This window comes from Carettochelys insculpta, chromosome 3, assembly GCF_033958435.1.
Source record: "Carettochelys insculpta isolate YL-2023 chromosome 3, ASM3395843v1, whole genome shotgun sequence".
Classification (NCBI taxonomy): Eukaryota; Metazoa; Chordata; order Testudines; family Carettochelyidae; genus Carettochelys; species Carettochelys insculpta.
Genome location: NC_134139.1, coordinates 123,031,048 through 123,285,415, shown reverse-complemented (window position 1 = coordinate 123,285,415; position 254,368 = coordinate 123,031,048). Strand labels below are relative to the sequence as shown.

At 44.2% G+C, this 254,368-nt stretch overlaps 1 protein-coding gene across 8 annotated transcripts; it reads right to left on the bottom strand.

Moving 5' to 3' along the window:
* Positions 1-12,849: 12,849 nt before the first annotated feature.
* FYN (FYN proto-oncogene, Src family tyrosine kinase) lies at positions 12,850-222,697 on the bottom strand. 8 transcript variants are annotated; one of them, XM_074990728.1, is made up of 16 exons: positions 222,422-222,697; positions 180,962-181,020; positions 177,230-177,348; positions 174,443-174,498; positions 121,098-121,159; positions 58,448-58,705; positions 57,252-57,348; positions 52,249-52,347; positions 50,979-51,082; positions 47,473-47,622; positions 39,151-39,315; positions 35,085-35,264; positions 29,269-29,345; positions 29,011-29,164; positions 20,615-20,746; positions 12,850-14,452 (listed from the first exon to the last, which is right to left on the bottom strand). In XM_074990728.1, exons 6-16 carry the CDS (start codon positions 58,692-58,694, stop codon positions 14,244-14,246), a joined length of 1,614 nt encoding a protein of 537 aa, XP_074846829.1. In that variant the 5' UTR covers positions 58,695-58,705; positions 121,098-121,159; positions 174,443-174,498; positions 177,230-177,348; positions 180,962-181,020; positions 222,422-222,697; the 3' UTR covers positions 12,850-14,243. The 8 variants fall into 8 exon arrangements, with proteins under 8 accessions (XP_074846829.1, XP_074846828.1, XP_074846827.1 ...); XM_074990727.1 differs by lacking the exon at positions 177,230-177,348; XM_074990726.1 differs by lacking the exons at positions 177,230-177,348; positions 180,962-181,020.
* Between the last annotated feature and the right edge of the window lie 31,671 nt (positions 222,698-254,368).

Here is a 254,368-nt window from a genome sequence, read left to right as displayed (position 1 = left end):
TTCATACAGCGCACAGTCAACCTGTGGAACTTCTTGCCAAAGTAGGCTGTGAAGGCTAGGACTATAAGAGAGTTCAAAGAAGAGTTAGATAAATTCACAGAGGTTAGGTCCATAAAAGGCTATTAGCCAGGAGGTAGGAATAGTGTCCGTGGTGTTTGTCAGAGGCTGGAGATGGCTGGCAGGAGACAAATTGCTTGATCATTGTCTTCGGTCCACCCCGTCTGGGGCACCTGGTACCGGCCACTGTCAGCAGATGGGATGATGGGCTAGATGGACCTTTGGTCTGACCCAGTAATGGCCATTCTTATATTTATGCTCTAATGGTTCCTGAATCCTGAAGGTTACACTCAAGTAGCATTTTCAAATTTCTCTCCCCAGCGACGTCTAGGAACATTTTCCACAAGAAATGAAAGGTGAGATTTTTTCATGTAGTCACAGCGCTGCAGCAGCTGGGGCTTTACTCATGGCACACCTGGCAAGAGTGGGCAGTATTGCAGGACAGATTTTAGAAGCACTTGTGGTATCATCCAGTGTCTTTTTGCCAGGCAGTTTTCTTCCCAGTGCATTCTCTTGTGCTTTCTAGAGTCTACCTGAAATGTCCCAGGGAAACTGGCTTTTATCACTCCCTAACCCAGCAGACCTCACTGTCAGGCCTGTTAACTTACATTTTCCTTTCTTAGTCTCACCCCATTCCTCCTATTTACATTCCTAGGGTCCAAATTGGTGTTTTCACCTTTCCAGCACTTGTGGACTGCGATCAGGTTCCCCTGTCAAGCTGTGCATATATGGCTATTTCAGTTCAACGCTCAGCAGTCAGTTCCTCCTACTGCTTGATGGTTTTTTATTGCTCTTTCCTGAACGCCTCTCTCTCTGATCGCTATCTCCATAAAGAGGTGCCCACAACGGAATGCATTATTTAAGATGTGGCCGTAGGAGAGCCCGGAACCTCTTTTCCCCCCACCTTACGATGCCTCTGAGTACTTTCTCATTGTACATTTTGTTACCCTGATATGATGTTTCCAAGCACGTCAGTGCTTTGAGTGAGCATTGCCTACCAACCCCTAAGTCAGGCAAGTCTTTTCTGCAGCTGTGCCACACTGTATATCAATGTCTAATTTATCAATGTCTATCATCATATCCCCCCCAGTCTCCTCTTTTCTAAACTGACACAGGTCTCCTTCTGCATTACTGCTCCTCAAGTTTCTAACCTTATTTTGAAAATACTCTGGTACTCCATATCAAGGGTGAGTAAATTTTTCACATTTGGCCCCACTTTTCGTCCCTGCAATGAGCAGGGGTCCCCACCTGTCTAATGTAATCCAAATTGCTGGAATCTTTGGTCACATTCATATTACAACAAAAACAAAAACAAAAAACAAAATCAAACTTCTTCCAGCACATGTAAGAAAATAAGTAAGTACAATGTACAAGCTTTACTAATAGGTGTAGAAGTGTGAATACACATACATAAAACCAGGAATATATGCCAACATTTTAATGAACTGGATGAGCCTGAGACTGAGCAGCCAGCTGTGCTGTGCCCCCTTATGAAATTTCCACCCCCAAATGACCCCTCTCCCCACTTTGCGCACCCCTGCTCCACAGCACGAAGTGAAAGCACTGTTCCTTCTACTAACAGCACTGCAGTATTTTGGGCTGTTGTTGTAGAATACTGTAATATGTTTCCTGGAGAAGCCCATGGTGCAACAATCATTCACAAGACTGGACTGACTCTTTTAGAAGCCTGTTATTGCTGTATCTGGATTGGCAGGAAAGATTCCTGCTGAGCATTGTGTAATGCTCCCTGTCACCCCTCCCCACTACTGGGCTGAGCACGCTGCTTTTCTTCACTGTCCATATCAGCCTTACCAAGTGTCCATAACTAAACCCCTTATTTCCCTCATGGGCATTGCAGAGCAGTAATCTGAGGCCACTGAGACAAAGCCAAAATGGCTGATTGCTAATAGTTTCATCCCTTCTCCAATTAGCTTCAGGGCTATGGCTGCTCATGCCCATGGCAAACACGAGCCCTTCACTTCCCACAATCCCTAAACGTTTTGCTGCTCCAGGCAACCACCTGTTCTGCCCGTGTAGGAGAGCCAGCCTGGGATGCAAGGAACATTCCTCCCAATTTCTGCGGCATTAGTGGTGGTGCTATCAGCATGGCCTTTTAATCAGGTTAAGTTGAAAGCCATCTGTCTCTAAGTAGGACATGGTGTTTTGCTGCACGCTTATTTTTCACAGTGAAAGCCCTGCCTCTGACAGCTGTGAGCTTTGGCATTGCAAAGGCCTGTTCGCTAGTAACACTGGGCTTGCTCCGAGAAACTTCACAAATCCATAGTTTGCAAAGTGCAGCTACAGGGAGGTAATTCTTGCTTGCTGGAATAGCTGCAGCACGCTAACCACAGACACCCTCTTGGTGTAAGAGCTGGAGTTTCTAGTTTGGCATAGCCGTGAGGGTGACTCATTCAGGGCAGGTCTGGCAAATACCATATTTACTGATGTATACACCCAAGCCATTTATGCCCCAGTTTCCAGGCAAAACTTTTGGCTTACCACTAGTCAAGCAGGGAAAGAGAGGAGTCAGGCGTTCTGCTTGGGAGTCCCCTACACTACTTACTATTTACGGAAGCACTCTCTTTCATGATGCCTTAGTTGGGGAGCCTAGGGGTTGTGAGAGTAGGCTCAATTTACATGCAGCACATACAGTATGTGCTAGTATTGGCAGGAAGGAGAAGGGTTATAAGCGAGTATATACGGTAGAGCCTTGCGTGTTTATCATTGTCTAACTGGGGCAGTGAACTGTGAAGGAGACCAAAGAAAGTTTATCAATCACTCATGCAACACATTAACTAGTGCTCCAACTCAAGGGCAAGAACTTAAAAGTTATGCCTTTGTGGACCTAAATGGCACCGTCTGGGTTCAGACTATCTAGGCTGACCCTCTCCAGTCCCAACATCTAGAAAGAGCAACTAGAGATTTTCAGCAGATGATCGCTAACGTTACTAGCAGCACGTCTGACTCCAAAGGCATAAACACCAGAGCTCCCCGATCCAAACAGACTTTCAAAGCTGAAAGCAGTCTGTAGTCTGGGACTGTTTTTTTGCAGACCTGGTGTTTGTAGTTGTCAGATGACAGCCAGCTGCTGAAATGTACAAGGGAGGTTCTCACTACCAGCTGACAGCTGCCTGCTATACAAGGCAGCCTCTCTGACCCCGTGTGTAGGGAAATGAAAATAACTCAGTGTCTGGGGGCCGATTCAGGGTTTCACTGGAAATGGGCACAGATTGGCATAAGAAAAGGGACATCCAGTGTGCATGCATGGGTGCTGACATGCATGTTTGCACAGATACATACACAATGCACGTTATTAAAACGTTTTAAAGGAAATACACTTATATATTGAAATTACATTGGATCCCTGCACTCCTCAGGTTATGAGGGGAATCAGACAATCAAAACCAGCATTATGGCTTCCATGGAAACATTAGTTTAGGACCACATCATGTGAACACTTATCAGTGGTCACAATGCATACACTATTGAAATCAGTGGGACTACTCAAAGTAGCACATAGTTTGCCTGTTACTATATATTTTTAAGTTTGCGCTTAAGCTCATGAATCTATTTAATATGCATGGCCTTTTTAGGTTTTTGAATAGTAAAAAAATCTGTTTAAACTAATATCTGAGAATATGAATTTATGGCAGTGGTTAGAGCAGCCTAAAGGCTGCAGTAACCTGCTCCATGGGTTCATTTTAGTTCCCTAATCTCACTGGAGCAGAGGCACCAAACCTCCCTCTTGCTCTCTGCACTAGTGATGGGATTAATCTGGCCTAGAGATAAGTGACTTGTCCAGGGTCACACACAGCATCTGTGGCAGAACTGGAAATAGTTTCCTGGAAATAGTTTCCCACAAATCCTGAGTCCTCACGTTCCTTCCTCACAAGACCATCCTTTTGCTTACAAAATAATAGCTGGGAAAAATTCCCACTTGTCTTGGTCAAATTACAGGGCTGCTCACAGGAGGCTAATTAGGACCCCCTAAAGAAGAAACTGGAGTCTGAGATCTATTGGTGACTTCCCCAGGTGAATTATTCCAGGGGACCAGTGGGCTGAGTGTGCCTGACTGACACCAATCCAGGCTTTGTTAGCAAAATACTTTTCACTAGGACATGCCAAAGGGGAGTTTCACATCTCAGCTAAGTGGATTTCCAGTTACTCCCCCTGCCCACTGACTTCTCCACCAGCAGGCTGCTGGCTTTCTGCCTGAGAGCAGCGTGCAGCAGCTGATGAGTCTGTCTGAAGGCTGCACGTCCACTGTGTGAACAACTGCAAGGAAACGCTGGGCTACAGGGGAACCAAAACCCGAGTGCCCAGATTATACCCGTCAGCACTGCTACGTTATAGCAAAAGAGGATAGCTGGAATCACAGCTACGCACTCAGCAAAAGCAACATTTGGGTTGTGGGGCTGCGGCTGATTAGGCAAGTTGAAATGGGGAGGATGGGGCAGATGCCAAATTAGTATCTGACAAATTTTAAAGTGCTGAAAAAACTTAGATGCATTTAACAGAAACCTTCAAAAATTGGTATGTTGTGTCCTCCAGGCTTGCATGGGAAGAACTGCCAGTGTGCAGAGAGCATCAGTACTCACCCCCTGCCCCATGGCATTTAGTTGGGTAAAAGGCTTTGTTTACCTTGAATCTCTCCCCTGAGCAGCAGCACCAAGAATTCTGTATTCTGACACTGGTGGTGAAAGCTCCTGACATCTGTGCTGTGCCCCCATTAGAGTCACACGAACACCTCCAATTTTACCCCGTGAAGGGATGCAAGGAGCAGAAAACAGCTGAAAGCCTGTCAGGGAGCAGAGATTAATCCCATCAGCACTGCAGTATCCCGCCCCATAGGAGGGTAGCTTAGATTTTGACACAGTGCTCCTCACCATGGTCCTGCACGCTGGCCCCTCTTTGCTGTTTCTTTGTGGCACTGCCGAGAGCATGGCTGGCAAGGAGATGGCGGAGCCATGCATAATAGGTCATTTTACACAGCATCAGCAAACCCACAGTGGAATACCCTAGGAATCAATATTGACCCTTCTCTGCAGATTGGCAATCTGAACATGCATCCCCCTTTCAGAGGTGATGTTTGTGATCCAACCACAGGCAAATGCTCCAAATCCACAGTTTTGTCCTACCCCTTAGGACAGGGGTGAGCAAACTTTTTATGTTGGGCCTCAGTTTCCATCCCTGCAATTAGCAGCCCCTCCCCTACAACTTGCTTAATGTAATCCAAACCAACAGACATTGCGGGTATGATCATATTAAAAAAAAACCTTTTGGCATGTGAAGGAGAACAGGTCTGTAGAATGTAAAAACATTAATTGGTGTATAAATGTGAATACACGGACATACAAACAGTAAAATACTTCAACATTTTTAATGAGATGGATGAACCTGAGAGATGGGAGCTGATTGTGCTGCCTCCCCCTTATGAAATTTCCTGCCCCCCCACTGAGGGGGCCTGCCCCTCATTTTGCGTATCCCTGCCTTAAGGCATTTACATGCAGGACTCCTGGACTAGTCTCTGTTCCTTGATAGCTTGCCAAAATTCACCCCAAAGATGGCAGGATACTGCAGAAGCTTGGTCTGTTTCACTTAGTTCAGTCCTGCGAAAGCTTCTTACAAGTGGTGGCATAATCCAACTGAATATTTATTTTTAACTGAAACCGCCCAAGAGTATCAGTGCCCACCAAGGTAATATGAGTCAAGTGGTGGCAAACCCGTTCTCCTGAGGGCATCCATTGCCATCATCTCTTCTGGCTAGATGAAGAAACTCCCTTACATCTGATTCTGCATCTCAGATAATGAGCACCTGCCCCATCCTCTCCCATGACACACGTGTAGCCTGTTGGCTCCCGAAGGCCTCAATCTAGAGCTTGGAAGTTTTAACATTGCCTTCAGTGGAAGTAGGCTCTTGGCCATAATGCATTTAAAGCTGGTACCCATGCTAAGCACATGCCAAGCGGAATGTGGATGTGTCATTTTGGACTCCCTCTTATCCATATTTCTACTGTAAGAGCAGAACTTGACTGTGTTTGCGTGACAAGGCAGATGATGGAAGAATCTTTTTCATTAGGCATGGCTGGCAGACAACAAGATCTTCAACATTTGGAATATTTTTAATCCAGTAGGAAGAATATGTCATTATCAAGCACAGTTTCTTACGTTACCTACCTGATCTGTTTATTCAGAAGACCATTTAGTAACATGCTTTGGCTTCCAACCGTTCAGCTGTTTGAAGGACAGCAACCAAGTGATTGATCTCAAGATTAAAACAAAGTAACAAATTTGAGAAAATTTGTTCAGGGAGAGTTTGCTCAGCATGGTACCTTTCAGGGTTAATAGATAATTCCTTCGCTTGTCCACAGTCTGCCAGCGGCTCACCATTTTTGCACTCAGGGAAAGGGGACTGCTCTCATCCCTTTCTAGCTTATGTGAGATTCTTAGCAACATGGCTATAGAAAGGGTCTTTACAGTTTAGGCCTTTGCTTTGCTGTTTACTACTTACATCCTAGCGCACTACCTTAAAAGGAAAATAAACCAGTGCCTCAATGTTAATTTATAAGTTACTTCTAACTAATCCTCTCTTAATGATAAAACTCCCTCCTGCCATTTGTTAAAAACTTTCCCCACAGCATTATATATCCTCTTAATTAAGAACAGAAACAAACTAATACCTATTTTATTCCCTCTTGCTTCCAATTAGTCCTCCATTGATCATTACCCAACAGACGCTCGATAATTAACAGAACAAAAATACCCAAACAACAGGATATGTATTTCTTCAGAAGTGACATGTAGACTGATGAAAGTGCCACAGCCTTGCTGTGTAAAGGGGCAAGAGGCAGGGGCGGCAAAGCCTCCCACGTGGATCAAAGATACGTAGAACATAAAAAAGCTCCATAGGTACCATGCGTACACTTGATAAATACAAGTTGGGTCTACACTACAAAGTTCTGTCTACAGAAGTCACTGTTGACAGATATTTCTCAACAGAACCTCTGTCTGCAGAACACACCTACACCTAATAAGGACGCCCCCCCGTCAACACACACTGTTGACAGAGAGCGACCAGACTGCCCACCCCTCTGTTGACTGAACAGCCAACCGGAAGCTCTGAAAACAGGGCTGCCTGGTGAACTGGAAGCCCTCTCTATTGACAGAGGGACCCCGCCCCCCGCCCCCAGCGCATCTACACCATTTTTCTGTTGAGAGAATCTGTCTACAGAGGCGCTGTGCCTCAGACTTTGAAGACAGAACTCTGCTGGGGAAAAGCTCGTGTTCTGTTGACAGATTCTAGACAATGCATTTGTAGTGTGGATGCTCCCTAGTGTGTTGGCAGAAGGCCTCTTCTGTAGGTAAAACTTTGTAGTGTAGACACAGCTGCAACGTATAGGAGATTGGACAGAGTTGGGTTGCAATACCACTTAACTGGGGGAGACAGGAGCAAAAGGGAAAAACTGGCCTTTCATTTTAGAGAAGGCTTCTATCCTGCCAGGCCTTTCAAGTTTGCTTTGAAAATGGAAACCAGCTGCTTGGTTTGGTAACTTGTCACTGATTTTTCATAAAGACTATCTGGTTCTCACTACTCACCCAGGGCTGGACCTAGAGGGCTGATAGCTATGGCCACAACTCCCTCGACTGACTGGCCTCACCCATCTTGAATACCCAAGACCAGATTCCGGCTCTGGTGTAGTGCTTTCCTGGCTCCTGATGGCACTTAAGCCTTCACAAATGTCCTCTCAGACAACTGGCTGCTGCTAGTGTGGAGCGTCTGCCAAACAGCTGGTGTGAGCTGTGCAAGTGAGGCAGCTCCATGGAATGGGAGGCAGCACAGAAGAGGCACCAGGAATTCAGCACTTTCATGAAAGCTTTAAATGATGCCCCCCTGTGCTGGGCATGTCACATGTACTTAAATATTTCTACTTATGAATCTGAGCTGCTTCAGGTAGAGCCCAGAGCAGCTCCAGATAATCAAACATGCCTGTGAACACTAGCTGTGCACTAATATTCACCAGAGTGCATGAACACCTTCTAGGAGTTGGGGCCTCGCAACCCCTAATGTCCTGCTTGTTGCAGTTGCCAACCTTTTAAAAAGTTTGCAAGGGGCAATTATGCCGAGACCCCCACTGCAAGCTGCACTTTTATAGCAGTGGTGAGGGAAGGGCAGTTAGGTTAAAGATTTCTCCCTCTGCCCCCAGTTACTCATTACGTAGATTTAATGCATTAAGCCTGGGGCATATATACAAAAACTCACAGTGCTAAATTTCCTCTCAACTCTTCAGACTGAGCCTGGATAGAGCAGTGCCGGCTGGCGGTGGAAGGCTAGGATACTTTTTTGGGGAAGCTGCACATATTTGGCAAGTTTGTTGCTCTATTGAGTCAGCTGCACTGCTATGTTAGGGCACTTTTCACAGGATGCAACCCCTCCCCTGCCCTATCCTCCAGCAAATGACTGACTTCCTACAGGGGTCAGCAACCCTTCTGAGATGTAGTGCCGAAATCTGACCTTTTGACCTCTATGTGCCATCTGAGTGCCGGGGATACTTTTAAAAGTCACTGATAGTCCTACTTACAACAGCTTCATTAATAAATACATGACAATGCAGAGCTTTGCTGTTTAACTGATGGTTGGTAGCACTAGTTGCTCTTTGGTTAATCCACAGGCAGCATGGCCTTGAGCAAACTCCCGGCTGCATGGGGGAGGAGTGGTGGGGCTGACCTCCTGCCTTGTGTGCTGATGAAAGTCGGCTCACATGCCACTCTTGGCACCTGTGCTGGGGGGTGCTGACCCCTGACTTGCTATCATATGGATTTCAGGAGCTGATTTCACAAATCACAATGTTCAGCAAATGAGAAGCCTCCTTTGATAAGAGGCTGCTCGCATACTAGAGAGCTTTGCCAGCTTGTGGCTTCCGTGCTCAGCATCTTGCAGGAGTGAGCCCTGGGGACATGAACATGTCTTTTTCTCCATGAAAAGCTGTGGAGGGAGGAGGAGGCGGCATTAGATTTATTTTCCATGAATACAAAAGGGGCAATGGAGTACAACATATGCTGTCATTCTTTTAAAGATCTTTGCATGTTTTAAAACTAACCTCTTACATTCTTAATATACTCTTGCAATCAGCCTGGAATCTCTTGCAAGTATTCTGACCCCACATGACGTAAGCAAGAGGGCTAGTGCTTTATCAAGCCAAAGTCTGCTTTACTTGAAGACAAGCCAGACCTGGCAAGAGAACAATGCCCCAGAGCTTATTGTGTGCTGGCTATTGTAACACAACTCATTCATGCTTTCACTTCCAATGTCATTTAGATATCCTACAATCAAGAGGAGCAAGGACGCAGCCAGAGCCCCTATCTCAAAAGGCAGCATGAGACAGATGTTGGGACTCGCAGAAATCCCTGAGAAAGAGAGGGGAGAGAGAAAAAAAACAAACCTGCGAAGGAAGAAGAAAAATCTGCACATAAAATGAGACCTGTTTAAAGACACTGTGAAGGAAGTTTACAGACAAAACCAAGGTAACAGTGAAGTTCAGCCACACAGGCTGCAGCACCAGCTCCTTTAAACCAGTTGACTCCTCAGGCCCCAGTCCTGGGCTATTCTGAGCCACCTTTTAGTTCTGGGCCCAACTAGAGACCTGACAGGCCCCAACGTAAAACACCCAAGGGCTGCTCCAATTTAAGCACAGTCACATATAGGCTTCTCCAGCAGCGCAAAGCTGGAACATGGGGCACCCACCCAGACCAGGATTTATCCCATAGGCTCTTTGGTTCAGTTCTATCTCACCCAGGGATCATGCCTACGTATGGCATTTTCTGGCTGGAAGAATCTGATAACATAATGGGGCTAGAAGACAGCCTAGACCTGGGCCTTCATGATAGACACGTAGACTTGAAGTGGTCCATAGGTCTTTGGACAGGCCTTCCGCACTGGTGTGAGTCCCACTCTAGTGAGGAAGGTTGTACTGTTGTGAGTGAGGCACCTTTCTTATATCGAAAAATATCTTTAATTAAGCTTTAAGGCTCTTATGAGCAGAAGCAATGGTAAATGGTAAATAACTCAGCAAACTTCACCAAGAACTACACATGTGCGTTATACTTGGAAGCCGAGAGCAGGGGCTTAGCAGCTGCACTGGTGACATGAAAGAGCAAACCAGAACCCTCACCTCGTCTGTGACCTTCTCTTAGGTGTGGAGGAGAGAGGGATAATTTTACTTCTTTGACCTTTGCTCGTTTCAGCATTTTGACAGGGCTTAATGCTTGAATTATTCCAGAAAATGAGCAGAATGATCAGCCCTTGCCCGTATGTCTAACAGTAGTTCAGATTTAGAAAGTCCTTTCCCATAGCGATGCTCAAACTTGCAGTCTCTGGCCTTGTCTAAACAACATTCTAGTTACTCCTGATTTAAAGAGAGGAGACTGGTCCAATCTGGTATGGAAAAGCGGAGCACAACCCCACCAACGCTGTTATAATCTGATTACATGAATCCCTGGTCAGTTAATGGGTATTGCAAGCACAGCTGGTGCTCCAACCTTTAAATCTGTCTGTAAAAGACATGATGGACTTTCAACAGTCTACAAATTAGTGACCCATTTTTTTCCCCAGAAGAGTACTCTCAGAATCCACCCTGTTTTCTCCTCTGTCTGCTCCTCCCTGCACATCAGTGTCACAGGCCTCAGACTGCGGTTCCTCTCTCTCCACGGCTGGCTGGACGTGCCTCTCTCTGAAGTGTGCTTTCCTTGCTCCTTGCATCAGCAGAATAGGATACTATACATCAACCCCCGCACCACACTGAAGGTACAGAGCATGCTGCTACCACAACTCTTCTAACTCTGCGTTGTTCCAGGGACAGGACACAAATATTAAAGTCTATTCTATTAGATGGTCGTCTCCTCTCATCAGTTAGGTTTCGATCTGTTTTAGGTCTCACGAGTAGATGTTCTCTTGTTTTTCTAGGGTTAATTTCTAGAGAAATGGGAAGAATAGGGAGGAATGGATTAATGTAGTTATGGCTTTGAATTTTTGATAGCCACCACAATTTCATACACAAAACTGATTCCTCACTTGCACACATATTTTTTGTACTGATGTGGCCACCGAGCTATCCCTCCCCTCACATTTTCTAATTAAAATCTCTTTGCCCTAGATCCCTAAATGATGGCCTGAAGGATTGAATTCACCACCCTGGAGTTAGCAGGCTAGTACTCTAACCACTGAACAATCCCTGTCCTGAAGTGACTCCTAGCTTCTGAGAGCCCAGTCAGAAGTGAATGTGGTAGTAACACTGCTAGACAACGTTGACCTCCCATTGCCCAGCAAATTCTCTCAGCCAGCTCCGGTCCTCTCCTGAGAGTGCCAGATGAGAGAGGTTCGGCCTGTGGTGAGTACACAGAAAGCCTGGCCCTGTTGAGGTCGGTGAAGAAATTCCCATTGACTTAAACGGTGCCAGGATTTCACCGCCCATGTTAAGCAGATTCCCTTTCCTTCAGTTTGGGCACTGAAAACGTCCATAGTAAGCAGACCTGAAGGTTTAGTTGGGAGAGACTGAATGTCCAATACAGGTGAAATCACATCTAACATCCAAACCTGCTCTAATTTGTATAGTTCAACTGTTTCTCTTCCTAAAGTAAGAGAATAGGGAGGACTGTTCCAATTAACACTATGGAAATTCTTTCAGTGGTGAATTCCCTGCACATGAATTAGTCACTGGGAGTTATAATTGCTTTCTAATGGGCTGTAGAAATGCCATGCGACTGAAGAATTACAAACCACCTATAATTACTCTTTACAGATGGATAGTTGCCTTCCTGTCATGACCTGAGAAAAAGGCCCCAATTGCCTTCCACCTAAACTGTTTTTAGTTTACACTTTCTAAAAACCCCTTTTTTGGTGCCTCTGGTTAATGAATACAGTATACATTTTAAAAGAGGAGTCACTTTGTAATAGCGGCTCTTGTGCATTTCCAAATTATTTTGTTTTTAACCTCTAGGTCCCAATATATATTTATAGTAATTATTGTGGTATCTGAGTGCGGGGGTGATATGTACTAACCATCAAAAATTAGATAGTCCTGATTACCTACTAGGTCTGGTCCATCTTTTTGGCCCAACAACTATTTTCAAATTTGTGGACTCTACTACAAACACAATTACTACTAAAGTTGTCTGCATTTTTTTTAAGAACATTAGCTTGTTTGATAGAAAGCAGCATGTTTGTACAGTTTTATGAAACTAGATCTTTGAAAGAAAGCTTTCAGTCGATGATCAATATTGCAAGCACTGAGCAACTCATTTCCTGTATTTTACCAGATTATTGCTTTACTAGCTAAACAATTGAAAGAAGGCCTATTAAGTCAATATGTGAATAGTCAGGATATGAATATACAACCTAAGTAAGATAAAATATTAAATAATAAAAATGGCATTTCAACCCTCTGAATGCATTACTTTACTAAACATGGTTTCATTCTTATGCAGTAATAACATTAAAGTTAATCAATTTGTCTATACATAAAACAAGCTCTTCTTGTGACACTTAGATGCTCAATAATAAATGATGAAATTAAGAGAGCTTTTCTAGAATAAACAGCTCCTCAGAACACAAACAACAAATAGTCTGTACGTTCACCCATCCTTCACACTGAACTCCATCTGTTTTGAATCATATTAGCTTCATAATTTGGACAATGATTCCCAACAAACAAATGGCCAAATATGCCCTATTAAAGGTGATGCCAACTGGTATTTCCCGCTTCTTCTCTTCATGATTTAAACAAAAGAACAAATATCCAAAGGTAAAATGCTCTCTTTTAATTACTAAATTAAGAAAGTTAAACAGTTTTAAAATGTAAACTTGCAAATAAATCATAACAAAATGTAATTAAGACTTTAAAATTTGCAACTCAGTATTAAAAACTCAATAGAAATAGAAAGGAATTGTTTTTTGGTTAAATGTAAGTCATTCAAGGCTGGTACAAAGAGACAGCTGAAAAAGTAATACTTTGTTCTGTGCATCTCCCATGAAACGTAAAGAAGTGCATAGTAATTCCACTGGAGAACTTGCAGACATAAAGAAAGTAATTTCATTAGCAGTACCAGACATTTAACACACTTATTTTACAATGGGCACTGTTACACAAAACAGAAAATCCTAGTTGCATGATAAACAGTTTAGTAGGTGGTCATGACTAAAATCCTATGGTTTTAAGACCATTTGCATGTGGTTACAATGTTTATTAAATAAAAAGTTTTGGAAATATTTCAGTATACATGTTGTGATAGAAGAAGACCTTGCAGTTTCAATCTTCCAGTTCAGATGGTGATGGTGTGTTTTTTCTTAATTTACATATGTTCATTTTAATTTGAAGAACAAATCATACATTGTCAAACATTGGAAACATTACTGTAAATACAGCACATGATTCCTGAAAGAGCAAAGTTACAACCAACTACAGGTACATATTCATAAACAAAAAGTGCAATCCAATTGAAAAAAATTCATGCTTGGCAAAAGCCAAAAATTAGATCACTGGCTTTCAGAATCTCACCAGTGTTTTACATGTTTGCAGTAAAATTAATCTTGTTTTGGGTACTACTGCATCAGCTTGGCTCATTCAATCCAAAATGAGTTTCCTCTGCAACAGAACCCATATACTGTATGTACAGGTATGTATAATATATTATATATATTATATATAAAAAACAAACAAAACAAACACCTGTCCTGATTTTTTTTTTGTTAAAACATGAAAAAAAATGTTTTAGACAAAGAGGCCACTTTTGGAAAATAATACTTTGAGCTGAATTGGGAGAAGAGAGACTAGTTAAAATCACATAGTTTTGCATTTTAAAAAAAGGAAAGCACTAAGATCAGTTATTGGCACTAAGTTACTATTTACACTGAACAGAGGTTTTGCAGTTTACATAACATTAATACAATGCAGTTTCTGAGTCTTCAATTAAGAAAAAGCAAGTGTTTTTCTCCTTGTCGTAGAGAACATTCAGATTATTAGGACAAGTGATCATGGACAAGTTCTGCAGAAGTTCTCAACTTCAGACTCATGTGCCTTCTTCTGCTGGAAGATGCTGCATTTTGGAGACGCCAGTCACTGAGTTGGAAGCTAATGGGGTTGGTGAGGGGAAGGAGGTGCACCTGATAATGACAGCCTGTGCAGACCAGAAATTTACAGGTTGTCACCAGGCTGGTACTGGGGTTCTGTTGCAGTAAAGTAGTCTTCAAGGAAACCCTGCAAATATTCAAAAGTTGGACGTTCCTCTGGGTCTTTTTTCCAGCAGTGGATCATAAGCTCATGAAGGGAGATGGGACAGTCCTGAGGACATGGCATCCTGTAACCACGTTCTACCTGTTCCAAGACTTCACGATTATTCATACCTACAAGAGGCAATGTGAAATGGTCACTGTTAAAATACAGAGACTTCTCCATGTATGAGCTATATGCATTTCTTGGGCTTGTTCAGTCCTTTTTGTAAAAACAAACAAACAAAAAAATCAAAAACAAAAACAGTTTCCCACCGCACCAAAAAATGTCCAAGCTTTACAACTACTCCAGTATAAATTACAGTAAACCCCTGAGATACGTGCAACTGAGTTGCGCATGTCTCGGGTTAACATGAATGCCACCCCAACAGGAGAGGCAAACCGCTCGTCAGGGGCGGCAGCCTGACTCTTGCCACCCCTGACAGGAGCAGCTTCCTGATCCTGTCAGTGGTGGCAGCAACAGTCAGGCTGCCGTCACTGAAAGGAGTGAGGAAACTGCTTTTATCGGGGTGGCAGCCTGACTCTTGGCTGCCACCTCTGACAGGAGCAATTTCTCCGTCCCAGGAGTGGCAGGGAGCTGGGAACCAGGTTCCCCTCCCCTGGTCAGTTTCCCATCTCTGGAAGGGGAAGGGAGCCGGGAGTCAGGCTGGTCATGGCTGGTCAGCTTCCTGGGTCTCCCAAGTGGCGGGGAGCTGGGAACCAAGCAGCAGCCTGGTTCCTGGCTGCCCTGCATTGGCAGGAATTGGGAAACTGACTAGCCATGAGCTGGTCAGTTTCCTGGATCCCACAAGCAGTGGGGAGATGGGAACCAGGCTGTCTTCTGGTTCCTGGCACTCTGGGAGCCAGGAAACTGACCAGCCCAGGAGACTGGTCAGTTTCCTGGCTCCTGCAAGCCCAGGGGATCTGGGAATCAGGAGGCAGCCTGGTTTCCATCTCCCTCTGAGCTTGTGTGAAAATTTGAGTTTCGTGGGGGTTGCAGGAACTTGAGGGTTTACTGTAGATCCATTTACTATCCAAGAAATGAACTCATCCAATGAGGCTGACAGCCTTACTGGGCCCCTAGGCAGGGAGAGGAGCATGCACCACGCCCCCGGAAGAGGCAGAGCCTGAGGCAGAAGGGGAGGGACTGGGGCAGTCAGCCCCTCAGTGCTGCCAGGACTGTACTGCCCCCTCCCCCACACACTCTGCAGCGCTGCCTGGAGTGCATTGTGTGGCCTTCTAACCAAGACATAAAGGGCGTGGGGCTCCAGTTGCCGCTGCTGCCACAGTAGCAGCTGCCAGGAGCTCCAGGCCATTTTGTATCACTGGGCCCCAGGACAAAGTCCTGAAGCCTACTGCTCCTTTGACAATTCTGACAAGTCCATCAGACACCAACCTCACTAGGCCGGCCAGCCCTTTGGCGTATCATAAGTCTGCCATATACATCCAGGTAGGCCTCCTTTGTCAACATGACTTCCAAAACACATCCCACTCACGGCAAAATTATCAGTGTTGTCTCCGCAAGTCCTTCACCAGAAACCAAAGATGATGTTTCTAGGGCTCACTGTTTTTGAGACATGCCCTCGCAGCAGTGAAAATCAGTCACACAAAGTATCCATAAGGATTTGTTTCAAGCCACCAATGTACAATGTATGTAATATACACAAGCATAAAGGCATCTCTGGCCCCAGGAGACTCCAGTTGAAAAGGCAGGTGTTATACCCTAGGAAATACTGAATCTGAATGACAAGGTTTGAATTACAAATGCCTCTAAGTTTTCAGACTTTCATAGTTGAATCAGCTGGGTCAAGTCACTTCACATCTTTGTGCAAAAATCTCTTTAGTGCTTCTCGTTCCTCACAGGGTAAATTATATTTCTTTCAAGCTTGCTTAGAGTGTTGGTAGTAACAGGTAAAAAAATTGTTTACGTTCTAGAATGCTTATGTTGGCAGGGCCCCTCTAAGTGCTAGGCACGTACAGCACAGATACAGGTACGATGAAGTACTGTCGTCATAAACTGTCCTCCCAAATTTGAATTCCTTTATTCTGGGACATTAGTTCAGTATTTTTATCCAGGGCATTATTTTGTACAGGCCAGTGAAGTGGTGAAACTTGATACTAGACTATATGCTGCAAGGAAAAGCCCATGGAGAGAGTGAGTGAGGGGAAGGAAAAACCATTCTCCTCTCTCTTTTTTTTTTTAAACACGTGGGAAAGATTAACAAATTCCATGTACTGTGCTAACTGGAAACATACTGGCATTCTTCCTCCACCCCCAGAAAATCCAGCTACAAAACAATGAGTCTGGCTGTTGCTTGTCATCCTAGTGTTATCCAGAAGAATTCTCACAAAGTCTGAGATTCAATCAAGCTACCTCTGGAATTCACTCTGCAAGTTGTATCTCTGCCAATAGTCACAGAATCCCTACTTTTCCAATAAACTTCACTTTGTTTTAAATGAAATGAACTATCACTTAAAAGGGACAGAGCCAAGATTTTAAAAAATCATATTTTAGTCCATCTGTATTACTAGTCAGATATTTGATTTACTGAATCACTTAAAACATCATATTTGTGGTACTTCATAAGCTGTTTGTTTACTTTTTAGTAAGGCAAGTGATTTGAGATAGGCCAGTTTCACTATTTCTCCTTCACTAGCACAAGCCTGTTGTATTCAGTCTGACAAACCAGAGACTTTTTAAAAGATCTGTAGGGTTCGCTTCCTGTCTAAAAAAGACCAACCTTTTTATTTACTTGAACAATCACATACAGTCAGGTATATTTGTAGGAGGTTCCTAAACCCTTTGGAAGTTCTCTCTCCTAAAACATATGTCTGGGAAATAAACTGCACAATAACATGCTATTTTAGGCAGCAGAAATTTCACTGTCCTGGATTTCAACTGCATTCCACCTTTTCCTAGAATTAAGATTGGGGCCAGGGAAAACATTTTCATTTGAATTCCAAAAGGCAACATTTCTGTTAGGTCCTGATTCCACCACAGGAGTGAAAACACATTACTTTGTTGGTGAAGGATGTTGCCATTTTAAGACCACACATCTCCTTCCCCTCCCAGGTTATTAAGGATTTGCATGTAAATCACTAAAGCTGCTGGGAACCTATACAAATCTGTGGCCCAAAGCTATACAGATCAGAAAGATGCTCTACTGCCTGCTTTACGTAGAAAAGCTCTGACCGAGCTTCTCACTCCCAATCACTCTCCTTTATTTTGGGGAAAGAGATGGAGTGTCATAAATGGGATCGAAAAGCTCTGTTCTGGCTTGGGGAGAAGTCCTGCTAGCAACCTGATGGAGGAAGAGTACTGCAGGCAGGCTGTCTTCCGAGGACTCCTTTCTCAGCCCTGGAGCAGAAGGCAGGGTTGAAGGTTGAGAGGCACAGGTGCTACAGAGTGTGTAGGCTGCACTTGGGGAACAGGTTTCTGTAACACAGCCCCTTATAGCTGTCTAAAATTTGAGCAGTAGCCTTGTTACCCTAAATCAAGAGGCTTTATGCTGGTTTACCCCACTCCACTCCTTTTTTTTCTGGGCTGAATTTTGTGCTACATCTTTTAAAGGCATAGCACCTAATCACACTAAATTAAAATGGGATATTTCAGGACATCCATGATTTGTCGTATCTTTTCCACAAGTTAATTTATATTTCTGTTCCTATATAGCTCTTACTAAGAATTATACGTACAGCTGCAACACAACCAAATCTCAAACTCAGCCCCACACATAATTTCTCACAACACCCTTTGCATCCTTTAGACTGTCTCAATACTTACCTTATACTAGCATTTCCTATGTATTTTTTTTCCTAATGCAGGAATTAGCCAATATTCTCAAGACACAGCTTAGACATTTTCAGTTAATGGCTAAATGACTGACTTGTCCTCGCAGTGAACAGCATCTTATGACACAAACAGTTCCACTGAAATCCACAAGGACAGTGCATGGGTATGCGTAGTTGGTACTATCTGCCACAAGACCTGGTGGCACAAGTGGGCCCGTAGCCTCCCTAAACACAGCTTTCCTGTTTTCCAAAAAGCCGCATTTGGCTGGTATTCTTTATGGGATTTGATGGCACAATGGCAGATACTCTTCTGAGTACAGGATGTATGGGTGCTGCCATTCTGTGCGTGAACACACTAATAGATGCAGGCTAGGCTAGGCAGATGTGCTTGTTCAGTGTAACTAGAATATGTGGCTGCATTGCCTGACAGGGAACATTTTAAACAATAATCCTGACTTAGAACAGCTGAAGATTTGTAGCCTTCTACTTCTGAACTGTGGCAAACAAACAAAAAATTAAAATCCAAGGGGATCTGAACAAAGCAAAAACAGTAAAGTTAAAAATAAGGTGATACTCATTTTTGGCTTTGCTTCTCTCCCACCCCATAGAGTTTTTACTTCCCACTACATACCTCTAGTGACTAATATTGGTAAAGTTGTTTGCTTCAATCCACTGTTTTATAAAGGCTAAAAAGAGCACCAGTACATTAAATGAATACTGCACTGCATCAGTTAAGAAATCCCTTCTGGCAGGGACTACTCTGACTGGGGCACGGGTCAGGAACCCACAGCTGCCAAGACTGCCATGCGAGTCAATTTTCATCAGCATGCAATGTGGGAGCTCAGCCCCGCCCCTACACCCCCAGGCAGCCGAGAGCTTGCCCAAAGCCATGCTGCCTGTGGATTAACAAAAAACCAGCTGTAAGCAACTACCACCTAACTAGGAAAGCTTTGCATCTTTATTTATTAACAAAGCTGTTGTAAGTAGGACTATTAGTGACTTTAAAAAGTATCACCAGCACTCAGACTGTACTTAGAGGTCAACATTCAGCACTGCCTCGGAAAGGTTGCTGACCCTGGGCTGAGGAGTAAGCTTTAATTGTGAGTTTTGACATCCTCTTAATTGCTGCCTCCTTTCCATCACAGTGTCTGAGGCTCACAGCTTTGCCTCCTTTGCACCCAAAACGAAGCATCAGAGTGCTTGATTTGTAGACTGAGGGAGAAAAGAATACCAGACTGTTCATTCATACACGCAATAATTTCCTCTTCTTTGTACTGTCTTCTCTTTTCTGCTGTAAGTTTTACCTCCCCTGTTTTGCCCAAACAAAATCAAATGATAAAATAACCCTTTTGTCCCAGGAATTCAGTGGCATGCTATCTCTGCAATCCACCCTGTGGTAGTGAAAAAAATCACAAACATTCAATCCTCTTCTGTTGTACATTTCAAGTGAAGTTGCTTTCTTTTTTCCAGCCTCCAAGACTATAAGCAGCAGTGTCTGTAAACTGGATCCTGAACTCCCCTTCAGAAGTTGGCATATGATCTATTGCTCTGCATGCTTTGATAATTGCAGAAATTGACTCTAACACATCACACCAAGTGCATTAGCATCCTTTCAATAACAACATACCAGCTGTCTGTTATAGCGTATAAAACTCATGCAGCGATAAGCTTTACCGGTGCTCAACTATTTGGAAAAGTCTTAAGGAAAAATACAAAGGGCCTAGACAGTCTGTTTTTCTCATTTCACAGACTGTATTCACAAAATTAAATAAAGAAGAGATTATTTTCTGTTGTCACCCTATCCTTCTCCCCACATGAACACCTCTGCCTTTTAAAAACTGTCAGAGTGAAACTGCCCCTTCTAAAAATGCATGCAAGCATGTCCATTCCTCCTTAACGTATCCCTTCAGGGCAAGATTTCAATGAAGAAAGAAATAGGCCCTCACTTTTCCCTTCTCTCTGGAGAATTAAAACTGTTTGTGAACTGAATTGGACTGGGACCTACATGTTACGTTTACAATCTCCTTTCACTTCCATCCATTTTTATTGCCAGGACTGAGATTTAGAAGTTGTTAAAAGGAGATTTGGCAATGTCAGGTAACAAAACTAGTACAGCTAGCCTGGTGTACGAACAGTTAAATCCATTCTGCATATTAGTGCTGATATCATTAAACAAAATTGAGTTAAAGTACAATTGAGATTTAGCTGGGCTAAAATACAGTACTTCCACACTGACTTTTGTTGGAGAAAAATCAGTGTAATTGAGCTCAGTAAAAAAGGATCAGAACGAAGGAAGGTTAGCTTTACTGTCCACACCGCCCTCATAATGGCATGGCCACACTAGAGCCCTAAAGCATTTAGGGATATGCAAAAATTTAAGCATCTGAATATAATCCCATTTGAAGTCAATGGAACAACTCACATGTTTAAAGTTGTGTGTGTGCTTAAGAACCTTCCGGAATTGAGGCCTATAGGGGTACTGTTCACTGGGTATGGCACTCTTACCTGGGTATGGCACTCTTCCTTTTGTTACAAGCTCTGTGAGTAATATACCAAAAGACCACACATCTGACTTTATTGTGAACCTGCCATACAATGCTGCTTCTGGCGCCGTCCATTTGATGGGAAACTTTGCACCTAGTGAAAGAAACAATTGAATTATGACGAAGATGTGGGCAACGCAGAAACAGGTGACTGTTTCACTCTGTGGGAGCAGCAACAGTCAAAATACTACATACAGATATTCACTGTGGAATATGGTCAAGACTGTAACGTGTGAGTCACAGGAAACCTGGCGGGTAGAATTTGTAGGTCAGACATGAAGGCTGAAGAGAAGCCTGTGGCATACGTCTCTCTCCCAGGGTCCTTGTTAGCACATTTCTCTCAGGGAAACATTGTCAAACATTTAAACTCAGCATTGAGGTTGTACAAAAAGAAATAAGTTAAAAACCAACAGAAACCTTCTGCGCAGGTTCCCCCTCACAACAAAAATGTTTTCAGTTAACATTTCCCTGCAGCATTCACAACCCAAATATTGCTACACCATGCTAGCACATGAAAATAAAAGGGAAATATATTAGAAACACATCTTTCTAAATTCACCATCCAATGGGAGCAAAAATACAAACAACCAGTAAAACATACATTTAAAAAATCTACGATGTTGCTAGTAACATTTAAGGATTTGAAAAAAAAAATAGTGCAAATGAAGTTTTTTGGGTGGGATGTCAGTGGAGAATTTTGGCCTGTGATTTAGATCTTGAGAGTTTCTTTTTAAGTTCCTACAACTGAAAGGTCAGTAGAGATGTGCAGTTCTAAAGCGTTCATCAATCAACATAGCTTGTAGGAACCAATCGTGGTAGCAGGGGTGATTTTATCAGCGAGTAAAATAATGCAACTTTAAACATTGATTTATTTGCTTTCCCAATCATTTACCATGTGGGTGCCTAAAGTTGGGAACATAAATCTATTTAGATACCTGAATAAACATGGCCTGATTCCACAGTGCTGTGTAGCTGCAACTCCTACTGCCTTCAGTGAGACTTGTCAGCACTCAGCATGTCTGAAATTCAGGCCATTTCCTACTTTTGTGGCTACACACAGATTTAGGAGCCTGAGTTTAGGAATTCAGGCCTGAAAAATTTGGATATGTTTCTTATGCTACTTCTTTAAGGGACTGGTCTGAGATTACAGAACTTTCTATCAGAATTTGCAGAGAACCACTTTATAGTCTTCAAAACTATCCCTTAAAAATCCATTTTTGTAGTGATGTGTACGAATCACTGCTGCCTGCAACTGATGAGAATTCCAGTCTGGACTCCTCCTCCCCACATCAGGGTTGGCTGTGGGCTGCTGGCCTCCTCAGTTACCAACAGTGCTGAGGATGACAACGAGCCTTGCACAGCAACCTCATGAAAGCGTGAACTGCATCTGTATATGGGTTGCATTTTGTATGTGTTGAGCTTGCTGCTCCAGATGGCCCTGTCCTGTCTGATGAGCCACATGGGTGAGGAGAGGCAGGGACTACACCCCATTGTCCTCACATACATGCAGATGCAGCCGTAGAGGGTCACCATCCCCTGCTAAGTGGTCTAAGAATGGAGGCTTGGGCTTCTGGGGGTGGTGTGCCAAAGAAGCCAACAATAAAACCAGGCTTCTATTTAACTTTTTGTTTGTTAAATTTTCCTCTTCCACTCTGTAACTGAATGGTCTCCTTCTCTTGTGCTTCCTGCTAGGCAGGGCTGTCCTGAGGATCTCCGGAGCCATACGCAGTCCTATTAAGAGGTGTCCCTATCCCTGACAGCAGCTGGGATGTGTGAGAGAGATGAAATTTAGAGATGCAAATTTGATGATCTTCAGCAACATGCTAATGAAATATTATTAAAGCCAATTTTATACTAACGTCCTGTAGAACTAACACAGTAAAATACAGGAACTGACAGTGTATATCTGGGGTTGGCAAATGCCTGTGAAATGGCTTCATTACCACTTGAATGGCACTTGTCACAGGTTTGATATTCTGCTAATTGGTCTGCCAGGCTTTTTCACTTTTACGTTAACGAGACCCTCTCCAGAGGAAGCAGAGCCACAGCACAGGAATAGGAAGAGGCAGTTGGGTGGACATCAGAACCCCAAATTTCAGGTATCCATATGCAGAATAAGCAACTGTGTAGGATAAGGACGGCCCTCCTGCTAGGATCTGTCTGGGTATGGCCCTGGAGTAAAGACACCCCACGCTCCACCTTCATGCCGCCTGTCAATTCTCTCTTCCTCCTTAGCATCCTTTCCTAATACAATGCTGCCCCAGTGATGTACGTGGCAGTCAGTGCTGGAGCATCATGGGAAGGTAATAGGTGGGGAGGAGTTACCTGTCCTGTGTACTCGTTAGTGTGTCCCCTCTCTTGGGATCTGAATCAGAGAAAGTCAAGTGTGTGGGAATTACTGTTGTGACAATAAACAGACTGTGCCAGGGTAACCCCTCAACATGTTGGGGTGGGGTGAGGCTGGATGTCTGTCTCTAGAGGCTGCTGGGAAAAATCTCTTACTGGTTTGTACTTTTTCCGGGTGGGACATTATTCATAGTTGTTATTAACACAGTAACTTTTTTAATGGTGTGTATTTTGCTTTATATATTTTTGGTACCATTTGCTGCCGTCAGGCCTGGAGATGAGGACAACAGCCAAGTCCTGCCTCCGGTGCTCTTGGGCCTGCAAGGAAGTGGGCCGATTAGTATCCTGACAGAAGCCGTGCTCTGAACTGGCAGAGCCATCCCTGAAGGTGGGGCAGCAAAAGCATTGTGGGCCTGCAGTGAGAGGCTGCTGAGCGGCTGCAGTTGCAGTACTTGGGTTTCCTGCCCACCCCCACACTGCAGCAGTGCAGGTGCCCAGGCGGCAGTGCAGAACAATGCCGAGCTCACAGCCCATGGAATCACAGGGATGTGTGAAGGGTTTGCTGTACATCGCCTCTGTGAGAAGTGGTCAGTGCCTGTGTAGATGGCTGAGGGGTTGCAACACAAAATGCTGTAGCACAGACGAGCCTCCTGAATGCAAGGAGTGGGTACTCAGCCACGCCGACAGCTGTAGGAAAGAGGTATGGCCAAGGCCTGGCTTCCCCTTTATAGTGGAAACTACCCTGAACCATCACTGCTACATGCACTCCTCGCTGTGCCTGCCTCTGCCTCACAGGGAAACAATGCCTCAAAACACTCATTCGGATACTACCCTAGCACCTCTTTTGCTCTGCAAACTGTAATCGAGCCCCCAAGATGGAAGTGCACAGGTCTAAGACATTCTACTGACCTCGCCACAATTATGCTGTGAACCAACAACGTTGGATAAAGTAAGTATTACTGACAAATGTGCTAAGAAGTCTCAGGGGCCCCATCTTCAGCTGGTGTGATTTGATTTATCTCCACTGGAGTGGATGGTGCTATGTAGATTTCTTCAGGGGAATGGGGGGAAGTGGAGCAGGGGAGGGGATCTGCCTCAGTGGTTTCTGCTGGAACTGTAACTATTGTGTTTATTGAAAGCTAATAGATCTGTAACAGGACAGACAGACCAATCACTATCTAAACGTGTTAGGTCACCACAGTCTCTCCTAGCCCAGAGGTCAAGTCTGAATTGATTGCTTTTATCCCCACTTATCAAACCATTTCTGAATTAATTCTGTGCGTGAGCAGCAACGCCTGCTTGACTGTGCAGCTTATGTCGTAGCCTTCAGACAAACAGCTCACTGTAGTCTGTGCCAGGAAATTAAGTTCAGACACATGATTCCTAGGGCAGTGACTCTACTAGAAATGGATATTAAAAAGAATCACAAGCTTGTTAATAAACTCGGTGGGTGTCTGGGCAGGATGAGAGAGAACAGGACCAGAAGGATGGAAAGCTCAGTCAATTCCCCTTCTTCCCATGCTGCATTTCATAACTGGAGTCTAGGGAGAAAGACTGGGTGGAACTCCCAGAACGTATATTCTCATGCTAGGGCAATCCCCTCAAGGATTTTGTTTTGTATTTTTAATTTTAAAACCATAAAAAAACCCAAACAAGCAGAAAAACCAACAATGGAGACTCTCCCATGTCTCCAAGCTGCTGCTGTATCCCTGCAGCCTCTGCTGGAACAAATTTGTTACAATGTCACCAAAGAGAAGCACTAGAGTTGGCAGAGAACACTACCTGTCTGGAGTTTAAAAAAAAAAAAGACTCAGGGTATTTAAAAAAAAATCTGAAAGGATAAATCATGGAAACAATTATGTCAACTATTAGCGATTTTAGTTCAATGTTAAGTAGCATGTGTTCCTGGAAAGGAAAAGCCACAGAGATAAAAAATGCTGAAGCTAGCACGTAACAGGAAGCAAGTCAGTGTTGGCAGACGACTGAGTGACAAATGCTGTGTGGGAAGACCTAAGCCAAAAACGCACTACGAAAATTTGTATGCTGAGAGAACTAATATGAAATCAGAAGCCTGGTAAAAAGTTAGAAATGAATACAAGAAACCTTACTCCATCTCATCTGGGAAAATGGGTCATGGGGAAATTCCAAGTTCTTACCAGAGCTCTGTCTCCCCTACTCTCCATCCCCTCTCTGAACCCCCAGGTCTCTTGAATTTGTCACTCCCCTGCTGACTGAGGTCAACCAGAGGGGATTTCCTCTGAAGCCCATCAGTGGTTTTACCTCACCACCCAGGGTGTGCTACTGAGATTAAAAAAAAAAAAAAAAAAAAAAAAAAAAAGAGTCATTACTCCTTTCCCTTTGTTACTACTGGCGCTGGAAATGAGAGGGATGAGCAACAGAAAGCAAACCCTGGTTGTTATGTACTGTTGTAGAGTCAATTGCAAACAATGTGGTCCAGTTAGGTAGAAAACCAGGTGCCAGCTCTGCAAAGGATTGACAGAGCACAAAGCAAGCTTCCACTCCTAGAAAAATTAAAGTAGGTACCCCAGAGAATTGAGACAAATGTACACAAGAGTTCACAAAACACGTACATGATCTACAAAAATAGCTCTAGGTGGGCTGGAAAGCATCAGAAAAATCCTTATTGTTTCATCAGTGCTGGAGTAGTATGGCCACAAGTGCTGCCAATATATGCAACCGACACATGGACTGGAAAATAAATCCCCTTTTACAAAGGCCATTTTAAATTTGTATCAGCTGCTACTGCTTATAATAGGAACCACTCTTTCCCAGCAGCTTTCCCAAGCAGGCATGTCATGTGTCTGGGTAAGAATCTACATCACTGATCTGGTTCAAACTTTAATGGGAACAATACCGTATGGGAAGCCGTGGGCAGGGTGTGACGTAAGAAGAACTCTTACTCACTGGTCTGCAGGAGAAAAGGAAGTATCATGGAGACAATTAATTCTGAACCTGGCCTTACAAGGCTGACACAAGCAACACTATTTAAGACAACCACGCAACACAATTACACTGTGCCCTGGAGGAAAGTGATGCGATGGTAGCTAGCAAAGAGGATGCACTAGCCTTTCAAATGAGTGTTGTTTTCATTACAATTCCTTTCCTTTCATTGTGCACTCCCTCACTAGAACAGCAAGACATTTTTTCACAACAAGGCAAGGCAAGAGAAGCCAAATGTTCACTAGAATATAAACAACCTTGTTTACATATTCGATGGCAGTACATAGGTTCTAGTCACACTCATTAACTCATACAGGATGCGACCATTTGTTTACTTCCTTATGATAACTGAGAAATGGTGGATGCACAGAACTAACCACTTTTTATTTACCTTTCATAAATCATGAGCAGTTGCACCTCTTTGCTTAAACCCAAAATAAAATTAAACTTTCTGGTCAACAAAATGTTACCACCAGCTGAGAAAGATTCATCTGGACCAAGAATCCCACATTCTAAGCCACTATGGCTTAGAAAGTCTCCATCTGTTTACTTTCAAAATATTTACATGGATCCAAAAGTAACACTTTTTGGGGCCTGGTGGAATAAACAAAGCAAGCAAGCTCTGGGAGAAAAGCAGAGAGGAGAGCATGGCCTATGTTGCTTTATTTTAAGCTTTAATTTTTAGAAAGGAACTGACAATTTGTCTCCCCCTTTCTTTTTCACTCCCTTGTGTCAGCATCACAGCAGAGGCTGTAGCTATCTAGATAAACAGCAGTCCCCAGATGCATACTCTTGGTGGGCTAGACTAACAGGTCATGGGAAACATGCAAAGGCAGTCCAACTTCTTTGTGCTATTATGTCCTCCACCATACCCATGTTCAAAACTGAGGTAAGAAACCATGATTAAAGTCAACTTAGAGCAGATTCTAGGCTAAAATGTTAGGTGATGCAGGGATTTTAAACCTGTTTCTAAGTTTCTTGGTTCATGTTACTTGCCCGAATTGTATCAGAAACCAGACAAAGTGAAACTGAAGATACACACAGTTGCCAACCTCAGTGGAAAAAGTTACTTTGCCGCAGGCTCTATCAGCATTAGTAAAATTAGGAAAACATTTAAACAAGATCTATCTATCAACCTTCAGTGCAGAACTCTCTGGAGCGATCCTGGAGCAGTCCAGTTCCATGCATCTTCTCTTGCTCAGGGCTCTGCTCTAAATACACCCTATACACAGTCCTAAATGAGTTAAGAATGGTCCATTATGTAAATATGAATTCCTCTTTCTCAGGAGCAGAAGTGGTGGCACAGAAGGAACTTGCACACAGTCAATTTGTGTTGGATACACAGAACCCAGTTCTCCTGACTGGCAGGCACATACTCTAATCACGAGATCAGCCTCTCTCCCTAACTTTAAATGTCTGCTTGTCTTCCCAAGTCCAAACATTCTTTACAGTCTCAGTCCAAACTTGTTGAACCCTAACTTTAGTCACTTTTTATTAGCCTATGAAATCCAAGATTATCCATACTGTAAATAAAACAAAGGCACCTGGGGCTTCCAAGGATTTCTAACGTATGAGTAGAGCTAAGCTATTTAGGGAGATGTAACCCAGGAAGGAAACAGGACATCCAGTGATTTCCTATTAATTTTGAGCTCTGAAAATGTTGTCCAGTGGTCATATATTTTCCTACTAAAACAAATTGTTAGTCATGGCAAACTATACCCTGGGGGCTTTCAAAGAGATTAAAAAGTGACACTGAAAGAGAAAGGAGATCATGATTTTTTCTATTGTGCATTTTTCTCCTTAACTAATTTTATGAGTTGGCTCCTACTGCCTTTACTTAAGCGCACCTCTCACATCACACACAGGACAGGCCCTCGTATACCAACGTGCACTGAGTGCTACTGCTCTACAGATGTACATCGGACATGCAGCTTCTCCTGCCCTCAGGCTCAAACTGGCATTAATTAACTCTGCCTCAGTGTGGACCACAGCTTCTTTCAACATTCAGAAAGAAACAAGGGGTTCTCCCTGTAAGAGGATTCCTCCAACTGCTTTCAAGTAAGTGGAATGACACAGTAAGCAACTGTTAGCAGTAGTGTGAGTGGAGGCTGGTTAGGGTGCCACATTTCTGTAAACAAGTGCAGCTGACAACAGCTGAAAGAAATTGATAGGGATACGAATGGCATGATGGCTTTTGCTCTCACTGATCTGAGAACTTTTTGGCTCATTTGGTGAACATTAGGGAACAGGAAACCAAAAGAAAACTGATAAAATGGAGAGAATCCATACCCAGAACAGGGACATTTGGTTAAGATGAAAACTCTCAATGGGTTAGGAAGAACTTAACCCTCCATACTTTTGATCTCGATATGGTTTAACAAAAAGGCCCACGAGTGAAGGGAATTCAGATAGCTGGAGTGGTATTTATTGACCTATATTAGGCACATACTGCTACTGGGCAGAGCAGAACTCAACCCCTCTGCTTTTGTCAACTGGAATAAATGCTGAAAAGTTGGGAATGACTAATAAAGAATTACTGCATGCAAAGTGTGCGTGTGATGGCTCAGCAGGCCAGGAGGGTGGTGGAGTGGAGCAGGCTGCAGGTTACCGCCAGCTCCCACTGTCCACATGGTGAGTGGAGTAGGCGACCCCTGCTGCTGCTGCTCCAGGCCTTGTAGTCCCCTGGGTCCCTCCTGTCTACAGGATGACTGGAGTGGCTCCTGCAGGGTCCCCCAGAGTGCAGTGCCTGGGGCAGCTGCCCCTATTTACCCGATGGATGGGACAGGTCTGGATTTCAGCGGCAGGTTGGCCAGAATTAGCTAAAGAAGTCACAGTTCAGCAATTATATATTCCTCTTCTCCTGGACTTTAGGCACTGCCTCTGCAAAGCTCTCGCCCTCTATCAGGATTTGGAATTCAAACGTGTTAGATTTTTTTTTTCTTAATAGATGGTCAAAACCTGACCTTGACGTGACCTCTTAGTACTTTAGCAGGTTTTTATCTTCACCTATTCCAAAGACCACATTCAAGGTTATGTTTGGATTGTTCCCACCTTGTCTCGCTGTGTATTCATTGTCTTCAATCAATCTTGCTAATCCAAAGTCAGCAATCTTGCATATTAGGCCATTCCCCACCAGGATATTTGCCGATCGCAGGTCTCTGTGTATGTAATTCATTCGCTCAATGTAAGCCATCCCTGCAGCAACCTGTTAGAAGCACAGCTCTCAGTAGGCATGATTTAAAAATGAAGTCTCACACAGTTGCAATACAAAATACATGCAGTTAATGGCTTATGATTTTGATGACCTACCTGTGCCGCCATGTCCACTAAATTTGGTAATTTCAAGGCTCTTCCTTCTCCATCTTTTAAGAAGTCCAGCAAGCTCCCTGCAAATGCAAAAGGTAACACTGAAGGGCCACGTTCAGAAAACAAGGCTATTGATGAGGGAGGAATTCAGTTTAGTACACTGTATTTAAGAGCAATATTTTGCTTGAAATGATAATGTGTCAATTAAGGGGATATATCAAAAACAAGGCAACTCCCACTTGCAGATACATATGAATTACAAATGAATTCTTCATTATATTCTCCTCTATGTTTGTGGCAGATTATGTGATAGACCAAAGAAGGGAAAAAACAACCCCAGGTGGCAAGGAGGTGGAGCTGTTCCAAACAGCCTGCGGTGGTTGTGTCCATGCTCTGCTGCAGGCCCCCTTCTGCTTCTCACTGGCACTCTGCTGTAGTTCTCCTCCCATGGCCGGGGCCCTTGGCTTCAGCCAAGGGCTCTTGGCACCTGGAGATAGTGCTTGTGCTGCCTGCCAAGTGCTCCAGGCTGTGAGCGAGGGGGGCACGTTGCCTGCCTGGTGCTTTGGGCCTGGAGGTAGGGGGAAGTGTGTTCTGGGCTCTGTCAGGGGAATCTGGGTGGCAGGGGCAAGGCCTCAGGCACAAGTGGCAGGACTGGCTGGAGGCCAGCCTCCCCCAGTCCATAGCCCACCCACCATCCAGACCACTTTTAAATTTTCCTGAATATTATTGACAAAATACATAGGTCTAACTTTTCATGCATGTGCTAATGATCTTTGAAACCATGTACCCACTGCTCTCTCAAGGCCTGATCTAGCTGAAAATATCCACGCAGTTCCAGCATACGAAAACTAGCAAGAGGCCAATGCGGCTCCCTTAGCAGTTGTTTAGTGACCTGAAAATGAAAAAGGAATCCGAGAGGCAGGGACATGAGCATTCTAGAGAGGGATACAGTTGCTGCACAGATGGGGTCAATAGGAGAGCTGCTGCTTCTTTGACCACAGGACGTTGTTGCAAGGAGGGAAGACTGCTCAGAAGAGACATGGTCCATCTGAGAGCATCTTTGCACACTGACTCATTGTGGTGGGGCAACTGCCTCAAGCAGTAAGAAAAAAGGGGTTAAAAGCACCACAGAGGCTGCAAAGAACCCACTAAAATCAGAAAAGGACTTGTTGAGACAACCAATAAGGAGGAGGCTTGTTGAAGCAGCCAATCAGGGCCAGGGAGGGTGATACAAGAAGGGCTGTTCAGCAGAGCAGAAGGGAGGCTATCTTCAAAGTGCAAGTGAGAAGGACTAGGGGCTGAAAGGAGGATCTTAGACAGAGCAGAGACGGGCACCATCAGTGGAACGAGAGGGAGCGCCAGAGAGATGTAAGCCCTGACACAAGGGGTGAGAAAGAGCTGGGGCTATGGGAAAGTGGCCCAGGGAAAACAGGCAGCAGGTAGGTTCCCCCGGTCATGACCCAGAGTAGTGGGTTGGCCTGGTGCCCCTCCTTTGCACCCCACTTGCCAATGAGAAGAATGGTCAGTATTCAGACTCCAGTTTGCCCATGAGGTGAGGGACTGGACCTTGGACTGCAGGTTGGCCACTGAGGCAAGTGTAGGGCTAAGGACTACCAGCCCCCGGGAGAGGGTAGAAAGCGGAGTGGGGCACTGCCAGAGGGCTGTACTCACAGAAGGATGCCATAGGCAGGGGAGCAACTTGGGTCCAAGTGAGGAGGGCGCTCTGTTGAATGAAAGCTAATTCCCAGGATGGCCAGCAGAAGGCGTGGCAGAGGTGACCCCTGATCCCTGCCACACTGGTCAACTGAGCGAAGAAGGAGCTATGTCAAGCTCAAAGTGGGCAAGGTGACAAAAAGCCTCTAAACAGGTTTTAAAAAGGGTGACTGCAACAGAGGACTAAATATCAGGCAGAAAATCTGAAACTTTAACAGAGATCCAAGCAATCCAGAGAAACTGAAGAATTAGGTTGAAATGGAAAAGATGATGTTCGAAAGACAAATGCAAAGATTATGCTTAAGAAGAAAAAAAATTAAACGCACAAATATAAAATGAGGGGTAACTGGTTAGGCACTGGAGAAAAAGATCAGGATAACAAACAATGAGAGTCAGCAAAGTAATACAGCTGTGAATAAACAGGGGTGTTGTAAATGTAAACCACAGGAGTGAATAAAGGGGAGTATTGCAAACATAACACACAGCAGGTGGTTGTCCCACTCTACTAGGCACTGGTGAGGCCTCAGATGGAGTGATGTCTCCTGTTCTGGTATGCACGGTTTAAGAAGGTTGTGGACAAAATAAAGAATGCCCAGAGGAGAGCAAACATGATAAAAGGGTTAGACCTATGGAAAAAAAAGTTAAAAATTGCGTGGCTAGTCCTGACAAAAGACGCCCGATGAGGGAATTGAGAACTAAGGTTTCAAACAAAGAGGACCTGGATTAGGGTATTTCCATGTCCACTGGAGGTAACACAAGTAGTAATCATCTTAGTTTGTAGCAAGGGAGAGTTAGAAAGTTCGTCCTTCATTAAGTTCTGGAGCAGGCTTCCAAGGGAGGATGTAGAATCCCTGTCACCGAAGACTTTAAGACCAATTTACATGCACTCCAGTCTAGATACACGTGGCTCTGCCTCAGTGTAGGAGTCTACACCACATGACTTCACGATCCCTTCCAGTTTTATATTTCTATTCTAAACTATGCGACCCTGGAAGGTCTCAGATCTAGCCCAGCCTTTTCCAAGGAAAGGGTCAGCCTGAAGCCTAAGAGGCTGACAGACCTACCATTCACAGAGGCTGGGTTTCCTTACATGATAAAAAAATCCATAGCACACCTCTTAAGTGACATGTAAGAAGACATTACATCTAAAAAAACTGCATTATGCAATTGTTGAAGACAAAGTGGGGGCAGTTTTTAAAGCAGATTTCAAAAGGAGAGAGAGCTCACACTGCCCCTACTCCACTGCCCAGGAGCACTGCTTACTCGAGCCAGGGGAGAAAGTGGGAATGTGACATAGCAGTCTATTGGTGGATCATTGTCCTTTACAAGGAAATCTTGTCTCTGACAAACACTGAGAGCTGCTAATTTATGGACACTCAAGCATTCAGAGATAGATGTATGAATAATATTTATGGAATAGTATAACTACCCTGAAATTATGCCCCTATAGTCTTGGCATGAAAGTGAATCACCAAGGGATCATGTGTCTCAGTGATGGCCAATTCATGGGGGATGGAAGTGTTATCCTTCTCTGGCTAGCCAACAATGGAATGTATTGCCTGGTTTTCGATCTTTGCAATCAAAACAGAAAAGACAGTGGAAAACCATCAAAGAAATACTGAGACCACTCCATTGAAAAAGAACCATAGGACTCTGTTGATGGAGGAAATCACCCCAAATATAGACAAACAACAGATTCACAGTATCACAGGGTAACACAGACACTCTGAATCCACTCACAATGGAGATACCTTGATGAGTGGGGGTGCTTCATGAAAGACTGCTAGCCCCACGGAGCTAGACCCAAATGCTGCAGAAGATCGAACGATAAGGTAAGAATTTACTTTATTAGTTACTCTTCCTATTAATAAAGCATAGATCCTAGTTCATGAGTTGTGTTTTGTTTTGTGTGTAAGTTGTTTCCATCACTCACCCTTGTGCTATCTGAATCTCCATCCTCTCTAAAATTTTCTCTTCTCTTACTGTAATTTACTTCAAATGTTATGTGTGACACAAAATGGTGAACTATGGCAAAGATGGTAAACAAAACATCTGGATCTGCATGTGTATCCAGTCACCAGGAGCTGAATATTACAAGGGGACGCCTTGAAAGGATCCTGGGCTGGAGCGCATCTCTTATCAACTAGCGGGGCTGGGAGGAAAGTGTTTGAGAAGCCGACAAGCTGGATGTATTAGGGAACTGATGCCCAGCTGGCACAGGCAAGACTCTCTTACACTGGTGGCATATGGTAACAAGGTAATGCTCAGCCCTGCCAAACAGCCATGAAGCATACCAGGCAATGTCCCTCTCATTTTTTCCCATCCAAATATGGAATAAATTTTGTTAAGTGCACTGAAGCTTATGTTGATGTGCACCTCCAGTAGAAACACATGCTGCCTACTGTAGGTGGCAGCAGGTGCTCTGCTAATCATGCGGGCCACGTTTGAATTTTGCCTGGATGACTGCGCACATGCACACGTTACAGGGAACACAAATACAGGGGGTTCCCCTTTGCTTTCAGCTGAGTCGGGAGAACTACTCCTTGCTCCCTTGCCCTTACTTGAACCCCTGAGAAGGGATGGGAAACAGTCTTTGTTTAAAGGCAAATGAATTGATTTAAAAAATACAGAGAGAAGACAGAAAATTAGGCATTTCCTTGTGGTTAAATCTTCAATCAAAATCCTAAACACAAGGTCCAAAATGGCACAGTCAAAACTTATGAAAAGTCTGAGCCAAAAGAAGCTTCATCTTTCAGAAGTATTTCAAGAAGAGAGAGAGTTTTCCAGAAAAACACACAGTTGACACTGAGAGCCTTTGATTGTAACAGGCAAGGTAGGGAATGCTTGGCTGCCTCTGAGGAGAGAGGGGAAGGGACACCTGCCAGGAAAATAAAAATCAATTCCAAATAGACTAAAAGAAATGACTAAAAATTGTTAAGAAGTATCCCCATTGCACAATGAAAAAATTCCGTTTAGAACTTATTCATTTGGTTCATGTACTTTTCCAAAACACACACATCTTTTGGTCTTCCCTTCAGCACTGATGCAACGCTTTTAGTTAAAAGTTTTCCTTTGCGCATTTTACTAGACTGTTACCACAGTTAAGTAGCTAAAAGTGTACAGTAGACCCCCAAGTTACGCTAAGGTTGTGTCCTGGGCAACTTCGCATAACTCAAATATTGTGCACGTTGGGGGGGAGCTGGGAACCAGTTTCCTGGCTCCTGCCAGTGAAGGGGAGCTGGGTGCCAGGCTGCTGCCAAGTTCCCAGCTCCACACCACTCTTGGGGACCGGGAAACTGCTCCTGTCAGCCCCCCCCAGCTGGGGGAAAACTGGAGAGAAGTTGGACCGGTGCAGCTGCCTGTCCCCCAGCTGGGGGAAACCAGGCAGAAGCTGTGCTGCCATGGCTGTTTGCCCACCCGGCTTCCCCCAGCTGGAAGAGCCGGGTGGGCAGACAGACACGGCAGAGCAGCTCCTCCTAGCTGTGGGAGCCGGGGGCTGGAGCGGGGAGCTGGCACAGAAGCTGCGCTCCCATCAGCCCCCAGGATTTCGACTCACATTAACAGAAGTTGAAATCGTGTGTAATCGGGGGGCTTATTGTATGTACATATATTTTACAATGACCTATGGAGCAGTCTGAAAATAATGCTGTTTTCTGGGTGCAGTGTGTCTTTCAAGGCTCAGAACTGCCAAAGGAAAAAAAATCATCTCAGGTTGATAACATGAACATCAACAATAGATTCAATATGAACATTCTGGTGCCAGGTAGATTTCTTGAAGCAACATACAATATATTTCAAGGGTAGAAAACCTGAAATGCCTGCTAGCAAGGAGGTTAAGATGCAACTTGAACTGGAACAGTTCTGCTACACCTGCTGTGTAATTTTTTTTTTCAAGCTGTGTCTCTTGTACAGAAACTACATATACTTTTTCAATTCTTGGGGCCCAGTTCTGACCCCGAGGTAATGATATATGAACTACTTATGCCCAGGACTGAATTCGGCCCAATATTTTTTGCATGGTGCATGCATACCCACCAATCCAGACTGCTTGACCATGCAAAAAGGAACGTTACTGATAAAGATTGAGGTCAGAAGCACTATTTTACCTTTATTCATGTACTCTGTGACAATATAGATCGGCTCTTCAGACACCACGGCATAAAGCTGGACTAGCTTGTCATGCTTTAGTTTCTTCATGATTTGAGCTTCTTCTAGGAAGGATTCTGGGGACATCGTGCCAGGCTTCAGAGTCTTTATTGCCACTTTAGTATTTCCATTCCATGTACCTAAGATCAATCCACAGATACTTGTTACATTAAACGTTCTTCTGTCTGGCATAGAAAACTAACTCTTAAGTGCAGAGCAATTTAGAAGAACACCAATATTAATTTTAATTTTTAAAACCTTTATTTTTTGCTTTTTACTGTTTACATTTCAACCTGTCAATTTAGTACTTTTTTGGTGTAGCAAAATATTATTTTTCATTTTCATTACCCATACAGGGCCTGGTCTCACCATTTAATCAGGCACTGACATCAGTGGAAGTTTTGCCTGAGTAAGGAATTCTGGATTGAGCTCTTGATGTTGAAATTAGAGCACAGTAGAGCTTCAGGAATAGGACCGGCTAGGTCTCTACTGCTACAAAGCCAGCACTGTCAGAAGCAGATACTGACATAAACTAGTCTATTACAGAGTTCCTTGTAACTACAAGAGTCAGAAGGAAGTAAACAAAGGCAAATGCTTATTGTTTTTAAAATACAGAAATTAATGGTGCAGTCTCAACAGGCTCGTTGTGCAGTGAACATTGACTGAAAATGGCACCATGGGGTTCCATGATCATTGTTTCTCAATAATTTATCATAAAATGTGATCCCTGAAGAGTTGTTTCTGTGCATATTGCACCACACCTATACCAACAGCTTAGGTAATCAATTATACTGGGTGAAATTCACTGTGGGTGTGGGGGCAGGGAAAGACCTACATGCTATTTAAGTCCCACTTAAACCTTCAAAATATGGCCTAAGTAGGGCGGATAGGGTGCTAGTACTTTCACCCACAATCAACAAGGGGACCAAGCAAGTAGTATAAACAACCTAAAACCAAAAATGTTTGCACTTGGTGTTTGCACAGTTATAACTGAATTAGTGAAAAAATTCAAAAAAATCACATTCAGTTTGGGAAAAACGTGTGTGGGGGGAACTCTTGAGTTTTTCAAATAATTTTTTTTCTCTTGACTCGCTGGGCAAACTATCTATTAGTAATCCTGGCTTAGCAGAGTAGCTCATTTCAGTTGCACCTTAGATACGCCACAGATAAGTATTGGCTCTACCAAGCTCACAGCCATGAAAAACACATCACGGACTGCGAAATCTGCTCTTTTATGTGCTATTTGCTGGGCACCCACCTCTAAAGCCAGCACCCCATCAGGGGCAGCACAGATGTAAAGGTAGCAATACCACACCATGCCACTCTTATTTCTGTGCTGCTTCCTTCAGAGCTGCGTGGCCACAGAGTGGTGGCTACTTACGGAGAGCCCTGCTTTGCATGCACCAGCACAGAAGTAAGGGTGGGAATAGCATACTAAGTCATCCTTATTTCTGCACTGCTGCTGGCAGTGGCTCTGGCTTCAGAGCTGGGATCCCAGCCAGCAGCTGCTGTTTCTCCTGCTGCCCAGCACTGAAGGCAGTTCTCGCCATCAGCAGCAGCAGCACAGAAATAAGGATAGCATGAAATTTGTAATTTTTAAAATCCTATGTGTGTGAAATTGACCAAAACGGACCATGAATTTGGTACGGCTCTACAGATAAAGTAGTGAAAAACAAGCTAGGAGGAACACTGCCAGGCTTTTAGATTTCAGGGAGAATGTTGCAGGGTTGGGAGAATACTTTACCGCCTGTAAAACCGAGTGCAAGTTACATGGAGGTACTGAGAAACGGACAGCACCACTCAGTACCATGTACAGTTTCACTTTGTGGAATAACAGCTCATTTTTAAGTGCTATGAACGTGTACACTAAGGGTGAAATTCTGGCCCTATGAATGTCAGCGGAAGTTTTGCCATTGATATCAAGGAAGCCAGGATTTCACTCTAGCTTCATGCAGAATTAGCTGCACATTATCGTTTTACTCTCGACTTAATAAAATATCCCAGAACTCATATTATCAACTGTTAGGATGCGTGTAGTTTGTGGTTCTATTGTGAAAATACTTTTATCTTTTGTAAATTTCTCCAGTTTAAAAAACAAAACCAAAACAAAACAAAATGGTTTAAAAATCCCCAAAACCTCACTGAAATTTTCATTGAAGTAGTTGCAATTTCTGTCACTATGATTTAGTATTCTTATCTCCTAGTGAGACCATCCCTTGCAGTAACTTCCATTACTGGAAATCTGCTTATGTACAGTATTTTGTCTACAGCTGGTTGCCTTCCATTAAAATACATTATTGAGCAAAACCTGAGTAATTTTTTTAGCATTTAATCAACTCTAATTTTGTGCAGCTTCAGGATCTAGCATAGATTGTTAACACAGATTGTACCCCTGTTATTACAGAGATAATCTTAATTGCATTTGCATTTGTTTTTGGTTTTGTCAGCTGCACTGCCCAGAACTATGACTGTAGTATTTTTAAGTACTACTATTTGAGACACTATTATATTTGCTGCTGAAGTTGATTCTAACATTAAATCTATGACATAAAAAGCAAGTCACTGACAAGTGGCAGAAACTTTCAGGAAAGTCTGCACAACTCTGTTGTGGTTTTGTGCCATTCCCACAATTCAAAGCAGCTGCAAAGCCCCAGTTTAACCTACTAGTTAAGCTGGGCTTGCAGCTGCTTTGTGTCACTGCAGAAGCACAAAACAGCTATACCACCCTGGTCCAACTGGCCCATGATTCTTAAGTAATAAAACTGCTAATGATGTCTTAACATATTGGGAAACATTTTATTTAATTTTGATAGGGCTGTGTGGAGCATAATTTAGTGCAAAAACTCACTCACTCCTTGTAGTAGTACCAAAATACAGCATAGCTGCTAAGATTTAAAAATATACAATTTTTAAAACAATATTAAAATATTATTTTATAATCAATAAATATTAAAGCCCACATGGAGAGGATTAAGTGGGCAAGGCCACAGCCACTGAATTTACTACTTGCATTTATCCCTAGATTTCTTTACTCAGGGTATATGAATTTCAAACTAAAATAGTACAATGAATGCCTGGGAGAGCTATCGTGGAAAAGTCAGCTATCTCCATATGCAGTCTTATTTTTAAAACAGGACAAGTAGCCCTGTTTAGGGCCCAATCCTGTAAACACTTCCTTGTTTGAGGAACTTCACAGATTTTTGTGCTTTCAGGATCAGGTGCTTAATTAACAGTTTTGCTGCACACATTCAGAATTACTTCTATCTCATAATAGCCTGCTTGATCCCTTCAACAGATACAGGGCAACACTTCAAACAACTTGCTTGTTTTGCTTACAAATCTGTATTTATAAAAGGTTTATTTCTTTTAAGATGGCCTTAAAAGATCCATCCAAAACAAAACATTCTCTGCCTTACCACGCCACACTTCTGCGAAACACCCCTGACCAAGCTTCTGTTCCAGAAACAATGAATCACGTGCAACTTCCCATGCATCTTTAGCCAATCCAACAGTTTGTGGGGTATGATTCGAAGCAATCACAGTTAAGTTAAAACATAAACCATCAGCTTTCTCTATAGGGAAGGAAATTAATAAAAAATACTTATAATCCAAAATTATGCATGCATTAAGGAAGATGGAAGGTGATTTGTTCTTCAGTGCCATGTTAAGATCATTTACAAACACTCATATTTGAAACTGAAGGTATGGAGTATATGCCATCTTGTCAAAAAAGGTCCTTTGTATAATTAAGACTACAACGTGCTCCTGGCTGTATTATTAAGGGTAGGGTAATTTGTTGAAACTGAAACTTTTCAAAGAAACATATGGTATCTCTTTTCTTTTGCCATAAATTACTTCAGATGTTTCCAATTAAAAATTTGCAGAGTCAGACACGTGTTGTCCAACACATTTTTCTTAATTAAAAGAAATTTTTTTTGGCTGGCTATACAACATTTTAACTTCCACCTTCCACCTTGAAATACCCAAACAGGAAGACTATTTTAGAATAATAGTTTCACTCCATACCCATCCATACTTCCCCAAACTGCCCATTTCCCAGTCTCTTGATCAACTGTAGGGATTCTCGCGGAATTTCCCAGACATCTTTGGTTTTGACAGACAGATCAGTAAGCCTTGGCATTCCTTTATGACAGGGCACTACTAAGCGGCAGCAAAGACCCGCAGCTCTCTCTGACGGAGCAGAAGTACAGCAAAGAGGAAAAGAAAAAAAGTTTGACACGTGAAACAAAAACAGTAAGGATAAAACCAATGCCACTTGCAACAGCTGTTAGCAGCATAACAAAGCATATTTGAAGATTAGAAACTGAACACTGAAATATATTCACTTGAGACAGAACAGGAAATATTTTAGTACCTGCTTCTCCACTCAAACTGAAGGTGACTGCCAACTATTTTGTTGCTTGAGGTATATTAAACTCAGGATTTGAGTCTAATACTGCAATAATGCATATTCATAAACAATTGGTGCTGTATAAACGAGTACATTTATTTAAAAATACCAATGGTGACCCATAAATGGGGTTATTTATACACTTCACATGAAATTGAATTATAAAAAGAAATTAGTAACAACTTTTTCAGTTTTTCTGAAAACCACTGAATGACAAAATATTGGTGGGCACTTTATGGTATTATAGGTTTTTGTATTGCTTTCAGCGCTGCGTGATGGCCACCACATTGGCGTACACACCAGGGACTGATCTGGGAATATCTAAACCAGTAAGCGTGAGCTGCTGTAGCTTCAACTAAAGCTCTGTAGACAAAGGCTATAGATCCACAGAGAGAAGGGACTCCCCATTGGTAGGTTACATCTGCTCCTTTTTAAACAGATTAATACTAATTTTCATTGTAAAACACACTGAAAACTGGTTAGCAGCAGACAGGATTGGAACAGGAATGACTCCCTTCGGACAATTTTAGGCTTCCCATTCTATTATTAATAATCATTATGATTCATATCGGGGTCAGCAACCTTTCCAAGCTGGAGTGACGGAATGAGACCTTTTAATCTCTACATATGGTCTGAGTGCTGGAGATACTTTTTAAAGTGACTAATAGTCATACTTGCAACAGCTTCACTAATAAATGAATTAAGATGCAGAGTTTTACTTTTAGGTGGTGGTTGGTAGCATTAGCTGGTCTTTTGTTAATTCACAGGCGACATGACTTTGAGCAAGCTCTTGGCTGCATGGGGTGGAGGGGCAGGGCTGAGTTTCCACCTCACATGCTGATGAAAATCGGCCCGTGTGCCACTCTTGGCACTTGTGTGGGAGTTGCTGACCCGATTTATATATTGCTGTATCGGCACAGTGCACAGTCAAAAACAGACTGGACAAGAAGGCTCCCTGCCCTGATTGCATTCACAGTTTAACAGAGTCAACAGAAAAGAGCAAGTAGGTGGATCACTACGAAAAAGTTTTCATTCACTTTTCTGACATTCCTTCCTAGGCAGATGACAAGTCTGTGCATCAGAATGAAATAGGAAGGGCAGAGGCAAAACAAAGTCTGCCTTCTCAGCGGAACGTTGAGGGTGACAAGAGCTCTCTTTAGGTAGCTGAAATGCTTCTGCAGGACAAAGCTTGTACCCCTTTTAGAAGAGGCCCAAAGACTGCAAATCAGGGAACCGGAACCAGCAAGTCAGTCTGTTTTATTTGGAACACCTGTGCTGGCAAAGCTGGAAGAAGGGCTACTTAGGGCTTGTTTATACTTACTGGAGGCTCAATGCTCCTGAGGTCAATCTTCTGGGGTTTGATTTACCATGTCTACAAAGGACCCACTAAATCAAATTCTGAGGGTGCCCCCAATGACCCCAGTACTCCTTGTAAGGAATAAGGAAGTCAAGAGGAAAAAACCTCCTGCTCTGCAGATGGAGCAAAAAATTGATGTAAGGTACACAAACTTCAGCTCTGCAATTCATGTAGCTGGCATTTCGCATCTTACATCGATTTTTTTCAACCCTAGTGTAGACATGGCCTCAGTGAGTGTTTCTATGGATATCTGAAAGCCTCTGCATGAGTTCGGGTACCTTTAAACTGAAATTTAGGAATCTCATGGTCTCCTGCTCTCTTTTAATAAAGAAGGCGACATCAGCACTGACATCAAAGACATATTTGCTGCTCCTAGGAAACACACTGAATGCATAGGAATCAGAGCCCTACCAAATTCACAGCCATGAAAAATGCATCACAGACCATGAAATCTGGTTTCTCCATGTGAACTCTGGTCTTTTGTGACTTTAACTCTATATTATAAAGATTTCATGGAGAGACCCGTGTTTCTTAATTTGGGGTCCTGACCAAAAGGGAGTTGAGGAGTGGTGGGTCCACAGGGTTATGTTAGCAGAGTTATATATCACCACCATCATTTTTTCACGGTCTTCAGAGCTGGGTAGCCAGAGAATAGTTAACGGCTAATTGAGGGCCTGGCTCTGGAGGCAGCAGCGTAGATGTAGAAGTGGCAATGCCACACCTTACTTCAGAAGTGCTGATCCTGGTGGTGGTTCTGCCGGCAGATCTGGGCTCCAGGCCAGCAGCCACCAATCTCCAGCTGCCCAGTTTTGAAGGCAGTGCAAAAGTAAGGGCAGCAGTACCGCAACCCTTCTTGCAATAACCTTGCGACTCCCAAATCCTTTTTGGAGCCCTGCATTTACAACACTGGGATTTGAGATTTAAATGGCTGAAATAATGAAATTTACCATTTTTAAAACCTATGATCATGAAATTGACAACAACGGATTGTGAATGTGGTAGGGTTAGAATAGATCAGACCAGACCCACTTTTTCATGAGTATCCTGTCACTCCTCATGTTATGACATGGGTGGCTGGAAGTATAACTAAGTGTCTTATTAATGGAAAGAACGACTGACTTAAGGTCATCCTAGTAAGAGCCAGTATTACGTTAGTAAATTGATCCCTTAGCCTTATCTATGAAAGTCAAGATATTGTACCAGAGATGAGAAGAAATGCCTTGGACCCAAATAATTATTCCTGTATAGTGTAGAATCACCAGGAGTGTAAGTTATAACCACTACCTCAGGTAGGCCCATGAGGCAGAGGGAAGAAGAAAAAGCAGGGCAGGGCAGGGCAGGAATATGGCATGCAGCAAACTGAGTATGGCTATAACATACAGCAAACATCCCATGAAAGCTTCTCTTAAAAGTATGTGCTTCTATTTCAAATTATACCTGTGGAAAGGTAGTTAACCTTTTATGTAAATATTAGTGAATCTGTTCAGACCACAGACCTTTAAGTTGTATGCACTGAATATTTAAATTGAAGCTAACAATAGAGAATAAAACAATGCAAATTGCACTTCTGGCTAGAGGAAAAAAGGTATCACTTCATTAATTATTATGCAATGAAAATGTTGAAGGAGAAATGGAATATAAGGCCCTTGCCCCAGAAGTAGTAATGCATGAGTTCTTTTCTTTGCTTTTTAAAAAACCAGCTATTTGTATTTTACATAGATAAAACATGGAGAGTGCTGTTCACGGGACACTAATTCAATGGAAAAGTAGAGGCAATATAACATACAGAAATGCTTAAGGAAGTATGAGTACACATTTCAAGTCAAATGGTTTCTTTCTTTGCCTTTAATGACACTTTCATGCAGCTAAAATTAGTGTGGAGCCTGCTTGCTCCACAATTAATACTTTGCTATAACATGTTATATGTCAGCACTTGCCAATGCTAAACACATTCAGGCATTAAACTGTGAGAGCAGGGCTGCCAGTGGGTGGGGCAGAGGAGCAAAGGGAGCAGCTGCCCTGGGGCCTGGCCATTTAAAAGGGCCCAGGGCTCTGGGCTGCAGCCACTGCTATCATGGCACCACAACAGGTATTCATTAGCAGAGGCATGCTGGCTGTTTCACACAGGGGCCAGACACTGAATGCGCATGGGAAACATACCGATTTTTGACCCCAGCATTCAGGCACAGAGGCAAGGTGTATAGGGAAAGGCTGCACTACAGTTGTTTGAGAACTACCCAATCTGCATCTAAACAGATGATTTATGCCCTAAATACACACAAACATCTAGAGCAGGATATTCAAAAGGACTCAGTGTTGACTCCACTCTCCTTCTAAGGGCCCATCTACCCAAATTTGCACCAAGCCAGGCAATGAATCTGCACCACACTAACCTGACGAATGTATCTGATGAAGTTGATCTTACCCACAAAAGCTCATTACCCAATAAATAAATCTATTAGTATTTAAGATGCTACAGGACTGCTTGTTTTTTTTGAAGCTGCAGATAACATGGCTACCCCTCTAAGACTATTTATCTTGCCAAGGGCTAACTGCCCATGGGTGCCCTACCGACGTACATTAACAGTTCATCAGTTCCTTTTGATCTGATCCTCTTAGAAATGGGACTGGATCAGTGTGCTAATGTGCATCACTGGGGTGCACATGGGCAGACAGTTTGCAGCAGGTGGGGTGGATTCACACCCCAGCTTGCTATGAACAACATCAGGGGTGTCCTCCTCCCTCAAGTGGCGCCAGCGGCAAGTGGTCTCCGTGGGGAGGTGGCCGAGTGTCGAACTGGCCCGCCGAAAGGCGGGTACTGTGCGCTCAGCTGCCAATCCCGGAGGCCGCCATCTTACCATTGCCTCTACCTGCACGTCGCTACTCTGACCATCGGCTTCTTCAATTACCTGACAAGACTTACCTACCGGATTGGACTTCTCACCTCAGAATACGTAACTTACCTGGACTAACACATTTTACAAATAACATTTTACACCTGAGACATTGGCGCCCCCAAAGGGGGAATAGGGGTCATGCCCCTGCAGTGTGCCGACCTGATGAGGTTGGCACAGAATCCGAGGGCCTGACCCTCAGGGTCGGGCCTTGGAGCCCAGGGTATACAAAGTACAGCACATTTAATTATTAAATGTTGACAGTTTTCTGTTATTAGTATTATTATTATTATTATAGTATATACTAAGGTATTTAGTGATAGCTTTATTAGGAAGGTATTATTCCTTGCCCTGTTTTACCCTCAATCCTCCTTTATATATATGATTGTGAGTGAAGGCCCAGCCTCCTCACCTCCCGCAGGCTGCCAACACAGTGCTTCCTGTAGGAGAGCTTAGGCCTCCCAGGAGCAACTCATAAATAAAGCCCACAGAGGGAAACGGAAGGCCTCCCACAAAAAGAGGAGACAACCTTGACCGCTCCCGGGCTTATACTTTGGGGCAGGTGTAGCGCCCTGCCCCCGGTCAGGAGCGGGGGTTAGCACCCCTCGTTCTGCCTAGTTAAGTTGGCAGAAGGGATCTTTAACCCCCTAACCCTTTTTACCTTTCCTTCTTTGATAACGAACTAATTTTTGCCTTCCGGACCAATAAAAATTCATAACCACACAGAAGAATCTTCAAGGCAACAGGATGTTTATTGTAAGTTTATAGTTATAGTTTAGTTTGGTATAGTTAGTTTGTTATTTAATAGTGTGCTTTAATAAAATAGTTAATTTGTTTCACCTATTTCTGCCTTGTCCTTGGTCTCGCCCTTCCGTGCCAGCCACTTCCCACTAGGAGGCTTGGGCAGGGTCTAGTGAGAACCAGGGTGGAGCTCTCCTGCCTGGGATTGCAGCAGGGGGCTGTCTGGCTCCTGGGATCTGTGCTTAGGAGGCTTGTGACCTCCTTCTAAGGGCTTATTTAAATTACCACCTGTCCAGAAAAAAGCCCAGCATGGGGGAGCGGAGGCGGGGTTGGGGATTTCACATGTCTGAAAATTGTGGGTACCAGGTGACTTTTTTTTTGAAAAAGCGGTACTTGATAAAAAAGGTTGAGAAACACTGGAGTAGAACTCAGTTTAATTGGTTTGCCAGCTGGCAGGAGTGATCTGGCCATTAAATCAATTAAACTGAGTCCCATTCTTTCAGTGCAACAGGGCGCTGGGAGCCACCCCTGCCGCAATGTTTGTGGGGAGAGTAGGAAGGCTGGGACGACCCACAGCTGCAGTGAAGCAGCAGCAGGGGGAGGCAGCATGCAAAGCTTCTGGATAAGTTAATCCTGGTGTGGGGGGTGGCAGTTTGGGGCTGCGAGGAATTTAAGCCTGGTGGTAGGGTGGGGTGGTGGTGGTTTGGGGCTATTTTGTGTTCAGGCCCCTTTCAGGTGGACACCCCTGAACTACACGTTTGCGTAGGTAGGCTCTCAGCCAGCAGGGCTACAGCTACACTGGAGAGTTCTGTCAACAAAACCAGGGTTTTGTCAACAAAACTCACAGAACGTCTACACGCAAAACGCATTTTGTTGACGGTGTTCGGCTTCTCCATGATGAAGAACACCACTTTTGTCGACAGTTTCTGTTAACAAAAAGCCATATAGATGCTCTGGAGGGGGCCCTCCCTCTGTCAAGAGACAGGGCTTCCTGTTCACCAGGCAGTCCTGTTTGCTGAGCTTCCGGTTGGCCATTCTGGCACAAGAGTGACTGGCCAGTCCGGCCACTCTCTGTCGACAGAGCGGATCACTCTTTCAATCTGCTTTTGTGAGTGGATGTGACCTATCCACAGAAAGTTTCCTGGAAAATCTCTTCCGATAGCAACTTCTGTTGACAGATTGCTGTCGTGTAGACATAGCCTAGGAATTTTAACACTGATTTCAATGAGAGAAGGACTAGGCCAATCATAGGTACTCCTGAAAAAAAATGCACCCCATTCATTTTTTCTACAGAAAGAAAAGTATTTGCCTTTAAAACACAAAACTGGCACTATGAATAGTAGTGACACAAGTTCAAGTGAATCAGAAAATAAGGCAAAATTGGTAAGATCAGAAGCATCTGAATTATAAGTCTGAACATCAGCTACGAATGACCTCACACTCTCCTAGATTCTGAATCTAAATGCCAGACCTGTCCCATCCACAGGAGCACCCAGAGTGGTCAGCCCAGGCCTGGCGCTTTTGAGGGCTCCACGGTGGCCGTCCCAGCTGTCCTATGGATGGGAGGTGGGGGATCACCTGGGGCAGGGTGCAGAGGTGGTGGCAGCAATGGCAGAGAGCCCTCCCCCTCCCTCCCCCTTCGCCCTCACCATGTGGGCAGCATGCGTGGCAGCCTGGTCTGCTGTGCTCCGCTCCGCTCTGCTGTGCTGTGCCCTTCCAGCCTGCTGAGCCCCACTTCTCTGTGGCGGCAGGAAGCAGCCTCCGCTCCCCACTGCCCGTGGAGAAGTGGGACTCAGCAGGCTGGGAGAGCACAGCCATGCAGAGCGGGCTGCTGCTTGCACTGCCCACATGGTGCGTGCGTGTGTGCGCGGGGGGGGAAGCTGAGGGATGGCAACCTCCTGCTCTGCTGCTTCAGTTCTACTCTAGGCAATCCCTGGCCTGAGTGGTAGGGGAGGGGGTAAGGGAGCAGTGTGAGGGAGGAGCGAGGCCTGTGGCGCAATGGGGTTGCTCCAGCACCCCTCGCCGCCCCAGCCTTCGGGTTAGCACTGCTAAAGACTGATCTGTATTTTCCTGTTGACCACCAACTCAGTTATGGGTGGGATTTTTGTGGTTCAAGCTCAGCTGGAGTCTAAACCTGGGTAATTGTAAAAGTCTTTTTGTGGAGAGAACAAGATTATATCCAATGCAAGCAGTGAGTTTAAAAATGATGTCTGAAATGCCACGTACCAAACAGCCATTGCTGAATAATTGTATCACAATGAAGTTCCCCACAACCCTGTTCCAAAGCCATGCAGTTCACAAAGTACATAGCTTAGGTGAGTGCACCAAAGCGCTTTAGGGATTTTAGAAAGAAAGAAAAAAACAGGCAAACAGATGAAATTCCACTGCCTATGTACCCTATGAATGGTGTATAAAACTGTTTACAAACAATAGGAAAGGGACAATACAGATGCACTACAGTGAATGAGACATCTAGTAAAAAGACTCCTTAGGACAGTGGTTCTCAAACTTTTGTACACTGGGGATCAATGGTCCATTCACATGTGGAATTAATTTTGTTATGTGTACCAAGGCACCACAAGTAAAAACACATGCTGCCAGTTGTGGGCACTATGCTAATCAGTTGCACAGTATTTGAATCTCTCCTGGGTGGTCGCCCAAGAGCAAAACTTGCAGAGAACACTGCTGGATGACCCCTTTCACATAACAAGCCACTGAGTGCAACCTCCCCTTACATATATAAAAAGTGTTTTGATTTATAACTTGTTGGAGTCAAAGTGAGATTTGGGGTACAGGCTGACTTCTCGCAACCCACCATGTAATAACCTCATGACCCCTAGAGTGGCCCTGACCTCCAGTTTGAGAACCCCTGCCTTAGGACAGCTTAACAGAGACCATTTTTGTTTTCTAACAGCTGAGTATCAAATATTTATCTGCAACATTACCTGAATAATGTTGAACTAGCTGCTGCAGAGTTTCAAACTGTGCCCTAGTTGTGATATAATATCCACCACTGTCAAGTTTACGAATCTTATAATGTTTGACATGGTCTCCTTTCATATCATCCCAATCACGAATAGACAGGGAATAGGCACCTGCTCAAAGGAAGGAGGGAGGAAAGCAGTAGAAGCAGTCATTTACATACATATTTTTGTAAAAAATATCAGTCACTTACTATTAGACAAAAAAAAAACCCACACTGCACAGAAATAGCACACTGTATACTTTGAATAAGAATTGTTGAGCCTACCACAATTACAATGAGTGCCATAAAAATCTAAAACCAAGATTCTCCTTTACATAAAGTCCTTTGGTCTAGTAGGAAAGGGAGGTCTTAGTGAAAATGTGAATTCATGTCTCGATATTTACTGATGGAATTTGCTGAATTTACTTTCTGGATTTTTAAGTGTCAGGTTACATTGTAAGTAATGTAGTTTAGGTGAATAGCAAAGCAGAATAAATGTTCAGATTTTCATGGAACCCTCTACAGATAGTGATTTTATAGTTCCATAGCACTTTTCGTCCAGAAGGATACCAAAATTGCTTTTCAAACATTAACAACCAATTAATAAACATACAGCCATCACTGTCCACTCCTGCAGCCATCCTGGAGAAAGAAAGAATGGCAACTCTACATTAAACAGAATATCAGACCTACAAAAATGATGTTCTTTGAATGTTTGTCTCACCAAGCCCATGGTAGCACCTTAGGTATTAGACAGACTGAAAGAAGACAGTTACCTGTTTTCACACTTGTATTCTTCAACATGTGTCAATCATGTCTAGTCCACATTAGGTGTTTGTGTTTGCCATGTGCACTGGTGAAGGATGCTTTCCCCTCATCTCTACCAAAGGGGAACGACTCTGATGATCCCAGCAGTGATGCTCTCATGGCATGGTATAAGGGGTGCCAGTGGCTCCCCCACCCTCAATTCCTTCTTGCTTGAAACTCTGACAGTGGGAAAGGACGGCAGGATGTGGAATGGATATTAAGTTACACATGAACTGAGGACTATGTTGCGGCTCTACAGAACTCCTGGATGGATGCACACACACCAGGAAGGCCACTGATGATGCCTAGGCTCTGACTGAATGGGCTTGGACACTCGGTGGTGGTGGGACCTTAGCCAGCTCATAGCAGGTTGTTTTGCATGAGGTGATCCCATTAGGATTCCTCTGTGCTGAAACCAGAAGGCCTTTCTTCCTATTCACTGTAGCGACAAAGAGCTGCATTGGCCTATGGAAGGCCTTGGTATGTTTCAGGTAAAAAGCCAAGGCAATCCAGATATCCAGTGCATGTAAATGTCTCTCCTCCGCCATCATGTGAGGCTTGGAGCAGAGCACAGACAGCAATTTATCCTGGTTCACATGGAAGGAGAAAATCACCTTAGATAGGAAGGTTGGGTGGAGCCACAACTGGAGTTTGTCTTTATAGAAAGCCGTGTTCGGTGGCCCTGAAGTCAACTTTGCCCATGAGAGGAAACAGGGGAAATGCATAAATCAGAGCTTCTAACCATGACAGGAGAAAGACACTGGATAGGGAATCCCCACAAACCCTTGCTGGGAGCAAAGCTGATGGCACTTTATGTTTTGTCTTGTGGTGAACAGGCCTACTTGGGGGGTCCCCCAGCTCTGGAAGATCATAAAGGACACCTCTGGTGGAGTGACCCCTTGTTGTGGGTGGACAAATCCCTGATGAGGTGATCTGTCAGTGTATTCTTGGTGCCAAGGAGATGGCAGGCTTCTAAAAGGATATTATGGCTGAAACAGAAATCCAAGAGACAGAACACCTCCTGGCATAGGGCTGATGAATGTACTCTCCCTCGCCTGCTGACGTAGAACATCGAGACTGTGTTGTCCATGAGGATTCTGACCTCTATGCCCAACAGGAAAGGCAGAAGGACCCCACATAACAGGCAGACTGCTCTAATCCCCTTGATGTTTATGTGTAAAGACGTCTCCTCCGGAAACCACATCCCCTGGATCTGGAGGCTTCTGATGGGTGCATCCGAGCCATGGTCCAAAATGTCTGACACCAGTTGTACGGGGGAGAAAGGGTTGAGGCAAACAGGACTCCCTCCTGGACCTTTCTGCAATGTGTCCATCATTGCAGAGGTAAGCGCCTCCCAGGGAATGGTGGAGGGTATAGCCCTTGATTACTCTGTTTAAGACCCCGTGGTCTGACATTATAGTGGACCAAACCATGAGGAAAGGAGGAAGGTGGGTGCCAAGCAAAGGGGAAACTGGATCCATAGAACAGTCTGGTATGTTGTTCTCGAGTGCACCCTTAAAAAATTTCTTAGCTCCGTTTTTTGGAGTGGGGTGAGCTTAGCTTGGCCAATGGGGGGTGAAGGGGGGCAGCTAACTCAGCTGATGCTTGTAGCCCCTGCTTTTCATGGCGTGCAGCTCCTGATGCAGCTGGCTCTCCTGACCGAGAGGGTGTTTAAGTTGGAACATCCAACCCCGAGGTCTTGCGGGTAGTATGAGAATACTTAAGCCCAGGCAACTTCATGTCAGTTTGTTCCACAAACCAAGTGTGGCCATTAAATGGAAGGTCCTGCATAGCTTACTGAACCTCAGCCAACAGCCTGGAGAGGGGAGCCAGGAAGTCTGATGCACAAGTATGGCTGCTACCATTGTATGTGCCATGGAGTCTGCTCCACCCAAGGCTGCCTAGATGGCCTCGGGAAGCAAATCCTTGAATTTGGCCATGGTCCAACATATGTTAAAACTGTAGTGGCCAAAAATGGCTGGTGATTCACCACTCTCCGCTGAAGACTGGAGGGAAAATAAATTATAACTATAGCAGAAGGTGTTATGCTCTCCATATATTAATCAGGATTCAGTGACATGGTATGCTTAAACACTATCCAGCCACAGAGACTATGAAGTCTGTGACTTGACTCTGGTTATGACACTAAAGGCACTTTATCTGACTGCTATGCTAAGGGCAAGCTATCCTTCTAAATTAACAGAATATCAACACTGACATTTCATTTGGAATTAGGAGCTTTGAAGAAAGGATTTGGCACTTGAACTGGAGTTATTAAGCAGAACATATCATATAATGAAAGGTCAGATTTGAAAATACAAATTGTGCCAGTCTTCTAAGTCATGAAAAAAAAACCTTAGTTCCACCCACTCATGATGCCAACTCCTTACACAAAATGCTCCTTCTCACATGCTTTTAGAAATACCTGAATCTGAAAGTGTTAAAAAAACTCCGTGACAATAACATTCAAAAGGGATGGGAAAAGTATGGACAAACACTACCCCCAATAAACCCTTTCCATCTGAAAAGGTGAGATTTGGACATTTTAATTGTACAGAAACCAATAATGGCCTTCATTAAATTGAGTTGCAGTGATCACTACAATCTGACCAGATGATATCATGCTACAATTCTCTCTTACACATACCATTTTAATAGTCACAGAGCTGACCATCTTACCTTTGGTGGTTTCACTTTCACGAATAAGGAAGGTACCTCGCGGATTTCCGAAGGACAAAAGCTGTCTCTCAGCATCTTTACGGCCAAGTTTGCCGAAGTACCACCTTAAAAACAAAAGAGGTGGTACAATAAATGCTAGCTAGGATGCTTAGTAGGGTCACTTGACTTGCAGAGCTCCAAAATAATAGATCATTTATGAGAACTACAGGTTCCAATATTCTGTCCAGTGTGGCCCTCATACCTGAGGCTTTTCCCTGGAACACAAGACAGGTACGGCTGTATAAACTGTAAAAGAAGTAGCCTCTCTTTGGCTTTGAAGGGGTGATGAGCATCCACCTCATAGCATGGTAAGTGCTGATATATGGTGCCTTCCAGAATATGGACCATTGCAAATAATAGATAGAATGAAAAAAAAAAAAAGCAGCTGAACACATTTTTAAAACGCACTGCCAGTGGAAAGAGAGTTGATATCAAACTAACTTCTGAGTGAACAATATATTTTACATTTTGTTTTAAACAGCAGTGTAATAGTTTATTGCCTGTAGCTTCTTGATTATATATCCCTTTTTATTAACTGCCAATTTTTTCTGCTGTGCCAGAGTTAAGAAAACTGAACAGAAGGTCCAGAGACAATCATTTTTTCATGGTTCTGTAAGGTTTTAAGCTCTCAGTTCCACTGTGCTAGATTCATTTTTTTTTCCCTAGCACCTAACCATTTAAATGTGTGTGAAATCACACAACTCATTAAAATAAAGTGGTTTTGTTATACAGTTTTTATGCTTGGTGTTTCAAACAGTGATTAATCAAATGGCACAACATGCTGATTATGAGATAACCATAGGTCTAAAATGAAGCCCATGCTCTCCAAAAGTGTCAGGTCACAGAGGCTATAGGATCTAGCAAATGATACTTTACTACCCGCTATAGACTCTGTGGGCCACTACTCCACATTAAAAATAATAGTTGACACTGTTTTCATGTAAATCATTTGTTCCTGGGGCACTAGCAAGTTGGTGTGGGTAACTCTGGTCTAAAGCAAACAACTGGCTAGATACAAGGTCTGCTTCATTTACTATGGTTTCTTCCTTTTTTGTTGACATTGAAAAATGACTCAGTTTGCATTCCCTTTGTTACTAATTACCTAATTATTCATCAGTGAAGCTGAAAACTGAAATAAAATTGATGTACGTCACTTTAAAACATGACAATCAACTCAAATTCTCCAATCACCTTTGATTACAGTGTTAAAATGAATTAAAAGAAAACATACTCCTCTGCTTGGATGGAGTCGACTGGAGCCACGTAATTACTGGGAATGTAACCAGTTTCCCCGGTTGTCAAGGAACGTGCCTCCCACCAGTCTCCTTCACTGAAGGAAAAGAGGTGAGATAAAGTCAGAGAAAGAAATACAGTCGCAAAGAAAATTATCTGACTGCTAAAGTATGAAGCCGTAAGTAATGCTAAGTATTAATTATAACTCACTCCTTTATTACAGGCATTTTGGAAAGAGAAAGAGAGAGAGAGAATGTGGTCCCTTTCTATTGCAAATTCAGATGCGTACCCCAGTTTTTCAAATTCAATGCAGTGGCATAAACGGCTGTTTATTTCCACTGCAAACTCCCTCAATAAGGGCTGAGTATGGCCTGAAGTGTTGAATAATTGGTGTGGGACCAGTTTTCAAAGCCAGGCTCTTTTGTGAGGGGCCTGAAACAAAATAACCAGACCCTAAAGTTTGAGTTGTGTCCATCTCTAAGCTTAATAGGTCACCCACATCTGACTTGATACTCAAGAATGTAACAAGGTCCATTTACTCGCCTTGTTACCATTCTGCAGCTTGGGGACGGCCTCTGAAAACTGGACTGTTTTGCTTCTCCAGGTCATCAACAGAAGCGATTTTAAATAATAAATGATTTGGCTACATTTTCAAATCACTGTGCAAGCCACATCTCCCAAACTTTTCAAAACAAAGAAAAACAGAGCCACCTCAGTTCAGCAACCCTCCCACAAACGCAGCTCAAGTTTATGTCAATAATAAGCAGATGTACAGAATGATGAAAAAGAGATGGCCCTTAGAAAAAAATCTGCTGTAATGAAATACAAATGCTTTAGAAAATGTTTCATTTCTCACCTTTTTACAGACTGACTAAAACATTTCCAATTAATAATTGTTGAAATTTAGATAGGCAAAGAAAAATGTGGCTTGAGAACTTACTAAGCTTGGCTTGAGGTTAAAATATGACAACTGTGTGGTTTAACTGATAAAGCTTTAAGTATCTGAATATCAGTATCTATGGTCATTGAAAATTGTCTCACCTAGATTTTTAATTTTTCACAATTGCAGGGAAAATTAATTAAAAATTGAAAAAATATTAAAACAAAATTTGATATTATGTGTTGAAATAATAAAAATTGAATTCCACCAAGTCTAAATCTGTTCCATATGTAAGAAACACAATGTGGGGTATTTGTTTACACCAGAAGGATTCTGACAACATGAGGTCAAGGCATGAGACTGAAGTGCTCCAAATCACACTTGTAGTTCTGACTTACGAAAACATCCCTACTCAGGAAATCATATATTTGATTGCATTTAAGTCACAAATTTAAGTATATGCTAAAAGCAAAGACAACGCTTTCCACTATGGAAATCACTTGTCTCAGGGCTTATGTTTGGCACCTCAGCATGGAGAGCTTTTTACAGATGAGATGAGTTAGTGGCCTGAACTCAACTGATTGGAGACAAATACTCTCGACTTCTAATTCTGTCTCTAACAAAAACCACACCTACCCTGCACTACAGCGTGGGCTACACGGGACTGAATCACGGACCTCACCAAGTGCTGTGCTCTAACTGTCCTGGGTGGACACTTGCTGGTTCAAAGTAAAAGATTTCTGCATTTGCATTAGCCTAGCCCCCTTTCAAAAAGGAAAATGTTATCAGAAGGTAGGTACAGTTTTGTTAACGTCAACTCTGTCCACCAACGGTAGCCACATCTCAACACTTTGGAGCACTCTGCCACTCACGCTCCTGTAGTCCACATTGTGGCTCAGTGTAGCCAAGCTAAAGATTCCACTTTGGGGCTCTGGAAATTTTATAAACTCTGTTTCTATTTCCAAGTCTATAAAATGGAGAGTTATTAAATTTGACAGAGTTATTGAACGTGAACTAAACATTGTAAAGATTCCAACAAGCCAGGGGTGGGCAATACTTTTTGAGGAGGGGGGACCTCCAAGAACTTGTTAAGTGGTAAAGGGTCGCACTCTTCCATGACACTGATGGAGAAAGTTTGGGTGCAGAAGGGAGCTCGGGGTAAGGGACTGGGGTACAGGAGGGCAAGTGGTATCTGGGAGGGAGTTTGAGTGAAGGAGGAGGTTGTGACTTGGGGCAACGGAGGGACTGGGGTGCAGGCTCCAGAAGGGGGTATGGGCTCATGAGAAGGTACAGTGCCCAGGAAGGGTTTGTGACCTGGAGCAGGAGTTCAGGAAGGGGTGTGGGGATTTGGTTTGTGCCAGCCGTTGGGGGTGCAAGGTCTGGGAGGTGGTTGTGACCTTGAGGAGGAGTGAAAGAGTGGGTGTAAAATTTGGAAAGGGGCAAGAGCAGAGGGTTTGGGTTACATGGGGTAGGGATGCAGGAGGGGGTACAGAGGGTTAGCCAAGCAAGATTGGGGCAGGAGTTCCATGTGGGAGATGGGGAGGCAGCTGAGGCTCTTGTGGGCCAGATCCTGAGGCTTGGTGGGTCATAGCTGACCCATAGGCCCCATTTTGCCAGGCCCTGCAATGAGTAAACAGGAACTACAGAAATAGGATACAGGCAATGCTGTTTTGAACAAGCATTTAAATTATACGAAGATGAATTATCTTAAAAACTTACTAATGTCTGTGAACTGGTTTCTGACAGAACTTGTAAACAGCTCCATAGGATAGCTCAGAATTTAGTCAAATCAGAGATTTCTTTTTGTTTTTTTCAGATGATAATTTGTATTCTTAACAATCCATATTCTGTTATTCATTTTAGGAATGTGACTCTCCCCCACTGCCTGCCCCCTCCATGGTTTTTTTTCCCAATAGACAACAGGCAATCTTATCCATAACAATCTATTCTAGAAGTTTTGGTTAATACTATCTAAGTGGGGTACCTAAAGCACTGCACCTAAATGGACATAGCTTGGTTTTCAGAAGTTGTTGAGCATACACAGATATCACTGACGTCACAGAAGCTGTGGGTGTTCAGCACCTCTGAAAATTGGCCCACTTCCAAACTTTAGTGAATTGAAGTCTGAAAATCTTGTCCTATATGTCTATATAAAATGTGTTTGGGAAACTATAACGATCTTTTGTTGATACAACTAAAATCTTCTATGGAATCTTTTTCTATCATTGCACAACAGAGATGTACTAGTTGTTCTATTTCAAATGTATTATTGCACAAATTCCACTAGATGGAGGTATTTTATCATATCCATAAATACTACATACTGTATGTCATAAAATGTTCAGAAGAGAAAAACATAAATCTCTCTCGGTGTACTGCTGAGGAGGGTACTTAAATTACATTTTATATCAGCCTACATCAAATCCTGCATTAATTTTAGGGATCCATGAAATAGCTCAGAAAAGTTTTATTATTGATCTTAACTTTCACCCAGAAGAAGGTTTCACCAAACCCAAACCTAAGTTAGATTCGAAAGAAATCTATTAAATTGACAGCAAAACAAATTCCTGAAGAGAAACATAAGAACAAGTATGAATTCTCACAACAAAGCCTGTTCTTGTTTCTATCCTTATTTTCAACATCCAAGCAGCATGGTTCTGAGCACGTAGGGCCTGATCCTGATGGTTACTGAACAGTCAAAGAGTAGCTCGTTTTTCTTTCTAGAAAACCTTCCTTCACACGATATGTACCAACATCAAAATGAATGCATTGCTACCATTCATGTGTGGGTGGAATCTGTTTTTTTCCCTCTGTCCTACAATGTCTCCAAATAATGTTGCTTACTGTGAGCTCCCATTGACTTCATTAATTGGAATGTTTAAGGAATTTATTACAGATGGAAATTTGTGTTTCAAGCCATGCTCTGGCTTGCAGCAAGGCTTCAAGCCTAGGAGAGCACCAGGCAATGTGAAAAAAATGGATAACGTAAAATCTTTTGTCGGATTTTCCGTTTGCAATTACTAATTTAGAAGTGGAGATTTTTTTTAACTGCTACTCTCTTTAAAAGTCTTAACTGAGGCTTCTATACTTTCATCGACATCAAAGCTCTCCAGGCGCACAGTTTCATGTATATTCCGCAAAACTACCTGACTTTTCATTTTAATGCAGACTGAGCCAAATTGAGCCCTCAAGTTATTCTATTAAAGTTGAAAGAGTTACATCAGGGATGAATCTGCCCCATTGCCATACAATATAAAAACAAAATGTGATACTGCTTTCATCCCTTATAGAATACTTTCAATATTAATCCATTTTTATTTGATTATGGCAACAGCTCTGTCTACAACTTGTAAAGCTTTCTACAGATTATTCTGACACAAGATTCACAGTAAACCTCCAGCATAGTAGCCTTTTAAAAGCAGATTTTAAGCCCCAAATGAGTATCTCTTCATGGACAGTAGCAAAAATTCACTTTAAGAAATTGGCTGAAAGTGCAGTTCTAAAATATCACTTTAGATATGAGGCATTATTACTCAAAAATCTGCTTTCTGTGCATATTCAGAGTAATAGACTCTTACTGTCGTGACAAAAATAAGATGTTATTGCTTTTTACTCCTATTGGCACACAAAGCCGAACTGTATTCCTTCTTGTGACTCAAGGCTTTTTTTTTCTATTTTAAATTAAACTCCTATGTGAAATACTTAAGACAAGGGAATTGCAGATGTGTTAGCATAGGCCTAATTTCACTTGTAGTGCTTTTACTACTGGGGTGATGCACTGAAGCTTTGCTCTGAGTTCCAACATTGAATATGCTGTGAATTTAAATTCCATTAGCTATAGAAATCATTGAAATCATTGAAAGATTCTCATTGAAAGATTCTCACCATGGAAGCTGGTGATGCCACTTTAAAGAGTCATTTTGCAAAGAAAAATTGCAGTTCTGAATTTTTTTCTCCCATAATAAAGTCTTTAAAAAGCAGTAGAAGACAGGCACAAGAGTTAAAAAAAAGCATATTTCTTGAACTCAGGACACATTTTCTTTTACTGATTATGTAAGTTGATGGAGAAGTGTAGACATTATTTTTAAATATAAATAGTAACTAAAAAGCATGCCACTCACGAGCTGTTAAGTATCTGAAATTTTTCTCCTTTCTGAAAACTTAAGTCATCTTCTGTTCTTGCTTCATAGTCATAAAGTGCCACAAAAAGAGTTACACCTGAAAAGGGAAAATATATCTGAATAACATTCATTCTGATGCCTTGCAATGATGTGTATGTGGAAGTACTCAGCGGGGTTTGTAATTACCATAGGTAATTAGGTGACCCACTGCCTACAATTATTAAATACTTAAGTTAGTACTTTTATAGTTGAAATCATGGTTATTTTACTCAGCAACTTCAGTGCCTAGGGCAGTTTTAATGAGTTAATTTCAGAGGTGATGTTTCCTGAAGTCCTTTCGCTAAGCCAACAGGTTTCTTTAGAACTCAGAGACTTCTCTGAAAATAGCTATACTTTAGAGATCTACTATCTAATTGAGAGAGTTTGTACATCTGTAAGTCCACCAGTTCATCTGTGAGACCATTTGTTCAAGAACTCCTCCTAAACAGTAAGAGCTAGGACCTCCATGTGTTATGCATTTCCTGGTATCCTAACTTAAAGCCAGGGTTTGGTTGTGTCAGGAAAACGGGATGTGCCTGGAATGGGATTGTTTTCCATTACACAGAAAGGGTGAGGGCTGCTAGAAGGCTCAGTTATACTCCTTCATGGCCATGGGGGCAGTGAGGGGCCAGAGATGGGGACCAGGACAGCTATAACATCACAGGGGAAGCAGGGGTAGGTAAGGTTCCTGCCTGCTACACAGGCGAGGTCCCTGTGGTGGCCAGCCCTGGGGAGCTCCCCTCTGCTACACACCACCACCACTGTACTGGAGGAGCCAACCAGCACCACTGCCTCCTGCTCCTCTACCACCCACACACCTAGCCCTGTGCCCAGAGCCCCTCCTCATCCACAAACCTTCACTCTAGCCCCCTCCACCAACCTTGTACCTTGAGCCCCCTCCTTAATCCCAACCTGACTTCTGCACCCTCCCAGCACCCCCAGCCATCCAGCCCTGAGCCCCTCCCATACCTCCCAACACTGTCTCCTGCCCTGCCACCTTGAGCCCCTTGTCCATAGCTCCTCCTCAACCCTCAATCCTGAGTTCTGCACTCCCCACACCTCCAACCCCACTGCCCTGAGCCCCTCCTTAAGGACTCAAGTAACTGTGCTACTATTTTTGAGTAATGCACTGAAATATACCACAAGTCAGGACGTACCCGTTCCTCCTCTTGTACGTAAAGTCCCAGTATTAGAAGAGGAATTGACACCCCCAAAGACAGTTAGTCCCTGGCCACCTGTTGCATGGAAGTTGTTGTAGTTTGGAATTGAAGTCACACCAAAGCTTGGGTAATGCTGTGGAGTGGGATCTGTGCCATAGCGATACCCTGTACTTTGAGTTAAGCTGCCGTCCCTCTCATCTGTCAGTTTTGTTGCTTCTTTATCCTTGCATTGCACACAGCCCATTATCTAAAATCCTGCAACAAAGAAAGAAGAGAAAAATATTTTTACAGTGACGCATGCTGCACCACAAGCACCACTGGGCACTAACTTAAGTTCACTGGCTTGCCACTTTGGAGTGCAAGTTCAATTTTTGTGATAAACGTAGATTTGTTTGAGGCAGCTTCTGTGACACTCTGCTCTCAAATCCATATTTAGGCATCTAAAAAGAGGTTTAATCTTCACAGGTACTGAGCACTTTCTAGCTCCTATTGACTTCACATGGGGGTGAGGCAACACTGAAGCCATTTTGTGACAGACAGACATGGCAAAGCAGGGGAAGAATGACAGAGGGAACATTAAGCCGGAGCTATAGAAGAGAGAACTGGTAACAGAAGAGCCTGAAAAACAAAGCTGTCCTGAGTTCAAATCTGTCCAGACTGCCTGGGTACATAGTCTGGCAGGTAGCCCAAATGGCAGCCTAGGCTACTCTGGGCCACAGTGCTTATTTTTACTGCATTAGCTTGAATAGAGCGAGTGTCTCAACAGGCTTGCACTGGGAAGCATGCTCCCACCTGCAACGAAGACATACTCAGAGTAGAGAGGGGGCTGCAGAGAGCTGCTTATCATTCCCCGACGTAGGGATGCCCAACCTTAGTGCAGTTAGGGCTGCTTAGGGAGTGAAAGACACAGAGGTCAGCTTCTCTCAGAAACGCATCTGGCAGCAGCCAGCACACACAGTGTCACTGTCACACATACCCAGTCTGTTCCACACACACAGTCACTATTACATATACACTGCAGCACACAATCTACGTCACAGTCTGTCTCTCACACACAAAGGCTATGGTTACACTTGAGAGTTTTGGCAGCAAAACCCAGCACGTTCACCAGCAGTGTTCTGTCCTAAAACTCTGAGGCATAACGCTGCTGTCAACAGATATCTGTCAACAAAACAGATGTGTAAATGCCCCCAGGGGGCCTGTCTCGATAGACAGGGCATCCACAACAATGGGCCCTGTCTGCCATGCTTCCAGGTGCCTGTTTTGTCGAGAGAGCAGCCAGGCAGTCTGGCTGCTCTGTTGACAGAGGAGAGCGCTCTCCCAGTTTGCTTCATCAGATTATAGAAGTGCATCCATATTTCAAAATAGTTTTATACCGTTCTTTGATCCCATATTTTTAAAAGCAGCAGCATTTCTAGGGTAAAACTTACAACTGCATAAGCATGATGAGTCATTCCATTTATTTCTCTCGCCAATATGACTTTTGCAGATAGAACCATCATTACTGAAAGAGAAATCTCAGTGAGAGCTTGACATTTCTGTGGAAAATTACATTTTCTTAATTGTTTGGAAAGTTTCTCCACAATTTTAATTAAATGATAATAAAATAGGCACTGAAAAAAAAGCTCCTGTGGACACTCTAACAGGATGGGCAAGATCAGTGTTGGGGGCCAGATCCTGTCTGCCAAGCATTTCTCTCCTGCTCACATAGCTGATTAGGAGAGCAGCCAGCAGCATGTGCGCAGCTGCCACTCCCCCATCTCGTTCTGTCTGCAGCGGAGCTGCTCCTAGGATTCCCCTGCTAGCTGTGCAGAGGGCGAGGGGTGGAGGGGAGAAGGTTGTGCTGAGGTCAGGGTGTTCCCTTGCCCCTGGGCTCCATCTCCGCAGAGCAGGCATTGTAGAGAGGGGACACACAGTGGAGCTGCTCCAGTCTGAAGCATGGACGGGAAGTGATTTTGGAGTTCAGAGCACGGGAGGGAGCAAGACGACAGAGCAGCACAGATTTCTCTTAAAGACACAGAGGTCAGCTTCTCACAGAAACACATCTAACAGCAGCCAGCACACACAGTGTCACTGACACACATACCCAGTCTGTTCCACACACACAGTCACTGTCACACATACACTGCAGCACACAATCTACATCACAGTCTGTCTCTCACACACAAAGGCTATGGTTAGACTTGACAGTCTTGGCAGCAACACCCAGCACGTTCACCAGCAGCGTTCTGTCCTAAAACTCTGAGGCATAACACTGCTGTCAACAGATATCTGTTGACCAAGCAGATGTGTAAATACCCCCAGGGGGCCTCTTTTGATAGACAGGGCATCCACAACAATGGGCCCTGTCTGCCATGCTTCTGGGTGCCTGTTTTGTCGAGAGAGCAGCCAGGCAATCTGGCTGCTCTGTTGACAGAGGAGAGCGCTCTCCCAATTTGCTTTTGTATGTATATGTGATCTGTCGACTGAAGATTTGTCAGGAAAACTCTCCCGACACCGACTTCTGTCAACAGATAGCTGTAGTGTGACATTAGCCAAAGTGTTCCTCTTTCATATGCACAAATTCTCTTTGTCCCTCTTTCTCTGTAGCCCCCCAGCCCCAATCCTTCTGCCCAAGGCCCTGCCCCTTCTGGGGCAGACCAGAGCTAGCCTGTGACCAGTACCAAAGTTCATGGAATGGCCACTCTGTGAAAATTATTGCCCACACTTGTTCTATTAACATGCTGCAACTTTAAGTAGGACAGTGAACTGCAGCTTCCATATAAGAGCAACACATCAAAACAGGAATCATGCACATATACTTTTGCAGTTAGGAGGATTTGGCTGCTAAATTGGAAGGCAAACGATACAAATCTTAACCAATGAATAGTGATAGTGTGAAATTCCTAATCAAACAAAGAAACACAACAAATACAAAAATAAAGAAATGCTCTATGAAAGTGTGATGTATTAAGAATCTAGAAAATCTCTCACAAGTAAAAGTTGGAGCAGAACAACATTTTTCATTTGGAAACATCATCTGTCATGCTGAGTTTATTATTTTACAATAAAGAGAAGTTACTCACCTGTGTAGTAATGATGGTTCTTCGAGATGTGTCCCCATGGGTGCTCCACAGTAGGTGTCAGGCTCGCCCCAGCGCCGCAGATTGGAAAATTTTCAGCAGTCTCTGTCAGGCCGTGCATGCGCCGATGCGCGCCGGTCCTTCGCGTGCCTTCGGTCACATGCGTGATCCGGTCCCCACCAGTTCCTTGACCAACTGCCCCGGATGCTTCTGAAAAACTCGAAAAACAGAGCTCCGAAGCGGGAAGGAATGGGTGGGTAGTGGAGCACCCATGGGGACACATCTCGAAGAACCATCGTTACTACACAGGTGAGTAACTTCTCTTTCTTCTTCAACTGGTCCCCGTGGGTGCTCCATAGTAGGTGACTACCCAGCAGTGACCCCAATTAAGGAGGTGGGTGTCCGCTTATGTGCAGCTTGCCCTTGATAGGACTGCTGTCGATAAGCATGTATCCTCATCGAACACCCAGCGCATGGCATAATGCTTGGCAAAGGTGTCGTAAGATGACCAAGTCGCCGCTCTGCAGATGTCTTTTAATGCGATTCCTTTGAAGAAGGCCGTTGATGCTGCCATCGCTCTGGTGGAGTGAGCCCTGGGCGGAACTGGCAGAGGGGTCTTACTCAGCTCATAACACAGTCTTATGCAGGATACGATGTGATTTGAAATTCTTTGTGAGGATAGGCCTTCCCCTTTCGACCTGGGTGCGAGAGACACCAGGAGTCTGTCCATTTTCCGGAAGGGCTTAGTTCTGTCTATGTAAAAGGCCAACGCCCTCCTTACATCTAGCAGGTGCAGCTGCACCTCTTTGCTGGAGTTAAGTATCGGAGGGGTAGCCTTGTTAGTCTGGATCTGTAACAGCAACGAAGGGTCCTGTGGCACCTTATAGACTAGCAGAAAAGTTTTGAGCATGAGCTTTCGTGAGCACAGACTCACTTCATCAGATGTTCAAAACTTTTCTGTTAGTCTATAAGGTGCCACAGGACCCTTCGTAGCCGTTTGCTGGAATCGTGAGGCTTAGGATAAAATGAGGGTAATACTATTGGTTCGTTAATGTGGAACTCTGAGGAAACCTTTGGAACGAAGGCCGGGTGTAATCGTAAGATCACCGCTTCTTTTGAGAATACTGTGCAGGGTGGCGTTGCCATTATTGCTGCAAGTTTGCTCACCCGGCGGGCCAATGTAATAGCGAGAAGGAAGGTTGTTTTCAGGGTAAGTTACCGGAGGGGTACCGTGGCCAACGGTTCAAAGGGTGGTCCCGAGAGCGTGTGGAGGACCAGGTCCAAACTCCATGACGGTGATAGCAGTTTCCAAGGGGGGTACAGGTTTACCAGCCCCTTTAGGAACCGTGTGACCATAGGATGGGCGAATATGGTTGGCCCTTCCTCTTTGTGTTGAAATGCTGATATAGCTGCAAGATGGACCTTTAGTGAGGATACGGAGAGTCCGTCTTGTTTTAGCTCCAGCAGGTATTCTAGAATTGCAGGTATAGGGCCGCCCTGAGGAGCCAATTGCTTGGAAGAGCACCAGGAGATGAACCGTTTCCACTTCTGCGCGTAAGTCTTTCTGGTGGAAGTCCTTCGACTGGACTCCAAGACTTGTTTCACTCCCTCTGAACATGTGCTCTCTAAGGCGCTGAGCCATGGATTAGCCACGGCTGTAGGCGGAGTCTTTGAGGATGTGGGTGCACTATGGACCCCTGAGCCTGCGTGAGAAAGTCTGGCACTACCGGGAGGGGGGGTGGCAGGCGGCATGACATGCGCAGAAGCAGAGGGAACCACTGTTGTCGGTCCCAGGTTGGGACTATAAGCGTTATGTGTGCTCTCTCTCTTCTGGCTTTCACTAGAACCTTGTGAATGAGTGTTGTGGGAGGGAACGCATAGAGTAGAGGGCCCTTCCATGGCACCGTGAAGGCGTCTCCCAAGGATCCCTGTCCTATGCCCATTCTGTAGCAGTACTGAGGGCACTGCTTGTTGTTGTAAGTGGCAAACAGATCGATTTGGGGAACCCCCCCATTTGTGAAATACTTGTCGGAGCAGATCGGCACGGATCTGCCACTCGTGCGTAAGCGCAAAGCACCTGCTTAGCTGGTCCGCCTTCACATTGTGGACACCGGGTAAGTATGAGGCTTTCAGCGTTATATTGTTGACAATGCACCAGTTCCACAACTGGACTGCCTCCGCGCATAGCGCACGGGATCTGGCTCCTCCTTGTCAGTTGATATAGAACAGGGTGGAGGTGTTGGTATTTATCCCGACTACTTTGCCATGCAGGTATTTCCGAAAACGTCTGCACGCATTGAACACTGCTCTGAGTTCTAGTATGTTTATGTGCAATGTCTTTTCAGCGGGAGACCCTGCGTTACCTTGTTGCTGATGAGTGCTCCCAATCCTATGTGGGATGCGTCTGTCGTAAGAAAAATCGCAATTTGTGGTTGGTGGAAGGGCACCCCTACTAGTAAGTTCTTGGGATCTGCCCACCATGCCAGTGACCTGCGCACCTCCGCTGTGGGCGATACTGCCCTGTGGATGGTATGGACTATCGGTTTGTAAACGCTCGCCAGCCAATGCTGCAGGCCCCACATATGCAGCCTGGCATTCTGTACCACGAACGTGGTGGTCGCCATGTGCCCCAACAGTTGTAGACATGTTAGGATTGGCACTGTGGGGCTGTACATCATTACTTGCACCAGGGATTTGATGGTGTGGAAACAGGCATTGGGCAGGTATACCCTTGATGTAGTAGAGTCTATGCGTGCCCCTATGAATTCTATATTCTGCATAGGCTCGGTCTTTGATTTCAAGAGGTTGATAACTAGGCCCAACGAGGCAAATGTGTTTGTAGTGATGTGTATCATGCGTAGGACCTCTGCCTTCGAGGCCCCTTTCAGTAGGCAGTCGTCCAGGTATGGAAAAATGAACACACCCTGTCTGTGTAGGTAAGCTGATACTACCACCAGTGTTTTGGTGAACACTCTGGGCGCCGAAGAGAGACTGAATGGAAGAACCCTGTATTGGAAGTGCTCCCTGCCCACTGTGAAGTGGAGGAAACGTCTGTGTGCTGGGTGAATAGTTATATGAAAATACGCATCCTGCAAGTCGAGGGCTGCAAACCAGTCTCCATTGTCCAATGCCGTAAGTATGGAGGCAGTTGTAGTCATCCTGAAACGCTGTTTGCGCAGATGACGGTTGAGGGCCCGTAGATCCAGGATTGGCCTCCAGCCTCCCGTCTTCTTCTCTGTTAGGAAGTATCGTGAGTAGAACCCTTTCCCTTGGAATTGTTCCGGAACTCTCTCCACTGCTCCTATGAACATGAGATGGTCTACCTCCTGTTTTAACCTTGTCTGGTGGGAGGGTTCCTTGAAAAAGGACTGGGTGGGAGGTTTCAGTGGAGGTAGTGATTGGAAGGGGATCGTGTATCCCGTGGCTATAATTTCCAGTACCCATTTGTCTGTGGTGATGTTTTGCCATTGGGAGTAGAATGGTTTGAGCCGATGATGGAACATGTGCTGGGACTGGAATTGAGGGATGGTCTTGATACTGCAGTCCTTGACATACCCGTCAAACTTGCTGTCTCAGGGCTTGCCCTGAGGGTGCGCGACCCTGCTGGGGAAGTCCTCTGGGGGCCCTATACTGTTGCTGCTGGTGATGGCGCCCTTGGTCATAGCTCCGTTGGTATTGTGTACGCTGAGGTTGATAAGTGCAGCGCCTTTGCTGGGGGTAAAACTTCTTCCTCCTGTACGGAGGGGTATATATGCCCAGGGTCCTAAGTGTGGTTCTCGAGTCCTTGCTGGAATGTAGGACCGAGTCAGTTGAATCTGCAAATAACTTCTGTTTATCAAATGGAAGGTCTACGATTTTTGTTTGCAGATCTCTGGGAATGCCGGACGTCTGGAGCCATGATTCCCTACACATTACCACTGCTGTGGCTGTGGAGCGTGCTGCCGTGTCTGCCACGTCCAGGGCAATCTGAACTCCTGTTCGTGAGGCTGCGTAGCCCTCTTGGACGATCGCTTTCAGCACCGGTTTCTTATCCTCTGGAAGGAAATCCATGAGGGAAGTAAGTCTGGAATAATTGTCGAAGTTGTGGTTTGACAGGTGTGCTGCATAGTGTGCCATTCTGAGTAGTAAGGTAGAGGAGGAATAGACCTTCCTGCCGAACGTGTCTAATTTCCTCGCATCTTTTACTGACCCTCCTGATTTATATTGGGGTGTCTTGGATCTCTGCTGTGATGATTCGACTATCAGGGAATTTGGTTGGGGGTGGCTAAACAGGAATTCCATGCCCCTGGCTGGAACAAAGTATTTCTTATCCGCCCTCTTATTTGTAGGAGGGGTGGAGGGTGGAGTCTGCCACATGTTGGTGGCTGATTCCATAATCGCTTCATCTAGTGGGATGGCAATTTTAGATGAAGCCGGGGGTCTTAAATTTTTCAGGAGTTTATGATGTTTCTCCTGCACCTCTGCTATTTGAATGTCCTGTGTTTGTGCTACTCTCTTGAATAGTTCTTGGAATTGCCTAAGGTCGTCCGGGGAGCGGGGGGGAATGTCCCCGGGGACAACCCCCTCATCTGGGGAGGATGAAGAGGCGTCACTATGATATACCCCCTCTAATTCCTCAGATTCCTGGATTTGTTCTTTATGCTTGGCCTTTTGAGGATTTAGAAGGGAGGTCCAGGGCTTGTGGACCAACGTCCGCCTGGGAAGGCTGTGTTCTTCCCACGGAGTGAGACTGTGTGAAGGGGTGCTGGCGAAGTGTGGGTGGGGATCCACCCCTGGATCTGCACCCCCTGTGCTGGTGTTCAGTATGGTAAGGATGGCCATAACAGCAGTGGCAAGGGCCCGGTGATGGGGATCTGGACCACGATCGGAAAGCGTATGCATGGGGTCTAGACAAGCGTGACCTCTGGGATGACGCTGACAGTGGCGGAGATGCTCTGTGGCAGTATTCATAGGGATCCCTACTGGAGATTGGTGAAGGTTGTCTGAGCCAGGGGGATGGTGGATGAAGGAACGGGGATGGAGGTCTGAAGCAGGCCATTGGAGTTGCTGTCCGGTGTATTTCGGGGGCGGGGGGGGAGCTAGGCGATAACGGCAACGCGGTGGCCTCCGGGGATGGGCTGCGGTGCCGGGTTTTGGCCTTTGCTTTTCCCCGTCCCTGAGAAGCAGGTGCTGCCCCCTCCTGTGCCGGGGACCTCGGTGCCGTTGTCGGTGCCGCGCTCGGTGCCCCTGTGCACGGTGCTGCGTGGGTAGCTTCCTCCAGCACTGTCGGGTCCCATGCCGGGTACCCCTGCTCCGGTGCCGTCAGTGCCACAGGGCTCGATGCCGTGGGAGTCGGTGCCGCCGATTCCTGCACCTGTGGTGCCCCCGGCACAGCTGTGTGTGCTACAGTCATCCCGCTTTGAGCAGCCCGTGGGTCAGAGCCCTGTGCTCCGCTCGTCCTGCTCACAGTTGTTACCGACAAGGATCAAGCTGGGGAAAGCTTCCTTTTCTTTCGTATAGAGGAGGTTAGGGAAGCCGCCCTCCTCTTGTGCGACCCTGAGGACCCCTCTTTATGGGGCTTCTCCAATGGTCCAGGTTGGAGGGCCTTATCAAACAAAATCATCTTCAGCCTCATTTCCCTGTCCTTTCTGGCTCTGGCTGTGAGCTTGGAGCAGTGAGGACACTTTTGTGGAATGTGGGTCTCCCCAAGGCAAAGAATGCACTCGCTATGCCCATCTGAGGCAGGCATGGCCTCGCGGCATGACGCACATTTTTTAAACCCCGGCGAGGACATCTCGGCCCAGGCGTTTAAGTCTTTGAATGTTAATAGGGCACTTAACAGTTAATCAGTCCTGGAAGAGATAACGTTCGTGGCTTTTAGGATAGCAGACCGCTTAGGGTTAACAGACCGCCTCTGTTCTTCTCTCTTTTTTTTTTTTTTAAAAACTATATTTACATTTAAACGGAACAACTTTAACAACACTAACTAAAACTATCAACTAATAAGTATTAACAAGATTAACAAAATTAAAACACAGTTTTATCTTTCTCAGGCATTGGAGCCGGAGCGGAATCCGTCTGCAGCCGTTGGCGGTTGAGAAGGAACTGGTGGGGACCGGATCACGCATGTGACCGAAGGCGCGCATCGACGCATGCGCGACCCGACGGAGACTGCTGAAAATTTTCCGATCTGTGGCGCCGGGGCGAGCCTGACACCTATTGTGGAGCACCCATGGGGACCACTCGAAGAAGAAGTGATATTTTCAGTGTTACTTTTTTAAAAAACAAAAAAATCCCTTTGACAAAAAAGCTTGTCCTCCTTTCTTTCTCCACACCACCCTTTTCATTTTCCCTCTTTGGCATAGAAAGAGTTAGGAGGGCAGAAAACACGGGGGAAAAAAAAGAAGGAATGAACCCAAAAAACTTCAAAACAAGAAAAATGAGTTCTTAGGTGGAAAAAAAATCCCCAATGTTCAGCAAATAAAAAAAAAAAAAGAAAAAAAAGCTATGAAGGTAATAATTGTTTTTCTCCCAGCTCTACTAAACATACATGAATCTTCAGCTGGTATAAACTGAAAGAGTTCTACTGAAGTTTGTGCATTGATTTATAGCAGCTGACGACCTGGTCCTACATATTTGATTGACATGTTCAGTCATCAATGAGAGTAAGTTAAAATTATAAATGCTTCAAAAGTAGACTTATTCATGCAAATAATTCTAAAACAGTGACTAAATTAGAAAGTCACACCACATGTGAAGATCGTCAAGACAAATGCTTTTGCATGTTAATCATAACAAATATTAACAGAGGATCACTAAACTGTGAGCTCTTTCTTCAGCCCTGCTCCAGTGTCTTTTTTAGCCTATTTGCCCCCATTATCTTTGGTTCTTGGCATGCAGCTTGAGAGTCAAGAGTTGGGTGCAAAATGAAGAAAGGTCTGATGGAGAGGGTTTTTTCTTTCCTTTGTCCTTTTCAACTCAGTTACAATGGTTACACAACTCAAGTACAAAGACTGCCTGATTGTAGTACCTTGTAAAGCGTGACAGAGGGTGTAACATACATGCATCTTTTCAAGCCAAGACTGTGAAAAGTTGTCCATTCCTGGCTCAAAGAAACTAACTAGGCAACAAAGTATATCATGCACAGTTATCTGGGAGAATGCACAAACACATTGCTGGAAATGAATCAAGTTTACTCCAGGGTTTTCACAGATAATAAATACCCCGATTCAGAATCCACTACTCTAGTTATATTGATGACTGGACTGCAAGCACTGACCTGTTACACAGAATGGACCCACCAAATGTCAAGATTTACAATTTTGTAAGTTTGGAAACATGGTCACTAATAACAGAGCTGAGATGACCAAACAAAATCTGGAATGAATTGACACCAGACATCTCAAGAGATCAACATACCACTTTGTTCATTCAACACACTGTGCAACTTCTGGTAAATGGACGATTTTCCATTAGGAAATGCAGTATTTCTCCCACATACAATTTACTGGGTCATGTGGTGATTTCATAATTTGGCATAATTTGATGTTACTACAAAAGCAAATAAATGGCTAAATAATTGTTAACTTTTCAAATACAAACAAACTGCATATGATCCTGGTTTGTTCTGAAATGTATAATTTTATGAGCATTAGAAAAAGTGTGTATATTTTATGAAATTTTCTTAGTGACAACTGAAAATATCTATTGTTGGACTTGCCTCTTTCTTGTCCAAGTTAACTATCTGAAATCTGGCAATTCCATTGCAGGGTACTTGGTGTTAGCCTAGCCAAAGAAACTGTTTCTTTTGCAAGTAGCAGAAACATTCTTCTTGGATTAAAAAAATTGTCATTATTTATATTATTGTAGCAGCTTACACTTCATTACTTTTAACATCTAGTTAGTCTCTATCATCTTTTATCCAAAACGAATCTTCAAATGACACTACCCTACTTTTTCTTGAAGATTGTTGATTCTGAAAACTGTTCTCAAGAAAAGCCAAAACTAAAAGAATAATAAAAGCCACCTACGGTAGGGCAATGTTAAAAGTAAAATGATCCATTCACAAATTCTGGTTTTACTAAGTGGAGTTTTGTTTCAATATTAAGCTTTTTCTCACAGCTTTTTCCCAGATACCTCTCTGATTATTTTTATGGAATGTGGTAGAGAGGTAAACATGAGATGTATTATAATTTTAGCACTTTAGCAAGCAAAACGTTTTTTTTTTTTTTTTGGATGGAGGGCAGTGAACATACGCTTTGCTATAACCATTTCATTTTTATTGAAAAAGAAACAATTAGTTTAACAAACAGGCTAGAAACACTGAAAATGTTAATGATAACAAAAATATTTGTGTAAGCTCTTATGCTTTCTTTCCTCCCACTCTCTGCAGCCATACTAATTGTTTCCTCTTGGAAAAGAGAACAGCAGCCAAGTGAGCTGAATTTGACATAAGCTAGCTCCTCGGCATGCTACAAAGTTTTGAACAGAAGAGTCAAGAAGCAGGTCAGCATTATACACACTTACATATCAATGTCTGCACAGCAGACTCTTCTTCATGTACAATGAACTTTGGAATATACATAGGCTTGAAATTTTTTTTCGGTAAGTGTTGATAAACACTGAAAACACTGTACTTACACAAATGGACAAAACATTACCAATTAATAACTGCTGAAATGTATAGATAGGCAAAAAAAAATGCTGCTTGAGAATTTAGATTTTAAATTTCAGCATATGATGACACTGTGTATTAACCTATAAAGCTTTATCTTTCTGAATCTCAGTATCTACTGTCATTAAATAAATTGTTTCACCAATATTTTTAAATGTTAAGTTGCAAGACAAATCAACAAAATTTGAAAAAAATTGTTAAAACAAACATTGATAATAATTGTTGAAATAATAAAAACTGAATTCCCCCAAGTTGAAATCTGTTCCATGTGCAAGTATTATACTGAGTTATTGTTTACACCAGGGCTACGTCTACCCTAGCCAAAAACTTTGAAATGACCATGCAAATAGCCATTTCGAAGTTTACTAATGAAGCGCTGAAATACATATTCAGCGCCTCATTAGAATGCGAGCGGCCACGGCACTTCGAAATTGACGCGGCTCGTCCAGACAGGGCTCCTTTTCGAAAGGACGCGGGCTACTTTGAAGTCCCCTTATTTCTATAACAACAACTATAACTGTAATTCCTATAATAATTCCTATAATAAGGGGACTTCAAAGTAGCCGGGGTCCTTTTGAAAAGGAGCCCCGTCCGGACTAACCACGTCAATTTTGAAGTGCCACGGCCGCTCGCATTCTAATGAGGTGCTGAATAGGTATTTCAGCGCTTCATTAGTAAACTTTGAAATGGCCATTTGCATGGCCATTTCGAAGTTTTTGGCTAGTGTAGACACGGCCCAGAAGTATTCTGACAACATGAGGTCAAGGAATGAGGTTGAAATGCTCCTAATCACACTATAACTTTGATTTAGGAAAGCATCGCTATTCAGGACATTACTTATGCATGTATTTAATCTCAGTGAAGTCACTGAAACTTAAGTATATGCTATAAGTGAAGCACATATTTTCCCCTATGAAAATTACTTGCCTCAGTGCTTATGTTTTCGTACCTCACCATGGAAAGCTTCTGCTATTTTAATGATAGTAGCAGTGACTACTATACCCTAACTGTATTTAATGGAAGATTAGGTTTGGAAGAAACCTCAGCAAGTCATCTAGTTCAACTGCCTGCTCCAAGGAAAACCAACCCCAACTAAATTATCCCAGCCAGGGCTTTTTCAATCCTGGCCTAAAAAACCTCTAAGGATGGAGATTCTACCACCACATTTGGTCACCCATTGCAGTGCTTCACTAGGAACACCAAATGAGATGTACACAGTCACTTCCATGGTAGGGACAGTCAGTCCATTTCTTCAAGGGTCAACTGCTTACCAGGAAGGAATGTGGTTTTGGGATGTGATGACATAGGCCAATACTGTAGCTGTTCATTGTTGCCTATTCAGTTGGGCTTTTCTTCTAGTTTCTGAAGCACAGGGGAAAGCTGGAGCATCAGAGAAATTTCTTTAATATCTTTCATTAAGGCACAAAGGGGTTTTAAAGAAGAAGGTCAGTACGTCTTTGTTCTCAAATTAAACCAAATCTGACAAACCATACCCTACTCTAATCTCCGCACCTAAAAATCATCAGGAAGAAGTGGCTGGAACCAGGCTTGGAGTAGATATTTACCATGAATGTTTTCCTTCAGACTACTAAAAAGACTGTATGAAGAGTCTCAGTCCTCTACTGCAATTCTAAACTTTGCTACTCTTAAAATAATGTGCCAGTGCAGCTTTCATTAGAATTGAGGAAGTACTAAACACAGCAAAAACAGCAAGGAGTCCAGTAGCACATTAGAGACTAACAGATTTATTAGGACATAAGCTTTCATAAGTAAAACCCACTGCATCAGATAAGCTGGAGTAGAAATACAAAGGCAATGGTATACATAAGTAAATTATTGCAAAAGAAAGACGTTACTATCCATTGGAAATTAGGGTGATCTGTCAGGGTGATTGTGGCCATTCACTGTAGCTAATGGGGAGATGTGAATGTCCATGGAAGGGAAGTTGCCTCTGTAGAGTGTTAATCAATTAACATCCTTATTGAGGCATAATTGTACAGCTTTGAATTTGCAAATGAGCTCCAATTCAGCTGTTTCCCTTTGGAATCAAGTTCTGAAGGTTTCTTTTATAGAAGGACAGTTACTTTTAAATTCTTTACGCAATGTCCTGGAAGGTTAAAGTGTTCCCCTATAGGTTTATATACGTTCCGTTTCTTGATGTCTGATTTGTGCCCATTTATCTTTTGGCACAGAGAGACTGTGTGTTTTTTTTCCAGTACAAATGGCAGAGGGGCATTGCTGGCACATGATGCCATGTATCACATTAGTGAATGTGCAGGTGTATAAGCCCTTGATGCTGTGCCTGACACGGTTAGGTCCTGTGATGCTGCCAGTTGCACATATTTGATTTTGGAAAGAGCTGTCCTTTAAAGCTCCATCCCCAGGATTTACTTAGTTGTATGAACACAAAGTTTCAGCATTTTATAATTACCTGCTTGCCTGAAGCAACTAGCAGTCTACATACCATGAATAAGCTGATAACAAGTGACAACTTACATCTATTGGAGGTACAGCTGGAAGATGTGCCCTAAGTGAATTCCTAAGATTGTATTGTGCTGGCCCAAAGCAAAGGCCATTTGATGAGCGGAGTACTTTCATTATTCTCAGTTGTCTAAAAGGCCCTGCAGAAAATTTAATATGAAGGAATTTTCTAAAATGAAGCCAAGGGATGTTTTAGGAGAATGAGAAGCTGCTATTGCCCTCAACTGGTTTGTGAGCATCAAGGTGCCAAATCCTTTGTGTCATTCTTTGGCACCTGAGTGATGCCAAGAGAAGAAGGCCCCAGAGAAATCATGACAAACTGATGGGCTATACACAATACAGGACAAAGTTTAGTTTTGATCACATGCCTTGCAAAGAACTATAGTCTTGCTTGACTATCTACCTACCTTCTTCCTGTAATGGTCTTTTCTTTGCCTCTCATGGCTGACTTTATTTGTGCCATACATTTCTGTCCCTGATCAGCTAGCACTGGAGCCGAGATATTGGAGAGAATGAATGCACGCAAGAGCAGTCAAGAGACAAAATGCTCTCAGACTGGTCTTCTCTGCCAGAGCAATCACTAGCAGATATGTCCACAAATACAGATTGGTGGCAACTAAATCAAAGAAGGAAAGATTTAGATGATGGCCTGAGAAACATATGATTCTTTCTAATGTTGCTATTCTCTGAAGCATCTCTTGGATACCTGTTGTATTGCTTTAATGTAAAACTCTAGGCTATCCTCTCACTATCAGCAAGAGAGGAACAGGAAAGTCAGCCTTCCATCTGGGCAGTAGTGGCAAAAACTGACTTCATTTGCTGTGCATGTTTAAGGAACAGTCGTTGTGGTGGAACTGGCTTGTTGCCGAAGGGTTGGAGGTCACTTGGCAAATCAACAAGAAAACACATTAGCACAAAGCGTCTGTTTGAGCACGCGTAATCAAAAACTCCCCAATGCAACAAATGAAAGAAGAGGAGGGTTCACCCTCCAAACTCCAACAAAAGCCCACTTTGCCACTCTTGCTGTTTTGTATAGAGCTTCCTTGCCAGATGAGTTTGTGAATGTTAGGGGGCCTCATCTTTTTTAGAAACATTGAATTCTTTTTCACTCTTTATAGCATGCCAGTTTCAGTAAAAACTGCAGTGTCTTAAAGGAACAGTAACTGCAACTGAGCCTTGTTGATCACTCTGGGTAGTTGTAGTTTCTCTTGATTAGCTTATCACAAGCATCACTGAAATCCACGGCTCAGAAGGGCTGTAAATTAGACATCTTCTGCTGCATTGTTCAGAATCTGAGCTTATAAACTGTATTCTTTTCTTAAAGAAAAGAGGATGTGTGTGTAGCTGCCAAAGTAAAGAAAGTCTTCAGGCTTTAAATGAATGTACTACTTCGCTGTGAGGCAGACAGTCTAGAGATGAGAATTTCTTTCCTCTAACAAGAAGCTAATTTTAAAGCCTTATTTAACGGTTAACAACAATAACTAAACAAGGTGAACATATTGCTCATTATAGGATATTTTAATTTAACCAATGAAGAAGACGACTGAGTGAAATGTTGTTCCTGAGTATGAAGACACATTTAACGAGAATATCCAAGTTACATTCTAGCTACACCCAGCTGTCTGTGCCACTCAGTATGCTGGGCCTCAAAAGGCGTGTGGATGACCTACAGGAGCATTTGAAGTTACTGGTTATAAGGGCTTGCCCACAGTTAAAGTGCTACATACAGAAGCAGAGCTGTGCCACAATAATGCTTTGGTGTACGCTTTAGCGATGTCAATGGGAGGGGTTTTCTCATCAGCATAGGTAAAACACAGGAAGAATTTTGTCATCCACCTAGCTCTGTCCATGCTGGTAGTTAGATTGGTTTAACTACCTCATTCAGAGGGTGGATTTTTCACACCCCTGTCTGAGGTAAGTCAGCTGACCAACCTTTTTCATGGAAGCCAGGCCTAACTTCAAATGCTCTTTTCAGAAATACTCCTCTCCTACTCTCAAAACATATAGTTTAGTTGGCTTTCAGAAGAACAACTGTTGAAAAGAATAGAATCATTTTATCTCAGAAAGTAGTAAAATGGAGATGCTGACTGACTTTTTCCTGTCGGGAGACAAAAAGATGTATGGAGGCATTTGCCCCTTTGTTTTTTTATTAGCAGATTCAATTCTCAGAGAGAGTGAGGATTTTATGGGTGAACCACAATGAGAAAAGGAAGGTTTGTGATCAAGTTTATTTATTTATTTATTTATGATGGACAAGAGACAGCCATAAAGTTTTTTCTTCCCCCAGACTATTTTTCCCCTTACATGGGAAATTAAAGTATCCTCCTACCCTGTTTCTCATGGAAGGCTCTCTGATTGAAGCACTAATAGGATAGACCTTCAAGGAAACCTTGCAAGCTGATCCCTAACAGAGAGGACATGATTTATATTCAGATAATTTAAAACTCAGCTATTGGTTTTTTTCATGCCTGTTTGGCTCAAATGCTTAAATAGTTAGAAAAAAAGCCCCTCTTTTGTCAGAGATTCAGCACCCTTTCATGTTGAGACGGAGAGTTCAGTCCATATTTAAGTACTTGAAAGGTAAGCGCTAGCTAGCAAATCATCTTGGAAGCCCAGCTATGAAATGCTTTGAAAAATATATCAGTGAAGAACTTTCACTTTTTTTCCCATTATAAATACACATATTAAACATGCAGCTCTATGACCTCAAGGTGATAAAGCCTTGCATTAATTATAGCAAAGTCTGTATTTGGAAGAAAAAAAGGCTATATACATGCTAATAACAAAGAGAACCTACGGCTTTGTCTACACTGAAATACAGAAACATTTTGGAGGAGTAGTCATGGTAGTCTGTTTCAGCAAAAACATCAAGGAGTCCTGGGACACTTTAAAGATAAACAAATTTATTTGGGCACAGGCTTTTGTGGGCGGGTGCTGACTTCATCAGATGCATGAAGTGGAAACTTCAGTTTGGCAGGGCTAGAGACATACATACACGCAAAGATGGGAGAGCTACGTTACTATGTGGAAGATCCAGTGTTAACAAGGAGAATTGTATTTAAAACTCAGCTATTACTATGGTGGTTTCAAGTCTCCAGAAAACAGTTTTTATATCTTTATAGTAATACATTGAATTGGAAGTTTTGATCCTGCCCTGGTGTCTTAACCACACCACCAAATTATTGTAAAACATTTAATTTGAAAAAGTTTTCAGGTAAACTGGGCTTAATCCTGTTTCCTTGATCACTGGCTTGAGACAGATACACATAGTTCATACAGGTGAGAGATGGTTCAACCCATTTTAATTGACATTTTCAGAACTGGAAAAAAGGAAGTGTTTAAGGCTTACAGTGAAAGACTACTTCCCATCAGTTCAAAGCAAGATCAGTGGTTTGATATAAAATGCCAGATTCTATCTTATCTAGTACAGTTGTAGCCATATCAAGTCCAGGATATTAAAGACGAAAGTTGGATGACACAGTATCCTTTATTGGACCAACATCTGTTGATGAGAAATAAGCTTTCAAGCTGCCCGCATAGAGCTGTGGGCCTGGAAAGCTAGTTTCATTCATCAACAGAAGTTGACCCACTAAAAAATATTATCTCACCCACCTTGTCTCTCTAGAATCTCTCTTAGGACGCTTCTACACATGCCACCTCTAGTTGGAAGTGGCATGGTAATAAAGCAATTCAAAGCAGGCTAATGAGACACTAACATGCATATTCAACACCTTGTTAGCATAATGGTGGCTGTGTGAATCTCGAAGTGCAGACTTCCAATCGCAGATTGACAGTGTCGATGGGGGCAGCTTCGAAATAAACACCCCACTTCGACATTCCCTTACTCTGATCTAGTTTTGTGGGAGTAAGGGAATGTGGAAGTGGGGCACTTATTTTGAAGCTGCCCCCATCTCCACTGTCAATCTGCAATTCAAAGTCTCCACTTTGAAATTCTTGCAGCCACCATTATGCTAATGAGGTGCTGAATATGCACATGAGCACCTCATTAGCCTGCTCTGAATTGCCTCATTACCATGCCATCTCTGATAGGAGGTGGCATGTATAGAGGCAGCCTTAGTCTACACTGAACTTTTTCTTGAGATCCACCACCAGTCCACTATGACCTGCACAGCTTCACAAAGGGGACTACAACAGTGGGAATGAGTGTGTCTCTGACCCTGTGTCAGTTAGCCTAGTGGTTCTCAATCCTCCGGATTGGTTCCCCTGCTCTAGAGTTCAGCCATGTGAGTGACTGAGAAAGAAGCTGTGCTGGGACTGGATGAAAGGCAGGAGGGACATAGGAGGGATGGAGGAAGCAGCCCCAGCCATGGGCGGAAAATGAGAAGCTGCTTCTCCTTTGGAGGCTTCTGCAGAGCTCTAGTGACCCAGAGATTTTGACACTTGGGTTTGCTGAGCTATGACCCACTTTCTGGTCATCCCTCATTGGCTGAGCAATACTGGCCTAAGTATGAAGAGGGTGCTGCAGCAAGAAAACTGACCACACTTGTTCAGTTTTTCCATAGTTGCTACTGGGAACCTGAGGGGGATCAGAACTGACAAGAAATCAGATCAATTTAACTCCTCTGAAACTTCTGAAATCCAGGAGCAGCAACAGAGGAAGGCTTGGATAGCACAAGCACTGGTGGTGACAGAACCACCCCTGTGTTCACATCTTACACACTCTGGTTATAATGTTTGTATAAGGTGAGCTTTGTGAGGTACCATTTAAAAACTCATCATTTTCAGATCAATATTATCATAGTAAAATGCAAGCAGCAGGGTTATATATCAAGTAATAAACATCATCTGAGAAGAGGACTAAAAGAATATTTTCCAGATAAGTCTGTGAAGTGGCCAAACAGCTCTTCAGAGACAAATGGTTAGCTGATGACTCAGCCAGGCATAACCAAGGCCGATGGACTAATTCTGCTAATTTGCCATTTTTGGGTAGGAAGCGGGGCAGGGGTTAAAAAAATTTACATTTTAGCAAAGGAAAAGCATGGAGTTCCCTTTTACACAGAATGATTGTCACTTTGCACCTGGAGGAAATGCTTCTCAAAGGGGAAGGACAGGTCTATAAAAAGAAGGGGCAGAGACCCCCCTAAACACTTCTCTTTCTCTCCCTCCCACACACACATTAACTGCACTTGAAGAGATAAAGAAAGTGGCCATTAGACTCTCAAGTAGGGATCCTGACCTGAGAGTTTGATCAAGTAACATGCTGGAGCACACCTTAAGAAAAGTAACAGAGAGGAAGCCGTGCTACTCTATACACTATCAAAACAAAAAGCAGTCAAGCAGCACTTTGAAGACTAGCAAAGTAATTTATTAGGTGAGCTTTTGTGGGACAGACCCACTTCTTCAGACCATAGCCAGAAAGAAAACTTTGCTTTGAATCTAATATAGTTTCTTAAGTTCGGCTCTGTTGGCATTTTATCTTTATTTTTCTTGTAAACATTTCTGGCTTTTATGTCTCATGCCTTAAATGAATAAAATCTCTCTCTTGGGAGTTAATAATTTTATGTTATTGTTTTCTCTCATCTGGTGTGTGTAAGTCAAAGGGTATGGGTTACTTCATCTGGAGTACCAAGTTGTGTGCATAGTACTTCCTTCTAGGAATAATAGACTTAAGAATTTTGAATTGTTCAGCACATATGTTTCTCCTGTGAAAATCTGGGACTGGGAGTGTATCGGGGTCACCATGTGGTAAAATGGAGCCAGAGGAGATGGGCCATCAAATTGGTCAGATACTAGCTAGAGCCATGGTATCTACCCTTTCTGACTATAAAGAACTAACCACTTTATTCTGGAAAAATACATTTATCATTCAAGTCAGCTAGCTGTACATGTGGCTAGTGTTTTGGACACCATGGAGCTAGAGACTATGAAAAATGGAGGCTCTCCTACCCCCAAAGCAGGAGCTATGGACAGTAGCCTGACAGGAGTCCAAGACTTTCCCTTTTCAGATGGTGGAGGATCCCGTTTTTCACCCAGGCATTACTCCTCCTAGTGTAGTCCTGGGCTTATGAAGTGTCTGGTCAAATGTTTTAAAGCTCTCAGAGCAGAGCCTTTGGGCAAATGTGTGAGCAGTTCATGGGAAGAACTAGTTTCAGGAGCTCATAATGAGTTTGTCTATTTCACAGATCCTAATAAAAGGTGAATGTTATAGCCCTCAACTGCGGAGCCTGGTTCTTTCGATCATACAGACTAAGACTTTTAGCTCAGGCAGCCCCCACTTCAGCCTCTGATGTGTCAGCCAAGACAGTGGCTGTCGTATTTGCGAGTATGGCAGTTAATAAGAAACAACACAAAAACTTGAGGAAGTGTGATCTGGAGTCGTTTAAGAGAATATACTGGGTCTCCTCTCTGACATAGGTTGGCTACACATATTTAGAAACTGCACTTTAGAGGTAACCTTGTGGATGAAGGCACCATTTGCAAAAGGAAGAAATTACCCTAAGATCCAGTTAATTGAATGGAATGGAGGATGACTACTTACAAGACTATCAACTTTGGCTACAAAGAGCTCTCTAACTGTTCAAAGACATGAGGTGATCCTTGCAGGGAACTGTATGCTAATAAGACCATAAAAACTTTCAGCAAGAGACAAGTGAAAAATCTAGCTCCTGAAGTTGGCAAATGAAGCTTTGACTGGTGATGATGTACATCAGCACTGATGACTGATTCACAGGACACCCTATGGATTATAAGATACTTCAGGCAACCTGGAAAGCTGCTGAAGAAGAACATCAAAGTGATCTTCTCAGAATCCTTCCTGTCCTGCAATGGACAAGAGTGATTCTGGAAATGACCACTGGCTAGGTAAGTGGTGCAAGGGAGAGGACTTTGTTTCACTGGAACAAGGATCCACCTTCTATGGTAGTGGCCCCCGCCCTTTCTATACTCAAGAACACTTTCTGAATTTTAAGGGCTGCTCAAGATCTACTATGGCCTTTCCCAGAAGTCCTGCAACCTTCATCTCCCCGCACCCTCTGCCCGCATGCTTGATGGCAGCAGAGCAGAGGCCCACGTGTGAGACCAGCAGCAAAGTGAGATCCTGGGCTGACAGAGCAGCTTCCAGACAGGTGGCCAGTGGCTGAGTGGAGCGGCATGCGTAGGTCTGGCCCCATAAAGCAGAGTGGAGCCCTGTGTGCAGGGCCAGTGTCTGAGCAGGAACCTGGGCTGCAAGCAGAGCCCCTGAGCTGCCAATGGGACCGCGGCTGAAACCCTAGGGCTAGCAGTGGAATCCACTGGGTGGCACTTCCTATGGATGGCTTCCATATGGTAGTGCCTGTTCGGCCTCATGCTGCTCCCAAAAGCAGCTGACCCACCCCTGCGGCCCTGGGGATGGGAGACGTGTGGTTCCGCATGCTGCCTGTCTGCTGGTATCGCGTCCTCTGCTCTTGTTGGCCACAGTTTACTGTTGCTGGACATGGGGAGCTGCAGGAGGTGGTGTTTGCAGGCAAGAGCAGCCCCTCCCCATCATCCCTCCATACACAGTGGGCCATCCTGGCCACCCTGAAAATGGCCAGTGGCATGGGGGCTTGGCGAGCAAGGAGCCTGACTATCGCAATCAGCTGGGAGACTCCCCAAGATTGACCAGTGGATTGTGATCAACCAGTTGGTGACCCTGTTCTACAGGGAGATGGGCATGTACAGTTTGGAACCCCTCCAACTCTGTGGAATGGGAACCAATCTTACAGAAGAGTCGGGGGGGGCAGTAAAGTGAAGAACAAAAAAGGGAGGGTGACAAGAGAACAAATGAGCGTTTGTATAGCACAAAATCAAGATATCAAACACCAAATGAATAAAGTGAGTAAGGGATGTAAAGAGAAGAAAAGAAATTCTTTTAATTGCTTGTGCGCCATTTCTAAGAGTTCACATAACAAGCAAGAGGAATTGCAATCGCTCATTTATGAACATAAATCCCACCTAGTTGCTTGCTGAAACCAGAGGGAAGATTCACTGATTGTGAAAAGATCAAGTAGGTAAAAGGGGAGGGAAAGTGGCACTCTGTCAAAAATGGCTGTGACACATCAGAAGCAAATGACTTTTTGCATTTGGAAAAAAGCCAGACAATGTATTTAACATCATCCTGAGTTACTGTTGGAATGGAGACAATGGCTACTCAAATGAGACATTTTAAAAATCAGCTGATCTGGATGATTTGCATCCAAGAGTTTGACGAGAGCTGGCTAAAGAGCTCTCTTGACCGTAAGTGTCAATCTTCAGTAAGAGTTGGAACCCAGGGGAAGTTCTAGGGGACTGGCGAAAAAAAAAATAATGCCTTGCCATTTTTAAAAAGCTGCACTGTGATAACTCAAGTAATTGCAGGCCTGTCAGCCTGACTTCCATCCTTGGTAAAATAATGAAATGGCTGATGTGGGACTCAGCTAATAAAGAAGAGTAGTAGAATTAAGGGGCAGAAATGGAAAAGTGATCCTGTTGAACTAACTTGACTTTTTTTTATGAGATTACAAGCTTGCAGACATCTGACCTGATATGGCATGGCTTTGTGATTAAAACATGAATGATACAAAAATCAATATGACACACATTAAATGGATTACAACAAGCTAAGCGACAGGCCTCAAAATGTAAGTGTAAACTAGAAATTATTGTCAAACAGGTGGCTTTCTGGTGGGGTTCTGCAGTGATTGATAAAAATACCAAACAGCATAGAGCCAGAACCAGGTAACATAGACGACGACATAAATTTGTAACTGATAAAACTTGCAGATCACAATATTTGGGGAATGGTAAATAATGAAGAGGACAGGCAAGTAACAGAGCAATCTTGAGTGCTTACTAAGCTGGAAACTATCAAAACAATTTGCATTTCAGTATGGCCAACCGTAAGTTCATACACCTAAAAGAAAAGAATGCAGGCACACTTACTGAATGGGAGATTCTCTCCTGGGAAGCAGCAACTCTGGCATCACATGCATAAATCATCTGAACATGAGTGAATGGATGTATAAACAAGGGAACTTTACCTTTGTACTTGGCACTTGTATGACCACTTCTGGAATACTGTGTCCAGAATTCTAGTGTCAACAATAAACGAAGGATGTTGATAAACTAGGGTGACTTCAAAAAAGGGCCATGAAAGCGACAAAAGGGTTGGAAAACATGAGTGCCAGCGAAAGTCTCCCTGAGTCTTTGCCCACGAAAGCTTATGCTTCAATATATCTGTTAGTCTATAAGGTGCCACAGGACTTCTTGTTGTTTTCACAGGAGTTGAATCTGTTGGGTGGTGAACTGATCACACTCTATAAGTACTGACCTGGGGTTTATCAAGGTAGCAGACTGAGCTATCAGGTTTTGTAAGCTTAAGTGAGACAAATACAGATTTGAAATAAAAGGTGCACATTTTTAAAGAGAAAGGGTAATTAACTGTTGGAACAATTTACTGAAGATTGAAACTTTTAAAATGGAAATTGGATATTTTTCTAAAGATATGTTCTAGATGAGTCACAAATTTGAAAAAGCAAGAATTATTTCAAGGAAGCCCCAAGGTGTATTTAACAGAAAGTCAACTTAGGTGATCACAATAGCCCCTTCTGGCTTTAAAATTTCTTTTACCACTAGAGCTAGTGTTCCACTAAAGCCTTCTCTTCGACAACTACATGAACTTGCCATCCTGCCTGCTCACTTTGTGTAAAAGATCACTAAGGCAATGGTTTTGTTTGTGGGCACCTAGTAGCAGTAGGCATCCTTCGGTCTGCATAGACTATGGATCGCGCCCTTTAAAGTCTCAATTGAGGACTTCATTTACAGCGTCTATTGTGACTATGAAGACTCACACGAGAGTGACAGTCCTTGCTGCATCTCTTGCAGATGTAGTGGGTGTCTGGCAAGTCCTTATTGTGCTTTCTGTGCGCTCGCTTCTTCTCTGCTAGCTGTCTGATCTTCATCTCGCCCTTCTGAAGGCGCTTGTGTAACCCCTGCCTCCATCTGCTGCGGTCATCTGCTAGTTCTTCCCAGTTGTCCAGCTTGATGTCTACCTCTCTGAGGTCTCTCTTGCAAGGATGCGTCTGAGGCAGTGCAAGTGGAAGACGTTCAGCCTCTTTTCCTGACGGGCATACAGGGGCCAAGTCTCGCTGCCATAAAGGAGGGTGCTGAAGATGCAGGCTCTGTAGACTTGCATTTTGGTGTGAGTGTACAGCTTGTTGTTATTCCACACTCTCTTGCTGAGTCTGGACAGAGTTGTGGCCGCTTTTCCAATCCTCCTATTTAGCTCAGTGTCCAACGACAGGGTGTCAGTGATGGTGGACCCGAGGTAAATGAACTCGTGGACGACCTCTAACGTACAGTTGTCAATGGTGGTTGATGGGGATTCAGCAACATCCTGACCAAGTACGTTTGTCTTCTTTAGGCTGATGGTAAGCCCAAAGTCCTTGCACGCTTTGGAGAACTGATCCAGCAGTTTTTGAAGCTGGTCTTCTGTGTGAGACACTACAGCAGCATCGTCTGCGAACAGCATGTCTCTGATGAGGACTTCCCGTACCTTAGACTTAGCTTTCAGCCTTGCAAGGTTAAACAGTTTCCCATCAGATCTTGTGTGCAGCAAGATGCCCTCTGTTGAAGATCCAAAGGCATGCTTCAGGAGGACTGCGAAGAAGATCCCGAACAACGTCGGAGCAAGCACGCATCCTTGTTTGACGCCACTCCTGATTCTGAAAGCATCCGATAATACACCGTCATATTGGATGGTTCCTCTCATGTCTTCGTGGAATGACTTGATCATCTTGAGTAACCGTGGAGGACAGCCTATCTTGTGGAGCAGTTTGAACAGACCATCCCTGCTGACCAAGTCAAAGGCCTTGGTCAGGTCGATGAAGGCTATGTAGAGTGGCTTCCTCTGCTCCCTGCACTTCTCCTGCAGCTGCCTTAGAGAGAAGACCATGTCAACGGTACACCTCTCTGTGCGGAATCCGCACTGCGATTCGGGGTACACCCTCTCAGCAATCTTCTGGAGCCTGCCAAGGATGACGCGAGCGAACAGTTTACCAGTGACGCTTAGGAGGGAGATTCCACGGTAGTTGTTGCAGTTGCTTCTGTCTCCTTTGTTCTTATACAATGTTACAATGTTAGCATCGCGCATATCTTGTGGAACCTCACCCTCTTTCCAGCACAGGCACAGTAGCTCATGTAGGGGTTCCAGGAGTGTGTCTGTGGCACATTTGACTACCTCTGGTGGTATACCATCCTGACCAGGGGCCCTTCCTGCTGCAATGCTGTCGATGGCTCTCTTCAGTTCATCCACAGTCGGTTCTTGATCCAGTTCATCCATTACTGGTAGGAGCTCGATGGCATCGAGGGCTGCGTCAACCACAACGTTCTCGTGTGAGTACAGCTCGGAGTAGTGCTCAACCCAGCGCTCCATCTGTTTGGCTTTGTCAGCAATGACTTCACCAGATTTGGATTTCAGAGGTGCCATCTTGTTCTGGGTGGGTCCTAATGCCTTTCTCATACCCTCGTACATTCCTCTGAGATTACCAAAGTCAGCACAGGTCTGGATGCTGCTGCATAGCTGGAGCCAGTGGTTGTTGGCACAGAGCCTGGCTGTCTGCTGTACTGTTCTTCTGGCCTCTCTAAGTGCTTGCTGGGTACTCTGGCTCGGTGAGCGTTTGTACTCCAGGAGTGCAGCACGCTTCTTTTCAATGACTGGAATCATCTCATCGGAGTTAGCTTCGAACCAGTCGTTTGTGTTTCTAGCTCTTCTTCCAAACACCGACAAGGCCGTGTTGTAAACTGTATCCCTCAGATGTTGCCATTTGGATGTCGCATCGGTGCCCCCAGGGCCAATGCGCAGATTTTCCTGGAGGGTGTCTCTGAACTTTTCAGCTTTCACCAAGTTTGCTGTCTTTCTGGCGTCAATGCGGGGCCTTCCAGCAGGTTTAGAGCGGTACAGCTTCTTGGGTCTCAGCTTGAGCTTGGAGCAAACTAGCGAGTGATCTGTATCACAGTCAGCACTATGATAGCTGCACGTCAGAAGGACGTTTTTGAGGTTATTACGCCTAGCGATGACCACGTCTAGTTGATGCCAGTGCTTCGAGCGTGGGTGTCTCCACGACACTCTGTGCCGTGGCTTCGTTTGGAAGAATGTGTTTGTGATGCACAGATTGTGGTACGTGCACAGTTCAAGGAGACGCTGTCCATTGTCATTTATTTTTCCCACACCGAAGTGTCCTAAGCAGGAAGGCCATGAGGCCCAATCGGCTCCAACTCTTGCACTGAAGTCACCCAAGATGTACAGTTGTTCACGAGCAGGTATTTGCGCTACAGCAGCACTAAGCACGTCATAGAACTTGTCTTTTACTTCTGGTGTGGCGTACAGGGTTGGAGCATAAGCGCTGATCAGGTGGACGGGACCGGTGCAAGTTTGAAGCATGATCCAAAGAAGTCTTTCTGATCCACACATGACTAATTCCAGGTGCAGACCCCTTCAGAAATCTTAGTCCATAGATCACACATACACATTTCATAAGAGCTGAAAGAGACTTCAGGAGGTCACTGAGTCCAGTCCCCTCCCCACGGTCAAGCACTCCCCCTGCTTTTTTTTTTAAATCTATTTGCCCCAGATCCCTAAATGGCCACTGCAAGGATTAAACTCACAACCCTGGATTTAAGAGGCCAATGCTCAAGCCACTGAGCTATTGCTTCCCCTAGATGAAGGAGTTGACCCAAACATTACCGGCAAGCATTCTGAATGGCCTGGGAACTCGCTCTCATATATCATTTCTTTCTTACATATCACTTGTATCTAATTACGCCCTGTTGAGGCAGTTTAGCGATGCCAAAAAAACTCTTAGTTGCAAAGTCAATGGGTTGAATTCTAGCAGACGAGCTGTAAGTCTTAGGATGGAATTCTCCATGGAGGGACCTTGGCTATTGAATTTGTTCTCTCCTACAGTCTGCCAATACTTAAGTTTGGTGATTTTTAAGGACACAGTACAAGCTTCTGTTCTCTGTGTCTTTCTGAATGTGGGCTCTCAGCCAGAGGGTATTAAGTCCATCAATGAGTAGGGATAGTAAAGGCTGGGGTGGGGAGGTACTTGCATCTGTGCCAATTGTTGCCTTCAGTTTGTTTAAAATTTCTGGCATGAACTCATTTATCACAATTGATTGCTTCAGTACAAAAATTCTGTAAATAAAAACAAATGGAACAGTTTAATTTACTTGAGCTAAAATTTGATTCATATGTTTCATTCCAGAGATTTAAAAAAAATTACTCATATAAGCATTTTATTAAGTCTCAACTTGTCAAGTTAATTAAAAAGGAGAGAATGTATTTGGCCCTTCAGTCACTTTGGTAAAAAGATGTCTATTAAAATACAGCAGGTCTCAATTAAAAATACACCACTACACTGTTGCAAAAATACCAAAGTAGAATCTCAGTAAAAAACAAAACTATTGTCACGGAAAGTTTCTGCAACAAAAAGTGACACTCTCCATGCTAGCAGTAAAGGTGGTCACAGTTTTAGTAAGAATGGAAAAGCTGTGTAAGTGTGATGACAACAAACAAGCAATCTCTCCTATACGTTGACAAACTTTCTTCAGACACAAATTGCGCAATTGTCAATCCTTTTTCAAAAATGCTGTGAAATTTATGCCACTTTCACTAGAATGTAAAATGTATCAGAGCACAGCCTCAGAACTACTGTTTGAATTGTGCTGCATCACAGTAGCCATCTTGTATTTAGGTGTCTGTCAAGGGGAGGCTTTTCTGATTGTGGGATCCTAGCACTCTGCACTTTTATCTCAATTATCTGTTCCCCAAGGATGTCTCCTTTTCCCTGGCTGGCTCCCAGTTCCTCAGCATAGCCAAGGTGATTCACTCTACTTTAATACTGGCATATAATCCTATGTTCTGTAGATTTGTTATTCATATGAAATGATATATTTGCATCTAGATACTAGAGAATAATTAGGACAGAAAAATCTAATGTACTACAGGGGACCATGTGGTTCTGGTAAATTTCCCAATCATACATGCATGATACCTACAAAGTACTGTAGAAATTAAGAATTCAAGATATATAGTAGATCATAAGAGTTCGTCTGTAAATTTGTTCAAGAATTTCTAAATGGTAAGAGCTAGGACAAACAAATTCAGTATATAGCTTCCCCCATCATGGCTTAATGGATGGACCCAACAGGTAGTGGTTAAGGTCTCCATATCTGGTTGGTGGTGGGTTTCAAACAGCACGCACCAACGATTGGCTCTAGGGCCAGTACTGTTCAACATCTTCATTAATGACCTGGATGAGGGGATGGATTGCACCCTTAGCAGGGTTGGAGGGTAGAGACAGGGTCCAGCAGTGATCTAGACAAACTGCAGGATTGGGCCAAAAGAAATTTGATGAGGTTCAACAAGGAGAAGTGCAGAGTCCTGCACTTGGGACGGAAGAATCCCCAGCACTGTTGCAGGGTTGGAGACCGAATGGCTAAGCAGCAGTGCAGCAGAAAAGGACCCGGGGATTACAGTGACTGAGGCTGGATATGAGTCAGTAGTGTGCCCTTGGAGCCCCTCATGCGCAAAAATTGAGTTAAGGACCAGAGAAATGCCAGGTAAATCTAGTGAAAAGTAAGACAGAAGAGTTGAGATAATTCTTGAATTCCAGACACAAAGGCTATGTCTGCACTAGGAGCATCTGTCGACAGAAGTTACTGTCGACAGGGAAATCTTGATGGAACCTCTGTCAACAGATTGCATCTGCACACAACTTGCTCCGCCAACAGAGAACTGCCAGGCTGCACTGCCCTCTGGTGCCAGAAAGTGGAATGTATCAGAGAGGTAGCTGTGTTAGTCTGTAGCTTCGAGAACAACAAGAAGTCTTGTGGCACCTTATAGACTAACAGATATTTTAGAGCACAAGCTTTCATGGGCGAAGACCCAATTCATCAGATGCATAAGTGCGTGTGGGGGTGTGGTTTCAGAGGGGTATTTAAAAAGTGGGGTCCCAGTAAGAGGGAGGGCCAGAGCTGACAAGTGTATTCAGCAAGGTGGAAATGGCCCAGTATCAATAGTACTTATCAAAAGAGGAAAAAACAAGTCAGATCAGACAGGGGGATGTGAGCCTTTGTCAGAGTCTAATGGGGAGATATTAATACCCAGAGCAGAGAACCTGCCTTTGTAAGCTGCGAGCCACTCCCAGTCTCTGTTTAATCCCTGGTTAGTGGAATGGCAGCTCTGCAAAGAGGGCTGCCTGGCAACAGGAAGTCCTCTCTGTCAACAGACGTGGCTACACTGTACTTTTGTCAACAGTACTATGTCCAGAGATTGTTAGGCCTGAAATTTTTGAGGGCTACTACAGTCGAGGCATATGCAGAGTTCTGTTAAGAATCTGTCAACAAAATGCTTTAAGCATGTAGATGCTCCCTGAGTTACGTCGACAGAAGGGCCTTCTGTTGACAAAACTCTCCAGTGTAGACCCAGCCAAAAAGAAAGGGACTTAAATGGTAACATGCAGGATTAACTTTTGTAATACAACCAGACCAGAGTGAGAATAACCACAGAAATGAATGCAACAAAGCCCAAGAATAGCTGTGATGCTAATCTCAAAAGGCAACACCGACCCTGAAGATGGCTGCTGTTCCTAGCCCCCAGTGACAATGCTGCTGGAGAACATACTGAGATACAAAAATACAAGAAATTATTTTCACAAAACTCTTCTGGATGCAAGGAAATCCAACCCACTGATGTAAAAAGGAGGACTGAAAGGGACGGCTTTATCTATACCTAATTAAAAACATGACTGAGCAGGGTTAGAATGACAATCAGAAAGGGAGGACTAACATTATATGTTGCATATCAATACACATAACTGCATTTCCACAAAAAACAGGTAGCTAATATTCCCATAGTATTTGTTTTGTACCTTTGGAATTATGACTCATGTGAACTAATATAAAAGCGGTCCTTTTCCTATATTATACATATGAAACGTGTCTTTTCTCCATGGGATGTTAATATAAAATGCCAGGTTTAGTTCTTTAGAATTGCAGTACAGAAATATGAGACAGAGAAAGATTACCGAGCGTTCCCAAAATTCCTCTCTCCTTTAAAGGTTACAGGGACTGCAAGAATGAGCCAAACCCACTTTCATTAGTATGATCAGGATCAAACACTGTGTCAACAGTGGTTTATACAAAATGGATTTTAAATACCTCTTTCGGCCATGTAGATTGTATACCAATTCCCAGCATGTCAGAGCAAGACAAGCAATGCTATTTCTGTGAGGGGATTACAGAATCCAACTGTAGATTTTTTTTAACAGATCTAACTGAAATATGGCAACTCTGAATAATTCAAGGAAGCTACAAGGAACATGATCTTTGTATTTATCTACCTAGTTTCATTTGCCTCAGCTTCAATTCCCATAAAAGAACCAAATGGCATATATTTCCAGGTGTGTGTATTGTGGTGGAATATTGTACTTCTGCAGATATCTGCACAAAATTGCAAAGTTAAACTTGGGTAGTTATCCATACCACTACCACCACCACCCGCTCTTGCTTGCCCCCTTTTTCTCTGCTCAGTCTTTACATTTTCTTCTCCACACCTGTGATTTTCCTCTCTTTTCTCCCATTCCAGTTCTTCTTCACTCAAGATGAACAAATTGGTTGAAGAAAACCATACTGGGTCATGATAAAAGAGAACCAATTTCCATATGACATAAGCTGCAGAGTGAACGACTAACATAAGGATGTACAGCTTGAACCTCTCTTATCCGGAACTCTTGTGGCAACACCCATAATCCAGCATGATTTTAATTAGTTGGATGACGGGTGTGGCCACGTTTCTTGTGGTCTCAAAGTTTGTTTACAGCCACCAGTCCTGGCTGTCAGTGTTCTGTGCTGTTATTTAGCTGTAATTTACCCCTAAATGCCTTCTAAGAGCCCAGCAAACAGTGGAAGTGTTGGTAATGTGTTAGACAATAATGACCCCCCATTGTCTGGTAAATTCTCTTGTCTGGCACTGGTCAGGTCCTGAGGGCGCTGCACGAGGGAGATTCAAACTTTACCTACACTTGCAATTATACTTGCAGTTATATAGACATAACATTCTCCCCTAGGTTGTGATACTAGGATTGTAACAATTTCCCCCAGCTCCTTCCCCAACCTCAGAGAAACAGCAGCAAGTGGTATAGGAGCCCAGAGCTGCTTACTGAGCCCCCGTCCCAACTCCCGACAGAGCCCGTGGTCTGGATCCGACCTGGCTTGCTTCATCTGGTCAACTAGAATCGGGGCTGCACACCCCCAATCTGGACCGGGGCTGGAGGTTCCCCACCCCTGGGGTACCATCCTGTGCAAAGAAAATATAAAAAGCAGCATCTATGGGTCTTGGAGTGAAAAACTGCATGTTGTAGCTGCTGAAGCTACTTAATCTAGTGGATAAAAATCCACACACCTGAACTATTCTTTCCATCCATGGGCTGAATATGCGTTATGTGCGCCAAGGCACGTGAAAATGTGCACCACCAATAGAAACACATGCTGCCCACTGTGGTTGGCTGTGGGCACTTCGCTGGTTGGCGGGGTGGCACCTGAATCTCTCGCAGGCAGCCACCCAAGTTCTCATCTTACAGGGAACACTGACCCACACTAAAATCTAGTCATCTCTTGTTTCTTCTTCCAAACCTTCTTGGCTATAGAGATTTGGGGCTTCACATAATTGTGATCATGAGTGGAAGATTTAACAGCCCAAGGAATTTTTGAACTTCTCAAATTGCCTCCTGGTTGGGCTATAGGGTTGGACCTCTGTAATTCAGACTTCCCCTATCCAGCAATGTCTGTGATCTGGCATTCCTGTGGATGTTCCTGGGTGGGAGCACTTACGGTGAAAAGCCAGGGCCCCACGCTCAGCAACTCCTCCCTCACTCTCCTAGAGCACCACAAATAGCTTATTTGTGTTGTACAAGCATGGGTAAGGAGGACAAGGACATGGAACAGGGAACTGTTCAGGAGAAGAGGCAGGATGGCTGTGAAGCCTGACAGCTGGGAGTCACAGGGGTCAGTGAGGCCACCCCCAGGGCTGCAGTCCTGGCTCTGTCCACAGGACACAATACAGTCAACCCACCTCTTCCCATGAGTGCCCCACCCCCACTCCTAAATCACTGCCAGCCCCTTTAATGCTCCAGAGTGCAGATCTCCCTTGGTCTTGCAAATTCCCTGGTTTAGGGCTGGTAAGTCCCTGAGGCGCTGGACCAGGGAGGTATAACCTGTATTCTAATTTTCTATGTCAAATGGATAAACTTTTAACAATGAACATATAATCTACAATATTAGTATACAATAAATGATAAGCGAGCATGTGTAACGGCCTATGACTGACTCTCTCAATCTTCGGTCTAGTTAGTTGTTAAAGATGGTTTCCATTCTACTTCTGGGAAAAGCTAAGGATTTGTCAGATTGCTCAGATTTGTGATTTTAGCTACATATGAATTTTGGAAGACAATCAACCAATATTTTAAGTCCTTTAAATATAACATACAAAAGACACAAAATCTGCAAAAATGAGCTGGGGAAAGTTTCTGTATGAGGCTGAGTGAAAGAAGTTTTAATCAATTCTGTTCAGCTGGAGGTACTGCACACACAATATTCCAGGTGTTCCTCATTTGACATGTAAAATGAAACATTCACACTCTATTGAAAATACTAATTGCAGCTTGCACCTGGCCACTGGTTTAGTATAAAGGAGCTTATCCTTCCCTGTACAGAACTGGTAGAAGTGTAGCAGAGTCCTAGGGCACAGATTTCTCCTCTCCATTAAGAATCACCCATCTAATTAATTTCCTCAAACACGATAGCCATTTACAGTAAACCCTCGCTTTACGTGTCTTCATGTTGTACAGAATTCATTTTACCACGAATTTCACACAAATTTGAAGACATGTGGCTGTCTGCCTGCCTAACTTCCTGCAGCTGCAGGCAGCTAGGCAGGCTAAGAGCCCCTTCCCCTTGCCTTCCCAGAGTGGCACTAGCACTGCTCTGGGAAAGTAGGGGAAAGGCTTTTAGCTCACCTACCTGCCTGCTGCTGCAGGCAACCAGGCGGGCTAAAACTTCCTTCCCAGAGCGGTGCGGCTGTCAAGCTAACAGCGGCCCTGCTCTGGGAAGGTAGGGAGAAGGGTTTTAGCTCCCCTAGCTGCCCGCTCCTGCAGCCAGCTGGGGGGTTAAAACCCCCTTGCCCCTCCCAGGATCAGCCCTCCCCTCCCCCCACAGACCCAGCTCAGCCCCAACCAGCACATGGGACTCAGCCCCTGGCACACTACAGCCGTGCACAGGGCTTGGGCTCCAGCCCCCTGCCCACCACTCACATGGACCCTGCTCCAACCTCCACAGCCCCAGATCAACTCCACCCTCCTACTCCCCCCATTTCTAACCCACCCCAGGCTTAACCCCCCCTCAGACACAATCCACTGCCCAAGCCCCCCCCCCCAACTTACCCAATATTTGGGATATGCGAGAGTTGTGTGGAATGCAACCCTGGCGTATCCCAAGGGGCTACTGTATACATCCCAGAATAGCTCAGTTTCTTAATTTATATATCCGAAGTGCTTAAACAGCTTTTTAAGATGCCTATAAACGAACACAGGATTTGGCTCATTAAAGGTATGACTGCAAAAAACAAACACAAAAAAACAAAAACAAGAAACCCTAGACGTTCAGGTATTTCATGATGGCTTCTGTGAGCGACAGGAGCTGGACAGAATGAAATGACAGCATGTGAATTAGAACTACTGGATAGTTTAAAAAACGGTTGCTCATCTCTCATAACTATTGTTCTGAGAGATGTGCGGTTCACAACCCTTCCAATCAGGTGTTTGAGCTGCATGCACGGGCACTGGAAAGCTTTCCCATGGCCGCACCTGTTGGGTCAGTCAGGACACCCCCTGGGAGCAGTGCTGGACTAACACACTATTTTTGAGCCTGCTGACCTGCCTGCTCCTCGGTTCCTTCTTGTCAGTTACTCTAACAGAGGGGAGGGAGGGTGGGTATTGGAATGGATGAGAACACCACATCTCTAAGAACAAGAGTTACGAGAGATAAGTTTTTTCTTCAAGTGCTTGTTCGTGTTGATTCCAATTACGTGACTCCCAAGTTACTTTGAGGAGGTGGGGTCAGAATTCGCATGTTATGGATCACAGAACTGCTCTATTTACAGCCACATCTCCTCTTGTCTGCTGATCGGTGACATAATGCTCTGTGGAGATATGAACTGAGGACCCACTGGGCTTCCTGCCTAGGTCCTGAATTGGGACTTAACCTAAGAAAGCTGTGGAACATTCTACGGCCTTGAAGAATGGGCACTAATTGGTGGTGCAGGGATACCAGCTAACTTGCAGCATTTCTGCATACATAATCCACAAACAGATATGCAGAGAAGAAAGCGGGAGGCACGTCATGCAGTCAGAAACAGCCACAAAGAACTGGGACGGCTTTCTGAACGATTCTGTACAGACACTGTAAAAGGCTAGGGCTCCACAAATGTCTAATTAGAGCAGCTGTTCCTGCCACACATTGGTATGTGGCTTTGGATAGAAAACTAAGAGAAAAATATGCTGACCTAGGTGGAACTGAAAGACCACCTTGGAAAGGAAGGCTGGGTGAGACTTGAGCTGTGCCTTACCCTCAGGGGGAAAAACAGTATAAGGGGGCTGGGACATGAGTGCTCTGAGCTTAGATACCCTTCTAGTTGACATGATTGCCACCAGAAAGCCCACCTTCCACAACAGGTAGAGGAGTGAGCAAATAACTAAAGGTTAAAAGGGTGGGCACATCAGCTTAGAAAGGACCAAATTCACATCCCGTAGAGGTGGCTACACCCATGGGTAGACCTTTTCCAATCCTTTGAGGAAGTGTATGACCAAGGGACTTACAAATACTGATTGAGCCCCTGCCTTGGCTGAAATGCCAAAATGGTGCTAGGGAGACTTTAACAGACGAAAGGGATAACGCTTGATCTTTCAGATGGAGCAGGTTGTCAAAAATGGACAGGATAGATGCCTGGGTTTGTGCTATCTGACACTGAATGCACCAATACGAGAATCTGGTCCACTTAGCTAAGTGGCTGTACCGGTTCATTTCCTGAGACCTAAAGGCTCTTCGCAAACATTGGAGCTGTGTGATATTCAGCCATGGAGCTTCAAGGCCATGGGGCAGAGACTGTATGTCTAGCTGCAACAGGTGCCTGTGGTCCTGAATGATCAGGTCCTGATAGAGGGGAAGCTCTACAGGCAGGTCCACTAACAGCTCCAGGAGAACCGCGTACCAATGTCAGTGCGGCCATGTTGGCACCATCAAGATAATCTTGGCTCTGTCCCTGTGCTTTTGAGAATAACCTTATGAATCAATGGGATTGGGGAAAGGTGCACATTAATGGATCTTTCTAGGGGAACATAAACACATCCACTAGGGACCCTGGGATGTGAGCAAAAGAAGGAGGAGCATTTCTTGTTGCCCTCTGTCATGAACAGATCTTCTTGGGGAAACCTCCAACAATGGAAGACGGAATGGAGGACATCACACCTCACTGATCATTTATGGCTGAGAAATGATCTGCTGAGATGGTCTGCCACCACCTTCTGGAATTCTGGGAAATAAAAAGCCTCCAGGTGTACAGAACAGCCTATGCAAAACTCCAATAGGAGGAGAACTTCTTGGCACAGCAGCTGTGTCCATGTGCTGCCCTGCTTGTTGGCACAGAACACAGAGGGGGTATTGTCTGTCAGAACTGACATGCTGTGACATTGCAGGGTGGCACGGGAGATCTGACAGGCACAACAAACATACCAGAGCACCTTGAAATTGATATGAAGCAACAGCTCATCATCCAAGCCCTTGCCCTGAGTCCACAGGCTCCCCAAGTGTGCTCTTCAACTGTGATCAGACGTGCCCATGATTAGCGTCATTGTGGGCCGGGGAGTGTGGGAGGGGACACTCAGGCAGAAGCTCTTCAAATTTCTGTGTGTCATCCCACACATTGAAACTGTATTTACTGAGGACAGCTTGTGGATTCATTATTCTCATTTGCAACCCCCACTACCGGCAGCACACACTTTCCTGCCGAAAAAGTCCAGGTGCTTGGCCTTTTTGGCTTTGGGTGTTGGCTGGCCTTGTTGCTCCCACTTGTTGACTGCCAGGATTACCAGGTAACATGGGGGCAGGTGCAAATAAAGAAACTCATAGCCCTTGGAGGGCACAAAATATTTCCATTTGATTCCTTCCGGCATTGGGGAAACAGAAGTTAGGGTCTGCTAGTTAGAGAGGTTACTGTTCTCCACTGCCTGAATAAAGGGAAGGGTAATCCTTGATGGCGCTTCTTGGGTCAGGATATCAACCGTGGTGTCCTCTACTTCCGTCACTCCTCTGCTTGGACACCCATGTTTTGTGCCAGGCAATGGACTAGGTCCTGCTAGGCCTTGTGATTGACAAGAGGAGACACCCGAGGTGGAGACATCTGCCATACTCATCAGGGACAAAGATGACAAGGCCAAGGGAGGAACAAGATCTTCTTGCAAGTCCACTGGCTCTGCCTCCTGAACATCCCCCAGCGACTCTCTGTGGAACGGTGCTCTGGAGACCCTGGCAGCTGAGGAGGCTGCTGAGAGGCCCTGTTAGATGTCTTGTCCTTAACACTAGGGGGCTTTGACAGTGTGACCTTTGGAGGGTGAGAAGTAGAGATGGCCCCTGGAGACCTGGAGTGATGCCGACCGAAGGCTGCCAGCTGTGAAGTCATGGAGTGGGTGCTCTCAGCCTGATGGTACACCCAGGTGGGTTCAGAAATGTCACCGAGGCAGTGGTGGCCACCTCTGCCCCTGAAGGCACATCTGGTACCTCTGGACAGGATGGACTCTCCTTCCATCTCTTCAATGTCTGAAGAGGAGGACCAAGGTGGTGCTGAGGAGCCCTGTGCAGGAGACTGGTACCATGCAGAGGAGGAATGTGACTGATGCCGTGAGGAGCAAACCAAGGAGTTGTGACTGCTGCCCAATCTGGAATGGTGCTGGGGCAGTTCCAGAAGAAACCAGTGCCTGTGAATGGTGCCAGCACTTCTGAATCCAACAAGGAATTGTGCTAGTGAATGGTCTCAACTTCTTCACTAGCTTGCTGAATTGGCACTTTGGAGAAGAAATGCAGCATGTGACCTTGTCTACACTGAGAAAAGTGCCGCAGTTTCACAAAATTAATTCCCAACTAGATTTAGTTAAACAAATGCACGTCCCTAACATAGTCATACTAAACCAGTTGAGTCCTTGCTCTTATTGATTCAGTTTGTGCTGTAAATTACTGACTTAAGTTAAATTGCTATAAACAGAGATTCAAGTGCAACTACATTAGGTGTCTGCATTGGTTTAGACAGATTCAGATTCATTTAAAAACTCAGCCCAGCACATTTTTCTATTATAACAAGGTCTGTGCTAAGTTTTAGGAGCACCAAATACCTCATGATTCCATTAAGTCTCCTATAACTGAGCTTAAAAAATAATTCCTCCATCTAAACTAAAGGACGGAATAAGTTTCTGCCTTTTGTCAATACCTGTACAAGTCTCGTCATTACACAATATTATTGACTTCAGTGTGGTTTTCTTGAATAAAAATTAGACTACATATTTCTTTGTGGTTGTTCTGCAGAGAACTGCTTTAAATGCCATGATGAAAAAACTTAAACAGAAGTCCCTGACTTTCCTCAGGTTCCCATGCATGCAGTTTGTACTTTTGTGCTCTTGTTCTCTTATAAATTCAGCATTGCTCCGAAACATGCCACTATTTTTTTAAAGTGATACATATTAGTGCATCTGTTCTCTCTGTAAAGTCTTTTTGAATTCTTCTGCAGGGGAACAGGAAGGATGTGGACTCCTTTTCATATTGAAATCAGCAAAATCAGTCTTTGCTTGGTTCCTACAACGCAATACTTATTTTACATTTAAACGTGAGAAAGGAGGAGGGAAAACAACACTCTAGGTAGGCTAAGTATCTCATTTGGCCTGCTCTTTCAACCTTATTTCAGAAAAATATAACATTGGGGAAAGTAATGTTATAATTCTCTGTGTAAAATATGATAAAATAGTTTGCATAAATGAAAAACATCCAAGTAGTTTCGCATATATTACATTGAGACTATGTCTACACTGCATGGATTTTCAAAAATAACTTACTTTGACATTCTAATGTCAAAATAAGTTATTTCTGAAACGAGCATTCACAAGCATTCCGAAACTGAGTGTTCACACTAGAGAGCCCAATTTTGAAATAAGAGCAATGGTGGCATGCCTCTCAGGAGGCCGATTAAGTTGTTATTACTTCTGCATAGTACACACCGAGGCTACAGCCACACTTCTGTGCAAGATCAACCTGCTCAGGATCAATCTTCTGGGGTTTTGTTTCGTGTTTTCAGGGATCAAAGTTGACCCCAGAACTCCTTGTGAGAGGCGAGGAATAAGGAAGGTTGACAGGAGAAACACTCCTGTCGATCTTCATCTGTGTAGACAGACATAGAAGTTGACCACTGATAAGTCTATCGTAATTGTGTATTGGCGGTTGACTTCTATGTCTAGCGTAGACAAGGGATTAGTCAATTTTGAAATTGAAGGGCGGGTGGTCCATCGGCCAAAGTAATTTGTTTTGGTGGTGCTACTATTTCGAGTTAAATGCCCTGTTATTCCAGAACAACAAGCTTTGCAATATAGACTCAAGTGTTTCTTTCTGAAAGAAAAAATAAAGGGGGGGTTCCTGGGGCGGGGGATGGGGGGAAGAACAGTGTAGACAAGCCCTTGAAAATGGAGACTTGAAGATTCAAGGCTGAATATGGAAACCCCTACTTACATCGACTACAATTATCAAGTTCCCACCCATAACCCCAACCATTATTTTACAAATACACAACCATAACAAAAGCATGGCAGGCACTTCACAGAAACAAGTCCCTACCTTTTCAGAATATAAGCTCTGAGTAGCCTCTGTACAGCCACGAGACAGGAAACCACAAAAAGCCAGCAGTGAATGAAGTTAGTTTTGTTAACAATTGCTTGAAGGGAGGACAAGGGAAAAAGCACGTTTTAAGGAAAAAGCTGGAGGAAGAAAAGGCATCTTTCAATGTGTGAAAAACGGTTTCCCTAAACACACAGTTCATATTATCAGCTGGGGTTCTGTGGGTGATCAGCCTTGCAATCACTGGAGACAAACACCAGGCTATTTTCTCTTAGAAAGTTTTGAAGCAGGGTGGGGACACCTAAATTTCTGAAGCATGCAGCTTTTCAGGGGGGTCTCCCGGACGTATATGTATACATGTGTGTGCGTGAGGGCGGGGAGGAGGATCTTGAAAGATGTTTCTCCTTATTCTGGTTTGTCTTTTCCTCAGTTCTCATCTCACTGTCCTTTCCTCTTTGCCCGTTTTCGAACTGTTGAGTCCTCTGATCCTCCTGGCTGCCATGGAGCTGGGGGGCTGCTGATGAGAACAGTGAGTGTGGCTGCAGTCAGAACACACAGCACTACTCCAGCCACCTGACTGTACAAAGCCCAGCTGCTTCAGTTGACATCTTGTGCTCAGGTCCCACCTCTGTCCTCTAATGCCAATGGCATTTAATTTATGAAAACCTAACTAGCCATACATACAAAGCCCCTTGCTCATATGGATCACGGCTAACTTCCAGCACAGAAGTCGACTAAAATTCTGGGGTTTGCTGAAGCTCAGCCACTGCAAGTGAAATTAGTGGCTACAGCCCCACATGTCCATTCCGGTTCTACATAGAATCTGAGCTACTGCTGCCCTCAGAGGCAACAGGGCCAGGCTTTGTAGCCAGAAAAGACGGGCCCCAACTTTCAAAGTTTGGAGTTGTGTGATCTGGCTTGGGCTTCTGCCACTGTACTGAAGCCGTGGGAGAGAAGAATCTTCTAGACTAGAGCAGGAAGAGTCGGGGTGGCACTATGCATGGTAGGTTTTTAAGTCATAACAGAACAAGAGCCATGGGGTAGTCCTGCAGCACTTAAACTCACTAACAGAGTGAATAAAGGGGTCTGAAAAGCCACGTTATGGAGCTGTTTGCAAAGCTTCTGAATGAATGTGGGTGAAAACTTGCTCGCCTCTTGGGGCAACAACAGCTTTGTGGGGGATAATCACCTTTCTTTTCTGCCTCTGGCATAAGCTTGATGCTAGCTCAGTTCTCCTCACTGAGGTAGCAATGGCTTTGGAAGGGATAAAGGAAGATGGCATCCTGTTTCCTCTACTGCTGTGGACATTTCCCTAGTTTCTACTGCAGCGTGCTAGACAAAATTGATTTGAAGGTGCCATAGAGTTCTAGGAGCCCTGAGTACTATGTGAAAAAGCGTATTTACTGCTAGATTTATTTCTTCACTCATTTGCTCCTTCAGGTGATGCTGAAGGGAGGTTGAATTATAAATTAACAGCCTCCCCATCTCTTTCCAGATTAAACACTCAGAAGTTAGCACAACACAAGGAAGTGTCAACAGTTTAAAGCAGTTCCCCTCTCCTCCCTTTTTGCTGGATGACAAATTCTTCTGCTGGTTCTACTGCTCTTCCTCTGTTGCTGCACGCAGTGACCGTCTGCCCCCGACAGACAGACAGCTGCTGCTGCTGCTTTAAGCCCATCGCAGGAGTAACTGTCACAGAGGTGGTGGTGACAAGGGAAGAGACACCCCCCGGCAGCAGGTTTGGTATTTTCAGAGTATTTCTTTCATTTCTGGAACGGTATTCAGACAACATCCCACGAAGTACCAGAATCCCAGAGTGAAATATCTTATCTATCTGGACAGATTACTAGTTGCTGAACAGAAGGGAGAATAAGAGCAGAATAGATCTGTGCCACATGGAATAAAACTCACCCATGTACACAAACTATAACTAGTTGAGAAACAGAACCTGAGAAACAGCTGGCTGTGATGTTTTAGGGATCATCAGATGAGTAGTAAAGGGTTCCACCACTGTTGCCCTATTACTTTTGGTACCTTTATGCTGCACAGCTCTGTGACACTGATGCTCTCCCTCCACCCACACACTCTAACCCTAACATCCACCCGCCTCGTTACTCCTTGCAGGGAGACACCAACAGCCTTTCCCACCCTGAGTGTCCCCAAATTTGTTCTCACTGAATTTTTAATCACTGGAAACTTGGGACCATTCTCTGTGGTTTGGCACCCCAGTCCCACCTCCCAGTTACCAGATTCACTTTGGTATCTACTCTTCACACAGAGACATACTTGGGGTAAAATCATATTAATTTAACAGTAAAATCAGTGATTCAAGGATAAAGCAGTACAGAAGATCTACAGAAAAAGAAAAGGCATCCTCAGGCTTTACAGTCTCAAATTACACAGACCCCCTTTTCTAACATAAGCTAGCTATTGCCCCTGAACAGTTTCTCAGCATACTGTCTACCCTGAGGGAGGATCTGGTGTTTGACAGACAGCACCTGCCCAGTGACTGTCACTCCATTTCTGGATAGATTTCATTTCAAAGCCACCTCCCTTTCAAGAGGGTTTTCAGGATTTTTTCCCTACATAAGACTATGGCAATCCATGTCTATTCAAAGTGGGGATAAAAAAAATTCCTCCTCAACTTGATAGCCAGGATGTCTTATTGTCATCTGACTAATTCTAAATGGCCCATCATGTGTCATTTCTTGGGTTGTACAATGCTAGGTACTTGGCACTAGTCTCATCTGGCTAGAGAAGAAGGCCCTCTCTGCCTGACTGCCTGCCCATGGTCACCTTGTGAGTTGGAGCTGGATGTTGCAGCACAAATTTGTAGAGCCGTGTTCATCATACATAAACTCAACCTCCGTCTGAATACATAGCTCATCAGGATCAACTTCAGAACATACCAAGCTTTCACAAAAAGCTTACCTCACATTTCATATACAATGCCAGTGTATACAACCAGTTGATTCAACTGCTTGCTCTTCAGGGTTCAGATCCCCTGTGCTCCACGTGGGTGTTTAGACTGTCATATCAGCATGCTGAGAACTTCGCAATAAATCCTTACATTAAAACCAACTCACACCCCAGTATTTGTAGGCAAATATCCCGTCACTGCCTATATAAGTGCTCCCTCTGTTTTGCTAGTTTTGCTTGCATTTCAGAATCAACCACTACAGTAAACTCTTTCCTATCTGGCAGCCCTGGGACCAAGAATTTGCTGGATATACAAATATTCTGGAGAAGAGAGAGGTATTCCTAGTAATGCATAACACTAAAAAATACCAAGATTAGATATTAAAAAACAAACAGATCTATGCAGAGTACTTTATCAACAACAGTACTGTACACTGTATTTATTTGTATTTACTTTCATTATACTGTACTTACGGAGACTGTAACTAAAATTTACTTATGGTTAAAATGCCGGTTATTTGAGAGTTCCGGATGATAGAATGCTGGATATGAAAGTTTACTTCATTAAGCTTCTTCTCACTTCAAAGTGGAAAGTATACAGATATTGCTCAGAACGTTCACCAGCCCAAAACACAAAAATTTACTGTTTTGTATTCCAGGTTAAATCTTGAGGGGAATCTGTGTCATCCCCCCTCCACCTCCGGAATGGAAGAAAGGTGGGATTCTTTGGTGAAAAGATGGAATGGGGGAAACAGAGAAAGGGGAGATGGAATTGCTTTGGTAAAGACCAAAGAAAGTTGAAGCAGCAGGCCAAGGTAAACCATAAATGAACAGAAATGCTATTTTGCACATGTCTAGTAGTTAGAGCAGAGGACTGGGAGCCAGGAGAAACTAGGTCTGATTCAGAACTCATTACTGACTTGCTGGGTGATTTCTGCTATGTGATCACCCCTTCTCTGTGACTTAGTTTACTCAGTTACAAAACTAAGACGCACATTCACCTCCGTGCAAAACACCTGGCGAAAAGGCACTGCATACTGAGGCTATGTCTTCACTGCCAAAAGGGTAAACCAGGAGTTGGCAACCCCCAGCATGTGTGCCACTCTTGGCAGGCAAGCTGATTTAGAGTGGCAGGCGGCATGGGCTCTGGCCCCACCCCTGCTCCCCCATGCAGCATGGGAGAGGGCAGGAGTACGGGGCTGGGGCTCCCCCTTGCTTCCCCACCAGGAGGTCCCCTCCTCTCCCTTCCCCTCCCCTCCCCTCCCCTCTAAGCCTCCTCCGTGGGGCCGGGCTGGATTGCTCCCACAGGGCCAGAAACCCTCCTTCCCCTCTCCCCACTGAAACTCCAGCACGGGGCCAGGGTGCAAGACCACAGCACATGGCTGGGGCCAGAGCTGGACGTCTCCCCTAGATCCACAGCTACGGTGTGGGCCTGGGGCCAGAGGCCCTCCTTCCCTCCCCCTGAACTCCTTTTGCGGGGCAGGGCGAAAGGCCCGCTCCCCTCTGAGCTTCCTCCATGGGGCTGGAGGCATTCCAGAACCCCAGCTGCGGTGCGGGACAGGGCTGAAGCCCCTGTTCCCACCTTCTACTTGACACCCCCATCAGAATTTCCTCTGCAGGGGTGAGGCTGGAGTCCCGCTGTAAAGGCCCCCCATGCCGCATAGGGCTGGGGATGGAGCCCCTCACACCGCAGCCCTCTCCTCAGTGTGGGGCTGGGTTCGGAGCCCCCACCATATTGTAAGTAGGGCTATTAGTGACTTTGAAAAGTATCACTGGCACTTGGGCCATACACAGAAGTCAAAAGGTCAAATTTCAATACTCCATCTTGGAAAGGTTACTGACCCCAAGGGTAAACCCTACAGGAGATAAGGATAGGTAGTTCTTACACTAATGCAACTGGATGAGGTCAACACTAAACCCAGCACTACAGGTGACACAGCTAGAGCATGATTAAAACTATCTGCACATCCTCTCCTCTAGGATTTCAGCTTCATGTGAAAGCACAGTGAAATAACTAGCCCACAGTAGCTAACTTGCTATAAAAATGCACTTTTGATAGTGAAGGTATCCTGAAAGTGAGAGTGACCTAGAGGCAAATTCTCTTAAAAATAATCAAAATTTCATGATTCTATTTTTCTTAAATGAAAATTAGGATAATTTTGAAACTAACTCATGCTACAGTAAAAAAGGTACGATGTGTAGCATCAGGTGTGTAGAAGAGAAGAGGAGACAGTGAATACAGATTTTAGAAAGGCTGTAACTATATTCAAAGGAATAGCTTTCACTAAACTGTTTGCATTATCAAAGCACTAACAGCTTTATATGACCTTTTGGCAATGCCAACGACATTTAATTTTAATCGATTGTTGCTTTTTGTGTATACAGCTAATCATGGGTTTTAAAGTGATCAGACGACTGATTGGAAACCAGAGCGTGTATTCATGTGTGCATACATTTGCTGTGTTTCCACTGTGATCTCTAAAGACCTTCAGAAATGGATGAATGGAACATCCCAGTTCACTACGCCACTCAAGCTACCAGGCAAGCTCAGTCATCTTTCAGACTGGTATTTCAGGGAAACAGCAAGGGGTTAGTATTTATTTTATAGAGTTATATATAAACAGCAGAAAAATCAAAGCTAAGCCGACATGAAAGAGTAGTTTCAAAGCATGTAGGAATCTAAAATTTATTTGTAAAGATTGCCATGAAGGTATGTCCAAATTTTGCGTGTGAAATCTTTTAAAGATAGATGAAGGGAGGAAAGTGATTAACCACACCCACCCCACCCCACCCCACCCCAAATATGTTATTATGCCCCATTTAAAGGCCAGAAAGTTTTTCAGTACATGCATACAAAGATATACAATAAACAAACATGAATGTATTCAGTACAGCGTCACTAACTCAATTTAACACTATAGATAGCTCTGTTACTCCCAGTGCATTTGTCAAAGACAGTCTTACTATCTTCAAACGTAAGTAATTTAGCTGTTTATTGCAATGGAGGTCAGATGTAGATGAGAACTTGGACTCTGATCCTGCAAACATATACACACACTTAATTAGGTCCCACTGAATTCAGTTGTATATGTACTTACAGGACCAAGGTCTGGATGGGTTATTTATTCCATTTCCCAGTGGAACAACAAGATTTTTCCCCATTTACAATATGATTTTTAAAAGATGAATTCAACAGTTTAAACCAGTTGAAAAGTGATGTTTCAAATATATTAGCTATCTAAAAAATCCCTTTTTCTAATCTATGTAGACCCTCTGAGTTATGCAGGTCATCAGAGAAAAGTAAGCAATAGCCCATAAAATTTTAGAAGCCTCAAATGCTACCTAGTTATCTTTTTGTACAAAACAAAATGTCAGTTTTAAGATGAGCTTTCCTGAGAGCATCAGGATGGAAGGAAAATGTTGCATCCCACTGGAGAATGAACAGCATGCAGGTCAAGTGTTTTGAGGAGTGTAGTCATGCAATCTATTGCACACATTGCATATCCCTGATTCAGACAGTCATAGTAGACTATGTCTACATTACAAGCCAGAATGTGATCCATCTGCTTGTATGCATATACTTATGTTAGCTCTCTCTCAGCTAGCATGAGCATAGCCAGGCTGGAATAAACTCAGCCATGCTGAGTACTTATCCACTGAGGGTTTGTGCTCAGCTGCACTTCCACAACCATTACTAGGGTTACTATAGCTACAGCGATACTATGACAGTAAATGTGAGTTGTGTCCACAAGCAGGGGAATCACACCCGGCCATAGCTTCAGATACACGTATACAGATCTTCCCTTAGTGTGGACCGCTTCCTGATGCGGTGAGAATATTGTGTTGCAAGGCCCCTTAGAGCTAGCTGGTGGGATTGTAATGCCTGATTAATCAGGCCAGGTTGGGTGATTCTAAGGACAGGAACTAGGTAGAAAGGAGCCCACTGGTTCCCCAAGTTGGTGGTTAGCAATAGGCCAATAACCTAACTTTGTAAAAAAGTTCAGTCATAGATACAACAACATATCCTTATCATGCTGTTTGCTGGAGGACAGGGAGGGTGGCGCCCGGTTAGCATATTAAGCAATGTCTGACAGTGCAGGAAGAATTCAGATTAAGGTACAACATAAACATTCACTAACAACAGCTGCTGACCACTTCCCTCCTACAATCTGACACAGTCTTTTATAATCTGGACATCTACCATGTGAACAAACCAAGAAATACAGATCAACCTTATCACTACCCCTGTGCATCAGATCCTTATTCCCCTTCTCACAGAAAAATACTAGTGGGCAAGAATATATCTACCATCATTCATACTGCTGAGCATGCAAAGTGCTTCCATAAAAACAGCAGGAGGCTAGCCTAGCCTAGCATGGATGATCCTGGAATGAAGCTCAGCCACAAAATGATCAAACATAATGAAAGGGAGAAAATTATAAGTAGTCAAAGCACACTTCAAGGGGACTAGTCTCAGAATCTCCAGAATTTTCTAGTCCATCAGTTACATCAGCCTTACAAAGCATATGAAGTTTTTTGCTGGTCTGCCAGTGTCACTGGGCAATTAACTGTTCATTAAAGAACCTTAGAAAAAACTAGTAGTAAACATCTGCTATAGCACTGGCATCTGCTGCATTCACACCACCGAAGAAAAGACTGAAAGACGGCTAAGGGATCTTATACAGAATAAAAGATCTAAAGAATTTGCAGGATGCATGAAGAGTGGAAACAACATCAAGGGGACTGTGAAGCCATATCAAACTCCCAGGATTTATTTCTGACATATTGGGAAACTGATAATGCCATTGTGCAGCTCCAAAAGGGAAAACAATTAAATGAAAAATGAAAACATAGGGACTCATGATGTTGGTCAGATGAAAAGTGATACAACATTTACTGTTTATTGTGGAAAGAAGCTTTACACAGCAACCATCTCTAAAGCTCTTGTTGAAACAAGATAGTGGTCCTGGGTATGGAGTGCTTGGAATAGCATCAGTGTGCTTCTAACAAATGTTTTTCATGTTAGAGATCAGGAAAAGGGTAGTGGTGAGATTAGAATCTCGCAAGAAAGGTCTCTTCATTCAGTTAGTAGCAGAATTACACAGAAACATTAAATTAAAAAAAAAAAACAGAAGTGTCATATGCAGTTGTGACGATGACAAACATTGCTAGATTGTGTACCAAAGGGAAAATACAACTCTTAATTTTAGAGTCCTCATACATATTCAATGAAGTGCCTAGCAAAAAAAGTCAATTGGCCACTTTTCCAAAAGCCTAAGGCCCTGATTACAGCAAATATTTATGCACAAGTATCCAAGAAAACTTATATGACCACAAATAAGCACATGGTATAAGTGTTTCCAAATTAGGGGCCTAAATGATGGATTTAACCAACAAATTAAGATGTAAAAATATGCCAGGAAAAAAGAGGGCAAGGAATGACAAAATAGGATTACACTGCTACTTTATTTAAGTGTACATGAGCCCAAAAACAATATGGAACTGACAGCATGTGTCCATCAGTACCATCTCTTGGCTAGATTACTGGACCCTCCTCAGAGCTTGGTCTTTTTTTCACCTTTTAAAACTGTAAATTTGTTGGGACAGTAGTCATTTGTCTATGTATCATTACAACTCATAAAACACTTCATATGCTGTAATGTGGCATAAATAATACAGTTTCTTGTTTTAAGTTTGAGTTTCTGATGCTACACTTTTTGTTTTTGTTTGAGGACTGAGTAGGTTTCTGTATCTTTGAATAGCCATCTCTCAATTCAGATGAAAAGAGCTCTGAAACCCTGGTTTAATGTTATACTCTGAAAACAAAAAATAAGAAGACTCCATCACAGAAAATCATTTACGTCTGTGCATGCTGATCTCTCATCATCATCTAATGACATGCAGGATATCTGGTGGTTAGAGCCAAGCCAAACCTCTCTATATAATTAGAAGCTAGTTAGAGAGCAAAACTTCAGACAACGCTTAAAGCAAACTTAAAAAAATTAGATCAATTTTTGGCATTTGTAATTTAGCAGATATCATAATAGGTTTAATTGGTTTCTAAAAGTAGAGTTATGAAGGTGCCTACTTGTCTAGGGTGACAAAGTAGGGTAACTGATTTTTAAAAAGTATCACATTTTAGCCACTCAACCACTGTTCTGTATTCCGGAGATGTCAGTCAAACTAACTGCTTACAGAGAGCTAGGACAGAAAACTAGGAGACATGCACAGTATGTATCATCTGTCAGTCTCCTAGTTACCACGTGGAGTAAATTTGGATAGATCATTCTGCTCCAGTGAGAGTGCAGTATTGCAATTATTGGATCTTCTAGCAGCCCCTGTACTGAAATTAAAGTATATGGATACAAATATTTATTTTGGGATTGATTAGATAAGAGAAAAATGAAAAACAATGAGACTACTGTATGATAGTAATCAGAAAGCTTGATAGAGTATGTGGGTTGTGCCCAAAGACTGCAGAATTAGGTGAAGGAGGGAAGAAAGGAGAATGACTTTCATAAAATATTGCAAAACAAGAGTAAGATCTTCACTCTGGTGGGGACTTTCCCCTGTAATAGTGTTCAGTCATTGATGTCACTACGCTGCTGTAATTTTGACTATGAACTTACTTTATCACAATTTGCTCGAGGTAGTCAGTGGGGTACATACTAAAATATACTTCCAACTTGTAGTGAAGAGCAAAATGGACAAAAAGCACTTGACAGGCATATCCAGTGGAAGGTGTATAGCAAAGTTTCTCTGTTTCAGGAGAGATATTATTTTCAATTGGTAATTTGTCCAGGTGAACAGAAACAGGCATAAAAGGAAGAATGGATCAAAATGTAAGAATATTTTATATTTCAGAATATACCCAAGATCTTAATGTATTATAAAGTAAGCTATTTTAGAAAATTGTTAGAGGTTTTTATAACAATTTTTCTGTCCCATGAATGAAATCGAGTAACTGAAGCAAAACAATACAAGGTATAATAAAATGAGAACACGGAAGCACAAATAAATGCTTAAAGACTAAAAATTTAGTAAAGGTTCCTCTAAGTCAGCTTGTTGTGAAATGCTCTCTCAGGCTAAATGCAAACATTTTGCTAAAGGAAAGTTAAGATTTCCAAGCTTCTAATGGTGTTTAAAATTATAACAAGGTATGAATTAGTACACCATACAGCACTGTTTCTTTGGTTTCGCTATTTTTGGCATCATTCCAAGACTTTGGTCTAGTACAATTTTCAAATCAGGCTCTTCTTTGACTCAGCCTGCCACATCTGATGAGAAAGAATGACATTTAGATGGTTGGTTCATTTTATGTAAATTTAATTAAAAAAAACGGCATCTGGAAAACCTGGATAACAGATTACAAGGTTAGATGTCATCCTGCAAGTGGGCAAAGGGCAGGCGAGAAGGTCAGCAGGACTAGATAAAAAAAATGGATACCTACCTCTCGTAACTGTTGTTCTTCGCAATGTGCTACACATGTCCATTCCAATAGGTGTGTGCAGGCACCGCATGCACAAAACATTGGTAAGTGTAACCTCTAATAATACCCTTTGGGCTGGCAGGGGATCCCCCCAGAGGAGCACCTTCATGGTAGTGTACAGTAAGCTCTTTTATATCCAGCATTTTGTCATTCAGAACTCTCATTTAACCAGCATTTTAACTAAGGCTGCTTCTACTCCCTCACTCTCTTGTTGGGGGTGGTGTGGTGATGAGGCAATTCGAAGCAGACTAATGAGATGCTAACGTGCATATTCAGCGCCTCGTTAGCATAATGGCAGCTGCACAAATTTCAAAGTGCATATTTCCAGTTGCACATTGACAGTGGAAGATAGGGCCAGCTTCAAAATAAGCGCCCCACTTCGACATTCCCTTACTCCCACAAAACCAGATTGGAGTAAGGGAACGTCGAAGTGGGGTGCTAATTTTGAAGCTGCCCCCATCTATGCTGTCAATCTGCAATTCGAAGTCTGCACTTTGAAATTCGTGTGGCCACCATTATGCTAACGAGGTGCTCAATATAAAAGTTGGCACCTCATTAGCCTGCTTCGAATTGCCTCATCACTGTGCCACCTCCGATGGGAGAGTGAAAGGGTAGAAGCAGCTTTAGTAAATTTTAGTTACTTTTGCCATAAATACAGTACAGTGGAAGCAAATACAAATAAATACAGCAAATACAGTGTAAGTTTACAGCGTACACAACTATTGGCAAATAAAGGACTCTGCAAACGTTTTTGTCTGCTTCTTAATATCTAATCTTGTTTTTCTTCAGTGTTATGCATTGCTAGGTATACATCTGTTATCCAGACTATATGAAAATCCAGCAACCTCCTGGTGCTGGGGCTGTCAGTTATGAAAGAGTTTACTATATATAGGTCCCAGCCAACCCCCCTCCCCCCCCGCTCAGTTCCTACTTGTCCGAATACTCTGACAGGAGAGGTGGGTAGGGTTTGGAATGGACATAAGGAACAGATCTCAAAATACAACAGTTATAAGAGGCAGCTAGCTGCTTTGCTTCTTGCAGTGCTTGGTTATGTCCAGTAGATAGCTTCCAAGCAGTGGTGTTGTTGGAGGAATGGTTAGAGTTCACCCAGTTGCTGATCACAAACTCTCTGCTGAAGGTGTCCTTGTCCCTCACCTGTTGAGTGATGGTGCAGTGAGATGTTAAGGTGTGAACACAGAACCATGTCACTGCCTTACATGTGTCCTGAACAGCGACTTGCTCCAACAATGCAGCCTAGGATGCTTGAACTCTCATGGAGCAAACTGTCAATGCCAGAGCTGGAACTCTGGCTAGGTTGTAGCAGGTCCTGATGCAGGATGTGATCCACAGTCAAATATGTGGGGATGAAAGGGGAAGGCCCTTTATTCCTTTCATATACTGCAGCTGTGGTGGTTTACAAAATAGTTTAGTGCATTCAGTGCAGGAGGATAAGGTGGACCTGACATTCTGGGAATGGAGGGCTCATTCATTATTGCTGACACAGGGTTTTGGGAAGAACACTGGTAGAAAAACGTTGTGGCTCACATGAAAATGCGAGACCATGTTAGGTAGGAACGCCGCATGAGAGTCTGGCTGCACCTTGTCTTACTAAAAGACTGTATATGATGAGGGTTGTGGAGAGAATCAAAAAAGAAGGCTCTGAGACCTATCTAGCAATGCATATAGCCACCAGGAAGGCCAAAAAGGAAGCTTATATGGGACAACTCTTTCATAGTCCACACGTCAGCATGGATTGATTTAAATCAGGAACCAAAAAACCCTGACTGAAATATAGTCTTTTGCAATTGAAATTTAATTATTTTTCTAAAGAAAGACTGATTCTCATTAGTGGGTGACCCTGACACTTCTTGTTTTGCTACTAAAATAGAACCTTTGGCAAGAAGAAACACTGAATTTCATGTCAGCCTATGCTATATCTATACATATTTATTTTAAGCAGTTACTTAGTTGAACTTCACTTTATTCAGTTTCTCAGGTGTTTTTTTTAATTAGAAAATAGTGAATGATGCATTTCCCAGTTACTAGACTAATTTTTCATTTCTGATTTATTTTATTAAATAAAGATATAAATTCAAATTAAATTAAAGCACAGAAATGCCACATTTTTATTAAATAAAACTACCTAAATGCTAGAGACACAAGAAAAAGTTTTGCATTTAAACCAAACTGATTTATTAAACAAAGGCAGAGTTCTCTCGTTAGTGGACTGAACTGATTGCTTTTAGTCACCATGTCCTTCAAAATTTTAGAACTAATAAATTTCACGCCTAGCTTTTCATTTATAGATTGGAAGGTGAAAATGAACTTTCTTGCTCTTTCAACTGGTTTAAGTTTCAGCAACGTAGACATTACATTGAACAAACTGAATAGGGTGAAATGAAGAAAATATGCTCCTTCTGTACCTACAGAAAAGACTACTATTGTCAAAAGTTGGTTTAGTCCTTCTATAAAGTCAGGTGAATTTGGTCCATTCAGTAGTTTGTCTTCCTTGAAAACTTTGTAGGAAACACATACTGCTTAATATGTTTTGTCTTTAATTTAAAAGATTTTACTAGATTAAAAGAAATGTAGATCTTCTCACAGGCTGACAATTTAAATTTTTAAATAGATTAAATCATCTTTAAAATAAAAGCTATTTAATTTAAAATGCCAAAATCTGGCATTAATCTTTTTTTTTTAATTTTAAATAATCAAGTTTTATCCGCCCCCGTAAATGGCTGCTACTTGGTTTGCCACAGGGATTGCTGCAAAACAATTCAGGATGCTCTACACAGCATTTCAGTTCCAGCTGGCCCAAGGAATGAGAGATGAGGCAGGAATCTAATCTTGTTCTGAGTGCAGCTCCATTTGCTTTTGTTTTGTTTTGCAACTGGATAAGATGACATGGCTTTTCAGACATGCTGAAAATTCTCGCTAACATATGATCTTCATAATCTTTTTCAGTCACAAAAACCTGGGAAGCCATCCAGAATGACCAGGAACAACTTATCTTTGAGTTCAGCAAACTCATCACTACAAACTTCATGCCCCAAAAGACTCAAACTTCGTCATCCAAAGGAGAGATATTAAATCTTCTCCTGAATAGATTTTTATAATTCTTACTTCTCAAAGCAAAGAAGAGATTACAAACCAACAAGGGTGGGTGGGTGAGCAGGGTGTGAGAAAAGGGTGTAAGAAAGCTAAAGTAATATAATGGTGTAGGGATCAGCAACCTTTCTAAGGCAGAGTGCCGAAATTTGGTCTTTTGCTCTTTATGTAGGTCTGACAGCTGGTGATACTTTCTAAAGTCACTAATAGTCCTATTTACAAGACCTTCATTAATAAAGATGCAGTGCTTTACCATTTCGATCTTTAAACCTCCATCCAGCTGGGCTTTTTAAATATCTAAAAACATCTGGGATTTTCATACAGCGTGAATGTCTCTTATCCCAGATCCTCTGCTCTGGCAACATCCAAGGTCTCAGGAAGTCCCACAGGCTGGAAGCGGAGTGCTGATGGCCCGAGGTAGGGAGCCCCAGTGGCCAGAAGTGCAGAGCTGCTGCCAGCCCTGGGCAGGAGGCCTCCACCAGTTGGGGGAAGGGGCAGCAATAACAGTGCAGGGAGATAAGCGCCCCCCTTCACCCAGCCGGCTCCTGCCCCCTTCTCCTACCCAAACCACCCCACCCTGCTCTTGCCCAGACCCCCACCCTCAGCCTGTTCTGGCACCCTCCCTCCCTCCCACACCCCAAACACCCATGCTCAGCTTGCCCCTACACTGGAGCTCCTGGCCAGAACCCAAACACCCACCCCCAGCTCAAGACGGGGGGGAAAAAACAACCTACAGAAGGTTGAGGAGGGTTCCAGCCCAAGCCCTGCACCATGATACAGGCTCTGGGGGTCCCGGCCCCAGCTCTGTGCCTGGGGCTCCGTGGGAGTTCTGGCCCCAGTCCCACATGGGGGCCTCCATCGGAGCTGTGGCCCCAGCCCCGCACGATGGGGGCCCCGGCCCCAGCCCCATCTTCCAGCCCACTCCCGTGCTGCACGGGGTGGGGGGGAAGAGGCCCAAAATCCAGCCACGTGCCAACTAAAATTGGTTTGCATGCCACTGTTTGCACACGTGCTGGGGGCTGCCAACCCCTGTGATAGTGTGTTTAGAATGCAGTGAAGATATCTGTGCCCACAATATTGCCATACCCTTTCTGCGGAGATATTACAAAACCAAAACGCAAGGTTTGGAAATCCAAAAACACGTTTCACAAAAGGCACTGCTCATCTCTTCAAATAAATCCCATAAGGAAAACAAACTTCTTCTGAAACATTACCACGCAAGCTTCTGCATTTCTTCTGGATTTATGAGCCTCAACTACCGCTGATTAAAAAAAAAAAACCCCTCTAAAAGATGCTGTGGCTTATCATCTTTAAATGGTTAAGAAATCGTATGCTGTATTGTATGAAATCAATATTGATGTAAAGCCAATAATTTCTGACAAAACCAAACACCCACTGAACTGACGCATTGCTGAAGTCCTATGAAGTATAAGGCTCAGCTGTCAGAAAGTGATGAATTTATAGTTACATGTACAACATTAACTGTAAGCCATGGGTTTCCAATCTGGGGGGCGTACCCCCCTGGAGGGGCATGAAGAAATTCCAGGGGGGCATGAGGTGATCCAGCCCCCCCCATCACTCTCCCCACCCTTTGCTTCTGGCTCTCAGTCCCTGGCATTTTATGTGGGTGACCTGGCACAGCCCCTATAAAAAGCAGGCAGCTGGGGAAGACCCATGTGCCAAGGGGAGTGTGGGTTGGAGGGGGAGGAGGTTGGGGTTAGATGAGGGAGCTGGGGGTGCCTGGTTCAAGTAAGGGGCATGCGGATGGAGTAAGAGCGAGGAGCTGGTGGTGCCTGGCTTTGTGGGAGGGGAGGGGCTCAGGCAGGAACCTGGCTTGCAAGATTCATGGGGCTTGGGCAGCTGGGGCTGGCATCGCCGGGCTCAGGCAGGTGGCTGGCATTAGCAGCCTGGGTTCAGGCTGGCAGGCAGGAGGCTGGCCCCAGCAGAGCAGGGCTCAGGCAGCTCAGGCTGGTATGTTGGCAGCTGGCCTCAGCAACATGGGGCTTGGGTAGCTTGGGCTGGTGGGTAGGTGTGGCTGGCCCAGGCAGCATCGGGCTTGGCTGGGCGGCTGACCCCAGTGGCTGGCCCTTGTGGTGCGGGGCTCAGGTGGGTGGCTCTGGCAGCGTAGGTTTGAGGTGGGTGGCCAGCTGGCAGAGGCAGCTCTGGCTGCTGGCATGGGGCTACATCAGGCACTTTCAAGGGGCCAAGAAAAACTATGTGCTAATTTTAAATAACATTTTTATATCAAGTTTTTGTGTTTCTTTTAAACTACAAATTAAATTTTTTGTTAAAAAGGGGGGTTGGATGATGGTAAAGAAGAGGTGGGGGGGTGTGAGGGTTTCTCAGAAATCAAAAGAGGGGTGGGATGCCAAAAAGTTTGGGATCTGCTGCTGTGAGCTCATGTGTGTTCATATGAATACAGTCTTATATGTTAAGTTCTTTTCTACAGAAACGTTCCTGATTGAGTAGGATGATGGCCAATGAAAGAGAAGCTCTTTAATATTTCTTTTTAACTTCAGCGTATAGCCTCTACCTCGTTTATTGCACATCACCCAAACGTCTCACAGATAAATCTCTCTATACCTTTTTATACCACTACCTCTCTATCCCTTTTTATAATACATTGTTGTATGGCATTCTTCATCAGAGCATATCAAACCCTTTCTACAGGCACAGCTCATAGCACTGTCTACCAAGGTTGTGTGCTATTTCCCATTTCAAGATCTGGTTCTTATTTGCTTATAATTGTAACAAACTTTAGCCTCTTGGTCAGATATTTCCTACATTGGGTCTCTACTCAGACAGAATTTAGTTTTTAAAAATTTCAACCAAAATAGTTCTGCTGCTTCTGTGAACGACTGAAGAAAAAGTAAATTTCACCCTTGTTAAAGAAAAAATTTTGGCCACCTTTTCTTTAAGGAGCCTTAGCACCTCTATGTTTTGGAGCAGGGACTGAAAATTTGGCAGAGGGGTGACCTTTGTGTCAGGGAATGTTACTGTCTATGGGGAAAAAAAATGGCCAAATTTGGCCAAGCTGTAACTTTTCAGTTTGCACAAAGTCAGTGGTGGTTTGCTAGGCTTTGATGCTAAATTTGTCAAGGATTCTGTCCCCAGTGGGCACGTTGCATCTTAGGGCTGTGGAGGAGCATCCCTGCAACTGAGACCCTTGGCTATGCCACTGTGGAACTGGTAACATGAGTCTTGTCTGTCTAGAATTTTCTGACCCGCTTCTTTCCTCTGACCCTCTTTCTCACTGGTTTGACTCGTCACTGAATCCTGCAATCAACTGATTTGCATTAGCACGCTGAGAGGAAGTGGCCACAGTCTTGCCTTGTTTGAACAGAAAAGGCTCAGCCAGAGGATGCCCTTGAATGGAATGTGACGTTACAGCTGAATAAAATTAGCACTTTCCTTTTCACCAAAATGGAAATGAGACATTAATATTTTGCTTCCAAAAGGTGGGAGACTTTAATAGTTTTTGATTGTTTGTTTTGCATAATTACTCATTGTAAGGTTCAGTATAAACGCTGGTTTTGATTTCTGGTTCCTTCTTTCATCAGGAAACTTTCAGCTTCACAATGAACACTTTCAGGTCTTTGCAAAGAAACCAAGCAAAGCAGCAGCTCCGTAGGAATCTACCTCCCCATAACTTTGTATCACTGTTTTAATGTTGAACAGCAAAAGCTTATAACACCTTTAATTCCTGACACTTGCCGTCAGTACAACAGATTTTAGCTGAAACGTCAACAGCAGAACAATGTAATGTGGTAACACTTGATGGGTTGTTTGCAGGGACTGAACATCAGGTCCTCTAGAAATGAAAGCACGAGCCTTTACTGCTGAGCTAAAAATATGTCCTTTAAGCAATCACTTCAGTGAACTCAAAGCTCTCTGTGGTCCAGACCTCTTTACAGTGGACAGAGACACATTGCATACGCATGGATTACACATGGAAAAATTAAGTGGATAAACACAAAAGAAAGATAACTAATTTTATGCAAGGGCATTGTGGCACACTTGAATCTCTGTAATCTGGGTGTCCCTAATATGGGAACACCTGGGGTTCAGATCATGGTGGGGGATGAGGAAGCAGCACTGCACACTGCCACTCCCCCCCAGTTTGGCGATCAGCAGCACATCGAAGTGCTTCTCCAGAGGCTCCCTCCAGCCCCCTGCTGCTCCCATAACAGAGTGGAGCAGTGTGTCAGGTAATTGTCCCATCCCCTCATGCCCAGACCGTGTACCCCACACTGCTCATGCAACCTCCCTCCCAGATCCCACATCACTTTGTAGCACGTTCCTGCCCGCCCCCCACACACGCACCTCCACCCCAGTGCATTTCTGCACCCTTCCTCCTAGACCTTTTATATATTGCCACCTATGTTATAAATGAAATAAAATTCAGTTCTCTGCAAAATGGTTTTATTTTCACCTTCAAAACAAAAGCTATACATGAACATCCATGGTCTCAAAAATGCCATGATCTGGCACAGTTTATTTTTCAAAATTGCTGGATTAAAGAGGTTCAAGTGTAATAGCTGGTAGGAAAGCTCTGGACTATGTGAAAGAGACTGAAAATAGAAAACTAATATGCAAAGAGTATTTCTCTCTTCTGTACCAGTCCAGATACTTGGGCCTTCCCTAAGTAGGAAATTTACTTGGGAGGGACTAGCATCTGATAACTGTTTGCAGCACTTTTCTGCCGAAGGCTGCACTAAAATGACATAGTTCAAACTTATTAATGCTTGGCAGATACCTGCAGTGACATCCAAGGAGGAGCTTTATCGAATCTTTATCACAAGATGCCACTAGTCACCCTGTCCAGAAAAACACCATCAGTCTGGTTGAGTGGTTGTTATATTCATCTGAGAAATTCCTCCCAGGACTGAAGTACATGTCTCTAATCAGCTCCTTAATCCATTATGAAATTTTACATTTGGAGATCAAATGACCTTTTCTAGGACCTCAATGCAAGATGACTAACTTCAGCCTCTTAGCTGCGCTGCTATGTTAAGATAAATTCAGAGAGCTCTCTTAATGGCCAGCAGTGCAGACTCTCCTTCTCATTTGTGATTCAGTGGATTAGAGTTTAAGAGTCGGATACATTATTTCTTTCCTTAAACAAAACACAGAAACTGTCCATGGTCTGAATCCAGGCAGAGCACCTCAAGAAAATATCATGAAGTTAGGGTGATCAACCGTCCTGTATTGGGCAGGATGGTCCCGAATTTGGAATGCCAAAAAGGCATTCTGACTTATTTTTTAAATGGGACAAATTGCCTCATATTTAGGCCCTTGGCGGTGGGGGAGGGAGCGCCCACGACTGCCACTTTCCCGGGGCTCCAGGTGGGGAGCACCCAGGGCCGCTGCTTCCCCAGGGCTATGGGCTGGGAGTTCTTGCAGGCCTCTGCTGTCCCAGGGCTCCAGACTGCCACTGCCCCAGGGCTCTGCATCAAGAACTCCTGTGGCTGCTGCTTCCCCAGGGCTGGGGCGAGGGAGCGGTGGCTCCCCGAGGCTTGGTGCAGCCAGGAGGAGCTGCTGCCCCCCTCCCCCCATGTATCTCCCCATGCTGTATTTGAGACAGGGAGATATAGCTTCCCCACATAAAGTCTGTTTATAAGATAGGACCTAAAGTTCCCTGAACTTTCTGCCTTAACAAGTGCCACAGGAAACACCACGAGGTACAAGCAGAGGGAACTGAAGTGAGGGGCTGAGAGAACAACAGAACCCCAGACTTCAGCCAGTAGGAGCACAGAATGGAACTACCACACGCTGAAGTGTAGATGAGCTTGCAGAAATTCCAGGAAGTGTAGCCTGCTAGTGGTCTACTTTCATTCTCCTACATTTGTAAGTAGGTCAGGAAAGTAGATTGTTTTCAAACCACAGAATGGCAGATTTGGCTAGTTGACAATCCTCTAAGATTTGAGACTCAGCTACTTAGCAGCCAGGCCATAAAATGCTGAAGTGAGCTGGAGCTCAGGCAAGTTGCCTAAGTAGATACTCTGTGACCAGCAATCTGATGGATCTTCCCATAGGCAAATTTATGAGATCAGGGTACCACAATTCCTTGACCAATTTGCGCCAACAAGGAGGAGCCTTCCTCAGGATCTGTCAATCTCCAAGGCCAGGGAAAAAAGAAATGAACTTCAAGCTGAAGCTCCAGTTGATTGCAAGTGTGCCTGCACTGTCTGATGAGGGGCTTTTAGCTTTCTGTGAAAACTCTGTTCCCTTTTGTTTGGAATTTCAGTGGACCCACAACCTCATGACTGACTCTCACTTTCAAGGCATCTGCTCAAAACACCCTGCGATTGATTTCTCATTCTCCAGGCTTATCAACACCTTGCTCCCTCCCCTGAGACTAGAAAGCTGTCTCATTGTTACTGGTGTCCTTCTCCCAGAGACCAATCACTGTGCTCTATGACTGGACTTAAATTGCTGCATTCTCGTTCACTGAAATTCAATTTACCAGAGCAATCCAAGTACCTAAGTCTGTTGATGGACCATTTCTTTAGTGTGAAGGACAATTGTCCTTGGACTGTGGCTTTGCCCAGATGTACTCCCTAGCCCTTGTGACTTGATACACATAAAATATTAGAATCTTCCAATCCAGGAGGCCTCTGGGCACTCCTTGGCTCCTTTAGTTTAGCTGCCATCTTAAAGACTTTCATTGTGGATCATTAGCTGCTTGTGTTATCCCCCATTTCCATCTGCTACAGTGGTAACAAATCACTGCAGAGAAGTCCCATGGGGCACTATTCTCAGGCTCATTGCTTTAAATCCTGGGGTATGTGGACAAATTTTAAAAATATTCTTACTCTGCCTCTCCTTGTGTGTGATGTAGCTGCAATTGCACATCATACATGATTCACAGTACAAAAGCTGAACTGGCATCAGAAAAATGCTTAAAATAAAAATATCCATACTGTTTAAGTACAACTGTACAGGTTTTAGAATGTATCTAATGTTCTTTGTTAAATTCTGATATTAGCAAAGCTTTTGCTGTTATTTCCTCACCTTCAATAGCAGAGGATGCACTTTGTGTTATGTTACACAATCTATTTTAAATTGTACATTGGCTAATCCAGCTCTTTTCACACAAAACAAAGGCATACATCCCTTCTTCTGCTGGGGAAAAAAACAGCGTTTTCAGAGCCTCATCTTTGAGTTTTAGATTTACATCGTGGCAGGCAATTCTACTCTGAAATCATCCAACAGCAGAGAATGGAGTAGACTCTCATTTGCTGTTTGCATGTCCTTTCTTGAAGGGAATCCCTGGCCAACCTCATCTCAAGTCAAGTTTGGAGGGTGACTAGCGCTTTAGACTTTTGCTGGTGTTTTCATAGGAACAGAAAGAGGAATGGGGCTTCCTGATACCTGAACAGAATGGGTTGGGCCTCTCCCGCAAGCAGCTGCAGGGCAGAGTCTACTGCTTTGCGGCAGGGCCTCTGAATTTGGGGTGGTGTGAGAGCATCATGAAAAGACAATGTAATAGGTAAGTGGGGAACAAGAAGCCTGGAAGAAGAGAAAGCTTTCAGGGTTTCTTTTATTATGAGCATGTTACATCCTCCTCCTCCCACAACACCCTCTCTTGGAAACCACTTAAAATCTATGCTCTCCTCACGACTCTAGCAGAAGGGTCCGTAACAGCCTGGGAGACAGTTTGGCAGCTTATAGACCTGGGATTCTTGCAAGCTGTTAGTCATGTTGCATTCCCACAAGACTGGCATGTTGGATCAAAAGTCTGTGTTGCAGATAGGATGACTAGATTCTGAAAGTGAAGGGTCCTGTGAGCATGGGGAGGAGACAGGCACAGAACAAGAGAGAGTTAATCACCTCATTGTTACTGGTGCCCTCTCCTGTTTGTCAGATCCACTTGTTCTCTCTTATTTTATGAACAGATTTTCAGCTCTTGTGGGGTGGGATTGTTTTGCAGGAGCCCTGACGGAGTATTCTGGGAGTGGACCACAAAGGTGCAAGATACTGGCGTTATTCTGAAACTGTGACAGCTACCACCCACTATTTTGTTTTATAGTAACAGAGAGGGAGCCGTGCTAGTCTATACGCTATCAAAACAAAAAGCAGTCAAGCAGCACTTTAAAGACTAGGAAAATAGTTTGTTGGGTGAGCTTTCGTGGGACAGACCCACTTCTTCAGACCACAGCCAGACCAGAACAGACCCAATATTTAAGGCACAGAGAGAACCAAAAACAGTAAGCAAGGAGGACAAATCAGAAAAAGATAATCAGGGTGAGCAAATCAGAGAGTGGAGGGGTGGGGGGGAAGATCAAGAATTAGACTGAGCCAAGTATGCAGACGAGCCCCTATAGTGACTCAGAAAGTTCACATCCCGATTTAAACCATGTGTTAATGTGCCAAATTTGAATATAAATGTCAATTCGTCTACTTCCCTTTCTACAAAAGAGTGATAATTTCTTTTCAGCAACGAAGGGTCCTGTGGCACCTTATAGACTAACAGAAAAGTTTAGAGCATGAGCTTTCGTGAGTTAACTCACTTCTTCAGATGCTGGAAGTGAGTTAACTCACGAAAGCTCATGCTCTAAACTTTTCTGTTAGTCTATAAGGTGCCACAGGACCCTTCGTTGCTGCTACAGATCCAGACTAACACGGCTACCCCTCTGATACTTAATTTCTTTTCAGTAACACACACACCTTGAGGTCATTGACAGAATGGCCCATTCCATTAAAATGTTGACTAACTGGTTTGTGGATCTGGAGTGTTTTAATGTCTGTTTTGTGCCCGTTGACCCATTGTCACTAACATCATATATGCCAACATGTGTCAACAATGCCCAGATACTTTGTATATTGGACAGACTTCTAACTCCCTTAGACAAAGGGTCAACGGGCACAAAACAGACATTAAAACACTCCAGATCCACAAACCAGTTAGTCAACATTTTAATGAAATGGGACATTCTGTCAATGACCTCAAGGTGTGTGTGTTACTGAAAAGAAATTATCGCTCTTTTGTAGAAAGGGAAGCGGACGAATTGTCATTTATATTCAAATTCGGAACATTAACACATGGTTTAAATCGGGATGTGAACTTTCTGAGTCACTATAAGGGCTTGTCTGCATACTTAACTCAATCTAATTCTTGATCCTCCCCCCCCACCCCTCCACTCTCTGATTTGCTCACCTTGATTATCTTTTTCTGATTTGTCCTCCTTGCTTACTGTTTTTGGTTCTCTGTGTCTTAAATATTGAGTCTGTTCTGGTCTGGATATGGTCTGAAGAAGTGGGTCTGTCCCACGAAAGCTCACCCAATAAACTACTTTGCTAGTCTTTAAAGTGCTACTTGACTGCTTTTTGTTTTGTGTTAATAGGTCTTTATGATTCCCCTGCTTCAGGTTTTAGCTGAGGGTTTTGAGCACTCTACAAAGCAACAGCACAGAGCAGAAGCCACTCAGTAAATTGTCAAGTAAGAATTGGAAAAGATTGACCAGGACAGGGGAGGCTGGCGAATGGTCAATGGCTTATGCGCCAAGATGTAGGAGCGATACTACTGTAAGGAATGTGCCAGCAGGAGCTCAATAATGCTGAAGGATTTGGGGAATGTGTCCCATTTGAGCTGGGACAGTTACATGAGGATTGGTTATGAACTCTGGGTGTGGTATTTTCCCAAACTAGTGCCATGTGACTCCTCTGCCTCTTTCAATAAAAGTTTCTTTTCTACACTCAGACTCTGTGGTTGTGAATGGAGAAGCATTGCCTCTCCAAGGCACCCAGGAGTGTGTGTGAATTTCCCAGGCTACCGGGTGGGGGCTCGAGCTGGTTCTGTGTGAGATGGATGAAAAGAAACCCCAAGATGTTGAACCTGGCCCTGGATGCTGCCCACTCCTTCTGGCAGAAGGGTTACACTACTACTACTGCTGCTGCTAAGATAGTTTTCAAACTGGAAATGAAAAGGGTTAAAATAGTTTTCTTTTACAATCATCAATGCAAAACAAAAGCAATAAAGGCAGCCGCACTTACCAGGATGTCCCCCCCAGCTAAAGTAAGTTGGTATTCACCACATTTCTTCTAAAACAAAAGCCCTGAAAAGAGAGAGGGGATTGCTTAGTGAATGACTTATTTTTGCAACTAAAACTATGTGAATTATATTGTGGTGCTTTTGCCACTTCAGCCCCTCCTCACACAATTTTTTTTTTTTAAAGCAAGAGATAATTGGATATAACTTTTTCACAACTCATTTCTGAAATCCATCAGTTCTTTACTCAAAATATTAAATTACAGAATCCCTTCAGAACTGCTCAGACAGATCACTGTTATTGACTGCTGGGTATTTGTTTCAGCACCAAAAAGTAAATAATACGCAACAGGTAGCACCAGTGATGAAAATTTACCAATTATATTAACCCCATTCCTAAAACATTGGTCAACCTGATGATTTTCTCCTTGGTAAAGGATACAAATGGATAAAAACTGTTGTTTTTTTTTTTATAATCCTGACATCTGTCTTAAACTTTTAGTAGATTTGAAAGCCAGATGTAAGAAAAGAAACAGTCTCAAAAACCCAATCCTTAGATTTTATTTATATGTACAATGGAGTGCAATTAGCAAAAGGTTAAAAAACTAAAACAACCCCAGACACACACACATCAGTACAGACTTCAGGAACAGTGTGACAAGTCTGGAAAAGTAATGCTGACAAGTGCCACTGTTTCCCTAAGACTGAGTAAATTTCAGGTGACAGCTATTTTTCCCTTGGGCTAAATCATTAGGCAAAGCTGACTAACAATGCACACTAGCAGTAATGTCAAAATCTCTTTTTTTTTAAACATTTTGGAGTAGAGAGCTTTGTTTTTGTATTACACAAATTTGGGAGAGAGTACAAGCACAGACTCAAAACTGAGGGGAGGAAAAGGACTCGGCCAACAGTACCTACTGGTTTAGTAAGTAGAAATGGACATATGTGTAACTACACGTTCCAGATTTCTCCCCTACATCAAAAAAAGTCATGATATAAAACAGTGACTAAAAGGAACTTTGGAGTGTCTTTGTATTAAGAGTTCAGCACAACACGGAGATGAGTGAGATTTCCAGCTCCTTCAGTAAGCAGAAAGGCTTCAGAACTTCAAGCACACAGACTCCACATGCATGCATTCTGATAAAAAAGCTTTGTGAGAAGAATCTGACTAAAACACCAAAAACACATGGAAAAAGGTTTTGTCTGAACCAAAAGCAAAGGGAGAAAACATGCTGAGTTTGCAGCCCACATAGAGAATTTTCTAAGAGAGCGAAGGTAGGGGTCCGGATTTTCCACAGTAAAGGCCACTGTGGAGCTAAAGCTGATGGAGTAACAACAAATTCTGCACGAAACATTTAAGGGTCTTAATTAGTGATCCCGCAACATTGCGGAGGTTATTGTGTTGTCAGATTATGCAAGAAACCTTCTCAAAGTTGTGGTATGCACATTATAGGAAGGAAAACAGAGATGATTTCCTGGACTGGACTGCTTTTTTCAGATCAGTTTGTCTAATTATTTTTACACAGAAACTGCTGAAGGAATTTACAGCATGGGAAAATCCTGATTTAAAAGTGGGCCTCCAAATCTAAAAGTTTCCTTCCAATTGGGTTGGATTCTGCAGTGCGGTGGAACCAGGATGGGAAGTGGATGTAGAATATCTCAAGTCTAACAGCTCAGAATTTGGTACGGTACATAAAGGTTTGGCATCAAGTCCTATCAGGCAGACTGAAAATAAAAGCTGAAAATATTTCCTCCAAGGCATTAGGAGCAGAAATACTTGTTATGGATCTTGAAAATAAAAATCACCATGTTTACAGCTGGAGGGAATTCCTGAAGACACTTAAAAAGATTGCATTTTCAGAGACTTGGTTAAGATACCTAGAATTCTAGTCCAGTCCATTTCCCTCTTAGTTACTACGAATTTGGATTAGAAAGAAAAAAAATTAAAAAGTCTACTTCATCCACAAAACAATTTGGATGATGCAAATACCTGAAGCAGTTAGAGTCTTAAGAGGAGCCAGGCTTCTGGTTGCTCTTGAATAGTGAATATCTCAAATTGGGATGTATGGTATAATTATCTTTAAAGACATGTGAAAGAAAAAGATGGTTATTCCTGTTCCTTGCTGACTTGGCAGAGTTTCCTCTTAATTACTGTTCAAAGTTTGTTTGGATTTCTTTATATCTATCTTGCATTTTGTCAGAAAGAAGCAATTTTATACTTTGCCCTCCTAGTAGCGAAAACAGATCTTTTAAAAACAACAAGCAGTCCTGTGGCACCTTAGAGAATAACACGTATTAGGTCACGTAAGCCCTCTACATCAGTCATTAGTAACAACTAACACAGCTACTGCTCTGAGACATCTTAAAAACCATCAAAAGACAGAAATTGAGGCCTGCCAACCAAAACAGTGAACTTATCTCTGCAGTATTTTGGATTTCTAAGTCTTTCTGTCACTGGTCTTGTCCTAAAGTGAGATGGAGAAGAGACTGAAAAAACCCAAGACATTTCTCATATACTAGTCCAGTGAACCAAGAGGGGCCAGAAGCAGCAAATAAGGGGAATCTTGCACACCTAACGAACAGTAAAACCTAACTAAAATATCACCTCCTATGTTCTACTACAGAATTATCACTATTCTGGATACGCTCAGCATCTTCACTCTACAGAAACTCAGTGAACTAAGCTCTCCCTTCCTCAGTGAAAGTGGACAGAAGGGTTGGAAAACATCTGAGACATAGGCTTGATTGGTATTTTTGTCTGACCACAGGTCTAAATTCCAGTTAAGGACTATTTGATCAGAATGTCTTGCTGAGTGTTCAGAAATGAGACGTTTGCATGCCTGAAGCCTACCACGCTAAAAGGTCAAGGATTTTGTCATTCCATTTTTCACCCTGGAGGAAAGAATTAGGAGGAGGTAGGACAGGGTGAATGATACCACGTTATTTGAAAGGCTGAGTGAATTAGAGAGGATCTCTTTTTCAATTTTAATGTATCTAAAAATGTATATAATATGCTAGAACAGTAGTTCCCATCCTTTTCACTACTGCAGACCTCCAATCATTCCCGAACCAGATGTGGACACCTATCAGAGCCAATTCTAGCTCCAATGTACATTTCATTAAATGAAAAAGGAAACCCCAACACAGATTTTCAGGCAGCAATTAATAACATTATTGGAAGATATTTAATTCAAAAATAATTAATTGTAACTTTGTAATTTAACTTATTTTCTATGATCGTTTTTATTTATCTTTTATTTTTTTCATGGACCCTCTGCAATACCCTCATGGACACCCAGCGGTCCACAGACCCCAGGCTGGGAACAACCTTGTTGTGCTAGAACAACCTTCTATATATATATATAATATTTTAATAGGAATTATTCCTGAGTCATGTTAGTCTCCTCAAACAAGCAGCAATAAAACTCTTTAGCACAGCCCACACCATCATACTATTTCTGTTCCATCTGTTTATATTTTTTGCCTTTAAGTGTCCTATAGCTTTTTCACCTTTAAAATGGCAAAAGCAGTATGCTAATGTAAGAACAGGGAAATATAAATATAATGGAAGTTACGCATACAATAACATTTTCTGTAGCACTGGCATCTGACGTAACATTTATACATCATTTGTATTACCCAACAGTGGATGCATCTGATGTAACTTTTATACTTCATTTTTATTACCCAACACCCATACATGGCTGCATAGATGAAGCTTAGAGACTGGTAGAAGCCTGGAATAAAAGTCATAGTGGAAATTATAACATGCTTTGTAAAAAGACAGAAGCTTTTGACAGCTATAGCCATGCTAAAGGTCAGAGCCCACATGAGTGAAACCTTCAATTTCATGAGATTAACTTCAGTCATCCACACTCAGCTTTCAAACTACACCTCTGTCATCAATGCCCGGCACAGAGTTAATACTGGAGTTTACAATGGAGGAAGATGACTCGCTGACTGACATTAAAATCAGGTATCTTTTTAGCACATACAAAGACTCCCTCAACATCAATGAGCTTTGGATCAAACCCAGAATGCTCCATGGAAAGCTTCGTTTTTGTCTTAATGAAAATCACCATCACTTGTCAGTTAAGGCAGCAATGCCAATGTGATTTCTGCCACTACTTGTAACAAAGAGACAAGACAGTAAGTAATATTTTTTAGTAGACCACTTTCTGTTGGTGAGAGACAAAAGCTTTTGAGTCACATAAAGCAAAGCAATATGGTGTAATAAAAGAGGATGCCGCACCAAACCTGTCTCTAGCACTGAGAAATCTGGATCAGTATTTGCAGTTAGTGAAGGTCCTAGTCTAAGATTTGGCTCTACATACGAAGAAAGTGGTTTTCACTAGAATCAGTATTTACAGATTCAGTTTACACTAGAATCAGTACTGTAGGTTTTAATGTTATAGTTTAGGTTTGTTATACATCTGTATACATTTTTAAATAAGCGGGGTTTTCCAGATCACAGTCATCTATCTAGTACTACCCTCTTATTTTGGTACAAGTTTTGCTTCACCTTTCCTAGTGACACTGACGTATTTATGTTATGCTAGGGACAAGGATATCCCATACGATCTGTGCATTGGTCTTCACACGGTGTGCCCAGTTTTATTCAGAATTGAGGGTTTTTTTGTTTTACATCCATTGCTTTTCTAAAGCACAGCTACTTTATAATTTTTCTTGCATTAAACAAAAAAATACTTCTAAAAAAAATAATCCAGAATTCCCAGAGCACACCCTGCAAACTTATCATACCTAATTTATACAGAAAGCATACAGCTTAAATTCTGTCTACATAAAGCAATCCAATGCCATACAATGCCAAACTGTACATAAAGGATCCTTGTCCTGTGAACATCTGAAAGGTTTCCAACAATAAAACCATTTTTTTAAAAAAATCAAGGAACCGTTTAGGTTACACAGAGCAACAGAGGCATTGCTGTTAGCTTACACCAATTCTTTGATAAATGAGGGTTCCAGATGGCAGGCACATAATATAAAAACCCTAGTCATCAGCAGGTGGAATCTAGAGGCAGCAAACAGGGAGCTCTTAAAGGAACTGACTCCCCCATTCTTTCCTATTGTGTGACTGACAGTACTCTGGACATCACCAGCAAAATCCATCAAGGTTACACATGGGCTTAATGACCTTCCTCTCAATGGGGATGAAACCCAGAAAGGAAGAAGACAGCGCCTATGAAGCAGGATTATGTACACCATCAGCCGCTTTAACTGGTGTTCATAATCACTGTGCTTCACCAAACTTTGAGAGATGAGCAAGGGCAACTAGCCCCAACTCTGCTCCAGAGAAAATCTAGAAATAGGAAAATTACGTTTTTCTCTAGCAACATCTTCATAGCACCCAAACTCTGAATGAGCATTCTTATGGTACTGGCCGCCTCTTGGGGAAATGTTTCTCTAAAGTCCACAGCCCCTCAGAATTGCAGTTGGGGGGATCCACCACTCTCGCAACAGCAGCGTTTATGTAGAAAAACAACTGCATGAAAGTATTTAGGTATTTTTACATGTATTTAATTCAACATTTATCATTTTAAAAAGAATGCTAATGACTCTTTTGCTTTTTATTTAATCTCCAGCCATGTGCAATCTATTCCTTTACTGACAGCATATGATTCTTTTTCACCTCGCACCATATGCTGCGTGCCCTTGCTCCCTGGCCTGGCCAAACACACAGAGACCCCAGCCCCACTGGCATTCCTGCTAGCACTTCCCCAGTTCACCTGGTTGTCCTGTCCCTGGCTCCTTCTCTGCCTACATGGCAGGAGCTAAGCTGTTCAGTTTTTTGCAAAGAGAATGAATGACAGTAAAAGTGAGACCCTGGAAATGTATGGGCTGATGTAGCTGGAAGCATGAAAAAAAATGACACTGTGTGACGGCCAACTCTCTTGGAACTCCTATTTGAGGGTTGCTGATCACAGTGATGCACAAATGTTTGCAGACACGCAGCAGACAAAGCTGAAATATGCACAAATATAGGAAGAAACAGAAGTGCTAAGAGCCAGGAACAAGAAATGCAATGAAAAACAAACTCACAGACAAATAGATTGGAGTGCCTCAGTGATACTGCACATTATACAGAGAACAGCCAATCCTGTAGCACCTTAGACACTAAACAAATTTATAAATTTGTTAATTTCTAAGGTGCTACATGACTACTTGTTATTTGTGAAGCTACAGACTAACACGGCCTATGCCTCTTAGGTTATGTCTACACTAGAGCATAAAGTCAGTTTTAAGTTATTTAGCTCGACTTTCTTCATTGTCTTCACTGCAAATACCATTAGGTTGATTTTAATAGGCACTAAGGTTGAATTTCTTGCCTTGACCCTCCGGTGCGGTGTAACGCCAAGTTTTAATTTAAAAGGTCGAATTCATGCAAGTGTGGAAACAGCATTTCTTTAAATCGATTTTGCTGGCTTCCAGGGGTATCGCACAATGCCCAGAATGTATGTGTTCTGTTTGCTTTCACTTCCCCTGCTCTCCAGGTGTGCAAGAAGTAGGAAACAGGAAGCCTGGCAATTTGAATTCATTCTCTTTCCAATCAGCGTGGTGATCGCATCTAGCCATGAAAGAGAGCCCCAGCACGAAGCCCCAAGGAAACCCAACATCTCATTTTGGCTGGCAGGCTAGCCCCTGTCCTACCACATCACGTGGCAGGTTGGCGGTGGGGACCAGACGGTGGCACAGCAGCCAGTGGCATGCCCTGCCTTGTTTAGTGTGATGGCTTCTTTCCCTGCACAGGACATAGCAGGAGAGGCTGACACACTTCTTTTCTGGGCTTCATGTTTGCATGGGGGCGGCAGCCCTCCAAGTACCATGTGGTCAGCAGTCTAGCCCCCACTGGACCATGTGGCTAGCCCCTCCCCACCAGGTGCCATGCGGCTGGCAGGCCAGCCCCCCAACTCACCAGGGGGCTGGCCTGTGGGGACTGTGCTTGCAGACAGTGGCATGTCCTGCTCTGGGAGGAATGAAGGCTTCCTCCTTGCACAGGATTTAGAAGGGGAGGCCAAAAAACAACTTTTCTGCGAGTCACATTTGTACTGGGCTGCACCCCCTACCCCCACAGGCACCACGCGGCTGGGGGGCTAGCCCCCACCACACCACACCACACTACATGCTGGCTGTGCACTGCAGCTCACGCTTCCAGACAGCAACATGTCCTGGCTTGTGTGGGCTGAAGGCTTCTGAGTTTTACATTTTCCATGGCTCACCAAGCGGTTGGGGGGGGCGGGGAGGGTGGGAGAGCGGAGAAACTGCTTTTGTAATGGGCCATCCACTCCCAGTCTCTGTTTAATCCTTGGCTGAGGGAATCACATAGGACTTATCAGCTCTGGCCCTCCCCTTTACTGAGATTCCCCTCAATCCTCTCCTGAAACTGCCCCCTGCCCACCCACTCATGCATCTGATAAAGCAGGTGTTTGCCCATGAAAGCTTATGCTCCAAAATATCTGTTAGTCTGTAAGGTGCCACAGGACTTCTTGTTGTTTTTGAAGATACAGACTAACATGGCTACCTCTCTGACACTTGTCACCTACTTTTCCTTCTTTCCCTAAAAATAATGTGAAGTCTTTTCCAGTCGACTGGAGCCAGTTTGTTCCACTTGAGCATCACGGACTTCAGCTTTTGAAGACCACCTGTGTGTGTGTGTGTGTGTGTGTGTGTGTGTGTGTGTGTGTGTGTGTGTGTGTGTGTGTGTGTGTGTGTGTGTGTGTGTGTTACAGAGAGAGGGAGAGAGAGAAATTAGTTGAGCGACCTGTTCATATGGTACAATCAGGTTATTTTTCCAAAGTCTATTCTTTAAGAAGGTACAGAATAAAGCACAGTCCCAGCAGTGGATGCTTAGAAACAGGTTGTGGGTGGGTTGTAATGTGGACAACTCAAACAATTTCTCTCATCGGGCAAAGAGACTTCAGAAAAATGGCCACCTATTTTCAAAAAGAGGGGAATGAGGCCAATGCACTTGGGGAAGATGACATCACACACCTACAACCACTTGCGGGGCCTTTTTTTTCCCCGTAATGCTCCAGCAAGAAAACCAATATCACCACAGGGCTGCAGGAACTGTAAGATAGGTTCCCACAATGCACTGTTGCAACAGCTGAACTTTTGCAATTCAGTGGGAACACACTATAATGACTTTGTGGAAGCTGCGGAAACAACTTCCACTTTATAAGCCTCAGCGTTGCAAAGTTGATTTAATAAATTCAACTTTATTTTGTAGCATAGACATAGATAGATTATACAGAGACAATGGGACAGTAAGTGCAGTCACAGCCTGTACCTTTTGAAGTATGACAAAAAAAAAAAAAAAGAAGTACCGTACTCTTGAAATCTCCCTGCTATTCATTTTTTCCTTGGCTTTTTTCTAAATGACAAAAACTTATTTTAACTATTTTCTCTTTAAAAATGATTGACAAGCAGTATAAAGTATATGTGGTTCATGCAATCAGAAGTCTGGGTTGGCAGCAAGTTAGGTTATTTCATGAAATCAACGGGTTTAGACAGTTCTTCAGAAAAATGATTGGGACATTCAATAATATATGCATATAGACTGGGATACACCACAGTTTCCTGATGTCTCTCTCCTTATTTAGTTGTCTACTCAAAAATTGTGTATATCTCAAATAGTAGGAAAAGGATTTTTATGAACCATGGGAAGAGTGCTTACATTTTTTATAACCAGAAAATAGGAGTTCTGTGCAAAAACCAAACAGCCAAATACTTTTTAATGAATAGGGCTCACAGTTCCCAAAATAAATCAGAGAACGACTCTCTTCGCTGTCTATTTGAAATGTTGCTGGGAAAGTGGAGACAGTCACTGAAAAGGACAGTACTCTACCAGAGTCATTAGGGCATGGACATTAAGGACATTATACCAATGGTGTGTAAGTATTACTGGTATTACAAAAACAGCCAGGGCTCTTATTACCATTGTGTGAGGCATTTCACAAGCTCACAAAAAAAGACACACCCCCTGCCCAGACCAAGTTATAATCAAAGGCCTTAATCCTTCAATGAGTTTTATATGAGTTCTCCCTAGTATTCACATGGAGCTCATTGCAGGATAAACCCCCAATCATGCATCAAGTCCCACAATCTAGAGATAATTTTTGGGCATCAGAATTATTGGACTATTGGATTGGATCCTTAGACTATAAGATGGATAGAAAGCTGGCTTGATGGTCGGGCCCAATGGGTAGTGGTCAATGGCTCAATATCTGGATGGCGGTCTGTTTCAAGCGGAGTGCCGCAAGGCTTGGTTCTGGGGCCGGTGTTATTCAACATCTTTATTAATGACCTGGATGAGGGACTGGGTTGCACCCTCAGCAAGTCTGCGGATGACACAAAACTAGGGGGAGAGGTAGATACATTGGAGGGTAGAGAGAGAATCCAGAGGGACCTGGATAAATTGGAGGACTGGGCCAAAAGAAATCTGATGCGGTTCAATAAGGAGAAGTGTAGAGTCCTGCACCTGGGGCAGAAGAATCCCAAACATTGCCACAGGCTGGGGACCGACTGGCTCAGCAGCAGGAAAGGGACCTAGGGGTTATGGTGGATGAAAGGCTGGATATGAGTAAACAGTGTGCCCTTGTAGCCAAGAAAGCTAACGGCATACTGGGGTGCATTAGGAGGAGCATTTCGAGCAGATCTAGAGAAGTAGTTATTCCTCTTTATTTGGCACTGGTGAGGCCACATCTGGAATATTGTGTCCAGTTTTGGGCCCACCAGTATAAAAAGGATGTGGATTTGCTAGAGCAGGTTCAGTGAAGGGCAACAAAAATGATTAAGGGTCTGGAGCACAAGACCTATGAGGATAGGCTGAGGGATTTGGGCTTGTTTAGTTTACAGAAGAGAAGACTTAGAGGTGATTTAATAGCAGCCTTCAACTTGCTGAAGGGGAGCTCTAAAAAGGAGGGTGAGAAACTGTTCTCAGTGGTGTCAGATGGCAGAACAAGGAGTAATGGTCAGAAGTTGAAGAGGGAAAGGTGTAGGTTAGATATTAGGAAAGCTTCTTCACCAGGCGGGTGGTGAAGCATTGCAATGCGTTGCCTAGAGAGGTGGTGGATTCTCCATCCCTTGAGGTTTTTAAATCCTGGCTGGACAAGGTCCTGGTTGGGATGACTTAGTAGGGGTTGATCATGCCTGAAGCAGGGGGCTGGACTAGATGACCTCCTGAGGCCCCTTCCAGCTCTATGATTCTGTGATTATTAAGAATTTCTAGTAGTTAGGTAGGTTTATAGTCACCCCCATTTTTTCAAAAATATTTATTAACATTTATATTTGAGAATTTGGTAATTATTTTCACCCATAACAAGAAGAAAAATCAAATCACTCTACAATTATTAAATAATTTTCATAATGCCAAAGGGGAGTTAAGGCATATGGTTAAAGCAAAGACATTAAGGGCTTTGCCTCATGTCACAGAGGAATGGCGTCTCAGAACTGGAAATAGAATCCAGGAGGTTTAGTTTTTAATCTAGTCCCAGGCTCAAATACACTAACCAATCTTGTCTTCCACTCTGGTAATCCTAACACTGCAAACTATTACGTTTCACAACATACAAAACAGAGAAGTTGCAAACATCAGATTCTCTGGTTGGAAGGTTGTAAAGTAAAACCTATTTTATAGAATACAGAACAAACATAAAGTAGAGGGAAACAAAAACAGGCTGCTCTGTAAGGCAGAAGGGCACAACTCACCCCAGGTCACTCAAAGGTGGCTGTTTGGAAAACTAATGCAAATTGCAGGCATTGCTACAGAAACTCCTAATCTTGCACACACAGTTAATATTCCTGTTTTTAAAGCAACAGCTTTCAATGTCAAAAAATCCTTCATAAGCCATAAATTGTTTCTCAAAAATTCTCTTAAATGCTTCATACTTCCCATAAGTCCGGGGTCTCATGATACTGTCCCACTTTAACTCCCTAGACTTTCTGCTGTGGTTGATGTAGAATATCTCCCTCACTCAGCAGTACTCACAATCATATGCAGGTTACATAGAGTTCTCATCACTGATAAGGTTGGCCTCCTCAGATATGTGCAGAGGCTGCAGCTGTATTATGCTCTATTAGGACTTACGCTAGTTCTGGGTCGACTGGACTGGAAGATGGGCGATAAGTATGATATGAACTCGGTGGGTGAGGCGTGGAGGCCAGCAACCCCACGTGGATTTGTGGTAACCAACTACATCCCGTATTAGCCACAAGAAATGCTCAAAGTACTGAGCGCTGTTCGTCCCAGATATCTGTTCTGTTGCATTTAAAAGTTATGGCACGTACTTCACCTTCTCCTCTGAAGTCCAAGGAAAAATTAAAAGAATTCTTTTTCTATACCCAACAACCTACGCATGTTCATGTTTTGCAATGTGGCATATTGGGCACAGTAAGACTCCTGTTGAAATTTAATATTGGAAAAATGCATCATTTGTAAATTTATTCCTCTGTTAAAGTTCAGCAGAGGAATGTTAGAGTAACAAAAATTACAGCAACGTGACTAGACCATATAAAAAGCCAAACTGCTTGCCAGAAACAAATTAAAATATGTCATTTTTACTGAAATGATTTCTTGTATCAGAGTCTGCTTAGGGGCTGGCCGTATGGCTAAGGGTGCTATTAGTCAGGTAGAACTGAACTTGTCAAGATCAAATGAAGATTATTGAAGAAAGCACTTAAAAAAAAAAATCACAAAAAGGAAGTAGGACAGCGATAGAAGTATAACTGCAATCCGGAACTTGAGTTTGTTACTCTTTCATGCAGTGAAGCGGAACCTACAGCTCATGGGCTTCATCTGGCCTGTGGTCTGCCTTGATCCAGCCCAGGAGGCTCCAAGCGCTTCCTCCTTCACCACAACAGGGTGAGTTGGCATTGGCGCTCCAGCCATGAGGTAAGTCTCCTGAGTCTCAGCACCCCCAGTGTGGCTGGAGTGTGAGTGCCAGATATCCAGTGCGGGGCTGGGGAGAGCCCTGAGCCTTGCCGGCTGGATCAAAGAAAGATGTGGCTGTGCTTGGTTTGTGGGCTCTGTCTAGAGGGGGAGGAAGCGATTAATGGGGGTTGGAAGAGGGCAGTACCTGAAAACATGGTGGCATGGAGACAACTGTACCCCCAGAAGCTTTGCCACGTAGGCACCTCAATCCCTTGGCCCCTCCCTCCTGTGTAGAGGCTGCACCCGCACCCTGCTCCTGCACCCTACCCTCTGCCCTCCAGCAGCCCACTCCTGTGCAATGAACCCCTCATTTTTGGCATCACCCCAGCAGCTCAAGGGATCTCACACAATATACTAGCCCCTGGACTCCAGAAAAGTTAAACCAGCCTTGAGGGGAAGCCTGAGCCTCTGCATTGCCATGCCCTAGGAGGCTGTAGTGTGAGGGGAGAGTCTCTCTTTTTTCTGTCTGAATCTCAGCTGGGGGCCAGGTCTGTCAGGGTTTTTCCTCTCTTCTCACTTTAGCTATGTCAAGATTGCAGGGATTTATTGGCAGAAGTCAGTATTGGAAGAGATCTTGCAACAAACCTTTTGTCAACAAAGCACGTACAGACATCGATACACATCAGAAGACACAAACATCCATCGTATAGAGCTGGAAGGGACCTCAGGAGGTCAGCAAGTTCAGGCCCCTGCCCTTGTGGCAGGACCAAGCACCATTTTTTTTTTTGAAAGCTAGTTTGCCCCAGATCTCTAAATGGCCCCCTCAAGGATCGAGCTCACAACCCCAGGTTTAGCAGGCTAATGCCCAAACCACTGAGCTACCCCACCCCATACAAGCTGCTAAATCATCTCAGCCAGGACAGAAAGAACGATCTGCTTTGTCAACAGAGAGCAGCCAGACAGCCTGGCCACTCCCTTGACAAAAATCACCACCCAGCACAATGTCACCCAGGGTTTCAGGTCACCCAATCCTTCTGGAAGCCAGCGCAAGGGCCTTGTGGAGATGGCCGCTTAATGGGACCCCTCCGGACAGCCGGTCCCTTACCCTGCTGCAGGGTTGCCTACCCCTCTCTACATCAGAGCTCTCCAAGCGTGCGCTGTGCTTGCCCTGCATGCAAAGGCAGATCCGGAGGCACCACACCAGTTCAGACTGGTGGGACTGGCTGGTCATGGAGCAGTAGGATGACTAGCAGTGACTCAGAACTTTCACATGCAGCAGGCCACCTCCCTGGAGCTCTGTGCCTGGCTTGCCCCCACCCTCTGAAGATACAACACCCAGCTGCAGTCCGCCATCGCTGGGAGAAACAGATCGTAATCACCTTGTGGAAGCTCACCACTCCCGACAGCTGCCGCTCGGCGGGCAACCAGTTTGGTGTAGGGGAAGTCCACCATCAGGGCTCTCCTCATGCAGGTAATGCATGCTCGGGCTGCAGTCCCTGCATGGTGTGTGTGTGTGCCCTGCCAAAGGGAAACCCTTGGGAACCAGGACTGGAGTAGGGGGAAGCCCTTTCTCCAGGGGATTGTGCCATCCCCTGCTGCTGGGAGGGCAGCCTCACATGGGGGTTCCCAGTGAGTTTCAGGGGGAGGGAATGGGAGGGGGGAGGGACCCCCCCCAAGGGCACAGGTACTCCCTCCCTCAGTCCCTGTTGTGTGTTTGGTTGCCTCTCCCCGCAGGTCATGACAGACATCAACATGATCTTAGAATCATAGAATCCTTGGGCTGGAAGTGACCTCAGGAGATCACCTAATCCAGACACATGCCTAAAGCAGGATCAACCCCAACTAAATCATCCCAGCCAGGACTATGTCAAGCCAGGACTTAACCTCTAGGGACAGAGATTCCACCACCTCTCTTGGAAACACATTCCAGTGCTTCACCACCCTCCTGGTGAAATAGTGTTTCCTAATATCCACCCTACACCTCTCCCTCTAACTTCAGGCCATTGTTCTGCCATCCGTCTCTACTGACTACAGTCTCTCTCCATCTTCTTTAGAGACCCCATTCAGGAGGTCAAAGGCTGCTATAAAGTTCCCCTCAGTCTTCTCTTCTACAAACTAAATAAGCCCAAAATCTCTCAGCCTCTCCTTGTAGGTCACGTGCTCCAGCCCCCTAATTATTTTTGTTGCCCTCTGCTGAACCCGTTCCAATGCATCCACATCCTTTTTATACTGGGGGGCGAAGAACTGTGGCTGCCTCAAGGCATGGTTCAGGTGCCAGCTCACCTGCCTTGACGTGGGGGAGCGCAACATCCACCAGATTGTGGGGGCTTGTTGGGCTCTACAAAACATTGTGGAGGGGCATGGGGAGGCTTTCCTCCCTGGGGTGGTGGGCAGCCACCGGCTGCTAGGGGTGTGCCTACAAGCTGCGGGGCACAGACACCATCTGCCAGACCCATTAGAACAAGTTGTGGATCCAGGAGGCCCTGAGGGAGTGCCCTCCTCACACTGATCCCCATAACCTTCCCCAGGGTCCCCTCAGCAGGGGCCTTGGGCCTCATAGCCCTACCCTGTCCCCACCACAACCCCTCCCCAACCCCTGCATAATGAAGAGGGACGCAGTGTGGCGAACAAATAACTGTTTTACTGAACCAAAGAAAAATGTGTGCGAAAGAAACTGCAATACAGAAATATTTATAGGAAGGCAAAGCGCAAACATCCGAAGTATTTACAGTGGAAGGGGCTTGGGGGGGGGGGCACAAAACCGAGGGGGAGCAGGACCCTGAGCAGCGCTGGCTCAAACCCCTCTCAATGTGGGTTCAGGGCTGGTGTCAGGACGAGGGGGAGGTAGTGATGGGGAAGGGGTGTGATGGGGTCTCAGTGGGCAAGGGGAGCTGGGGGGGGTTTGGGGGAGGGGCCCATAGCCAAATCGCTAATTGCAGCAGGCAGGGGTCCAGGGCACCATGCAGGAGGACCGGTGAGTGCAGGGTGGTGGGAGTGGTAGCGGGCGGCTGGGACAGTATGTCCCACCAGATGCTGGTGACAGCATCACAGAGGGACATGAGCTGGTCCCAGGCCCATAAGTGCCACTCCACATTGACCCGGAGCTGGCGCTCCAGGATCCCATTGCCATCCTGAGAGATGGCCATATGTTGCTGCATCTGGTCTTCGTGCGCCCACTAATAGCTCCTCCGGCTGTGGGGATGATCCGGCCCTCCAACAGTGCAGGTTCAGCTACAAGGAAGACAAGGAGGAGAGACGGTGAGTAATTCACACAATGCAGCCCCTAGGGCCCTGCCCCCCACTGTCAGCAGCAACCAACACCTCTGGGACCAAGGAACAGGGATGTCTCAGGAGCAAAGCCTTGTGTGGCCTGCACAGCTGGCCCTGCCACACAGGAGCTCCGCAGTGCCTCTAGCACCATGCCTGAATGAGCAGGTGCTGCCTATTGCCCATGGGCAGGCCCACATGCCTCAGCGTGTCTGGAGTCAGGCCAGTGCCTGTGGCTAGCCTCATGACTAGCCTGCTTCCAGCCATGACAGGTGCTGGGAGGCTCCCACCCCTGTGGCCTGAGGCTCGTCTGGCCTCCCATGAGCCTGGCAGCAGGATGCCACCCAGGCCTGGGGGCTGCCTGGTGGGTCCAGCTGGCTCCCACTACCACCGCACGTAGTTCCACGTGCTGGGACTTCAGTACAAGGTCCCACCTGTGCTGGCCTAGCAATGCTTGCAGCACGCCCCATCTGCATCCACCTCCTATGCCCCGGGGTGTGTGATGCGTGAGGCACTCACTGGGGGGATCCTTGCCCAGCTCTGAGGACACCTGGGACATGGCCTGGCTGTCAGGGACTGGGTCTAACATAATGACAAGACTGTTGACCTCAGGTGGGGGTTGGGCCTTGGCTGCCGCCTCCTCCTCCGGTGGCTTCTGCTGCACTGGGGGTGGGTGCCCCCCTCCGAGGATGTTGTGCATTTCCCTGTAGTAGGGACATGATGGTCGTCCTGTCCCCACGGGTCGGCAGCGTCCTAGGCCCAGACATACCCCTGCCTGAGCTTTTTTACTTTGGTCCTCACTTACCTGAGTGTGCAGCCTGGGTGGCCCCATTCAGGCAGGGCAGTGGTCATGGATTTTGGCATTTTGCTGCCTGGTCCAGGAGTCCTGCAGCATTTCCTCCTCAGCCCAGATATACAGGAGGGCCTTAACCTTTGAGCAGGACCAGCAGGGGACCCACCTCTCTGAGGCCCAGGGAGGTTCCTGAGAGCCCTGAAGCAGCTTTCTCAAGGGCCCATGGGAGTCTCATGCCCCCTCCTGGTCTGCCATGGGGGCAATGCAAGCTAGAAAGGTGGGGCTGAGATGGCATTTTCACAGCAGCTTGTAACTGTGCTGCTTACATGCTTTCAGCTTCCTGCCACAGGATTCCCCGGGCTTCCTGCAGCTTTAAAGGAGCCGGCAGCAGGAACCATAGCACACTGACTACGCAGCTCCCTGGAGACCTTTTCTGTTGACGGAAAGCCCCCCCGGAACATCCTGCTGCCTTTTGAGGCATTCTTCCCTGTGGTGAGTGGGGTACGGCTGTCGACCAAAGCGCTCCATTCTGTCAATGTACTGTTGACAGAATTCACTTCGCAATCTGGATGCGCCACACGTTTTGTCCCTGCAACCTAAATATAGCCTTGGGGGGCCAGATCAGAGTAAAACAATTGTCTAAATTTGATTTACCTGTTGTTGATATGACTAAAAAATTTTAAAAATCAACTTTTTTTTTGTTTTACTTTCTACCTTAGATGAGAGGCTCAGCTAGGACTAGTTTATGTACTTGTGGGGATACACAGAGATCTTGCAAGGAGCAAGCATTTCTTAACCAGGGGGTTGTGATTTCCAAGGGGCAGCACAGGAGAGTCTGGAGGGGTCACAAATACAGAGCCCACGTTCAGGGGTGGCAAGTAGGCCACTTGCCCAGGGCCTCACGCAAAAGGTAAGTTGCATGCTTCAGCCCCAGATGGTGGTGGGTTTTAGCCATGCCATCCAACATTCTGGCTTCAGGCAAGGCTCAGAAGAGAAAAATAGCCAGGGAAATCAGCTTCCAGAAAGGGCTGCAGTAGTCTAGGAAGATTGAAAACTACTACATCGACAGTAGTTAGTGTGTAGCCGGTATCACTATATGTCATACAGCAATAGGAAAGAGAAAAAAAATAGCTTTAAAGTAGAACAGGTGTTCTAAGGTTTAATGCACCATAGCAGCCACAAAACTTACCACCGGTATTCATTCAAGCAGAATTCTCTGTATCTGGTACAAACATACTGCTTTCCGCCCCCGTCCTGGCCAGTTTCCCAGCCCCAGTTGGCTCCCAGCCCTGGGGCCACTGATGTTCCCCTGCTCTGGTCAGCTCCCAGACTCATGCCCAAGGCCCGCTAGCATTCCCCTATCCTGACTGGCTCCCAGCCCCGTGCCCGCCAGTGTTCCCCCACCCTGGCCAGCTCCCAGCCCCACTCGCTGGGGCCATGAGCAGAGTCCTGCTTGCCAGGGCCGCCAGAGTTCCACTGGCCCCAGATGGCCCCCAGCCCTGGGGCTGCTGGCAGAGCTCTGCGTTCTGGCGGAGTTCCTGCAGCCCCGGGGCTGCTGGAATTCCCCAAACCTGGTGCCCCAGCTGGTTCTCTGGGTCTGAAGCTGCTGGTGGGGCTCTGTACCCCAGCCACTCCCAGCCAGTCCCCTGCCCTCCTGCGAGGGATCCTGCAGCTGCCTCTCCATTAAGCAGCATATATGAACATACAGCAGCCTCACAGTCCTGGGGTTGCTGGATATGGAAGAGTTTACTGAACACGACCCCAAGAGTTGGGACCAAAGCCTCAGCCGAGCTGTGCCACCTTGGGGAGGGAGACCAAAGGCCAATGGCTTCAGCCCTAGGAGAGGCTCCACCACCCACGGCTGATGCCTTAGGACTTTAGCTTTGGTCCCAGGCAATGAGGCTCAGGCTCTGATCCTGGGTGCTCCAGAAAATCTAATCCTGCACCAGGAGATCCCAATAAAATAGGGCTACGACCAACAGTCTGAGAACCACTGAATGTTGGTGTTTGTGTAAATGTTGGCATAAAAAGCTATTTTATCTGATGGTGGTGGGGTGGGGGAGGTAGGACCAGATGTAGATATAGTTCTTTAAACTACTTTAAACTTATTTTTCTAAAGTATATTTGTAGGGGAAAAAACAGAGTCACAGTATTTTGACAGTTTTCATTCTAAAACACAAAATCCTGTCCAAATGCTTCCAAAATAAACAAAATGAAGAAAGAGGAAATTAAATTTTCAGTATAACACATGAACTACGAACGAAAAGACTGTACAATGACACAATGCTTCAGTACAGAATTCATGAATGAAACTGTACATTTATTTTTTTCATTATATCCTAAAATACGTTTCTCTCCTTAAAGAGTCCCAACATAAATTAAAATAAAGCAGTCATACAAGTAATCCTTGGACTCTGCTATATTAATGAAAACATGTGGGTGTCAAACACATTTTGCCGGCAAATGAGCTACATAATTTTTGGTGTAAAAATGTCATACTATATCCCTAATAGCCTGCTTTAAAACAATGAATGGCAGCAGCAGCTCCTCCTCTCTTTTAGTTCATTGCACTAAACAGTGAAAAACCCAAAAGTGATATTAAGGGCAATAATAATAAGGTTTAAGGATAGTACTTTACTCTTCAGCAAACCAGAACAGAATCTGGCCTGTTTTCTGCACATTTCAGATGTATCCTTGGTTTCCTGCTTAACATTCTTTCATTATTACTACATAACTGAATAAAATGAGTGTTGTCTCTAAGGGCCATACACTGTTCATATCCTCGTCATGCACTCTAGACTCTGATGCTCTGTTCTTCTTATGGTCCCATAACTCCTTTTATTGATGTCAACAGGAGTTAGCACATGTTGAGAGAGCAGAAAAATCTGCCAAGACCTATTAGAGTAATAAAGCTGTTAATATTAGACAATATTTCTTAAGGTTCCTAATGTTGCTCCCCTTGTTTCAGAACCTAACAGTGGATACACAAAAAGGGTTGGCACTTTAGTCCCCCTATCATCTAAACCTTCTCTGAGCACAGTTAGACAATAGTGCTTAAAATGCTGATACACATTCAAGTTCATTATTGTCTTTATAGCTGCATCAGTATAGAACAAAAGTGGGAAGTTTTAATACACAACCTGTGAAAATGAGAGAGTGATGTTTACCACTAGCTTCATCGCCTTTTCTGCTTGAGGTGAATTGAAACACTAAGTTATCCAACTTAAATAGTTACAACAACAGTGTTATAACGGCAGGCTCCTTTTTTGCCTTTTACTGACCTAACCAAGAACACTACAAGCTGAACCTCTCAGCCTGGCACTCTCTCTCATCCAGCAACATCCATGATCTGGCATGACTTTAGTTAGCTGGATGACCACTTATGAGTGTGGCCAAGTTTCCCGTGGTCCCATAAAGTTTGTTTACAGCCACCAATCCTGGCTCTCAGTGTTCTGTGCTGATAGTTAGTTGTAATTTTCCCCAAATGTCTTAAGAGCCCAGTAACCAGTGGAAGTGTTGGCAATGCTGCTAGACAACATTAGCCTCCCGTCGTTCGGCACCGGACAGGTCCCAACAGCACCAGACTAGAAAGCGTCAATTTGTATTAAGTTGCTTCTACTTTCAGTTTTGCAGCAGGTTTAATCCAGTTTATGATGAAAGACATTATTTTTGAACCATGGCACACAACCTCTGTAGCGTACCGTCAATGACTTACAGAACAGGGCAAAACAAAAACAATTGTACAAAATGTTTCTAAGCCCCTTCTGCATTGCTGAAAGTATCTAGTTTGGACTTAAACAGGAAATGTCACATTTGGATTTGACCTAGAATCAAATATACTCAGCCTCTTTGAAATACAACACACACCATTCGCACAGTTTGCTGAACATGAATTCCAGCTGCAGAATGTGGGATACCAGAAGCAGAATGTATTTGAGAAAAAAAACAAAAAACATTCAGAATAGAGAAAATGCATTATTTGCAGCAGTGAAGACTTTTTTTCATGGAATCTAAAAGTCTACACATTGTAGAACGTGTCAATAAATTCTGTGGAAGTACACACCCACACAAATTCTATGAAGAAAACAGCATAAGTTACTCAAAATCACAAAATAATGCAAGAATCATTTGTTTTTGCATATAGATAAGACACCGGATGAAATCTGTAATGACACTCCGTAATGACACCAGCACAAACTGACTATTTTGTTTTTTAAGCTAGCCATTTAAAGAATCAATATCTGAAAGTTATTTCTTGAACATTCAGGGAGGGTCTGACTTAGCAGAAAGAAGTCTACAGCTTCCAGATTCTACATGTCCCTACAGGCCTCAGAAGCTGGCTTGGCAGCAGAGCATACTAGTCCACAGAAAAGCTTTTCACAGCTGGCTGAATTATAAAACAAAATCCTACCTATATGCTAGAAAGCATTAACAGAGGAAAGAGCAATTTGGCTGTACTTTGTCTCCCGTGCATCTACATTTCCATTCACGTCCTGTTCCACTTCCTCTCTTCTAGCCCAGCTGTATGCAGGTGCAGCTGACAATTTTTGTAGCACCACCATCAGGGTGTGGTCCCCCCAAGAGGAAAAAAAAATATCAGGTTTGTCTATTTGATGTTTACACAAAAAGTATTTGGTATGTGGGTGCAAGAGTGTCACTCCTCATACCCACCAATTTCTTGAGCCACTCACTACTTGTGTGTGTGAGGGGCTTGGATAATCTTCATCCAAGACTATTAAAGGAACTGGCATGTGAAACTGCAAGCCAAAAAGCCAGGATTTTTAATTAATCATACTTTTGGGGGTCACGGCCTGAAAGTGGAGAAATTACTAGTGAACAGTTTATTTTTTAGGAAAAGGGGAGAAAGCAATGTGGGAAACTATATACCCATTGGTTTGAGCCCCGCTGAATATAAGGAACTGGTTTTGAAATAGAAAGCAGTTAAGGACACAAAAGGTAGATGGTAACTGGGATAAGATGCAACATGTTTTTTCAAAATCTAGATGGTGCCAGACCAATCTGATCTCTCTCTTTTCAAAGATAACGGATTTTTCCAGACCAGGGCGGTCAAACTGTGGCTTGGGAGCTGCATTGGATCTCTTTTACAATCAGTGTGGTACCCTCAGTGATGCCCCACCCCCCCGCCCACCCATTTTATCAACCTATTAGACTGGGAGAGCTCAGGGCTTATGCCCTAAAGTAGGGTGGTTGCCCTGAGCCCTGGCAGGTGTGCCCCATGGGCTGGAGTCCCAAGATCCCCAGCAGGAAAACATCAGCTCTCAAGCTTTAATGATTGTTGTATGCAGCTCAGAGTAAGTTTGGCCATCCCTGTTCTAGACAAAAGTAAAAGCTGTAGGTCTAACATAAATAGTTTTCAGTATGGCATTTGATAGTTCCACATGGGAAATTATCAGTTAAGGTGGAGAATATGGGGATTAATATGGGATCTGAAAGGCAGACAAGGAACTGGTTAAAGGGGAGACTGCAGCTGGTCATACTGAAAAGTGAAGTGTTAGTTTGGAAGGAGATTACTAGAGGAGTTCCTCAGGGAACTGTCTTGGGACCAGCCTTAGGTTATGTCTGTACTAGACATGGAATTTGATCACAAATACGCAATTTTAGCTATGCCAACTGCGTAGCTAAAAAAATCGATGTTTCTGTGCTCAGCTAACTTGTCTGTTTCAAAAGGGGAAGACCAAGCTTCTGTAGCAGTCCATAGGTCTAATCTACACTACTGCAAAAGATCAACCTCTTCAGGGTTGATCTTCCAGTGTCTGATTTTGCACATGTAGGAAATCAAGTTCTCAGGGGCCAAAGTCAACACCTAGGCTTCTTGTGAGAGGCAAGGAGTAAGGAAGATCGAAGGGGAAACACTCCTATTGACCTTCCCCTGTTTAGACAGAAAAGTTAGCCGAATGCACGTATGTCGATGTTAGCTACGCGACTGGCATGGCTAAAATCATTTATCTGTGGTGGACTTCCACATCTAGCATAGATATAGCCTTACTTGGCACTTTTGTTAATGACCTTGGCACAAAAAGCGGGAGTGTGCTAATAAAATGAGTGGATAACAAAGTTGGGAGATAGTGCCAGTATGCAGGAGGACTGGACTATTACACATAAGTTCTGGACAGCACTGAAAACTGGAGTAATAGAAATGGGATGAAATTTAATACTGTAAAGTAATGCACTTAGGAGCTATCAACAAGAATTGTTGCTATACACCAGGGAGTGATCAGATGGAAGCAAAACAGGAGGGGAATGATCTGGGTATAGAAGTTGATCAGAAGATGATTGTGCTGCTGCTGTAATGCAGTCATGAAAAAGACTGGAGTACAATCCTAGGGTACATCAAATGAGGGATTTCCAGGGAAGTGTCAGTATTTCACATGATATCTTACCCAGCCCCTGTATCTTGGTGCTATGTGCAATTCTGGTTTCCCATGTTTGTGAAAAAGTAACTCAAACTGGAGCAGGTGCAGGAAAAGGCTGCTAGGATGACCAGAAGAACTGAAAATCTACCCAGAAGCAGCCAGTGTGGGGATTGTGGGGTGGGTGGGGAAAGGGGACACCCCCCTGGCCACATGCCACTGACCTGACCCTCCCATGACCCACTCCTTTCCTGTAGCATAAAGTTTTATTTTAGTTGCGTCTAAGATTAATGTAATTTATAAAAAAAATTTATAATAGTTTACCTGTACATGGTGTTGAACTCGGATTTAAATATTGTAAAAGAGTATGAGGAGTGTTAAAAACTAACAACGTTCTGTCTAAATGCTTATATGGTTTCTATGCTAATGAAGGCCCCCGTTATGTGAGTGAGGAATGTGCATAATAAATGTAAGAAGGTCACCAAATGTCCTATGGTGGGACAGATGCTCGTATAGCTGCAATCCTGATTAAAATGTGAGAAGAGGAAATTTGGGTGGACTCCAGATAAGGAAGCAGGTTGTCATCAACAAGAATCAGCATGATGGGACAATAGACAAAGGATGACAAAAATAACTTAAGAAAACATTCGGAAACTTCAGAAGATCACAAGCACCCTCAAACAGGATGCAAAATCCACTGATCCCAAGAAAGCTACTATAAGAGAAGGCTGTCCTGTCTGTCACAGACTTTGGGATTGTCTGCCAATTCCACTGGGATCTCAGCCCAGGGTGAAGGAACCTGGTCCCAAACCATCCTCATATTTCATTAGCCTGATCAACTAATTGAACACGAGCAACAGACTGGTAATTATAACATCAACTGGCAAGAACGTGCGTGCGTGCGTGCGTGCGTGCGCGCAAGCATATGCTATTTGTCCCCTGTATTCGTAATAAAAGAGGCATATTGCCTTTTCCCTTGAGAAAGAACCTGTGTGCTTCTTATAAGCATAACATTATCACCATGACCCTTCCCCTCCCACCCCTGCCTGTCTACAGTTATTCTGCCCATGCCCTGCCCTCCCCCAGCACCCTTGCCCACCACTTCTGGAGATCGCAGGGAAGTCCCCCGCCTACCAACCTCCGCTCATGCACCTCAGCTTAGGAGTAGCATGAGCTAGGAAGCTCACTCTGCTCTCACACTGTGCTGCCCTGGGGGGAGGCCCCCATACACATCAGAAGTGGAGCAGTACAGAGCTGATGAGTGTGCAGGGGGGAGCAATGTTGGTACGCATGTGTGGCTCCCTGTTCACCCCCACGTGTCGCTTATGAACCTACCTTGCGAAAGGAAACTCGTAGAGCTGTACTTGGTTAGCCTACGGAAACAAAGGCTGAGAGGTGACAGGGTTCCCCTCTATAAATAAATCAGGGACCAATACCAGGGAGGGAGAGGAGTTATTTAAGTCAAGTACCAGTGTGGACCCAAGAGCAAATGGATATAAACTGCCCACCAACAAGTTTAGGCTTGAAATTATATGAACAGCTCTCTGCAACAGCTCACAGCAAATGCATCCAATGTTCTGAGTCAGGGTTTGGAGGCATTAGAAAGAATTCTTTCCCTGGTGGTTGGCCGGTAAGTCTTGCCCACATGCTCAGGGTCCAGCTGATCACCTTATTTGGGGGTGGAAAGGAATTCCTCCCAAGATCAGACGGGAAGAAATCTTGGGCCTTGTTTTGCCCTTTGCAGAATGGGCCTGGATCACTTGCAGGTCTGAACTAGAGTAAATTAGTTGATTCTCTGTAACTTGAAGTCTTTAAATCATTATGGCTGTGTCTACACTAGGATTCCTTTTTCGAAAGAGGCATATAAATAAAGAATATCGAAATTGTAAATGGCACAGATTTATATATCTGGCACTTCATTTGCATATGTTTCTTCCAAAAGAGCATCAAAAGCAGTGTAGATGCAGCTCTTTTCAAAGTAAACCCCATCTTTGAAAGAACCCTTCTTCTTAAAAAAGGAAGAGTTTTTTTGAAGATGGGGTTTACTTTCGAAAGAGCCTCATCTGCACTGTTTTTCTTCTTCCACAAGAACTTTTTCTAAAGAATATGCAAATAAGAGGCACAGATTTACAAATCTGGCCCCATTTGCATGTCTGATTTCCTTCATTTGCACACCTCTTTTGAAAGAGGAATGCTAGTGTTGACGCAGCCTATGGGAGGACTTCAGTAACTCAGCCAGAGATTCTGCATCTATCACAGGTAGGCGTGGGTGAGGTTCTGCGGCCTGCAATATGTGGGAGGTCAGCCTAGATGGTCAAGTCTGGGAGCCTAAGAGCACTCTCCTTTCTAATCTGTATGAGCTCCAAAACATTTCAGTTAACCAGAAAGTGCCTTTGTGCCCTGTCAAAAATTCTTCTCTTATTCAATAGTTGGCAGAATGTGGGTGGGAGGGGGTCACAGATAAGCATCACAGATAAGCGGAAAGCAAAGAGGCAACCTTGCTTAGTAAGGGGAATTCCAAGCCAAGAAAGTCCTGAGTCAGCAGCTGGGGCCATATAAGGTCTGCAACAAAGATTTTTTTTTTCCCTCCTGCCCACCTAGGCAAGAACCTTTTGATTTTAGGATTCAGAAGTGATCACTGATAAACTGTCTAAATACCCTGTGAGTCTTTCAAGGTTTAAGTAGCTACAGGTTCTGAGCATGGCTAATTGGACATATTTACAGAGAGACAAGTGGCAAGACAGAAATATTTTACTGAAGCTAAATGTTAAACAATGTGCATGGTACACAGATTGAGAAAAAGTTTCTGTACATCTGGGTGTCATGTCTGAATCAACTACAGATTAAATTGCATTGTACGTATTTTTAGTTTTAAATATCAGGTAAAATACCTCAACAAATTGTGCCACAGTGGACCCCCACTCAAAAAAAAAGAAAATTCCAACCAGTATTGCTTTTACTAGGATGAATGGAAAAAACTCTTTACAGAGATCACTTATATGATTACAACAACAAACATTATAGTTTTCATAAATAGCTTTCGCCCTTTGTGCTCTTTTTTGGAGTGGGGGCATGACAGGAAAAAAATGCTGATGTCGAAACAGGCATGCACTAAGTTGACAGGAACATACTAAGTATTTTGTAGGGTGGGAACAAAACCCCTTTTGTAGGTGTAATTTAGTGGAAGAATTTATGTTCACATGGAGTTATTTATAGCAACTTTCCACAGACATCAACTGACCCTTGATTCCCGTCCTTAGAAAGCTGTGTTTCATAACTTAAGAAAACCTCTTTCAGAAGAATGAGAAGGGGTTGAGGGCTGCAATTCCATGATGCCCACCCCACCACCTCCAATTATACTAGATATAAAGTCTCACTGTCCTGTCAACACAAGTGTACTGATATTTGAGAACAGATACAGAATAACATCATTCTTTTGCAGATTTAAATCACCAGGAGCAAGTTGCAGTTGTGAATATGTATTACTTATATCGCAGCTGATCCTTAAAACTTTCATTCTAGTGACACATCCTCGCATACTGAAAAACAACACATCCCTCTGGCATCGCAAAAAATTAAAGCTGAAGGTAACACTACAGCCCACATGCACAACGAAGCACTACAGTAAAATCCATAAGTATGGAACCAAACCATGGTGGGAAAAAGGATAGGTATTCACATGTCCTCAATATGTCTCAAACTGAAAACATTAACTCTTCTACCATGGGCCTTTCCCAACTATAAAAAAACACCACCCTTCCTCATCACACACATTTTGAATATCAAGTATAACTGTTCTCACAAACCACCAGGGCTTTTTTTCTGGCGGAATGCACCAGAACAGAATTCCAGCACCCTTCTTCTATTAGAACACCAGAAAAATTTTCACCACCAGTCCTTGCACTGCTGCAGTGCAAGGACTGGGCTAGAGCCTCACTGGTCCTGCAGCAATGTGGGGACTGGGGCATTAAAACTGAACACCCTAACCCTTATGAGTAATCACCAGACTTGAGTTCTGGCACCATTTTTTCTAGAAAAAGACAAAAGCACTGTAAACCCCTATCCACCCACTTCATATATCATCTTTCACATCACATGGCCACTGCTGGCCAAAGAATCACCAACATCTGGCTAGTTACCCTAAATATACAAACTGAAGTCTACCATCCCTCAGCCTGAATTCAGAATGATGATTAAGAAACTACAGACACTGTAATACATTTTTGTGTGTGTGTGTGTGTGTGTGTCAGAAACACTATCATTTTTTCTGTCCATAAAGGGGCAGAAAACCTCATCTACGCACCTCCACTCTAAGGATTAATAATGCCCTAACACCTTGCCTAAAGGAGAGTCAAAGGCCCCATCCTTCAGAATCAGACTAGTTTTTCCATGCTTAACCACAGGCATGCTAAACAGAGGGGACTGGCTTTAATGAATCCCATTTATCGTATCAGGCCAACATACAATGGTTAGTTATGAAGGAGACAAAGGAGTTGACTTGTTTGCAAGAACGTATTATAGTTCCATTTTTCAGTCGAGGATTTGAAATATTGCTGGTTATAACTGTAAGTGTACTCTTGTGAAAAGGGTGGTGGGCAGATTATTGGACAGCCTCAAGGCTGGTTTTATAATACTCAATGTAATATTTTAGGTGTGCATAAGATGTAAATTACAGCATGCAACTTGCTAAATGCAGGCAGCCCTCATGAAGTCATCTTGAACCAAGTTACTTCCACTCAGCACGGTGCAAGACTGGGCCCTTTGGTAAGCTGTCTGGAGCAGCAATCTGACACTGCTGTATTCGTCTGTAAGCATTCAAAATAACTAATAATGGAAGTAGCCCAACACACCAGTTCCCAATTGGGGTCAAAAGGGAATTCTGAGCACACAAGTGCCTGAACCTCCAAGAAGCTGCGTGAACTCAACTCCCACCTCACATCAGTGAGAAGGGAGGGCACATCACAGGATAAGGCCAAACAAATAATAAGCTCCTATTCTTAGGCAGGGAACACTAAAATATTCTACAAAAAGTTAGTTTGCATGGAGAAAATGTTCATCTATTGGTAATAAGAGCCATTGTCAGAATTTATTGTCACCTTATTTTACAATGTGTGACTTTTTTCCCTTTGTTCTCTATGTAGAGAAGCAAAAGGACCTGGTTGATGAGCAAATTCTGGGGGGCCCAGAGCTGGCTCACAACCAGCATTAAAATTTGTGGCGTGTCCACTCTGCAAAAATTATTGCCTACTCCTGCATTAGAATCAGTACACAAGTGAAAAAATAAAATCCAGTAAAGTTTCTCCAACACCTCCCCACCTTCAACACACCACAAGAAAGAAGGTGCTACTCAGTCCTTATCTCACCTCTGTACCTGAGACAGCAGGTGTGTGAACTACTATCTTGAGTGGATACTCTTCTGTTGGGGGGAAGAGGAGGAACAGAAAAAGATGGGGGGGAGGGGTTCAAAGTTACACAGACCTCTTCCTCAGTTCTGGGAAATATACTCAGAGTATCCAGGCATTTCTAATACAAGATCTGATATGTCTGTGAGAATTCTACCACTGTCTTCAGTACAAGCAAGGTTAGGAACAAAAGAGTTGATTCTGTTAAGTGCTAAGTGTATGCGGTGCTCACTGAAACCAGTAAGTTTCATGCACTAATGACCTGCTAGGTTCAAGTGCATAAAAAGGCAAGTGAAGAACCAATCCTTTATACACCTCTAGGATGGAAAACTTTTGTGGGGGGATGGGAGAAGAGTCACTTCCCCCCCCCCCCCCCAAAAAAAAAAAAAAAAAACAACCTACACTTAACCTTTCCCTCTCTTTCAAAACTAAACAAAACCTGAAACTTTTTCTATGTATCTTAAAGTGCAGCTGCACTCTGAAAAGTAACTGAAATGGCATTGTGGGGCTGCATGTTTACCATCTCTTCTACTTCTATATGGAAGGACAATCAGCTTGTAAAGTGGTTTCAAAACACAAGAAATAGAATTGCAAAACTCACTTAAGGACTGAAGAGTTAAGCTAGTTGTGTCTCTAACCTTACCTCATCACCGGTAATAAAGATTCCCCAAGTCAAGAAGACCCTAATATTTGTTCTACTCCAGTCCTCGCTCTGCATCCTCAGTAACATGTATGAATCTACACCTTCGCTTGCATGTCTCAACAACTGAAATTTTTGTTTGCTGATACCAAAGAAATGCAGAATCCATCAGACTTTATTGTCTCTGCAATACTATGAATTAAAAAATATATATATCACACTTTAGGACTCCAAACACATACTAAGTTTTCTGTTGAGCAGTCGCTTTTCCGATCATACTTCTAAGATTCACATTAAGAATAAATTCCATATTTTCTCCAAAATCTTACAACTTATCCGGCTATTCCTGAACTATGCTGGCATAGAAGGACATCAGCTGTTGTACAAAGCCTCCACCCAGTCCAGTATAACGCAGATGTGAGCTTTGTAATTTTCAGTCATTACTGTTTTTAAGTTCTGCAACTTTCTGTAAACTTTGTAACAGTTACTGTCTGTACTGTATAACCTTTGAGCTTTGTAACATGCCATCACATCAAAACTTCAGTATTGGTCTTATAACATTTTATAAAAACTTTGTACTAATTTTATAATGCCATGGTTTCTTAGTAGCTTGTTAAGAATTATCTTGCAAGGATTTCAGAGTCTTAGACATGTTAGTTTGTAACTTCATAAACAAGCAGTTCCTTAGCACCTGAAAGACTAACAGTTTTACTTATTAGGTAATGAACTTTCACAGGTAAGTCCTACTTCATCAGATTCAGTCTTCTTTAAGATATTACAGAACTGCTTTTTTTTTTTTTGCAAGAATTTGTTAATGTAACTGAAACTCCATTTTAGAAAGTTAGGTGGGTTTGCAATTTCATTTAGAAGGGTGAATGTGGGTGTATGTTGCAATGGAATCAGTGCTGGAAGCCAGCTTGTCAGACCAGCTGCCAGCAGCATCCTGATAGCCAGAGAATAACAGAAGCTGAGCCTCGCAAGAGAACCGATAGGAGAAAGAGGCCCCATCAAGGGAAGATCTGATGACTCATAGTTATACAGAATCCTGGAAGAGCGCTGGTGTGTCATGGTCATCCAGCATTCTGGGGCAGTAGGACAGGACAAAAGCTTTGGATGGAAACATATAAAAGATGGGCTTAAAGCTATAGGGTTGGGTTCTTTTTGCCATTACCACTCTGCAGGAATCTTGGTCCAGATTGAACAGTAACTGGTTCCGCACCTGTGCTTAGTATGCCTGATCAACACACAGAGTCGAGCAACAGACAGGTAAATCTTAAGTTCAACTGGCAAGACTGTGTGTGGGTGTGTGCGCACGGCGGGCATTATATAAATTTGATTCCTTTTCTTTTGATGCTATAGCGGCATTTAACAAATCAAAGCAAGTTTAACCCTTCGGGGTCTCTAGTGAAATTAAGGTAACATCAACCATGCTATAAATTCTTGCAGGATTAGATCTTCTATCCTTCCAAAGCCTCAACTGTATTCCTTGGTGGTAAACCTCTGCTGAACACGACAAAGACTACATTACATCTGCTTTGGCTAAGGTTACACTAACACGTTTTGTCGACAAAACTGATGGAACGTCCACATATAAAATGTGCTTTGTCGACAGCTTGTCAATGAAATTCAGCACTTTCACTGGCAGCATTCCGCCTCTCAGCTATGAGGTATAAACACTGCTGTTGACAGATTTTGTCAACAAAAAAGCTGTGTGGAAGCTCGGGGTGGGGGCTTCTCTTGACAGACAGGGCACCCACAACAATCGGCAGCTCTGTCTGCTGTGCTTCTAGGTACCGGATTTGTTGATTGTGGGGCCGGGCAGTCCAGCTGCTCTGTTGACAGAGCACAGCACTCTCCCGATTGGCTTTTGTGCAACGGCCACAATCTTTTGAGAGAAGTTTCGTTGGGAAATCTCTTCTGACAGTGGCTTCTGTCAACACAGCTGCGTAGCGTAACCATAACCTATATGTTTACAGAGTATTCTCCGTTGCTTGAAGTCTTTAAATCAACTCTGGGGCTGTGTCTACACTTGCATTCCCCTTTTAAAAGAGGCATGCAAATGAGGGAAACTGAAAATACAAATGAGGTGCAGATTTACGTATCTGGTACCTCATTTGCATATTATTTAACAAAAAGAAAAACAGTGCAGATGAGGCCATTTCAAAAGTAAACCCCATCCTCGATAGAACCCTTTTCCCCCTTTTTAATGGGAAGAAGGGTTCTTTCGAGGATGGGGTTTATTTTCAAAATAGTCGCATCCATATGGCTTTTCTTTTTTCGATAAAATATGCAAATGAGGTACCAGATATGTAAATTTGCACATCATTTGCATTTTCAGTTTCCCTCATTTGCAAACCTCTTTCAAAAGAGGAATGCAAGTGTAGACACAGCCTGAATTTCTTTTTAAAAGATGCATGCTAGCTCAAAACGCTCATGCTCCTAACAGAAATTCTAGACTTCATACAGGCATCTCTGGGTGAAAAAGTTATGGTCTGTGTAATTCAGGAGGGCAGACAACAAGCCCTCTTTTCTGGTCTTGAAGCCTCTGTGGCAATTTGAAGTCTGAACCTACAGTAAAATCTAGCATAATCATATCAAAAAAATAAGAACAATTTAAAAAAACATGCACCATAATTTAATCTATAGTTATAACAGGAAATTATTAAAATTGTCCTACCACCATTTTCAACTTTTGTGCAAACTTCAATGGGAGTTCACATATTAGAAATACTGTTTCCTATATTCCATTCCCACCTAAAAAGGTGCAGGATCAAGAAAAAGTACAAGAGATTGTGTCAATGCAACATCATCTCTTTATTTGAGCAGATTATCTCTGTACTTTACAGGGGTTTAAAGGTAGCTATTTAGACCAAAGACCAACTAGTTTCTTTGGTCCCCAACATACTAGTCCCTAGCCATGTGTGTTGAGAAGCCTTTCCTCCAAACTTCCTCTACTACTAAGTCTCAACCTGTGGTCTGGAACTCCCCGAGGGGCAACTTTCAGGTTTCCAGGGGCCCCCCAGAATACACCAGAGAGCAGGACCAACATTAGACTCAGTGGGACCCAGGGCAGAAAGCTGAAGCCTAGCCACACCCAGAGCTATCTCGTCCACAGAATGGTTCAGGGTGGCCGCCCTTTGACCATGCTTCGTGAGGCCCTTGGTGGCCTGGGGAATTACTGAGGAGAGGGTTAGGGATAGCAGCAGGGGTCAGGCCCACCCCCTGCACTCACCAGCAGTGGCAGGAGCCGCAAGAAGTGTAGCAATAGGCTACTCTGCCATCACCCAGCTGGGTTGCTCCACGTCACCATGTCAGTGGGAAGTGGAGAGACCCGGTTGAGAGACGATAGAGTGGAGCAGGCTGCTGGTTTGCTCTGCTTCTTGAGGCTCCTGCTGCAGCAGGTAGAGCAGGGGGACCTGACCCTGGTGTCTCCCACTGCCAAGCACCCTGGTAGCCCTCTGGGTCTTATCACCCAGGGGAGGAGGACTTAAGGAAGGGGCGCAATGGAGCAGATCAGGGATGGGAAGAGGCAGGCAGGGCTTGGGAGGAGGGAGAGTGTGAGGGCAGAGCAGGTGTGGGACAAAGTAGGGGCAGGGCATGTTACAGGCCCCATTCGCCTCTAGGGACAACCCAGGAGAGATGCAGATGAAGCTCAAACAACTTAACTATGACGGGTCTCGTGTGGTAGCAACGGTCTTTGCTTTTAATCTACTGGATACCAGTTTTGGCAGAGGTGAGCCATGAAGCTTTTGCTGCATGTTGGGGTGAAGGTGGGGTCAGCAAAAAACAGGCTGAGAACCCCTGTCCTAGGCAATCTTCTTAACTCTCAAGCAAGGACTGCGTTGCACACCTGTACATTGCCACTGGCTCCCTGTTACAGCCTGTGCTCTGACACTCCTCCTGAGTGCGCATGGGGGAAATCAAAGCAACTAATGTGACTTTAAACTATTCCCTGTGTTGTGCATTTCAGCTATGTTTTGGTGGGCAACAAAGGGGGTGGAGAAGGGAGGAAAAGAGGGGCAGAAGAGAGCATATTGTGCATAGCAGCTCTTCCTTGGCTCCTCCACCTGCCTGCCTCCTCACCCTTGCACTTTTCCCAGATGGCTCACAATGAGAGATGTTTGGTTTGCTACAGAGTGGGGCCTGCCTCCCAGACACCCGCTAGGTATTTTTTTTATTGACACCATTTCATTCCTCTCCATGTTGCAGAGAAGAGGCGGCCACAATGACTCGGGTTATTTATTCTACAGCCTAACGTTGATCTGAAATAAATCTTCTGAAAGCAGACTCCCAAGGGTCTATTACCCAAAAGGTACATACATAGCATCAGCTTTGTCATTTGTTATAGCTGTCCCCCTCCCCACCCAAAAAAAAAAACCAAAAAAAAAACCTGTCAGCATCAGTTATTCACAGCATTTATTTTTCAAAACTAATGCTATTTGTGGTCCAGACTGAAGCAAAATATGAACTTATTTGCCTTTTAAAAAGGGCACTAAATTCTGACTAACAGAACCAGTCTGTACCACAGCAGAGAGGGGAGAAAATGGATCAAATCACAGCAGCTATTGATTTCAGAGTAGTCATTGCAGACATTCTTCATTATATTTTGGTTATAGAAATGTCTGTTCCTAGAGGGTCATTATTCCCCCTTGGCTGGAGCCTCCTTCCCATGTACTCTGCCATGCTTTGGCATTGCAATACGCCCATACACTGCCAGCGAGTGCCCTTTACAGCTTATCTCTGTTTTTTTTTTTTGTTTTTGTTTTACAATATATTAATTGTGCCTATTCTGTTGCCTGATTGTAAAATGAATTGGGACATGAATGAATGAATAAAAAGGTTGTTTAACCAAAGAGTAGCTAGGAGTTGCTTGGCACTGGGGATGAATATACCAATACACCAGCTGATGTATTGTGCAAAGATGGCTGTACTATAGCATCTACACTTACATGTATTGCAATCATAATAAACTACTACTCTGCAAGTCTGCAATTTATCCAAGCACGATTTTCCCCTTAACTCAAAAAAAGTCTTTTAGATTGTAGACTTAATTTGTCTGACAGCTCCGTGGTTTGAGCATTGGCCTGCTAAACCCAGGGTGAGAGTTCAATCCTTGTGGAGGCCACTTAGGGAATGGGGCAAATATATGTCAGGGATGGTGCTTGGTCCTGCTAAGGGGGTAGGGGACTGGACTAAATGACCTCCTGAGGTCTCTTCCAGTTCTAGCAGATGTGTATGTGTGTACCTGCCCCTCAGTTTAAGTCTTAATGTATTTTTCACAGCTCAATTTTTTGTGTGGGGTGGGGGTTATCGGGGGATTTCAGGGGGTATATTCTGCTTAAACATTCAAAAACAGAAACTCTTGCTAGTATTTAATATGAAATCTGTGATCATACAATGCTATATATAGCATTAAATGTAAAAATTATGACTAATAGTATTTGCCATTTCTACTGAAACTTATATGAAATCCGATCAACAACTAACTTTGAGGATTAAATTTCTGCAAAATGTCAGACTACTGCAGAGACATTTTAAAGCAAGCCTTCTGTGCTATTTATGCCTTTGACTCTGCAACACTGATTTCATGCTTTTAAATATGTATATGATAAATATAGAATTCAGTTGTGCATGTTTTCCCCTCTCATACAGATTTCTACATCATTTGTATTCTAGGGCTTGTATATTTAAACCTCCTGTCAGCAAATTGACTACTTCTGCCAGAGTCCTTATGCATTTTGTATCCAGAAATCACAAGTACTTGATGTTAATGGTTACAAGGCACACACTCTTCCGCAGGGCAAGCACAGACGATTTTTACTAAAGGGTCAAAACTACTGAAAACCAAGATGTACCAATGTGGAAGCACTGCAGAAATAAAAAGGCCCAGTCTGCTTTCTACAGATTTTAATGGCAAAAATTTCCAACGATTTTTATGAGTCAGCCTCAGGAAATGAATAAACCACTAAGAACTCTCCAATTTGCCTCCAACCCCCCACCTTTCTGAAACAACAAAGGTAATTAAAAGCATCACATTGAGAAATCACAAGAAACAGGATGATGTAAACACAAAGCATATATTGCAATTTTCAAAAGGTACGGAGGGTAGGTTTAGGTTTAGGCATTTAACTTTCATTTGTGCCTCTGAAAAAAAAAACCTCCTTAACACATACAAACAAGGATATAATTAGATAGACAAGAGACCCAACTTATATTCAAATTAATTTTAGATTTTCAAGAAGCTCTCTTTCATACAAATCAAGTTGGTTTTGATTTCTAAGCTAAAGGTAAAATTACAGAGCCATGAAGCGGCAACAGGAGATGAAAAGGAAATTCAGAAGAAGGCAAATCAGTTGTAGCTCAATGCATCCTTCCAGCACAAAAGCTTTAGGTAAGAACTTAAACACAACCAACCACAGGAGTAAACATTTCATTTTAGCACACAAAGGATATCGTTCCTTAATGCAGATATCCTCTCTAGAAAGCTGATGAGGACAGAATTAGAATTCAAAACCACCTTGACAAATGCCAGTTGGTCTGAAATCAAAGGTTATGTCTAGATTCAAGGGTTTTGTTGACACAACAGCCATTTTGTCAACAAAACCCGCAGAGCATCCAGATTTCAAGCATGTTCTCTCGACAGAACGCTGTGTTTTTGTCAGCAGCCGTACCCCACTCGCCACGAGGAATAACGCTGCTGTCGACAGCTGTCGACAAAATGCTGGTCTGCACGTTCTGGGCGGCCTTCTGTCAACAGAAAAGGTCTCCACGGCTCCATGCAGCTGCCCTGGTGGACACCCTGTCCACAGTAATCAGCTCTCTATGGTCCCTGCCTCTGGCCCTTCTTAAAGCCATTGGAAGCCCAGGGAACCCCATGGCAGGAAGCTGAGAGCGTGAGAGCAGCGGAGCTACAAACTGCTGGGGGCAATAGACTCTCAGCCACACCATTCCAGCCAGTGTCTCCCCTGGCAGAGCAGGAGGCAGCACAAGACCTCCCTGGGCCTCCGAGGGACCAGCCTGAGGGGTGCCAGGAGCCACCCTGGGACAGCAAGAGGCAGGCCCCCTCCTGGACCTGTCAGGGAGGAGGAGAATCTCCAGGAGCCCAAGGCCAAGTGGTGAGATGACCCAATACACACCAGGATGGTGATCACCCCAGCCAAACGGGGCAGGAGCTGGCTCTACTACAAGGAGCTCAATGCCAACCTGGGGGAGGACCTCCCCCCATGCCTGAGCATCAACATGGTACTCAAGGCCCCCGCCACAGTGGCACCCCTCCCCCGCCAGCTGAGGAGGAGACAGCATCCCAGCCCCAGCCCCCACTGGAGCTGGATTCTGAGACGAGCAGCCTCATTCTGGTGCTGGATTTGATCGCCGGCAGCCAGGCCGTGTCCTGAGCATCCTCGGAGCTGGGCGAGGGCATCGCTGGCGAGCACCCCTCATGTTACACACCTCAGGCGTGTGAGGCAGGCGCGGATGGGGCGTGCTGCGAGTGTCACTTGGCCAGCAACTGGAACCACATGCAGTGGGAGTGGGCCCCACCCAGACCCAGCAAACAGCCCCCAGACACGGGCGGCATCTTGCTGCCAGCCTCACGGGGGGGCTGGACAAGGCCTAGATCCTGGGAGAGAGGGCCCTCCCTGCACTTGCCGTGGCTGGAAGCAGGCTAGCCACAAGGGCGCTGGCTGACACACTGAGGAGTGTGGCAGCCAGCATATGGGCATGCCTGCAAGCAAGAGGGAGCACTCGCTCCCGTGGGCAGCAATGCAAGACACAGGTGCGTGTGCAGGCCCCGGGGAGAGTTAGACTGCTCTGGGCCCACCCACCACCTATGGGAGACCCCTCCCTAGCCACACCCCCCTGTGCCCACTGGGGGTGTGTGTCTGCAGTCGGCACGGTCCTGGAGGCACCACAGAGCCCCCATATGGCAGGCGGGGCCCACTGTGCAGGCACACATGGCTCTGTTCCCTGGACATCCCCGTCCCTTGGCCCAAGCAGCGTGGGTTGGTGATCACGGTGGGGACACAGATTTGGAGGCTACACCGCATGAACGAATCATGAACTCTCCCCTTTGCCTTCCTTACAGCTGGACCCACACCAGCCGAGGGCTGACCCACCTCCACCAAGCCTCCAGGCCAAGCCCACAGCCGGAGGGGCTGGCTGAGGGTTTACGAGGACCTGCAGCCAGACCACTGTCATGTTGGAGACAAGGCAGCGGCTGCTCAGGGCTGACATGGAATGGCGGTCATGGGCGTAGGTCCAACTTATGTTCCACTTTGATCTTACTGCCTTGGGTGTGGCCGTTTGGCAATCCAGATACTAGCTGTCCAAAGCACTGATGAGAGGCAGAACCCAGGAGTCAGAGCCACAGGTGAGAACTGAGTCAGAAGTTATTAACCAGAACCAAAAAGGCCAAAGCCAAAGCTCTACATTGGAACCAGAACGCACAAGTTGGAGCCAAGGGTCAGGGCTAGATTCAGAAGTGGGACAAGGGGCTGGGTGGGAGGCAAGACTGGGAACATGGCAGGCACAGAAACAGTTGCTGTCTTAAGCAGCCAGTGACCAGGTGCTGCTGCTGCAGGGCTTAGAGCACCCCTGCTGGTTCCCTCTATCACAATCACAGGGGTTTGCCAACTGGGCAGTTCTACTGTAGTTCAGCATCTGTGTTCACTAGCCTGCCCAGACACTGAGCTAGTTAGTCCCAGGTCCAGCTGCAGGGCTTCATTCCTGACTGTCCATCTGTGGAGCTGGCCTGTCTCCATCCTGTTGCAGACTGAGATTTCTGGCCTCTGCTGAATTTTTGGACCTCACAACCTATTCCCTTACTATCAAAACAAAAAGCAGTCAAGTAGCACTTTAAAGACTAGCAAAATAGTTTATTAGGTGAGCTTTCGTGGGACAGACCCACTTCTTCAGAGCATAGCCAGACCAGAACTATGGTCTGAAGAAGTGGGTCTGTCCCACGAAAGCTCACCTAATAAACTATTTTGCTAGTCTTTAAAGTGCTACTTGACTGCTTTTTGTTTTGATAGTGTATAGACTAGCACCGCTTCCTCTCTGTTACTACTCCCTTACTCTGCAGCGCTGACAGCCACCATGGACTCCATAGCAAGGGGGGAAGGGGTAGGACCAAGAGTAGGGCCTAGCGCATTTGGCCCTCAGCATCACACAGATCATGGCACTCTGCCTCCCCACCCCAGCCACGAGCAGTGGCACAGTAGTGCTACTGTGGCAATTCAAAGGACCCCAGAATTCCAGCCACCACTGCTGAAGTAGTGGCCGTGGCAGGAGCACAGGTCCCCTTTGAAATGCTGGACCTGAAGCCAGCTATTCCCTTTGCCCCCCAACAGCAGGCCTGCCCTCGCCCTTCCATTTATCCTGTAGACCAAAGGATGTGGGAGGGAAGTTAAAGAACGAGCAAGAAGTTTCTTGGTCTTTGCTTTAATTTTTGCATCACTTCCATCCACATACTTACACATAGGAAGGAGAATCTGGGCCTTGGGATTTTTCTGGATTGCCGCCAGATGATAAAAGATTAGCACTGCATCAATATCAGTGACTATGAAAGAGTCAGAGTAGTTTGAGGACTTCAGAGAAACCTGTAGTATTACTAAACATATCAATTATTCTAGACTACTTTCTATTCTAAAGATTAATTCATTTTTATGAATACTGTTTCAAGATAAAGCTAAAAATCTGGCCCTCATTAGGATCAGAAAGTCTTCAAAACTAGAAATGATTGATAGAAGGAAAAACTAATTTAATTTGCAGTCAAAATACAATTAAAAGTACCGAAATACAACCGAATAGCAATTTATGCATAAATCTAAATATTGAAGATTGCCTGCTTTGTAGTCTGATTGTTATGAATAACCATGCTGCAATACACTGCAATGGTTATGGATAACTCAGGCTGCAAAACACTTGTGTCCATCCACTTTCTTCCCCCCTTAAAGTTAACTTGTGGGTGGAGTGGAAGCAAGCCAGAAGTCATGATTATCCCTGAGGGCTTGGAGACAGAAGAAAATGACTCATTGCTGGCAAGGTCAGCACACATGGCTCAGTTTTAAAACTCCATAGGAACTCTGAGGATTCCCCAGGACATCTCAGAAAATGCTATCAACCTGCAGTCTCATCACCTTATATTGTTACACTGTCATATCTCAAACCAAGCAGAACCAGAGCTAGTCAGTACTTGAGAATGTGAGTTCAAATCACTAATGCAGTAAGAAGTGATATTGACAAATCACAAATAGGCACTTCCTGGAGTCAAATGCAAGCCAGTACCTCAGCACAGTGAAGGAGGCAAAGACACAGCAGCTGGTAACAGCACCAATCTCAGCTTTCATTAAAGAAACAAACCTTTTTCTTCTACTAAAATACAGGGCAAAATGATTGCTAGGAAAGAAAATTTGCCAATTTTTTTTTCTAAAAACACATGGATGATTTAGTCAACCCCCCGCCCCACTCTGCTGCAGCTGCCCAGAAGTGACCTTTGAGCTCTATGATATCCGCACCTGTGCATCTTCCTAATATTTTTGTCTCCTCAGATATTGGGGCCACCCCTCCCCCACAATCAGCGTACTGGGGTCACTCTCTGTAAGGCAGAAGATATCCCGTAGTTCAGTAGAATCAACACAAATCACTGTGGTAAAAGAAATCTGACAGCCTCCTATTTCCAAATCTGGAAGTCCCAGGCTTGTACAACTCTCCTGGAATAATTTTCCAACACTGTCACTTATGCAGGAGGTTCCAGCAGAAGCAGCGGAGTGTTGCTTCTTCTGAAGGAAAGAAGGAAGGTGACAGTCTTCCCCTTTTCCTCATTTTGAAAAGAGTCAATTAAATGTAGGGTAACCATCTGTCCTGTATTTGGCAGGATGGTCCCATATTTGGGACGCCAAAAAGGTGCCCCTACTTATTTTTTAAAAGGGACTAATTCTCCCATATTTGGGCCCTCCTCTGCTGACCTTTTCTGCTGCAGGCGGGAGAGCACACAGATCACTTCCTCAAGCCTTGGGAAAGCAGGAGAAGCACCAGAAGCTGCCGCCTCCTTCCCAGCTCCCTGGGGCTTGGTAGAGCCAGTAGAAGCCACCCCTCTCACCCATATCTCCCTGTCCTGTATTTGGGACAGGGAGATACGGTCACCCTAATTAAACGGCTAAACACCCACCACAATATCCACCCAAAACCAGGGAAATTGTTCTTGTACAGTTCAATGCCAACTTGTCCAACATTTCTTCTGTGGCTTCATCAAATGGAGAGGCTATGCATAACCTCCTAATAAAGTCCCAGACTTGTGCAACATCAGAGACATTTATATTACAGACTGGTATAGAAGAGATCTCCTCACACAGTTTGCACCATCTACAAAACACTTCAGGATCTTTTTGGATGAAAGGGGTTACATAAATGAGGCTGTGAAGTTTAAACAGAATGGCACTGAGACATGGCCTCTCAAGAGCCATGCCCGCCCTACATTTCTGATAGTCTAACTAGCCCATCCTCCCGCACAGGACCAAACATACCTTAACCCTTCCTGAAAAGTGTGTGTTTATTTTGCTCTTAAAAGCCTCCAACAAGGAAGATCTGCAACCTGCCTTGGTATCTAATTCCAACACATCACTCTCCTTACTGCTAGGAAGTTAAAGTTTATGGCTGATAGTTAACCTGAAAACACCCATGATGACAATTAAGCACGCTGCTTCTTATTCTACTTACTATGGACAAGGAGAACAATTGATCGGTATCTTCTTTGATGACACAACATATTTTAAAAGTTATTTCTCAGGAGTAACAAAAAAAAAAAAAAAACAAACCCAAAACCACTATTCCTCGTAAAAGGTCTAGAAAACCTGATCTCTCATTTTAGTTGCTCTCTCTCCAATTTGGGCACACCTCTCATACAGGGTGGTGGTTAAAATTGAACACAGAACTCCAGCTCATGTCTCCTCAGTACCAGACAGAGAGGAACAACTATTTCTTACGTGTTATATATAGCACTACCATTAGCACATCCGAGAATATTAGGATTTTTTTTTTGTTTTGCATCTCAATCACATTATTGGTTCATATTCAATTTGTGAACCTCTCAAGCACTCAAGATTCTTTCCCACAGTTCTACTACCTGCATGCAAAATGGGCAATAACAATGTATACATTTGATTTTTCCTTCCTAAGTGCAGTACTTGGCTTTTTTTTTTTTTTAAATTCACCTTGTTGATTTCAGACCAATTTTCCAAAATGTTAAGTTTTTGAATTCTTATCCTGTCCTCTAAATTGCATGAAACTCCTTTCTGCTTTTTGCCCTTCGCAAATTTTATAGGCATCCTCTCCACTCCATTATCCAAGTAATTAATAAAAATGTTGTCTAGTCCTAGAGCCAGAACAGGCCCTTATGGGACCTCAATAGCCACATTCTCCCAGTTTGAGAGTGAACCACTTCTAACTACTGAAAGATATAGACATCTAAATATGGAGGCAGAGAGAGGTGGGGAAATTTTCAGAAGTGACTCTGCATGCCCAATCTGACATGCCTGATTTTCAGATGGTGGATACTCAACATTTCTGAAAAATCAGGCTCCTTTAAAGAAGTCTCATTTCAGGTATTTCAAACCACCAGTTACTTTAGCAAGTCCTAGTAGGACTTTCAGGGAAATATTCTACCTTGTTCTTTAACAAGTCATGCTGATTCTTATCAGTGTGACAGGTGTGCTCGAGTTCTCTAATCTAGGTTTCAGGTTGGTCCCAAATTTAGCTGCCCCCTCTGACAGCCTTTCCTTGAGGCTGTCTCACTTATTAGACATATCAAATAATAGAACTGTTTTCTCTACCACCATAGCACTCCTAGTTAAGCAGCTTCCTTGCTGTGCTGGATCAAAAGATTGCTGTGTAACGCCACTAAGGCAACACTACAGAGAAGCAAAAGTACTCTAGGGTATTCAAGTGTCAGGATCACTGTACATGGCTCCACTTAACAAAACTTGCACGATCCTCTCTAGATAGAATCTTTTATTTTACTCACTGTTTAATGGTTATAACCTCTCTGCGAGGTGGCTAACAGGAAAAAAACCACACACCAAAAAAAACAAACAAACCAGGAACAGATTCAATACAGTGAGAGCCCCTCTCAGTCAGTAAGTAAAACCAGCTAACCTTCCCCCGTAACCTGGAAAAACAAAACTCGGACTCCCTTTGAGGGTCTGCAATCAGCAGAGCCTCCACACACAAATTCTCCAAAACAAAGGAATCTTTATTGAGGGAAAGGAGACATTCAGAAATCATAAAAACCACAGCAATGAAAAATATAGCCAACCCCCTCACCCTTACAGCCCTTTCCAATAACTTGGCAGTAGTCCATCACCAGCCACAATCTCCCCCACACGTCTAATGTCCCACAGGTAATAGTTCCTTGGCAGAACCACCTCCCTCATTCTACTACCCCAAACCCCACTCATGTACTGGAGCAATAAAAAGCAAGAGTTTAAGTACCTCTGCAGGTCTTTCTGCAGTCCTAGGGAACTACTTATCCAATCCTGCCTGGATGCACCATGGCCCAGCCCAGCTCTATGAATCAGCGTCACCCAGCCACAGGGTAGGCAAGGCCTCACCAGACTCCCCTCAGCTCTTGCTATCATGTTCCCATGGAATGAGACACAGGGGCACTTTATACCTTGGAGCAGAGTCCTAGCCCTGTGTGGAACTAAGCTCTTTGCCACAAGGCAGAAAAAATGCTTTCCTACGTCTAAAAATTCACCTTCATGTAGAGTTACCATGATCTCAAGCGTCACTAAAGGAACTGGTGGTTTCCAACCACATGCAGGATAAAATTTTATGTGCACTAAGGTACGTGCAAATATGCACCACCTATAGAAACACAAAATGTAGCTGCGCACACTCAGCTAGTCAGCTGTGCAGCACATGAATCTCTCTGAGCGACTGCACAGGGACAGAGCTTACAGAGAACATAGCCTATTCACATGAGGTTCTCTATGGCAACACTCTTCCCTTTGCCCCTCAAAGAGATTACCAAGTTTTTTCTCCTATGCAGCTTCTGGCCATACTTACAAGTGCAAGTAAACGACTAGAATCGTCATAAGAAAGAAGAAAGCTGCAACTGGAAAAATCACAAGGCTACTTGGGAAATAATTCTAAAGAGATGCTGACAAATTCCTGCTTATATGTCATTTTTGTTAGTGTGGGTAGGCAAAACACAGAGGGAAAATTTAGTGAAAGGTGCCAGCATGAGGGCCCTGGGGACAAGTGCTCTCCTATTTACATATGGGAAAAAAATACAGCACAGGCAAGTGGAGCAGAAGTGGAGCAGATTTAACTTATATTTAGAGGGAGCACCTCCAGGACTGTGCAGGTAGTTCAGCGTATCTCTACAGAATGAAACAGTACCCCCTCAGCAATCAGCTGTGAACAGGGTGACCCGATGTCCCAATTTTAAAAGGGCAGGTCTAATATTCAGGGCTGTTTCTTATATAGGTGTCTATTCCCCTTCAAGTCTTGTCCCATTTTTCATACTTGCTAGGTCTTTGAAAATGAACTAATTACAAGTGATCGACACCATCAGTTTTGTACTTAAAATGTTCTTTACTAAGTTTCCCTCTACAGTCAAACTTGGCAATGCCTTACTGCATAACCATGTTAGAAACCCTTCTTGTGAGCAATGAAGGACGCCTAAACGTAAACAATAAGAACATTAGAATGGCCATACAGTGTCGGATACTTTGTCTATCTAGCCCATCTTATGTTCTGATAGCGGACAATGCCAGATGTCCCACAGGAAATTATCAGAATAGGTAATCATCAAGTGAAACACAGAGATGTACGTATCTCCAAGAACTGCAAGGGTCCTCAAGAGGTTATCAAGTCCAGTCCCCTGCATTCATAGCAGGGCCTATCGTTATTCCTGACAAATTTTTTTTTAAAAGGCCCCCCCTCAAGGACTGAGCTCACAGACCTTATTCATCTCTCCTCATATGGAAGCTGTTCCATACCCCTAATAATTTTTGATGCATTTGCTGTACCTTTTCCAATTCCAGTATATCTTTTTAGAGATGGGATGATCACATCTGCACACAGTATTAAAGATGCAGGTGCACCATGGATTTATACTGAGGCAATATGATATTTTCTGTCTTACAATCTATCCTGCTCCTTAATGATTCCCAACATTGTTTGCTTTTTTGACTGTTGTTTCACTTTGAATGGTTGTTTTCAGCGAACTATCCACAACTCCAAAATATTTTCTGAGTAGTAACAGCTAATTTAGACTACATAATTTTTATGTATAGAAGGGATTATCATCTTCCAACGTACATTACTTTGCATTTACCAGTATTAAATTTCAGTCTTTTTTTGGCCCAGATACCCAGTTTGTGACCTTGTAACTCTGCACTCCCTGCTTGGGCTTATCTGCTTGTATCGTCTGTAAATTTTGCCATCTCACTGTTTATCCCTTTCTCCAGATCATTTATGAATATGTTGAAGAGAACTGGTCCCAGAAATGCTTCCCGGGGAACACCATCACTTATCTCTCTCCAGTCTAAGTGATCATTTATTCCTACCCTTTCTTCCCTTTTAATCAGTTACCATTCCATGAGAGGACCTTCCCTTTTACCCCAAAAGCAAAAGTTTAGGCCCTTTAGTATGTTTTATAAAGACTTCATAAAAATATTTCTCTCCTGGATGAAGTTTTTAGTCCCTGTGTCTTTTCCATGTAAGTTACAACTTACCTCCTTTCTGGGAGGATTTTAACAAGATCTTTGAAGGACACTGATGATGACATGACATTCAAGGACTGATATGTGAGTGGCAGCTCTCCCAGTCCACAATGAACAGACTTAATAAAAGTCAAACACGACAAAGGAGCATTAAAACACTAGAGTTTTCTTGCTGCGCAGGTGTCTCTTACGATGGACATCAAACAAAGAATGTTCCCATAAACACAACATATTTTGGTATGCTCTAGGAATATTTTGGAAATGCTCTTTGGTCTGTGTTATACCCAAGGTCTGCCTAGACTGGTGTTGCTTAAACTGTGTTCCACAGAACACTGGTGTTCCATGAACAACCAGTAGCTGTGCTGCAAGTGTGACACTTTTTTTTTTTTATTAAAACTAGATACAATGCTCCTTCGTCATTCCTATGACACTTCACTTTGGTTTAGCTGTATATGTTGCTGGGTTTTTTTTTTTTGTTTGTTTTTGTTTTCAGTGTGGGGGATTGGTTGGACAATTTTTTGAAGAACATTTTTACAGGTGATCTGCATTAAAAATATTGTAAGGTGTTTCAGGGTCTCAAAAAGTTTAAGAAACACTGGTTTAGATCATCACAATTATCCCTTACAGTCTTGTAATCTACTTCATTCAAGTTCTGTTTTCCTAGGACTTATATAATAATGACTAGGTTACTGGATGCCAATTCTTTCTCAACCAAGTGAGCTTTTTGTCGTTCTATTTGGGAGGATCCATGAAAAGCAGAAGAGGATATTAGTTTACATTTGGTCTGAGAAAAAGATTATGGCAAGATCTTAGCTCAGAAGTATTAATTTCCTCTGTAGTGAGTGCTCAAGTGGAGAGATGCAACTATGAAAGATTAAATGTTTGACATAACATTAGACTACTCAAGGTTTTAAAGTCCAAGGTGAGGCATGGAAACCTGAAATCTTGCAGTCTCTTCTAGTATATACTATTCCTTACCACTGAATACTACATCAAGGAATGGTTCAGCTGCCCTCTTAGGTGCAGAAAGTGATTTAACTGAGACTATGGAAACTATAGTTATGGAAAACAATGAATAAACCAAGCAAGAAGACATCTGATATCTTAGCATCCACACAAAGTAGGCCTTGGCCCTAAACGCCAGAACTGGGAGAGGTCACACTTAGAACAGTTATAGCAGCAACAGATACAAAGATACTTTCAGCTGTTCGCACCTGGGCCTGGGTGGCCTAGTGGCTAGGCCCCCTGGCCAGGGCCTGTTGGGTGGGTCTGCAGCCCCCACCGAGAGTCTATGGGTTGAGTTGAGGGTGTGGCCCCAAGAATCTAGTTCCCGCTTTTGGCGGGAGAGGGGTTCCCGGGAGTGGGGGGCTCCCCGCTCCCCTCAGTACCTGGGGGAGGGGTCCTGGGCTGTGCCCTCTGGCGGCTAACCGGGTGGCAGCTCTGGCCTGGGGCCTCCTCTCTCAGAGCCTGCTCCTGCCTCTTCACTGGTCAGCACCAAACTGAGCTGGCTTCCCTCCCTTTATACCCCTCCAGGCCTGACACTGGCCACAGGTGAACCGCGTGTGTGTGTGTGGGGGGAGGGGGGGGGGATACACTAGGAAGAAACAAATTCTTATTCTTCTGGATTTTGTTAATTTTGGTGTAATAATTGTAAGGCCATCAGTTACATTATAGTTAACGCACAATATTAATGCATATCAAATTTAGGGAGGCTGCAGAGGGGGCAGATGTCTCGGGACCCAGCATTTCAAAGGGCTTAAATAACAGTGGCAACAGCCAGAGTTCTGGGCCCTTTGTAATGCCATGGAGCATGTGCGGAGGGCCCAGGGCTGACTGCCTTAAGCCCTGCTTCTTCTGCCCTTCACCTCATTCCTTCTGTGGGCAGGGAGCTGGGCCCCCTACCACCTTGCCCTGGGGCCTGCAGTGGCTATAAACATCACTGGAAATATAAAGTTCATCCCTATTTTGGCCCAACTGGGCAGGAACTCACCCAGGTAAGGTGCATAAATTCAGTTTGGCCTAGATAACGTGCATGTAATCTAGTCCCCCGAGCAATGAGTCACATCTGGTTAAAGAGTTCCCCATGACAGCCCTGTGTTTCAATTTCATATTTAATTTGCTGATCTGTTTTTGAGACGGCTGAAAGAATTTCTTCTGTATGTGAAGAATTAAGCCTCAGTAGGAGATAACTTAAAACCATCTCACGAGAAGACTGATAAACAGAAACCTCACTGTATTTTTAGGGTTTTTGTTTCTATGTAACCTACAGACATACTACCATCCTCAGAATCAGTGAGTTCCAAGTATCATATGCAAGTTCAAAAGCATTTGCTCATTTCTCCATGATGGTATAAACTTTTTACATTACTCCCAAGAGTTACATTTAAGATTGCATTTAGTTTAACAAGGTCTTAAGGTATCTGGAAAGTGTTTTATAGTACAATGTCAGATTTTTAAATTCTAAAACAATATTTAAGTTAAATATTTTCATCAAGGATCACACATAGCATAATTAATGTTTCCTGAATTCCCACACTGTGAGGAGAATACAGCATTGTTGAATTTTTGCACTAATTTGGGTGCTGTTCACCTCGGTTACGTCTCATACTCAACTCTCATATTTTAAGCCATATGGGCACCCAAACTGAAGCACTCTGGAGCAGTGGTTCCCAACCTGGGATTCACAGCCACAAGGGTATTGCAGAGGGTCCGTGAAAAAAAATAAAAACTAAAATTATCATAACATTTTAATAAGTTTTAAATAAATTGCAAAGAAAGAACCAATTATTTTGAAATTAAATATCTAACAATAATAATATTAATTGCTGTCTGAAAAAAATCTGTTACGGTTTCCTTTTTCATTTATAATGAATTCACAATGACTAGACTTGGCTTTGATGGGTGTCCACAAAGAGTTTAGGGGTGTGACTGGGGATCTGCACTAGTGAAAAGGTTGGGAACCACTGGTGTAGAATAAACCATTACCTCAGAGAGCAAGTGTATTTAATTAATGTTGCATGAAGTCACAATTAGCCATGAGCTACTAAACAGAATTTTGGTTGTAAGAATTGTTTCGTGCAAATTGTTTTTCTTTAATCCTAGAATGCCCCCATAATTTTACCCTATCACATCTGCTATGGGATATTTATGCAGCAATACTATTACTATGGCCTCTTTTCATCTCGAGAAACGGTGGTTAGCAGCAGAAGTGAGGATTTATGGGGAGTGTTTGAGCCTGCAGCTTCTCTCCTGACTTATCCATCCAATATTGGATTTGCACGGTCGATTGCAATAACCATGTCAGTCTATTCTTGAGTCTGAGAGCTTTCCCTTCTAAGATGAAGTTTTTTTGCCTGATTTGCACATACTATCAAAGGATGATATGCCCTGTCATAGCAGTCATTGCCAGATATTTCAATTTGATGATGTAGATTCCCAGGATTTTGGATAGATGTTGAGTTTTTTCCATGGTGTTTTTGCATGTATCCTTTAATCTCTGCTTTGATCTTCCTCTTGTTCTCAACCCACATGACAGTTCACTGAAGAGGATTTCTTTGGGAAGACGTTTGTCACCCATTCTTCTCACATGACCAAGCCATTGTAGTCTTCTGCTGTTGAGGACTGCCATGAGGCTGGGTATGCCAGATCTTGACGGGACATCTGCATTTGAAAAACTAATCTTGCCAGCTAATATTCATAATTCTGCAGAGGCAGCAAAGATAGAAGTTGTTTAACTTTTTCTCTTGGTTCAAGTAAGTGGTCCATGACTCACAACCACATAGCAGGATACTCAGTACACATGCCTGATGGATTAGTATCTTTGTTTTCACTGTCAGCTTAAGATTGTCCCATGCTCATTCTGTAAGTCTGCCAAAAATCATAGGTGCCTTCCCGATTCTGATGTTCAGTTCTTTGTCCGTGGATAGGTTTGTGGTGACAGTAGATGCAAGGTAATGGAATTGTTGAACCACAACTAATGAGCCGTTATCCAGAACGACATCAAGTCACTGAGGCATACCTCGAGTGAATACAGCAGTTTTCTTCATGCTTATGTCAAGAGAAAAAAACTTGCAAGCTTTGGATAGAGAATCCATCAGTGACTGTAGCATGTCCTCATTGTGAGCGATGAGAGCTGCATCATCTGCGAAGAGGAGTTCTCTGATGAGGACTTTCTTGACCTCAGTTTTGGCCTTGAGTCTTGCCAGATTGCCAGGAGCCATCTAATCTTGCGTGGAGAAATACATCGCTGCGCAACTTTTGAAATGTGCAATTTAGTAGAACTGAGAAGAATATGGCGAAGAGGGTAGGGGCAAGAACACACCTTTAACTCCGCTGTTCATGGCAAATGGTTCTGATGTAGATCCATCATATTGCACCATTGCTTTCATGTTTTTGTGAAAGGTTGTTATGAGCTTAAGTAGGGTCGGTGGGCAGCCAATCTTGGTTAATGCTCTGTATAGTCCTGATCTACTGACAGTGTTAAACTCCTTTGTTAAGTCCACAAATGCTACGAATAACAACTTTCCTTGTTCTCTGCATTTTTCCTGTAGTTGAAGTTAGAAAATCATGTCCATTGTTGACCTGCCAGCCCTGAAGCCACACTGTTTCTGGATAGACTCGATCTACGAGTTTTTGCTGGGGTTTGACAATGACACGGGCAAATGCTTTGTCTACGATGCTCAGTAACGAGATGCCTCTATAGTTGTCACCGTCACCCTTGTCCTTTGTTTTTATAGAGAGTGATGCTGTTTGCATCCTTTGTGTCATGTGGAACATCACCTGCTCTCCAGCACTTTAGGAGTAAATCACACAGGAAGCAGAAGAGCACAGCCTTGTTTGCCTTCAGGACTTTAGCTGGAATTCTGTCATTTCCTGGTACTATTCCATTGGACAGAGCGCCAAGAGCTTCAGAAAGTTCCTTCACTGTAGGCTCTGCATCTAGCTTAGACATTTCTGAAAGAGTTCGAATGATGTTGTCAAGTTCAAGTTGTATTGTATGCTCGTGGGAATAAAGACTTGAGTAATGTTCCACCCATCTGGACATCTGCAGCTTTTTGTCTGTGATCACCTGTCCATTTAAATGCTTCAGTGGGGTGACTTTGGTAATGTTTGGCCCGAGTGCTTTCTTCAGTCCATCTTACATGGTTTTCAGGTTGCCCAAATCAGAGGCCTTTTGAATATTAGAACATAGGATGGCCCAACACTTGTACGCACACCACCTGGATTCTCTCTGAAGAACAGATCTTGTACATTGAAGTTGATCTCTCGTACTTTGAGATGGGTTCTTTATGTTATTCAGATATGCCTTGTGTTTTTCTTCAAGAATAGGCCTAAAAATGTCAGCATTTTCATTGATTCAGTCTTTGTTAGAGACTTTACATGTTCCAAAGGTGGATTTGGCACATTTGTACATTGCATCTCTCAGCATGGACCATGCTTCATAAATGGTTTGCTGATCAGGTTTGTGTTCCATTTTGTGAGTGAGATCATCCTGAGAAGACAGAGCATTTCAGCGCATCTCTGGTATTGTGGGTATTGATTTTTGGCTTATTGCATTCCTTTGTTATATAGAGTTTCTTTGGGATGATCTTCACTCAGCTGATGATCAAGGAGTGATCAGTGTCACAATCTGCACTGTGATATGTGCATGTAATTTTGATGGCGTTGAGATGTTTCCTGAGTACCAGTACAAGGTCAAGTTGATGCCAGTGACTGGATCTGGTGTGGCACCATGAAACCATGTGACATTCTTTCAAGTTAAAGAAAGTATTAGTGATGCAGAGCTGATTCTGAGAGCTGAATTCAAGAAACCTTTGACCTTTTTTGTTGATTTTCCCCATAACCGTGATGACCAAAGCAGACAGGCCAGGACTGATGGTTGTGTCCAACTCTAGCATTGAAGTCGCCAAGGATGTACAGTTGTTCGCCAGTTGCAAAGGAGTCAATAACTTTCTGAAGATTATAATACAAGTGATCCTTGTCTTCAGCACATGACGCCAACGTGGGTGCCTAAGCATTGATGATGTTGATGTATCCTGACTTGGTGCAGAGCTTCAGGGACATAACACATTCCGATTCAGCTGTGCAGGTAGTGATAGAAACAATCTGCTGAAATTTAACAGCAAATCCAACTCCACAGAGGCAGTGTTCCTCTGAACTCAAGCCCTTCCAGAAGATGTGTAGCTGGTTTCTTTCACTTATCCAGCATCTGCCAGCCTGGTTTCCTGGAGAGCAGCAATGTCGACATTTCGTTTGTGTAGCTGTTGATCTATGACTGATATCTTGCACATTGAGTCAGTGTTCATAAGGTCACGGGCAGATTCAAGTCCCGGACATATGGTCTTCACATTCCAGCTACCAAGCCGGAGGCAAGCTGATTTATTATTTCGTTTTTTGGCGGGTACATCATTTACATCTACTCTTTGATTTCTGGTCTATCCCCATACACCCAATAAGGAAGGCAGATGTGGTGGGTCATCACCTTATTGACTGGGGGCTGCCTGGCTTGAGGCGCGTGGCAGCTGACCAGTGGAGCGTGATGACTCTTCCCACCAAAGAAAGTGCCCCATGGCATCCTCCTCTTTGCCAGTTGAGGAGGGCTTATAACCCATAACTGCCACTTCCCGTGTTGTTTCCATGTTATCAGCAAGGATGGAGTGTCCCCTCCATTTAGTACCCTCTTACATGCTCCATTGCTGGGCTAGTGTTTGGAGTAACTACGTTGCCCAGGTGGCACTGTCCCCCTCTCGGTCGCCCCAAGGAAAGACAGAAGTCAGTACATTTGGAACTGAGGTGATTACAAGGAGAGACACGGGAAAGCAGGTTTGATGAAACCTCCCCGCTAACCGCCTTAGGGTGTCCACTTTGGATTTTCTGTCTGGGTTTATTCCCACAGCCTTTGGAGCTCCCAAACATACCCACAAGGCAGTGGGGAATTTTCTGACAGGGTTGTCTTCCCTGAGTAACGTAAAGAGTCACGCTCTCTTGGATGCCAGTGACCAAATGATTATTCATATGCAATTTGGATTAACCAAACTAATCCAGGGACCCAAGTATCCCAGACGCTCATCTCATGCAAAATGAGGGCACAGCAACAGGGCACAGAATAGACCACGTGGGAAAGAACATCCTAAAGATCAGCATCCCTAAACTCCACCATTTCTTTCCCTCAAAGTCTGTTTTCGTTACGCTGATGTGATCCAAGAGTAAATCAAAGCTAAAGGAGTCCAGTGCATATTTTAACATGTGCTATATTTCAGTACTTCCATACAGAATTCTACCAACTCATATGGATCACAGGCATATGACTGACTGAGAACTTTATAATTACATTATTAAAAACCAACTGATTTAATATCTTGTATGGGACCACCTTGCGGGAGGACAGGCAAAAGGGTAAACTGTGCCAGGGCCTGGTGATTCAAAAGGGCCCAGGCTGTCCACTGCTGCCACTGGCAGCTGGAGCCTGGGACCCTTTCAATCACCACCACAGCGCACTCTGGGCAGCTCTGAGGGCTGCTTCAGGAACGGGCAAAACATTTTGGCATGCTCTGATCAATGCTGAGGGTTGGCTGCCCTGCAAGCCCTACCCCTTCAGCCTGAGGTCTCCCCCACCACTTTGCCCAAGGGCCCACAAAATCTGTTGGCCCTCCTCATCTTATCTTTATTCACAGTTGTGGTAAGGTGATGTATTTACACAGCCAAGTGATTTTACAATCAATTCTAAAAACAGATTTTTCATTTCAGTCACTTACAGTATGCAATGTTTTGTATGTTTAGACTACGAAAGATTATTAACCTCAAATTTTTGTGACTTCTACTCACTGGAAAACAGATATATAGATATGAACTCAATTTCCCAAATCTACTGAATGTTTACTGGAATGGTAAGGGATTAAGAAAACATGTCTTTTCCTGACAGAAAGAAGTTGAGAAAAATATGAAAACACATCAATTATCTTTGACCAAATGAGAATAAACAGTTTAAAAGTTTTGTAAAATAAGCCTTAGTAAAATTGGTTTCAAATATTAGTTTTAAACACACACATACACACACGCTCTCTGTCTCTCACTTTCTCCATCTATCTTATTTTAGTAAGCTCCCATTGCCTTTGAGTTTTAACTATAGGTTTGGGCCTGAGCATAGAACAGACAGTAAATTGGATTAAGTATATCTCATGGCAACTTCCCTCTGAAGAAAAAGTAAGAATATGTCAGACACAAATAAGCACAGTAAAGATAGTACAGTGCAATAAGACTCTATATTTAAAAACACTCATGATTCTGTTCTAGAGAGTTTCCCAAGATACAGATGGATTTTCTTCCCATTGATAAAATTATCAAAATTTCCACAGGAAAGGAACTACCCATCTGGAGCTGAACTCTTTCAAAAAGCACACCCAAGGATTTTATTTCAAATCTGTTCTTCAGCAGCCTGTGATGTCACTGCACATTGTTGGAGCTAACAGTCCAGACAAAGAACAGTTAATTGTTGATGCAAATGTATGAATTCCCAAATTAAACCAGACTGAAAATAGCCACGTGTGCCATCTACATGTGTTGCTTTTTAAGACTTGCTGAGGAAAAGTACTGTGTGACACCATGCTGCTCTGAGAAAGTTCTACTCTGAAGACCTGATCTAAAAAAGTCAGATGAAGCCAAATTGCGATTTTTCCATCAATTTCAACAAGCTTTAGACCAAGACCCAAATTTCTGTAGTTTCTAAAAGAGAGAACAGAATGGGAAAGAATCCAAAATTAGGCTCTTCACTAAAACTGTTGGTTCATTATGTAGTCTTGCATTTTGCAATCCTTAAAATGTCCAGTCATGGCTTTATGCTTCACAACCTGAATAGTCAAAGGTTTCTAGCCCAATGTGAATCATGCGTCACTGATACAGTCTTCCTTAATCTTCAGCACGTTCCTTTGTTTTTCATGAAGACCTAGACATGTTCTTTCACTTTTAAACACAACTAATACTTTCCAAATTGTAACATTTTCTATTACTAAAGGGTCATCCACTTTTTAGCTTCACTATGCAGAGCTGTATGCAGAGACTCTGCATGCCTACCATCCCACTCTATTTCATGACCTGCCTACAACTCCCCCATGCCAGGGTCTCTGTCTCATATGTGCACACATTTCTTGTCTTCCTTCCTGCTCTTACACTTTAGTTTTCTATCTGGGAGATACACCACTCAGCATGTCGGGAGACTAGAAAGATGAAATAGAGGGTATTGAGTAGCAGTAAAAGAGTATTTTACCTCTTTATTCGGCACTGGTGCAACTGCTGCTGATATATTACATCGAGTTCTGGGATCTACAATTTAAGAAGGAAGTCAATAAATTAGAGAGGGTTCAGAGAAGAGCCACACATTAGGTCCAAAGCTGCTACACTTTAAACAGACACAGTATTGGAGAGCACTGGCTGCACTCTTAATTTGAATTACAGCACAAGGGTTTATAACGTTAAAAGTTTTTACTCTCTGGGATGTTAGTTTAAGTACATACTCAGCACTCTATCAAGATTCAAACTAACTTTTCAGTACTAATTCCTGTGATAATGGCAAAAGAGAAACTGAGTCACTGTATCACAAACCTGGAAGTATAGAGAGTTCTAATTTGTTTTTAACCTGTTAAATAATACTTTCAGTTTTTATTTCTCCTAAATGAACAGAAGATCTAAAACTGCCTGTTTATTTCACTATTAAATATAAGTAAAACTAAGCAGAAAACAATGGTGTGTCTGAGTCAGGTTCCCCCCCCAACTTTTAAGAGTTATTAATTTATAGCAAGTACCCTAAAAGGTAATTTCTCAGTTGAAAGCAACTGAAACAGGATGAAACTTCATTTATTAACACTGATAGAAAAGAAGTCTCAAAGGGTTAAATTCCTCTTTATCTTGCCTGTCAAATTAATTTAGTTAAATTTTAAAAAAATCAAATTATATACTCATTAAACAATCATTCAACTTTTCAGTTTAAAAAAATTCCATTTCAGATGCATGCAATAAAAGCCATTAAAAACTAAACCCAAGACACAAAACCAAAAATCCTGTTGAAACCATTTAAAACCCCACTCCTGAAACAAATAAAGAGACTAACCAGACTGCATACAACTGAAGTTTCAAAACGCGTGGCTTAATGAGTACAAGAATTACAATTTAAGACATTATTCATATAAACAATGTGTCATTTCCTTTGCAATTACCAAAAAAAGAGGAAGCAATTCAAATGTGTCTACTAGAGACTAGTTTATGTGACTGTCTTTGATTTTTGGAAAAATTCTGAATGCTCATGTTGTATAATTTAGGGCCAATTCTGCAGTCACTGAGTAGGGAAATCTCATTAACTGGAGATTTGCCTGTAGGTGGCCTGTAAGGATCAGGCCTTTATTAGTGAAATCCTGGAAAATGAAGATTACATGCCACCATACTTTTGAACAAAAAACTAATGTCCAAATTAAATTATGAGAAATCCTCCTGGGTTTTGTGTAATAAAATCTTTCAAAGCTTCTACTAATTCAGATTCCAACAGAATTAGTAAATGAATTTAGCCTTAAACATCATGTGTATCTTTTGTTAGTGGGACTCAAAAACACACTTAAATATATTTAATATAAATAAAGGATTTATTTAAGAAAATAAAGATTATTGCTGTTTGCTTGTGGCTGACACTATATCTACGTCAATAATGTCCTTGGTATGCATGACTCTTGACAGTTTTTCTTAGCTTTATTTGTAAATTCCAGTTGACAGCATGCTTCAGAACTGCTAATGCACTTTAGGTTATTCTTAACTACAACTCTACCTCGTATTTTTAAACACTACTCAACACGTGCTGTAAGCCCTAGAGATGTCCTTGTTACCTTTTATGCACACTGAAATACAAGATATGATCTTGAGAAAAAATTCCATAATTACATGTGTTAAAAGAGTTACAGTGTAAAAATATGCAGTGGTTTACTATTGAGCAGCTACATTCTAGTTCACACTCAAAAGAAGACTCATCTTGCTTCTCAAGAAAGATTTATAGTGGAATGAGCAGGAGAAAGGACAAGGGAAATACCTAATTATCAAGACAAGTCAAGATTGCCAGATCACCAGCAGTGAGGTGACAACTCAGTTGGGAAAACACAAGTGCTTTAGAATCCTGAAGAATCTCTTAACACACGTTCACCGCTTGGATGTTGGTGATTCTTGACACAACAGTGTCGTGTAGCTTGGTGTAGTTATCTTCCTTCCACACCATTACACTTCACATCACATTCTGTACATAATACAGGAAACACAAGTCTTCCCTTCCAACAGATCAAGAAGCAGAACGCAACATGTGAATCAAAACCAGCTCTTTGCAATTTTGATTGATTGAATCTTTAGCTAGAGCTGCCAATCTCTGCTTATCCACAGAATCTATATAGACCAGACTTGCTCACTCATTGCCCCAATCAGTGTGCCCTCAACTTTACCTAGAGCCACTACTTACACAAGGTGGCCAGGTGTCTGCTTTTTAAAGGAACAGTCCCATATTTAAGCCCTCCTGCAGGTGTCCCTACTACTTTGTTTTTAAACAGGCAAATTGTCCTGTATTTTTGTCTTTTCTTTCCCGTCCATACTGATGGATCCACTGCTGGTCAGATCCTTGCTCACCAGCCACCCACCGGGGTGAGTGTGCGCCTGGGGGCGAGGGGGGGAGGACTGTCAGCGGCTGACAATGGAGATAAGTGTACAAGGCTGATGGTTGGGCAAAGCTGCAGTGTGCAGCACCATTTGTTCCCCACACTGGTCCATCAGTGAAGTCCCTGCTTCGTGTCTCCTCTTGGCCGGCGGGTTCCCCACCCTGCCCTGTTTCCAGCCAGCACAGGCTCTTTGCTGTGGTGGCTGGTGAGGGCGGGCAGGCTGGTTGTGTGTCACCTCTACTGCCCACCCATTGGTCCTTACATGCTCCCTCTCCCTGCTGTGCCTGTTCACCCCGCCCCCAATCCCACTACCCCTGCCTCTCACTTCTGGTGCTGTGCAGAGAACCAGCCCTTTGTCAGATTATTCAGCTCACCAACAGCCTGGCTGGCCAGCTCCTTCCTTCCCCCACTGCCTCTGGCTGGGCTGGCACCCAGGGAAAGCTCAAGACTCTCTGGCCCAACGTGCGAAGATTCTTCGCTGTTCAGCTAAGCTCTGGGGGGAGGAGAGGGGAGAGAAGAGGTTATTTCCAGACTGCTCGAACCTTGACCCTGTAGGAAGGGGTGCTTAGCACCCTCCTCATATGCTGACCCCCACCTAGTTCCTTCCCTCAGGACATATGGGGCCGCTCAATCCCCTAGGCACCCTCCTCTGCTGAGCCACCTCTCTGGCCAAGTTCCCTGGGCCCTGGTGATCAGAGCATCTTAGGACTTAACCTCTTCCTTCCTGCACTCTGGACAGGAGGCTGCTGGGTTGTGTCAGTGGCCAGCAGCAGTTTGGAGGTGTTAGCTGCCTTACTACACTGTGCAGGAAGAAAGGGACAAGCTGCGTTTAGCCACAGGGGAGTGTGTGGGAGGGAGGCAGGAAGAGATGACCTCTGGAGAAAGACAGGCCAGGTCAACCTTACCTCTAACACCACACCCACTCCTGCTTCAGACGGAAGCAGCTCCCAATCCCTCCCTCCTGTACAGTGTGAAAGGGACACAGACTTGCCACATTCCGAACCCAGACACAAATCGGGGAGGGGCTGTGACCATGTCCGCCTCTCACATGTTGCCTTAAGACGACATGGTGCCAGGAGAGGCAGGTCTGTTCTGGAGGGTGGAGAGCACTGGATAGGAAAGTTTGGCTCTGTTTGGTCAGTTACACCCATCACCATGTAAAAGATGTATGGGAATGTGTGTCACCTCTCCCTATGCAAACCTTAAAAAGGTAAGAAGGTTTTAAAAAAAAAAAAAGACTCCTGCTATCCAGTATTTCTTTTTCACAGAGACTCAGGCTACATCTAGGCCATGTCTACACTAGCCCAAAACTTTGAAATGGCCATTTTGAAGTTTACTAATGAAGCACTGAAATACATATTCAGCGCCTCATTAGAATGCCGGCAGCTGCGGCACTTCGAAATTGACGTGGCTCCCTGCTGAGCGGCTCGTCCAGACAGGGCTGCTTTTTGAAAGGATCCTGGCAACTCTGAAATCTCCTTATTCCTACCTGCTGTTAGGAATAAGGGGATTTCGAAGTTGCCAGGGTCATTTCAAAAAGGAGCCCTGTCTGGACAAGCCGTGCGGCGGGGAGCCACGTCAACTTCGAAGCTTTGGGCTAGTGCAGATGTAGCCCTACACTACCTGATAAACTTGAATTTAAGGAAATTATCTCAATTTTACAATGTCACTGTCTTCACTGTAAATACCATCAGCATGATTCTAGGGAGCACTAAGATCAATATCATCATACCGTCAAGAAGCAGATGGGTGTAGTGTCAAGTTTGAATGAAGGCTAGTGTGGCAGCACCATATTTTTGATTCAATTTCCTTAGACTCCAGAGGTGCCCCATATTCATCCCACAATGCCCCACAGTCCTCCACTCTGGCCGTGTCCATCTCCACTGCTCTCCAGAGCTGCGTCTACACGTGCACGCTACTTCGAAGTAGCGGCAGTAACTTCGAAATAGCGCCCGTCACGTCTACACGTGTTGGGCGCTATTTCGAAGTTGAAATTGACGTTAGGCGGTGAGACGTCGAAGTCGCTAACCCCATGAGGGGATGGGAATAGCGCCCTACTTCGACGTTCAACATCGAAGTAGGGACGTGTACACGATCCGCGTCCCGCAACATCGAAATAGCGGGGTCCTCCATGGCGGCCATCAGCTGGGGGGTTGAGAGATACTCTCTCTCCAGCCCTTGCGGGGCTCTGTGGTCACCGTGGGCAGCAGCCCTTAGCCCAGGGCTTCTGGCTGCTGCTGCTGCAGCTGGGGGTCCGTGCTGCATATACAGGGTCTGCAACTAGTTGTTGGCTCTGTGTATCTTGCACTGTTTAATGAAAGTGTGTCTGGGAGGGGCCCTTTAAGGGAGCGACTTGCTGTTGAGTCCGCCCCGTGACCCTGTCTGCAGCTGTGCCTGGCTCCCTTATTTCGATGTGTGCTACTTTGGCGTGTAGACGTTCCCTCGCTGTGCCTATTTCGATGTTGGGCTGAGCAACGTCGAAGTTGAACATCGACGTTGCCAGCCCTGGAGGACGTGTAGACGTTATTCATCGAAATAGCCTATTTCGATGTCGCAACATCGAAATAAGCTATTTCGAAGTTGGGTGCACGTGTAGACGTAGCCCAGGTGTGCAGGAAATAGGTAACAGGAAGCCTGTGAATTTGAATTTGGCACCAGAAAGCCCATGGCTGTGGGGTCATGCTTGTATGAGAGGCTGAGAAGCTTCTTTCTTCCTTTGCTATCAGCATTGTGAAAGCATCTACCCATTAAAAATAGCTCCAATATGGGGTTCATGGTTCTGTCTTTACCTCTGCAAGCTGAGCACTATTTTTTCCCTCCTGTGCTGCCATCAGCCTCTGCCCTGTTGCACCACATGGCAGCTAGCTTGTATGAGAGGCTGAGAAACTTCTCTTCTGCAGTTTACATTTGTGCAGGGCCTCCTGCCCCTGCCCCACAGGAACCATGCAGTCAGGATCTTTCCTGTGCCCAACAACATCACATGGCTAGCACCGATCCAATAAAAGGACATGCCTGCTGCTCAGCATGGACCACGCTTCCAGGTAGCACCATGCCCTGGCTTGCATGCGGTGAGGGCTCCAAGGGTGGGAAAGATTTTTGGGGGCTTGCTGCTGCCCAGGGAAGTCTCCCACAGTGGCTAAGATTTTGGGGGGAGCCCCCACAGTCAATCCAGGCTGGCCCCCCTGCCTGAGCAACACTGAACGGACCGTGTCTATTGGCCTTCATCCTCCCATACACCCAATCCCCCCTGCCAATGAGATGGTAACATAGTTTACCTGTAGAACCCCTTGACAGAGGAGACTGTGAAGGCCAGGACTATAACCCTATGGACCTAACCTCCATGAATTTATCTAGCTGTTTCTTAAATTATGTTATAATCCTGGCCTTCACAGTCTCCTCTGGCAAGGAGTTCTGCAGGTTAACTATGTGCTGAGTGAAGAAGAGCTTTCTTTTATTAGTTTTAAACCTGCTACCCATTAAATTTCATTTGGTGTCCTCTAGTTCTTGTATTATGGGCACAAGTAAACAACATCTCTTTATTCACCCTCTCCACCACTGTCATAATTTTACATACCTCTATCATGTCCACACCTCAGTCGCCTCTTTTCTAAGCCAAAAAGTCCCAATCTTTTTAGCCGCTCCTCATGCGGGACCTGTTCCAAGCCCCTAATCATTTTAGTTGCCCTTTTCTGAACCTTTCCCAGTGCCAAGATATCTCTTTTTAGGTGAAGAGATCACATCTGTACACAGTATTCAAGCTGTGGGCATCCCATAGGATTTATATAGGGGCAGTAAGATATTCCTTGTCTTATTTTCTATCCCTTTTTTAATAATATCTAACATCCTATTTGCCTTTTTGACAGCCTCTGCACACGGTGTGGATGTTTTCAAGGAACTATCTACAACTCCTCCAAGATCTCTTTCCTGATTAGATGTAGCTAAATTAGCCCCTCATCATATTGGAAGTATAGTTGGGGTTATTTTTTCCAATGTGCATTACCTTACACTTCTGCACATTAAATTTCATTTGCCATTTTGTTGCCCAATCACTCAGTTTAATGAGATCTTTTTGAAGTTCTTCACAGTGTGCCTTTGTCTTGACTTACTTGAACAGTGTCATCTGCAGACTTTGACACCTCACTGCTCACCCCCTTCTCCAGATTATCTGTGAATAAAATGAACAGGATTGGTCCTAGGACTGACCCTTGGAGGACACCACTAGTTACCCCTCTCCATTTGGAAAATTTACCATTTATGCCTACCGTTTGTTTCCTGTCTTTTAATCAGCTCTAAATCCATAAAAGGACCTTCTTCTTATCCCATGACAACTTAATTTACATAAGAGCCTTTGATGAGGTACCATTTCAGACACCTGCTGCTTTTTGTAAAAACTTTGATATTTCACTTACTTCCTATCGATCCTCTTTCCTCAAACTTTGGCCCCCTTAAAACAGGGAAGAGAGGCTGGAGGGCCAGTTGAGGAGACAGATTGCTGGGTGATCCCAAATCACAGAAGCAGTCATGTGTGTGTACATCTGGGGAGCCCCATCCCCATGTTAGGCACCTCTGTGTAACTGGGAAGCCAAAAACCCTGACTCATGAAATCTCTTTTTGCCAAATCTTTAGTATCCTACTCTTTCTTCAAGCTGTGAATTGTTTCTGTATTATTTTCAGGGATTATGAGTCTGTAACCAAGGAAGAGGGGGGACAGTGACTGGAGGGCCAGTTGAGAAGACTCTGACACCTGCTGTCTTTTGTAAAAATCTTAGATGATTCAATTATAAAAAGCAATGAAGTTACAGAAGCAGGATATTTCAATTAATTTGGCAATCTTTGTTGATTCTGTACTTTTCCTTATGGAAAAACGGCTATTTGCTTTCCACGGAAGTGGACCACAGGCAATGAAATGTGGAAAGATGACATCATATACCCACACCCACTTGCAGGGCATTTTTTCCCCCATGCTGCACCAGTGAAAATACCCTGAATACCATGGGGCTGAGGGAATTGTGGGATAGGGTCCCACAATGCATTGCTGCAACAATTGATGTTTGGCGATTGAGCATGGCAGTAATAAGTTGACTTCGTGGGGAATCTGTGGGGAGGTGAGGCTACTCAAATTCAAATTTACAAAACCCAGTGTTACAAGATCGATTTTAATAAATTCAAATTTATCCTGTAGTGTAGATGTAGCCTCAGTTGACTATGCATTGCACAGTCTGACTACCACTGAACTTGCTTGAGTATGAATAATTTTACCAGGCATCCCATATTTAGCACAGGAATATGGTCACTTTATGCTTATAGGAAGTGTCCCCCCAGCCTTTTTTTTTTTAATCCATGGGTGGAATAAATTTTGCTATGTGCACCAAGACAGAATAGAAACACCAATAGAAACTATATGCTGCCAGCTGTGGGTGCTCTGCTAATGAGCAGATGGTGGCACCTGAACCTCTTCTGGGGACTCAGCTTACAGAGAATGAGGCTTACAGGCCTCAAAAGGATAGTTCCCTCTCCATGTTCCTTCCATCCTTGAGGCAGAGGTGGAGGCGGGGCGGGGGGGGGCAACAAGGATGCTAATTGTTATGGGCCACATGTCCAACATCAATCTGACTGATCAACTAACTTCAGACAGGCTAATGAATAGCTAGCTATTAGATGACAACAGCTGTCAGCCACTGACAACTTTATTAATAGAGTTTTATGAAGGATGGAAGTTCTGTTGCACAGAGTCCAAGAACTCAAAGTGTGGCTCTATTTCAAACCCAAAATTTTCAAAATTCTCTGGGAAGGAAAATTCCTAAACAAAATGTTTTGGAGGTCAACTGAAACACTTGGCTTTAACAAACAAAACAAAACAAAAACAAAAACAAAAACTAAAATGTTCCATTTTGTTCTTCTACATTTTTTGTTTTGTACTGCAACATAATACAAAATAAGAAAAAATTCATTCAAAATGAAAACTCAAAGTCTGATTCAACCTTGTAAACACTTTCTCTACCTACACCCATTTATCTCTCAACAAGGATTTCTGCTAAAATGACTCAAATCTCTAAGTGCTTCAATGTCAGTGAAACGACATTTTCCAATGATGTATGGTTCTGTTGGTTTTTCCATCCACTGGGGCCTTATAGTTCGAGGTGTTGTAGAGACAAAGAGCCCAAGCCCTGAAGTTGAAACATTTCTTGTACAAAGACAAGATGAAGCAAACAAGAATGAATGGGAGGGTCATAGTGACAGGGAGTTACACAGATCAACTAGGTCGGGGTCGGCAACTTGCGGCTTTTTAAAGGAGTCAGTTGCGGCTCCAGGTGCTGCCCCTGCTGACTTCTCATGCGGGTTCCTGCCCTGCGACCACTGAAATAATGGTATTAAATTTAATTGGTTTAACGGCCAGCAGGGCAGCAAGAGGGATCCAGACGTTACTATAGATAAAATACCTTAAAATACATACGATTTGCCATAGTGACCAAAGTTTACACAAATTATGAGCTACAATTAAAATCACCTGCAAAAGATGCCATCTCCTTCCCTCCATCCGTCCCCAGCTTGTAGATTCTATAGGGACATTTTTAGCAAATCTAAAGTTTCACTTTCAGATTCTCAAAACTAAGACTGGCGGGGGGGGGGGGGGGAGCGGAAGAGAGAGAGAGAGCGTTCTCCCCCATGGCCATCGTTTTCCCCAAAAACACAGAAGCAAAACCAAACCATTTTCATGTACTTCAATAAAGGTAGTCAAAATTGGGTAGGGAAATTAGGGAGCAGAGAATTACTGCATAGATTATACAGACCTCATACAAATTTGTCTAAGCACTGGCAGACAGGTTAGAAAGTAGATCAGTGTACGATCACAGTACTGCCAAGTATGATTACAGACTCTGGAGCTGGTGAAATATATATATATATGTCGCACAAGTACAGTTATGTCATTTTATCAAACAGCTCTCAAACCACTAAGAACACTTTTAAACTCCATGCATAAAAATTACAGAGTACTGGTATATTTGCCTTGTAATTATTTTTAAAGCTAAATAAGCTTCTCTCTGAAGCACAAAAGCGTTTTTGAAGTTTTGACCACAAACTTTATTTATAGCACTATAGGATTTAAAACCAATTCTATGCAAAGCAAGACCATTTTTGTAAGCACTTGGCTTGCTTCTCAATTGGGCATCCATTTAGCAGGCTGTTGGTTATGAAATCCACAAAATACTGGAAGGCAATACCGACAACTAGTAAGGAACAGTGAATAATAGGAGTGCCCTATTTAGAAGTGAACGCCTTAATCTAGCTTACTGATTCTGTGATGGATCTGAGACAGACCACTTCCTCTCCACACCGCACCATACTTCAGAAGTCTAATGAATTAAACAGCAATATCAGAGACTTTTCTATTCTCCTAATTATGAGCATATTTGCATTTTAGATCTCTTACAGCTTTTCAAAGTGATCTACCCCCAGTACTGATTTGTCTCCCAGTATAAAAAGGATGTGGATTTGCTGGAGCAGGTTCAGCGAAGGGCAACAAAAATGATTAAGGGGCTGGAGCACAAGACCTATATGGATAGGCTAAGGGATTTGGGCTTGTTTAGTTTACAGAAGAGAAGACTTAGGGGTGATTCAATAGCAGCCTTCAACTTCCTGAAGGGGAGCTCTAAACAGGAGGGTGAGAAGCTGTTCTCAGCGGTGTCAGATGGCAGAACAAGGAGTAATGGTCTGAAGTTGAAGAGGGAGAGGTGTAGGTTAGGTATTAGGAAAAACTACTTCACCAGCTGGGTGGTGAAGTACTGGAATGCGTTGCCTAGAGAGGTGGTGGATTCTCCATCCCTTGAGGTTTTTAAGTCCTGGCTGGACAAGGTCCTGGCTGGGATGACGTAGTGGGGGTTGATTCTGCTTGAAGCAGGGGGCTGGACTAGATGACCTCCTGAGGTCCCTTCCAGCCCTGTGATTCTACTACCCCAGTCCCATCTCTGCAGACTGTTTGATCCTACTTTCATTAAGGCGCCTGAAGCCATGGGGCTCCACAGGTACATGCAACTAAAGGAAACAAAAAAATAACTGTGGTCCAGATAATATTTCCTTGTGGAGAAACCTGAAGGTGGGGACAGGGTTAAGATAAAAACTTGGTAGCTGCAGAACCACAGAAGTGCTTTTTGGCTCCAGTGGTGGAAGCAGGGGCTGTATCCAATTAGCCTATGAATACCTCAAAGTTTTACAGGGTTCTGCACTAAATTTAATCAGCAATGACCAACACAGACAATGCCACAGACTTCTAGTCAATGCCCAGCAATGAGGAAAAACCCAACAAGTTGTTAGGATACAAGAGCCATAGGATGATGAATAATGCTATTGTAATGTCTATGTATTAAATCAATTGTGTGGACTCATCTCAAAATGGAAATTACAGATTCAGACGGGCTCCAGAAAAAGGCAGATGAGACTAGTCAAGGGTCCGGAAAAAACACTCACCTAAAGAGAGATTGAAAACATTTCTTACCTTTAAAATCAGATGAATAGGGAGGAGACACGACCAAAGAAGGTATACATAATGGTGATCAAAGGAAGAGGGGAGGGAACAAGTACTCCTGACCTACCTCATAACATGAGAGAGCAAGGAGGGCGAGTCAATGAAATTTTAAAAGTGGCAAATTCATATTAGATGATAAACTACTTTTTTACACCACTTGTCATTAGGCAGGAACTACTGCCACAGGAAGTTGCTGAGACCAAGAATTTACAGATTCAAAAAGGGACTGATTATGTGTATGGACAATTACAGTACCCAGAGTTAGCATTATTAGTGTTAACAGAATGCTGGAAGGAATATTCTGTGGGCTTAAAAGACAGTCTCTAAGTACTGAAGATAACAATGACGTTTATGGAAGGTGAGGAAGGCAGATTACCCCCTTCTATCAATCATGTGGTTTTCACTTGTTCCTCTGAAGTAACGGGGATCAAGCGTTGCTGCAGTCATACTACATGATGAGATAGATCCCCACAGAGTCAATCTTGTTCTTAACTTACTCATAGAAAGCCATAGGGAGATGTTGACAGGAAAGAGGCTCTCCTCTCCTCTGGCCTGTTCCCTTCAGGACTCAGTCTGCCTTCAGCCTCCCAGGCAGGGAGCCCAAAGCCGTTCTCTGGCTCTGCTGGACGCTCAGCACAGACTGAGTCCTCAGCCTGAGCTTTTATAGCCCTGGCCCTGCCCCCTGACTTCCACCAAGGTGACTGGGAGGGGCCAGGCTCCAGATAAAATGGCTCCTGGAAGGGTTCCTCCCCTTCCAGGTCGTGGGGTGGCCACTCCATCCCACGACACCCGACTTCTGGCATTCTGAGTTTTAGGGACTGCCAGAGCAGCAGGTTGCATCCCTGACCACTATGGCTAAGAGCCACTTATGGACCTATCCTTCATGAACTTCAGTAATTCTTTTCATAGCACTATTTTAAATTTTCTTCACTTGTTTCCTTCTTCAGGGGATCTTGTGAAGGCCACAAGTGAAACCATCTAGATTCTAGAGAAGACATATCATTAGTCTATGTGTAGCATTCTAGAGTTTCTTACAACATTGAAAGAAAAATCTTGCTCGCAAGATACCCTGCCTTTCTCCATATTGGGAAAACCAGCAAATTGCCTGCTTTTCTTGTTGCTTATGTTGCATTTGTAAATAGTCAGTGTTAAGAATGGTACCTTTTTCTCCTGTTCATTGGGCTGCGTGAAATGAGTTTGGCCGGCCCGACTCACAAAAGATGACCACGACAGTTCACAGCAATTAGAACACCGATTCACCCTCTCGTTAGAGCTAAGGCAGTGAACAGGCATGGAAATGGGATTGGGTTTCCTTTTCCAGTTCAAAGGGACAGCACTAGTGGGGCATTGTTTGGATTCCACTGCCTATGCCGTAACTGCTCTGTAGATAAACAGAAGTCTTAATTCTCCGTGGCTTTTAATCTTGGCATCTGTTGTAAGCACTCAAAATATGTGTTAAACTAAAATCTGTACAGCTTTTTTTTTAAAGTATTATAGAAACAAACTGACTTACTGAAAGCAAAAGCTACTCATTTCCCAGGTTGCAGGAAGGAAGAAGTGGTTTTTTTTTTGTAGATATAGATGTACTGGCAGTAACATACCACACTCTTGTATAATGACAGAATCGTAGAGGTAGAGGTAACTCTAATAGGTTGAAGACTTCATTTAAACACTCTCTCTCTCTCTCTGTCTGTCTGCAACTACACCATATTTGCTCACGGCTCATAATACCTCTTGCAAATCCATGTACAATGGGCTTGATCAGCACTTTGGGCTAAGAGGAGAGCAGAAATGAAGAACTTTGATACCTCTTACTCCTTGATCCCTCTCTATCTCACAGCCAATGATTTTTTATTTGGGGGGTGGGGTGGGGGGAGAAGTGGAGCAGAACACCACGCTCACACCTGAGGGGCCTGAAAATAACTGCTTGCTCACTTGGAGTGAACTGACTGGGCTTGAGGAGCACAGCAGCAGTAGCAGCTGATGCCTTCCCTGAGGGAAAGGAACAAGCCTGAGAGCAAAGTGGCCCACCGGCCATGGCTCCATCAGATGCAGGAGACGGGAAGGAAGGACAATCTCTTTCTTCAGAGTGACGGGGAGCAGAGCTGCCCAGGAACTCACTCAGTTGGAACACGCAGGGGGAGAACTTTGCAGGCAGATTTGGGTGGGCAAGGAAGAGAAGGCAGAATGGAGGGGATGGGTTTGAATTTTTAACAACAGAGGCTGAGGATAAGATTTTGGGAGCAGGGTGGCGAAATAAAGGAACACAAGCTTGGGGCAGGTTGCAGATGGCAGGGCTCGTCAGAAAGGGGAAGCAGGGAGCAGCATATGCTTGAAACAAGCAAAAGTCATTAAACAGTGGTGGACAAGCTGTGGCCTGTGAGCTGTGTGCATCTCATGGGGGTTCCACCTGCAGCCTGCACACCCTCAGCTGTTCAAGCTCTGGGAGGGAGAGTGAAGAGGAAGGGAAAGTACAAATCAGCAGACTCATGGTACTCCGAAAGTGCTAGGAGGGAGGGGGAAAACTAGGAAGTCCAGGGCTCCAGTGTGTGGGACGTGGGGGAAGAGGCAATAGATGGGGTGTGCGGGCTGCAGTAAGCCATGGGCCATAGGTTGCCCACCACTGCCAATCACCCGGCCCACTGAGGGGAAGGAGGGCCACTCTTGTTGCCCACTCACTAGTCTTCACTGCCCATCACTGCAGCAAACTAAAATGAGAAAGAACAAGTGGTCTGAAGCCAGAAAGGTGAAAAGACTTAACAAGTACAGAAGAGAAGGTAACTTTACTGAATAAAAATTGATTGACAGCACTGTAATTAAATGCTATAATCAACTGTTTTATATGGCAGGAATATAACCATTTGGGGAATACGACAATGAAGGTATTTTTCACCTGATTCCTCACATGTGTATTGAGAAAAAAAATTTCAAATCATGCCTCTCTCTCAGTGTATGGAAGAAGAAAGAGTGCGCACGTGTGTATGCCTATGGAGCACACGAGGTGAGACCAGGCTGAGAGAGAAACCAGGAAACAGAGAGGCTTGGTCTATTCTAGGTAGATAAGTTGACGGCAGATATGCAATTCTAGCTATGGCAATTGAGTAGCTGGAAAAGACTTATCTGCAATCAACTTACCTGGCCATCCATGCAGAGGATCAACCATCAATCATCCATGCATCAACCTCCCTTACTCCTAAATAGGAGCAATAGCAAAGTTGCGCAAAATCGAACTCTGGGAGATTGACCCTCAACGGGTCGATCCTCCCCGTAGCATAGACAAGCCCAGAGAGATTGAATGAGGACAAAGGACGACAAATTAAGGAGGAGAGAAATGGAATGAGCCAAGACTGAGCTAAAGGGAAAAGAATAGAGTTAGAGATGGATTGAATGCCTACGTGATGGATAAATAGAGAATATCTGGTTTAAAAGATGAAAGTGCTACAACTCAAAGTATTAAGATTTCAGTAAGTGAACTAGATATTCTGCACTTAGGAGAGCAGAGAACATTGGCATTAACCTGAGGTTCTCGTTAGGTTCCAGTCTCACTAAGTATATCCTGCTGCTTTCCCTGCACAAAACCTTCTTCTCTTCCCGTGTTGAGTTGGTGTGTTCCACCACCACTTTCTGTCTTAAAAACAATGCTTTGTTCCACCTTACTACATTTCATTAATAAGTCATGATGGTATCCTTGCCTGGCCTTCCAGGAGTTGTTTAGAAAACAGCAACATGAAAATCATGCTTGAAATATTTCCAGCTCTTTTTCTACCGACATTAGGGCCGTGTCTATACTAGCCCACAACTTTGAAACGGCTATGCAAATGGCCATTTCGAAGTTTACTAATGAAGCGCTGAAATACATATTCAGCACCTCATTAGAATGCCGGCAGCTGCAGCACTTCGAAATTGCTGCGGCTTGTCCAGATGGGGCTCCTTTTTGAAAGGACCCTGGCAACTTTGAAATCCCCTTATTCCTATCTGCTGTTAGGAATAAGGGGATTTCGAAGTTGCCTGAACTGAAATGAAAAAAACAAAAACAAAAAACAAGCAGTCCTGGCACTTCAAAGACTATAATAATTTTATTTCTCAGGTAACGAGCTGTTGTGGGTAAGACTCAGTGGGGTTTTGTGAAAAAGGAATTGTGATGGTGAAGTAGAGGCATATAGGCATAAGCATTGTTAGCTGGGGTTTGATGTGGATGAATTTTTTTCAATTGAAACTGTTTTTTTTTGGCAAGAAATATGGACTAGGGGACCAAAACATTTTATAAAAGTGTCAGTTTCACTGAATTAATTCAGATTCCCAGATCCCATGCTTTGTTTCAATATTTTCATTTTTTTCTCCCAAAATGACTGTTTCAGAATTTTTTAGTTTTTTAACAATAGCATTACGTATTATAAAATGCTCAAAATCAAAACAAAAATATTTTGTCTTGGGATGAACAACTTCTTGTTCAACCTAAATTACTATCTTTATTTTTCTAAATTGCCAAGGAACTGAAAAATCCATTATTTAACCATCCTTTTTCTTACTCTCCCGAAAGTCTGAAACACACAAATACTACTTTTCCTCAAAGTAATTAAATTAAGGTCCTTTAGCTCAATCCATTATTTAGTTAAGTTACTGGTCTGGGATATGAGACAGTCAAGTCTACCTGTCTCTCCCTCCAGCATTCCCTACAAAAGTTTCATGGACACAGATACGTTTCATATTCTGGTGAATGGGTTCTGACTAGCTCCCTAAGTGTTAGGCAAAATATTAATCGTGTATATCTGCTTTTTCCACAGTGTTTGGGGCAGTATATTACAGGACATCAGCACCTTGGCAATCTTCCTTAAGAGCATCTTTCTGAGGTCCTGATTCAAGCATAATATTTAATAAAAAAAATGTATGAAGAATGGCTCAGTCTAATCTCTCCTTCACATGCTGTTCCAGCAGACTGTAAGTCCGTCCAAAATGAAATCACAAAATGATTACAGCATCCCCCAGCACTGCTCAAATAAAACAGATGTAATCAGCAGTAAACAAGTATATGAAAAACCTATATAAAATAAATGCAAAGATAAAACATGCAGTATTTTGGACTCTTCCTGTATTTTTGGGTAATGTTTTCTCTAGCTGCAAAGAATAGCACATTTGCATGCAATGTCAATATCTGAAGCAGCCAAATGATGTATGTTTAAAAAAAAAAAAAAAAAAAAAGGAAATGGCACAAAGTAGATTATAATAGCTACATTATAATAGTCACACAGAGTGACAATGGAAAAGACAGATGTTCTGTAGGAAACTACTCAGAGGATGTACCCCTTTGAACCTACAGTATTAAGTCCAATTCTACTTGCATTATGAAATTAGCATGTTAGATTTTTTTCCCCCCACAGTTACAGCCATGAAGAACACAATACTTTCTAAATGCCACTATTCACAGTGTTTGAAAGACAGTTTAAATGAGAATGCCAGGCTAATTATTGCCAGATTCGGTGAACATAATGCCAACCATGCTAGTAGTAGGCATAAGCTGACAAAGGAACTGGTTAGTTCCCAAGCAGCTCACGGGGACCATCCTTTCACTTTTTTTAAAATATATTTATTTATTTTCGGTGGGAAAACACCAAAAATATTCCTATGTAGGGTCATCAATGGGCTAACACTGCCTCTGATAAGCAAAACCATACTGTACATATTCCATATTTCTTCAGGGTCTAGTTCACTTTGCTCCAATAAGCAAATGGACTAGCAAAGTTGATACAAAGGCAATCAGGTGTAGCCAAAAACTCAACAGCTGCCTCAAGAGGCTTTATTGTAACCTTTCCTCCAAGCATAATATAAACTTTGTTAGCCACAGATCTTCAAAATATCACTGATAGTAGCCTGGATGTATGCTCAGACAGAGTTGGCTTTCATTATCTTGAAAATGCTAATTGGCAAATGGCATGTTTTTCTTCTTGCACAGCATAACATGTTTTAATCAAGCCTCCAGAGATTTCTGATACAGGAGCTTTTATATGAAACATAAGCAAAGTTCTGCAGGCACATTATTATTTTATAGCTTAAAAATACATACTACATATTTGTTCAGCAGTAAAACAGTTAACCAAAACCCCCACCCAAAACCATCCCTTTTCTTAATCTCCCAAAAGTCTGAGACACACAAATACTACTTTTCCTCAAAGTAATTAAATTAAGGTCCTTTAGTTTATATCCAGTAGCTTGACAAGTCTGACGTGTTTGATTTAAAAACATTAGTAATGTAAAAGAACACTAGTAAATGTGGTTGGAAAAAAAAAAAAACCCAGCATCAGGAAAGAGAAGTTACTCACCGTAGTAACGGTGGTTCTTCGAGATGTGTCCCCGTGGGTGCTCCACAATAGGTGTCGGGCTCACCTGGTGCCGCAGATCGGAACTCTTCCAACAGTTTCTCCTGGATCGCGCATGCGCCAGCACATGCCACTCCCTTGCGCGCCCCCGGCCACGTGCGCGATCCGGTCCCCACCAGTTCCTTGACCAACCGCCTTGGATGCTCCTGAAAAACACTAAACAGAGATCCGAAGCAGGGAGGATGGGCGGGTGGTGGAGCACCCACGGGCACACATCTCGAAGAACCACCGTTACTACGGTGAGTAACTTCTCTTTCTTCTACGAGTGTCCCCGTGGGTGCTCCACAATAGGTGACTACCCAGCAGTAACCCAAGAAAGGAGGTGGGTAATCGGGTTATGTGCAGCTTGCCCCCGAAAGGACTGCTGTCGACAGACGGGTGTCCTCTTGGTATACCCGATGTAGTGCATAATGCTTGGCGAAGATGTTGTAGGATGACCAAGTCGCCGCTCTACAGGTGTCTTTTAACGCGATGCCCTTCAAAAAGGCTGTTGACGCCGCCACCGCCCTGGTGGAGTGAGCCCTGGGTGAGGCCAGCAAAGGAGTTTTTCGAAGTTCGTAGCACATTTTTATGCAGGACACAATGTGCTTTGAGATTCGCTGTGAAGAGAGACCTTCTCCTTTTGACCTGGGAGCGAGAGATACTTGAAGCCTGTCCATTTTCCGGAAGGACTTAGTTCTGTCTATGTAGAAGGCCAACGCCCTCCTCACGTCCAGGAGATGTAGGCGCGCCTCCTTGCTGGAGCTGTGAGGCTTCGGGTAAAACGAGGGTAAAACTATTGGTTCATTAAGGTGGAACTCTGAGGAAACTTTCGGAACAAAAGCTGGGTGCAACCATAAGGTTACCGCCTCCTTTGAGAATACTGTGCAGGGCGGCATTGCCATAACTGCTGCAAGCTCACTCACCCTGAAAGCTGACGTAATTGCAAGGAGGAAGGTTGTTTTTATCGTAAGGAGACGCAGGGGAACTGTGGCTAATGGTTCAAAGGGTGGACCCATTAGCGGGCTGAGCACCAAGTCCAAGTTCCACGATGGTGGAAGCGGTTTCCGAGGGGGGTACAGGTTTACCAACCCCTTCAGGAACCTGGTAATTATAGGTTGGGCAAATACCGTGGGCCCCTGCTCTGTATGCTGGAAAGCAGATAGAGCTGCGAGGTGGACTTTTATCGAGGATAGGGAAAGCCCGCCCCTCTTGAGGCCCAATAAGTATTCTAGTATTACAGGTATAGGAACGTCAAGTGGAGCTAACTGCTTGGCGGAACACCAGGCTGTAAATCGAGTCCATTTCTGCTCGTAAGTCTTCCTGGTGGAGGTCCTTCGGCTACTTTCCAGGACTTGTTGTACTCCCTCCGTACATGTGCTTTCTAAGGAGCTGAGCCATGGATTAGCCATGCTTGTAGGCGCAGACCCTGAGGGTGCGGATGCACTATGGACCCCTGGGCCTGTATGAGTAGGTCTGGCGCCACCGGAAGAGGGAGCAGTGAGCGATCCGACATGCGCAGAAGCAAGGGGAACCATTGCTGCCGGTCCCACATTGGGACTACTAGAATCATGCGGGCTCTCCCCCTTCTGGCTTTCTGCAAGACCTTGTGGATAAGCGCTGTGGGGGAAAACGCGTAAAGTAGGGGGCCCCTCCATGAAATCATGAATGCGTCCCCTAGGGAGCCCCGCCCCAATCCTGCCCTGGAGCAGTACTTGGGACACTTCTTGTTGTGCTGGGTGGCAAACAGGTCGATCTGGGGAAACCCCCACGTATGAAAGATCGGTTGCAGCAGATCGGAGCGGATCTGCCATTTGTGCAGGAGTGCGAAGGGCCTGCTCAGCTGATCTGCTTTCACATTGTGAGCGCCCGGCAAGCACGAGGCTTTCAACGTTATGTTATTGGCAATGCACCAGTTCCACAGTCGGACTGCTTCCGCACATAGGGCATGGGATCAGGCTCCTCCTTGTCGATTTATATAAAACATAGTGGAGGTATTGTCTGTATTGATCCCGACTACTTTGCCGTATATGTGGTCTCGAAAATGTTTGCAGGCATTGAACACTGCTCTGAACTCCAGTATGTTTATGTGTAGTGACTGTTCCGCACGGGACCATAGCCCTTGCGTCACCTTGTCACCGATATGTGCCCCCCATCCTATGTGGGAGGCGTCGGTAGTAAGAAACAGAGATTTGTGGTTGGTGAAAGGGTACCCCTGCTAGCAGGTTTTTGGGGTTTACCCACCACTGCAGGGATTTGCGCACCTCTGTCGTGGGCGACACCACCCTGCGGACAGTGTGGGATGTCGGTTTGTAGACACTCGCCAACCAATGTTGCAGGCTGCGCATGTGCAATCTGGCGTTCTGCACCACAAACGTCGCTGCCGCCATGTGGCCCAGCAGCTGCAAGCACGTTAAAGACCGGCACCGTGGGGCTGTATGTAATGACTTGCACCAGCAAACTGATGGCACGAAAGCGGGTGTCGGGAAGGTACACCCTTGCTGTAATAGAGTTTATACGTGCCCCTATGAACTCTATGTCTTGTGTGGGGTCGGTCTTTGACTTCGTGAAATTGATGACTAGGCCCAGCGAGGAAAATGTGTCCGCTGTGACGCGTATCATGCGTAGGACCTCTGCCTTTGAGGCCCCTTTCAGTAGGCAGTCGTCCAGGTATGGGAATACAAATACCCCGTCTGTGCAGGTAGGCTGACACCATTGCCAGGGTTTTGGTAAAGACTCTGGGGGCCGAGGAGAGGCCGAATGGAAGAACTCTGTACTGGAAGTGTTCCTTGCCAACCATAAAGAGGAGGAAGCGTCTGTGTGCCCGATGGATCATTATATGAAAGTAGGCATCTTGTAAGTCGAGGGCTGCAAACCAATCTCCATCGTCCAGTGCCGTGAGTATGGAGGCAACTGTAATCATCCGAAAACGTTGTTTGCGTAAGTATCGGTTGAGGCCCCGAAGATCTAAGATGGCTCTCCAGCCTCCTGTTTTCTTCTCTGTGAGGAAATAGCATGAATAAAAGCCTTTCCCCTGGAATTGTTCCGGCACTCTTTCCACCACCCCTATGAACATAAGGTGGTCCACCTTCTGCTCGAGCCTCGCCTCGTGGGTAGCGTCGCTGAGGTGGGGCCTGGAGGGAGGTTTCAGTGGTGGGAGTGACTGGAAGGGGATCGCGTAACCCGTGGCTATGATCTCCAACACCCATTCGTCTGCGGTGATCTTTTGCCATTGGGAGTGAAACGGTCTGAGGCGATGATGGAACAGGAGATGGGAGTGGCATTGAGCGATGGTGGTGATACTGCAGCCCTCGACATGCCCGTCAAACTTGTTGCCTTTGGGCCTGCCCCGAGGATGTACGGCTTTGTTGAGAGCATTGCCTGGGCGTTCTGTACTGTTGCTGCTGTTGATGTCGCCCTTGGTCGTAGCCCCGTTGATACTGCGCATGCTGTGGTTGGAATGGGTAGTGTCTTTGCTGAGGATAATATTTTTTCCTCCTATACGGAGGGGTATAAATACCCAGGGTTCTAAGTGTAGCTCTCGAGTCCTTACTGGAGTGGAGGACCGAGTCAGTTGAGTCTGTGAACAACTTTTGCGTGTCAAAGGGAAGATCCACAATCTTCGCCTGTAGGTCCCTCGGGATACCCGATGTCTGGAGCCAGGATTCCCTACACATGACCACTGCTGTAGCCGTTGAGCGTGCCACCATATCCGCCACGTCCAGGGCTATCTGGACTCCCGTCCTCGAAGCTGCGTAGCCTTCTTGCACAATTGCCTTTAACACCAGCTTCTTATCTTCCGGAAGTGAGTCCATGAGAGAAGTAAGCCTGGAGTAATTATCAAAATTATGGTTCGCTAGGTGTGCCGCATAATTCGCCACTCTCAATAGCAGGGTGGAAGAGGAATATACCTTCCTGCCAAACAGCTCTAGCTTCTTGGCATCTTTGTCTGATCCCCCCCGATTTGTACTGAGAAGTCTTTGATCTCTGCTGGGACGATTCGACCACCAGTGAGTTTGGTTGTGGGTGACTGAAGAGGAACTCCATGCCCTTTACCGGGATGAAGTACTTCTTATCTGCTCTCTTGTTCATAAGCGGAGCGGAGGCCGGGGTCTGCCATATGGTAGTGGCTGACTCCATAATGGCTTCGTCCAGCGGGATAGCAATTTTGGATGAAGCCGGGGGTCTCAAATTTTTCAGGAGTTTGTGATGTTTCTCCTGAACTTTTGCCGTTTGGATGCCTTGCGTGAAAGCCACCCTTTTAAACAGCTCCTGAAACTGTTTGAGGTCATCCGGGGGAGCAACATCCCCGAGGGCTGTGGCCTCATCTGGGGAGGATGAGGAGGAACCACTAGGGTAAACCTCCCCCGAACTCTCCGGTTCCTGCGGCCGATGATACACCCGCTCGCTGGAGGATTGTGAAGGGAAGTCTCGGGGTTCTAAAATTAACTCCCCTTGAGATCGCTGTGTTTCCATCCCCAGCCGGCAGTGTCCCCGTGGGTATTGGGCCGCAGGAGGGGACCTGCCCCTGGGTGTAGGCCTAGGGTGTCTGTGTCCAGCATGATAAGGATGACCATGGCAGCACGGGCACGGGTCCGGGGATGGAGACCTGGACCACTCTCGGGGTGTGTACCCCCGATGTCTGGGAGAGCGAGATCTCCATGACGACACAGATAGAGGTGAAACTGGTTTGTGATAGTACTCCAAGGGATCCAGTCCCAGAAAGGGCAAAGGTGGCCCAAGCCATGGTGACATTGGCTGGAGGAACAGAGAAGGGGGTTCTGGATAGGCCGGTGGAGACCCCGACCTTCTGGGTGGCGTGTGCAGCATAAGGGGAGGGCTTGTTGTTTGCAGCAGCGCAGCCCTATCCAAAGAGGGGCTGCGGTGCCAGGTTTTACCTTTTACCTTTCCCCTCCCCTGCAGGGCTGGCGCCGCCCCCTCCCGCTCCGAGGATCTCGGCCCTGCTGTCGGCGCCGCGCTTGGCCCGCTCAGCTGCGGTGCCGCGTGGATAACGTCCTCCGGTGCCTGCAGGCTCCTTGCCTGTGGGCCCTGCACCGTTGGTGCCGCGGGAGTCGGTGCCGCCTGTGGTGGTGCCACCGGTTCCGGTGCTTGCCTAGCCGCTGCTCTAGGTGCCACGCGTGCCAGCTGTTTTGTAATCGGAGGCTCAGCCTCTGCCTCGTGCGCTGCTGCGCTGCCGCTTGTCTGAGTATGCGGCTGGGGGCTGTGTGCTCCGCCCGTCCCGCTCACTGAACCCGCTGGCAGGGATCGGGCTGGGGAGAGCTTCCTCCGTTTCTGCACTGACAGGGTGAGAGAAGCCGCCTTCCTCTTGTGGAGCCCAGAGGGCCCTTCTGGTTGAGGCCTCTCCGGCAAGTCCGGCTGGAGAGCCTTATCAAACAGGAGCATTTTAAGCCGCATTTCCCTGTCTTTCCTGGCCCTGGCTGTGAGCTTAGCACAGTGGGAACACTTCTGGGTAACGTGTGATTCCCCCAGGCACCGGATGCATTCACTATGCCCATCGGAGGCCAGCATAGCTTTGCGGCAAGACTCACACTTTTTAAAGCCTGAAGGGGACATCGCGGTGAGTCTTTTTTACTGTTAATAGGGTACTTGACACTTAATTCGTGCCTGTTTACCCGAGTCGTGGACACCAGCCTGCAAGGGGAGGCCTACTGGCCTTCACGTCCACTCGTCTTCTCCGCTCCTCTCTCTCTTTTTATTATTATATATATATATATATATATATATATATATATATATATATATATTCTCTTGCTTTCTCTCTTTTTTTTTAAACCAGAAAAAAACACAACAATTTACACGTAGAAACACTATCTAATCTGACTCTGGCTGTAGCCTGAGCGGATTCCGTCTGCAGCCGATGGCGGCTGAGAAGGAACTGGCAGGGACCGGATCGCGCACGTGGCTGGGGGCGCGCAATGGAGCGGTGCGCGCCGGCGCATGCGCGATCCAGGAGAAACTGCTGGAAGAGTTCCGATCTGCGGCGCCGTGCGAGCCCGACACCTATTGTGGAGCACCCCAGGGGACACTCGTAGAAGAAGCTAAATTGAATTTTCCTTTTGCTCCTTTTGTTTAAAAAGCAGGTGCAATAGAACTGCAATATTTCCTACTTACTGCGCAAATGCATCTTCACTCTATCTATTCTCTTTAAATTCTATTGGGATAAAGAGCAAAACTCTAAGTTTGCTAAATGTGAATTAAAATACAAAATACACTATTTTTAAGTGACATCATAAAAAGGCATTTAATTTCTTTTCCACATGTATTCTCTGTGTATTTCAAAATCTTGTTCATTTAACAGCACAAATGCATTTCACAGTACATCTAGGAACTCTGTGATAAGAAACTGACGTATATTTATCATTTCCCTAGGGACTTTTGTTCTTTGCCACATAGTAATCTAACAACTTAGCTGCTTGTTTGTTTGTATAGAAAGACCCAATTCTGTGTCCAAAGGAATACTGCTACTGATTTTAATGGAAGCTGGACTGGATGCTGAATTCCCAAGCAAAATTTCACAGAGAATGTGTTCAGTGAGACAATCAGGAAAGAAAATAATGATCATGAAGTTCAAAAAAGATAATCTTAACATGTACGCACAATGCAATCTTTATTCTGGCATTTCTTAACCTGAGTGCTTGATGCTTTCCCCCCATGCGCCCTCAGTGTAAATCCGTATATTAATCATTACGAGCACTAGACTAGCATAGACTTTATGTGGGAGTACTTGTCTGTCTTCCCCATTCTATTCTTGCTAGCCAAACAGAGGCATCAAGCTAATTTTTAAATATAATCAGCCAAATGACTAGGGTTTGAGGTTCTTTTTCTTTTTAAAACAGAAGATTTCTTCAGAGTCTGATTGTCTGTAGATCAGAAGGGGAAAACAGGAGCGGAAAATCCTAACAATCTAAAATCTATGTAGGTGAAAGAGTACTTGAATATTTAATGTCCTTAATAAGCACGCAGAAGGTCTCATTCATTTTGTCACTAAAAGAAACACCTGCTGTAACCAATTCCAACGTCATAGAAATGCTTTTTTAGGTTCATCTGACTTTCACATAGCTACATCCTGCTTCTTCAGAAAACGTGCCGAGGAAGGTCTGCAAAACACCCACAAACAGAATAGCACCAAATTTCCACTCTGAACGGATTACGCCAGTTGCCCACAAATGATTGGCTCATCATATAGAAGCTGGTTTGTCATGTTTGCAACAATTAGTGCATGCAACTGCGAATGTTAAGGTTTCACACCCACCCACCTGCACCAGAAGCTAATGCTAAGACCTCTGTTTCTGTTTGTCTAGCATATTACTTCATATGCTAAGCAGTATAAAACTTCACTTCTAAAATTTTCCTCTTCCTTTTCTGCACATATACTTTAATATAATTTTTCTATTACCCACACAAAAACAGTATTAGAAGAATATTAAGTTTGCAATGTTAAGCACCCAGATGTTAAGAAGTGCCAAAATTAAGGTTGCCTGTGCAATCTTGATGCAATATGCATGTTGACATGGACTTTATCTGCAGGATCCTATACCTTTTCCCTCCCACCCCAAATGGGAGCCATACCTCTTTCAGTGCAGAAGTCACCACTCTGGGGCTAATCAGCTGGGTTCATTCCCACCCTCTCCATGCCTAGTTTACCCTCAAGCTCCTTGCCTCCATCCTCATCTACTCCCCCTGCTGCCACCAACATCAGGTAGGTTCAGTTCTTGTCCCTTCTGTTTTTGAATAAGGCAGCTTTACTCCCCACCAGCTGCACCCAGAAGGGGAGCTTCTGAGAGCACAAGACATACAGACTTCCTGTTCTCAATGCTACCACAAGCAACATCCAAGTCCTCTGCTCCAGGGTGAAGCTTACTTAAGAGTCAGTCAAATCTTCTGGGAAATTCATGGTGAAGAAGTCTAGAAAGTCTCACTGAGCATGAGTCAAAGGCATAACACTCAGCTAAATGTGGGCAGATTTTCACAAGGTCAGCAAAGTGCACATCTCCGACACAAAAGGTAGATGACCAGGTATCCGGCTTTCAACCAGCACACCCAGGTGAAAAGGGACCCTGGCTTCTCCAATCAGCACTGCCAACTAGGCCATTAAAAGTCCAGTCATCGGTGTTGTGCAGCTGAAGCAGGCTATTTTTTACCAGTTCTGGCACTGTGCTGCACCCCAGAAGCAGCCAACAGATCCAGCTCTTAGGTAGGGGGGCCATGGAACTCTGAGTGCAACCCCCACTGCCGTGAGCATTGGCTCTACACTCCCCTTGGCTGGTTGCCAGTCCAGCTCCTATACCCTCTCTTGCACTCCAATTCCCAAACATGGAACTTGCTCTTCAATCCCAAACCCCTCATCCAGGGCCCCAACCCAGAGCCACCCCCATCCTGCAACCACCCTCATGCATTTTGAATCTTTTGGCCCCACCCCCAGCCTGGAGCTCTCTCCTGCACCCTCAAGCCCTCATTCCCAGCCCCACTCCAGAGCCCAAACCAGAGTCCTCACCACTTTCCACGCTCCCAACTACCTGCCTCAGCTTGGAGCCTGAAACTGCAGTTGGAGCCCTCATCCCCTTCCACACCACAACCCCCTGCCCCAACCCAGTGAAAGCGAGGGTGGGAAAAAGTGAGCCACTAAGGGAGCGGGGGACGTGGTAGGCTGTCAGGGGAGGGGTGGAGCTAGTGTGTTTGGTTCTATACCAATAGAAAGTTGCCAGTCCTCGACAAAGGCCATCCATTTTCCCAGGGGTACATAGGAGCCATTCAAAGAAAAAGAAAGATGACCAACATTGAACCTATAGACAATGTTTTTCTAGAATGTTTTTCACTAGCCTTGTTCTTGGAAACAGCTGACCATTCTGGCTGTATTTCAAAACCAAAAATAATATAAAAATGACTTAAGAGAACAGGCAGCACAGACAATTTCAGCTCAAACAGTCAGGTCTGGCAAATTTACCACACTACCAGCCTCATTTACAACAATCAGACCACAGAAATTTGGGGTCATTTAATTCATCCCACCCCATGCTGAGTTATTCTTGTTTTATTGGTGCATGGTCCAGGTGAGTTTTAAGAGACCTAAGCGGCAGTGCTTCTGTTTTCCAAATATTCAGCCTAGATTTTCCCTGTTACTTCTAGCTTGAAAGTATTTTCGCACAGCCCATGAAGCAGGACTATAAAACGGATCCCAATAGTTACAGCCAGGCCACTAGAAAGGCAGTGTATACTGGTTCTACTTCTGTATATGCATAATTAGAGTTAAGCTTCAGATGCCTGGGTAGTAGAAGACTGAGTTCCACCACACTGAGCTTTATCTACAGCAAAGGAAAATAAACCACTGATGTAAGCATGATTCATCCATTACATATATTTCTTATTAAAATAAGAAAAATAAATGTAGATAGGCCATAATAGATGATTTTCTGCTACTCTAAGCTGCTATTCTCAGAAAAACAAAAATTATCAGTATCTACCCTCTCCTATTTCAACATTCCTACATGTTTTGTGGTTGTAGACCTGGTCTGGGTAAACACTGCTGGATTTCAGAGTTTCTATATCCAGTACTGCCACAGCACATCACGTATCTATTTTAATCCGATGGAGATACTTGCTAGAGATATAGGCATGCCAGGCCCCAGAATGCTCCTGCTACCCAGAGTTATTTGTGAATGCTGCTGATGTCCATATCTGAAGAACAGACAAACATGTGGACACGTGTTCTGAATTCTTCTCTACAGTGTTTCAAGTATGCTTACTAAAACTAAAAATCAACACGAGCTGATTTAAGTCTTAAAAAGACAATAAAACCACTTTCAACGCTGCATCATGCTAGTATTCCTTCTACAGCAGAAGAAAAAGAACCATTGCAGACCAAATAGTATTCCTGGACACATCACCTGAGAGAAGAAAAGGGCAAGGTCTGCATTACAAGTGCTCTATTAACATAAGAATACAGATACAGTAAACTGCTAAATAGTCAGTCATGTGATGGCAGCTTTATACTAGCAGATGGAAATCCCAGCCTAGGTTAGAATTAAAGATTCTGCCCTCCTTGCCCTTCCCAACAAGATGCTAAACGCCTTTAACTGCTGACTAAAGTCAAATAGGCATGAAGAGTGCCCAGCACCACAAATGGACTAGCTAGCTAACTAGGCATTCCCTAAACACAACAGTGAAAAATTGCAATTGAATCTTCTTGAGAAAAAATTAAAAATCTAAACTCTAGGAACAAAGAGATAGCCATGTTAGACTGTATTCTAACAAAACAAACCAGCAGTAATTTAGCATTTTAACAAGATAACGTATTAGGTGATGAGCTTCTGTGGGGCAGATCCACCTCCTCAGATCTGGAGAAGTGGGTCTTGTCTGTCCCACAAAAGCTCATCAACTTATTAATAAATTATTTTGTTAGTCTTTAAAATACTACATGACTGCTGATTTGTTCTGTTAAACTCTACGAAGCGAAAGAAAATAAGCTGAGATCCAACACTAACCAAAAACACTTTGGCTGTGTCTACAATACAAAAATAACTTCAAAGTTGAACATCTACACACACCCTACTTCGAAGTTAAACTTCAAAGTAGGGCACTACTCCATTCCTGGGAATGGAATAAGGACTTTGAAGTTGGGCTCCCTACTTCAGAGAAAGAGAAAATGTGTGTAGACTCTCTACTGGCTACTTTGAAGTGGTGCCTAACTTCGAAGTTAGTTTGTAGTATAGATGCATCCTTTGAATATTAATGATGTGTCTTGAAGTGCTTCATATCAATAACTCTAAATACAACAGGGCCCAATTCTGCTTGCATTTAAGTTATCTAGGACAACATCACCAGATACAAAAATCACTTAAATCTTGCAGCTGGCTGATAGAACAAAATGTTAGATTACTGGGCATGCTCAGAAGGTAAACTGCCCAGTACCTTTTTTTTCGCATCTTCCACTGATTACTGGTAGCAGTGGGATATGGGACAGGGGGAGGTGGGAGAGAATATGTACAAGAACCCTGATCAGTTTTTTATCTGTACACCTAGAGAGCAACATAACAGCAGCAAAGAACATACAAATAAGCCCAGTGACAAAGGGATCTCCACTGACACGGTTTCCTTGTGCTTTGACTAGGCATAGTTTTTGCAACTCTCCCAATAACAAGCCCTTATGTTGGTGGGAGAGAGACGCTTTTTCTTAGAGAGACAGTGAACTCTTTTTTAAGCTGTACTACAAATTGAGAGTCATTTGCGCATCTAACATATTAGATCCAACAAAATTATAAACAAAGCATATTCCTGACCATTTAAGTTATGTACATGTTTCAGCTTTTGCATGTATTTAAACTGTCCAAGGCAGATATTTTGGAAGATTTAAAACTTTAGAGGATTTTTTCCCCCAATTCAGTGCAGGACTGTACATATATTTAGTCACTAGGAAAGGAAGAGTAACCTTCATGGCCAATGGAGAAAAGTCACACCCACTTCCTTTCAAATAATCCATTTGGGTTCACTCCACCTGCTCTTGATTGACATGCAACAGTGCCCCTGACCTTATCCACTCTTTATAAAAAGATACTGTTTGCCAGAGAGTAACAGCTGTTTACAGAGAAAGCACTATATCGGCCATGGACATCTGCCAACGTTAACAAAAATATTAGTAGGCTCAGCCTCCATTACAACAATTTATGTACATGCTTCAGAGCACTAGAAATCAAGCATGCAGGATCCATTAGTGACAAAATGACTAGCAACTAGTTCCCCACAGTGTATACTGAAAATGTACATTATATGCTGAACATACCTAAACCCAAAACTGGCAGAACTTGACTTTAATACTGGAAGGTGCTAGAGAAAGTTATACTACTCAATATGAAGGAAGTCTGAGCTTTTAGTTTGCAATTTCTGTAAGACTGGGCGGCAGGTGCTAAAGTCCAAAAGGCCGGACTTTAAGTAAATGCCACCTTGAGCACAGCAAGCCTCAAGTGTTCACTGTTGTGAGTCAGGCCACAAAACAATCATAACATTTTAATGTTTTTTAAAACTTTTGCAGTGTTGTAGCATTTGGGGTTCATATGTTGAAACTTCTCTCTACAATCGTCATAGCTAAAAACATAAGAAAAAAGAAAGAGGAGATTCTGAGCTAGTCACATATGTTAAAAACAAACCAGAATGAATTCATGTTAATCACAAGTTGCCAATATCGGCTTTTAACTACCAGCAAGTATGTAAAGCCAAATATTTGACCAGTTCTAAGGTACCATGTCTCAAAAACTTTTTTCTCACTGATACCATGAACAAAGAAAGCATCCATATAGCAGTATTCAAGTAGAACAGTCTAACTCAAGATCCCCTTTCCCCCTCATGAGCTGTTTGGAAAGGAGTTGATGAGAAGCATATCTAAAACTACTAAGAGAACCCAAGAGGATTTTAATTGAATCTTTCCAAAGCAACTTTTCCCATTATTCTTCAAATAAAGCTGTGTGTGTTAGGTGGAGATAAACATAGAGCTTGTTTCAATCACTGCACAAAAACAAATCTCATTGAAGTATCTAGTTTCCAATATTAGCATAAAATAAAGGCAAGTTATATCTTTACAAAACTAGTCAGGTCAACATTTCCTTTGCTTTTTAGGAGAGGTTTCTATCTTCCAGGTCAGGTTCCAAAGCTCAGAGGCTTGAACCGGATCTGCTGGAGTAAGCATTTCTATGTTCCTAGTATTACCATCCATCACAACTTTATCACAAACCACACAATAGCTGTATTTTTTCTTTTTTTTTGAGACTCAGACTCATGGAAACTTGCTATTGCACATGAATCTCAGCCCTCATATTTGCAAAGAAAAACCTGAAAATGTGATCAGGGTGCACCCTAATGGCTCAGCAGCCAGATGGAAAATAAAGAGAATCCAACAGAACAAAGCAAAAACAAAATCACCATATACAAAGAAAAACTATTATGCTTTTTAAGTCAGTCTCACAATTTTTGAACAGTTAGACTCTGCAATATTGGATCCCAATCCCACAAATATTCACAAAACTTTACAAGAGAAAGTGTTTGCAGAACCAGGGCCTCATTCACTGAAAAAGAGATGCTATTATTTCGGGAAGAGGTATTCAGATAGAAAATTCAATGTAATTTTTTGGCAAGAACACTTTTTCCAGCAAAAGTTAAAGATCTGGCAACACAGAATTTGTTTCGGTTTCACTGAATTGATACTGTTGAAAAACTCATGCTTTATTTTGAGGTTTTCCTAATGAAATGGTCCTACTTTTACTTCAAAATGATTTTAATTTGAAGGTTCCTCCTATTTTACTACATTTTCAAAAACATTAAAAATAACTTGAAATTAAAACCATTTTTTAATTTCTGAGAATTGCCACAGATGAAGAAATTTATTATTTGGACAGTTCTGTTCATATTTCCCTGCCATCCTTTCAGTTTTCCTCCTCTCAGCTATCCGTTGTCAAAGAAAAAAAAAAAGTATCCTGTATTATTTTTAGTTTGTATGATCTTCAGGGAACATCTGGCTTTACAATTTGCCTAGTATATTTAGCTAGTTGCAAAAAAGCATGTATTTATCAGAATATATAAAAACAAGCAACAATTCTAAATGCACTTTCACCCCCTCCAATCCTCTTTTCCACATACTTTCAACTTACTCATAAACTGACATTTAGAAATGACCTTCATATGAAGTTTTTGTGGCAACTAAGTCAAAACTTGCATAACGTGATGGCCCCTTCATGTATCAAACCTATCCTAAACATTCACAGGATCTCCAGCAGTAAACGCATACAAAGACAATAACTAAATTCACTCCCTGAATCATAACACAATATCCAACCAAAAAAGACTTCTCTGCTTTGGAAAGCCTATGTGCTCTTAAAAGACAGGCAGAAACATCAAAGTGGACCTTGGACAGAAACTGACAACTATTTGGCCCTCTTAAAGGTGCTTTGAGAATTTTGCTCCAGTAATGAATTCAGGATCAAGCTGTGAAGGCATACCACATGGTGGAAATTTCATTTATTTCCCCATACAGTACAGATACTGATTTAGCAGTGGCTATGTGTTATGGCCCACCATATAACCCTGTTTTCCTACTACTCAATGACTTCCAAGTGACCTAAATGAGCTATTTGATAAACACTAATCTGCTTATTAAAGGCCCTCTTAATTTCTCTGAGGTCCCTTCATTTTATCATACAGCAATAATTGTACAATTTAAAAGTGTAGTTCTCTAGTGCTATGTAAAAAAATCCAATTGAATTTTAATCATTATGCATTTAAGAGCAGCAGACAACTTGCAGCCCACTAGGGTTCTATGTGCAGCCTGTGATACTGCTACCCACATGCAGGGTCACCAGATTCCACTTGTTCCCTTCTGCATAGTTTTTTTCCTCCACTGGCATTACTAAAATGACAAACATGTAAATGAAGGGCACAGGAAGTGAGATGAATGCTGATTGCATACAACATTAACTGTGAGAGCCGGACGCTCCCTCTACATCCAATCAAAGTGCTGCTACAGTTCAGCTGGAACACCCTGCCAATTCTAGGCACACAAACACAAATTAGCAACACTACCCCTTTCCTGCGACACCATCTGGGTTATGACTATCATGTGACGCATCGAGATGAAGGGCCACTCATGCAGCCCACTATTCAGCCTAGGTTACTGTAACTGTTCTACGGTATTATGACCAAGGCTACTTCAAACATTTCTGCCAGTTCGGGTCTATAAAAAAATCTTTATATTAAAAGACCAACTGATTAAGGAAAGGTGAGGTGGGGGGGCACAAAGGGTACAAGGACAGAGAGAAGACTGGTGTGGTAGGGAGTGTGGGGCTCCTGGAAGAGTTCTTAAGGCCACTATGAAGCTGTCAAAGATTATTTTGGGGGGCAAGGGAGAACAATAGCAGCACTAGCCAGAAAGGAATGGGGACCCAGAGGAAGTTCCCTGGTGGGACAGAAGATAAGGTAGCTAGAAAGGACATTGATTTCTCATTTCTGCCACCCCCAAATCAATGCCAAGTCAAATATTCCCTTCCTTACAGCTGCTTCCTTTCAAGCCTCCCTGCATGTTTTGGGAGAGAAAGAGGCTCTCTCAATACTGAGCAGAAAGAGGGGGCAAAGGAACAAGCAAGCTTTGAGTCCCCAAGGCACAGCACAGGCTCCACACAGCTTCCTCTACATCACTTTTTATGGGATGCATGAGTACAGAGGAAGTAGGCACAGAATACAACTGCCTCTTGAGGATCACTCTCTACCCAAGTCTCTTTGTAACAGCAGGTTCTGTAGCCTCTAATAACTGACACAAATTATCTTTTGTAATCTCAACAGATTACTGTACTATTAATCACAATTTGGGACTTTGGTGCTGCATGCATGTTAGTTTGAATCTGCACGTCTATTACTGAATGTGACATTTAAAGTGGCTTACTAAGTAGCCTATTTAATAACTATCACTGATACATAACTAGAACACACACAATGCCTCTGCTGATGAATGCTCTATTATAAGTATCTTCTTATTTTACTAAAATAAATTGTCATGGTACTAAGTTGTTGCCTCAGTTTAAAATACAATGTGCTGCAGGAAAACTACTTAGTGCAAAACACCAAGGTTGTGTGCAGCACAATATAAAAGATGCAAATGTTTCTGACCCAAAGTTAGTCATTTGAAGAAGCAAACGCTGGTATGCTGGCCACCCATTCAAGTACCAAGGCAATTTTACAATGCACTCAATTGTTAGAGCTCCATCAGCGCCAGTGAGCTGTGACAACTTGTAGCAGCAGAGGAGGTGCCTCAAAATGCCTCCTTAATTTGCTAAATTCATATTTGAGGGAAAAAAACCCCCAGTATTTTCCAGGATGAACTCCACAAAAAATCTCTGATAAAAACCAAAACACTCTTCTTAGAGGTCTAGAAACAGACTCCGGTTATACTACCATGGTTAAAGAAAAATCACATCATGAACAATTAAAAACATCTAAAGTAAAATGCATTATTGTAGGTGACATTCTCTTTTAAAGTGACACTTCTAGATTTCCTCATTAGATTGCTGTACAAATCACTTTCCTTGTGACCTTACCATTTCAGTAATTCTAAACTCTTAACTTAAATCCGCTACGTGTTATGACTGCCATTTCCTCTTCACATTTTCTAAGCCAACACATCTACTGTATATTAAATCTTCAAGTTTGGGATGAACAGATTACTCACATACATGATGGAAACCTTAGCAAGTATTCCTACGTAAACAGAAATAGAAATTCACTTTGTATTATCAGAGGTTTTAAGAACATAGAACAAAATAAGCCTCTCTGCTTTTTCACCTATGGACACAAGCATGTATTGCTCAGGGATGAGGTTATACAACATTAAATCCATGAATCAATTTATATGAGGATATGAAATTTATAGTTTGTTAAATACAAGAGCAGATCTGACCTACATAAATTTACTGGGTAGACATGACAGTATCTTTGAGCTACATTACTATAGGTTGTATGTCAAAAAATAACCTGCCTCACACTGTAACATGATTTGAAAGAAAGATGCAATAATGACTAGAAATTAACTCTTCTAATTACAGTTTAGGTTCTTACAAAGTTACAGCCTTATGCTCAAAATTCTGGGTAGTTATTAAAAATGCAACAACTTATGAGCATTAGTGATCCCTCATTCTGGAGGCCAGATACACTGAAGAAAAAAATGTATGTATTTTTATGCCTCAGTTTAGACTTTAAAACAAGTTTTTCTATCAGTTAGTAAGTGCCTCTAAATTTTAACATTTTGTTATGATGCACAATGAGCATTTGTTTAACCAACTAATCTGTTCAGCTCACTTCTCTCAAAGTACATTTTAATGTAATGAAGTAATTTTATTCTTTATGTTACCTCCCCCAATAGAAATAAAGATGTTGGAATCACCATAACAAAAAGGCAAACTCACCCTTTACTTTCAACAGGTGCAGGATTAGGCTTAACATTTTGGATAAAGACTAAGGTTCTTCTAAGAAGCCAAATAATAGAACAGGTTGCACTCCATCCCCAAATAGTTCTCCTAAACTATATTAGCTATAAGAGAATTAAATCCAACTTTCATAAGATATAGCTTACATGACACCTCATTAAAAAGTTGACCACAAAGACATGATTTGGCTTGCTGGTTTGAGAAATTCTTATATGTGGAAAAAATATATCCCTGTGGTGGTTTAGATGAATACTCAATGAGATCATCATAAATATAACATTCAAGGGCCTTCCACTATCTGCTAAATCACATGACAGGATGTATAAAAATTACAAGATGAATGCCAATCAGTTCTTACCAGCAAAGCCAGGAACTGGGTTGAGGGAGAGAATACATAAAAATTTCTAATATTCTTCATACTAAAGCACAAACCAAGTCTCTTTACTCTTGAAAAAGAAAATGCAATCCCCAAATACCATCTTCTGTGTCTACCTTTTATATGACAGCCACTGTGGCTGCTCTCAAATTCACACAAAAATAAACTATTATGAGCTGATGCTTTTACTATTCAATACTTGCTGACTGAACAGAGATGATGAATTCCTTATGTTCTCTTTAGTCCATAATTTCTTTTGAGCTACACTACCAAAGAAGATTGATTCTAAGCAGGTCAATCTTCTGGGGTTTTGTTTCACACAAGCATGCAACAGCGCTTTCTGTGGTCAAAGCCAACCCCGGAACTCCGCATGTGCGGCGAGGATTAAGGAAGGTCAATGGGAGAAACGCTCCTGATGACCTTCTTCTGTGTAGATAGGCATGGAATTAAGTTGATTTTAGCTATACAACTGGCATAGCTAAAATTGCATATCAGCTGTCAACTTCTCTGTCTAGTATAGACACAGCCTCGTTAGGACAAGACACCTTGCTCCAGGTTTCCTCATGCCAGTAGTGCTGGCTTACCTAAGCAACGATGGCAACTCTACTTTGTCTTCTAGATCCCCTCATTCATAAAAGGTAAAACTGTACTTCATGTAGAAGGCAAAGAGATTGTTCTTTTTCCCATAGGTTCTCTCTCCTGTGAGCTCTTTTCCTCAATCAGCCTTTTCATTACTTACCTTTACCTCCAAGAAAACACCTAAACTCCTGGCACTTTGAAATTGAAGCTACATACTAATGTGCACTTAGGCAAAGAATAATACAACCTGTAATTAGGCGCAGAAGGATTAGATTTTTATCAGTAAATGTTGGTAAACATCAATTTCACCACACACTCATAAACCAATGGGAAAATGTTTTTATTAACAACAGAAAAGTACAAATATGTAAGGAAAAATTCTGCTTGAAAATTATCAGCATTGATTTGAAGCTATTTAATTTGTATATCTTGGCATGTGATGTTGACAATTTGCGTTTTAAAGATTATCAAGCCTTAAATTTTATAACATCAAAATACACTCATTAAATAGTCTGATCACCCTATCTGCCCCATAAATCTGAACTGAAAATTTAAACAGTTAAAAATATAAAAAGGTACATAAAATAGAGCATTGATATTATTTGCCGAAATAACATAAAAAATAAAAATTGAATTATGCTAAGTCTACTATAATGCTAGGAATTAAAATCAGTCTCGAGCTCACATTCCAAACACTGGCCTTATAAATTCCCAGTGAGTGATGTTGATAGGATCACAAAGTCTTCCAGCAAGAATCATTGTAACTGTAATAAAATGAATCACATTAAAGACATTTGTTTGTTTATTGGTGGATGAAATATTATGCAGGGCCACCTACATATCAATCAAAAACCAAAAGAAGAAAATTTAGCTCATTTCATTTTCCCCATTGTGCAGTATAACTACAATATCATCCCCAATCTGAAGACCTCTTCAATTCTTCACAACACAGCATAGGACAAAAGGACTGCATTAGGCTTACTTCAGAAACTTCCTGTCTCAAGAATTTTGGTCAAACCCTTAATATTATTTTAAAGACTTAGTGTTTATAGTTTCAATTCAGTTTTAATTTAAAAGAATGACACTCTTAGCCACATGCTTAAGAAATAACAGGAAAAGTAATGGAAAACTGAATGATTCTAACTTACTCTTCTCCCCTTTTACCTCAAAGTCACCAGCTCAAAACAGTACGCAGTGGGAATGACAAAGTTTTACCACTGGCTAGATATTTGACTTCCTATGTGAAGAAAGTCTACTAGCTTTTGCCCAGTTTCCAGTGGACAGGTTTCTACTGCATTGCTGGCACCTGCACTCAACACAAGATACGAAAAAGCCTGCGCACCAGTCTCCTTTCTGCTTAGGTGGCCCGTCCACGTTATGTAGGAGATGATGTACACACATGGAAAAACACATATTTTTTACAATCCAGATCATTAGCTTCTAACATAAGAGAAATTCCAGATATTTTTAATAAGTGTTGACAGAGTCTTTATGATCGAACATTATATACTAGAACCATAGTATGTGCATTATTATTCTAACATACAATGTACTCTACATGTGTTCCATCCAGAGTACAGTATCCTACTGTATGTAGCAGTATGGATCAGTGTGCACATTTGGACTCAAAACTCATCTTTTTTTTTTTGTTGTTAAAAAGATGGGGTTTAAAGTACAAAGAGTACATTGTCTCATAGCTCTGCTTCCGGACTTCATCCAGGTCCTAAAAGTACCACAAGACAGGAAACCCCAATGATTTCTGACCTGAATATCTTGCAACCCATACCATGGCACTCCAGCTGGGAGCAGCTGCCATCTGCACTTCTCAGGGGTTTGGGGGACTGGATTTAAAGGCTAGCAGCCAAATGAAGAGCCAGAGTAGCTGGAGCAGGGTAAGTGAGATGCCTACGGAGCCCCTCTCCCTGCCTGGAATGACTGTATGAAGCTTCGGTGCCTTGAAGAGAGAGGGGGGACTGTGGGTCTGCACCAGAGCTGAACTCCTGTCTTTGTGAGATGAGCAGCCCCACAGGTGAGATGCACGGAGGGCAGCTGCCACCTGGGGGGGGGGAGAGGGGCTCAGCATCCCTCCAAGTTCACATAGGTGAAACCTCCCAATTTTCTCAGTGCCCAAGGGAGAAGCACTTGCTCACTAGAAGTCTTGTGCTCTGGCTGGGAGCAGTGTTCCCAGCGATTTTTTCATCCAAAGGCAGAATAAATTTATGTGTGCACTGGGGCATGTGGAGCTGTGCCCCACCAGTAGAAGCACATACTGCCAGCTGTGTGAGTTCTGCTTATCAATAGGGCAGCACCTGAATCTCTCCTAGGCAGCCACCCAAGTGCTCAGCTTACCAGCAATACTGGGTGGGAAGGTAATATCCCTTAGCATAGCATGGGGCCACATACCTGCTGGGAACCCAGCTACAGCCTGCCTCCCCAGGGCATTGATGACCTAAGGAAGCTGGCTGGAAGCCCAGAGACCATCTGCTCCATTCCATTTCCCTCCTCTCAGCTTCCCAAAATGCAGCCCCAATCTCCCTGACTCCCAAGTGTAAAATCTAGCAAGGGGGCGTCAGGTGGGATGTGAAATGCTTCTTGTCACAGAGAAAGAGATGGGGCAGGTATTCTGATTTGTGCTCTGACATGACCTGTGACTTTTTAAGAGCGGCCAGCCACATGCACTTGGCTTATTTATGGGAAATGGGAAAAGTGAGATTGCTCCTGTAATTATTTTTAATGAGGTTAGGTATAATGAAGTTATTATATTGCAATTTGGCAAGGAGACGAGTGTGTTTCCTTTACTTTCTGATGCATCTCTGTGAGCATTTTTTGTTGCACTCTTGAACTTGCTTTAAAAGTACTTCATGCTGAACAGCCTGGGTCCAGCATATCACCAGGATTTCCTGAAGCTCCTCAGACACAAGAAAATTTTCCACCAGCAGGGTAAAGCTCATCTGCATGGGTGACAGCACTTTCTCAAGATCTGGTCCCAGCAGGTGGCACAGAACTCCTATAAGTACTGCGGACCATCACAAACCTTTCCACCTTCTGCTCTAAGGGCAAGGGCCCTGTTTTTACCCACTATGTTTTAATTTTGTATTTGTTATAGTTTATTTTATGTACACTTGTGTATATCCTTTTCGCCCTATGGCTACCATTGCTGGCAGCAGCCACCTCCACATGAAACTTCTAAATATTGCAAACAAAACCTGTGGAGTTGTGTCAAAGATAGCTTCTGTGTTGAAGTGCTTTTAGCAATCATTCCTCACAGGGGCCCACACATATGTTGAAGGCCAAGCCCACAAAAGATAAATCCGGCCCTACTTGCAAGCAACTATGATATGCAGATTTCCAAACTAAAAATACAAATGGGGGTTTTGATGAACTGTGAGCATTGGGAATCCAAACTAATCCATTGTAGGGTCTCTCAGCACTAGTTCTTGTATGTCTCTAATGCTAGAATGAAGTAAACCTGATGGATGCAAATAGCGCCATTTCATTAAAACACGTGTAAAATAAGGTCAATTTACCCTTTTTTCTAAAATGGAACAGCTGGAGGCACAGAATTTAAGACCACCAAACAAAACAATAGCTAAGTGAGGATAAAAATAGCCATGTCTCCTAAGCACCCTCTTCCTCATTCAGGCAAGCAGACAGCAATAAATTCTCATCCAATGCAAAAGTAAAAAAAAAAACGTAAGAGAGAGACCCTGTTTTCTCATGTTAACAAGTTAGTTAGTGAGAATGATTCCAAGAGGTCCATCTACAAGATGGACTAAAACCCAGGTGAAATGTCATTATCCTCATAAAATAAACAAAGAAAGACATTATTAGAAAAAGAGCATAACTGGGAAGGTAAAACTTTCATTTCCAGTCTTACACTTACCCACACAGATGTGGCTACAATCAAGCCAATTTCTTCTTAGTGAGAAACATGTAAATCAAAAATCTAGTCATATTTACAAACAAACATTCTCACTCTGAATGATAATGGAGTTAATAGTGCCATCACACCTGCTGTAATCCCCAAAGACAAAGTCAATGAGTTACTGTAGTAGTGGCGTCGGTCCCATGACAAAACATGTTATCTGACCTTCCTGTCTTACACTACATCGTAAAATAATGATCAGCTGAGGACACCATATTGGGGATTAATTAGTATAAAAAAGTCTAGGGAGAATTAACATGAATCAAAACTGAACATGTAAATACCAAGAACCTTTACTCCATGATTTACACTGTCCCATGAGTCATAGGATGTTGGCTGACGAGTTCTTAGTATCAGTCTTCACTAAAATACGTTTCCAAAGCAAGAACTACTTTGATCAATGAAGACCTGACTAACGCTAAGAACACAAAACATGAGTGATAGTGCAAGCATGTTAGACGTATTCAACACATTTTGAACAGTGCTAATTCTTTTTTTTTTAAACTAGAGAAAAAAATACTGTAGGTAGTGGAAGCAGCTAGAACTCTTTTGTTTTAAGTCTCTATGCATTTATATTGTGCTCCTCACAACAGTTCAAGGCCCTTATCATAGATCTTATTACATTTATCATTAAGACCAGTTTTTGCTATCTTGACAGTATGATCTTATTTATAAAATGCCAAGGTGTGCTATGAACCGTACAAAACCAAAGTTGCATACATCATTTCACAAACTGGTCATATCTTGCAGATCTTTTAAACATTAAAATATTAAGAAAACTAAGTTCTTTTGGTACAAATAATGGAATGCTCAGTAAAAGTATCGCTTAACAGGTCACAACATTTACTTGCTGATGCACATCTACTCTTCTTCCCTTTACAAGGATGGTGATTAAAACATAGATTAATGGTATTTTATTCACTCCAGACGTCCAAACATGTTATTTACCTTGGGCTAGTGGGTTTGCAGACTTTTGCAAGCTTGATTTAGAGCACTTTCTTTACAGCTAAGCTAGTCCACCCACAGCAGGCCTTACCTGGAATTCCACTGAGGAAAACTTAAGGTAAAACTGACTGATTTCGGATCACAGATCTTCACTGACACACACCAGAAAAGATAGATTTGAGGAACCAAAATACTGCATGTTGCAATTTGCTACTTCAAGCTACCTGGTTACTAAATATCAGGCAAGATTTATACAGATGTCCTAAGGGGAAGGGAAAAAAACAAAAACAAAAACAAAACAAAGCCTTCATAAACAGGGCAATTATCTGGAAAACAGTACTGCAAATAGCAAATGCATGCTCATATAATACAAAGGTGTGTAGGCATGAATTCAGAATGACAACTTTACTAACAAGTAGCATAGCTCTATGTTAAGTCTCCAATTTATAGGAACTTGTTTGGGTTAGGATAGTGGTGGGCAACCTGCAGCCCACTGGGGCTCCATCTACAGCCTGCAGACCCACTGTCTATGCACCCCCCGGACCACTCACACACTGGAGCCTTGCACTTCTTATTCTTCTCCCTCCTTCCATCCACTTTTGGAACACTATAAATGGCTGGTTCACACTTCACCTCCATTCCTCCCCCTCCCTCCCTCCTAGAACTTCCCAGTGCTTGAATGCCCCAAATTACTTGTTCACAGCTGTTTGAACTCTGGGAGGGAGCAGGAGGAGCAGGGACAGAGCACAAATCAGAGGATTCATGGTGCTTCAAGGCACTGGGAGGGAGGGGGTGGAACAGGAAATGCAGGGCCCAAGTGCATCGGGGCACATGGGGTCTGTGGGCTGCAGATGGAACCCAAGTGAGCCTTGGGCTGTTGCATCCTGCTGAAATGAAGAAGGGCCTTTCATGTGGTCCACTCACTATCCTTGGTTGCTTATCGTTGGGTTAAGAATTTTTTGGCCCCAGATACTCTATAAATGTCACAAGCAAAACTATTAGAGAAATTTTGTTTTTCTGAAATGGCACAGAAACCATGAACTGTATTTTTTACATCTTATTTCCCATTCCTAACAGTTCAGGGCCAAGGTCATTGCTAGCATAATTGCACTCAATTTCATTGACTCAAAGTTGCATTCACTTAAGTCGGCACTAAATGTGGCTCTAAATCCGAACAAGAAGTTATGTTCTTTGAAGTATCCATCATTCTAAAACAGAAAGGCCCATTTGTCTTTATACAGTAAACTCTTTCATATCTGGCATTCTATCATCTAGAACACTCAGATAACAGGCATTCTAACCATAAGTCAAATTTCATTATGTTTTCCATAAGTACTGTATAGTGGAAGTAAACAGAAAAATACAACAAATACAATGTACGTTTACAGTGCACAATACTGCTGTTTTTGACAAATCAGTACTTTGGATACATTTTTGTTTCTTAATATCTAAGTTTGTCTTTAGTGTTGTGCACAGCTAGATATACCTCTCTATTATTCACAATATTTGAATATGCAGCAACCTCTCAGTCCTGGGGCTGTTGGATATGAAAGAATTTACTGTATTCTAAATCAGCGGTTTTCAACCTGTGGCCATCAGATTCCTGGGCAATCCAGAAGCCACATCTAAGAGGACCACAAAAGGTGACTATGAAAATAAAATTTCAGACTGCAGACAAGGCATTCCACTTTCTTAATTGAAATGCAAGAATATACCCCGCACAGGTCAAAACCCAGAAATGCTGCTGTTATCATACAAGCAACCAGGTTAACACCCTTTCTCATGCTGCATAAAATGCCATGTCGAACACATACAACATTCAACCATGGGCTGAATTTCCAAATGAGTCCATCAGCAATTTCATTCCAAATGTTTCAGCAGTCCACAAATGGGGGGGAAAAAAAAAGGAAGGAAAATACTGTCCCAAATAACAAACCAACCAACAGATGTGTAAAATCTTCCTGGTTTTACTTCGCACAGAAATGGAAGCTTCGCAAAAAATCTATTACAGTATGTATCTAGACAAAAGTGGGATGCCTGACTCTCTCAAATGAGTGTCTGGGAAGAGCCTCGGCCATGAAAATGGATTTTTCCCCCTTTCCTTGTTTTCTTCTTTTTAATTAATGGGTCTTTCTATGATGCATTTACATTCTTCAGACATCACCTCTACATGAGCCTTCCTTTTGTCTGTTACTACTTTTCGGCTCCTTGATCTTTCTTCACCTCTTCATCTAGGTATCTTCTGGTTTCTCTGATGCTTCCTTCTCTTGCCTTTTTTATTCAGGCTCCCTCTTACTTCTTTGCACATTATGTTGTTTCTGTCAGTTCAGCTTCAGAACAATTTTCAATCACTTCATTACAAGTGACATAATTTACAAAATATTTTTAAAATGACTTCTTAAAGCCCTCATCTTAAAAACTGACACTGCATGAGTCATCCAAAGCATAAGGTCTCTGATTTAAGATTAACATAATCTTGTTTTGAAAATGAGGGCTCTAGTTTTAACTAGCACCGATCCTTTAATGCGATGATACACAGTTTCCTTTACGCTGCCCTACAAAGTTCTGTCCAATGCTATGCTAAAAAAACAGAAAGTGCAAATTGCAATATGATGATGTGAAACACACTTGCCAGGTAGCACAGCTCACTGGACAGCCACCTGCTTCAAATATAAGAATGCCACAGAATAAAAACTTTCCAACCTTTCTCTTTCAGGCCCCTTACAACTGCTCCACATACACAGCATGGAACTGACAATCGATTTACGTAGACAGAGGGAGATGAGGGAGTCCATTGTGTAGGGTCTTTTTATCCCTTTCTGCTACTTTTGAGCATTCTTCCTACTCCTTTCTATTTGCTTGCTTCAGCCCTCTCAACTGCAACACATAGTTTATTTTATTGCATTGGGTCTCATGGACCTGCTCTTTGAGTAAAAGTATTTTAGTATAATTCATTCACTAACCCACAAAAACTCTACAAAATTATTTGTGCAGTAAAGGAATGTTTCAGATACAAGGCTCTGCTGGAAGTAATGTCATCCCCAAATGGTTTAAAATAAGGTTTTATGTTATATAAAGATTTTGCGTCCAACTCTCTGCTAGTCTTTTAGTAGTCTCACTCCCTATGCTACACTTCCATAGTTGAGATTAGCAGGGCATTTAAACTAGAGTTCCCTCAATATGAGGAGATAGAAGCTCCAGGCCTCCTAGTTCTTAAATTCATTTACTTTCCTGTTCTGAAGTTGCCAAAACAGATTATTTTTGTGAGGCTCATTTTTATGGGACACTTTTTGAAGGGTGGGGGACACAGAACAGGAATGCTGATTAAAAGTTGGAAGGAAAAAGTTCAGATGAAACAGAGTTCCATTTAAAATGAAATGCCTCACAAAACTTGTTTCAACTTTACAGTCGTTTCATTTTGGAATAAAAAAATCAAAAAGTTCTGATGTAAAAATATCTTGTTTTGCCATTTTCAGAATGAAATATTTTAATTTAAAATATAACAAATGTGAAACAAAGTCATATTATACATTATAGCTGCATCTACACTAGCACCCCCTTTCGAAAGGGGGATGCTAATGAGACACTTTGGAATATGCTAATGTCGTGCTGCAATGAATATGCAGCACCTCATTAGCATATGGGCAGCCGCAGCACTTCAAAAGTACTGCTTTTGATCACACGCGGTTCATCTAGATGGGGTCCTTTTCGACAGGACCCTGCAGACGTCAAAATCCCCTTATTCCTATAACCAAAGAGGAATAAGGGGATTTCGACGTCTGCGGGGTCCTTTCGAAAAGGACCCCGTGTGGACAAGCCGCACGCGATCGAAAGTGACACTTTTGAAGTGCCACGGCCGCCATTATGCTGAAGTGCCGCATATCCATTGCAGTGCCTCATTAGCATATCCTAAAGTGTCTCATTAGCATCCCCCTTTCAAAAGGAGGGTGCTAGTGTAGACAGGGTCTATAAAAGAAAATAAACAAGTTGAAACAAACGGCTCAAAATAAAACAAAAACAAAAAGCTTTGCGATTTTCATTTATGCAGAATTTTGAATTTTGTTCTGATTTGAAACGAAGCTCAGTTTAAAATCCTTTGCAAAATGAACAGTCATCTTACAGTTAGTGCTAGAAAGGCCTTTGTCTTTGCAGAAAGGTCCAATTAGTTACTGATATGCATGGTGAAAATTGTTATTAATTTTGTATTTATGGCCCAATTCCTGAAGAGATACTTATTTGTAAAGTTAAACGTATTTCCATTGACTTCAGTGAGACTGTCTGCAAAATTAAAATTAAGCATCTAAACAAGTGTATAAAAATCAGGCTGAGATTCAAATGAAGTGTCAATGGCAGCTAAGGGAGATCCTCACAAGGTGTTTATATGCCTAACTCCACTAGAAACCAACAGACATTAGAAGCCTGTACAGACCCAGATAGATGGCCTGTGACAGGCCTATACAGAACAGAATAGTTGCTCCTAAATGTAAAGTGAAATAATGGTTTGTTGTTTTTTTTTTGGTTTTTTTTTTTAAAAGTACTTATAGTGCCCACTGACTTCAGTTATTGTTGCAAGTACTCAGCATCTCTGAAAAATCATGCACTAAATAAATTGCTGATTTGCAACGTATAGTTCAAAATCCTGCAAGTCTTTATTAACAGAACTAATGTATAACTGACAGACCTCAGTGAGATGGGTTAGGCAAGGGCTATCAGGGTCAAGCCCTATTTTTGTAGCAGCAACTCAATCTATATAGTGAATTCTTTAGGGGCAGGAAGAGGGACATTATTAATTCTTACTCTTGAAGAAAGATCAAAATAAGAGTACAGTGCCAAATGCAGAGCTGATAAGCTCACATGTACAATGCGCTAAATATGTAATAATATTTTATGCCGAACTTTACCAACGTCTGCTTTAAAATATTTAAGTCAGTTCAGAACCAATGCTTTCAATCTGAAGTGTTAGCAGCAGCATGACATGAAAGTCACACGTACAGACTAAAAAAATCATATTATATATTTGTAAAGCACCATTCACAATCCTTCCTCAAAACTTAAAATATGACACTCCTGTGAGGTACGCACAATATTAAATCATCACGGAGGGACCATATAGCTCTGAACTTGTGTAATTGAACTTTTATTAGAGCATAAACCCAGTGGGGGAGAAAAAAAAAAATCACATCATTCCTGTGTTCCTTTTAATTGAGACCACAGGACCACTACCTCTAAAGGTGATTTTCATATTACAGTATGCTCCAAGTGTGCACATTTGGAAAACATTACTCAGATGCTTCATGCAGTTACTGTTTAAGAATTACAACTATATTAAGACAGCTGATTTTACCAAACTCTTTGTATTTCACTCCAAACATTTATATTTATTAACTGGTTTTAGTTTTTACAAAAATAAAAATAAAACCAAATTTAATATCAATGGTAACACTGAAGATAAAAATCATGTTTGCCATCATATCCATGGTACCTTCACTGACAGCTCTACCTAGAATTTTGTTTCATTTCTATATTCAGGAATCCTAATAAGGACCAATCTGAAAACTGTTTCTTGTGAATTATATTAAAGTTTATAATTAAGCAATATCTCCATGTCATTACATGCTTTATCAAAAGATAATATAGTATGACTCAAGTTGTGTGGCCACAAAGCAGGGCGCATAATAGTGTCAAAGTTAATTACCTTGCATAAGACATCCTGATGAAGGAAATCATTACTACGGCACAAATGTTTTATTGAAATGAGCTCACAAATTGATACTTTCTAGGTTATTTTAGTATTCGTGTTTAATGCCAATAGGCTCACAGAAAAATACCCACAAGAGCAATCTGAATATTCCAGTGAGTTTACAGAGCAATAGGAATGAAATACGATTAGTCCGCATTGTAACAGAGAAGGCAGCTATTAAGCTACAATAATTTTAATGAAAAATAACTGGTTACTGTTGTAATAAAATGTATTAAAAGTGATTCAATTTCTTCAAGAACCTCAGCAAGAGGCTTTGCTTTATAAATGATCCTGATCTAAATAACGTACATAATTTATATTCATCAGGTTCAACTATTTTTTTTGTTAGAAAGTGCATGAAGCATTAAATGTTTGAGTAAATTCTCTAATAGTATATTTCAAGATCTTCTACTTTTCTGAATTGGACGGTTTCAACTGGGGGGTGGGGAGAGGAAATCATTGGAAGGAGAAAGCCACTTCTGGTTAATTAAAAAAAACCCACTACTGTTATTTAAAAAAAAAAACCACACACAACTAAAATGATTATAATTGAATTATTAAAAGACATTTTCCCCATCACTTATTCCTTCATTCATAGTTTGGTCATTTAACAGAACTTTAAGCAGTTTTCTCTGTATAGGTTTGTCACAGCAAATGAGTGAATAGGTGTTTTAAAAAAATGGAAAATGTCATAAAGTTGGAAACTATTTTCTGATCATTATTGAAATGGTCCTGATTTCAAGCTGAAAGTATCTCTAATTTTTTTTTTAAATCCATGGAAATTAGACTACACGTTAACCCCCTTCCTCCACAAACATGTAAGCGAAAGATCTTCACCTGCAATTGTTCTGAGCACTGGCAAGGGAGTATGGGTTAAAAGACATTTAGAAAACTGGAAAATATGACAACTGCATGGGTGGTTGGAGGAAGGATGTGGGAGTGAAAGAGGCGGCATACGGGCAGGAAAGTGACAAGGTCTCTAAAAGCATTTCCAGTACTTGCTGGGTCTCTTAAAAAAAGCTGCTCAGTTGTTAATCATCCCAACAGAATGTGTCAAAATGACAGAAAAACTGCAGTTTGTTCCCTTGCACTTGACCAAAATCTTTTCCTTAAGCTTGCGCCCCATCTCTCCCTCCCTCTCCCCCACCACTAGTAAACAGATAAGGCTATTATGTTCTCATTTTAGCATTAAAGCAATTCACATATAGCAGTAGAAAAGCAAGTTACTGAGACAGTACAAACCAGATTTAACATTATTAAATAAACTTTGGCTAGTCATAATACAGTAACTCTGCAGCAAAATGTTGGCACCCATGGTGTGGCATTTGGTATCTTTAATCTAGATGTGGTTGGAAAGGAATTGAGAGCAGATGAGTGGCCACATCTGGGGAGAGAGAAGCCCCAGAGAACAGAGGAAAGAAACAAGCAGCAAACCTCCTTTCAAATCCTACCATGGTTGGGCATTTTGTGCCTCTCTTCTTTCATTAGTGAAAGGGCCCTTTGTCACACGCATGCACGCACACAAACCCTATAACATCTGAGAGGGCCACAAGGTCATTTTATTTATTATTCCCCCTCCCCTTAATTGCAGCAAATAAAGCCCTGAGATGCATCTCAGTTACCTCTCTCTAGATCAGCAACTACTACGGCCTCGGCCTGCACCTCACGGGTTAAAACGAGGGTGGGGCCAGAAACGGGACAAAACCAAAACCACGCAAATGGTCCAGAGCGGGCGAGAGGCAGCGTGGGCCGGAGCCCAGCTACACTAGAGCATCAATTATTCAGTGATTACATCATAGCTCGCAGCTCGCTCCTCCAGAGCCCCACGAATGGAAAGAGAAACGTGGACCATTCCGGCCGCACGGCGCCCCGGCTCCCCCCTCCCCAGCAAGAGCTCGCTTCCTTCCCATGGCCCATCGCCCTCCCCGGCAGCAGGGTCCCACCGCGCCGCCCCCGCGACAACAACAAAGCTTGTTTGTGGAGGCACCACTGCGGGGGTCGGCAACGCACACGAAGCAGCTGCAGGGCTGCTGCATCCGCGGCCCCTCCCCGGCCAGGGGGCTCGGGCTGTAGGGCACCTGCAGCCGCCCCACCCGGCCGCCCGCACAAAGGAAGCCGCGCAGGGGCCCCGAGCTTTCGCCGCCTTACCTGCAGCTCCGCGCGAGGCCAGGCTCACAGCATCCCCCTGGCGGCAGGCCCTCCCCGGCCGCCCGGGCACGCGGGAGCAGCAGGGAGCGTCCAGGCAGCGAAGACCCCGGGAGCCGAGGAGGCGGCGGCGGCGCGCAGGCTGCAGCCGGGGGAGGGCAGGCTGGTGACGAGCGCGGAGGGGGCGTCGCTGCGGCTCGCCGCGTCCTCCCCTCCCGAGCGAGCGACAGCAGCGAAGCCCGGCTCCGGCTCGCTCCCCCAGCCTGGCAGATGGCGCAACCGCAGCCGCGCCCCCAGCCAACCAGCGCGGCTCCACCAGAGCCGGGTCCCCCCCCAGATTGGCAGCCCCACCGGCCTATGGTGAGGCGCAGCGGCGGGGGGCTGCCGCAGGGATTGGTAGGCGGCGGCAGAAGAGGAGCCGGGTGCTGTGTAGTAGGTTGGCGCCCCCCACTCACCCCGGCTCGCAGCGGGGCGGCCGCCTGGGGAGAGGTGTAGTGTCAGGTATGGCCCCTTTGTGCTCCCCCCCGCAGCCCCACGGTGCCCTTCAGCCACTCGCAGCACCTGGGCTGGGGCACGGGGCGTATTCCTGCCCACCTGCGGGAGCAAAGATCAGGGAAGGTTAGAGTCGGGGCTGCTGCACCCATTGGCTGGCAGGAGTCACCAGAACCCGCATAGAGGGGTCCCCTGGTCTGCACCCCCAGTGTGCCAAGTGTACGTTACTTCTGCGTTGGAGGTTTCAAACCATCCTCTTCTCCCCCGGAGAAAAAGCAGGAGCTTGAAAGTGGGGCTTAGATCCCCTGTTTTTGTTTTTGTTTTCAATCCATGGATGCAATAAATTTTGTTGTGTGCCCCAAGGCATGTGTGGGTGTGTGCCGCGCACTGTGGGTGGCCTCTGCTAATTAGCTGGGCAGAACCTGAATCCTGGGTGGTGGCTCATTTGCTCAATTTATAGGAACAGTGCATGGATAGTCTGGGTGGGGGGGAGGGTAGCTGTGTTAGTCTGTAGTATCAGAAAAAAGCAGTCCTGTAGCACTTTCAAGATTTAACCATTTTATTTATTAGGTAATCAGCTTTTGTGCGTAGGACCTGTAGGTTTTCCCAGCTTTAATAGCTCTCTTCAAATCAAATCTGGACCTTCACATATGGGATGCGGATGTAGGAATGTTGAGTTTGGGGCTCATCTAGACTGTTAATATTTTTCAGTATGAGGTGGTAGTTTTGCCAGCTCTTGACATTTTTTGTTCACCTTGAAATATTTGGTGTTTTTCTGAAAGCATGAACCTCAGGAGTCTGGTGATCATAAGAACCTGTTAGCTCCCATTTCTTTTTAAAAGTAGTCTCTTGTCTTGTGGTAGGAGAGGGAAATATGAAATAAGTGTACCCTAAAGCTCAGGAAAAAATGAAAAGAAAACACTCTCTTCAAATAATTGAGAACATTTGATGGCTTGTGGTTGACAGTAGGAGGCATCCTTCAGTCTGCATAGACTATGGATCGCGCCCGTTATAGTTTCAATTGAGGGCTTCATTTACAGCATCTACTGTGACTATGAAGACCCACAAGAGAGTGACAGTCCTTGCTGCATTTCTTGCAGATGTGGTGGGTGTCTGGCAAGTCCAAGTGCTTTCTGTGCGCTCGCTTCTCCTCTGTTAGCTGTCTGATCCTCATCTTGCCCTTCTGAAGGCCCTTGTGTAACCCCTGCCTCCATCTGCTGCGGTCATCTGCTAGTTCTTCCCAGTTGTCCAGCTCGATGTCTACCTCTCTGAGGTCTCTCTTGCAGACGTCTTTGTAGCGCAACTGGGGGCATCCGGGACGTCTTTTGCCAGAGGCTAGCTCACCATACAGGATGTCTTTTGGAATCCTTCCGTCATTCATCTTGTGGACGTGGCCAAGCCAGCGGGGCCGACGCTGCCTGAGGAGGGTGTGCATGGTTGGGATTCCAGCTTGCTCGAGGATGGCGGTGTTGGACACTCTGTCCTTCTGTGATATTGCAAGGATGCGCCTGAGGCAACGCAAGTGGAAGACGTTCAGCCTCTTTTCTTGGTGGGCATACAGGGTCCAAGTCTCGCTGCCATAAAGGAGGGTGCTGAGGATGCAGGCTCTGTAGACTTGAATTTTGGTGTGAGTGTACAGCTTGTTGTTATTCCACACTCTCTTGCTGAGTCTGGACAGAGTTGTGGCTGCTTTTCCGATCCTCCTGTTTAGCTCAGTGTCCAACGACAGGATGTCGGTGATGGTGGACCCGAGGTAAACGAACTCATGGACGACCTTTAATGTATAGTTGTCAATGGTGATTGATGGGGATTCAGCAACATCCTGACCGAGTACGTTTGTCTTCTTTAGGGTGATGGTAAGCCCAAAGTCCTTGCACGCTTTGGAGAACTGATCCAGCAGTTTTTGAAGCTGGTCTTCTGTGTGAGACACTACAGCAGCATCGTCTGCAAACAGCATGTCTCTGATGATGATTTCCTGCACCTTAGACTTAGCTTTCAGCCTTGCAAGATTAAACAGTTTCCCATCAAATCTTGTGTGCAGCAAGATGCCCTCTGTTGAAGATCCAAAGGCATGCCTCAGGAGGACTGCGAAGAAGATCCCGAACAACATCGGAGCAAGCACGCATCCTTGTTTGACGCCACTCCTGATTCTGAAAGAATCCGATAAAGCGCCGTCATATTGGATGGTTCCTCTCATGTCTTCGTGGAACGACTGGATCATCTTGAGTAACCGTGGAGGACAGCCTATCTTGTTTGAACAGACCATCCCTGCTGACCAAGTCAAAGGCCTTGGTCAGGTCAATGAAGGCTAAGTAGAGTGGCTTCCTCTGCTCCCTGCATTTCTCCTGCAGCTGCCTTAGAGAGAAGACCATGGCAACAGTAGACCTCTCTGTGCGGAATCCACACTGCGATTCAGGATACACCCTCTCAGCAATCTTCTGGAGTCTACCAAGGATGATGCGAGCGAACAGTTTACCAGTGACGCTTAGGAGGGAGATTCCACGGTAGTTGTTGCAGTTGCTTCTGTCTCCTTTGTTCTTATACAACGTTACAATGTTAGCGTCACGCATATCCTGTGGAACCTCACCCTCTTTCCAGCACAGGCACAGAAGCTCATGTAGGGGTTCCAGGAGTGTGCCCGCAGCACACTTGATTACCTGTGGTGGTATACCATCCTGGCCAGGGGCCTCTCCTGCTGCAATGCTGTCGATGGCTTTCTTCAGTTCATCCACAGTTGGTTCCTGATCCAGTTCGTCCATTACTGGTAGGAGCTCGACGGCATCGAGGGCTGCGTCAACCACAACGTTCTCGCCTGAGTACAGCTTGGAGTAGTGCTCAACCCAGTGCTCCATCTGTTTGGTTTTGTCAGAGATGACTTCACCAGATTTGGATTTCAGAGGTGCCATCTTGTTCTGGGTGGGTCCTAACGCCTTCTTCATACCCTCGTACATTCCTCTGAGATTACCAAAGTCGGCACAGGTGTGGATGCTGCTGCATAGCTGGAGCCAGTGGTTGTTGGCACAGCGCCTGGCTGTCTGCTGTACTGTTCTTCTGGCCGCTGTAAGTGCTTGCTGGGTACTCTGGCTCAGTGAGTGTTTGTACTCCAGAGCTGCGTCTCCACGTGCACGTTACTTCGAAGTAGCGGCACTAACTTCGAAATAGCGCCCGTCACGTCTACACGCGTCGGGCGCTATTTCGAAGTTGAAATCGACATTAGGCGGCGAGACGTCGAAGTCGCTAACCCCATGAGGGGATGGGAATAGCGCCCTACTTCGACGTTCAACATCGAAGTAGGGACGTGTAGACGATCCGCGTACCGCAACATCGAAATAGCGGGGTCCTCCATGGCGGCCATCAGCTGGGGGGTTGAGAGATACTCTCTCTCCAGCCCTTGCGGGGCTCTGTGGTCACCGTGGGCAGCAGCCCTTAGCCCAGGGCTTCTGGCTGCTGCTGCTGCAGCTGGGGGTCCGTGCTGCATATACAGGGTCTGCAACTAGTTGTTGGCTCTGTGTATCTTGCACTGTTTAATGAAAGTGTGTCTGGGAGGGGCCCTTTAAGGGAGCGACTTGCTGTTGAGTCCGCCCCGTGACCCTGTCTGCAGCTGTGCCTGGCTCCCTTATTTCGATGTGTGCTACTTTGGCGTGTAGACGTTCCCTCGCTGTGCCTATTTCGATGTTGGGCTGAGCAACGTCGAAGTTGAACATCGACGTTGCCAGCCCTGGAGGACGTGTAGACGTTATTCATCGAAATAGCCTATTTCGATGTCGCAACATCGAAATAAGCTATTTCGAAGTTGGGTGCACGTGTAGACGTAGCCCAGGAGTGCAGCGCGCTTCTTTTCAATGACTGGAATCATCTCATCGGAGTTAGCTTCGAACCAGTCATTCGTGTTTCTAGCTCTTCTTCCAAACACTGACAAGGCCGTGTTGTAAACTGTATCCCTCAGATGTTGCCATTTGGATGTCGCATCGGCGCCCCCAGGGCCAATGCGCAGATTTTCCTGGAGGGTCTCTCTGCACTTTTCAGCTTTCTCCGAGTTTGCTGTCTTTCTGGCGTCAATGCGGGGCCTTCCAGCAGGTTTAGAGCGGTACAGCTTCTTGGGTCTCAGCTTGAGCTTGGAGCAAACTAGCGAGTGATCTGTATCACAGTCAGCACTATGATAGTTGTGCATCAGAAGGACGTTTTTGAGGTTATTACGCCTAGCAATGACCATGTCTAGTTGATGCCAGTGCTTCGAGCGTGGGTGTCTCCACGACACTCTGTGCCGTGGCTTCGTTTGGAAGAATGTGTTTGTGATGCACAGATTGTGGTACGTGCACAGTTCAAGGAGACGCTGTCCATTGTCATTCATTTTTCCCACACCGAAGTGTCCTAAGCAGGAAGGCCATGAGGCCCAATCGGCTCCAACGCTTGCATTGAAGTCATCCAAGATGTACAGTTGTTCACGAGCAGGTATTTGCACTACAGCAGCACTAAGCATGTCGTAGAACTTGTCCTTTACTTCTGGTGTGGCGTACAGGGTTGGAGCATAAGCACTGATCAGGTGGACGGGACCGGCGCAAGTTTGAAGCATGATCTGAAGAAGTCTTCCTGATCCGCCCATGACTAATTCCACCATTTGTAGAAGGGTGTTTCTGACAGCAAAGCCAACACCATGCTCTCTGGGTTCTTCTTGGGCTTTACCCTACCAGAAAAAGGTGTAGTCCTTTTTCCTTTAGAGATCCCGAATCTGCGAGTCTCATCTCTTGCAGTGCAGCGATGTCAACTGGGAGCCTCTTCAGTTCCTCGTTGATGACAGCGGTCTTTCGGGTGTCACTGATGGCCTGAAGATCTTCAGTCAAGCCGGTCAGCATGGTCCGCACATTCCAGCAAACAAGCTTAACTTGTTGATGTTTCTCATTTCTTGTTGATTTTCTTATTGGTTTGCCTGGTGCCCAAATTTCAGTCACTTGTCAGGTTCAGGAACCTTAAGCCTCATGCACCCAGTGAGGCAGGTGAACTGTGGTGGGACAGTACCCTATTGGCTGGGGGCTGCCCAGCTTGAGGCAGGCGGTAACTGTCCAGTGAGATGCGAGGATCTCTCCCACCGTCGAAGGCAACCCCTGGAGCTCGTTCTCTATGCCAATTGAGCAAGAGCTTATAACCGGTATCTGTTGCCTCCCGTGTTGAGGCAACGCTGTTCAGCGATGCCGGAGTACCTCTCCGGGCGCGAGCCTGGGCACTTATTATGGAGACTCTGGGCTGCCCAGACACCAGTGTCCCCCTCTCGGCTTTACTGATATAGTCCAAAGGAGAGGATAACCTCCACGTGGTTGACAATATAAAAGAAAATACTACTAGTAAAATGTACAGTTCTCACCAGTACTGTGGTTTTAACCATTTTCGTTTAGTTTAATTATTATTAATGACAAATATTTAGCACTTATATGCCTTTCATCCAAGGATCTCAAAGTACTTTATAGAGATGTGTATTACTAGGTTATGAACTCTTCAGACAGAGTCTATGTCTACTTTTATGTCTATACAGCAAGTAGCATATTGCTTCCTTCCCTCTCCCACTCTGCTCTTGACTGGGGCTTCCAGGAAATACAACATTGTAAATAAACACACAAGATTTTGTTTTGGTTGACACACTTCACCAACTATGAAAACTATGTCTATACTGCAGGTTTCTTTCAATGTTACTTATTTTGATACTCTAGTAGCTAAATAAGTAATTTTGGAAAATCACATTCACACAGCCACAGCATTGTGAAACAGAGCATTCTCATTTACAGCCACAGCATTGCAAAAGGAGCCTTCACATGAGCTGATAATAGCAGTGATATCTTAACATACACCCCTTTTTGACCTGGGGGACGGGAGAGAAGTGAGGGGGTGGGAATCTGCAAAAGTCATTTGCAGGGCTGCAGTAATTATTTTGAGGGAAAAACCCACTTATCTTAAATTACATTGTTTGGCTGTGTGAGTGCTTTGGTGTTTGTTTTTTTTTTAAGAAAAAAGGTTGGTTTTTTTTTTTTTCCCCCAGGGAAAAAAAAGTGTAGACAAACCTGTAAGGGGGAAAGTCTCTTGTGCTCCTTGCCACTTCTGCATTGCCTAACCCACAATCACTAGCACTCCAACATTGCATAAGACTTTCACTTCCACCTCCCACACCTATTGAAAAACAATATGTATCCCAGCTTCAAACTTGCATTATGAAGCAAAACATTAACATTAACCCCAGATAAAACAAGCAGTGCTGTAGCACCTTAAAGCCTAACAAATTTATTTATTAGGTGATGGACTTTTGTGAGTAAGACCCATTTCAGATCTGAGGAAGTGGGTCTTACCCATGGAAGCTCATTATCTAATTAATAAGTAAATAAATGCGTTAGTCTTTAAGGTGCTACAGGACTGCTTGATATTTTTTTGTGGCACTACAGACTAACATGGCTGCCCCTCTGAGACTAGTAACCTCATATGCTCTTGTTTCACTAGATGGGTTGATCAGATTGTCACATTCTTTACATTTGGGAGGTTAGTCTCCCTTAAAGTTGTGGAGGTCATAATTAAGATTCTCTGCAAGAGTGTGACAAAGGAACAAGAGGTGGGACAGACAGAAGTAGGGAAAAGAAGAAAATAAAAGAGAAGATGTGTGGGTATAATTTAGTTTGAATCTGTATTGTGTTTAATAGTACTACACCCTCTGCATGTTTACTCTTTGCTCTTGGATATTTAATCCAGTGAAGCATTTGATCTTGTTTATTTGTGGCATCAAAAGAATTTATTGATGGAATTATAGTCTTAAATGTTCAACTAGGGGCTTAATTCCTATCAGGCCGACCACAGTGGTGTGATTATGATGAGAACACTTCAGCTTCTTGGATTTCTGTATAGATGATTCTTGTCTGTTCATTTTAATTCAGGACCTTATGGTACACATATAGTGGCTTTGTACGTGGAGTTCCTTTTGAAATCAATGGTAGTTCTTGAGCACAAAGTGGGGGCTATATTGGGTCTCAGCTGAGTGAGAAAAATTGAACAAAAATATTTTTGCCAAAACTTGCAGATTGGTGTCAACCAAAACAATTCACAAATTCGTGCAGACTCAAATTGATTATTTTCAGAACTGCTGGTAAACTAAAAAAAAACACTTATTTGCACCACTTTATAAAGGCCTGCAGTGTTGTTGCCTAAGTTGCAAGCAACAGCCATAACAGAGAAAATGAGTTTATTTTTACAAAGTTTATAAACATGAAAAAGGATATTAAAATAATCGAAGAGAAACAAATACAAGGAAAAACAGGAAAACAATAGATGCAAATTCTAAGGGCGACCTCGTGGCTCTGATCCACCTAGTCTTTTTACTCAAAAGTCTGTAACCTACCAATACATTCTTCAGTGCACTTATTTAGTATAACAAGCTATCCTTCCATAGCATGCTATATTCCATTTCAAGGTCTAGACAGACAACGATCTTATTTTTAGGTTCTAATTTAAGACTGTAATCCATGACGCATGTTCTTCTTCTACAACACACTTTGCGTCTTATCTCACAGACTCATTGACTTTAAGTTCAGATGGGACCATCATGGCCTGACTTGATCTGACTTCCTGCAAATGGCAGCTCACAGAGCCTCACCCAGGCACTCCTGTAATAGACCCAGGATCTCTGGCTGGGTTACTGAGGCCCTCAAATCATGATTTAAAAACTCCCCATCCACAATTTGCTCTTAGTTAAACCTGCAAGGATTTGCCCCATACTGTAGAGGAAGGTGACCATCTCCTTCCCCCTCGCCAATCTGTCTCCTGGGGGGAAATTCCTTCCTGACCCCAAATATGGCAATCAGACCCTGAGCATGTGGGCAAAACCCACAGCCAGACACCTGGGAAAGAATTCTCTGTAGTAACTCAGAGCCCTCAGATTCAGATTTCTCAATACCATTATTTCATGGGCATCCCATTAGGTTTTAAGGTGCTTTTCGACTGCCTTGGTAACCTGCAGACCAGACAGCTCTGTCAGAAAGCATAGATCCTGAACTGTTCTTCAGTATTGTATTGTGTATTAGGTAAGGATATAGGAGGATCAGGAGCTATTTGGCCCAGGGAGGCTTGGTAGGGGCGTTTTAACAATGAGCCACACAAATGTGTGTTGCTTTAATGTGATGAGGCTGGTATTGTTTGCACTGTGCTACGAGCCTTGTAATGATTTCCGAATGTGCCTCACCGTAACAATGCACATGCTCCTAACACTATAGTCTATCAATATTAGCAGCAGCCACCATGATAGCGACTAAGAAAAATTAATTCAGTTTTCATACTACGTAGGTTTTTTATTCCATATCCATGGAAACATACGTATACAATGCTGAGGTGGACTTCATTCCATGCAAGGAAAAGTATCTATAAAGGGGAGGGAAGAGGGAAGTCAAGTACATATACAAACAGAGCTCTCACAACCAGGTGCCTGTGAGACTGCCATTAGGTTTACTCTCTTGCAGAGTGAAGTGCCTTGAGTACTGCTGGAGTCCTGGAAGATACATGCAATGTGGAGACAGCGGGGAAGTATAGGGAGGGGTCTGGAATGCCTCTTCTTTTTTAATTAAGCTTGATTGGAGAAGATTGCAGTCAGAATTTAAACAAACCTCAACTATTTGAGTGTGTTGCAGACAGAGGTTATTTACCTCTTTATCTACTGATTTGTTTCAGAATGTTATAACTCCCATGCAGCGGAGGTGGTAGGAGAGCCTGTAAAGAAAATTCTCTTGTAATTCTCTCCCCCTTCCTCCCCACAGTGGTTTCTCTTTATATCAGGACTCAGTACACCTCTGTAAAGAGGAAATGATTTGACCTCCCCCCCTTTGCTTATGATTTATCTGCTAGCACTTATAAATTCTGTTGGAAATACACTTAGTACAGTAGAGAATTGAGGCAGTAGATTCAAAAGATCGTATCGGAGCAAAAATAACTATAACTGCAGTGAAAAGACAGAGATTTTTGAAATTGGAGGCACTTGTCCACTTTTTTTCTGAAACCGGATTGCTTTGAAGACTTGCAGCCTCTTCATCCCTGCCCCTCCTTGGCATATCCCAGTTCTGAATACGTGTAATGTAACGGGAATACATTATCTTTCCACATGACACCAACTCACTCTTAATAATACTGTACAAAGTCGTGTAACACTACAGTTTGTTTTAACTGAGCATGTTTACTAAAGTAAAGATGTCTTGGAAACTGTGTTTTGTTTTAACAACAACAACAAAAACAAATCTTCCTCATAAAAGAAAAGAGGTTTACTTATAATAGTAATCTACAGTGGGCATACAGAAATAGTGCTAATTTCCCACACTCCATCAGTAATTTAACCTGTGCAGTTTACATCTCTATGCAAAAATGAACACCACTGGTTTCTTTTTTCACTTGTCCAAAAGTTTTAATTCTGTTTCTTTTCATTCTTTCTTAAAGCCAGACTCTCTTTTTCTACACCTTGAGCCTAAACATTCTACCCCCCAGGCTGATTGTTCCTCCCACCAGCCCCTCCACCCATACGCTACCATCCTGACCCACGTCCTCACGTTCCCCCACAGCTCCCACAAGGAATGCTCCCTCTCCCAGCTCCCCATCCATATAGCAAGACTCTAACCCCGGATCCCTTCTTATAGCAATGGCATATTTTCAGCTCTACACCAGGGTGATTATTTGTCTCCCTTGCTTTCTGGCGTGCCTGTCGCAGCTCTTTGATTTGTACAAACTGCTCTCCTGCATACCCTGTGCATATGGCAGCAGATGTCAAAATTCCTGCAGCTGGAGTGAAGCTGTACCTGCCTCATGCCACATTCCCTCTAATTTGTTATGTCGATGTGTGGAATTAATTTTTTTATGTGCACCAAGATGGAGGGAATGCGTAGCAGGGGAGGGGAGATGAGGTTTGGAGTATGGGGCTCAGGGCTGGGTCAGAGAAAGTTCTGCCAAGGGATGAAGATTCTGAGTGGGACTAGGTATGAGGAGCTCAATAGAGGGGGCGGAAGGCTGGGGAGGATGGGTGGGTTGGAAATGAGTGACCCACTTCATTTTCTGGTATTAAAGCACAAGTTGTTCTCCTTCAGGTTCATACCATAGTAGTAATCTCATCTTGAGGTCTGAGAGCCTGCATGTGCAGGAGAAGCTCAGATTCCCATCAGTCTTCCACTGAGCTGGCTCTTCTGCAGCATGTGGGAAACCAGCAAACACCATTCAGTGTGGCATTGAAGCCTGGCTCTGATGCGGGGAGAGGAAAGACGCTAAGAAAAAGAGGACAGTTGCGGAGATAGAAAAAAAACAAGCAGGGAGTCAAGGAGAAACACTGAAAAACTTCAGCAGAGGCCAGGGTGATAGACAGAGATAGGGAGAAGCTGGTGGAAGTGGAACAAATGGTGTTCTGGACTGCCAAACTCACTGGAAGTTGGGGGGGGGGGGTCTGGCTGTGGGGGTGGGGATGAGGGACTTGGGCACAGGAGGGTGCTCAGGACTGGGGCAGAGGGTTGAGGTTCAAGGGGGTGTGAGAGCTCCTGCTGGAGGTGAAGGCTTTGGTTTGGGGTCAGGAATGAGGGATTTGGGGTGCAGGCTACCTTGGGGCTGCAGTAGGAAAAGAGGATTCCTCCTGCCCTCTCACGCTGCAGCAGCTCAGGGCCAGGTGAGAGGCACCTCTCCCCATTTGTGGCAGCTCCAGCTGAGCTGGGCCAGGCGAGCTGTGGGAAGTGGTGTCCTGGCTTGTTGGACTTCTTGCAGCTCCCACTGGCTGGGAGCTGTGAGCAGCTGTACCTGTGGAGGCACAGATAAATAAAGCTTCTAGTGGCCCATCAGGGGCTTACCCTGGTAAACTATGGCTGCAGCTACACTACAAGATAAAGTCAAATTTAAAGGAGTTAGCGTGATATTCAAAAGTTACTGTTTTCACTGTAAATACCATTAACTCAAATTAGTGATCCCTAATACCAATAACAAAATGTTGATATTACCAGATAGATATAGCATTCATTTTGAATTTAAAATTTCAAATAAATGCTAGTGTGGAAGTGCCATAATTCAAATTTGTTCACCTCCAAAAGTGTCCAGTATGTATCCCACAAAGCTACATGTTGACCCTCCATGTATGGCCACTTCCTTCTCCGATGCTCTCCATCCAGATGTTCAGGAAGAAGGTCACAGCAAACCCGCGAATTTTTGATTGAATTAGATTTAGAATTAGAATTCTGCAGTGCCCAGGCCGGCAAATATAAAGGTCTGGACACGCAGCTGAGGAGTAAAGGGACTTCTAAGTAGCCTAGGGACTTCGCAGTACTGGTGCGTTCGCCGTGGCTACACGCGAGCCAGCGATTCGAAGTTTAACACTTGGCAGTTGCCGCAGGGGAGCATTAGCTTAATGAAGTGCTGCATATGCACCGCAGCACTTCATTATTAATCTCCTGACACCCTACTTACCATGTTTCCTTCAAAATAGGGAGGTAATATAGACGCAGCCCAACAGTACTAGGATGATGTAAGCTGCCTTGCATTGCCTGAAGTCTGTAGTGCAGACTAGGTAAAAGCCTTGCTAGCACTTTATCTTCCATAATTTTTGTTATCATCTTGGTCAGTTCAGTCAAATACTTCAGTAGAGGGCAACTTATTTTCACTTTCCCCAGTGTTTTAATTTTTAAGAGTTTATTAGTCTTCTCTTCATTTTTATATTTAGCTAAAAAAATCCCAATCTCACAAACTTCTGGCACTTGCTATGTCCCCTGTGCTTTTTGTGATCCAGGAGTTACTTTCATGGGGTTAACATCACCTAATCTTATTTTTATTTATTTTTTTTTTGGCTAGGGAATGTTACTGTCATAACAGTTTGATTTATTTCCTTCTGCAGCTTTGCTTTTTTTTTTTTGCCAATAGCACCATCATATTCTGCTTCTCTCCCCATCACCCCACTTTGTATCTGTTCTCTCTCTCCAATGGATTCTTCTTCAGTTTCCAGAGACTGTGACTTCATCTGGGGTCTGAAAAGTTACCGCCTCCCTCAGCCAACCCCCAGTCCTCTCAGACAGCCTCCAACCTTCAGGTTAGCAGGAGCTGATTTTGCTGGGAATGTTAATTTCATCCTGCTGAATCACTGAATGAGGGAGTTGATCACCCCAGCTGGATAAAATGGTACTAGGAATAGATTCCTAGAAAGAAGAACTAGGGGGTGGCTGAAGCATTTTGAAGGGCTAGCTGCTTATGAGCATCCTAGCCAGGGGGCAATAGGATTGAACTGATCTTCTCTGTCTCGTGTATGTCTACACTACAAAGTTTTGGAGATTAAAGTACTGCCAACACACAAAGATTGCCAAAGCATGTTTATGCTGTTATCCTCTGCTGGCAGTTAATTGCCTCATTTTTAGCTCCCCTGTCAGGTCTCTGTCCCCACTCTGGCAGTCCAAGTGCAGAAGTGAGGACTGGCAAAACTTAAAAACACCTTGCCTATACACAGGCTTTACTTTAAAACTTCCCAAGTCACAGATCCCCTGGGCCCTGGACAGTATGCTGCCACCTCTCAGGTAAAACAAAAACCCCTTAGCTCAGGCAGACATACCTGGGGATATCTTCCCAATGTCTTAGCCCTCCTTCTGGAGAGAGCTTATAACAAAGAACTGTAATTCAGTAGCTGGCCTTCTAGGCCAAGACATACGCACACACAGACCCCTTGTCAGGGCACAGGTGTCATTTCAATTCCTTGAAAACAGTAATTTATTCACAAAACAAGAGAAAATAAATCATGGGGATGCATGCAGAGAAAAATATTTCCTTGGGATTCAGCTTAAAAGTTACAGGGGGAAAACATCAAGCCAAGAGAAAAAAAAAACAGAGTAGCAAAACAAGGCAACAAGAAAACAGAGATAGTCAGTCCAACCAAATTCAAAATAATCATAACCTGATAGAGTCTAACTATCCATTTCCCTTCTACTTCATCTCAAAATCAGCCATAGAGATACATCAGGATATTTATGGGATTTATTTCAATTGCCTGGGAGAAATCCTTTCTCTTCCATCCTCTCTCTACTTGCCCAGCAGACAAAAGACCCCTTAAACTGCAATTGTTCTCAGTTCAAAAAGTCATTCCACTCCCATTGGCTCACCTGGGCTCAGTTACCTCAGAAAGGGTACGTCTACACTAGCCCCAAACTTCGAAATGGCCACGCAAATGGCCATTTTGAAGTTTACTAATGAAGCGCTGAAATGCATATTCCACGCTTCATTAGCATGTGGGCGGCCGCGGCGCTTCGAAATTGACACGGCTTGCCGCCGTGCAGCTTGTCCCGACGGGGCTCCTTTTCTAAAGGTGCCCGGCTACTTCGAAGTCCCCTTATTCCCATCTGCTCATAGGAATAAGGGGACTTCGAGGTAGGCGGGGTCCTTTCGAAAAGGAGCCCTGTTGGGAAGAGCCACGCGGCAGCGAGCTGCGTCAATTTTGAAGCACCGCGGCTGCCCGCATGCTAATGAAGTGCTGAATATGCATTTCAGTGCTTCATTAGTAAACTTCGAAATGGCCATTTGCGTGGCCATTTCGAAGTTTGGGGCTAGGGTAGACACGGCCAAAGAGATTAGCCCCTTCCCTGCACTCATTCATGACATCCCCCATAAGAACATAAGAATGGCCATACTGGGTCAGACCAAAGGTCCATCCAGCCCAGTATCCCGTCTGCCGACAGTGGCCAATGCCAGGTGCCCCAGAGAAGGAGAACAGAAGACAATGATCAAGTGATTTATCTCCTGCCATCCATCTCCTGCCCTTGTACTGAAGGCTAGGGCACCATACTTTACCCCTGGCTAATAGCCATTTATGGACCTAACCTGCAAAACTTTATCGAGCTCTTTTTTAAACCCTAATAGAGTCCTGGCCTTCACAGCCTCCTCCGGCAAGGAGTTCCACAGGTTGACTGTGCGCTGTGTGAAGAAAAATTTCCTTTTATTAGTTTTGAACCTACTACCCATCAATTTCATTTGGTGTCCCCTAGTTCTTGTATTATGGGAAAAGGTAAATAATTTTTCTGTGTTCACTTTCTCCACACCATTCATGATTTTATATACCTCTATCATATCACCCCTCAATCGCCTCTTTTCCAGACTGAAAAGTCCCAGTCTCTCTAGCCTCTCCCCATATGGGACCCGTTCCAAACCCCTAATCATCTTAGTCGCCCTTTTCTGTACCTTTTCTAATGCCAATATATCTTTTTTGAGGTGAGGAGACCACATCTGCACACAGTACTCAAGATGTGGGCGTACCATAGTTTTATATAGGGGAAGTATGATATCTTTTGTCTTATTATCTATCCCTTTTTTAATAATTCCTAACATCCTATTTGCTTTACTAACTGCCGCTGCACACTGCGTGGATGTCTTCAGAGAACTATCCACTATAACTCCAAGATCCCTTTTCTGATCTGTCGTAGCTAAATTTGACCCCATCATGTTGTATGTGTAATTTGGGTTATTTTTTCCAATGTGCATTACCTTACACTTACCCACATTAAATTTCATTTGCCATTTTGCTGCCCAATCACTCAGTTTGCTGAGATCTTTTTGTAGTTCTTCACAATCCCTTTTGGTTTTGACTGTCCTGAACAACTTGGTGTCATCTGCAAACTTGGCCACCTCACTGCTTACCTCATTTTCTAGATCATTGATGAACAAGTTGAACAGGATCGGTCCCAGGACTGACCCCTGGGGAACACCACTAGTTACCCCCCTCCATTGTGAAAATTTACCATTTATTCCAACCCTTTGTTTTCTGTCTTTCAACCAATTCCCGATCCATGAAAGGATCTTTCCTCCTATCCCATGACCGCCTAATTTACAAAAAAGCCTTTGGTGTGGGACCGTGTCAAAGGCTTTCTGGAAATCTAGGTATATTATGTCCACTGGGTGCCCCTTGTCCGCATGTTTATTAACCCCTTCAAAGAATTCTAATAGATTAGTTAGACACGACTTCCCTCTGCAGAAACCATGCTGACTTTTGCCCAACAATTCGTGCTCTTCTACGTGCCTTGCAATTTTATTCTTTAGTATTGTTTCTACTAACTTCTGCTAAAGTATAACCTCTAAACCTAATAGGAACAGTTGTAACATAGCCTGGAAGTTCACTCTAAAGTAAGAATATTTTTTTAATTCTCTTATTATTTCACTCACAAGCATTTTTATGACTTTCACCGAGAACAATTTTTTATGTTTTTACTGACAGTAAATTCAATGAAGGCTGGCAACTGATGGTACAAGAATACAGGAACAGAAGCAGCAGACTTGTAATTCATCCAAAGAATATATTCATTCTTCATTTGGGACAGCAACATTCTCTGTACCAAAGACACAAGAAAAAGAATCCCTTAGTATATTATATTGTGAATATTTGTAGAATTAAACAGTTATTATGGCTGTGTCTACACTATCCCAAAACTTCAAAATGGCCATGCAAATTATACTTGTGTGGGATTTCCGTGCATTCTCGTTCAAGCTCCCTGAATATTTTGTCTGTATTATCTATTACAAAACTATCACAAATTAGTTAATATTTTTAAGAGTGGACAATTGCTTGAGTCAAACAATTTTGCAAAGTACATATCTGCAGTGGGACACTGGTGTTAGAAGGGACAACATTAAGGATCTCATAGGCTACGTCTACACTATCCCAGAACTTCAAAATGGCCATGCAAATGGCCATTTCAAAGTTTACTAGTGAAGCACTGAAATACATACTCAGTGCCTCATTAGAATGCTGGTGACCGCGGCACTCTGAAGTCGCCGTGGCTTGTCCAGATAGGCAGATAGGAATAAGGGGATTTTGAAGTTGCCGGGGTCCTTTTGAAAAGGACCACTGTCTGGACGAGCCCCATGGCAGCAAACCACCGGCATTCTAATGAGGTGCTGAATATGTATTTCAGCGCTTCATTAGTAAACTTCGAAATGGCCATTTGCATGGCCATTTCAAAGTTTTGGGATAGTGTAGACGTAGCCTATGAGATCCTTAATGTTGTCCCTTCTAACACCAGTGTCCTACTGCAGCTAAAATGGATCAGAACTTTGCAAAATTGGTTGACTCAAGCAATTGTCCATTCTTTAAAAGATTAACTAATTTGTGATAGTTTTGTAGTAGATAATATGGACAAAATATTCAGGGAGCTTGAATGAGAATGTAAGGAAATCCCACATTTATTCTACCAAAAACTTGTGAAAAACTAGTGAACAAGTTCATATCCAAATGAAAATCATAAGTGGAACAGACACAGAGATAAATAATTTTGTGGTGAAAAATACAATAATAGAAAATGCTCTGCATTTTTGGTCACATGATACTTTTGTCAAGAAAAAACATTAGACCAAAACTTGCAGAAAAGAGCAGCAAAGTAAAGCAGCACCATATCAAGGAAGTGACTCAGATGATGATGGAGTGTAAGGGGATCATTGGATCTTTGTAGGTAAAATCTATCATGGCCCACTTATGCCCCAGAAAAGGTAATTGGTAGATTGTTTAAAATGTATAATCTGTCATTCATGGCTTTTGTAATTATAAAACACAAGGCCATGCTTTTCATTCAGAACAATTTTGAACTAATAAACCTGAGTGACTCAGCCCTGAAGGCATATGGTAAGCTTCACCCAACAGTACTTGGAAATTGCAGTCATAAATCCAAGCATGAAACACTGTATAACAGAGTACAGTATGTGTGTGGCTGTACAGTGTGGACTTTGGTGGTGGCCATGGATATGTGCATGAGCCAGGATGTGGGTGCTCACCCAATGTATGTATAGGCTTAACAGTAGATCATAGAAGCAACAGAGGCAGACAGGTAACCAATAAATATTGGAACTGCTTCTCAAAATACCACTCCACCAGAAGAACCAAGTGTTAGCAGTCTCCTGTCATCACGAGGAAGGCCAACACTTGCTCCAACATTAAACCACTTGCAAGGTGGTGACTTTGGGCACTGGGCAATACTGAGGCATGAAAGAACAACCCTCACAAATCCAAAGGAAAGTATCTAAGTTGACAAGCAAATTAGCAGCTAATAGATTTAAAAAAATTGTTCAATTATATTTGTTATAATATAAACTTTTAGGGTATAATTAAATGTTGAGTAAGTAAATAGGTTATGGGAGCCCAATTAAATGTGAATGTCTCAAAATGATAAAGGAGATGTTACAATGAATAGCTTTCCATTAGGAGAGTTAAAGCATAGGTAGACATAAAGTCCGATCTAGAGAACTCCCCTTGCAGGAAGTGCCTGATGAACATGTACAGCACATATGGAGGAAGCAATAAGGTCTTGGCTCTCTCCTTTGGTACTTATGCACAAAAGGATGTATGATATCTCAGTAATTGAGGGCTAGTCAGAAGAAAAGAGGAAATCATCTGGATAATCAGAAGACTCCAGTCAGGATGTAAAAGAGTGGTGGCAAGCTGTAGCCTACATGTGGCCTGTTGGGGTTCCATGTGTGGCCTGTGCAACATTTTATTTAAGGTTGTCCATTCCAGGGTTGCCAGATTCTGCTGGTTTCCTTCCACGTATTTTTTTTCTCCACTGCCAAGGCTGATCCCCACTCCGCTACTTTAAGTGCAGAAGCTGGGGGCCTGCAAGAACTTTTTTAAGTACACTGTCACTGAAAGCTTCTGCCTAGAATAACACCCTGAAGTCACAGATTCCCTGACCATGGGAGGTAGCTGCCACCACCTATGCTCAAAAGCCTCTTCGAGAACCCAGAAAGACACACTTGGGCTGTTTCTCTGTGGGGTAGCCCCAAGCTCTTAACCCTCCCTTTGGAGAAAGCTTGAAAACAAATTGCAATTTCTTAATAGCTGACCTTCCAGTCACAGGCATGTGCACCAGAACCTCCTGCCTTCTAGGACACAGGAGTCAGATCATAGTCTTAAAAGATGATTTTATTAATAAAATATAGAAGACATACTTGGTAAGTAGGTTTTACAAAGCAACAACAAAAGGTATATTAAAATACAGAGAATTACTACCCCGGTATCACTTTTAAAGTTACAGCGTACAGGGTGAGGCGTGGGAGTACATCTACCAGAGAAGTCCTGCAAACTAAATCCAAAATTAAAAAGAAATAACCTGATTGCATTTGTCTAAACATCCCCTTTATACTCACAAGTCTGTAGTTCCAAGATTCCTCTCTAGGTCTGGGTATTCCTGAAAACTTCTGGGCCTGGTTCAAGATGTAATCCATCTCTGTATATCTCCCCTGACCACACAAAGTCTGCACCAGGCAAATCACTGCTTCAGTTCAAATATCCTCCTCCTCCTCTCATTGGTTCCCCTGGCTCCTTGCCAGTATTTCCTGGAGATTTTCAGGGACCCGCTATTTCTGGGTTTAACCCTCTACAGGCAATTTAGTTAACTGAATACTGGGATGTCTAGAGAAGGGGTAGTAGCCCTTCCATCCTTCTCACACGCACATAAACCAAAAGCACGTGGAATGAGGTGCGTGTTGATTGTACCCAACTTTGATGGAAAGAGCTATGCACTCCCTTTGCATCCAATCAAAGTTCTGTTATGGTTCAATCGGCACACCCCACAAATTCCAGACATGCAAGCACAGTTATCAAAGCTATGCTACCCCAAGAGACTCTCTTGCTTGTGACAATCTTGCAGCCCACTCACTAGCTGAGCTTGCCTGTTGCTGATGCAAAAGGAAATACTGAAGTTAGAGTTTCATAAAGTGTAAAGCCAGAAGGGAGCCCTAGTCTATCTTGTTTGATCTCTGGGATAACACAGGCCTTTGATTTTCCCTCCCAAGCCCTTTATCAAATGTTAGTTAGAACAAAGCATTTCAGCCCTAGGAGGTTACGTTATGTGCCGTAGGCAGAGACCAAAATGCTAAATCAATTGGAATCATTCCATTGATTTATTTGAAATCTGGAAATGGTGGAAACAGCCAGAAAAGATGTCACACTGGATATTAGAAAACATAACTGCCCAAAGAGGGAATGGAATTTGGGACCTGTGGAGATTAGTGTAGGAGCCTCTACAGTTTAGCTAAAAGCCATCAGACTCTCAGGTAAGGCTGTAGAGGAGGGTCATTCTTTTATCCTGTAAGGGGTCTAGGGGTCACTACATGGGACAGTGACCCACACTCCCAGGTAAGTGGATTACAAAAATAAACTGTGGCAGTAATTGCACTGTTACTCACTGGAAGGCCACATCGACACTACAGTGATCTTTTGAAAGATGATTTTCTGGAAGATCTTCTGAAAGAGTGCGTCCATGCATAAAAAAGCGGATTGAAAGACCAGTTTCCTCTTTTGAAAAAGAGCTTCCACGCAGCTCCCGCCCCGCCCCCTGCTCTTTTGAAAGAATGGCCCAGGGATCGAAAAATATAGCACCATGAAGACTGCTCTTTCAAACAAAGGGCCCTTGGAGCATCTAAACATGTTTTTTTATGAAAGAATCTTTTGGAAATAGGTGCTCTTCCTCATTTGGGAGAAGAAGAGGGCCTCTGGAAGAAGTGCTGCGTTCTTCTGAAAGGAATTAGAAAGGCATTTCGTGTGTGGATGCACCGCTAGTTCTTTCAGAAGAGGGCCTAATATTCCTAAGGGACTTGCTAGTATAGACGTGGCCGTAGGGAGCAGAATTTGCCCTGGTGTGTATGTCCGGATAAAGTTATAGTATGCTGGAGTGAAATATCATCTTATTATGACTTTATTATTTAGCATTGAATTTCTTTTAAGAGAGGAAGAGCAAATGAGTTTAAGGCAAGAAAATCATTGACACTTCAAAGAACAACAGGAGAGCTAGCATTCTTTAATGAATTATTTGGTGACATACTATGACAGTACCCAAGAGATTCACACTTTACAGTAAAACAACAAAATCTTCAAAGAAAGGAATTTGAGATTGGTGACTGACTTTGAATCTTGATCCATGAGCCCCCCTTAATTGTATCTTCAAGGTTTGTTGCTTTGGTTTGCTTTGAAACTTGCAAAACTTACTTTGACAGTTGTTGATATGGGGACATTTTAGGCAAATGCTTCTCGAACATCTTTGATAGTGAAGTATGATTTGCAGTAATTAATGGTTTGATACCTCTCAGACAATTCCAGTCTAGGGCCATATCCTCAGCTTCACTGTGGCACCTTTGTACTGCTCTAGTGGTCTGGTCTTGAAGCCAGATTAACTGACTTTCTGAGATTTCCCCCAAAATTGGGAGACTCCTGAGTTGGCTCAGAGCTGGTGGAACCTTTCTAGTAATGTACTCCATGATTACAAAGAGACACTGTCAAGTGTGATAAGTAGGGTGACCACATTGCCCTATGGCAACTATGAGACACCAGCCGATGGGGATGGGGATGGGGGTGGGGCTGCTGTCCCATGTCAAGGCTCCTTGACAATGTGGGCTGCTGCTACAGGGGGAGGCACCAGGGATGGGGGCTCTGCAGCCTCCAATGGGGAGGCACCAGGAATGAAGGGGAGTGGAGTACGGGGCTCCAGAACTGTTGGCTGCATGAATAAAAGAAAATGATCATCAATTTTAAAAGGGTGTTTTTCTTGAGCACTCTCTTAATTAAGCACAGTTTTCAAAATGTCTTAATAAGACATCACATTCCTTCACTGGACACTCAGATTGGCACTCACACACAAATATGTCTGGTTTACAAGCCTAAATGGGTCACAAGGGCCTGGTACACTTGCTTTGAAACTAAATGGGCATATCTTTCCATGGACTTTAATGGGAGTTGGACAGAATCCCAACTGTAAGCTTAGGACAGTTTATTGATGACCCAGTATTTGAAAACAGGTTTATATATATTTCTCAGACTTAAGTATCGGAGGGGTAGCTGTGTTAGTCTGGATCTGTAACAGCAACGAAGGGTCCTGTGGCACCTTATAGACTAACAGAGAAGTTTTGAGCATGAGCTTTCGTGAGCACAGACTCACTTCATCAGATGCTGGTCATGGAAATCTGCAGGGCCGGTATAAATAAGCCAGAGCTAGGGTGGGGATAACAAGATTAGCTCAGTCAGGAGGGGTGAGGCTTACTACCGGCAGTTGATCTGGAGGTGTGAACACCAAGGGAGGGGAAGCTGCTTTTGTATTTAGCCAGCCGTTCACAGTTTTTGCTTAATCCTGAGCTGAGGGTGTCGAATTTGCAGATGAATTGTAGCTCAGCAATTTCTCTTTGGAGTCTGGTCCTGAGATTTTTTTGCTGTAGGATAGCTACTTTTAAGTCTGCTACTGTGTGGCCCGGGAGATTGAAGTGCTCTCCTATGGGTTTTTGTATATTTCCATTTCTGATATCTGATTTGTATGCGTTTATTCTTTTACGTAGAGACTGTCTAGTTTGTCCAATGTATGTAGCAGAGGGGCATTGCTGGCACATGATGGCATAAATTATATTGGTAGATGTGCAGCTGAATGAACCCACGATGGTGTGGCTGATCTGGTTAGGTCCTGTAAAGGTGTTGCTGGTGTAGATATGTGGGCAGAGCTGGCAATGAGGTTTGTTGCATGGATGGGTCCCTGAGTTCGAGTGACTGTGGTGCGGTGTATAGTTGCTGGTTAGGATTTGCTTCAGGTTGGCAGGTTGTCTGTGGGCAAGGACTGGTCTGCCTCCCAAGGCCTGTGAAAGTGAGGGATCATTGTCCAGGATGGGTTGTAAATCCCTGATGATGCGCCGTAGAGGTTTTAGCTGAGGACTGTAGGTGATGGCTAGTGGTGTTCTGTTGGTTTCTCTCTTGGGCTTGTCCTGTAGTAAGAGGCTTTGTGGCACATGTCTGGCTCTGTTGATCTGTTTTTTCACTTCCTCAGGTGGGTATGGCAGTTTCAAGAATGCTTGGTAGAGATCCTGTAGGTGTTTGTCTCTGTCGGAGGGGTTGGAGCAAATGTGGTTATATCTTAGTGCTTGGCTGTAGACAATGGATTTTGTGGTGTGTCTGGGATGGAAGCTGGAGGCATGAAGGTAGGCGTAGCGGTCAGTGCGTTTATGGTACAGGGTGGTATTGATGTGGCCATCGTGTATGAGCACCGTGGTGTCCAGGAAGTGGATCTCCTGTGTAGACTGTTCCAGGCTGAGGTTGATGTTGGGGTGAAAGTTGTTGAAGTGTGGGACTGTAAACCCACTGACCGCTACGCAATACCACTAGCCAACTCCTACAGTCCTCAGCTAAATCCTCTACGGCGCATCATCAGGGATTTACAACCCATCCTGGACAATGATCCCCCACTTTCACAGGCCTTGGGAGGCAGACCAGTCCTTGCCCACAGACAACCTGCCAACCTGAAGCAAATCCTAACCAGCAACTATTCACCGCACCACAGTCACTCTTACTCAGGGACCCATCCATGCAACAAACCTCGTTGCCAGCTCTGCCCACATATCTACACCAGCAACACCATTACAGGAGCTAACCAGATCAGCCACACCATCGTGGGTTCATTCAGCTGCACATCTACCAATATAATTTATGCCATCATGTGCCAGCAATGCCCCTCTGCTACATACATTGGACAAACTAGACAGTCTCTACGTAAAAGAATAAACGCACACAAATCAGATATCAGAAATGGCAATATACAAAAACCCGTAGGAGAGCACTTCAATCTCCCAGGCCACACAGTAGCAGACTTAAAAGTAGCTATCCTACAGCAAAAAAATTTCAGGACCAGACTCCAAAGAGAAATTGCTGAGCTACAATTCATCTGCAAATTCGACACCCTCAGCTCAGGATTAAACAAAGACTGCGAATGGCTGGCTAAATACAGAAGCAGCTTCCCCTCCCTTGGTGTTCACACCTCCAGATCAACTGCCGGTAGTAAGCCTCACCCTTCCTGACTGAGCTAACCTAGTTATCCCCAGCCTTGCTCTGGCTTATTTATACCGGCCCTATAGATTTCCATGACCAGCATCTGATGAAGTGAGGCTGTGCTCATGAAAGCTCATGCTCAAAATTTTCTGTTAGTCTATAAGGTGCCACAGGACCCTTCTCAGACTTAGTGGGCCATATCCTGATAGATATAAAGGACCATTTAAATTGCCATGGAGTTGTAAAGGGACCTTAGTGTAAATAAGAGCAATAGGTTTAATAAATGTTATACTTTGCTCAATTGTGTGCTATTTCTCTTTCCTTGGCAACATCAACGCTAGAGAGTTTTGTCAACAAAACTCATGGAGCATCCACACGAGAAATGCCTTCCGTCAACAGCAGCTCGACAGAACTCGGCACTTTTGTTGACAGCCCATGAGGCAAAACGCCTTTCTCGACAGAATCTGGCAATAAAAAAGCCATGTGGTTGCTCCCAGGGGGCCCTCTTTTGACAGACAGGGCTTCCAAGTCAGCTGTGTCAGCTGTGCTTCCAGTTGGCCGTTCTATAAAAAGAGCAGCTGGGCACTCTGGCTGCTCTCTGTCGACAGAGCGGATCTACAGAGTGGTTTGCTTTCAGGTGTGGCTGCAATCTGTTGACATAAAGTTTTGTTGGAAGCTGTCTTCCAACCGTAACTTTTGTCGACAGTTTGCTGTAGTGTAGACATAGCCCTTGTGATCAACTGAAGGGTTTTTTTTCTTTTTTCATTCTCGAATGGGACATGAATTCTTACCTCAAGTAATGGAATGGTGTGTAACAATTGGTGCCATCAAAGTGTAACTACTTTTGGGTTGTCCCCTGAAGGTTCAGAAATATATTAGATCCCACGGATGCTTGGAAGGGATGGGGAAAGTCCACTACACATGTTATGCATTTTAGAAAGCACTACTATTTCTCAATGCAGCATATGTCAGTATCACAGATCGGGGAGGCAGTTAATCAATACCTGAATGATTATATCAAACATGTTTACCACTTAATCCAGAGAACTGGCTAGTAACTCTACCGGTCTAGTGGACAAGGAAGAAGCAATAGGTGTGATAATCTTGATTTTAATAGCTGCAGGTGTACCATAGATTTATACAGGGAAGTGGTTCCCAAACTTTTTGGTATCACATGATACCGAAAAGTTAGGAAACCACTGCCCTATATAAATCTATGGTACACCTACAGCTATTAAAATCAAGATGGTAAAGAAGAGGTGGGTGGGGTGAGGGGTGATTTTTGAGAAACCCCTCATGCCCCCGCCTCTTCTTTACCATCTTCCAATCCCCCTTTTAACAAAACATTCAATTTCTAATTATAAATAATCACAAAAACTTGATATAAAAATGTTATTTATTTGTGATAATTTTAAATTTTAGTTTTTCTTGGCCCCTTGTGGGTGCTTGCTGCAGCCCCAGCTGGCCAGCTGCTGGAGCCCCATGTCAGTGGCCAGAGCTGTCCACACCAGCCTCCCGCCCGCCAGAGACCTGTGCTGACAGAGTTTGCCCACCTGAGCCGCCCACCTGTCAGGGCCAGCTGCCCGCCCGCTCACCAGCGGCCCAAGCCCTGTGCTACCGGGACCAGCTGCCTGCCCACCAGCCACCCACCCCAGCCATAGGCCAGCTGCCTGAGCCACCCACAAACCCTGCCTGAGCTGCCCGAGACCCTCCCCTCCCACGAAACCAGGCACCACTAGCCCCCTGCTCTTACCCCATCCCTCTCATCCGAGCCAGGCATCCCCAGCCCCCCATCTAATCCCATCCTCCCCCCCCACCACCAATCCACACTCAATTACCTTTGCAGGAGGCAGCTAACTCCATGTGGGTCTTCTAGCTCCAACTGGGTCTTCTCTGGCTGCCTGCTTTTTATAGTGTCTGCTCAGGCTCATCCATGTAAAATGGCAGGGGCTGAGAGCGGGAAGAAAAGCTGGCTCTTTCTTTGGATGGGGAAAATGATAGGGGGGCTAGATAGCTTTGTACCCACTGGAACTGCTTCACACCCCACTGGGGGGGCACACTCCCCAGTTTGGGAAACCGTGAGGTAGGGGAATCAGGGTGTTTTCTGTTTTTTATCGATCCCTTTCCTCAGTGTTTTTTTTGTGCCTGTACTCAGTACTGGCACCTGGGCAGTCCCAACCGCAGGATTGGCTGGGGGGTGGGGAGCTGGCTGAGTACTGAGTCTCCTTTTTTTTAAAAAAAACACTGCCTTTCCTACTGATTCCCAACATTCAGCTGGCTTTTTTGACTGCAGCTGCACATTGAGAGATTGTTTTCAGAGAATATCCAAGAAGACGCCCAGACTGTTTTTTATTTTATTTTTTATTTTTGAGTGGTAACAGCTAATTTAAACCCCATCAATTAGTATGTATCATCAGAATCTTCTTTTCCAATGTAAATTACTTTGCATTTATCAACGTGGAATTTCATTGGTTATTTTGTTGCCAGTTTTATGAGATCCCTTTGTAATTCTTCCCAATCAGCTTTGGACTTAATTATCTTGAGTAATTTTGTATTGTCTGCAAATTATTTACTGCTTTTTCCAGATCATTTATAAATATGTTGAACAGCACCCGTCCCCGTACAGATCCTTGGGAGACCCTGCTATTTACCTCTTTTCTTCCATTTCTATGACTCTATAGCCGTGTCTACACGTGCACGCTACTTCGAAGTAGTGGCACTAACTTCGAAATAGCGCCCGTCATGGCTACACGTGTTGGGCGCTATTTTGATGTTAACATCGACGTTAGGTGGCGAGACGTCGAAGCCGCTAACCCCATGAGGGGATAGGAATAGCGCCCTACTGCGACATTCAACGTCGAAGTAGGGACCGTGTAGTCGTTGCGTGTCCCGCAACATCGAAATTGCGGGGTCCTCCATGGTGGCCATCAGCTGAGGGGCTGAGAGACGCTCTCTCCAGGCCCTCAGCTCAGTGGTGGCCGTGTGGAGCGGCCCCTTAAAGGTCGCCTCCCCTTCCCTTTCCTGTGCAGGAAGCTGAGAGAACGTGCAGGCGGCAGCCCAGACACGCGGCCAGCCTGCACGTCTCTGAGCCATCACTGTCTGCCACCCCAGCTGCGATGGCTGCCCGGCAGCCCCTGCAGCGCCCCCAGGGGACCCCCCACCAAGGGGAGCCAGGGCAGCCAGGGCTCGCGGGCTGTCAGCCAGGGCGGCAAGTGGCAGCAGGGCCCCTCCTTGACGGAGGCCGAGCTTCGGGACCTGCTGGGGCTCTGGAGCGAGGAGGAGGTGCTCCAGGTAATGGGGAGCAAGAGGCAGAACGCGGATGCGTTCGCTCGGCTGGCCGAGGGCCTGGCCTCCCGGGGTCACCCTGCCCGCACTCCGGACCATGTCCGGAGTAAAGTCAAAGAGCTGCGGCAGGGTTATGCCCGGGCCCGGGATGCGGCCAGCCGATCTGGGGCCGCCCCCGTCACTTGCCCCTTTTACAGGGAGCTCAGGGACATCCTGGGCCCCCAGCACACCTCCTCCCCGCCGGCCACTCTTGACACCTCGGCTGAGGAGCCCCAGCAGGCCCCGGAGTCCGCCCCGGAGGTAAGCCCCGCACCCTGGGGGCCCCCCCTGGAGCGCACCCCCAGTGCACCAGAGCAGGAGGAGGAGGAGGAGGAGGGGGACTCCTCCTCCACTGACACCGGGCTCCAGATCCTCTTGCCATCCCGGAGCAGCATCCGGGCGTCCACCCCCCGGGTGTCCCCCGACCGTGGGAGTGGACCTACAGGTATGTACCCCCCCCCGGTGTACACCCCCGGGGTTGAGGGGCGGGGGTAATAGATATGTGGCCAGGGCCCTCCACATGCCCAGATGGCCATGGCCCCAAGGACAGCAGTGCCATGTCCCTCACGGGAGTGCATCAGCCCCTGCCTCCCCCCCAGCACGACAGTGCCATGCCCCATCCCCGGGGCTGGGGGGAGCGGAACCTCTAGGGTCCCCTGGGAGGAGGGGGTGGGACACCCCGCAGCAGCAGCAGCAGCAGCATGTGATGGAGTGGGGGGAGTGCAAATGCGAGTCTCAGGCTAGATATGGGCAACAAGCTGAATAGCTCCCAGTGGCTAAGGATGATCCTGGGGCTACAGCTGGCAGGTTACACCTCTGCCCTGAACAAAGAGGAGGGAGGAGCCGAGCTGGCTTTGAATCGGGGGGGGCCGCAGGTAGAGGCTAGGGGAAGGGAGAGCTGGAAGGCAGCCAGCCTGAGGAGGGGGAAAGCTACACCCCAGAGGGGCACCCCTTGGGGTCTTCTCCCCAGGATGGGTTGGAAGGACTGTCTCTGACTGCTGTACTGTCACTTCTAGAAGAAACTGGGCATCTGTTGCCTAAGAAACCTCTCCTGTCAGACCCTGCTGAGTGAAGTGAGAGTCACTCCTGCCGGGGGACGGGGTGCAGTGCAGGGGGACCCTTGAACCCCATCACAGCAGCATCTCCCAGGAACGGGGATGGGGAACCTGCAGCACAGGGGTGAGGGGACAAGGGCCACGGCTCGGGGCCCACACTAACGCCTGTCTCCACTCTTCTTCCCCCCTCCTGTGTTCTGCAGCTGCACCATCAGAAGGACCGGAGAGCGCCGGCGAGGCTTCAGTGGTCCTGGAATCCCCTCTGGGGCCATCGCTCCAGGCCAGCCCCTCGGCGGAGGACAGACCGGCCCCACGGCGGGCAAGACAGCGGACCCAGCACCACCACCCGACGGCGACGGACCCCCAGCTGCTGGCCCACCACCGCCGGCAGCTGGAGGTCGCAGAGCAGCGCCAGCGGGTGGAGCAACGCCGCCTCCATCTCCAGGAGCGGGCACTGGCCTGGCGCCAAGAGGCATGGGGGGCCTACACGGACACCTTCAACCGGCTAGTAGACTACCTGGCCCCCCATGCTGCGCCGGCCGCCGCTGCGCCCGCCCTGAGTGCTCCACCCACCGCGCCACCCGCTACTCCGCTCGTCGCCGCGCCGTCCGCCGTCGCCCCGCCACCCGCCACCGAGGGCTGGACCGCCGAGGGACACCTGGGGCCAGCTGAGACTCGCCGGATGTATCTGCCGGTCTGCCCGGCCCCCAGCCGGCCCCGGACAGGGCTGCGGCCGAGGCGGGGCTCCCAGCCGCCCACCCCCAGTGCCGGACTATAGGGGCGTGGGGCCCAGGACATGGCCCCCCCCTTGTATATAGTTTGGACTTATTCATTTGTGCCCCCCGTTTGCCCTGTCCCCCCCATGTAAATAGTTCTCCACTTCCTTGCAATCCCTGTTTTTTTTTTTGTAAATATATGCATACTTTTTTATTTTTCACTTATAATAGTTAGAAGTTCTTGTATATAGTTTGGTATTAGTTAAAAGAACAGTTAAAAGAAAACCAGTTTGATTTTACAAACAAGTGCGTGCTTTTATTTGTCCAGGAAACGTGGGGGGTGTGTGTGCTGTTGGGTGCTCCGTGGTGTGGGCGTAGGGGCAGGGAGTGTTGTGGAGGAAGGGGGGGGATGCAGTGGGGGGCCTGGCAGAGTTCACCCCGCGGCCTCATTGAAGTGGGCCCGCAGGGCCTCCCGGACCCGGGTCCCTTCGGGGTCCACCTGGCGACTGGGGGCAGCGGGTGGCTGCACATTGGCCCTGCTGGCCTCTACAGCCCAGCCCTGAAAAAAGGCCTCCCCCTTGCTCTCCATCAGATTGTGTAGGGCGCTGCAGGCACCCACAATCTGGGGGGTGTTGGTGGGGCCCGCATCCAGGAGGGTCAGGAGACATCTCCAGCGCCCTTTGAGGAGGCCAAATGAGCGCTCCACCACCTGGCACGCATGGTTCAGGCGCTGGTTGAAGCGCTCCTGGCTGGCAGAGAGATGGCCCGTGTACGGGTGCAGGAGCCAGGGCCGGAGGGGGTATGCCACATCTGCGATGACGCAGAGGGGCATGGTGGTGTCCCCCACAGGGATCTCCCACTGGGGGATGTAAGTCCCCGCCTCCAGCCGGCGGCACAGGCCCGAGTTCTGGAAAACCCGGGCATCGTGGGTGCTGCCAGGGCAGCCCACATAAACATCCTGGAAATGGCCCCGGCTGTCCACCAAGGCCTGGAGGACCACTGAGTGGTAGCCCTTGCGGTTTATGTAGCGTCCTCCACTGTGTTGCGGGGGCGCGGATGGGGATGTGAGTCCCATCCAGAGCCCCGAAGCAATTGGGGAAGCCCAGCATGGCAAAGCCCGCGATGGTGGCATCTGGGTCCCCCAGCCTCATGAGCCTGTGCAGGAGCATGGCGTTGATGGCGCGTACGACCTGCAGGGGAAGCACATGGGAGAGCACCAATGAGGGGTGAGCAGGGTGTGCATGGCCCTGCCCTGCCCGGGCTCCCCTGCCCTCCCCTCCCCTCCCCTGCCCTGCCCTGCCCTGCCCTGCCCGGGCCCCCCTGCCCTGCCAGGGCTGCCTCCCCACCTCCCCCCGTGGGTCCTCTTACCTCCATGAGGACAGCCCCAACGGTGGCCTTTCCGACACCAAACTGCTGTCCCACGGATTGGTAGCTGTCTGGAGTGGCCAACTTTCAGACAGCGATGCCGACCCGTTTCTCCACAGGGAGGGCACGCCACATGGCGGTGTCCTGGTGCCTGAGTGCGGGGGTGAGCCACTGGCACAGCTCCATAAATGTCTGCCGGCTCATCCTGAAGTTCCTGAGCCAGCGGTCGTCGTCCCACTCCTCAAGCACCAGCCGCTCCCACCAGTCGGTGCTGGTGGGGTAGCTCCACAGGCGGTGGTGTGTGAGGCCGGGGGGGGTCGGGCTGCTGCAGGGTTGGGGGGTGAGTCCTGCTGCCCTGCGGGCCGCTCCTCCTCTGGTGTGGCAAGGAGGTGCTCAGCTGCCTCCCGCATGGCATGGAGCAGGGCGAGCCCTGCTCCTGCAGGGGCGGCTGGGGGGACCTCTGGCTGCTGCTGCTGCTGCTGCTGCTGCTGCTGCTGGGGGTCCATGACTGCGTCGCCCGAGGTCTGTGTGCCTATGGCTCTTCAGACCGCGTACCGTGCAGGCTGTGTGTGTCTGGGAGGGGCCCTTTAAGGGAGTGGCTAGCTGTTGCCCCGGAAGCGCTAGTCCGCCCTGTGACCCTGTCTGCAGCTGTGCCTGGCATCCCTATTTCGATGTGTGCTACTTTGGCATGTAGACGTTCCCTCGCGGCACCTATTTCGATGTGGTGCTGCGCAACGTCGATGTTCAACATCGACGTTGCCAGCCCTGGAGGACGTGTAGACGTTATTCATCGAAATAGCCTATTTCAATGTCGCCACATCGAAATAGGCTACTTCGATGTAGGGTTCACGTGTAGACGTAGCCTACGAATAACAAAGAAGGAGGACATCGTGATAATAACAGTATCCTTCAGTGCTCTGTAGAGAAACAGCTTCTCTTCTCCCTAAAGACTTAGGGGCTACGTCTACACGTGCAGCCAACATCGAAATAGTCTATTTCGATGAATAATGTCTACACGTCCTCCAGGGCCGGCAACGTCGACGTTCAACTTCGACGTTGCTCAGCCCAACATCGAAATAGGCACAGCGAGGGAACGTCTACACGTCAAAGTAGCACACATCGAAATAGGGATGCCAGGCACAGCTGCAGACAGGGTCACAGGGCGGACTCAACAGCCAGGCGCTCCCTTAAAGGGCCCCTCCCAGACACAGTTGCACTAAACAACACAAGATACACAGAGCTGACAACTGGTTGCAGACCCTGTGCCTGCAGCATAGATCCCCAGCTGCCGCAGAAGCAGCCAGAAGCCCTGGGCTAAGGGCTGCTGCCCACGGTGACCATAGAGCCCCGCAGGGGCTGGAGAGAGAGCATCTCTCAACCCCCCAGCTGATGGCCGCCATGGAGGACCCAGCAATTTCAACGTTGCGGGACGCGGATCGTCTACACGGTCCCTACTTCGACGTTGAACGTCGAAGTAGGGCGCTATTCCTATCTCCTCATGAGGTTAGTGACTTCGACGTCTCGCCGCCTAACGTCGAAGTTGGTGCCGCTACTTCGAAGTAGCGTGCACGTGTAGACGCAGCTAGGCAGTTTCAGTCATAGAAGTAGTGCTCTGTAAGAGCCATTAATTGTACAAAACCCACAGTGGCTGCAGTTCCCCCATCCATCATAAGATGGTTTAACTTTTTAAGTACTCCTGATAAAAGAGGTTTCCAAAGAGGAAGGAATAGTGTAGACAAAAACATTGTACGAGGACTACTTAGCAACTTGGCTGCTACCCTCCGCAGCTAATGTCTGATCCCAAGGTGATCATCTAGTGGAAGTGCCCTGTTGCAATTGTCTTTAATGTGTGCAATGTCACAGGAATGAACAGCTAATGACCTTCAGCTAATGGGAAGAAAACCCTCACCAAAATGCTGTAGTGCTACAAATATATACTGTAAGTTCCCTCGTGTGCATTTCCAGCAGCTTTATGGGATGTGAGGGTGTTCCTCTGCACAGGCAGATGTCATCCTCTGCCTCCCTGCTAGGCCCAGATGTGTGCACACATGGCATCCTGGATTTCCCTTGACTTCTGGGAAGCAGAAACAATGTGCACGTGTGAAATCTGGTTGCCTATACAGAGTTTGTAAAGTAGACTCATCCTGAGTTCACTCCAGGTGAAAATAATCCCTTTTATTCTCTCGGTTGTTGTACAGTATGCAGCAGGAGA

Excerpts from the sequence above, each read along its gene's own strand:
- FYN (XM_074990728.1), bottom strand. The coding sequence starts at position 58,694 with ATGGGCTGTGTGCAATGCAAGGATAAAGAAGCAACAAAACTGACAGAT. Across the intron at positions 29,346-35,084 it reads CACAGAGTACATGAATAAAG|GGAGCTTGCTGGACTTCTTA; the intron begins GTAAAATAGTGC and ends TTGCATTTGCAG. Across the intron at positions 29,165-29,268 it reads TAGTGGACATGGCGGCACAG|GTTGCTGCAGGGATGGCTTA; the intron begins GTAGGTCATCAA and ends TGCTTCTAACAG.